Source organism: Argopecten irradians, chromosome 15, assembly GCF_041381155.1.
Source record: "Argopecten irradians isolate NY chromosome 15, Ai_NY, whole genome shotgun sequence".
Lineage (NCBI taxonomy): Eukaryota > Metazoa > Mollusca > Bivalvia > Pectinida > Pectinidae > Argopecten > Argopecten irradians.
This window is the reverse complement of record NC_091148.1, coordinates 31813971-32102328: the sequence shown is the minus strand read 5'-3', so window position 1 is coordinate 32102328 and position 288358 is coordinate 31813971. Positions and strand designations below refer to the sequence as shown.

The 288358-nt window shown below is 35.3% G+C and overlaps 8 protein-coding genes, 1 long non-coding RNA gene and 1 pseudogene across 12 annotated transcripts; 6 read left to right on the top strand and 4 right to left on the bottom strand.

Moving 5' to 3' along the window:
• The first annotated feature begins 27662 nt into the window (after positions 1-27662).
• On the top strand, positions 27663-77769 carry LOC138308846 (tetraspanin-1-like). Its single transcript, XM_069249873.1, has 8 exons — positions 27663-27849; positions 38467-38634; positions 62364-62579; positions 64599-64673; positions 65353-65463; positions 71016-71204; positions 73110-73193; positions 73848-77769. Exons 2-8 carry the CDS (start codon positions 38566-38568, stop codon positions 73929-73931), a joined length of 828 nt encoding a protein of 275 aa, XP_069105974.1. The 5' UTR covers positions 27663-27849; positions 38467-38565; the 3' UTR covers positions 73932-77769.
• On the bottom strand, positions 77440-99389 carry LOC138308847 (calmodulin-like). Its single transcript, XM_069249874.1, has 5 exons — positions 99296-99389; positions 85659-85802; positions 84386-84483; positions 80777-80924; positions 77440-80073 (listed from the first exon to the last, which is right to left on the bottom strand). Exons 1-5 carry the CDS (start codon positions 99381-99383, stop codon positions 80039-80041), a joined length of 513 nt encoding a protein of 170 aa, XP_069105975.1. The 5' UTR covers positions 99384-99389; the 3' UTR covers positions 77440-80038.
• A 3622-nt stretch (positions 99390-103011) lies between these two features.
• LOC138308875 (uncharacterized) lies at positions 103012-125848 on the top strand. Its single transcript, XM_069249910.1, has 6 exons — positions 103012-103044; positions 120658-120837; positions 120992-121090; positions 122263-122435; positions 124757-124828; positions 125152-125848. The coding sequence occupies exons 1-6, from the start codon at positions 103012-103014 to the stop codon at positions 125321-125323; spliced, it is 729 nt and encodes a 242-aa protein (XP_069106011.1). The 3' UTR covers positions 125324-125848.
• LOC138308782 (uncharacterized) lies at positions 125846-127393 on the top strand (annotated as a pseudogene).
• A 7397-nt stretch (positions 127394-134790) lies between these two features.
• Positions 134791-167865, bottom strand: LOC138308781 (zinc finger protein 346-like). The gene is made up of 7 exons (XM_069249796.1): positions 167795-167865; positions 157863-157988; positions 156694-157002; positions 154002-154240; positions 149680-149728; positions 149037-149123; positions 134791-134795 (listed from the first exon to the last, which is right to left on the bottom strand). The coding sequence occupies exons 2-7, from the start codon at positions 157972-157974 to the stop codon at positions 134791-134793; spliced, it is 801 nt and encodes a 266-aa protein (XP_069105897.1). The 5' UTR covers positions 157975-157988; positions 167795-167865.
• An 18783-nt stretch (positions 167866-186648) lies between these two features.
• LOC138309370 (BAG family molecular chaperone regulator 3-like) lies at positions 186649-192103 on the top strand. Its single transcript, XM_069250549.1, has 2 exons — positions 186649-186867; positions 188672-192103. Exons 1-2 carry the CDS (start codon positions 186703-186705, stop codon positions 190061-190063), a joined length of 1557 nt encoding a protein of 518 aa, XP_069106650.1. The 5' UTR covers positions 186649-186702; the 3' UTR covers positions 190064-192103.
• A 12136-nt stretch (positions 192104-204239) lies between these two features.
• Positions 204240-266239, bottom strand: LOC138309291 (ATP-dependent 6-phosphofructokinase-like). 2 transcript variants are annotated; one of them, XM_069250466.1, is made up of 22 exons: positions 265989-266239; positions 255729-255802; positions 254884-254961; positions 254092-254281; positions 253509-253674; positions 248446-248490; positions 248166-248274; positions 246999-247094; positions 245071-245163; positions 244691-244816; positions 243825-243889; positions 243244-243334; positions 242442-242588; positions 222704-222724; positions 220119-220189; positions 219422-219512; positions 218361-218513; positions 217407-217571; positions 213122-213186; positions 212020-212234; positions 211480-211585; positions 204240-210109 (listed from the first exon to the last, which is right to left on the bottom strand). In XM_069250466.1, exons 1-22 carry the CDS (start codon positions 266155-266157, stop codon positions 209971-209973), a joined length of 2475 nt encoding a protein of 824 aa, XP_069106567.1. In that variant the 5' UTR covers positions 266158-266239; the 3' UTR covers positions 204240-209970. The 2 variants fall into 2 exon arrangements, with proteins under 2 accessions (XP_069106567.1, XP_069106568.1); XM_069250467.1 differs by lacking the exons at positions 253509-253674; positions 254092-254281; positions 254884-254961; positions 255729-255802; positions 265989-266239 and adding an exon at positions 251569-251714.
• Positions 230042-235329, top strand: LOC138309293 (uncharacterized). Of its 3 annotated transcripts, none has more exons than XM_069250471.1 (8): positions 230042-230389; positions 231002-231097; positions 231484-231525; positions 232304-232360; positions 232651-232710; positions 233216-233260; positions 233566-233631; positions 234042-235329. In XM_069250471.1, exons 1-8 carry the CDS (start codon positions 230371-230373, stop codon positions 234047-234049), a joined length of 393 nt encoding a protein of 130 aa, XP_069106572.1. In that variant the 5' UTR covers positions 230042-230370; the 3' UTR covers positions 234050-235329. The 3 variants fall into 3 exon arrangements, with proteins under 3 accessions (XP_069106572.1, XP_069106571.1, XP_069106570.1); XM_069250470.1 differs by having other exon boundaries at positions 230046-230389; positions 232307-232360; positions 232651-232764; XM_069250469.1 differs by having other exon boundaries at positions 230054-230389; positions 232651-232764.
• A 230-nt stretch (positions 266240-266469) lies between the features above and the next one.
• LOC138309292 (large ribosomal subunit protein eL19-like) lies at positions 266470-270603 on the top strand. The gene is made up of 5 exons (XM_069250468.1): positions 266470-266561; positions 267594-267700; positions 269032-269275; positions 269657-269767; positions 270403-270603. The coding sequence occupies exons 1-5, from the start codon at positions 266557-266559 to the stop codon at positions 270524-270526; spliced, it is 591 nt and encodes a 196-aa protein (XP_069106569.1). The 5' UTR covers positions 266470-266556; the 3' UTR covers positions 270527-270603.
• Positions 270604-285305: 14702 nt separating this feature from the next.
• Positions 285306-286914, bottom strand: LOC138309290 (uncharacterized). The gene is made up of 2 exons (XR_011206235.1): positions 286685-286914; positions 285306-285818 (listed from the first exon to the last, which is right to left on the bottom strand). It is a non-coding gene; the product is annotated as an uncharacterized lncRNA (long non-coding RNA).
• Between the last annotated feature and the right edge of the window lie 1444 nt (positions 286915-288358).

The following is a 288358-nucleotide window of genomic DNA, read 5'->3' as shown; positions in this document are numbered from 1 at the left end:
CATTATGTTATATCATATATTTAGAGTAGTAACCAAACAGGCCATAACTGTTATATCATATGGTCAGAGTAGTAACAAAAATCTATAATGTTAAATCATATTCGGTCAGAGCAGTAACAATACAGTCCATAACTGTTATATCGTATGGTCAGAGTAGTAACAAAACAGTCCATAACTATTCTATCATATGGTCAGAGTAGTAACAAAACAGATATTAAATGTTATATCATATTCTCAGAGTTGGTAACAAAACAGATTAAATGTTATATATATGGTCAGAGTAGTAACAAAACAGATATTAAATGTTATATCATATTCTCAGAGTAGTAACAAAACAGATCCATTAATGTTATATCATATGGTCAGAGTAGTAACAAAACAGATATTAAATGTTATATCAATTCTCAGAGTTGTAACAAAACAGATCCATTAAATGTTATATCATATGGTCAGAGCAGTAACAAAACAGTCCATAATGTTATAAATATGGTCAGAGCAGTAACAAAACAGTCCATAAATTTATATAATGATGGTCAGAGTAGTAACAAAACAGATCCATTAAATGTTATATCATATGGTCAGAGTAGTAACAAAACAGTCCATTATGTTATATGATATGGTCAGAGTAGTAACAAAAACAGTCCATTAAAAGTTATATCATATGGTCAGAGAAGTAACAAAATAGTCCATAACTGTTATATCATATATGGTCAGAAGCAGTAACAAAACAGTCCATAACTGTTATATCATATGGTCAGAGTAGTAACAAAACAGATATTAAATGTTATATCATATTCTCAGAGTAGTAACAAAACAGATATTAAAAGTTATATCATATGGTCAGAGCAGTAACAAAACAGTCCATACATGTTATATAATATGGTCAGAGCAGTAACAAAAAAGTCCATAAATGTTATATAATATGGTCAGAGTAGTAACAAAACAGATATTAAACTGTTATATCATATGGTCAGAGCAGTAACAAAACAGTCCATTATGTTATATCATATATTTAGAGTAGTAACCAAAACCGGCCATAAGTATTATATCATATGGTCAGAGTAGTATCAAAAAATCTATAACTGTTAAATTATACGGTCAGAGCAGTAACAATACAGTCCATAACTGTTATATCATATGGTCAGAGTAGTAACAGAATAGTCCATAACTGTTCTATCATATAGTCACAGTAGTAACAAAACAGTCCATTATGTTATATCATATATTTAGAGTAGTAACCAAACCGGCCATAAGTATTATATCATATGGTCAGAGTAGTATCAAAAAATCTATAACTGTTAAATTATACGGTCAGAGCAGTAACAATACAGTCCATAACTGTTATATCATATGATCACAGTAGTAACAATACAGTCCATAACTGTTATATCGTATGGTCAGAGCAGTAACAAAACAGGCTATAACTGTTATATCATTTGGTCAGAGCAGTAACACAACAGTCCATAACTGTTATATCATATGGTCAGATTAGTAACAAAATAGTCCGTAACTGTTATATCATATGGACAGAGCAGTAACAAAACAGTCCATAACTGTTATATCATATGGTCAGAGCAGTAACAAAACAGTCCATAACTGTTATATCATAGGGACAGAGTAGTAACAAAACAGTCCATAAATGTTATATCATATGGACAGAGTAGTAACAAAATAGTCCATAACTGTTATATCATAGGGGACAGAGCAGTAACAAAATAGTCCATAACTGTTTTATATCATATGGTCAGAGCAGTAACGAAACAGTCCATAACTGTTATATGATATGGTCAGAGAAGTAACAAAACAGTCCATAACTGTTATATCATATGGTCAAAGTAGTAACAAAATAGTCCATAACTGTAATATCATATGGTCTGAGTAGTAACAAAATAGTCCATAACTGTAATATCATATGGTCTGAGTAGTAACAAAACAGTCCATAACTGTTATATCATATGGACAGAGCAGTAACAAAAGAGTCCATAACTGTTATATCATATGGTCAGAGCAGTAACAAAACAGTCCATAACTGTTATATCATAGGGACAGAGTAGTAACAAAACAGTCCATAAATGTTATATCATATGATCAGAGTAGTAACAAAACAGTCCATAACTGTTATATCATATGGACAGAGTAGTAACAAAATAGTCCATAACTGTTATATCATATGGTCAGAGTAGTAACAAAACAGTCCATAACTGATATATCATATGGTCTGAGTAGTAACAAAACCGGCCATAATTGTTATATTACATGGTCAGAGCAGTAACAAAACAGTCCTTAACTGTTATATCATATGGTCAGAGCAGTAACAAAACAGTCCATAACTGTTATATCATAGGGACAGAGTAGTAACAAAACAGTCCATAACTGTTATATCATATGATCAGAGTAGTAAACAAAACAGGCTATAACTGTTATATCACATGGTCAGAGCAGTAACAAAACAGTCCATAACTGTTATATCATATGGACAGAGTAGAACAAAACAGTCCATAACTGTTATATCATATGATCAGAGTAGTAACAAACAGGCTATAACTGTAATATCATATGGTCAGAGCAGTAACAAAACAGGCTATAACTGTTATATCATATGGTCAAAGTAGTAACAAAACAGGCTATAACTGTTATAACATATGGACAGAGGAGTATCAAACAGTCTATAACTGTTATATCATATGGTCAGAGTAGTAACAAAACAGTCCATAACTGTTATATGATATGGTCAGAGAAGTAACAAAACAGTCTATAACTGTTATATCATATGGTCAGAGTAGTAACAAAACTGTCCATAACTGTTATAACATATGGAAAGAGGGAGTATCAAACAGTTCATAACTGTTATATCATAGGGACAGAGTAGTAACAAAACAGTACATATCTGTTATACCATATGGTCAGAGCAGTAACAAAACAGTCCATAACCGTTATATCATATGGTCAGAGCAGTAACAAAACAGTCCATAACTGTTATATCATATGGTCAGAGTAGTAACAAAACAGTCCATAACTGTTATATCATATGGTCAGAGCAGTAACAAAACAGTCCATAACTGTTATATGATATGGTCAAAGTAGTAACAAAACAGTCCATAACTGTTATATTATATGGTCAGAGTAGTAACAAAACAGTCCATAATTGTTATATCATATGGTCAGAGTAGTCACAATAGTCCATAATGATGAATGCCAGTTATATTCTATCATTTGAGATGGATATCTAAATATTTTTCACGAATGCGAAATATCAAAGTTTCCACTTCAAGAGATGAAATATTACTGATATTCTTCAAGAAACAATGAGTATTCTATTTATTTTGTTTTCTCGCTTTCATTCATCACTTCTAATTACGTTAAAGGTTATTCAGCCATTTTCTTTTAGAGAGTTATTTGTCCTTGCTATTATTACGCCGTATTTTGTTAGCATTATGTCATATTTCTACACAAACTAATGTCGTCACAATCAAAATGATATCTTCACTGTCATACAGTCTTGGGACATAAGTATACTTCACTGTTGTTTTTTCTCCATATATTCTATGTATTTTTATATTTTTTTCTTTGAATTTTCTTGATCTCATCTATTGATGGAATTTTAAAAAAATTTACATACTAATGGAAAATTGTCTACAATTTTAGCTCACAATGTTTGCATAATTATCCGTTATCTACTTTTTGAAAAAAAACTGTGTTTTATTAGAAAGCAAAACTTTTTCGTGGCTATTTTAGTAAGAACAAAGAAGGAAATGATGTCATAAAACAAAGAGGTGCACCAAAATAATGATATTTTGAAAATGAAGCACCGGAAAATTTTGAAAATATTATGAGCTGAGGGTGTAGACAATTTTCTATATGTATGCCATAGGAGTAGGTGCAATTATGGCCAAAGAATATAAAGAAGTTCAAACAATGTCAAATCATACAATTAGAGTCTAGTACTAACGGTAGACACTGAACATTGGTTCAACTACTGTTAAGTATCTCTATAAATGAAAGAAAGATTTATATTAGAAGGCGTATATAAATCTAATCGAGCAACAAATTGGTGACATTAAATCTAGAGTGCTACAGATTATTTCAGCATAGATCTTTAACTTGAAACCGTTATGTAAAAGTAGGCTGGCCAGTCGTGCTCTTCCGTCCTCTGACCTTTGATCCAAGGATGGCGTGTTCAAAATGTGCGCATTATGGTTTTTTTTTATTATTATTATTTCTCCAAATGCATTCAGGACGCCAAGAGGCAACAAATCAAAAACCAAGTCAAAAAATGTGCAAAACATTTCAAAAGATTGGAATGTATGGATAACTTTGAATTTACGGTGTACTAGGCTTGTAGTGCCTAAAATACCTGAACTGAAATTAGTTTTGACCACCGCATTCATACGAATACATGTATTCAAATGTTGCGATGTTTTGACAGGATTTTCCAGAATAATGGATATCCTTCACAAGAACCAGAATGAGGACTTAAATTATGATACTTCAAATGACCGAAGGCGCCCACTAATGGTGGCTTTCTGCATTTTTTCTGTGATTGCGTTAGCGGGAAACTGTATGGTCGTGTCGATCGTTTGCCTAAATAAAACATTGAAGTAGAAAATATTTGTTGTGCCAATTCTCCTTCTGAGTGGAAGTGACGTTTTACTATGTGCGGCTCTCTGTCTTCTTTCTTTGATTAACCTGGCAACCTTACGTCAGACTTGGATATGTATGTTAGCATTTTTCCATATCCAACTCGGCTTTGTCACTTCGTTGGTCCAAACTTTCATGATATGCACAAAACGATACCTGTGGACAAGAGGAGTTCCGATTGGACGATTTACTGTGGGTCAGCGTCCTGCAGTAACGACTACTAACCTTTGTACATGATCAGATGCTTGGGATGCCGTACACAGTCAGACAATCACTTGTTACCCACCTTTTCTTTTTCAGGAAAACTTGGCCTATGCTTTACTCCCAGGTTAATCTGTATTCGTTTTGCTATGGATCTCACAGCTAGAAATTTCGGGAGGCTGAAGTTGGTTCCGAGTTCCGAGTTCCGTTTAAGCTAAATGATAGAAAACTTCCTTAAACGGAACTCGGAACTGGTTCCGAGTTCCGTTTTACTTAAACGGAACTGGGAGATAGGAGTTGATCAAAAACTGAATTAAAGTAGATCCATCACTAGTAACCCATGAAAAAAGACAACTGGCAACATTTCTCATATGTCTTAGGCATATAGAATGATTTTATCCAAAATGATAGAAAATTTCCTTAAACGGAACTCGGAACTGGTTCCGAGTTCCGTTTTACTTAAACGGAACTCGGAAATTGGAGTTGATCGAAAACTATATTAAAGAGGATTTACCAATATTAATCCATTAAAAAAGCCAACAGGCAATATTTCTAATATGTCCAAAGCACATTGACAACTTTTATCTAAAAAGATAGAGAATTTCCTTAAACGGAACTCGGAACTGGTTCCGAGTTCCGTTTTACTTAAACGGAAATAGATGTTATTTGAAAACGTATTTAAACTAGCTCTATCACAAATTATACATGAAAAAACACAACAGAAAACATTTGTAATATGTTCAAATTACATAAATTGAATTTTTTTAAATTTTGTTTAAAAAACAAAATCCTTAAACGGAACTCGGAACTGGTTCCGAGTTCCGTTTTACTTAAACGGAACTCGGAACTGGTTCCGAGTTCCGTTTAGCTTAAACGGAACTCGGAACTCGGAACCAACTTCAGCCTCCCGAAATTTCCGTGATATTACCAGAAGAGTAGAGCAACTGAAAGTACAGCCACATAAACAGAATAGAATTTCCCCTGAAGCCATGAAAACAAACGATCATAACCAATTAGTTACTACACGGGATTCAAATACGGGTACAGGTAGCCAAACTAGTACACGGGAGTCAAATACGGGTACAGGTAGCCAAACTAGTACACGGGAGTCAAATACGGGTACAGGTAGCCAAACTAGTACACGGGAGTCAAATACGGGTACAGGTAGCCAAACTAGTACACGGGAGTCAAATACGGGTACAGGTAGCCAAACTAGTACACGGGAGTCAAATACGGGTACAGGTAGCCAAACTAATACACGGGAGTCAAATACGGGTACAGGTAGCCAAACTAGTACACGGAAGTCAAATACGGGTACAGGTAGCCAAACTAGTACACGGGAGTCAAATACGGGTACAGGTAGCCAAACTAGTACACGGGAGTCAAATACGGGTACAGGTAGCCAAACTAGTACACGGGAGTCAAATACGGGTACAGGTAGCCAAACTAGTGCACGGGAGTCAAATACGGGTACAGGTAGCCAAACTAGTACACGAGAGTCAAATACGGGTACAGGTAGCCAAACTGGTACACGGGAGTCAAATACGGGTACAGGTAGCCAAACTAGTACAGAGGAGTCAAATACGGGTACAGGTAGCCAAACTAGTACACGGGAGTCAAATACGGGTACAGGTAGCCAAACTAGTACACGGGAGTCAAATACGGGTACAGGTAGCCAAACTAATACACGGGAGTCAAATACGGGTACAGGTAGCCAAACTAGTACACGGAAGTCAAATACGGGTACAGGTAGCCAAACTAGTACACGGGAGTCAAATACGGGTACAGGTAGCCAAACTAGTACACGGGAGTCAAATACGGGTACAGGTAGCCAAACTAGTACACGGGAGTCAAATACGGGTACAGGTAGCCAAACTAGTGCACGGGAGTCAAATACGGGTACAGGTAGCCAAACTAGTACACGAGAGTCAAATACGGGTACAGGTAGCCAAACTGGTACACGGGAGTCAAATACGGGTACAGGTAGCCAAACTAGTACAGAGGAGTCAAATACGGGTACAGGTAGCCAAACTAGTACACGGGAGTCAAATACGGGTACAGGTAGCCAAACTGGTACACGGGAGTCAAATACGGGTACAGGTAGCCAAACTAGTACAACCTATCAACAAACACGGAATTCAAACGTTCAATTCAAAGAAAGAGACGATCATACCAAGCAAGAAAATAAAACAGTGAACATTAATTGTACGCCAGAGCACGATCAGCTCTCTATTCATGGAATTCAAATCTTCAATGCAAAGGAAAAGGTATTCATACAAAATCAAACATACATCATATACCCAAGTCTACAAGGTCTCGACCTAACGCAGATACGATGAGAAATCCTACTCATACAAAATCAAACATACTGTACATCATATACCCAAGTCTGCAAGGTCTCGTTCTAACTCGGATACGACGAGAAATCCTACTCATACAAAATCAAATATACATCATATACCCAAGTCTACAAGGTCTCTTTCTAACTCGGATACGATGAGAAATCCTACTCATACAAAATCAATTATACATCATATATCCAAGTCTACAAGGTCTCTTTCTAACTCGGATACGATGAGAAATCCTACTCATACAAAATCAAACATACATCATATACCCAAGTCTACAAGGTCTCGTTCTAACTCAGATACGATGAGAAATCCTACTCATTCAAAATCAATTATATATCATATACCCAAGTCTACAAGGTCTCGTTCTAACTCAGATACGATGAGAAATCACATTATACCTAACTCGTATTCACAAAGTCATGCACACATTTCGGATAGCCTCGGTCATCATTGTAGTTTTGTATATCAAATTCAGCGCAGGCAGTGGCTGGGGCTTTGGAAACATTTATCACTGTACAGGAAGCAGTTAAAATCGCATGCGCAGTGCCGTCAGTTTGCTCTATAATGACAAACCTCGTCATGTTTGCTTTTTTTTTTAAATTCAGACAAATACTTCGATGTAAATGATTAAAGCGGAATATTTAAAAAAATAATTAAGAAAGAAATTTTCTCCCGTACTTCACAGGGATATCCCGTGGTTGCTAGGGAAAAGATATCTCTATCTTACACAGGGGGTGTAAGACAGCTCACACGCGCTAGACAATAACATGACGTCATCAATACATGCGGCGTAACTGCGGTGCGCATTGTAGATGACGTCATCAATTTTGACGCATAACGACGTTCCTGCGATAATGGCGCGATGAAAAAGCTGGAAACCAAGTGGAATTTCATCATATTTTCTACTAAGTATGGGAGAAAAATAATCAAACATGGGTCTGTGAAGTGGACAGGGATATCTCAACCCTCGTGAAAGATTTTGGCCGTCAACCCTCGGCAAGACTTGGGTTGACCGGCCAAAATCTTTCACTCGGGTTGAGATATCTTTTATGTAGTTTTTTTTTGGTTTGTTGTTCGGTTGTAGTTGGTCTGTATAACTGCAGTTGGTTCTGAAATAATAGTCAAGCCATCAATAAGGTTCAGAGGTTTATTGGTCATGATGTTTCATAATTCAAAACATACAATCGAAATTAATAAATCATAATTTACATTGTAGTAGTTCAATACAAATTATTTTCTAAGTAATATAAACTGATTACAATATTGAATAAACAATTCTTTTGTTCTGGGGAAATACTCATAAAATGGGGAGAGATAATTATTTTATGGTAGAGTACATAATATACGCTTTGCGTGAAAGGAGCCGACGGGAACATTAACAATATTAAAATCTTAATTATAAGTAATTCAATAAATTGACCAACTACAGATTTTAGCAAAACAAGATAATTTCTTAATATGAAATAATCAAAGCAATAGCAATGAGCATGTAATGACATTACTTCGAAGATGACAACATCACCGATGCTCTTAATTATAATAAAATACAGAAAGATTTATGAGTAAATATGCTAATTCTAAAGACAATAACCTAGTTATGGCTAATAATTCCATGACTACAACATGTAATAATTTCATATTTACAACAAGTATTAAAGGCAAATAGTTCACGGCTGTTGTCTCAAAATAACATGTCTGTTCAAGAAGATTTATTATTTAAATCCTAATGATCTATATTCCTACAATAATTAACATATGCCGATATCATTATAATTAAAATGATCATATTTACAAAGATACACCATTATAATTAACCTGTAAAGTTAACGTTACACAGTGCAATGTAAAGAGACGTAACTCAATAGGTTTAAATACAATATGGCGGTCTCCGCTTTGCGGGACCTTATCAAAGATGGTTAATTTCAATTATATTATCGACTTCCATAATTAAGATAGATTTCTAACATATAAGTAACTTTGGATGATAATAAAATTAATTAACATCAATTCCAATTATTTACTTTTGAGTTTGAAATACATTTTACAATCATAATACCTGATTAATCGCATTGTGTTATTAAATACAAAAATAATAATTAAATCAATGAATAATTGACAATTTGAAGATATACAGTTAATAAGTAATCATAATAGTAAAAATAGGTTACAAACAAATGTATACAATAACATAGAATTTCTTACCTGAAATAATAGTCAAGCCATCAATAAGGTTCAGAGGTTTATTGGTAATGACCAGTTAACCCTCTCGACTTATATAGGCACTAGATGGCTTCAGGTGTTAAGCATAGGTAAACCGGCTTTTTCAGCTAAACTTTTGACAGTCGACACAAGTACAGTGGTGACCGCCGTACGGTGCCAAAGGGTAAAAAAACATATTCTATGACAATAAGATAGCTTCCGCTATCACTTAAGTAATCTACACATTACGTGTGATTTCCTTTGATTAACAATTTCAAGATGACCGAAACATCCGGAAGTTAATCTCCCTTTTGAATTCATACGTGTCGGTCAGAACGATTTATTGACTTCAAATATATTGATGGCTAATTGATAAGCCGACACATTTTTCTCATATCAATATCTAAATGAAATGTGTTACAAACACAGGTAAATATATATATACACAATATACCTTAGCTATAAAATTATACTTTTGAAAGTTCAATGTATTTACAAATAATCTTTAGTTTCATAAAGGTAAAATATTCCTTATGATATATCCCTGTCCACTTGACAGACCCATGTAAGATTTTATTATTCCTCTCTGAAATGTTGTATATCGGCTAACTATATATATATAAACAACTTGTTAGATAAACAATGTTACTGGGATGGGTTCAGTCCCAACTGAAGGTTGGGTAATGGGTTATGAAAAAAATGACACAATCCATCTTATCCCGCCTCAGACAAGAATCTTGTATTCATATTTGTTAAAATGACCTCACGTGATATCCAAGATATAGTCGTATCAGGTTAGTAAAAATCGTTTCAGGTTTGGACGATAGAGATATCGTTCTTTGCCCCTAACGTCATTAGCGACAAGATGGCGGTCAAATAACGCTTCGCGACGACGGCACTCAACGAGATGGAGACAAAATGTTTGAATGATAGCGCTGATGACCACTTTCATTCGAGTCTTCAATGAGATGAACACTGTTTTAATTTTGAGTAGTTTTGGTTTCCATATTCCGTACATAATGCATTTTGCAGTTACTTCATTGAAAGGGTCTTCGATGGGATAAATTCGTTACACTGTTTGTTAGTGACCTAATACGGAAAAATATTGGGTTTAGAATAAACATGTATCAGGCTCGGGTTCGCCTCGCCCGGTACAAGTTTATTTTAGACTCAATATCTTTCCGCATTAGGTCACTAACAAACTGTGTTACCAATATTCTTGGTCGGTATAATTTATTTTGCACAGAGTGCGCACAAGTCCATACGTGTACATGCAGTAGAGTCTGTAATGAAATAAAACAAGACTCATTAAATACATTTCAAATTCACATTTCAATTATACATAATTTAATACCAGATATATACCAGATTTCGGTCTATTTTAAGCAAAGCTTCTTGACCACCTAAATCTATTGTCTGTACATAATCATAAATATATTAGCGCAAAACTCAAAAACTTGAACTTATGAATTAGCAAATCCAGTTCTATACCTTATATACAATACATACACTACACGTCCCTTGTTTTAAAACCTGCTTATAGTAATGTCTTCAATAACAGCTAGGGTAAAACTTAATGTCACAGTTTTTCCAATACGTGTTTATGAGGGTCTTGAATCTGTTCACCGACTCGGCATTCACAATTTCCGAAGGTAGGGAGTTCCAGTCGTTGATCATTCTTATTGCAAATAAATGTTTCCGAATGTTAAGTCTCGTATGATGTTTCAGTAATCTTTTATTGTGTCCCCTTGTTATGTAATAGTCTTGTTTAGTCAGCATGCTTCGGCCTCTATCACTGGTTATGTCAATTTCATTAATAATTCTGAATACTTGTAAAACATCAGCTCTTTTACGTCTGTACTCTAGAGATGGTAATTCAAGTTGACGTAATCGGTTTGAATAGGGTAAGTCGGAAAGTCCTTTTACTAGTTTGGTGGCCCGACGTTGCACATTTTCTAGTTGCTGAATATCCTTAAGTAGCAGTGGCCTCCAAACTGTAGTAGCATATTTTAACTGTGGCCGAATGAGAGATTTATATAATGGCAGAAACATGTCTTTGTTGAGTGGACCAAAAGTTCTCCTAATCATCCCCAAAAGTCGATTTGCTTTCTTGACACAAGTTGATACATGTATGCTAAATTTGAGAGTTGGATCAAATATCACACCTAAATCCTTTTCTTCGCATGTAATACTTAATATACTTTGTCCGTTGTTCCCCAACATACAGAACTCGGTTTCTGTGTTGTTATTTCCAAAATGCATAACTTTACATTTGTCAGCATTTGCCACTTCTGTGACCAGTCGTCCAATTTATTGAGGTCTCTATGTATTTTTTTCCGAATCGTCGATGTTGTTGGCTGTCCCATACACTTTGGTATCATCCGCGAAAAGTTTCGTTATGGAATATGTTGTTTCTGGAAGGTCATTGATAAATATCAAAAATAAAACAGGTCCGAGCACACTACCTTGGGGTACTCCGCTTATAACCGGGATCCAGGATGATGTTGTTCCGTTTAAAACAACCCGTTGTTTTCTATCTGATAGAAACGCCGTTATCCACTCGGCCATTTTATCATTAATTCCCAGAGCTTTAATTTTTGACAGCAGACGTTTGGGTGGAACGGTGTCAAATGCTTTTTGAGAGTCTAAATATACAATGTCCACATTGTTGCCTTCTTCTAGTTCCCTTGTGATGTCATCTAGAACTTCAAGTAGTTGCAATGATGTAGATTTTTTTGATCGAAAACCAAACTGTTCCTCACATAGAAGTTTATTATTTTCCAAAAAGTCCATAATATGATTTCGGCAAATTGATTCCAAAGTTTTTACGACAATAATGGTTAAACTCACGGGTCTGTAATTTTGGGCTTTCTGTTTGTTTCCTTTTTTGAAGATTGGTGTTTCGTTTGCTTCTTTCTATACCTCAGGTAATACGCTTTCTCTGAGAGATTTATTAAATATAATTGCCAGTGGTTCACTGATTACGGATCGTAACTCATAAAGTATCTTAGGATGAAGCTTGTCAGATCCAGGAGATTTAGCGACATTTAATTCTCCGAGTTTCTTTTCGACCTGGTCTATTGTTATCTCCATGTTCCATGTTGGTTCTTACTTCGAACTGCGGTATATTGTTGTTGTCCTCTATTGTAAATACACTGCTAAAGAACTGATTAAGTACTGTTGTTTTCTCTTCGTCTGTTGTCACAATATCGCCGTTTTCATCTTCTAGATTTGGAATTACTGATTTGGTTTTTGTTTTACTTTGGATGTATTTCCAGAAACTTTTAGGATTGTCCTTAAATTCGGTTACTATTTTATTTTCATATTCCTCGACTGAGCTTCTTTGCTGTTTTGATGCTTCGTTTCTGCCAAGTCTATATGTTTTGTAGTTTCTGGTGTTTGATTGTGTTTATATAGATACCAAGTCTTTCGTTTGATCTTTAAAGCATTGATGGTGGTCTCTTTCATCCAAGGTTTCCTCATCCTCCGATCCGACGGTCTTACTTTGCACACTGGTATATGTTGATCAATTATCTTGAAGAGTTTATCGACAAAGTAATCCCAAGCTTCGCATGTGTTCAAACCTTGAAGTTCATGCTCTCATCGAACTGAGCTTAGTTCTTCGTTCATGGTATCGTAGTGTCCTCTATAGTAGCAATATCTTATTAAATCGGTTTTCGGTGTTCATGTTACTGTATAAACATTTAGTCTAAATACTATCACTGCGTGATCACTTTTACATGTACCTAGAGGAGTTCCAACATTGAGATCTTGTATCATATGTTCTTCATTTGTAAATACCAAATCTAGAGTAGATGGATTCTGTCCATGTGTGTGTCGAGTAGCCTCAAGAATATGTTGAAATAAAAAGTTAACATAACATTCATACTTATCATACATATATATACATACATATATACATACATACATACATACAAGATCCCTATGTAGCCTGAAGTGTAACTATATATTTGACTTTACACTATAGCTTCTGCTATTTATGATAAAAACAAGGTGAGACAATATGTTCTCTCTATAATCTAAAATAAGGGGAGACAATAATCTGTCTCCTCTATACCAAATTACACCAAGGGGAGACAACTTGACCCTTTACAACTTTACAATATAATACCATAATCAAAGGGGAGATAATCTACCCACTTAGACACTACAACATATTACACTATCAATGCAGTTACTTACATCATATTCTAATACAAATACAAAGATATACACATTATATAAATACACACCTGGCTATGGGCCGACTCAATTAGGCTTCGATCTTTGTTACATTTTGATCTTTTGACCCAGGGTTCTATTTATGAATGAAATACATATTTTCACAAAAAGGTCTAAACTAATTAAAAAAAGACTAATTTTCCATTTTTATGACGGTTATAAATTAATATATACAAATTACTTTATATCAAATTGTCTATACAATTGATAATTACACTTAAATTCAAATACATACTTTTGCTTTTACACTTTCAAGTCAATTTAACTTATTCAAAGATAGTTTTAATAAGGGTGCAATAATAAAGATTTAGCTCACTTGCGGGTAGGTATCGATTGTTACGTCATTATTTTGTGAGCGCAATTCACGCCGTTTTCTCCGAAACGTATGACGTTACGGTCGCAAACACATGACGTCACAATCAATACCTACCAACAAGTGCAGATAACTCTGTAATATGCAAATTCGGAATAGCTATTAAATGGGTCATTGCCTTCAAATTAAATAGGACGTCAATGACGGCGTGACAAAATGGCGGCCTCCGCTGGATTTCCATCACATTTTGATGTCGAGATTCCTTGAAATGTATATTGTTGTAGTTATGTAATAAAATACTTTTTATATATCCTAAATATAGACATATAACAGCCTGTAAATATATCATAATTATTTATAGCAATCAGAAACAACCAAGACATGACAAATTGTGCAAAATATAATATCTAATCTCGACATCAAACAGCAATTGTTTACATTGTTAAATTGTTTGAATTTTCAGTAATGATACCCTCTGTCCATTCCCTTAAAGAGCAAATTACGTTACAGATAAAGTGAAACTGATATTATGTATTTCACATCAAATGTGAAACAACAACCATGAATGGGGAATATATATATGTGACTCAGTCCAAGTAAAGTACATTGATAATGTTTTGTTATCTGTTTTGTTAATACTGTAATATAATGTTTATATTATTTTCGATTATTTTTCTTTGTTTTTTTAAGTATAAAATCGGACTTTCTGACTGATCAAGGTTTTTATTTACGTATTGATGTCGCCATGTCAAAAACAATAAGGATTTGTTTAATTTGTTAATCTATCCATTAATTATAAATAGACTATGATGATTGAATGAAAGTGATATATTTTTGTGATTGTGGAATGATTGTGGTGAGTCACCTATTACATGTTTTAAGTAGTGTTGTTTATACGAGCCCTCCTGTGTGCGGACATTTTTGAAGTCTAGCCCCAAGGTCCCAACTTGGCAGCCTTCAGATATATAACATGTCTGTGTTGTTTTCAGCATGAAAACCAAACGTCATCGGCGCGTCCAATAGAAACATCGCCATTTTATGTATCGATTTCTTGAAAATCAATGTAATCTTAAATTAAAGTCATATGATTCATAACTGGACGAAAAATATTGGACATTTTGCTTTTTCTTCATTGATCTATTGGAAACCATAAGGTGATTTATATTATCATGACAAGAGTCTAAAAAATACGTCTATGTTTTTTGACTAATAATTAACCCGGCGAAATTGAAAAAAAATAGTGACATCAAATCAGTATTTCTTTCTTTTTCCGTCCCCATTCTGGTTTTCTGATTGGTCGGTTCTTTTTCCATGCTTCCAACACACGGAATTTCCGTACGTTTGTCACGTTGTAAAGATGACGTAAGAAAATGTTGAAGTTTAACTTGAAAATTTAATAACGATACGTTTGACTTGACGGAGGGCTATTCTGGAGTGTCCAGAATGTAGCCGGTGTGTTCCGGACAAAGTCGGAGACCTATAGCAAACTGACATCAAATAAAACATAACATTGTTAAATACATATGCAGACAATGAAATGATAGAAATATAAAAAGTTAGGTCAGAAATACCCAAGTACAAATGTAGTTTGTTCAAAATCAAGGACATAAAAATATACTGGGTATTATCCCAATAACTTCTATCAAATAATTAATAACTATAATATACAAATGACATAATATATAGACATATAATTCCATTTAAAATAGCTTTTACACAATACTTAATGGTAAAGTTGAATGTATAATACATTTAAAACTTTAACAACTAAGATAAGTCAATGGTTAAAAGTCCATAAAAAATAGAAAAATTGCATGAAAATAAACTTTAATGCATTAATGTGGTTTCTAGTCTACCAAACAAAAACAGAGCTTTAATATCAACAAAGTTAATCAACATCATATGCTTAACTCTTTTTAGTATCAATAAAGTTAATCAACAGGATATTAAAAATGTATACCGTTTATAAATATGTTCACCATCTAGTGAGCATGAGGACAGCTAAGAAAAAACATGTATGTTGTGAAAAATATGCAGATGAATATTTCATATTAATTGTGAACACACAGCAAAGTGGATTCATTCACCAACAACAGAAACATGTTCAGAGAAAATTAATAATGAATGCTAAGATATTTAACATATTACACATGTACATTGTTATAATATAACATAAAAGTGTTATGCAAAATTTTATAAATGCTTTAAATATTGGTTTAAAATCAGTGTTCATTTTCTACATGATCAAAAGACTTTACAAATAAAAAGTTAAAGTTATATGTGCTATAATTTTCATATTCATGAATCAATAAGAGCTTCCTATATGTTATTCACCGCCAAAAGTTAACACTAATTTGAAAATTACAATGATTGCAATGCATATATGTACAGGTTTCAATTTTACAAGTATAAATTACAGCTGGGAGGTAGCCACGTGATCACGTTCATGTCCAGACGTGACATACATAGCTCCTATGTTTTGAATAAAAGTCACCTTTTTCAATGCAAACACGAGCTCAAAAACTGGACTGCTGATTATTTGAGTGACAAGCAACGCAGTGAGTGAAAAATATTTGAAATAGAACTTTACAAAAAAGAACATTTGAAATCTATATGTGGAAGTTTGGTACACAAATGTGAGCATGAATGGTGTAGGCCTACTATTGGATAATGTTATAAGGGTGTTTGGATGTGTGATCTATTTTAGGTATTAATTTATATATGTTATCTAGATGTTGTGAATATATACCCGTCCATGCTGTGTATGTGTATTTCCGTCGCGGGTCAAATGTCGTGTGATTGGTTGAGAGTGTGGGTGGGTGTGTCAATGTGTCGTGAGCACCGATTGGTCCGTGTGTTTTATATAGTTTCGTGTGCACGTGTGTTTTACGGGTAGTACATAGCTCCTCGAGCTGAGACTACTCCGTTGTCGTGTGTGGGCTGACTGTGTTGGTGTTTGTGTCTATGGTGACTCTATGTAATATTGGTTGTATGTCTGCACTGTCCTAGTGTTGTAGTGTTGGGGAAGAAGCCGGGAGCTGCCCCCTTATGTATGTCTGTGTGTCCCGCTGGTGGCCTATAGGTAAGGGGCGACGTGTGTGTTCGTCATTATATGTAATGTTGTGAATATATATTTAACTACAATAAACCTGTTGAAATGTTTATGTGCGTTGTTTACTTCTCGGTAGGCTAATAGACACATGAGACCCCTAGCCAGAATCTTGGGCAGGTGTGGTGAGCGATACGCCTACAAATGGTGCTGTGAGCAATACTTGGGTAAATTTCGGGTTGTTTATACACGCAAGCATGTTTATATTGTTTGTATTTGTGTTTCATATTTCACTGTTGTTTTGCATCCGCACTTTTGGTCGGATTTCCATGTTTCCTTTTGCATTATTCCCTATTACCTTATACAGTAATTTATAGTTTGTAATTTGGGTACTTACAAGTATTTAGTATACGTTTCAAGCTTCATCAGAGAAAACAGACAGATACAGAAACATTTGATAATTTTGTCAAAGATCTGAAACTTCTAGCCATGGATTGTGAATACACAAATACAAATGATGTATTGATAGACCTAATAATCACTGGAGTCAAACACAAAAAAAGTCCAGGAAAGGTTGCTAGATCAGGGTCAGGACATTACTATCAATAAAGCTATACAGATTGGTCAGCAATTCGAGCTTTCACAGGCACAGGTCAAAATGATGAGAGGTGAGGAAGTTCTGAAAGTAAATTCTTCAAAACAAAATAGGAGAAATTACACAACAACAAAACCAAAACAAACATCCAAATCGTCTACATCACATGTACAGCATGAGCATAACACGAGATACAAGGCAAAGTCGACAAGTAACACTTGTGGGGAAATGTGGGTTTACTCATGACTATGGCAAATGTCCTGCCAAGGGAACCACCTGTAATTATTGCAAAGGTCAGGATCACTGGAAGTGTAGGAAAGCAAAAAAAAAAATGGAAAACAAAGTACACAGCATACAAACTGGATATAGCTTATGTGAAGATGTATCAGAAGATGAACTATTGACAATTAACAGTACAACTGTTACAGATGTAAAGGCTGTTGATGATAAATGGAACACTTATTTGAACATAAATGGGAAAGATGTGAAGTTTCGCACTGGAGCAAGGGTTAGTATATTAACAAGGACAGAAGTTGAAGAACTGCCTGGAGAAGTATACATAGCCGAATCTCATAGAATGCTGAAGTCATTCAGTAACCACAAAATGAAACCTATTTGATCAGTTAGACTAAATGTGTCACATGGGAGTCATACAAGGGAAACAGACTTTGAGATTGTTGACATTCAGTAGGAGAACATAATCAGTGGCGATTCAGCCATAGCACTCAACTTGCTCTCTGCACCTGAAAACCCATTGAATACTTACTCAGCATGTCAGAGTTCATGCCCAACACCTGCTGAGAGTCAAAACTACTGGGACATTACCAGGTACATACAGTCTATCTATTGACAAAACAGCGACAGGAATATTACAACCAGCGCGTAAACTTCCAGCTGCCATTAAGCCCAAAGCTATTGAAAAGCTAAGGGATATGGAGGAAAATGGTGACATTATCCGAGTCGACAAGCCGACTGAATGGGTCAGTTCAATGGTAGTCAATGTGAGAGGAGACAAGATCCGCATATGTATAGACCCACGGGATCTTAATAGGACCATCCTTCGAGAGCACCATCCTATGAAAACTATTGACGAGGTCATTACAGACATCCCTGATGCCAAGATATTCTCAGTTCTGGATGCAAAATCAGGCTTTCTTCAAATACAACTGGATGAGGCGTCATCTTATCTCACAACTTTCAACACACCTATAGGGCGTTATCGTTGGTTACGTCTACCATTCGGAATCAAGTCCGTTCCAGAGATGTACCAGAAGATCAATGACACTATGGTTGAAGGAATAAACGACGCATTCGCAATAGTCGATGACATTCTTATCGCAAGAAAGAATATTGAGGAAAATGAAAATATACTACGTGAAGTTATTGAACGTGCAATTAGCTACAACCTGAAACTGAACTTTGAAAAATGTGACGTACGTCAAACTTCAGTACCATATATGGGCCACGTCATTACCGATTCAGGTCTGAAACCTGATATGGATAAAGTCATGGCTATTCTAGGAATGCCTATACCTGAGGATAAGGAGGGAATCAGAAGGTTTTTTTGGATTGGTCCAGTACCTATCTAAATTCATACCCAATCTAAGTCAGATTGATGCACCCCTCAGAGTACTATTGAAGTCAGACATAGAATTCCAATGGAATCATGAGCAAAGTGAGAGTTTCAGAAAACTCAAACAAATCTGTAGTGAACCACCAGTGTTAGCATTTTATGATGTCAGAAAACCAGTCAGTATTGAGTGTGATGCTAGTAAAGATGGACTGGGAGCAGTTCTAGAATTTGGAAATTCATATTGCGATTTAGGTTCAAAATATCAATTTTGATAATGAATAGGTAAAAACATTAGAATTTCAGGATTTTTTAGTCAAAATGCGCCTGATTTCAATAAAGCTACCCTGGTTGGAGTTTGAGCCGAAGGACCCACACTTTTTTTTCTATCTAGTGTTATATGAGAACCTAGACATTAATTAAAGAACACAATAGCTAACTAATATATGGTTTTAGTAATACAGTACAAAACTTTAACAAAGTTTAACACTGTGGTCTATGTAAAATTATTTAGTTGGTTGCTCTCTTAAAACAGTTATGGAGGAAAACAGATGAAAAACAGCTTGCATTACTAGACTATCGTACAACACCCCTTGAAGGTCTAAATCTGTCACCAGCACAACTTTTGATGAATAGGCGTCCAAGGAATGCACTACCAGTCTCCAAGGAAATCCTAAAACCTTCAACCTGTGACAGTAAGAAAGTGAAGAGTTTCATGGACAAACAAAGAGAAAAACAGAAATTCTTCTATGACAAAAGGAGAGGAGTCAAAGAGTTGCCTCCCCTTGAAGAAGGAGTTACAGTACAAATGAGGACACCTGGAAACAAATCATTAACACCAGCTACTGTTGTCCGCAAGGCAGAAAAACCCAGGTCTTATATTGTTAAGAACAATGGGAACGGGAAGTTATTCAGAAGAAACCGTAAACATCTCCACGAGACAAGAGCACCCATGAGTCCTGCACTTAACTCTAGTGATGAGGACGTAGAGGACACAGACATCCCTAAAAGTCCGACCATGGAACATACAAGTGAAACACCACCATTAATGCCAAAGGATGAAGGAAACACCCCTAGCCCTCCACCAGGACTAGTAGTAACCAGGTCTGGAAGAACTTTAAAGGCATCAAAAAGGCTTGATGTGTAAATAGTTAACTTACATTATATATAATAATAATAATAAAAATACTGTAAGAGATATCTTCATAATTCCAATTGTTCTAAAATCAGAACGACTTTTTAAGTGTTCCAGCAAAATTAATGTAGTGTAACTTACTCACTTTTGGAGAAAATCGACTTTTTGTGTCCTTATTTCCCTGATGAAATTATTCACTGTTGCAATACTTGAAAGGTCTTTATCACTACGGTGTTTATTCCCGTTGAAAACAAGCGTTCTGGCGCCCTTCGCGGGTTAAGTCCATTTTACGAATTTAAAGTCAACAAAACAAGCGGAACAATATCAAGAAACAATGCACTTTCAGCACTGATATCGACATAAGTCGGACACAGAACTCGATACCGGATAATAAGAAATTCCTGTAATAGTTGTAATAGGAAAATATTACGATATCAGTAATATTAATCAGGGCCCTGTTTTTTGTGTCCTACGATATCAGTAAATAAATGTTTAATTTCTTTCGTTTGATTCAATTTCTAAATTTGATGACTTGATCCCGAACATTCCAGTGACGTCACTTTTAGTAGAAGTGACTGAAACGGCGGTCAGTCCCGCCAAACAATGACGTCACAATCATCGGAATGACGTCGCTTACATATTTCCCAAGGTAGTAAAATGGAGTACACACTCATTCCGTTGAGTGAGCGCATCTTTTCTTGGTCGTCAAAGAAGCACTTCGCTTTGAGCGAAGTCGTGTAAATAACAGGCAATTTGCTTTCGTTTTGAATACCATTTTTTGTATATATAATGAAAAATTTGCAGGATAAACATAATACACGTTCACTATCTTACAATACAAGTTTTATTTTGGTGTCGACAGTGAAAACCAAGATGACTCGGCAACAACTCCTCATCTCATCGCACAAACGGTGGCGGCATCGATATTAATTATAGCAAAATAAAAATTCCAACGTTGGAAATATTGCAAGTACATTCATTATTTACATACACCAGTACCTAGAATAACCATTTATTTCATCTAGACTAAATAATTTGCAAATCCCATACACCGCCTACAAGGAGACGTCCTTGGCCTAACGCTACCCACGATGCTCTCGATCGTGGTCTTATATTATGTAACTTTTCATGGGATATCAAATCTAGATATATCTGTTTTTGACAGTTAAATTTCTCTGAACATGTGTAAAACAAGCAGTTTCAACTGCTATTCCGAATCCGTAAAATGCAATCTTGGTCACCTCAGCCAAAACACAGGGGCACGCAAATTTTGACAGAAACGTTTACTAGTAATTTGATACGTATGTCATTTAAAAGTATTGGAGACCTTTTGATATGCACGTGTGTATCATGATATTTCAAGTGGCTGCCCGCATTATTTGTTTGTGAAAAATGAATTATACGTATCTGTTATAAAATTAGGTTAGCTTTTTTATTGTCATTATTGTTATACACTGTATGTAATATTTAAACGAGAACACATATTTTACCTAAGAAGCCAATAATATATATAATGTAAGTATCGGTTAGCTGGTAATTACAATTAACTTACATTATATATAATAATAATAATGAAAATACTGTAAGAGATATCTTCATAATTCCAATTGTTCTAAAATCAGAACGACTTTTTAAGTGTTCCAGCAAAATTAATGTAGTGTAACTTACTCACTTTTGGAGAAAATCGACTTTTTGTGTCCCTATTTCCCTGATGAAATTATTCACAGTTGCCATACTTGAAAGGTCTTTATCACTACGGTGTTTATTCCCGTTGAAAACAAGCGTTCTGGCGCCCTTCGCGGGTTAAGTTCATTTTACGAATTTAAAGTCAACAAAACAAGCGGAACAATATCAAGAAACAATGCACTTTCAGCACTGATATCGACATAAGTCGGGCACAGAACTCGATACCGGATAATAAGAAATTCCTGTAATAGTTGTAATAGGAAAATATTACGATATCAGTAATATTAATCAGGGCCCTGTTTTTTTGTGTCCTACGATATCAGTAAATAAATGTTTAATTTCTTTCGTTTGATTCAATTTCTAAATTTGATGACTTGATCCCGAACATTCCAGTGACGTCACTTTTAGTAGAAGTGACTGAAACGGCGGTCAGTCCCGCCAAACAATGACGTCACAATCATCGGAATGACGTCGCTTACATATTTCCCAAGGTAGTAAAATGGAGTACACACTCATTCCGTTGAGTGAGCGTATCTTTTCTTGGTCGTCAAAGAAGCACTTCGCTTTGAGCGAAGTCGTGTAAATTACAGGCAATTTGCTTTCGTTTTGAATACCATTTTTTGTATATATAATGAAAAATTTGCAGGATTTGTATACATAGTAGACGTTCACTATCTTACAATACAAGTTTTATTTTGGTGTCGACAGTGAAAACCAAGATGACTCGGCAACAACTCCTCATCTCATCGCACAAACGGTGGCGGCATCGATATTAATTATAGCAAAATAAAAATTCCAACGTTGGAAATATTGCAAGTACATTCATTATTTACATACACCAGTACCTAGAATAACCATTTATTTCATCTAGACTAAATAATTTGCAAATCCCATACACCGCCTACAAGGAGACGTCCTTGGCCTAACGCTACCCACGATGCTCTCGATCGTGGTCTTATATTATGTAACTTTTCATGGGATATCAAATCTAGATATATCTGTTTTTGACAGTTAAATTTCTCTGAACATGTGTAAAACAAGCAGTTTCAACTGCTATTCCGAATCCGTAAAATGCAATCTTGGTCACCTCAGCCAAAACACAGGGGCACGCAAATTTTGACAGAAACGTTTACTAGTAATTTGATACGTATGTCATTTAAAAGTATTGGAGACCTTTTGATATGCACGTGTGTATCATGATATTTCAAGTGGCTGCCCGCATTATTTGTTTGTGAAAAATGAATTATACGTATCTGTTATAAAATTAGGTTAGCTTTTTTATTGTCATTATTGTTATATACACTGTATGTGATATTTAAACGAGAACACATATTTTACCTAAGAAGCCAATGATATATATAATGTAAGTATCGGTTAGCTGGTAATTATAATTAACTTACATTATATATAATAATAATAATGAAAATACTGTAAGAGATATCTTCATAATTCCAATTGTTCTAAAATCAGAACGACTTTTTAAGTGTTCCAGCAAAATTAATGTAGTGTAACTTACTTACTTTTGGAGAAAATCGACTTTTTGTGTCCCTATTTCCCTGATGAAATTATTCACAGTTGCCATACTTGAAAGGTCTTTATCACTACGGTGTTTATTCCCGTTGAAAACAAGCGTTCTGGCGCCCTTCGCGGGTTAAGTTCATTTTACGAATTTAAAGTCAACAAAACAAGCGGAACAATATCAAGAAACAATGCACTTTCAGCACTGATATCGACATAAGTCGGGCACAGAACTCGATACCGGATAATAAGAAATTCCTGTAATAGTTGTAATAGGAAAATATTACGATATCAGTAATATTAATCAGGGCCCTGTTTTTTTGTGTCCTACGATATCAGTAAATAAATGTTTAATTTCTTTCGTTTGATTCAATTTCTAAATTTGATGACTTGATCCCGAACATTCCAGTGACGTCACTTTTAGTAGAAGTGACTGAAACGGCGGTCAGTCCCGCCAAACAATGACGTCACAATCATCGGAATGACGTCGCTTACATATTTCCCAAGGTAGTAAAATGGAGTACACACTCATTCCGTTGAGTGAGCGTATCTTTTCTTGGTCGTCAAAGAAGCACTTCGCTTTGAGCGAAGTCGTGTAAATTACAGGCAATTTGCTTTCGTTTTGAATACCATTTTTTGTATATATAATGAAAAATTTGCAGGATAAACATAATACACGTTCACTATCTTACAATACAAGTTTTATTTTGGTGTCGACAGTGAAAACCAAGATGACTCGGCAACAACTCCTCATCTCATCGCACAAACGGTGGCGGCATCGATGTTAATTATAGCAAAATAAAAATTCCAACGTTGGAAATATTGCAAGTACATTCATTATTTACATACACCAGTACCTAGAATAACCATTTATTTCATCTAGACTAAATAATTTGCAAATCCCATACACCGCCTACAAGGAGACGTCCTTGGCCTAACGCTACCCACGATGCTCTCGATCGTGGTCTTATATTATGTAACTTTTCATGGGATATCAAATCTAGATATATCTGTTTTTGACAGTTAAATTTCTCTGAACATGTGTAAAACAAGCAGTTTCAACTGCTATTCCGAATCCGTAAAATGCAATCTTGGTCACCTCAGCCAAAACACAGGGGCACGCAAATTTTGACAGAAACGTTTACTAGTAATTTGATACGTATGTCATTTAAAAGTATTGGAGACCTTTTGATATGCACGTGTGTATCATGATATTTCAAGTGGCTGCCCGCATTATTTTTTTGTGAAAAATGAATTATACGTATCTGTTATAAAATTAGGTTAGCTTTTTTATTGTCATTATTGTTATATATACTGTATGTGATATTTAAACGAGAACACATATTTTACCTAAGAAGCCAATGATATATATAATGTAAGTATCGGTTAGCTTGTTATATTATTAATAATAATAATATAATATATTAAGATTGGTACAGACTTTTCAATGTTAATTTTGTTGCATCAGCACTGTAGAAAAAGGGCACAATAATCCCTGTGCTGTATGCCAGAACAAGAGTTCTGATAGTTGTTTGAACACGTATTTTGTCAAAGTTTATGTTTTCCGAAAGTTACAAACTTAAGTAGTTTATTTCCATTATTGACAAAATATTGGTTGTCTTAAAGTGACAGTGCTAATGAAAAAAAGTTATAGTAATGCTACAGTATTTCAATATACTTTATTAATCAGCTGAGTTAATTACATTTATAGGACTATAATAATAAGATAATGCATTGTATTTTTGGTAAAGTTAAATTAAATCAAAATTGTCCATTATTCAACCTATCTTAACTATACTGTATCATAAGTTCATAAGGTCTCACGAGTTTTTCCCCTTTACCTAAACAATTTAAAGCGTCTCTGTGAATCTGATGACATGCGCAGTTGAATAAAACATGTTGGTTCGGAGGTGGGGGGGGTTAGGTTGCATGTGGGACCCTCCGAGCCCATGGCCTTTATGTCATTGAATAGTTAAAAGGACATGAACCTAGATAAACCATGTAAATTTGAGTAAAATACTTATTTAAGACGTGTCAGATACCTTACTAAGTAATACACATTTTGTATATCAGTTATTGTGCAAATATGTGGAATAAAGTAATTATAATGGAAATTCCATCTTCCTGTATTTTGAACCGGCGCGGTCGAATTTTATAACGATACAATAGTAGTTTTGTACTTTAGTGACCTCCCACAATGCACTGCACAAATTAAATGAATGTAAACAAAATGGTGGGTCAAAAACGTGGGTGAAGCGAAAAAAACGAAAACAATGTTCGTCAAGAGTCAGTAACGTGATTGCTCAAATGCAAGAGACGGAAGCAATTTCCCACTTTATACTTGTATGATGTACATATGTGCAATAAGTCAGGAACCTCCCTTCGCGGTGCCCTGTCGAATGAAAAGTCTCGTTTGACTTTTAACTTATAATTCTTCCGCTAAATACAAATCGTTTTATAACAAATATTGCTTAAACTTCATTTGTCAACCATCGTAAATTAGAAAATAATCTTAAAACGTGGAAAACTAATATTTCTTGTCATGTCAGTAAGTTTGTTGTTCATTATAACCTCGCTTTTGGCCAGCTTTCGTTTTGTGTTCCAAAATAGAATCTGAAGGTCTATTTTTATCATTTCTGGGGTTGGTATTCCCCACGTTTTCCTGTCGTTTTAGATAACCAATCATTGTAATGAAATATTCAATAAACATCTGAAAACCATATCTAAGCATACAGAACAAATTGTTTAAGGTTCATGTCCCAATAAAATGTTTCGATAATAAAGTCCACGTACGTCTATACTCTTAAGATTGGCAAACCTAGTTTTATTAATCTTTTTGGATATGTTAGATGTTGTATAGATCAATATAATAACGGAAGTCATGTAATCTTAATCAAAATCTCGAATTTCATTATTATGTATTTGCATATTAGAGAATTACCTGCCCTTATGTGGGTAGGAAGTAGTGATAATTATGTCTTGTTATTATGAGTTTTCATCAGAGAAAAGTTTTGCTCAAAAAGTAATGGCGTCAATTGAAATGTAGACTATTACGAATATTTCATCCAATAAAGTATTATAATAAATATATATATATATATACATACATATATTCGGGCACAAAGTTTTGAGCACTTCTAAGGTAACACATATGTAAGGTAACAGGTAAAAATATAAGGAAAATCCATATCTTCAGCATTTAACTTTACACATTGTCAAGCAATGTTTTCGGAGGCCTTATTGGTTTGATATAGGAAGGAAAAGTAATCACCATGGATATGATGCTTTGCAGTAAACTCATTATATTACTAAGCGGTTCAAACGTTCTTGTGATTCGAATCTTTTTCTAGCAGAAGTTCAATGGTATTGCTCAAATTTTCAAACGTTCAAATGACTTAGAAGTAATTTGATTTTTGCTTGTTTGGGGTGAAAAATAAAGTGTGAAAACATGAATATAATGTTTTTAAATCGGCTCCGTTATTTCCATAAAATACAATACCTTCAACCTTTCCATTGATTAATTTATTCAGGTCATTCCCTTGTTATCGTGTTAATTAATGATTATCACATGACACATTATTTCCGGTAGTTGTATACGTAGTTCACCGAAAATGTAACGTTATTAACAATATAGTTATGACGTATGTGATTTTAGCGGACATCAGAACCAGCTGTTACACTGTCCTATTTAGAAAATAAATCAAATATCGACCGAACTTAGATGTAACACCGTGAGTAATAGGGGCCTGATAGAGGGAACCCCAAGAAGTCTACATCATCACGGATTTCTATCGGGTTTGACATTATTAATATATAAAATAAACATTTAAAACTAAACCTTGACTTTGAATTTATAGTTATAGCGTTTTTATAATTATAGTGTGTAACTCAAAAGTTTATTGACAACCATAACCTCGTTCCATGGTCTGAAAAATTATATTGAATCTATATAGTTTAAACATTATGGAATATAATTTATTTTCAAGACTTTTCCTGATTTATCACACACGTTATTTTTTATTAATCTTACTCGGTATCAAAGTGTTGTAGCCCATTTATCAGTGTTCTTATACGAACACGCCGCGAAATAAATCCCCTGCCATTCCCTGGTGAATAATATTGAATACTTGTACCACCTGTGCCAGGCATGGATGTACGTACAATGGACAAAAAATAATAATATACATATGTACATATGTGATTTACAGAGCTCTGTATCAAACATCCGAGTAGAGGGGATCTCTGTGTACGTCCCGGTACAGGTAAGAACAATAATAATATACATATGTGATTTACAGAGCTCTGTATCAAACATCCGAGTAGAGGGGATCTCTGTGTACGTCCCGGTACAGGTAAGAACAATAATAATATACATATGTGATTTACAGAGCTCTGTATCAAACATCCGAGTAGAGGGGATCTCTGTGTACGTCCAGCTACAGGTAAGAACAATAATAATATACATATGTGATTTACAGAGCTCTGTATCAAACATCCGAGTAGAGGGGATCTCTGTGTACGTCCAGCTACAGGTAAGAACAATATAGTACGTCCCGGTACAGGTAAGAACAATATAGTACGTCCAGCTACAGGTAAGAACAATATAGTACGTCCAGCTACAGGTAAGAACAATATAGTACGTCCAGCTACAGGTATTAGCTATCTTCTCTCTTTCTATCTCCATTGTTCTTTGATTTCATCCCGTTTTCACATTTTGTCGTACAAAGAGCTTTGTAAATGATATACAAGGATTTTTGGTGACATAAAACAAGTTTCCGGAGTAAAACACGTAAGTTTTCAATTAGTGTAGTGTTCGTGTATTTCATTTGCTTCGATATATTGTTGTGGTTTTGCGATCCATAGCTGACGAATAACTTTGTTGTTGGATTTCATCTCTTTTGATACATTGTCCTACCAAGAACTTGTGAGATACTATGTTTGGTTGTGGATTACACACGTTGCCGGGATATAACACAGCTTCTGAGTTGATTGTGTATTCTATCAGACTTGATTGGACAGAGTTGTTCCTATGGGAGCTTTAGTAGGTGGATGACAAGTTGATGAAGTAAGTTTTAGAAGTTAAACACACCTTAGTAGATCATGGACCAGTTTCATGAACATTCCTTAAATTTAAGGAATCCCTTAACTTAAAATTCCCCATAGGAAAGCGTTACAGATTTTAAGGAAGGCTCCTTAACATAAGATTTTTCCTTAACTTTTGTAATGCTTTCCTATGGAGAATTTTAAGTTAAGGGAATGATCATGAAACTGGGCCATGGAGGGATATTTGTGGAATGTAGAGCCCCTGAACCGCTTTTTTCAACAAAAATATGATGTAAGAAAGTAATATTGTCATGGTAACAGCAGTATGATAAAACAAAAACTAATTGAGAAGTCTATTCTGATATAGGTAAGGCCATATAGTGATATCTAACGTGGGCCAGATTGCGATCGTCAGTCGGGCCGAATGCCCGGTCACTGCAAGGTGTGCCAGGTGATGAAAGACAAACGCGATTCCTCCTAAAATATACCTTAGAAATCGGTCCTGAGATATGAGTGACTAGAAATATACAGTATACCCAAACATCATACACCTCGACTATTGTCTCAAGAATCTAGTGAACTTGAACAATTTTAATAAACAACTTTACCAGAGATACGGAGGGTTTGTGATAGAATGTCGGAAAACGTTGCAGCGACGCTTGCATTGTTGCCAGTGACATCTGGGAGAGAACATAGGCTAAACCTTTTGTTTGATCCCTTTACATTTTTTTAAGATATTAAATTTGTTGAAATTGAAGTTGTTGCCAGTGAATATGCACTGTTTTATGGACACCGTAATAATGTCATTAATATTTTGCAAAGTGTCATTGATAAAATCTATGTAATATTTTATGTGGGTCGTTCGATATTCATTAAAGACAATCTAAAAGTGTATATATGATATTGGGCGTGTAGGATGTGTTACAAACAAGTTTCTGGATAAACGGCCCGATTTGCGATAGAAGAGTGGGTTTAGTATCTCTTTCTGTTCTTTCGCGACCAATTAAAGATACTCCACCGCTGGCAAATGGTATTTTCTCTATCAAAACATGTGCAGACGAATTAGCATATTTCGATACTTTGCAATACTTATTTGAATTCAACATCAAAAATATAAAATATAATTAATTGCGTCCCGAAAAAATTCCATGACACTATACCCTATATGGAAATAAACACTTATTGTGCACCAAAAGCAAAATAAATTACTTTTATACGCATTAATTTGTTAATTAGATACATATAAACACGGATATAGATCAGATATTGTTCGATTGCTGAGTATCGTTTATGCTCTGTAGGCGATGGAGCATCTGTGACTTGAGTTAAATAAAGCTTTTGATGTTTAAACCGCAAAACCATGTCGCCACAATTATTTAAGGATTAACTTGAATATATTTTTTATGTTATGGAGATATAGCACAAAAATCTGAGTGTACTCTAAATAAACGCTAAGCGGTTTATGACGAGAGTACACTCAGATTTTTGTGTTTGTTGGTAAGTAACACTCTTGTCGAGTCAAGTAACGAGCGAGTCTCACCTTAACTACATAAAGAGGTTGAATTTAATTTTTGTATCGTTGGTCAAAAGATAGAGTACAAGGCAAAGTATCGTAAATACTGTTTTATCCGTGGTAAAAGAGGTGTTCAAGCTAGTGTTAAAAAAACCCAAAGGAGCTGCCCACATCCCAATTTTATCCCTTTAAAATGACACTTTTGTGATTTTTAAAAGGCCCAAAGGGCCTGGATTCTTCGTATTTCCCTAAAACTACCTACACTAACATGAAAAATAGGTAAGCCATCGTTAAATATTTTACATTTTTATTCATAAATCATTTGAGTAGATCGTTAATTTATATTTAAATAATTTCTTTTAGATTTTTAACGGAAAATTTTGTTTGAATTAATATTTATTACGAAAAATTAACTCTTTTGGGAACAAATGAAATCGAAACATTGCTCTTTGTCATCTCATTTCACCCAGTTACGGGCTTTGTCTACAATTTTACCCTGCGTTAAAAATATTCTCTTCACTTTTCCTGTCTATGTGTAAATTCGAAATGAAAATTCGGGAAAACAGGTTTTGAGTGATTTGAAAATAGAAAGTGCAGGTAGCAACATACTACTTCTTTGTTAGCAAACCAGCTATACATATAGGGATTGAATGTATTTTTCTAATTTTCATAGCGGCTGTGAATAGCAGAAGCTATCTACATATCTTCCGAGGAGCGCTCCTCGGAAGATATGTAGATAGCTTCTGCTATTCTTAGCCGCTATGAAAATTAGAAAATATATTCAATCCATATATTTACATTAGCATAATCTATGAAAACAAAAATTATTGAAAGGCTCTTTTATATGATATTTAAAATTATGACACCTATATACGACGAGAAACAAAATTAATGGAACAGCTGGATGACGAAATCGTTCCACAATGTCGCGTTTTCAAGCTTCCGCCTTCAGGTCGACCTATTTTCGCAAATGATTTGTTTGTTTGAGTTTTACGGCCCATCGACAACTAAGGTCATTTAGGGCCAAACTGCATTCGCAAATGACAAACGATAAACAAGAAATATAGTTAAAATAAGATTTGATTGACTTATTACAGTAAACCTTAGCTGATTCTATTTCAGGAAACAACACATTAGATATTATACATTGAAATATTGTGGAGGACTATTTTTTATTGATATGAAACTGGTGCATTGTTTGAAATAGGCAAATGTATGTTTTCGTCAGTTGGTTGATTCATTTAGTGAGGAAACACTCAGAATGCAAATATAGTCCTATGTAAGTGAAAATTAGTGATGCCTTTATTTGGCTGAAATTTAAATGAAGTCATAGTTAAGTGAAAATTGGTATATAGAGGTTATGGAGTATGCTGAAAAACATGATATCACTTTCAAAAAGATTGGTTGTCATGGAAACAAAATGGAGGCCTCTGATTGGTTTAAATTTAGAAATTGATACATATATAAGTGAAAATTGGTACATTTGGGTTATGGGTAATTGAATAAAGGCCCCCTGATTGGTCAAAGTCAAGGTTTGTTGCCTTTGTGGTGCTTGTATTCTCTTTAGATTATACATTTACATGTTTTATTTGAAAACCAAACGTACAGTAACTCTGTTTCCCTCTTTAATCATTTTTAATTCAATTTAAAATAGCTTTTATCTACATAAGACGGATGGATAACCTTAATTTGTATCTTTTGATTTTGAGTTGCTGACGAAAATATATTTCTTTCCAACAATTATTAGATTTCTGATATTAAAAAGAAACTATTTGTTTCACCCAAGATCATATCTTATTGTTAGCCATTTTTGTACTGTTAGGGAAAATGCAAGAATAAAAATGCACTAATTTTATATTATATATGTTGGTTTACAAAATTATATCACTAATTGTTGTTTTATTATGGTGTCTATGATCAATTTTGAATTTACAGTCAGCTATGGTAAAAATTGTTGTTGTTTTTTTTTAGAAAATTTCCTGGCTACGTTTGAGCCTATTGAATGTTTTTCCCGGAATTCATTTTTTTTTTTTAAAATTATGTTATAAAATTATACCTATAGCATGTTTTTAAAATGGTTTAAAAGTGTGGACAAAATCGATAACATGCCAAATATTTCGAGCAACCCCGAAATCCTCCATTTTCATCATGACAAAAATTTTAATGTTTTGCTCGAAAAAATCACTATGTAGTAAAACTAAGGGGAAAATATAATTATAAAAGGGTATAAATACGAAATGAAGTATTTTTATTAAGAAAATGGTTAAAAAATAAAAGATAAATATGTTCAAAAAGTGGACACAAGGGGTCTCCTTGCCACATACCTATAGTGTTGTTAGGAAACATCATTTTAGGCCCTTTACTACTTTAGAAAAATACAAAATAGTTAAAATACGGAAAAAATTTGAGAGTGTCTTGTAAAACATTTTATCCTGAAAATCGTTCTGATATTTGTAAAACTCCTGCAACTCGAGTTTGCATTCCCCGAATACCGCTATCTGTCGAAGTGGCTGCCTGTTCCTAACTTTTCTATTTCTATAGTTAGAACCACTACGAACAATACCACATTAACCGTCCTTCACACTTAGTATAAAAACACATATTCTTCAAGCAAGTGACAGTGATATACTTACTATTTCACTCAGCATTTTTTTATGAATTGCATCTACAAGATATGTTTTCCAAAATACTGTCAGAGTTATTTAAAGTACTGAATGTAATGAATTAAAATGTCATAAGCAGGCGATATTGTCTGGTTTTTTTACCTGTATATTGGCTGTTTGAGTTTGCAGAATTTTAATTTTTATTATACGAAATGTTATTCGTTTCATGAACCCTCCTTATCAGGGAAATATACCATGGTTGGTTATATGGTTATATCCACGGATGATTTGTAAAGTTCCAGGCAGTATGAATAAATCCACATAAAGTATTGTAACAATCAACAGATAAAGTCACAATAGCTCTCCCAATAGAATATTATGGCACTGTACAATTCTTGATATGTCTCATTACAGGTCTCATTACAGTTCTGATTAGCCTTGGACAGCTGGAGTATATATAGCTAAACCCTAATTCAAGAATATTGGAGAACCTTCTACTTCTAGAAATATCTAACTAAAAACAGTAAACAACTAAACACACAGAACTTTCTGGAAATAGATCATTCTAGATCTCTACTTATAATCAACATGTTTACAAACACATTTGTTTATACATGATAATATTCTAGAAAGTTATATAACCTAAATCAATGATATGACCTTTATAGGATGTATTGATAATAAAGCTATAGGAGTTATCTCCCTTATCTAATAACAACACGTATTTAGTGTCATACATAACACATACCGCAGCCTCCTAAAACACACAAACATACCACAGCCTCCCAAAACACACAAACATACGACAGCCTCACAAAACACACAAACAAACCACAGCCTCCCAAAACACACAAACATACCACAGCCTCCCAAAGCACACAAACATATCACAACCTCACAAATCCCACAAACATACCACAGCCTCGCAAAACACACAAACATACCACAGCCTCGCAAAACACAAAACATACCACAGCCTCCCAAAACACACAAACATACCACAGCCTCACAAAACCCACAAACAAACCACAGCCTCCCAAAACACACAAACATACCACAGTCTCCCAAAACACACAAACATTCAAACACATAACAAAGCATTGTATATAGAGAAGGCCGTCCTTTCAACTTATTGGGTGTAAAGCCGAATCAAATAATATTAATTTATATATAGTATTATAATAAGGGTACACGTGCATCATATTCTAATTTATATGTGGTATGGTAATAAGGGTACACGTGCATCATATTCTAATTCATATATGGTATGGTAATAAGGGTACACGTGCATCATATTCTAATTTATATATGGTATGACAATAAGGGTACACGTGCATCATATGCTTATTTATATATGGTATGGTAATAAGGGTACACGTGCATCATATTCTAATTTATATATGGTATGACAATAAGGGTACACGTGCATCATATGCTAATTTATATATGGTATGGTAATAAGGGTACACGTGCATCATATTCTAATTTATATATGGTATGGTAATAAGGATACACGTGCATTATATGCTAATTTATATATGGTATGGTAATAAGGATACACGTGCATCATATTCTAATTTATATATGGTATGGTAATAAGGATACACGTGCATCATATTCCAATTTATATATGGTATGGTAATAATGGTACACGTGCATCATATTCTAATTTATATATAGTATTATAATAAGGGTACACGTGCATCATATTCTAATTTATATATGGTATGGTAATAAGGATACACGTGCATCATATTCTAATTTATATATGGTATGGTAATAAGGATACACGTGCATCATATTCTAATTTATATATGGTATGGTAATAAGGATACACGTGCATCATATTCTAATTTATATATGGTATGACAATAAGGGTACACGTGCATCATATTCTAATTCATAAAAGGTATGGTAATAATGGTACACGTACATCATATTCTAATTTATATATGGTATGGGAATAAGGATACACACGCATCATATTCTAATTTATATATGGCATGACAATAAGGGTACACGTGCATCGTATTCTTATTTATATATGGTATGGTAATACGGATACACGTGTATCCTATTCTTATTTATATATGGTATGGTAATAAGGGTACACGTGCATCCTATTCTTATTTATATATGGTATGACAATAAGGATACACGTGCATCATATTCTAATTTATATATGGTATGACAATAAGGGTACACGTGCATCATATTCTAATTCATATATGGTATCGCAATAATGGTACACGTACATCATATTCTAATTTATATATGGTATGGTAATAAAGGTACACGTACATCATATTCTAATTTATATATGGTATGGTAATAAGGGTAAACGTACATCATTTTATAATTTATATCTGGTATGACAATAAGGGTACCCGTGCATCATATTCTAATTTATATATGGTATGGTAATAAGGATACACGTGCATCCTATTCTAATTTCACCCGACGTACAATCATACATGATAACATTAGTCTTGATGCACAGTTCACCTTTGTTAAGTCAGATCTATATATAGGGCTAGTCTACTGATGTCGTACACAACTCACACAAGCTGTCATCTGAAAGATTCCACATATTATTTGTATTCTCAGGATTTCTTATACAATTTATATATACATAGACAGGCAAAATTTCCTAACCTGAAGTTGACCGGAATTTCTGGTTAAAAATCTGTTCAGATCAAGATTTGTTTACCTGAAATTCAGGTTAGGAAATATTACCTGTGTATTTAATACAACAAAGCCTTAGATTTATTTTATACACTAACCATTCAAGTGTATTGAAACTTTTGTTACAACGTGTTTATTTTATGCTTATTAGTAACCTGCTTTGATGCTTTTCAATTTCTGTGTTTCGAATTTAAAAAATGAAATCGCTTACAAAATAACATTAAGAAAAAACATAAATAACACTTTGGATACATATCTTTTTCAAATTTACAAAAATGAAATTCTGTTTGTTAAATCATATCGTATTTTATCGTACATCATTGCAATTATACAATTGACTTTTTGTGCATTTTAAAGGCAATTCATGCTTGGACTTTGAAGATGAACATATTGGGGAACAACAAATAGCCATGTTGATATCCTCAAATTGGTTATTTTTAATGCGTAACATTGTCCATATTTAATTGATGGTTACAATATTTGCGTCATGCTTCAACAAGACTGACTGTATCATACATTCATGATGAAATGAAATTGTAAAAATAAAATAATAACTAGTCATTTGATTAAGTGGTGTTTACTCGTCTATCTATTTGTCTAATTAGCACAAAAACAATATAAAATAATGTAATTTGCTTTTAGCGTATGCACAAGCAGTTTTTCTTTGCATATAGGATAAAGTGTCATAGAATTTTTTCGGGATGCAGTTAATAATTTTTAGTATTTTTATCTTCAAGTAAAATTAGATGCTCAAACTTTTCAATGGTGGTAATAGTGTAAAGTAAGTAACTTGTAACTTTTTAACAGAATAAAAAATCGTCTGCTCCTGTTTTTTGATAGAGAAAATATACCATTTGTCAGCGGTAGTGCATCTTTAAAAATTGTGTTTCATTTCTGACAATCTTATTATTAACTATAAATTGTGTGCTGTATCAGTTTAATAAATTAAACAAATCTAACTCGAACTTGTCTTGTAATGAAACCACAGTGTCAAAGCTCCACTACGCTACCATTACTCCCATAACATGAGAGTCGACTGGTCAACCGTTTTTTATCGGACGTTACTTTGCTGACTGTCGACTCTCATTTCCGAAGGCCTATTTCTTTGATGCAGCTTCCGACGTCAGATGAAAGCGGAAGGAAAAGTGCAATAATATCAATATTTCCTGCTCTAACACTGATAACATTGATGTGTGCGTACAGTTTAGGTATTAATTATCCCATTTATCTAGGAAAACCATAACTTGAGGCCTTCTGTAACATTTTGACCTAGTTTTAAATATGGCGGATGGTTACTACAAAAAACGGAACGTGAATTCAAGCGGGCAGAATGCAAGTAAAAGTAAAGGCAGATCAAGCGTTTTGGGGACTTTGCAATTCGTTTTTTCTATTTACCGGCCGGATCGCTTTCATCATGAAGTTTTGTCTGGGTCATGAAAGTTTACGTTAGGAGATGTAAATATTTTTTTTAGATGAATTTTACGGCTGATTTTGTCAAAATACTTGTTGGTTTATGAAAAAGATGTAGGTATTTGACATTGATGACGATTTAAATATAATTTAAACGTTTTATATTGTCATAATCCAAACATTGTAAATGTTACTCTCAGCATCGGGTAAACGGCCTATCGGAAGTTAGAGGTTAGACACGACGTAACGTTCCAAAAGTGTCTCGTCGTGCTATACCTCTAACATTGTTGGAGTACGCTACCATATAGGGATTGGATTTCGTTTTATGTTAACCATGCTTGTATGGAGCAATTCCTCTAAGAATATATTCTATGGGGCGCGTTAGCGCCCCATATTGAATATATTCTTAGAGGAATTGCTCCATACAAGCATGGTTAACATAAAAACGAAATCCAATCCCTATATTTACACTCACACGACTTTTTATTTATATTTTATGCAATAAAATCGTCATTTGAAAGTGACGTAATTATTCAATAAAAGTCGGTCAAAAGTGGGAGGAGCTTACTCAATTGAACAGCTAATGATGACGCTGCACGTAAGGTAGAATTATTCATCCGCGACGACAAAAAAGTTCAATATTTTAGTGTAAAATAAACATGACAAACAAAGTAAATTTCAGAGATAATTTTATTTAATCAGATCAGAACTTTAAGTAGGTGTATTAAATTTTGCCAAAAGTTCATATATAGCGTAATAACATAAAGTATTTGTTCTCGGCCACATGTGTGAACTCGGTGACCGTTATTGTGCAGCGAGGCGAGGCTGACGCACGCTTACACAGTGGAGTTTTCCGAAGTTGTCAAAACACCAGTGTTCAAGTAGCTAAATTTGTTTGAGATTGTCGTCTGACTTGACGATATTACATCCTTCGGAGCCATGTGATTATATAATCTACGCTTATATCCATCGCCATCTAGGCTATAGATGGAACAACTTCACTTGTGTTCGATGGATACAATGTATTTGTGGTGACGCGTAACTGTCAACACGTGGATTACTAGCGGTGCATGTTTTTATAATACACATGATTAAATTCTCAAAGAACAAAGACAAGAGGATATGTTTATAACTGACCTCTATCACGAGGTCTCACGCCCGTCCACCCAAAAGACTAGATCGTATGACGAACACAGACACAGAGGTAATGTTTACATTTGACACCCATCATTTTTAACAAAAATGAAAGCACGTCGCCCCGGTCGGGATATTTTTCCGTTTCTTTATACAATTGTTAATTTAAAAATTGTTTGAATCATATATAAATATAAAACATGTATTTATTGTTTACATTTTTCCAAAATTCTATGAAAAACAACAATATATACGTAATGTTGCATCAAAATGTAAACAAAGCCATATGTTTGTTTAAAAAAAGTAGTCCTTTTACGTTGCATAGAACATTTTCTTACGCAAGTTCAAAGTTCAATGTTACCATGCAGTTATGGTAAACAAAATCGGCTAGTATTAGCGTATAGTGACCAAGCATAGCAAGTGTAAATATATACATATGTAGTGTGAGCACATGGGTAACTGAGAATGAACTATGAGAACGAAAGATTTGATATTTGACCTACTTATATTACACTGATTACTCTAACTGTTCAAAAGACCTATCGGTTATTAATGATTGTATGTCATTTTTGTAATTCCAGACAAAGAAGTAAGACGAGAGATCGCCAGCTGAATCGGATTTGGAAACGCGAACGCCAATTTACACATATAACAGAAATTGTTAACGCCAACCAGCCAAAATGGGAGGAATGACGTCAACGAAAAACTGTATGAAGGCGACGATCATGATCGCCAGTGTCCCAGTTATAGTAAGTATAACACCGTCAGTTTACGTCATACAACGGGCTCAGGTGTGCGCTCAGGTGTGCGCTCAGGTGTACAAAAGGTGATTAGGTCAAATAAAGATATGATAATTTTGTGTAAAAGTAATTTAAAAGTTTGACAAGATTCTTGAGAATATCATTCTTTACATACTTACTGATTTAAGTAAAGATATAATGACAATTTTTGCAGCAGACCAGAAAATGAAAAATACTAATCAAGTTATTACGATAATCACCTTTTGAACAGCCGGGCCTTGATAATTGGTCACCAACTGTTGTGAAAAATTATATGAATTAGACGACTTAACTTATAGACTTTCCATTTAGCATATTAAAGGCGAGATTCTTGTTAACATGACGTACCCACTCTTAAACTCAATAACCAAAGTGATAAATCATGATTTACAAAGATTTCTTTTTTCGTTGAAAAAAATGTTGAACTGATCAGTATGTATTCACGAGAAAAGGTCATTAATCATGAAAAGCAACGACCACAAAAGATATATAATAGACTTTAAATTGATTTATTTTCATTTAAACAAATTTTATTGACAAAGATGTTACAAGTCAAATGGATTAAATAACAGGCAAAGCCTATATAAATTCTCTCCACTGGTGGCAAAAGTAATAGTTTAAAGTTACATCAATTATAGATATTATGTTTAAGTTTTGAAATGAAATTTTACAACAAATAAAGGGAGATAACTCTTTTGCATACTCCATTCACACATCACACATAATATGAATACAGCTATTATTTTATTACAATAACATTTTATATACTAATTAGACCACATGTTACTCAGATATCATCCTCGATACTCCAGGGCTTCCGATCACTAGCGATCTCTACAGATCGTAAGTGATCGGAAGCCCTGGAATATCGAGGATGCTCAGATATTGACAGACAATGACCAACAGTCCATGTGTCATTACTCTCTTGAATTTTCTTGAAAATAATTGAAAATATACATGTATATACTTTTAATAGAATATGTGTATGCTGTATATAGAATAAAACAAAGTAGCAATATTAAAACAACCATGCTCAACAAAATACTCTAAGTATATCTTTGTCAGAGGATAATTAGAGTAGAATATATACAATGTTATTTAAATGTTATATAGTGAACATTGCATCATAAAAAAAAAATCTTTAAATTTCAAAAGCTTATTTCAAAAGCTTATGTCATGGCTATTTAAATCACATAGAGATTTAAACGTCTTGATTTACCAATATATAGGTGAACATCATGAAGTAATTGTCTGTTTATAGTTTCGTCACAGTCAGGACAGCCTTGAAGAAGAATATTGATATCAATATGGTTATGATTTGCATAATTACTAATGGAGGTAAACAGGGAAAGTCTATGTTGGTCATATAAAGGACATTCGAGAAAGTAGTGGGATACAGTTTCATTTTCAAAAGAACAAGCACAAGATGTATCATCAGATAAATGGTCAGTATATAGGTGGGAATTAAGATTACTACACAAATTTCTAAGTTGACAAAAAATTATATTTATGTCATCTCAGTTTCGTAACAGAGAGCAAAGTGACCGAAGCTATGTTTGCTGTACTCAAAGGAATAATAATGGAGACAATATTAGTTGTTAAATGTCATTTATTAATGACTTCTCCAATATTTCAAGTTTGATAGAATAACATCATGTGTTATTGATAAACATCAATAAAAATAAGATTGGAGAACAAATATTTGAACTAAACAGCAAAGATGGGGTACAAATTAGGCAAAAATTAAAAACTACAAAATACAACATAGGCCTGTGAAAAAATAGTCTCTGTTGATAAGACAATATTCGTAAACCATATAACCTGCCCAATCACATCCAATAAAAGGAATAAATAGATATGAAAAAGGGGCGGGAAAGATGGGAGGGAAATTGAAAGAATTTTTGTAGATTATGGATAATCTTAATTAGACACAGACAAAAATCTTCACGCTGGCTAAGATGGTAATGCGATAGTGACGCCACCGAGGACAAAGAAAGGTCAACGCCCTCAGTGATTGGTCCGGAGGCTGTAAGCAAAGCATCTGATTGGCTGACCAATCAATTACTCTCTCGCACTGACCAGGGGTCAAGCTAATTTGGGGAAATTCCATCACGCAGGCACATGTACACTGTGACCTTGCATGTGTGTATAAGTAAACACACCTAAGGGCGCGGGGCCCCACTTACAAATTAGGAAAGTAAAAAATGAAACAGCCTGACATAAATCTATTTATTTTACCATGGTAAATAAATGTCATTTATGTCATCTCAGTTTCGTAACAGAGAGCAAAGTGACCGAAGCTATGTTTGCTGTACTCAAAGGAATAATAATGGAGACAATATTAGTTGTTAAATGTCATTTATTAATGACTTCTCCAATATTTCAAGTTTGATAGAATAACATCATGTGTTATTGATAAACATCAATAAAAATAAGATTGGAGAACAAATATTTGAACTAAACAGCAAAGATGGGGTACAAATTAGGCATAGATGACCAAGATCAATATCTGAACTGTTACATATAATAAAGTACAGATATGAACGTGGTCATCACCCCATCCAAGGTCACGGAGCTCCTATTAACTTGTTACAACTTCATGTCTAACATGTCTAACGGCTTGATAGAGAAAATAAATTCACCAATCAAGTTAGATAAAAATAGGTCATAATGTTCTGAACCTCTCAATTAGGATCATATAGAGTAAAACAAACTATGCTCTTTAGGTAAAATTAAGGATTACTGGATTAATTCAGAAATTTATCCAACAAACAACTTCTGCAAAAGCATGTTAAAAAATTGAATTGCAGCAGTCTATATCCAATTAACTGACAAATTCCACAATACAGATATATATATATACAAGCAACAGAAGGAGACATACTGTAACAACATCAGATCCTTGATATTAACGAATTCTGTACCAGATAATAATGAAAAATTAAACTTGCAAAAACTTATGATAGCAGGCAGTGTGCGGTACCAATCGTAATTGCAGTAATGATCAATATAAGCAATTACCACTATCTCTGGTAACCCACTATACTGAACGTCTTAATTAAGGTACAATCAAAGACGGAAAGCAACATATGTTACAAAAAAAAAAAAAAAAAAAAAAGAGGAAGCAGGCTATTCTGACTTCCATACAAATTGACAAAGTATATGCCAGATGAAATACAAAAACATACATTCAACTCCATACAAATTTGCAAAAGTGGCAGATAAAATTACAATCACTTAAAGGAAGCAGGCTGTACTGACCTTCCATATAATAAAACTTACAAAGGTGACAGATTATATAATTCAATAATAAAAACATACAATAAACTTAAAGGAAGCAGGCTGTACTGACCTTCCATACAAAATAACAAAAGTGGCAGATCAAATTACAAAAACATATAATCCACTATAAAGGAAGCAGGCAGTACTGACCTTCCATAAAAAACTTACAATGGTGACAGATTAAATAACAAAACATACAATCAACTTAAAGGAAGCAGGCTGTACTGACCTTCCATACAAAATTACAAAAGTGTCAGATAAAATTACCAAAAACACAATCAACTATAATGGAAGCAGGCAGTACTGACCTTCCATACAAACTTACAATGGTGACAGATTAAATAACAAAACATACCATCAACTTAAAGGAAGCAGGCTGTACTGACCTTCCATAAAAAATGATTGTGCATGGAAAGTGGGCACAGGACAGATCAGGTCAGATATTATAATAATTGGATAATGGAATCCTTATTTGAAAATTCCTATGCGAATATAAGAGCGAACAGCGTCTGATTTCCACCGACCATATTTTTGCAAAATGGTTTGAGGGACACCTAACTGACTGGCAGTAGTTGCAGCCCCTATTCTGAAAGAGTGACCCTTGTATACTCTGGTGTCCAGTTGCAAAAATTTTAAAACTGCCTGCAACGACTTACAGAAATACGAATAAGTAACAGGTGACTTATCTGCAAATTGAAACAAAGGGCCACCTGAGTGATTGCTCATTTGTAGGTAACTGTGCAGAGCTAAAACAGGGCAATAGTTTTTATTTGCCTTGATTGGGATTTCTAGAGTAATTGTTTGATTTTCAGAATGTTTGAAATTTACAATTCTCACTGTCATAGCTTTAATGGCATGGGTGTCGTCACGTAAGAAGTTAATGTCACTGGTCTGCAGAATTTTAGATGTAGAGTTGTTGTGATTCAACGTGAATTCACCGATACGCAAAAATGCATGGAAAGCCAAGAGAAACATTGCTCTACATAAACAAACCTTAAACAACGGGTGAATTACAGTACTCATCGCATTGATAATTCTATGTAAAATATCAAGAGTAATTGGCAATCTGCAGTCTGAAACTTGTCTGCTGTTTTGAACACCCTTAAGCAATTTTATCACCTTCTGTTTTAAAAATTTGGGTTGATTCAATTTCAACTGGGACATCTTTATTAATTTGGTGTTAAAAGGCTGAGAGAGAAGGGGAGTTAAAGAGATTGTTATCATAAGTGTTAATAGTGCGATACATTAGTGGGATGAAACTATCAAAATAATTATTAGTTCTGCATATTGTTGGATTAAATATTCTTGTTTGTCTGAGAGCATAGTCATTATTATTTTGATTGTTAATGTTATTGAAAGGATTTAGGATACCTTGTAAGTATTGTGGTGATAGGCCATGCATTATTTTGTACATCATTGTTAGTTTGTGTTTGTGTCTTCTTACTGATAGTGTTTCCCATCCAAGTTTTGTATAAATTTTATTGTGGGATGTTCCAGACCTAAGTCCTGTAATAATTCTGGCTGCTTCTAATTGGACAGATTCTAAAAGGTCTTTTGATTGTTGAGTAAAATTATCCCATATTATATCTGCATATTCTAAGATTGGCCTAATAAATGCTGTGTAAATTTTAATTAATGACTGACGATTTACTTTATTTTTAATATAACGAAGAATGTTTAATCTACTGCATGCTTTTTCATATATGTTAAGGATGTGTTGTTTCCATGATGCATTGTCCTTAAGTGTAAGCCCTAGGTATTTGTGTTCTTATGTGTCAGTGATTTGATTGTTTTGGAAGTTATTGGGGGCTGTTTTTGTAATGTTTTCTGGAAAATAGTACTGATTTGGTTTTGTTAGATTTAAATTTGATGTCCCATATTTTTGCCCATTCACCAATGTTAGAGAGGTCAGTTGTTAGTGCTTGAGCTGCTCGTACAAGGAGGTGTCATCTGCAAAAAGTTTGATATTACATGTAGTTGAAAGATTATCAGTGATATCGTTGATATAGAGGAGAAAAAGAAGAGGCCCGAGTACTGATCCCTGGGGTACCCCAGCGTTTACGACCTTAAACTGTGAATAGTAGCCATCTGTGGTCACTCTTTGTAATCTATCAGATAGGTAATTGTCGAACCATAGAAGTAAATTTCCATCTATTCCATACATCTGGTGTTTATTTTATGATGTTTTCTTAAAAATGAAATAACAAACACAGTTTTGGATTAAATGGCCGCAGCCTATTTAATATTTGTTAAGTGTTAACCAAAGCAGGATACTTATTCTCAGATGTGGCGAGCAGGCAAATATGATTTACCTAAACAGGTAATTTCCTCCCCCTGGGTTAACCAAAGCAGATAGGAACGTTACCTAAACTAACAAATGACTAGAATTACATTATGTATAATACAGGTACATGCAACGGTGAGCACCCTATGCTGAGTATCTACCAACTGGTACCGGACACATCAGCTACTCACCCTCCCCAGGGTTAACCTTGGCAAAGTTTGCATGTACCTGACCCGAATAGCCTGCTGACCTACCCAGATCTGCGAGGCTCCATCGTACTCCCAGGGTAAATCCTTGGCGAGTAATATCCATATTCTCCACCACGGAGAAACCAAAAACCAAAATCTGTATCCATTATACAGTTACTGTACATGTATCTCCTACATCTCAACCCCCTGGGATTCACTAGGCAAGTGAGAGGAGGAGTCTATTGAAAAACTGGTTACCACACAATATTTTGGGGTATCCCCGACTCCTAGGGTAAATCCATAGCGAGCCAGTACGTATACCCTTACAATCTATAATATACACAAATCAAAAGACAAATTTATAACCAAATTATGCCTGCTCGCCACACATGCCGCATCCGGCATACAAACTGAATAGACTGCGATAAAGTTATTTTTAACATATTATCTTGAAATGATCCCACTTCGAACTGTCACTATGTTTGGTTGCCACTACCCATTGTCACATTTGATGGATCTTCCAAAGTCACTGTTCATGATCCACTAAGCGAAGCATGTCCATACCACTTTTGCAGAATTGGGAATGCAGATTCAATTTGCACCGTACTGGTCTCGTTCCACACCGCTTAAACTGTAATTAAAAGAAACTCGGCAGCAGCTTATTATCATAACAATTCAACATAGAATTACATGACTACATGTTAATATCAAGCTGTCTCTATACATCTTTCTTATACAAATTAAACTCCTATAAAAAGCTGTATCACGGTGATGAAGGGGATGGAGGGTGGGAAAACTGTTACTTTTGTGCAAAATTTTTCGACCGCGTGGTAAAATATAATGCTTTGCGCATGTCTATATCCCACAAGGGAATTAACTCTTACCACAACATCAACTTCAGGTTGCACAAACCCAAAAATAAATGTGTTTAATTTTATATAAAATTAAACGTTATTATGTAAAAGACCTTTATGCCATACTCTGTCAAAAGCTTTGCTTATATCACAAAAAATAAATCGAAGTTCCTTTCCCTGGTCCATATTGCTAACAATTTCATTATAAATAAACAATAGTTGATCAACAGTGGAATCACCTGGTATGAAGCCAGACTGATGCTTAGATAATATAGAGTTGTCGATTAGATAGTTGTAGAGATATTTAAATACTATTTTTTCCATTATTTTACTGAAACAAGAGGTTATCGAGATAGGTCTATAATTTTGAACATCATTGGATGACCCATTCCCTTTATATATAGCATTTACATTTGATTGTTTCCAACTATTTGAATTATTCCTGAATCCAGAGTTTTATTAAATAGAAGACTGAGAGAGAGAATAAGTGAGTTACACAGTTGTTTTACTATTTTAGTATTTTAGGAACTATACCATCTGGACCAGGGGGTTTATTTACATTAAGATTACTAATTTGGTCAGATACATCTTGTTGAGTGATTTGAATATTGGTAAGTGAGTAAGGTATATAGGGCAGTGCTAATTGAGGTAATTCAAGGTTTGGTGAAGATGTAGAAATATTACAAAATGATTATTCAGGATTTCTGCTTTATCAATAGGATGGTTAATGATTTGATTATCAGATTCAAGAGGTGGAATAAGAAGAGGATTTATTAGTGAAGTTAATAATAGATTTTGCTATCTTCCACCATTTGTCTGGAGGGACCGAGTTTTCATTTAGGTAATTTTCAAGCTTTTGGATGTAGTTTTTTTTAGCCACACGAATCAAGTCAATTGTTTCATTCCTAAGATAACGAAATCGTTCCCAGTAGTGGGGGGTATTAATTATTTTAGCTTTTCTATGTATTCTATTGCGTTGTCTCATTCTCAATCTGATGATATTATTCATCCAGGGCTTATCATTTGGGCGCACAGTAATAATTTTGGTCGGAATGAAACTGTTGACTTGTTCGGTGATTGAGTCTATAATAAATGAGTTAAATGTGTCTGGGTCTTGAAGTGTTGATAAGTTCAAACAGTCAATATTAAGGAAAGCATTATTCATACTTTCAAAATCAGCTTCATCATATTTTAATATAGTTTTTTTTATAAGTCACCTGTTTGAAAACAGTAAGAGAAATTTGAGCATGAACTGATGAATGGTCACTACAGAATCGAAGTGATACAAAAGTATTGATTTATCATTACAAAGAATAGTTACTACGTGGTTTGGGAGGCTGTGGTATGTTTGTGTGTTTTGGGAGGCTGTGGTATGTTTTTGTGTTTTGGGAGGCTGTGGTTTGTTTGTGTGTTTTGGGAGGCTGTGGTATGTTTGTTTGTTTTGGGAGGCTGTGGTATGTTTGTGTGTTTTGGGAGGCTGTGGTATGCGTTCCAAATATCAATATTAATTTGCATGCATGGGGAATTAAATTGCAGTCGGGATAGTATAGCTTTAAAATGACAATAAAACGTAGATCAGATCTATGAAAGAAAAATACTCTTTCGTATGTGAATATGAAGGATAGCGTTATTCTTACCGAGGATCACAAAATGTTGTAAAACCCAAGGCAAGTCTCGGGTTTTACAACATTTTGAAACCCTCGGGTAGTATTTCCCTATCCTTCATATCGATCTATATTTACATTTTCACTGCAGTCCCACTATATAACCTTACCAAGCGCAGTTTGCATTCATATAGTCTATACACTAGAGCCGCTTATTTTGACGTCATTAGCATTGTGACGCCACACTTGTCGTGCTAGCGATCACGGAAAACGGCTGTTCATCCTTGAAGATAACGAAAGATTTATTCATTATAGATGCAAAATCCGTGGGGTTTTCATCATAAAATTGAGACCAAATGTAAATATAAGCATTGAATGTTTTTCAGTTGGTATTCACAGCCCATATGAATGCCAATTGAAAGACGTTTAATGCTTAAATGAAAGATCTTATAATATTGTTCGGACATGGTCTTTAGTCGTTGTAGCTTTACATAGAAAAGAGTACTATCACAAGGAAATTTTGTTTTAAAACGCATAGTGCTAAAATTGCCTTTGAACTGAAAATACGTTTACTCAAAAGACTCCTATTGTTAGTATTAAAAATATATATAATTAGAGTCCAGAAGTCCAGCTTTACTGTACATGTCAACATTGATCAATTCTTTGTCGTATAGGAATAACAACTCAGCTAACCTGTTCATTATATTACGTAATATGATTATCATATTAGTCCACTGGTCATCTTCAGATTGCCTCAGTCTAATTTAACATCTATAGATAAGCGACATCTGTCAATCACAATTCTAGAATTTCATTGTCTGTATATGTATTTAACCATGCTATGTTTTATTTCATGTTAGTTAGGTCCCAGACTTTGTACGGAACACATCGGGTACATTCTGGACATTCCAGAATAGCCCTCCGTCAAGTCCAATGTATCGTTTTTAATTTTTTCCGTATGTTAGTACCATTAAAACTTGTTCTGATGACACTGTATACAATGATGGTTATAAGCCAGACGTATGTAGGGTAACCAGCTGGTGAGATACTTAAACAGACACTTAAGTAAGATTTATAACATTATGCTGTCAAACAGTTACATTCTGTTGTAGGACGACAATGTTAAAGCTATAGTGAAACCAGTAGATCAGATCAATATTTCGTCCTCTACATTGATTTTTCGGGTTTATATTTCATACAAAAAACATGGGTGTAGGTTTGTTTTTTTTTTCATATCGTCACTTCTGTAAGGTTAATCAAATTTCGTGACCAAACAGTTACATTTTTGTAGTATGTAAAAATAATAGTGAAACAAGTTTATAATACAGTAAAGTCAAATCGTTGTCTGTATGATTGGTGTTAAGGTCAATATTTCATACAAAAACCTGTGTGTATGATTACGAAACATAGCTCAACAGTTACGTAATTAGTTACAGTTTACATTTGTCGCATCGGTCGTAAATCTAGCTCGTCTATTTTGCTTTAAGATATATAACATCGTTGTCATGTAACTCTACATTATTTTGTAGTGTGACATTGTATAATTTTAAATTCAGTGAATATAGATTATCTATTGAAAATATTGTTGAAGCTTTGGTATGATCTTTAATATGTTAGAACGAAATATAAGTGGGCATTTCACACGAAATGTTATACATGTAAATATTTTGTTTCTTATTAGGTCAAAACATTTATAAAATGTCTAGAAATAATTCACATATGAAATTAAGATACAATTATGACAGTTCTATGTTTTAGCTCTAATGTTAATCAGATGTACGACGACATGCAGCAAATAAAGCAAAGAGCGGTATTCACTAATCCCTTAACGCACATGGTATAATTAGTTACACAGTTTGTTAGTGACCTAATACGGAAAAATATTGGGTTTAAAATAAACTTTATCGGGCGAGACCTGATACGATTTCTACTAACCTGCAAAATGTATTATGTACTGAGTATGGAAACCAAAACGACTCAAAACCTCAAACAATTTTCACCTCTTTGAAGACTCGAATGCGTTTTCATTGTCCATTTCTGTTAAATTATCCTAAATAAGTGTTGCCGATTTCGCTTTGCTTTGAAAGCGGTCATCAGCGCTATCATTCAAACATTTTGTCTCCATCTCGTTGAGTGGGCTGTCGTCGCGAAGCGTTACTTGACCGCCATCTTGTTTCTAATGACGTTAGGGGCAAAGAACGATAACTCTATCGTGCAAACCTGATACGATTTCTACAAACCTGTTACGACTATATCTTGGATATCACGTGACGTCATTTTAACCAATAGGAAAACAGGATTCTTGTCTGAGGCGGGATAACTCTATATATCTGTATAACCAATGAAACACGCTCCGTGTTGTATCATAGGAATTCTTGTATGAACAAAATACGAAAGAAACGATCCACCAAAATACAGATTAGGTAATACATTTAATTTATAAGGAAAGCATCTGTTATAAATGATGATTAAATGATGTAAATTTTTATATAAAATGGACAAATGTTTCCGGATTTTATCAGAACCAGAAAGCCTGTCACAAACGTTAACAATATACCACTAACATCTTTTACTAATCCCGTTCCGTTTGTGATCTCTACTAACACAGTATATTTCGACACCATTTTGCTATATTCGGAGATATGTCGTCCTATGGATGGCTGTGTTGGTCGAAATGACGACAAGGAGTAGGGTAGAAGCTTGTTGACGGCTTTTATTCAAAGTGTAGACAAGAGTTCTCACTTTCTCTCTCTCATGTGTGTGGCCCTAGAGGAGGCGGTGACGTAGGTGTATGTGAGGCGGAAGTACCCAGTCTCAGTCTTATTCCCGTCTGATGTCCGTCTAATTTCAGTCTAGTTTCAGTCTTCAGTCTTCAGTCTTCCGTCTTCAGTCTGACTGGGGCCTATTGCGGCCCTCTATTTATAATGATTGGGTACGTGACTGGTACACGTGCCGTTGGGACAATGCTTGCCCCAAAGGTTACCCAGCTCATCATAAACTGTCAAAATTTACTAATTTTAATTCAGAATACAGCCTTACCGGCGCCTGATGCAGGCTTAACAAAATAGAAATGTTTTGATTTTCTGACTGGACTTGGTTGAGGCTGGACAGAACCGCCTGTAATATGCACATTTTGCACAAACTATACTGCGCAGTTAAACAGGTGTGTGGACCACGTGATGTCCTGTCATTCCTTCCAGAACATTCCACGTAGTCCCTACCATACCCATACCTATTTGGTAACAATTAACTAATAAATTGGTCACCTAGTTTAACACGTGCATAGACCGTGCGATGTCCTGTCATGCTTTCCAGAACATCCCACATAGTCGCTACTAAGTAGGTGCCGTAACAATTTACTGATATTTCGGTCACCTAGTTTGGCCATGCCTTAAAACAACAACCTAACTCTGGCTGCAAACATGAGTAAACAATCCCGCGTTACTGACCTTTAAATATACTACACATCAGTACTAGGTATAAGCAACACTATATACACCACAATAATGCACTATGAAATTAAACACAGCCTAATAAATATATACATGGTTGTTATTAAATAACTAATACTTGTACTCTTATAAAATACACTATAATTTAACTCAGCCCCGCGATCCACAATTATACACGGCTAACATGACAACTTCTGTCAAGGTTCAACAGGTACCCCACTTCCTGTTTACCTAGCGGGAATATTCAAATATCATATCTATTAATGATATTCATGGGGACTTAAGCAGGGCTACTAGCCTGTCTATCTCTATAGGGTTATAATCGTCTATCACCAATAATATCATTGGGGCTTAAGCAAGGCTACCAGCCTGCCTACCTCTATAGGGTTACAATCGCCCCTTTCTTCAAACAAGACAATATGTAAGGCATTTCTCAGAATGGCTTACATATTTCTTAACGCAAAGTATCAAGTATTATTAATATTTCAATTTACCACCGCCTCCTTTAAAAAAAACCAAAAACATTCCCTAAATAGTAACTAGTGGCCATTTCATTCATTTCTCCTTTCAACCTTCTTTCATTCGCATGCGTCATGCAGTATATTTTTAATTATCGCGAAGTTATCCTATTAAACGTTACAACTCTTTACCTTAATGCACAATATGTACATACACATATTGTAATTATCTTGGACGTTATACTTTAAACATCTCTTTAATATATTCATGCAATATAAAGTCTTATTTACAGTCACAGTTCTATGGTCACAACATCATAAAGTTGGCCAGTAATTATATTTCACAGTTCGTCCATTGTAGTTCAAACATATTTCACAGTTCGTCCATTGTAGTTCAAACATATTTCACAGTCACTTCCATTGTAATTCGAACATACAATGTATTTAACAGTCACACAGTTCCATGGTAACTACGTCGTTGAAAATCAGTAATATTATTTCACAGTCATGTCCATTTTAGTTTGAACCTATTTAACAGTCACAGAGTTCCATGGTAACTTCATCGTTAAAAATCATTCGTAATAATATGGCTGCTCATATATAAAAATCCACAGTTTATCTCCACAGTTGCTGCTTATTTAGTTATATCCAGAGTTTTTTTTATGTTCTTAGGTCCGTCATCCACCACGGTTCTTGAAGAGGTCACATTTTGTCTTATCCGCATTAAGACATTGTGATTTTTTTTAATTGATTAACGTTAATATCCAGACAAGAGTTGGTCTTGTTAACACCAAGACGTTTCCGTATTGTCTTGTAATAACCGAGACATTATATGTATATCTTTGTCTCGTAAGTCTCTTTAATCGTTAAATATCAAGGCATAATGTTTCACCGGGTCATTATCATTTCCTTCTTCATATTTAGACATTGTCTTGTTACGACCAAGACGTTACTTTATATCTGTCTATGGAAGACTGAGCTCTTTTCTTAAGTCTGGGTATATTACACTTCGTACTCGGGTTGTAAGGCAGTCTTGTTTACCCGATTCAATTCCTCCACTTCCTGATGGGGCAGTTACATCTGCCTCGGCGAGGTCAACGCCCTCAGGGTAATTTCCTGACATCAGTGTAGGTTTTTCTGTGTTTTCTTGTTCCTGGTGGATGAGTTCCTTGATGTATGTTGTCATCAATTCTTCTAAGGCTGTCATGTCTTCTGTGGATTGGTTACTTTTGAGTCTTTGCATTGTTCTTGAGGCTTGCGAGACACTCGACTCTGACTTTCCCCTTTTCACTGACCATTTACCTAACCTACATTTCTGACATTTATCCCTAATTCTCCTACGACATAAATATATCACTATAACAACAACTACTACCACACCTACTATCGACAAGTAGGTCGAGAGGGGCAAATCAGATTCCATAGGTTCAAGATCAAATGAATTGTCAAGTTCATTTATCAACTCATCAATGGGGATTTCCTTTATAGGCTTAAGTTTATGGGGTATCTTAATGTTTTTTACATTTGGTAGTCTTTGGGTCATTGGTTTCCAGAGTTCAATGGAGCCTACATAATAATTTGAAATCACCTGTTGAAAATGATCTGTTAGGTTATATTTACTCTCTGAATGATAATATGAGGGCAAGGTCATATATTCATTTGATGCAGAACAACCTTCCGTAAGGGATAAGGTGTCAATAGGGTATCTGGTCACCACAGTACCAGATTGGGTTCTATAGGGGCATTTCAGTGTAAAGGTCAAAGATCTATCGTGGACAACTATCCATTGGCCATTGGTCAAATACTGGGCCATAGGGGAAGTGTTTGTATTTTGTACTACTGTAGTACAATATTTAACTAAATTATTGGTCCAATTCATAAAAAGATTAACAATACATTTCTTATTTCCCATTATAGTATACATTGGACTACGAAACCTGCAGTAGTTTTTAACGCTATTTACACATTGATTCATCTCCTCAATTGTCATTGTAACCAATTGTGTTTTCGCTTCATTGATTGCAAGAGCTTCTGCTTCTAATTTATAAGTCGCCAAAATATTTGTTTGATTCGATCCAAGGTACGGAAGAGGAAGGTTATGTGCTCGGTACACAGCAAACTTGCCAATCATGTCTATTAATGGAATGGAAATAACTACAATAAGGCTATCAGTACTAATAAGTGTCGTACAGGTCACTGTCTTATAAAATTCCCAAAGGTCAGTTTCCGGGTCAAAAGGTACTCTTACACCTGGGTCAAGTTTGCTTTCTACTTCTATAAGGAGTTCGTACAAGTCTGGGGGTGAAATGACTGAAGGGCTTAAATGTCCTAGAGATAGCATATTGATCTGAAGTTTCAAATGATTAAGATAATCTCTAGCTAATCCAACTAATTCCTTTGCTTCACTAAGGGCCCTGTCGATCTTAGTGTATGTACTTAAATATTCATCAATATCTTGTATTGCTTCTGTTAAATTTAGAGCTATGCTTCTTAGATTCTCTAAGGTATCAATCACGTCATTTATATTCCTTCTATTATCAGTGATTTGACCTTGTGCAGCATAAATTATTGTTAAGCTTTTCTTTACTGCATGCTGAAGATTGACTTGATTAGGTCTACGTTAGTTTTGATTGTATTAATATCACCTTCATCTAAAGTACTAAACAGAAAGTTCAATGCTTTACCTATTATAGGAATTAAAGCTCTTTTAGTTCTCGCTTGATGTAGTGTCTTAATATCGGTAAGTTCTGACTGAAGAAAGTCTTGTGTATTTCTTACATTTTCAACTTCATGGTTCAGTCTTATAAGGTTGTTATTAAGATGTATTCTCGTCCTATTTATTTGGTTATATGGTTATTTCTGACAGACTATTATTTAACTTTCTAAGAACTTTCTCGTAAGGATTTAGATTAAGAACAAATGCTACAAGCTATAAGGGATTTTTCGGAGCCTTATATTTCGTTTTCTGAAACGGTAAGAAACGATTCACTAATAATTCTCGTTATTGATCACGAAGAAAATATTGCAGACATTTTTTAAATAGCTCTGAATTGTCCTCAGAGTCTCTTGATATATTTCTCTTAACTTCATCTTTTCTATTGTGGAGTCTATCATCTTTACATAGTTTATCTACTGCGGTGGAGATTTGGGGCGTAACTTCATTTGCTAATTTATTTATCGCATCAATCTCCATGTCATCAGCAGTACAACCAGTCTCAGACGCATCTACAAAATCATCATCATCGTCATCTGTCTGAGTGTCAGCGTTATTGTTTTCTTTTAACTTACCTTTCAATTGTGATAAAGGTATAAGTTCATCATCTGAATCAATAGGACTAGCTTTGTCCAATTCTCGAGTCCGGAGCCTTTGTCTTAGCTCCATTAACGGAATATCATCCTCAGAGTCCGAATCTGACCTTTCTTGTCTTCTATATCTTATGACTCTTTTTAAGGATGTTTCCTCCTCAGACTCCTCTGAACTGCTCTCAGGGGGAACTACATATGTCGATTTCCTTAAAGGTCGACCTATATTATCTTTGGGCAACTCCCATTCATCAACATTTGCTAATCGTAAATGCCTCGCGTGTGTCTTCGTGACTTCACCTGTAAGCTGGTTTCTTACCTTAAAACTTACTGGTCCAGTTTGCTCTATAATCCTATAGTAAGGTGTCCATTTATTGTCCAGTTTTGAGGTACGCTTATGGTTTCTTATGTAAACCGGATCTCCTGTCTTAAGATCCTCGTCTTTACAGTTCCTATCAGCGAGTTTCTTCTGTTTCTTCTTCGCTTGTTTCATGTGTCTATGCACTAGAACAAAGGACTTATGTTGCTGCTCTAAGGCGATCTTGTGTAACTCTTCACCGGCATACCGCCGTCTTGGCTTTAAGATTGTGTCCAAGGGGAGTACTACATCGCGGTTATAAAGCAGGAAGAAAGGCGAAGCCTTTGTTACCTCACTGGTATGAAATCTTACTGCGGCCAATACTTGGTTCAAGAAAAGATCCCACGTGTTAACGTTTTCTTTGATCTTCTTGGCCAAAATGTCTACCATCGTTCTATGAAATCTCTCCACCTTTCCATTTGACTGGGGGCAATAATAGGAAGTGGTAACATGGTGGATATTCAATGCTTCTAGTGTCTCCTTTACTGATCTAGCGATATTCTCTGAACCGTTATCTGTAACCAGTTTTAATACGCTACCATATCTTGGGAATAGTTCTTCCAAGATAAGATGTACAATGTTTGCTGCTGATTTGTCAGGGACTGGAAATGCTTCCGGAAAGCCAGAGTAAACATCTATGAACGACACGATGTATTTGTTTCCTGATAATGTCTGGGGGTAAGGGCCTGACAAATCCATTGCTACCTTAGCAAAAGGGTATGGGGGTATCTGGCTGTCTTGAAGAGGAGGATGAGGGTTACTGTGACTTCTTGTCTGACAAGTCACACACTTTTCAATGTGTTGGTGAACCTTCTTGTATAACAAAGGAAAATAATACTTCTTTCTTATTACGTCATATGTTTTGTCAACTGCCATATGACCTAGGAAATCATGATACTGTCTTATCACCATTCCTTCAAGTTCCTTCGGAATGTAAAGTCTCAAGACCGGGTCATCTGATTCCGCGTTTGACAGATAATACACTAAGTTATCTACAACCAAGAAGCGCTCCTCCTCACTCTTGGTTGCTTGTCCATTACAAAGTCTAAGTCTCAGCTTTGATATGTCTTCGTCATTGTCTTGAGTTTTTCTCATGATCTATGTCTATGTCTTTAGGGAGATTCATATGAGGTTTAACAATATCGTCTGGAGTATCAACTGTACTACTGACAAAGTCTCTTGGCTTAAACTTGTTAGAGTTGAGAGCTCCAATCTCTAAGGCTCTGTCATCTACGTCCAAGACATCATGAATGTCTTTAGTTTCCTGGGTTTCTCCTTGCTTATCCTCAGCTTCTTCCGCTGTATCTGTTGGTAGTCGCGATAGTAAGTCCGCGCAACAATTAAATCTACCTTCAATATATTCTACCTTACAATTATAGGACGCTACAGTAAGGGACCATAAGGAGAGTTTCTTATTCAATGTCTTCTTGTCTGAGAATATGTAAGAAAGTGGGCGATGGTCCGTTCTTATTACAAAGGAACTGTTGTGTAAGTAGTTATCAAGCTTCTGAAGAGCATATACCACAGCAAAAGCTTCCTTCTCTATCACAGACCACCTACGCTGTGTTGGGCTAAGCTTATGTGACAAGTAATAAAGTGGCATTTCTTCACCTTCCTTTGTCTTCTGTGTAAGACAAGCTCCTATGCATGTGTCTGATGCATCTGTATAAAGCACATATGGTTGGTTTGGGTCTGGGTATGCTAGTAGAGGTACTACTGTAAGACTTTCTTTAAGATAGTCAAATGACTTCTGACATTCTTCAGTCCATTTAAACCTAGCATACTTCTTGGTTAGTTCTGTAAGACATTCCGCTATTTTTGAGAAGTTGGGGATGTGCTTCCTGTAGTAACCGCACATTCCAATGAATGCTCTTACATCTCTTACGCAAGTAGGGGTTGGTAAGGCCCTAATAGCTTCGACTTTCTTTTGGTCCGGCTTTACACCTTTGTCCGTAATCATAAAGCCAAGATATTCCGTCTCTTTCTTGAAGAAAGTGCATTTCTTAAGCTTTAGTTTGAGACCATGTTGTCTTAACCTGTTGAAGACTATCTGTAAGTGTTTCAGGTGTTCTTCGGCTGTCCTACTGTAAATTATGACATCATCAAGGTAAGCTGTGGCGAATTGTTCACATCCTTGTAAGACAATATTCATCAATTCTTGGAAGACAGCAGGGGCGTTACTTGGTCCGAAAGGCATTCTGTTGAACTGGAATAGTCCTTTGTGACAGGCAAAAGCTGTCTTTTGTTTACTTTCCTCGTCGAGTTCTACTTGCCAATATCCACTTTTCAAATCTAATGTAGTGAAATGTTTTGAGTGTCCTAGGAGGGTCAAAATGTCATCTATCAAAGGAAGAGGTACTGACATCGGGGTAACAATCTTATTTAAACTCCTAAAATCTACACACATTCTCTTACTTCCATCTTTCTTATCAACTACCACTAAGCCAAAACTCCAGGGACTTCTAGACCTATCTATGACCTTTGCCTTTAACATCTCGTCAATAGCTTCGTACACTACTTGACGTTTCTTCAGGGGTGTCCTGTAAGGTCGGTTCTTAATTGGTTTGTGATCTCCTGTTTCTATATGCATCTTAACTGTCTTTGTATGTCCAAGCTGAGAATCCTTTTTGGCGAATAGATCCTTGTTTCTTCTTAATATCTTTAGTGTCTCAGCACTGTACTCGTCTGGTACATCTACCTCCTTAAAGTTTTCTTCGTCTTTGTCATCGTCTTTTGTCGCAGTTATACTTGAAATGTCTTTGTCTTCTAAGGCCTGTGCTTTGCCTACTACACTTCCTCGTTTTAGGTTAATCGTCCTGTTTGTTTGGTTAAGTATCAAGATAGGTATCTTGCGAGGGTTCGTGACCTTTGTTACACCGTTTTGTAAGGTCAAACCAGGTTCATCATATATACAAGTGTCATTTGGTGATATCTCTAAGAGCTTTGATCCTGGTATCTTAAAAGTTCTTGGGAGTCTTACCTGACATACCGTTGCCGTTTGCGGTCTTAACAATGTCTTGTGTGGGTGGTCCTTATTATTGAGGCAATATGTATGTCTTCCTCTAATTGAACATAGGTCTTACCTATACGCATACATGCAAGGTCAAAATACATTCTAACGCCATTTTGTTTAAGAAAATCTAAACCAAGGATGCAGTTTCTGTTCATGCCATCAACAACATAAAATTTATGTCTTAAGGTCAAATGTCTTATTTGAAATGAAATGTCTGCTGAACCTATTACCTTGAGCGGTGTACTGCTGACGGATTGGAGAGTCATGCTTTCTTTTCTTAGTCGTGGTTTATTCGGTAACATCTTAAAAATCCTATTGCTGATTATGGAAACCTCAGCACCTGTGTCTAAGAGAGCTCTTAATTTTTGTTTACCTATTTTTATCACAGTTGTACTTGGGTTACCTGATATTTCTATTTTCTTAGACACATGCTTCTTATTTCTTTTCAACCTCGCCCCATCGGTTTCCTTATGAAGCGAGGTCTTTAGTTGAACGGCCTACCTTTTCTATTTAATTGGGGGCAGTTCTTTCTTATGTGACCTTCTTCATTACATTGAAAACATCTGAATTGTGATCTTTGTTTATTTCGACCTAATGACTGCACTTGTGGGGGGTTCTGAGTTTGCACTCTGTTACCTGTACTATACGACCTATTTTGAGTTTGGTTATGATATCTGCTATTGTCTGAATACCTATTTCTAGGGGCTCTATTAAGGGGTGTCTGTCTCTGTGTTTCCCTAAAACTATTTCTGTCTTGTACTGGGCGTGGTCTATGTCTCATGATATTGTTCTGTCTACATTTATAACACTGTCTCTGTCTGGTGTGGTCAATGTCCATTGGTACTTCTCGCCTCGTGTTAGTTTCGTTATGTCTAAGGTTAAAGTAGGTGTCTTGCGTAGGGGCTACCTGAGGGTCATATACATGTTCCTGTCTTAGATTGAACCTTTTCCTAAGGTTCTGTTCGCGCATAGCTATATGTACCGCCCTCTCTAATGTGTCTGGGTCCTCGCGCATAACCTTCATCTTAACATAGTCGAAATGCAACCCATCACAAAAGGCGTTAACTAATTGTCTTTGAACAATGCCCTTTTCACATTCCTGGGCATCAGGATACGCGTCTTCTGCTACTTGCAGGAGTCGTTCAGCGTATATCTGGACGCTTTCGTCCTGTTTCTGTATCGTTTTACGTATTAAGGCCATAGCTTGATGCGAATCTGTTATGTCAGCAAATCTTTGTTTGAGGAGTTTCTTAAGGTCCTCCCAAGACAGATCTCCCTCTAAATCGTCTAAATATCGTTTGATAAAATCCCCTACTGAACCTACACTTGTTTGATACGCTATTTTAGGGATTTCCTTGTCATCTAGCCCTACTAATTTCGCGTATTTTTCTATTTCTTTTATCCAGGTCTTGAATTTAGTGGGGTCACCCTCAAATGACCTAACGACCTGGAAAACCTCCCTGCGCTGTCATAGCTGCAGAGAAGTTCTTAAAATGTTGTGCCATGTTTCTGAACACTACCTCACTATCGTCCTGAGCAATATTCTGATCTGTGGGCATATTTTTATTTTGTTCTGTCTGTGTTAGACCTGCCATACGCTCAGTTAATTGGGCCATGTCTACATCTAAATTGAGAGACATATTTTTTTTTTTTTTTTTTTAAAGATGCTCCACCGCTGACAAATGGTATTTTTTCACTATAAAAAACAGGAGCAGACGATTTAGTATTTTTATTCAGTTACAAAAGTTACTTACTTTACACCATTACCACCATTGAAAAGTTTGAGCTTCTAATTTTACTTCAAGTTAAAGATATGAAAAATAATTAATTGCATCCCGAAAAAATTCCGTGACACTATATCTTATATGGAATGAAGTACTGATTGCGCATGCACCAATGGCGAAATAAATTATTTTATATTATTTTTTGTGTTAATTAGGCATATATATACACGATTAAACACCAATTATTGTTCAAATGATTAACATCATTTATGCTCTGTCGGCGGTGGAGCATCTTTAAATATTGCCAAAAATATGTATACTGACAGTACCTGGTTTCTAACTAACCAAACTATACCACTAAATACCTAAACAACATTAAAAATGGTCAGCTACTAGAGGTACTAATCAAAGTAGAGAAATTTCGCTTACCTTTAGCCGTCTGTTTCTTCGTCTTCAGGTTCTTTCTTTTCTTCTTTATATTGAAGATCCTGGTCACGGCACCAAATAACATAACCTCTTACCCCACCTTGTCGTCCTATGGATGGCTGTGTTGGTCGAAATGACGACAAGGAGTAGGGTAGAAGCTTGTTGACGGCTTTTATTCAAAGTGTAGACAAGAGTTCTCACTTTCTCTCTCTCTCAAAGGTGGCCCTAGAGGAGGCGGTGACGTAGGTGTATGTGAGGCGGAAGTACCCAGTCTCAGTCTTATTCCCGTCTAATGTCCGTCTAATTTCAGTCTAGTTTCAGTCTCCGTCTGGTTTCAGTCTGACTGGGGCCTATTGCGGCCCTCTATTTATAATGATTGGGTACGTGACTGGTACACGTGCCGTTGGGACAATGCTTGCCCCAAAGGTTACCCAGCTCATCATAAACTGTCAAAATTTACTAATTTTAATTCAGAATACAGCCTTACCGGCGCCTGATGCAGGCTTAACAAAATAGAAATGTTTTGATTTTCTGACTGGACTTGGTTGAGGCTGGACAGAACCGCCTGTAATATGCACATTTTGCACAAACTATACTGCGCAGTTAAACAGGTGTGTGGACCACGTGATGTCCTGTCATTCCTTCCAGAACATTCCACGTAGTCCCTACCATACCCATACCTATTTGGTAACAATTAACTAATAAATTGGTCACCTAGTTTAACACGTGCATAGACCGTGCGATGTCCTGTCATGCTTTCCAGAACATCCCACATAGTCGCTACTAAGTAGGTGCCGTAACAATTTACTGATATTTCGGTCACCTAGTTTGGCCATGCCTTAAAACAACAACCTAACTCTGGCTGCAAACATGAGTAAACAATCCCGCGTTACTGACCTTTAAATATACTACACATCAGTACTAGGTATAAGCAACATTATATACACCACAATAATGCACTATGAAATTAAACACAGCCTAATAAATATATACATGGTTGTTATTAAATAACTAATACTTGTACTCTTATAAAATACACTATAATTTAACTCAGCCCCGCGATCCACGATTATACACGGCTAACATGACAACTTCTGTCAAGGTTCAACAGGTACCCCACTTCCTGTTTACCTAGCGGGAATATTCAAATATCATATCTATTAATGATATTCATGGGGACTTAAGCAGGGCTACTAGCCTGTCTATCTCTATAGGGTTATAATCGTCTATCACCAATAATATCATTGGGGCTAAAGCAAGGCTACCAGCCTGCCTACCTCTATAGGGTTACACTTGACAACACGTGTCAGTTCTGTATCGCGTTTGCCAGTTGAAATGTATTCGACCAAACAGACCTATATACATAGAGAAGTACATTCGACCCGTGACCTTGACAACACGTGTCAGTTCTGTATCGCGTTTGCCAGTTGAAATGTATTCGACCAAACAGACCTATATTCATATAGAAGTACATTCGACCCTTGACCTTGACAACATGTGTCAGTTCTGTATCGTGTTTGCCAGTTGAAATGTATTCGACAAAAAAGACCTATATTCATATAGAAGTGCATTCGACTCGTGACCTTGACAACACGTGTCAGTTCTGTATCGCGTTTGCCAGTTGAAATATATTCGACCAAAAAAGACCTATATTCATATAGAAGTACATTCGACCCGTGACCTTGACAACACGTGTCAGTTCTGTATCGCGTTTGCCAGTTGAAATGTATTCGACCAAACAGACCAATATTCATTTAGAAGTGCATTTGACCCGTGACCTTGACAACACGTGTCAGTTCTGTATCGCGTTTGCCAGTTGAAATGTATTCGACCAAACAGACCAATATTCATTTAGAAGTGCATTCGACCCGTGACCTTGACAACACGTGTCAGTTCTTTATCTCGCCAGTTGAAATGTTTAATGGCATCATCTTCGGGTTAGATGAAATTCAAGAAATTTAATATACACAAATATGGATAGCACAGAATTTCAGAAAAAAAAATATCTGATTGTTAATAGTTATAAGATTATAAAGTATTGAAGCAAATATTCAGTTGAATCACCTCTAGTAAGGATTATATGGTAGATATCAGCTAAAATATCCAATAATTTGAAATACAAGAAACTTTTTATAAAAATAGATTAGTTATATTTATATACCAGGAAGTTAAAGTGCCGTCATAGGGTGATAGGAATTAACAGCCTCAACGATAAATCCTTAAATACTTAAGTTTAATCTGATATCGATGCTAATACAGTTCTGAAAATAATAAAATATGATATACGTGATTTCAAAAAATATTTAAACGATGTCATACACGAGTTATTTTGACTTCTAGTCCAGTTGTGAGTATCAAATAATGATATATAATATAAAATCAAATGCGAAAGTATCGACAGATGTAACAGTGATACACCCAGACATTGTTATACAAACAATTGGAATTGGTGCTTCTGAAAGTTCAATTATGCGAGGTTGATGAACACGTGAAGAGGTCAATAATAATTCATACCAAGACGACCATTTGTTACCATTCATAGTGCGCATTATCAAATATCAAAAGAAGTGATAGCATATAATGATCTCTAAACAGCTTATTACACCAGGATAAGACCGTGAAATAAGATATTAACCTCTTGAACCTCAGGAAATGAATATTATTTCATTAATATTTTTTTTATTTAATAATATTTTGATTGATGGAGATTTAGCCATAAAATTGAACACTTTTTTCCGTTTTTTTCCTCTCAGGTTATTGGCGCCGTAGCATTAGGGATGGGGCTATGGGTCGCCCTCGACAATCCCAGCTTCATTGGATTGACGCATCTCGAGGAGTTCTCCGTAGTTGACCAATCATTTGTCAAGAACGGCGCATACATCGTCATTGCCGGTGGCGCATGCGTATTAGCGTTTGGTATATATGGTGTTATAGCAGTAGCGACAGAAAGTCCTGTCCTTTTAGGAGTGGTGAGTTAAAAGATAAAGCGGATCCTTTTAGGAGTGGTGAGTTAAAAGATATAGCGGATCCTTTTAGGAGTTATGAGTTAAAAGATATAGCGGATCTTTTGAGGAGTGGTGAGTTGAAAGATATAGCGGATCCTTTTAGGAGTGGTGAATTAAAAGGTATAGCAGATCCTTTAAGGAGTGGTGAGTTAAAAGATATAGCTTATGCTTTTAGGGGTGGTGAGTTAAAAGATATAGCGGATCCTTTTTAGGAGTGGTGAGTTAAAAGATATAGCGGATCCTTTTAGGAGTGGTGAGTTAAAAGATATAGCGGATCCTTTTAGGAGTGGTGAGTTAAAAGATTTAGCGGATCCTTTTAGAAGTGGTGAGTTAAAAGATATAGCGGATCCTTTTAGGAGTGGTGAGTTAAAAGATATAGCGGATCCTTTTAGGAGTGGTGAGTTAAAAGATATAGCGGATCCTTTTAGGAGTGGTGAGTTAAAAGATTTAGCGGATCCTTTTAGAAGTGGTGAGTTAAAAGATTTAGCGGATCCTTTTAGAAGTGGCGAGTTAAAAGATTTAGCGGATCCTTTTAGGAGTGGTGAGTTAAAAGATATAGCAGATCCTTTTAGGAGTGATGAGTTAAACGATATAGCGGATCCTTTTAGGAGTGGTGAGTTAAAAGATTTATCGGATCCTTTCAGGGGTGGTGAGTTAAAAGATTTATCGGATCCTTTTAGGAGTGGTGAGTTAAAAGATATAGCGGATCCTTTTAGGAGTGGTGAGTTAAAAGATATAGCGGATCCTTTTAGGAGTGGTGAGTTAAAAGATATAGCGGATCCTTTTAGGGGTGGTGAGTTAAAAGATATAGCGGATCCTTTTAGGGGTGGTGAGGTCAAAAACATAAAGATACTTTAGGAGTTCTGAGTTCAACGATATAACAGTGGTCTAGTAGTTAACCGTATAGATATCATTATTTTATAAGAGACAATATTTCAATATTTCCAAAATACTTAAATCAGTATAAATGAAAATGAAAGAAAGAATAGAGGAAGAGAAAAAAGAATAAACAAAGAAGAAAAAGGGAAATAAATAAAGAAAAAATAGTTATTATCATTAACACCATAATTGCTACATTTGATTTTAGTACTTACCAGCAATCATCTGGTTCGGATGTCCAAAATCTACGTGAAGCGTGCTTTAGGCCTTGTGCTCTAGTTTTTATGCAAAAACAATGAGGCTAATTTTGTTATATAATCACGAAGCAAAATATGATACAAATGTATTGTTTTACATTCCTTATGAAACATATCGCAAGAAATATTGACAAATTCCACGATATTGTTAAGCATTTTGAATGATATTGTCGAAATTCCGAATCGTTGAAGCAGGTATAACATGTATGCTGTACCCATACCCGAGCTTAGTCACGTACGTTAACAAATGCAATACATAGCCACTGAGGAGTTGGCAAATCTATATTTAGATAAAAACATGCACATGATAACGTAAACACACTACTGTAAAAGCAATTTGAGTAGTTCTAGACACAAAAAATCTTTACTACACTAGCCAGAGCCAGGGTTCGGCATACAAGACGTTCGACCACAATGCGTAATGGCGGTCAGCAAGCGAGTTTGAATAATTTACATACATTTCACGTTACAGTGGGCTTTTCTTGCATATCACAGTAAAACCAACTAATCTAATGTCCATTAGAACTAGTTTGTTTCCGATATATATGCAAATTTCAATGTACTCTTAGACTGAATTGTCCCTTTAAAGAATAAGAAAACTGTTTCAGACAACAATGTCATAACCAAAAAACACATGTTTGAATAGTAATCCACGTATTATTGTAATAAATGTTATTTCAGAAAAAAAGGCAAAACTTGTACAACAATATAAAAAATGTGAAATATGTTTGGTATACTTGTATCATATAAAGTCTTAACTTTCATACTTATATGTATCATGTATGTATCAGTTGTTTGTAAGGAATCCCAGAGGAGGTAATGACATAGTGATTCTTTACGTTTACAGTACGTAACCTTGCTGTCCCTTGTAATGGCTATCGAGGTGGCAGGTACAGTGCTGGGAGTGGTCTTCAAACACATGGTGAGATATAAATAGCACATGGTGAGATATAAATAACGCATGGTGAGATATAAATAACACATGGAGATATATAAATTACACATGGTGGGATTTAAATAACACATGGTGAGATATAAATAACACGTGGTGAGATATAAATAACACATGGTGGGGTATAAATAACACATGGTGAGATATAAATAACACATGGTGAGATATAAAAAATACATGGTGAGATACAAAAAATACATGGTGATATATGAATAACACATGGTGAGATATAAATAACACATGGTGAGATATAAATAACACATGGTGAGATATAAAAAATACATGGTGAGATATAAATAATACATGGTGAGATATAAATAACACATGGTGAGATAAAAATAACACATGATGAGATATAAATAACACATGGTGAGATATAAAAAATACATGGTGAGATATGAATAACACATTGTGAAATATAAATAACACATGGTGGGGTATAAATAACACATGGTGAGATATAAATAACACATGGTGAGATATAAAAAGTACATGGTGAGATATAAATAACACATGGTGAGATATAAATATTACATTTAAATAGAATTTGCTCCTTTATATCAGTTTTCGGTACCAATCTCTTCAGTACCCAAATAACCTCGTTGTCGTTGTCCTTATCTTATCCTGCGCTACTGTCGCTGTTTTACAGTGGGAACAGAACATGGAGGAATCAGTTATTGAGAAGATAGCAGAGCGATATGACGGTATACTGAACAGTGAAGATTTCTTTACGTATCACTACAACAACTTCCAACAAGAGGTATGGTAAAACATCAACACGTGATCACACTGTTACCCAGGGGATAAGTCATGTGATATGATTATATATTGTGTAACTAGTTGTATAGAACTAATCTGACATCATTATACTCCTTCGGAGGGTGAGGGTGATGAAACATTAAACGATGACCTTTCAAACACATTTTAATCTTATTATAAAATTTATTCAACTTTAGTTTTATGTAGTGAAAATTGTTTATTTGATTTCTTATTCGTTACTATCCAATTAGTCCTGAAGTGTATTCTTCTCGGTATGACATGCAAAACGTCTCATACTTGTTACATAATACTAGAAAAAATCAGATGCTATATGTACTGAATTTAGGGAGAGCGTTTGTAGTAGTGACATATATAGATGCTTATGTAACAATATATTGGATCACTTGCTTAACTACCTGGTGCTTGTTCTGTTTCTGTATTTGATGGTATAGCTTTGTCAAAAGGGTGAGTCAAACATAGTACATGTATACATGCGTCGTTCAGGAAGCTGATACTCACTGGTAGAATCGGATAACAATGCATTTAGTATAAAAACCACGTAGTCATACCCCCAATATCGTCACGTATCACATTGCCTGGGCATGGTCCTTGATATGTTTCTTTAGGTAATGGTTATTGAGCGAGAAAAATATGTGAAAAATATGTTTTGATAGAATTTTGCAAATTAAACAGTCAGAAACAATCGAAAAATAATGTATGGTAAGGGCAACACTTTTCGGCGGTAGACTTTACAGTGTTTCTGTTACATTTATCCGCCCAGACGAATCTGCGATCTCTTTATCCAACAGAAACACACTTTTTATGATACATTGTCACCTGTTAACACTGTCCTCATCTTACCACGATAAACTTTCACATAAAATTATTGAGTATGCAATTTACATTTTATTTACTGACAATTCATTGCATCGCTAGCTGCGATAATAGTTGTTAAACAAAATGCTTTGTCTGTGTTGTTATATAATTATATATCCAGAACTAATTACTCTGTTTGTGTTGTTATATAATAATTAATCCAGAACCAATTACCCTGTTTGTGTTGTTACATAATTATTTATCCAGAACTAATTACTCTGTTTGTGTTGTTATATAATTATTTATCCAGAACCAATTACCCTGTTTGTGTTGTTACATAATTATTTGTCCAGAACCAATTACCCTGTTTGTGTTGTTACATAATTATTTGTCCAGAACCAATTACTCTGTTTGTGTTGTTATATAATTATTAATCCAGAACCAATTACCCTGTTTGTGTTGTTACATAATTATTTATCCAGAACCAATTACTCTGTTTGTGTTGTTATATATTTATTTATCCAGAACCAATTACTCCGTTTGTGTTGTTATATAATTATTTATCCAGAACCAATTACCTTGTTTGTGTTGTTAGATAATTATTTATCGTGAACCAATTACCCTGTTTGTGTTGTTAGATAATTATTTATCCAGAACCAATTACCCTGTTTGTGTTGTTAGATAATTATTTATCGTGAACCAATTACCCTGTTTGTGTTGTTAGATAATTATTTATCCAACCAATTACCATTACCTGTTTGTGTTGTTATATAATTATTTATCGTGAACCAATTACCCTGTTTGTGTTGTTAGATAATTATTTATCCAGAACCAATTACCTTGTTTGTGTTGTTAGATAATTATTTATCGTGAACCAATTACCCTGTTTGTGTTGTTAGATAATTATTTATCCAGAACCAATTACCTTGTTTGTGTTGTTAGATAATTATTTATCGTGAACCAATTACCCTGTTTGTGTTGTTAGATAATTATTTATCCAGAACCAATTACCCTGTTTATGTTGTTAGATATTTTTTTATCCAGAACCAATTACCCTGTTTGTGTTGTTATATAATTATTTATCCAGAACCAATTACCCTGTTTGTGTTGTTATATAACTATTAATCCAGAACCAATTACCCTATTTGTGTTGTTATATAACTATTGATGCAGAACCAATTACCCCGTTTGTATTGTTATATAATTATTTATCCAGAACCAATTACCCTGTTTGTGTTGTTATATAACTATTAATCCAGAACCAATTACCCTATTTGTGTTGTTATATAACTATTGATGCAGAACCAATTACCCCGTTTGTATTGTTATATAATTATTTATCCAGAACCAATTACCCCGTTTGTATTGTTATATAATTATTTATCCAGAACAAATTACCCTGTTTGTGTTGTTATATAATAATTAATCCAGAACCAATTACCCTGTTTGTGTTGTTATATAACTATTAATGCAGAACCAATTACCCTATTTGTGTTGTTATATAACTATTAATCCAGCACCAATTACCCTATTTGTGTTGTTATATAATTATTTATCCAGAACCAATTACCCCGTTTATGTTGTTATATAATAATTAATCCAGAACTAATTACCCTATTTGTGTTGTTATATAACTATTAATCCAGAACCAATTACCCTGTTTGTGTTGTTATATAACTATTAATCCAGAACCAATTACTCTGTTTGTGTTGTTATATAACTATTAATCCAGAACCAATTACCCTATTTGTGTTGTTATATAACTATTAATCCAGAACCAATTACCCTATTTGTGTTGTTATATAATAATTAATCCAGAACCAGTTACCCCGTTTGTGTTGTTAGATACAATTTATTAGTGTAATGTCCTATAAACAGTCAGGGTCATTTAAGGACTGCCAGGTTTGTTGGTGGAGGAAAGCCGGAGAACCCGGAGAAAAGAAAAACCACCGGACAGCTGTCAGTACCTGGCAACTGCCTCACATGAGATTCGAACTCCCGACCCAGAGGTGGAGGGCTTGAGACATCTTAACCACTCGGTCACCGTGGCCCCATTCTAAATACATATTTATACACATATATTGAATTGTACGAGATGGTGTATTATATATACCTGTTCAATTATATTATGGACAAAAAACAAAATACAATAAAACCTTCCTTTTCTTTGAAATGTTTGGTCCATCTTCTAGAAAATCTGGTATTAACAAGATGTTGAAAGTCTCTTCGTTATATATGTGGTGCTGGCTTCATATCGTTCACTTGAATACCGTAAATGTTTGTGTCAAAGGAAGTTTATCGTTTTAAATTAACTTTTTTAGTCACTGAATAATTGTTATTTAATTTCAAAATATTTTATTGGTAATACAATATATAAATATAATTATAATATAGATCATAAATATAATAAAGTACAATGTATTATCAATTGTATTGGATAGCAGGCAAAGCCTATAAAAATCCGTTACAATATCCGGAAATGACGAAAATAAATAATTTTTATAAATAGATATGATAAAGGTGATGATGAAAAAGGCTTATAACTAAATATAATAGAATCAAAGGGAAAATAAATATTAAAATAAATGCGTAATAGAATACCCAAGCTGCCCGGGTCAAAGAAGAGAAAAGAATAACAATTGTTTCGTGCCATTTAGCAGATATCTCAAGACCAAACACTTCTCCTTAATACTTTGTATCACATCGTCACTTCATCTGTCACATTAGCCGATTTGTCTGATAGTCCGTGTCCTTGATACTCTGTATCACATCGTCACTTCATCTGCCACATTAGCCGATTTGTCTGATAGTCCGTGTCCTTGATATAATCAATATATACTGAACATCATCAACCAAGGTTTGTATCCCATTCATATCGTCCTTCCGCTCCCTAAGCTGATTACGTTTACTTACATATACAGACTCGTAGACTTAAAAAAATGAAACCATTAAATGTTCAATTTTCTATGGATATGTTATAAAAGTATATTATTGATTTTACAAAGTCGTTTTGATATAATGTCCTATCATGATACATTAACATTTTATAAATAGCTAACGGTACTCTGATTCCCCACTTAGTTTCGTTTCAATAAAGTTGGTTATCTATGTACACATTAGCAAAGTAAATTACAGGGCAGGCTAACATCTCATATAACTATTGATATATATATATAATGTTCATTTCATGCGAAATTTCATGAAACGAATCTTAGAGGGTTTTTTTCGCAAGGCGTGGCGAGTCTAATGCATCCGATGTATAACATGTATTAAACCCGTATGTTCCTTAACACCGTACTCGTACCTAGCACCTACTTAGTAGAGATCACGTTTTATAGGTTTAAGTCAAAGTCCTATATCTATGCTACGGTTAGTTATGAATGAAACCTACCAAGTGCCACCAGACTCATGATAGGATCTCATTAATGTTTTTGATTCAATATTTATCCTATCATCGACATTTTAAGTAAAACTACAATATTACGTTACATTAAAATATAAAGCACCATACAATGATAACAAACAATGTAAAGAGTTTTATATCAAACGCTTTTTAAACTAATTCTTAATTTAAAAAATATGCTTTCTTCTTTATATCTATTTTATTAATACTCTTATCAATTTTCAAGGGAAATGAATCGTAATTTACAGCCTAAGACTGTTTATAACGTACAAGATTTCAACGAAATGATAGTTATTTAAGGATTAACCTCTTACTTTACTTAGTTTATGAGATGATAAACCCAATGGAACACGAGGCAAATTCCGTAAACTGTTTACAATATTTTCTTTGAACAATGAAATCAACCTGAACGACAGATACAATCATTTACCGTATGTTATTCGCCGTCAAAATTATAATGCCGTCATTTTTATCCATGCAAAGCAGCCATTCAGAAAAAAACATGCAGTTGGCTGCAGCTTAATCTCGCCCTTTTTTCCATGACATTAAAAAATAGTTCTTATATTTCAGTTATTTTATTCGGGTCAAACAGCAAAAACACATTCCAAAAACTAATTCTGTTTTATTGTATGTTTCCGATTAATTTGTACATGAGTTATTTGTAAACATTGACACGTGATTTTGTTGCATGTCGAAAGACGTCCGCCATTGTTTACATGTACAAATTGTATTTAAACGCACCGAATCGGGTCACGTTCTGCACTTAAGTTATTGAGAAATAAATAGATCTGCCCCAACATAGTTTATCAACACAGAAACAGTGGCAATTGTAAATATAACGTAGTAACTTCATCCCCAGTCAATGTTCCCTGGAAGCTAGTCATAATCTACAGCCTTAGCCATCATTGCAAATATACAAGAAAGAAAAAATTGGCAAGTTATTTGCGCTTTTCTTAATCAATTGCTAATCGGTATTTTGAGCTTATATAAAACAAATGTCGATTGTACAAATGATAGAAATATTTTGAATATGACGGCCGCAGACAAGGCATTATCCTTCCAGTCGAATACTTTGATATCTAGAGAGAAAAACACATATTAAAGCTGCTAACACAACCCTTTTAGTAATAAAAGCTTTTTTGAGATGGAATACTCTTATGTATCAAATTATTAAATGGTTGTGATATGTTCCCTTTTTGATTATATCTTATATCCTTTCAACGTTTTCAAGGAAATGACAAACATCTTAGATTCGACTTTGATATATTTCATCATATAATAATAAGTCAATACCTTTTCTATAAATTGTATTTTATTTGCTTGACATTTTGCAGATGGAATGTTGCGGGTTTTACGACTATAAAGATTTTGTTACCAACGCGACAAAATGGAACAGGACCATGGACTCGTCCGTTGCTATGGTGATCCCTCCCGCGTGCTGTAGACCTTCTCCCTCCGCCAATGACACGTCTACCCTACAGAATTGTGTGTATGCCCCGACAGGGGACAACGCCTATCTAACGGTAATTGCACTTCTATGACAACTAATTGTTGTAATTAACGTAATTTCTGTTTTAATTACGATGGTAATAAACTTCCTGATCATGGACTGTAGAACCGGTTATTATCGCGGGATATGCCATCGCTAAAATCGTGACAATTTGATCCACGAAATGTAAAGAAATGGTTGAATCATTTAAAGCCAGAAAGCAGAAACTAAAAATAACATTTAAATTAGGTTTTCTCCTTTTTAGACAAAATCGCGAAAATTTTAGTACTCCCTTGTAATCCTTTTATTGCAACTAATAATTCTTCAACGCTAAAATCATTGTCAAGTTCAGAATATAAACTTTCATTAATTTGCATTTGATCCAAATTACCATCAGAGCACGCAACCGGTTTATTGCCAATACCTTTAAAATGCTCATAAAACTGTTCCAAGCCTAAGCTTCCTGCATTTTGGCTATTTCTTTTCGAAAAAATGCTTATAGAACGATTTTGGGTCATTTTACTTTAAAATACTTAACATATCTCCTTCCATTTGAAGATAGTTACGTTTTAACCTTGATTCGTACACTTTATACTTTTTCTTTTGACAAACTAAATTTTCCCTTTTGCCGGGGGATCTACAGTTATTGAATAAATACAATGATTTTCTATACTCACTATACAATCTTTTGCACTCAGTATTGAAGCAGGGCTTATCTGGCTCCTTACATTTGTTAACTTGGTGACATTGGCAATCACATTTACTTACAAATTTGTCATTGACACAAAACTCATCAAAAACTGAATGTATATTATTCGTCAACAACTCTAAGCAAACGTCAATACTTTCTCCGTTATACTCTAATCCATCTAATGATGCGGTTAACAAAGACTTATTCTTATCAACTTTTTCGGCAGAGATTTGTGTTTTGCCTCTTCTGTCCACAATACAGTACTGACTTTACATCTTTCGCTAGTGTCGCAACAATTACAAATAGTAATAGTCCAAATTGATTGACAACTGTATCCTCATAATTACGCAAAATACTATAATTTCCATCGCCATATGGTATAACGCTGCCTAAAATGTTATGTATAGTGTGGGGCAATACATCGAATGAAATGAAGTCTTTATCCCGGCCAGTTCTACTATTGAAGTCTCCTGTAACATAAACGTTACCTAAAGGAATAAATTTCGCAATACCTGATTCTAATATTTCAAAAATATCAACATTATAATTATGGTAGAAGGTCGCCCTTACTGATGGAATATAAGCAAAACAAAGCTAGGTGTCAATGTTATGGCTAAATAATTTACCATCTAATTTAATCCATACGACACTATCAGCTTCAACAAAAACTAGAGAAATATGCTCTTCAATCCAAGGTTTAAATAAACAAATCATATCACCTCATTTACATTTACTTCTCTTGAACGGAGGGAAAAATTCAAACCCATTTACTGAGAAATCATCATTTACCCAACCTTCGCTGAGGAAAACAATATCACATTCTTCAAAATTTCCCAAAAAATCATCGTTTACAATTTTATTACAAAAAATTCTGTGTATATTCCAGGAGCATATCTTAACAGTGGATATGTTCTCCTGTGTGTCCTATCTGGTGGCGGTCTTTACGAATGTCTCATCCTGATCATCGCTTGCGTCACGCTATTCCGTGTCGTTATCATATTTGGTACGTCATGATGGCGGCTGCTTGGAGGACGCTCTACCATCAGGCGTAGAAGGCTCACGACGTCTTATCCTGATGTACGAAGCGCGATCCGTGGTTGCCGAGGGTTGTAATGATGCATTACTAGAGTTCTTCACTTCAGCAGTGATGTCCCCGTCATAAAGTTTGCCATCTACAAATTTTTTTTCTTACGGACAGAAAAAGAAAAGTTCTGTATTTATAACAAAACCAGATTTTTGTGTTTTCAGGGATGTCAGGACGCGATAGAAGACCTCTTCTACCGGTACGAGTGTGTCATTATAGGTGTAGCCGCGGCTATTGTGTTCTGTCAGGTACGTTCACAGTTAATACCGGACAATTTCTATTGTTTCTATTGTTTGGTGCCACAGTGGCCGAGTCGTTAACATCTCTCGACATATTGCCGCAAGTCCTTTACCTCTGGGTCATGCGTACGAAATCTAAGAGGGACAGTTGCCATGTATTGACCGCTGGTCGGTGGTTATTCTCCGGGTACTCTGGCCTTCCTCCACCAACAAGCCTGACACGTCCTTACATGACCCTGGCTGTTAATAGGACGTTAAGCTAATAAAACCATACTATTGTACCATCGGTCATAAACCAAGCCCTTTTCTACCGTTATCTGTGTGTTTTAGTTATTGGTGTTGCAGTAGCTTTATGCATTTTTGTCAGTCAAAAACACAAAGATTCGATATGTTTCACTGTACTATTTGTCACAAACGAAGTATTTAACCGAAAGATATTAAAAATATCATAGTGTATTGTTTTGTTATTGTTACTACTGGAAGACATGTATCAAAAACATAAACACACGGTATTATGTATTGTGATCTGTTTACAAAATACCATATTAAGAATCTTTCTTTTATGGTCTCACAGATTGATAAATTATATGACGAATTTACAATTTGACGTTAAACGTTTGTTTTCTTCTCATTTACTCTCTGTTTCTGAATCATTTGTTACAGCTGTTGATGATGGTGCTAACCCTAGTGATGCTGTGTACAAAGGTAGATAACTCCTACACATTCAAAGACGGCAAACAAATCTGATGGACACCTGTTAAAGGGACAAAATGTAGGGGGAAATAGAAAATAATTATTAATATGTGCCATGAATCTATGTATTTCCCCCGATTTTATTTCGCCATGTATGTTATAAGGTTAATGAGAGTCGCAAGAAATTCTGGCTCTTAAATAAACAATTTGCAGCTTCTTGTTGCAGACTGCATTTATGGTTATTTAAATATACTATAAATATGATATAATAATATCCCAAAATTGTTTCCCAATTGATAAGAGCATAATATACTCCTTGATTTAATCACAAAGTACAAAGTAACATAATAGGATTGTTTGATACCATGGAGATGTAAAAGAAATTCTGAGTGTTCTCAAAAGAAACCGGAAACAGTGTATATCCCTCTCATAGCACTGTTAACGTACACATGTAAGCGCTTTTCGCGCAAAATCTTTTACCGCTAAAATATTTTCTGTACGTCGTTAGTGTGATAGTTACAACGGATACGTGAAGTTATCGGTAGCTTATTCAAAGCCAAGTTTTCGGTATAAATTGATTGTGATAAGTATGTTTACCGTACACCTGGGCCAAGTTATTCAAAGGGTGTTTGGGCTAATAACAGTTTAACGACAGTTTTCAAATCAAACAAAATTCTAGTAATACAAATTTTACAAAATTTTATAAAAATCTTAAGAACTCCAATCTTTACTTACTTACTGAGTTTGGTAAAGATATAATATGAAATTTTGCAGTAAATGAGAAATGAAAATTTCACCAATCATGTGATGAAGCTTATGAAGCCTTGAACAACCGGGCCCAGATTTGGATATTTTTATAACTAAATCTCCTAACTGCATGAGGGACTTATTTACCTAAGAATGTGTCACGTGGTTTTATTAGTCAATCACAGATGAGATTACAAAATTTAATGTTTATGCAATATGATGATAGCATTAATTTTATAGATGCTCCACCGCCGACGAATGGTATTTTTCTCTATCAAAAACAAGAGCAGACGAATAAGTATTTTTCTTCAGTTACAAAAGTTACTTACTTTACACCATTACCACCATTTAAAAGTTTGAGCTTCTTTTTTTAATTAAAGATAAAAAATACTTTAAAAAACAATTCATTGCATACCGAAAAATTCCGTGGCACTATGTCCTATATGGAATTAAGAATTGATTGAGCATGCAACATAAACAAAATAAATCATTTTATATATATATTTTTGGTCTTAATAAGACACATGTGAATACGATCATACAACAGTTATTGTTCAAATAATGGGTATCGTTAATGTTTTGTCGGCTTTGGAGCATCTTTAACTAATGAAAGTGTTATTTACAAACTATATTGAATTACTACTGTATAACATAGAATGTGGGTTTTGTTTTTAGAAACTCATTGTTTTCGTAGTTGCACCGAAAATGCAAATATAAACATTCCATGTCATATAGTAGAAAATAATTTAGAGTGTAAAATGACAACACACATCGTGATGAGGACCAATATGATACATAATACTCTGTTTCTATGTTTTACTATTATATACTTGCCTTTTCATTTACATTTATTTCTTTCATACGGGTGCAATACTGGCTGATCTAGGGCAATACAATCATGTCGCATGAGGCTGTATTGCATGGCTACACTCGTGACGTCACGGAATCAACAAAATTTCTATTTCCTCGATAAAATTTTAACATTTTTTTCACAAATTTGACTGGTTTTACTATAAAAGATGCAAACAACGGAATTTGTGTTGAAAATAATTTTTCATGTATGAAGTTCTTCGAATTTTTTTTAAAATGGCTGGATATTATAGTTGTAAAATTGCAATAAAACGTCGAGGTATGAAAGAAAAATACTCTTTCATAAGTACAAGCCTCGGGTTTTAATACATTTTGTGACCCTCAGGTAGAATATGCCTATCCTTCATATCCACATATGAAAGAGTCTTATAATACATACCGGTTTAAATATTGTGACTATAAACTGATTCAAGGACTGGTGAGTACAATTCTACATGTCTATTACTGTCGATTATAATTAACTTGACAATTAACCATATTTTAGCTTATAGGGGAAACTACAGAATTCGCTTGTAAAATGGCTTTTTCAAACAAGTTTGCTAATATTATATAAGCAGTGAACACTCTAGCACACATTCCAATAACAATAGGTTTTATCAATAAATAAAGAAACCATATTTGAATTATTTCTCCAAAACACTTTTTGGGGTAAAAGGTCTGATTTTGTAGATTTATCTACTTGTAATTCCACAGGCTTTATTTTACCGTCATATATTATACGATCAAGTTCACACTCGCACTCATCAAATCGACACAAGATTTTCCAGTGAATCCTGTATCTCTTTCTTGACTTTGTTTCGTCGTGCGCAACATTGCCGTAGTGAAAATTCAACTTGTCCCGGATTTAATTTGAATTTGTATAGTATGAAAATCAATGACATGGAGGACGCTTCTGTTTTCCGGAGCTCCTGATTCAATGTTTAGTATTTGTATAGTATTTGTTCTCTTCAAAATAACAAATGTTTTACAATTTTTAGTTGTACTTATCGTGTGTAATATGTAACAATCTATCGGTCATATGACGTTGTTTGATAAGGTTTATTTGTATGCATGCATATTATGTCATAGTATTATCTATGTCGTGGTAGGTTGTTATATCGACCAGTCGAGTAATAAGATGACTTGTTATGTCGACATGTCGTCTTATATCTAGAAAAGTCGACTTCGCTTATTAGTAATAGATCCACGATACCCAGCCCAGCCGTGAGGAATATAACTTAGATTTCCACTTTCACGTCGTCTAGTTTTCTTATAACTAGACCTTCAGATATAAATCTGTTTTAAGTCACGTAATGACTACCTACGATAACACGATCACAGAAGTGTGTCGCGATAATTTTAGAATTTTGTCAATTAATAATTCATATCATCAGAAAAGAAACTAATTGCTGATTTTCATTCCATCTTTGTTTGTTTTGTTTTCATCCCACAACCATTTTATCTATTTTTTCAACGTCATTGTGTTAAAGTTGTGTTGATTGTTTGATGTGTTTTTATTTCTTACATTCTCCATTCCCATTTATTAGATACAGTGACAATTAGAAGGATGTTATGATAACTGTAAATATAAAATAGCATATATCGCAGGAAATTACATGCAAAACGCTATTCTGTATTGCATATAAAAATGTTATCTGTCCTTGTTGGAAGGCATTGACCGTCATACTTTTCAGAAAAAAACGATTGAGTTTCGCTCACAACGAAAACCTACCCTCAAAGCCGATAACTCTTTAAAATGCAAAGATGAAACAGGATAAGAATCATGCGATACTGTGAGAAAGCCATGATTTCTATGTGTTTTTACTGACAGGCGAAATTGTATATCGGATATATGAGGTGTCCTTTATCGAAGTAAAAATGATATTATTGTGTATTGTAATCACCTTATTTTAGGAAGAAAGACCTCTCCTTTTTGACGATAAAAGAAACTCAACAAAAGACGACATTTTGATAGGCTTAACGCGTGGTTTACTAATCAATACTGACATTTATATACCAAATGATAAGCATACACTAAAGGTTAATCATTTATCAATATCATTTAGAAATGGAATGAGATATGAAAGTGAGATGTAATTTTGTAACTTTCTCTATGACCTTTACTTTTCTTGAATTAACAAAACTGCATATTTATTTGCAATGAATTTTGATTTGATATTTCCAGCTGGAAGTCAAGTATGCCCATAGAAGAGAATGCCCTTGTTTTGCTTTAGCAAATGACATTTTTGTTCTTTTCCCCTCAACATGTAATATTAAAAATAAAATTTTGACACTTCATCTGTGCTTGTTATTTTTTTATAGATTGTTCTGCTTATAAATACTAGTGGCTGCGTCAAAGCTACTTACATTAAGTGAAACGGCTTTTAATCAAAGATATATAAAGAAGTATATAATTGTAAAATCAATTTCGTAGAATCCCAAACGTTATTAGCTTACCGTTAATACTACATCTGTCATCACATTTCTTACAATTTACTTATTTATAAAAATAGAAATATTCATATTACTATATAGCCTTCACGGCGTCATTACTTCACAGAAATATGTTCAAAAGAGCAAAAGACATGATTAATACAATTCGAACTATATAGGCAGCCATATTTGATATAAGTATCCGGATTGGCTCCCCTCCCCTTCCCAGTTGGTTTTCTAATTTTTGCTTCAAATATATTTGCGAAACATTTAACAGTTTGTAACCGTCGATAAGTTTACGTCTTAATAAGTTTAGATTTAGAAATTATATTTTCAAATTGTTCACAGTTTGATAACAAACACTTAAAATATCACTAAAATATCCCGATGTAATTAGTAAAATACAACAAAATACTGTAATATACAGGTAATCAGAGTCGCAGGGTGATACGTCTCAAACCGTTCATGTAGTACACAGGTAATCAGAGGCACCGGGTGATACGTGACAAACTGTACAGGTAGTACACAGGTAATTAGAGGCGCTGGGTGATACGTGACAAACTGTACAGGTAGTACACAGGTAATTAAAGGCGCTGGGTGATACGTGACAAACTGTACAGGTAGTACACAGGTAATCAGAGGAGCTGGAAGACACGTGACAAACTGTACAGGTAGTATACAGGTAATCAAAGGCGCTGGGTGATACGTGACAAACTGTACAGGTAGTACACCAGGTAATCACATGCGCTGGGTGATACGTGTCAAACTGTGCAGGTAATATACAGGTAATCGGAGGAGCTTGGTGATACGTGACAAACTGTACAAGTAGTTCACAGGTACTCAGGGGAGCTGGGTGATACTTGTCAAACTGTACAGGTAGTACACAGGTAATAAGGGGAGCTGGGTGATACGTGACAAACGGTACAGGTAGTACACATGTAATCAGATGCGCGGGGTGATACGTGACAAACTGTACAGGTAGCCTACAGGTAATCAGAGGAGCTGGAAGATACGTGACAAACTGTACAGGTAGTATACAGGTAATCAAAGGCGCTGGGTGACACGTGACAAACTGTACAGGTAGTACACAGGTAATCAGAGGAGCTGGAAAATACGTGACAAACTGTACAGGTAGTATACAGGTAATCAAAGGCGCTGGGTGATACGTGACAAACTGTACAGGTAGTACACAGGTAATCAGAGGAGCTGGAAGATACGTGACAAACTGTACAGGTAGTATACAGGTAATCAGAGTCGCGGGGTGATATATGTCAAACTGTACAGGTAGTACACAGGTAATAAGGGGAGCTGGGTGATACGTGACAAACTGTACAGGTAGTACACATGTAATCAGATGCGCGGGGTGATATTGTCAAACTGTGCAGGTAATATACAGGTAATTACAGACGCGGAGTGATACCTGACAACCTTTACAGGTAGACCACAGGTAATCAGAGGCGCGAAAGGGGAGAAGGCGCCAGTGACATTTGATTAATGATACTACAATATATGTCAAAATTATATTCTGATTAATTTTTGACATTTACTAGCAGTTGTTTACAAAATCAAAACGAAAATTCATTAACTTCTAATAGGTATGATTTCATCGAACAAGACAGCTAAACCAAGGCGCGGTAGAGCGAAATGCTCTGTTGATTAGTTTTTATGAATATTATGATGCCAAACGCATTGATTCATTTAGTGTATGCATTAGTTTTACTAATTATGACAAAATCACTAATACTAAGGTCCATGTAAGGTTTAGAAACTGGTCGTTCTTATAATCATTAAAAATGGATTCAATTTTAATTCGTATACAATTTCTTCGATAAAATGTTAATTTAATCATCGGATCTAGCTATTTTAAAGTCATTACTAATCATGCCAATAATTTTATTAATTCAATATACGTATGATTTCGTAGATGCAATGTGAAATTAGCTTTACAATGGGCTATGATAAGTACAGGAACCGTCCACTGGTATGGTCTCCAAGGGATCCTGGTTGTAGTCATAGTTTCCTGAGGGAGATGTCAACTCAGAGCCGATAAGTCGTCAATCGATACAAAGTCATGCTATCGATCAAGATGTCCCAAGCCCACCGTTAGACAGTTTTGGGTACGACTCAAAATGTCACATGTAACGATTGGCCAGAACCGAGGAAAATTCTGAAAGACAAAATATGAAAGATGAATCGAAAGAATAGCAATACATTGTAAGTCATTATCAGATCGCATTCTTGTTTGATGAACATTGTGCTTGAATATAACTTGACATGAGAAAATTTTAATATGATCACGGCCATGTTTAATAACAGATAAGGTAATGTTTTGGAGAATACCATACAATGTGTGACAATATCTTCGAGCAATTTAAAAGTTAGGAAATTCTTTGGCTTAAATATGTTTTAATTAAATGAAAAGCATGTGTTTTTTATTGAAGTGAGTTATTTTAACGCAGTAAGGATAATTTATCTTTTTTATCTTTTTATCTTTTTAAGATATTATCTTTTTTTATCAAGAATGTATTTATTGACACAAATTAATTGATAAGTATTGCACATGAAAATCGAGTTTAATTTATATCTCCCACCAGACATCATGAAATTATTAATAGGAAAGAAAAGTAAAGTACGTATTCTCCACATAAAATAAATATGGTTATCTTAATCATGATAATATCTGGTTTAGACATTACATACATAAACTGTTAATCGGTTCATACCATTCACAATTCACATTTGATATTATCCCGATTTAGAATTACAGAACGTAGGTCACCATCAAATGTTCATTCCAATAAAGTTTTTGTCTAGTTAGCTTCCTTCAATTATATATATATACAGTATATCCCAGAATCCTCCCTGCTTACCTTCGTATGTGATGACTCCGTTTCCGTCCAGATCTGCCTCGCGCATGAGGTCCTGGAATTCTTCCTCCGTCATTCTTTCTCCGAGGCCAGTGAGAACAGCTTTCAGTTCACGCATTTCAATCATACCATCTCCATTCCTGTCAAAAACCTTGAGGAACCATTTTGTGTGATAATTCATATTTACTCAAAATTTATTTAGAAAAATGCATATTTCTGTCTAACTGTTGAAATAAAATTTGCTACATTCTATTTAATAATATCCTATTGTTTATTGTTTTATATAGTTATTTACTCCAACGATATTAATATAAAAATACATTACGCATAATTACTAAACATTTGAAAAGCATTCGTTACAGAGATTTTGTTCCCTAATTTACTGGTTAAAGTATTGGTTATAGATTTTGGCAATTTTTGGGGTATCTGACTTGGTCTTCTTTTCAAAGCTGTATGGGATACACACGCAATCTTAAAATAATGGATACTGTCTTAGACAATGTAACTTTTCTGAGCTTTTATAAAGAGGTCCCGTAAATGAGCAGTGTATTGAAAGAGCCATCCTATTTCATCTTGCATCTCCGAAATAAGCTGTTAGCGCAAATCAGACATTAATATTTTTCTTGCGAAAAAGCACACTGATTTCTGTTATATCGAGAAGCTCAGATGACCAGATATACATTGATGTTTGTCACTGAAGTCCGTGCATTTAAAGGATAATACGATGTCTGTGTTATCCTATTCAGTTGAATATTTTCGATTTGATCACAACTAAGACATATCGCGATTTCGGCATTATGTTATACAGAGAAATATCATTACTTATAAACTAAAAACTTCCTTGAGACCTGGGTCAGTTTAATGAAGATTTCTTAACTTTAAGGATTTCCTTAACATAACGTTTTTCATACGAAAGCATTACAGAGGCTAAGGACAAATCTGAAGTTAAAAAGCTTCCCTCATAATCTGTAATGCTTTCCTATGGAGATTTTTTAGGTTTCTATATTGCTTTCCTATGGACATTTTGTAAGCTAAGGATTTTATTGAAAGTTAAGGAATTCATTAAAAATTAAGGAATTCATTAGAAGTTAAGGAATTCATTAGAAGTAAAGGAATTCATTAGAAGTTAAGAAAATCCTTAGAAGTAAATGAATTCATTAAAAGTTTAAGAATTCATTAGAAGTAAAGGAATCATTAAAAGTTAACGAATTCATTAAAAGTTAAGAAATTCATTTAAAGTTAAGGAATTCGTTAAATGTTGAGGAATTCATTACAAGTTAAGGAATTCATTAGAAGTTAAGAAATTCATTAGAAGTTAAGGAATTCAATAGAATCATTAGAAGTTAAGAAATTCATTATAAGTAAAGGAATTCATTAAAAGTTAAGGAATTCATTAGAAGTTAAGGAAATCATTAGAAGTTAAGAAATTCATTAGAGGTAAAGGAATTCATTAAAAGTTAAGAAATTCATTAGAATCATTAGAAGTTAAGAAATTCATTATAAGTAAAGGAATTAATTAAAAGTTAAGGAATTCATTAGAAGTTGAGGAATTCATTAGGATTACGGAATTCATTAGAAGTTAAGAAATTCATTAGAATTAAAGGAATTCTTAAAAGTTAAGAAATTCATTAGTTAGAAATTCATTAAGGAATTCATTAGAAGTTAGGAAATTCATTAGAAGTAAAGGAATCATTAAAAGTTAACGAATTCATTAAAAGTTAAAAATTCATTAGAAGTTCAGGAATTCATTAAAAATTAAGGAATGTCCATGAAAGTGGACCCTGATATTATCAGGAAGGAAATTCATTAGAAGTTAAGGAATTCAATAGAAGTTAAGAAATTCATTAGAAGTTAAGGAATTCAATAGAATCATTAGAAGTTAAGAAATTCATTATAAGTAAAGGAATTCATTAAAAGTTAAGGAATTCATTAGAAGTTAAGGAATTCATTAGAAGTTAAGAAATTCATTAGAGGTAAAGGAATTCATTAAAAGTTAAGAAATTCATTAGAATCATTAGAAGTTAAGAAATTCATTATAAGTAAAGGAATTAATTAAAAGTTAAGGAATTCATTAGAAGTTGAGGAATTCATTAGGATTAAGGAATTCATTAGAAGTTAAGAAATTCATTAGAATTAAAGGAATTCATTAAAAGTTAAGGAATTCATTAGAAGTTAAGAAATTCATTAGAGGTAAAGGAATTCATTAGAAGTTAGGAAATTCATTAGAAGTAAAGGAATCATTAAAAGTTAACGAATGCATTAAAAGTTCAAAATTCATTAGAAGTTCAGGAATTCATTAAAAATTAAGGAATGTCCATGAAAGTGGACCCTGATATTATCAGGAAGGAAATTCATTAGAAGTTAAGGAATTCAATAGAAGTTAAGAAATTCATTAGAAGTTAAGGAATTCAATAGAATCATTAGAAGTTAAGAAATTCATTATAAGTAAAGGAATTCATTAAAAGTTAAGGAATTCATTAGAAGTTAAGGAATTCATTAGAAGTTAAGAAATTCATTAGAGGTAAAGGAATTCATTAAAAGTTAAGAAATTCATTAGAATCATTAGAAGTTAAGAAATTCATTATAAGTAAAGGAATTAATTAAAAGTTAAGGAATTCATTAGAAGTTGAGGAATTCATTAGGATTACGGAATTCATTAGAAGTTAAGAAATTCATTAGAATTAAAGGAATTCATTAAAAGTTAAGGAATTCATTAGAAGTTAAGAAATTCATTAGAGGTAAAGGAATTCATTAGAAGTTAGGAAATTCTTTAGAAGTAAAGGAATCATTAAAAGTTAACGAATGCATTAAAAAGTTAAAAATTCATTAGAAGTTCAGGAATTCATTAAAAATTAAGGAATGTCCATGAAAGTGGACCCTGATATTATCAGGAAGGAAATTCATTAGAAGTTAAGGAATTCAATAGAAGTTAAGAAATTCATTAGAAGTTAAGGAATTCAATAGAATCATTAGAAGTTAAGAAATTCATTATAAGTAAAGGAATTCATTAAAAGTTAAGGAATTCATTAGAAGTTAAGGAATTCATTAGAAGTTAAGAAATTCATTAGAGGTAAAGGAATTCATTAAAAGTTAAGAAATTCATTAGAATCATTAGAAGTTAAGAAATTCATTATAAGTAAAGGAATTAATTAAAAGTTCATTAGAAGTTGAGGAATTCATTAGGATTAAGGAATTCATTAGAAGTTAAGAAATTCATTAGAATTAAAGGAATTCATTAAAAGTTAAGGAATTCATTAGAAGTTAAGAAATTCATTAGAGGTAAAGGAATTCATTAGAAGTTAGGAAATTCATTAGAAGTAAAGGAATCATTAAAAGTTAACGAATGCATTAAAAGTTAAAAATTCATTAGAAGTTCAGGAATTCATTAAAAATTAAGGAATGTCCATGAAAGTGGACCCTGATATTATCTGTAAGGAAATTCATTAGAAGTAAAGGAATCATTAAAAGTTAACGAATTCATTAAAAGTTAAAAATTCATTAGAAGTTCAGGAATTCATTAAAAATTAAGGAATTCATTAAAAATTGAGGAATGTTCATGAAAGTGGACCCTGATATTAGCTGGAAGGAGAACGTTTAGTATAAAGTTGTTACCTTAAAAGCTTTCTTGATCTCCTCTTCCTCCTTTTCAAGATCCCGCCATTTTTTCGACATCATTGAGACGAATTCTTCAAAATCTATTTCCCCATCGTCTAGATAGAAATTACAGTTTTAAAAGTTAGATGAATTCAGAGCAGTAACCAAACAGGTCGCCTGATTTACTATCAAACTACAATAAAATAATACATTTAAATATCGAAGTTAAGAACAAATTTTTTTTTAGCATAAAATGACTGAAAAAGAGGTACTAAATTACTTATGTATCTATGTATATTCGAAGTTAGAGCATTTTCATTGGCTTAAAAATTTAATTTAGAATACAATGGCGTCGCCGTTTATAACGTCATTCTGATTGCTGAATGACGGCGTAATGATTCATAGACAAAAAGTCCCATAATGAATTTTGAATTTGAAGAGATTATCTTTAGTAAATTGAATATAAGGATAATTTGAATATATTTATTTATGTTAATGGAGATAAAACACAAAAATTGAGTGTACTCTATCATAAACCGCTTCGCGGTTTATTTAGAGTACACTCAGATTTTTGTGTTTATATCTCCATAACATAAAAAATCTATTCAAGTTAATCCTTAAAGGACTGCACAATTGTTCGATCAAAAGAGTTAAATAAGATATTCGCGGTTCAGTGTACAGGACATAACACAGTCTTGATGAGTGATAGAACCCGTTCTACGTTGTCATATCAAACATCTCTATCAACTTAGCTAAGAAGAAAACTCCGTCTGCTGAGTGACAGAGACAGTATATAACATCCTATACAACCCTTGGTGATCTGGGGTCGTTTTACAGAATATATTTTATATTTACATGTTGTATGGTTATTAAATGACGTCGTCACAACAGATACACAGACAAAGTGTCATCAGATAAATTCAGGTGAACTCGAAGTGAGAATTTTCTGATAAAAAAAATATATAATGCAATTAAAGTCAAAAACTTCACCTGGACTTATCCGGATTTATAGATGGAGATTTTTGTAAAGTAAAATTGGTCTGAAATTTACATAAAATGTTTTGAGATGAATTCACATGATTTGTTTAGGTGAAATCGACCTGAAATTAATCTAATGCTTTCAGATGAGATTTTCCGAAATTTCAGGTCAAGAAATTTTAGATCAATTTGCCCTGAACGTATTATGCCATCAGCACGACTAGATACCTCTATGCTACCTTACGACAGACTTGTAGGTTAATACCAGTGTGTGTTAGTAGTTTGTCCTTACCATTCCTAAAACTATACTCACTATCTTTATCTACTTCCGCTATGATTGACCGCACGTGCTGTGACGTAGGATTTTGACCTAACGCGCGCATGACATCAGTGAGTTCCGTTTCCGTTATTTTACCGTTCTTGTCTTTGTCAAAAAGTTCAAATGTCCTCTTTATTTCTGAAAAAAATCAAACGTATACCAATGTATTCCGGTTAAAAACATTTAAGTCATTTTAAAGCATTACACTTGTCAACGGCATAGTTTTTGTTCCAGGACAATACAAATCTAAACAAATCTAACATATTGAACAATTGAATATGCGCCAATTTTTAATTTTGACAAAGATTATTATAATATATACATAAATGAATTATAATATATATAATAGACAAGCATTTCAGGTTTTGTATAGTGTGACATAGTCAACTTCCAAATATATTGTTACAAATCTCCCAAAAGAATCAATTTGCATTTTTAGATATATAATGACAAGAATAAAGAATACAAAAATAATCTGCTAAAATAATGGAAGTATAAGAAGTAAATCTGTGTCATTAAAACCAACACCGCATCGGATACATTAGTCACAACGACCCCAGTAGGAACATCTCACCAATAAGCTTTATTATTACCTTAATGACTTCAATTTCTTAAGGTAGTTGGAGTATGTCTTTGAGGATATATAATCGCGCGCACAATTTATTTAAGTTTTAATTTAAGCTTACCAGATCAATTATTCGAAATATACTAGTTCAACACTCGGTGGAGCGACGCACTTGAAATATTTATTCCCTTTTTCTCGTTTAAAAAATAAATGTACTTGCAATTATAATCAAAACTTCATAATGTTACTAATCAGTTCGACCAGTGGAGTGAGTCAATGTTCGAGTAAGTTTTCCGGCAGATTACCGCATGTTTTCCACCTCTGGGTTTCAATTTCGAAACCAACGTGGAGCAGTTAGCAGCGTGTCCCCCAGGATTTCCGATTTTTCTACACCATCTAATCATGTCACATCCCTAAATAACCTTGGTGGTTAACAGGACATCAATCAAAACTAAACAAACTGCATATCAGATAAAAAAAAAAAAAACAACAACAACAACAAACAAAAACCAACCAAGTCGTTTCATATATCCACTTGTTATCATTGAATTAAATCGAAAACAGATTGTGAGTCACGATTTTGTTTTCCATTGCATTAACAGTGTGCACATAAATTGCTATCTGTTTTAATTGGCTATCAGGTGTTGACTATGATATTAAAGGGAAGCAGCAGTTCCTCTCCTGTGTTGTTCTTGTTGTAAGTTTCGGAGGTAAAAATCGGCCCCAAACTAGGGGGCGCTTGTGTTGGCGATTGGTGGTTCAATATTTACGTGAATGTTACACAAGTAAACCTATTTCTAAAACAGTAATGAGGAAATTATTAAACTCGAGCTCTGTTGACGGGTAATTGTAATCTTATTAGACTTGCTGGTAACTATGTCATATACTGCACATTAAGCAGCAGATGAAAGGGGATTAATTGCGAGGCAAGTCACAATGTCATCACTCGCTATTACGTCGAGACACTAGCGTCATGTTACATCAAAAGATGTTTTACCAACATCATCAAGTAATCTGATGTATTAGACCGTGCATGAGTGCCTTGGAATCCGTCTATCACTTTGTTATTAGACGCTTGCGTAAACAAGTATTTTTTATCAATTATAGGTTTTTAATGATTAGAAAATAGAAAAGGAAATACATCCTGTAAGCCGTGATGAGCAATGGGTGCAAAATGGTGAACATTAATTTAATCTTTTCCTGATCCTAGGGTAAAATCTCCTCTTTCCCAAGGCAACGTACATAGCCAATATTACCTAATCTGAAATTGACCAGAATTTCTGGTTAAAATGCGACCTGAATTTCAGAAATTGACCTGAATTTCACATGAAAATTCGCTGAGGTCAAATTCTGGTCAATTTCTGGTAAAATTCATGTGAAATTCTGGTCAATTTCAAGTGAGCGCTTTAACATGAAATTGACCTCAAATTATATTCTTGTCAATTTCATGTGAAATTCAGGTCAGTTCAGGTTAGATTTATAACCTGAAATTAACCTCAATTTTCTGAGGTCATCTTGCAGGAATTTTTTGCATGTCAAACTCATATGAAATTCCGGTCTATTTCAGGTTAGATTTTTAACTATTTTGCTTCCTTCGGGTCAATTTGACCGAAAAAAACTTGAACAGAAATTGACCTGAGTTAAGAAACTTTGACCAGAAATTGAACTGAAATTGACCAGATATTCTGGTCAATTCCAGGTCGACATTTCTTTACCTGAAATTCAGGTTAGGAAATATTGGCTGTGATAGGCTATTTTTTCTCCCATATACAAGTGAAGTGGGGCCGCGGTGGCCGAGTGGTTAAGATGTTACGACATATATGACCACATCCGCTCCACGTCTATTTAGCGAATTCGAATATATTTTTGACGCAATGGAAAATGTATGCAATGGTTATGTTGCATAGATTCATTTCGGGATGCAATTTATTATTTTTCATATTTTAACTTGAAGTAAAACCAGAAGCTCAAACTTTTCAATGGTGGTAATGGTGTAAAGTAAGTAACTTTTGTAACTGAAGAAAAATACTAAATTGTCTGCTTCTGTTTTTGAAAGTGAAACAATATCATTTGTCTGCGGTGGAGCATATTTAACAAAATGACTGAGTTTTTTAAAATCCTCTTGATGGTATATCATTTTTTTTATCAATTTAAAATACAAACATTTTCAGAATCAAACGTTAAAACTTAGTCCCCAATGCCTACTTGATTACTTTTTATCATAATATAACATACTTCTAAACTCTTGGTCGTAAGTTCGGAACATCGAGGAAGTGAGCAATACTAGGAAGTCACTTCTTTCTTACTTTATCAAATGATCAGACAAGAGGAAAAACAAATATCAGAAAATACAGAGAAATCTACAGTAATATATCTATAGCTTATAATGTTATATACAATGTTTATAATACATCGTCCAAAGCGTCAAATTAAGGACTGATTAAACTATGGTCTATGGTAAGAGATACTGGACAACTCTCAGCTTTACAATAATATACTGTATACTACGGACTATGGTAAGAGATACTGAACAACTCTCAGCTTTATAATAATATCCTGTATACTACAGTCTATGGTTAGATACTGGGCAACTCTCAGCTTTATAATAATATCCTGTATACTACGGTCTATGGTTAGAGATACTGGACAACTCTCAGCTTTATAATAATATCCTGTATACTACGGTCTATGGTTAGAGATACTGGGCAACTCTCAGCTTTATAATAATATCCTGTATACTACGGTCTATGGTTAGAGATACTGGGCAACTTTCAGCTTTACAATAATATACTGTATACTACGGACTATGGTTAGAGATACTGTACAGCTCTCAGCTTTATAATAATATCCTGTATACTACGGTCTATGGTAAGAGATACTGTACAGCTCTCAGCTTTATAATAATATCCTGTATACTACGGTCTATGGTAAGAGATACTGAACAACTCTCAGCTTTATAATAATATCCTGTATACTACGGTCTATGGTAAGAGATACTGAACAACTCTCAGCTTTATAATAATATCCTGTATACCACGGTCTATGGTAAGAGATACTGAACAACTCTCAGCTTTATAATAATATCCTGTATACTACGGTCTATGGTAAGAGATACTGAACAACTCTCAGCTTTATAATAATATCCTGTATACTACGGTCTATGGTAAGAGATACTGAACAACTCTCAGCTTTATAATAATATCCTGTATACTACGGTCTATGGTAAGAGATACTGAACAACTCTCAGCTTTATAATAATATCCTGTGTACTACGGTCTATGGTTAGAGATACTGGGCAACTCTCAGCTTTATAATAATATCCTGTATACTACGGTCTATGGTTAGAGATACTGGACAACTTTCAGCTTTATAATAATATCCTGTGTACTACGGTCTATGGTTAGAGATACTGGACAACTCTCAACTTTACAATAATATCCTGTATACTACGGTCTATGGTAAGAGATACTGAACAACTCTCAGCTTTATAATAATATCCTGTATCAACTACGGTCTATGGTTAGAGATACTGAACAACTCTCAGCTTTATAATAATATCCTGTATACTACGGTCTATGGTAAGAGATACTGAACAACTCTCAGCTTTATAATAATATCCTGTATACTACGGTCTATGGTTAGAGATACTGTACAGCTCTCAGCTTTATAATAATATCCTGTATACTACGGTCTATGGTTAGAGATACTGGACAACTCTCAGCTTTATAATTATATCCTGTATACTACGGTCTATGGTTAGATACTGTACAGCTCTCAGCTTTATAATAATATCCTGTATACTACGGTCTATGGTTAGAGATACTGGACAACTCTCAGCTTTATAATTATATATCCTGTACTACTACGGTCTATGGTTTAGAGATACTGGACAACTCTCAGCTTTATAATAATATCCTGTATACTACGGTCTATGGTTAGAGATACTGTACAGCTCTCAGCTTTATAATAATATCCTGTATACTACGGTCTATGGTTAGAGATACTGGACAACTCTCAGCTTTATAATAATATCCTGTATACTACGGTCTATGGTTAGAGATACTGGACAACTCTCAGCTTTATAATAATATCCTGTATACTACGGTCTATGGTTAGATACTGTACAACTCTCAGCTTTATAATAATATCCTGTATACTACGGTCTATGGTTAGATACAAGGACAACTCTCAGCTTTATAATAATATCCTGTATACTACGGTCTATGGTTAGAGATACTGGACAACTCTCAGCTTTATAATAATATCCTGTATACTACGGTCTATGGTTAGAGATACTGGACAACTCTCAGCTTTATAATAATATCCTGTATACTACGGTCTATGGTTAGAGATACTGGACAACTCTCAGCTTTATAATAATATCCTGTATACTACGGTCTATGGTTAGAGATACTGTACAACTCTCAGCTTTATAATACATATCCTGTATACTACGGTCTATGGTTAGATGATACTGGACAACTGTCTCTCAGCTTTATAATAATACCCTGTATACTACGGTCTATGGTTAGAGATACTGGACAACTCTCAGCTTTATAATAATATCCTGTATACTACGGTCTATGGTTAGAGATACTGAACAACTCTCAGCTTTATAATAATACCTGTATACTACGGTCTATGGTTAGAGATACTGGACAACTCTCAGCTTTATAATAATATCCTGTATACTACGGTCTATGGTTAAGAGATACTGACAACTCTCAGCTTTATAATAATATCCTGTATACTACGGTCTATGGTTAGAGATACTGAACAACTCTCAGCTTTATAATAATATCCTGTATACTACGGTCTATGGTTAGAGATACTGAACAACTCTCAGCTTTATAATAATATCCTGTATACTACGGTCTATGGTTAGAGATACTGAACAACTCTCAGCTTTATAATAATATCCTGTATACTACGGTCTATGGTTAGAGATACTGGACAACTCTCAGCTTTATAATAATATCCTGTATACTACGGTCTATGGTTAGAGATACTGGACAACTCTCAGCTTTATAATAATATCCTGTATACTACGGTCTATGGTTAGAGATACTGGACAACTCTCAGCTTTATAATAATATCCTGTATACTACGGTCTATGGTTAGAGATACTGAACAACTCTCAGCTTTACAATAATATCCTGTATACTACGGTCTATGGTAGAGATACTGAACAACTCTCAACTTTACAATAATATCCTGTATACTACGGTCTATGGTCTATGGTTAGAGATACTGAACAACTCTCAACTTTACAATAATATCCTGTATACTACGGTCTATGGTTAGAGATACTGAACAACTCTCAGCTTTATAATAATATCCTGTATACTACGGTCTATGGTTAAGAGATACTGAACAACTCTCAGCTTTATAATATACCCTGTATACTACGGTCTATGGTTAGAGATACTGAACAACTCTCAACTTTATACAATATATCCTGTATACTACGGTCTATGGTAGAATACTGAACAACTCTCAGCTTTCCTGTATACTACGGTCTATGGTTTGAGATACTGAACAACTCTCAGCTTTATAATAATATCCTGTATACTACGGTCTATGGTAAGAGATACTGAACAACTCTCAGCTTTATAATAATATCCTGTGTACTACGGTCTATGGTTAGAGATACTGGGCAAACTCTCAGCTTTTACAATAATATCCTGTATACTACGGTCTATGGTTAGAGATACTGAACAACTCTCAGCTTTATAATAATATCCTGTATACTACGGTCTATGGTTAGAGATACTGGGACAACTCTGTCAACTTTACAATAATATCCTGTGTACTACGGTCTATGGTTAGAGATACTGGACAACTCTCAGCTTTAGCATAATAATATCCTGTATACTACGGTCTATGGTTAGAGATACTGAACAACTCTCAGCTTTACAATAATATATCCTGTATACTACGGTCTATGGTTAGAGATACTGGACAACTCTCAACTTTACAATAATATCCTGTATACTACGGTCTATGGTTAGAGATACTGGAACAACTCTCAGCTTTACAATAATATCCTGTATACTACGGTCTATGGTAAGAGATACTGGACAACTCTCAGCTTTATAATAATATCCTGTATACTACGGTCTATGGTTAGAGATACTGAACAACTCTCAGCTTTATAATAATATCCTGTATACTACGGTCTATGGTAAGAGATACTGAACAACTCTCAGCTTTATAATAATATCCTGTAATACTACGGTCTATGGTAAGAGATACTGAAACAACTCTCAGCTTTATAATAATATCTGTATACCACGGTCTATGGTTAGAGATACTGTAACAACTCTCAGCTTTACAATAATATCCTGTATACTACGGTCTATGGTAAGAGATACTGACAACTCACAGCTTTATAATAATATCTGTATACTACGGTCTATGGTTAGAGAAACTGTACAACTCTCAGCTTTATAGTAATATCCTGTATACTACGGTCTATGGTAAGAGCTACTGGACAACTCTCAGCTTTATAATAATATCCTGTATACTACGGTCTATGGTTAGAGATACTGTACAGCTCTCAGCTTTATAATAATATCCTGTATACTACGGTCTATGGTTAGAGATACTGAACAACTCTCAGCTTTATAATAATATCCTGTATACTACGGTCTATGGTAAGAGATACTGAACAACTCTCAGCTTTATAATAATATCCTGTATACTACGGTCTATGGTAAGAGATACTGAACAACTCTCAGCTTTATAATAATATCCTGTATACTACGGTCTATGGTAAGAGATACTGAACAACTCTCAGCTTTATAATAATATCCTGTATACTACGGTTATGTTCTATGAACAATCTCAGCTTTATTAATAATATCCTGTTATACCACGGTCTATGGTAAGAGATACTGTTCACAGCTCTCTCAGCTTTATAATAATATCCTGTATACTACGGTCTATGGTAAGAGATACTGAACAACTCTCAGCTTTATAATAATATCCTGTATACTACGGTCTATGGTAAGAGATACTGAACAACTCTCAGCTTTATAATAATATCCTGTATACTACGGTCTATGGTTAGAGATACTGGGCAACTCTCAGCTTTATAATAATATCCTGTATACTACGGTCTATGGTTAGAGATACTGGACAACTCTCAGCTTTTATAATAATATATCCTGTATACTACGGTCTATGGTAAGAGATACTGAACAACTCTCAGCTTTACACTAATAATATCCTGTATTACTACGGTCTATGGTAAGAGATACTGGACAACTCTCAGCTTTATATAATATCCTGTATATCTACGGTCTATGGTTAGAGATACTGGACAACTCTCAGCTTTATAATAATATCCTGTATACTACGGTCTATGGTAAGAGATACTGGACAACTCTCAGCTTTATAATAATATCCTGTATACTACGGTCTATGGTTAGAGATACTGGACAACTCTCAGCTTTACAATAATATCCTGTATACTACGGTCTATGGTTAGAGATACTGAACAACTCTCAGCTTTATAATAATATCCTGTATACTACGGTCTATGGTAAGAGGATACTGAACAACTCTCTTTATAATAATACCTGTATATCTACAGTTCTTGGTTAGTACTGGGCAACGTTTCAGCTTTACAATAATTACTGTATACTACGGTCTAATGGTTCAGAGATACTGAACAAACTCTCAGCTTTATAATAATATCCTGTATACTAGGTCTATGGTAGAGATACTAACAACTCTCAGCTTTATAATAATATCTGTATACTACGGTCTATGGTAAGAGAATACTGACAACTCTCATTTATAATAATATCCTGTATACCACGGTCTATGGTAAGAGATACTTTGACACAACTCTCAGCTTTACAATAATATCCTGTATACTACGGTCTATGGTAAGAGATACTGAACAACTCTCAGCTTTATAATAATATCCTGTATACTACGGTCTATGGTTAGAGATACTGGACAACTCTCAGCTTTATAATAATATCCTGTATACTACGGTCTATGGTTAGAGATACTGGACAACTCTCAGCTTTATAATAATATCCTGTATACTACGGTCTATGGTTAGAGATACTGTACAGCTCTCAGCTTTATAATAATATCCTGTATACTACGGTCTATGGTAAGAGATACTGAACAACTCTCAGCTTTATAATAATATCCTGTTATATACTACGGTCTAATGGTTTAGGTAGAGATACTGGGCAACTCTCAGCTTTATAATAATATCCTGTATACTACGGTCTATGGTTAGAGATACTGTACAGCTCTCAGCTTTATAATAATATCCTGTATACTACGGTCTATGGTAAGAGATACTGAACAACTCTCAGCTTTATAATAATATCCTGTATACTACGGTCTATGGTTAGAGATACTGGACTAACTGTATACTAGCCTTTATAAGCGTTTAATATCCTGTATACTACGGTCTATGGTTAGAGATACTGAAACAACTCTCAGCTCCTGTATACTACGGTCTATTAAGAGATACTGAACAACTAGCTTTTTATAATATCCTGTATACTACGGTCTATGGTTAAGAGATACTGGACAACTCTCAGCTTTATAATAATATCCTGTATACTACGGTCTATGGTTAGAGATACTGGGCAACTCTCAGCTTTATAATATAATATCCTGTATACTACGGTCTATGGTTAGAGATACTGGACAACTCTCAGCTTTATAATAATATCCTGTATACTACGGTCTATGGTTAGAGATACTGGGCAACTCTCAGCTTTATAATAATATCCTGTATACTACGGATATGGTATAGAGATACTGATACAGCTCAACTGTAGCTATAATAATATCCTGTATACTACGGTCTATGGTAAGAGATACTGGACAACTCTCAGCTTTATAATAATATCCTGTATACTACGGTCTATGGTAAGAGATACTGAACAACTCTCAGCTTTATAATAATATCCTGTATACTACGGTCTATGGTAAGAGATACTGAACAACTCTCAGCTTTATAATAATATCCTGTATACTACGGTCTATGGTAAGAGATACTGAACAACTCTCAGCTTTATAATAATATCCTGTATACTACGGTCTATGGTAAGAGATACTGAACAACTCTCAGCTTTATAATAATATCCTGTATACTACGGTCTATGGTAAGAGATACTGAACAACTCTCAGCTTTATAATAATATCCTGTATACTACGGTCTATGGTAAGAGATACTGAACAACTCTCAGCTTTATAATAATATCCTGTTACTACGGTCTATGGTTAGAGATACTGGGGCAACTCTCAACTTTATACTAATAATATCCCTGTATACTACGGTCTATGGTTAGAGATACTGGACAACTTTCAGCTTTATAATAATATCCTGTGTACTACGGTCTATGGTTAGAGATACTGGACAACTCTCAACTTTACAATAATATCCTGTATACTAATGTCTATGGTAAGAGATACTGAACAACTCTCAGCTTTATAATAATACCCTGTGTACTACGGTCTATGGTTAGAGATACTGGACAACTTTCAACTTTACAATAATATCCTGTATACTACGGTCTATGGTAAGAGATACTGAACAACTTTCAGCTTTATAATAATATCCTGTATACTACGGTCTATGGTTAGAGATACTGCATTACACCTCTCAGCTTTATAATAATATCCTGTATACTACGGTCTATGGTTAGAGGATACTGGAACAACTCTCAGCTTTTATAATAATATCCTGTATACTACGGTCTATGGTTAGAGATACTGTACAGCTCTCAGCTTTATAATAAATATCCTGTATACTACGGTCTATGGTAAGAGATACTGAACAACTCTCAGCTTTATAATTATATCCTGTATACTACGGTCTATGGTAAGAGATACTGAACAACTCTCAGCTTTATGATAATATCCTGTATACTACGGTCTATGGTAGATACTGGACAGCTCTCAGCTTTATAATAATATCCTGTATACTACGGTCTATGGTTAGAGATACTGGACAACTCTCAAGCTTTATAATAATATCCTGTATACTACGGTCTATGGTTAGAGATACTGTACAACTCTCAGCTTTATAATAATATCCTGTGTACTACGGTCTATGGTTAGAGATACTGGACAACTCTCAGCTTTATAATAATATCCTGTATACTACGGTCTATGGTTAGAGATACTGGACAACTCTCAGCTTTATAATAATATCCTGTATACCACGGTCTATGGTAAGAGATACTGAACAACTCTCAACTTTACAATAATATCCTGTATACTACGGTCTATGGTTAGAGATACTGTACAGCTCTCAGCTTTACAGTAATATCCTGTATACTACGGTCTATGGTTAGATAAAAGGCAACTTTCAGCTTTACAATAATATCCTGTATACTACGGTCTATGGTTAGAGATACTGGACAACTCTCAGCTTTATAATTATATACCCTGTATACTACGGTCTTATGGTTAGAGATACTGGACAACTCTCAGGTTTATAATGAGATATCCTGTATACTACGGTCTATGGTTAGAGATACTGGACAACTCTCAGCTTTATACTAATATCCTGTATGCTACGGTCTATGGTTAGAGATACTGGACAACTCTCAGCTTTTACAGTAATAATCCTGTATACTACGGTCTATGGTTAGATATAAGACAACTATAATAATATCCTGTATACTACGGTCTATGGTTAGAGATACTGGACAACTCTCAGCTTTATAATAATATCCTGTATACTACGGTCTATGGTTAGAGATACTGAACAACTCTCAGCTTTATAATAATATCCTGTATACTACGGTCTATGGTTAGATACTGGACAACTCTCAGCTTTATAATAATATCCTGTATACTACGGTCTATGGTTAGAGATACTGGACAACTCTCAGCTTTATAATAATATCCTGTATACTACGGTCTATGGTTAGAGATACTGGACAACTCTCAGCTTTATAATAATATCCTGTATACTACGGTCTATGGTTAGAGATACTGGACAACTCTCAGCTTTATAATAATATCCTGTATACTACGGTCTATGGTTAGAGATACTGGACAACTCTCAGCTTTATAATAATATCCTGTATACTACGGTCTATGGTAAGAGATACTGTACAGCTCTCAGCTTTATAATAATATCCTGTATACTACGGTCTATGCTGTTCAGTTTAAAACAATTGGACTTGACAACCCCAAGAACTTATGCGACAACATCCGATCATCAAACAGGAAAGCGGAATGTCACTAATTAGTCACGTGACACAGCACACGCCGTACCTATAAAGCTGTCGTGTAATATTAACATTTTATAATGATGATGTTCGTATGTCACACATCCTAGTCGTGTTCTAGGTGCCAGGTTAACATCCTTTTGTGCTAGGTTCGTAATGAACTAAATGTCATCGGCCATTAGAATATCTATAGGGTGTACATCGCTCTCACACCATCCTTTATGTCACACCGATACGCGGTTCACAAAAGGACAGCGTCGTTACTTGTCATGTTTAGATATTTATAGAGTTGAAAGACGAGAGAAACGATAATGCTTAACCAAAAACCATAGCAACCGGAATTTATACAAAACCTATTATGTAGGTCATGGAATATTTCCTTACATCTTGTTATTGTCACTAGCTGTTGATCAAGCCGTCCAGGTACCGAGCCCGACTTTGCATTTAATATTATATAATTGTGTATGTTCCGACATTTGCTCCGACACTGAATGGGTACACATACGAGCGTGATTACGTGACTACAAACAGTTTGCTGTTCGGTCTATTTCCAATGAAACATTAAATCACATAGATCGCAATTACATTTTCAATGTGAAAGTCTGACACAATTAAGGATGTACAATATGTATTCTTCTGAGGTTTCAGTCCCGTTGAAGTCTCGTTTAGACAAAGATCAAAGAAGTTATGAGATTTTCAAATATATTTTATCAATATCTGTAGCAAGTTGCCAGATGCAAATTTTGTCAAAAAATTACATTTCTATTTTCAGTAGATTTTTTTATACAGGGATTTTAAAAAATGGCCCATTTGGCGGCCATTTTGAAATTGTGTCTTTTTCTGTCTTTTTCCTCTTTGAGTAGAGCCATAGTTTAACCATTTTTTACTGAAATTGTTTTTACTTAAATCATCACTGCACCAGCATTTTTAGCTGTATCGAGCTAATTTCTGCTGTAAATCTTCACTAGGTTCGTGGTTATTAAAATATTGAGCATTATTGCGTGAAGTGATACGCTTTTGTCACTTTATTTTTACATTTAATGGTAATTTGAGCAATTTAATTGTTTACTCTAAAATACCGAAAAATAACACATATTCAAATGGGGCAAAAAAGTAAGCACACTGACCCCTCGTTTCTCTGCCTAATTTAGAAAGAACAACCCATTCTCTATTGATATGCAAAATATAAACAAAGTTTAATACCACAACTGTTTTTATAAAGGGTTAAATTTGGCAAAAATGGCTGAAAATGGTGTATTTTGTAGCTTAAAATTAAGGGGTAGGGGTAGCATATGTTGTTATTCTGGAAAAAAAATGAGTCTTATTAATCAAAACTTGTATATTTTTAAAAAAGACTACAGGAAAATAAATTATACAAACTTCCATACATATCAAACATCTCATTAGGAAATTATGGCTTTAAATTCTTGTGTATATGGGCAAAACGGCAAGAATCCCAAATAATCTAAGATTTTGTCAATTTGGTATTTTTGAGTGACAATAGCTCAAAAACAAGCACACCGACATATGTTTTTTCTTCCATTTTTTTTGTATGGTATGAACTCCTATTTCCAAAAATCTATATGAGAAAAAAAGTTTAATACAAGAAAATTTTGACTTCTCAGAGGTGTACATCCTTAAGTTCCGTGCGCGATTGGATTTCCTGCATTTTGCGAGCGATCACATATTGCAAAAATATTTGCTGTGAAAAAAAAAATAACAATCAAATCAGTTGAATTGTGAAATAAATTGCCGTGGATGGGTTGTTTGGTGTTAAAACGCGAAATGAAGTAAGAGTTAAGAGAATGAGCTGAATAATGGAGAAACGATATTTATGTACATACCTTCTCTCATCTTACGTGTACCTGGGGTTTGAGGATCCTGGAAACACACAAAAACACAGGTATTTAAAGTAGGTAACATAGATCTCATATGCTTTCAAACATCAACGCTTTATTTCTTAAGGTTGGTTTATAGATGTCATCACGTTAACTCTTAATTTGGATCATATTGTGAATACTTTCTGTTTAACATTTACTTCTCTGGTATCATCGAATACAGGCAGCTATTCATAACTGGCCCGTCCAGCCATGTCATACGGCCATGTCATGAATATTGTAAGACACGTACGAAATTACCTAATATGTCGTCCCATATAGATTTGACGTCATAATATATGTATGACTTGTCATGATTGTCTCAGTAGACGGAGACGTCACATCCAACCCGAATTTCTACTGTTTTATATTGGGACGAAATTTAAAGTTTTTCCTATATTTCTATTAGCAAAAATTATGTGATAAATATAATCTTACACTCAAAAAGCTCGTAGCATATCAATCTATTGAACTCGTTTGATAAATTCCATATCACATAGTCACGAGTGTAAATTCCTTTATATAGACACTTGAAATTGATCGAATATAAAAAAAATATAAGAAATAATAACAAGTTATATAACATATGCAGATCACTTTCGATAATCTGCGTCTACTTTCGATAATCTGCGTCTTAGAAAGGCTTAGAGTTGTAGCAAACCAGAGTGCCCGGAGAAAAACCAACGTGATCGCGTAAGTGATCCCTGAGTTATCAGCCTTTGTGGATATGTATTGATCGTGACGTCAAGTGTTTGCATGCGTAACGTCATTGTTTTCCGTAAAAACGACGTGAATTTTGCTCACAATAATTATTTGTAGCTGACATTTAAAAATATGTATTAACTAAACCTGTTGTGAAATCCAAACCCCTGTGTCCTATAGTATGTGATGCAGTCCAATAATCATGCTTCCGGGGCTCAATAAAACGTGTTAAAAATGCGGGACTTAGTCGCAGATCACTGGAAGACTTCTGTGTTATTCTTGAAATGTGATAACTTCTCTGTCTACTGGAGTTTGGGGATTAAAATTCGATCGATATAAAGTAAGTAGAGAAACATCGATTTGAAATGTTGGCGGTTTCCAACGACCCTCCAATGCCGTGGATTTTGACACTCACAGAATCGTTTCGTTAGGCTTAATGTCACTGAAATTAGCCTGTTTGCTAATTTGAGCGTATTTTCATGGAATCTAATCGTTTCTAAGCTTTACATGTATGAAAATTAAAATCTATTTGCCGTTCGATTATGCCTACTAGGCTATGCGATGAGTGGTGAACCTCACTGCGTCGGTCCTAATGAAAATTTTCTTACGTGTGCCGTGAATTAAGATATTTCTGTAAACATTATAACAAATAATATGCTTTTAGTTTTAATTTCATGCTTTGATTACTTTGTCAGCAGGTGCACTATATTTATAGGCCTAAATTAGAGAGCTTTGAAGCATCCCCGGTTCAGGCTATGCTCAGCATTTTTTTACCTGGGCTTGAGCCTAATTCCAGTGGGTCATCACATTGTGATAGATAAATATTACCTTCTGAAGAACTTGTCTGTTGAATTGCCTTATCCTCATTTTCTTTACGTCTTCGCCCGAAATTCTGAAACACGAGAAATAACTCAAATTATCGTATCGGCATCAAATTGAGGTTTTTCTTGGAAAACCAGGGTAAAAAATAACTCTGAAAAATAGAGAATACCGCCCTGTAAGGTGTGGAAATGACGCTGTGCTCAGAACACGTCCAGCCAGCTCAGCGCCATGGAAAAGAAGGGTGTATTTCCGGTCGTGCGTACGCTCGACAGGCAGGTATGAGGGGCCTCCTACGGGAGGTTTATGGGGTTTAATTTTATTCATATCTATAAATATGCATACCAAAGTTATGGTAACGTATTACTGAAATGAAAATTGTATTTTCATATTTTGTGTGACAGACGGTTTATTGAAAATATATATTAAAATGTAGGCTTGATTGTTAAGTCTTACCTTTATGAGTAAATTATTATTTTGTAAGAGAAAATGACGTAATTTCTAATGCTTAGCTTTATCTGTATATAGTGTTAAAATAAGGATTTTACCGTGTGTTACACCGAGAAAAGTTATTTTGGTAATTTGTAAAATTGCCCATTTCTATAAACAAGGATGTAGCAAAGATATGTTAATACATGTAATTGATAAATTTCACTGTCATCACGTACAATATTGTTTATCAATTCATAACAAATCTATTTGTTTATACACACAACACAGTCTGGGTATCCATGCCCTTACTTTGCACGATATCATTGCTAAAAGGCCGAGAATCGGTTTCGTGTGATTTTAACGGAAACGATCGTCAGGCATGCGAGGCTAACTTTCCTGAGATTAATTTCTTTCGGTCAGTGTCTGCCCACGGATATATACGCTCATAATCAAAATCCATAATGGTCAATAGGAGTGGGAGATATAATGAAAAGTTAGATACAATAGGAACAAGATCAATGGATTGTTAATAAGGCGGAAAGTTAATAATGAGATGTTCACTTTCCTAGAAACGAGATTTCAAGCAATGTCCAGAAGACATGGACTAATACAAAATCGACAGCCACCAATCTATTACATATACGATGGTCACTTACAAGCTAGATAGAAATAGAAATCTCAGAAGAAATCTCGTTTAGAACCGATTGAATTTAGCACGAGCTTACATTTTGATCTTCAGATAAAAAGTGTTATTTTATGTAATTATTTCGAATAATTCGTGATTATAAATTACTGTACAGAATGGATCGCGTTGTCCTGCGTACTGCCGTTGTCTAAACGGTCCAGTAAACTGTTCATAAGATAAGTAATAACATCTAACATATAATTTAGTCTCCAAATCAAACACTCAAACAGTCCTTCTTTTGGGTATGTATTTATTGTAACGTCATTTTTATCTGAACAAATTCACGTCGTTTTCTCTAACATATATGACGTAACGCTCACAAACTGATGACGCTACAATAAATACCTACCGCACCGACAATAACGCTGTAATATGTAAATAAAGAATGAAACGGTAAGGGAGAGAACAACACGAACATTAGTCTTTATCGAAGGTCTGGACTGTAAGTCAACACACAGACAGGAAGTCAATCGGATCAGATAATCACCATGGAGACTGGAAACATGTCGTTATCGTAGCAGTCAGACATTTTTACAAAACTCGGCTTTTATAAACATCAATGATTAATCTAATTTAGACAGTTCACGATAACTTCGGTAAAAGGTATGACTATTATTTGATTTAACTATATTCAACTACAGTGTGCTATCTCACCTGGATTTCGTACCAGCTGAGTTACGCAATACAATATTTCAGATATTGGTGTTTTTTTTTCAATCTCAAAGTCAAACGTTGGGTGACCAAAAAAGCGCTAAAAAGCCCAATTTGACCATCGTACATTCAAGATATTTATCTTGCATTATCAGCTTTAACAAAACTGTTATTGGCTGCTTTAAAGTCCCATTATGCTTTCACCAAACTTTGCTAAAATATACATTAACATCCCTTATGAAAGGTTCTTCATTTGGTTTCTTTCCAATGAAGATAATTACGCAATAATCAATTAGTAAAGAATTCTTAAAATAGAACGGGTTGATTTGCATAGTTAAAAATACCTCGTGTATACGTATATGTTCGATACCCGGATATAGTAAACAAAACGAGCATGGCCGAGAGAGAGGACAGTTTTGAGCAAACGGTGAGCAATACAATGTTCTATAATTGTTTTAGTATATGATACACATCAGATTTCACATATTATAAATGTGTCCTGTCAAAGGTTACTTATAGTTTATATAAAGCTTAATACAAAATACGTATTAATCGAAAAATAGTGGATGTAAATAGTGAAATGCATACATGGGGCACCATATGGGGTATTTTATCGTATAAATATAAACACGTGGCCGTGTCAATTTTGGTGATGATCGGTTGATTTTCTTTCCTCTCGTGTAATAATTTGAGATAAATACGGTATTTATTCCAAACGATATATAAATAAATAAATATCATGATACTACTAATCTATTCGTAATTCGAGAGTTAGGAGAGCACAGTATATCTAAATACTTAGAATTAAACATACGCATAGAGGTGGACTAATATAGCTTACTCTATACATGTATTATAACTGCTTTCTATTTCTTCTTTGGGTATTTTATAACGATATTCTTATGTCTATGAAATATGTGATAGTACATACATGTACATGTAGATGAATGTAGTCGAGATACATATCAATCTGTATGCTGAGACATGTCTGTATTACATTACTTTGCTCATGATCAACGCGGTTACTGCATGTATATATCGTATATTACATCTATATATATCTATTCTCAGTATTCATGTACACAACTTATATGTGTTTGTTAGGATCCAGCCTACTTAATTGACATATATACCGTTGCTATTACCTACTTAATTTTTTTTATCAATTATGCATGTAAACATTTTCTGGTATATATTCCAACCAGGGGGCTATATACCGATACATTTCGAGATTTCATTTCTGTATAATTAACTGATTAAATGTTTCGATTACGTTTCGTGTGGTAAGAAAAGGATGGTCATACATTTCATCAGAGTATGCGTGTATATACATCAAGTATTGATTACCAAGTGCATGAGTCTTAATTATCGTATGGGCATTTTTAAATATAGGCCTGCAATTTTAATAATAAATATGTACACTGAGCGAATTAAACTTATCAAAGACTCGCATTTATATTAGTACAAACGTCAGTATTAGAGTAAATCACAAGGGGATATAAATCTTGTCAGACTATTGGAGTTTCATCATTAAAAAGTCACAACATATATTATTTTGACCTTGATGCTACCTGGTGGACTATCATTTGCCGTCAGTACGTAATTCTTAGTACCGTATACATGTACGTAGTAAAAAGGAAAAGGGAATTGAAACTGAAATTTCTCTAGTTTCACGAGTGTGCATTCCATTTTACGCTGAACGTGAATTATGTTTATTAGCATTCAGTCCATTTGTTTTCATAGAACAAGTTCGATTTGTGGAGCAAGCATATATATATAAGAGAGAAAAATGTCTATAGAGCCAAACACACCAGCGGTTCATATACAAAAATGTACATGTATCTTTACATGTAGCATAAACATATATTATGTATATATGTTCCAGCGTGTAGTAATTACAACGTTCATAATAATAATCTTATGCTACAATGTGGATTGTACTCAGTTAGTAATTCATGATCATGATCATTTGTCATGGATATATCCGATAATGCCGATATCGTCGTTGACCCTGTTGTCTCAAACAAACACTGGTCTAAGTTTATGTTCGGTCTTCGATGGAGTAGAACATGTAGGCTTACCAGACTTCGTATGTATATGTATGTATACATCGCTGTATTATCATAAAAAGAAACAAAGTGTAATATTTATATAGCTGGTAACGACATGGCGTGTTTGTGTTTACTTTCATTTGTTTACGAGTTTTGTCGAGCCACCCCGTTGGAGGCCTCATCTCGTTTCGATGTACACATTTCAATAAAGCTAGATTAGGCCCAATAGGCATCTATAAATCTTTATTACAGAATACATAAGATCAGCAAATACCATTGTAATTATAATTTAGTTAATTGATTGCTTTCCATTCAAGAACAAAAACTTTTTGAACAGTTTTAGCCTAGTTTTATATAGTACATATATATACATTGTATACATTTGTACATGTACATGTACAACATGTATTTGTAGGTCCACGCGTGGAATGCGTGGGTTCGTAACGTGCTAGCGATCGAGCAACTTGACCGCTAAATTGTCGTTGTTTGAATGTGTGTTCGGTTCGCTGACACGTATTTGGCGAGTCTTCAGTGCGTTGGCCATGCACGTACATGTATATGCATGATGTTGAAGTTTGTTAGGGAAATTCCACTCTTTATGTGCCTACGCATGCGTACTAGATTGTTTTGGCTCTGGGGCGGAACTACGGATTTCCCCCTCTCCGAAGAGGGGTTTTCTATTGTTTTTGGAAAACACAGAAATGTTGGGTATTTTTTATTACCGGATATTTTCATAAGGATATATGTTCTACTATTCAGCAAAGTTTGGTACTTTATGACGATATTTTGTCACCCCAAAACATAATGGGGCTTTAATATAGATAACTAAGAACCATGACAGATTGTGAATCAATTCCATGTGTCTCTGACTAGTTGAGTAAGAGAAAGTGTGTCACAGTCCTCAAAGTGCGATTAGGCCATGATAAGACAACTGGCGCTGCCAGACGTGCTAGGATGATCGACAAAATGACTGGTTACCTGTGAGATCCACCTTTGATGATATAGGATCCGTAAACGACATCAATGCTATCTTTATCATTGATAGAGTAATGCAGTCTCTCACTAGAGATGGAGACTCAGTACGGACTGGGATCTAGTCTGGGGCTAATTGCTTTCGTTATGTAGTGTTTACGTTGTAATGACAGATCCTGCAGATAAACGCGATCTTCTAAAACATTTACTCTAATCATTACTTCACCTTCAGCTCAATGTTATTGGACGCCATTTTTGACAAGAACATCAGTATATTGTGATAGAAATCTTTCTATCTCAGAATACATTAAACCACATAAAACGTATCCCTTCCTATTATGTCATACAAAGTGTTACATGGAGACACACCCCCCCCCCCCCCCCCCCCCCCCCCCCCCCCCCCCCCCCCCACCCCCAATACGAAACGTATAGATAAGTGCCTTTTAGATATATATCACCATTACCTCGTTACAGCGCCTCGTGACGAAATATAATCCTAGCATTTGCCTTGGGCTCACCACTCCGTGTATAGGCAATCCCACCATGCATTAAATCATGTAAACAGACATTAGTGTTTGAAGATTTAGAAATCAATGTTTATTTCTAGGATAACTGCTCAGAACTTCATTAAATATTGATTATGATGTGTGCTGTGTATTTGCATTCCAAGATTTATGACATCATTGGAATTAATAAATAATAAAACAAAAATCAAAAATATATAAACTACCACATATTTTTATCTGCGAACATACATGGCTTTTGCTTGATATCTGATATATATTCAAGAATGTTCCTAACCCAATGGGGGGATATGTACATAAATTCGACACTTTACTACTGTATACACATAGATAATGGATTAAAACGCCAGGAGGTTAACTTTCTGTTGTTCATTTCATGTTTAGACTTCCACTACTTTCTGATGTTAAAACAAAGGAATACGACATTCGTTGTAAAAAAGAAACCAAGGTAAAAATAAAATAAAACTTTATCATTGGCATATATCTCGCTAGATCACGCAATATTCCACGACATTACCACAAACCCTTTACCTCCGGATTGTGAATTCGAATCCCATGAGGAGTAGTTGCCAGGAACTGATCGCTGGGCGGTTGTTTTTCTCCGGGTTTTCACACTGCCCTCCATCAGCAGACCTGGCACTTCCTAAATGACCCTGGCTGTTAATATGACGTCTAATGCTTTCTGCATATGTCGCTTGCATTATAAGACCAAAAGATCAGTTTTAACGCTAAGGTCCGAATCGAACATGACATGATAGAATGTCGTCGCCCGCTGGATTTCTCACAACAATTTTTGCCTTTGAAATTCTTCGAAATGAATGTTACTGGAGTTAGGTGATATTAAACAAGGAAAGAGAAGATTCAAGGCCATGTTGGTATTTTGACAGTGGCCATAATTGGCAACAATTTTACTTCAGGCCCATGGATTAGTGGAATAGTCTTAAACTTAAGTTTGTGCCTAGTGAAATGACAACTTTTTGTAACGTCAGCTGTGATTGGCTAAGTCTAACCTTAAGACGGTTTTTAGACTTAAAGATGCTCCACCGCCGACAGAGCATAAATAATAATTATCATTTGAATTATAATTAGTGTTTAATCGTGTACATATATGTCTAATTAACATAAAAAATAATATGAAATAATTTGTTTTGGCTTTGGTGCATGCGCAATCAGTACTTCATTCCATACAGAATATGGTGCCACGGATTTTTTTCGGGATGCAATTAAATATTTTTCATATTTTTAACTGAAGTTAAGGGTGTACACCTCTGAGAAGTCAAAATTTTCTTGTATTAAACTTTTTTTCTCATATAGATTTTTGGAAAAAGGAGTTCGTACCATAAAAGAAAATGGAAGAAAAACCATATGTCCGTGTGCTCGTTTTTGAGCTTTTGTCACTCGAAGACACCTAGTTGACAAAATGTTGGATTTTATGGGAATTTTGCCGTTTTGACCATATGAGATAGCGATTAAAGCCATAATTTCCTAATGAGATGTTTGATATGAATGAATGTTTGTAGAATTCATTTTCTAGTAGTCTTCTTTAAAAATATACCAGTTTTGATCAATTAGACTAATATTTTTTCTCAGAATAACAACATATGCTACCCCTACCCCTTAATTTTGAGCTACAAAATGCACCATTTTCAGCCATTTTTGCCAAATTTAACCCATTATAGGAAAAGTTCTGGTATTAAACTTTTGTTATTATTTTGCATATCAATAGGGAAACGGTAGTTCTTTCTAAATCAGGAAGAAAAATTAGGGGTCCGTGTGCTTACTTTTTTGCCCCATTTTAATTTTTGTTATTTTTCAGTATTTTAAGGTAAAAAATAAAAGTGCCCAAATTACCATTAAATGTAAAAATAAACTCACAAACGTGTATCGTTTCACATATTAATGCTCAATATCTTAATTACTACGAACCTAGTAACGATTTGCAGCAAAAATTAGCTAAATACAGCTAAAAATGCTGGCGCAGTGATGATTTTAGTAAAAACAATTTCAGTAAAAAATGGAAAAACTGTGGCTCTACTTGAAGCGAAAAAAGACACAATTTCAAAATGGCCGCTAAATGGGCCATTTCTTAAAATCCCTGTATAAAAAAATCTACTAAAAATAGAAATGTAATTTTTTGACAAAATTTGCATCTGGCAACTTGCTACAGATACTGATAAATTATATTTGAAAATCGCATAACTTCTTTGATTTATGTTGAAACGAGACTTCAACGGGACTGAAACCTCAGAAGAATACATCCTTAAATTAGAAGCTCAAATTGTTCAATGGTGGTAATGGTGTAAAGTAAGTAACTTTTGTAACTGAAAAAATACTAAATCGTCTGCACCTGTTTTTGATAGAGGAAAAAATACCATTTGTCAGCGGTGGAGCATCTTTAAGATTGTTTCATGATCTTGGGACCAGATTATCAATAACATGTATGATACATGTATAATAAAATCAGATTCATGAATTAAGACAAATTATATGTTATCGGTAGATTGTGTAAAATGACAGAAACAATGTGACTGAGAATCGTGACATCATTGACGTTAACTTCAGATAAGAATACTACGATTTACTTAACGATTGATTCAGTGACGGAAATTTACATGTATACGATGCTAGAACAATCATTATTCCAACAGCATACTTTAGTGCTGAACATATTCGAAAAAAACCGTTCTAAAATGACTCTAGGGTCAATGTTAAAATATCTAAGGATTAAGTTGAATAATGTTATGGAAATATAACACGAAAATTCTGTAAAATCTGAATATTCTAAATGTTTATCCTTATAAATCAATCTAAACCAGTAAAATTCAAAATTTCTTGAGGGACTCTCTTTTCTTTGATATCATTGCGCTGTTAATTCAGCTAATTAATGGCTGCGTTATAGAAGGCGACGTCATCTTTACGTTATTCCGGATTTGCATATTCAGAGTTATCTGCACTTGCGAGTAGGCATCGATTGTGACGTCATGTTTTTGCGAGCGTAATGTCATACTTTTCGGAGAAAATGACGTGAATTACACTCACAAAATAATGACGTAACAATCGATACCTGCCCAGAAGGGAGCTAACTCTGTAATATGCAAAGACGGAATATGATGATAACATAATTTTAAGCCATTGCTCGTAACTAGGAATCTCTTGTAACCTGTAGCATAAATATAATTATAGGCTAAGCCTATCTGAGAGCGCAGCAGTTAATCCATTATTTCGTTTATTGTTTTTAACTGTGTTACTAAATAGAAATATGCCAGGTAAATGAAGGATTTCCAACGGCGAAAGAGTAATCTCCACTGACCCAACAGTCTTATCGATATTGACATGTGTTTTGTTTTTATAGCTGATTGGGTGCGCTGAATATCTGTACTGCTAGAAACCATTCATAGAATTATTAATTATTAGAATAATAGATTTGCTGAATTACTGGCATTGAGTTTATAACAAGAAAAACAATATTGAACATAAAATACTTCTACTTTCACTTTCTGCAAAAATACGTGATTGCGGCTACAAATTATATCTCAACGTCATTCTCCGTCGCCAGGCGGAAAACTCCGAATCAACTGCTCACGTAAGACGGCTTTTTAGTTTAAGATCCAGGACAAAATGTAATTGTTAGATTCAGGTAAGAATAAATTGGAAGGTTTAGCTTTCACTAATGTTTTCATTTTGAATTTTTTCAAGCGTTACTTCTTTGTAATCATGCGAGAGTATGATTTTGTAATCACAGTAGAGTGTGACTTTGGATACTGTCTTGCGCGATGCTGGATCTTGTGTTGACTTCCTGTTTCCGGTTTTTGGGAAAGTTTTCCAACTCTACATATATTGGATGATTTACATAAAATAGGCCTTACGTTACCGAGACACCTCTATCACAAGAGTTCGCTGCGCTCTCTATAATAAAAATCCGCCACGTTTACGTTACTCAAGCGAAAACAAATAACTCAGTAAAAATAAACAATAAAAATTATATTAATAAAAACTAACTAAAAAGAGAAAACAAATAGATAAATAAAATAAGTGATTTATTCGTTTGTTAATACATGTCTTCGTTTATATACAAGTATTTACTAGCATGTTTTTTTTAATCTTGAGCAATAAATATGGGAGATGTTTTCTACTAATTCTATGAGTAAAAGTGTTAATGCTTACTGTCGTTTCCATGTCATGACGTCTCGTGATGGTATTGTCATGACGTCTCGTGATGGTAATGTCATGACGTCTCGTGATGGTAATGTCATGACGTCTCGTGATGGTAATGTTATGACGTCTCGTGATTGTAATCTCATGACGTCTCGTGATGGTAATGTCATGACGTCTCGTGATTGTAATCTCATGACGTCTCGTGATGGTAATGTCATGACGTCTCGTGATTGTAATCTCATGACGTCTCGTGATGGTAATGTCATGACGTCTCGTGATTGTAATCTCATGACGTCTCGTGATGGTAATGTCATGACGTCTCGTGATTGTAATCTCATGACGTCTCGTGATGGTAATGTCATGACGTCTCGTGATGGTAATGTCATGACGTCTCGTGATGGTAATGTCATGACGTCTCGTGATGGTAATGTCATGACGTCTCGTGATGGTAATGTCATGACGTCTCGTGATTGTAATCTCATGACGACTCGTGATTGTAATCTCTCATGACGTCTCGTGATGGTAATGTCATGACGTCTCGTGATGGTAATGTCATGACGTCTCGTGATGGTAATGTCATGACGTCTCGTGATGGTAATGTCATGACGTCTCGTGATGGTAATGTCATGACGTCTCGTGATGGTAATGTCATGACGTCTCGTGATGGTAATGTCATGACGTCTCGTGATGGTAATGTTATGACGTCTCGTGATGGTAATGTCATGACTCCTGATGGTAATGTCATGACGTCTCTCGTGATGGTAATGTCATGACGTCTCGTAATGGTAATGTTATGACGTCTCGTGATGGTGATGTCATGACATCTCGTGATTGTAATCTTATGACGTCTCCTGATGGTAATGTCATGACGGCTAGTGACGGTAATATCATGACGTCTCGTGATGATCATATCATGAACGTCTCGTGATGGTAATGTCATGACGTCTCGTAATGGTAATGTCATGACGTCGCGTGATGGTATCGTGGCGGTAATGTCATGGTATCAAGAACAACTGTCATATCTATGACGACACTGACCAACAAGAGCAATGTTTCACATCCTTTGAGGTGAATGGAGTTTTGGAGGGTGGATTTTAACCATCGATATATGCGTATTCTATCGTGGTCAAACTACTAAATGTTACTTAATATCACATAGTATTCATTTACATTGGCGTTCAACTAAGCAACCAACAAACAAGAAAAAATTGAAATAGAAAAAAAAACTTTCTGTGACTGCCAAAATGCTCATCAATAACCACAACCATAATAGCTATCTGATTAAGATGAGACTAGCATTTCTAGAAAAAAAAAATATATATAAAAATGAAATATAAGGCGATGCCATCATTATAGTAACGGAGAGAATATATATGTTGTGGAAGATGAAGAGTGAAAAAAAAGTCTTAGATTCTTTGTGGTCATCTAAGGTTATTGGCGTTAAGAAAGTAACTTTTGTAACTGAAGAAAAATACTAAATCGTCTGCTCCTGTTTTTGATAGTGAAAAATACCGTTTGTCAGCGGTGGAGCATCTTTAAAGAGAGTAAGTTCTATACGTCATTCTCAAATATATTATTTCATAATATAATCTGTCCGATGTACCGTGACTTTTCCAATGTATTTATTCGCTTATGTGACTAGTGTAACCCGGAGTGCTTTTCCATTAGTTGAGAATTCATCGTGACGTCATGGCTTCACGTCAGTAAACTATGATTATGAAGGCAAATAAAGAAATAATAATAATAATAATACTAACGTCAGAATTCGAAGACGTCGTGACCAAATGTCGGCCTCAGCTGAATTTTTGCAAATTGTTTGAATGTTGAGATTATACGAAATATAGATTACTGTAGTTTTGTGATAAAATGTATCTCTATCAAATATCCATTCTAATAATATCTCAAAATCAGTGACCATATCCGTCATGTAGATCTATTGTACTTTTCTTTGAGAAGTTGTTTACACACTTAACTGTGATAGGTATACAGGTAAACAACACGACGCCTTTACAATGTTACATTACTGGATACATCTCCTACTTTGTATTCTGTATTGACATATCACGACGTTATCTGTCCATGTGCGTAGGTATTGGTTTTGACGTCAAGTGTAAGCAACGCCATACTTTCTGCGAAAGTGGCATTTACTTATCTCAGAAGGTAATGAAATCTCAATTGATACCTACATACAAGAAAAAAATCTCTGTAAAGTATTTTTATAAAAAATTCGCTACGATTGGTGTCACCTACATATTAACCGGTTTATTTCAGTGACTTTGAAATATAAGTAACGTTTTGCTAGAATTGTTTACTTACCATTTTGACGTGATGTTTATTCTACAGCTAAGGACTATCGTCTCTTGTCACTCGACTAAGGATTTAGATAGCATCGATCTACGTTGGTACCTGCTATCGTATAATCGCTCCGAAGGTAAGGAATCCCGGCACGTGCTTCACAAAGCTCCTTATAAGGGAATATGTCCTTATAAGGTAGGACAACACCAATGAACGAAGTATTCCGCAGACTCTATGATGTCGTGTTGGTGTAAGTAAAGTTATGGTCAGAACGTGAAGTGAATTCCGGATCCACACTGGGGCACTGGCTAGCCGCTACGGTGTTTATAAACAAACGCAAATGAATGCACGGCGTAAAATCGATAAGTTTTTTCCAGTGAGCAGTAGAAAACAATGAAACAGAATTCTGCTGTATTTACAGGATGACAATTTTTCTGTTGGAATCAGTTCGAGTTTATGGAATGCATGAAGCATTACCTTGTAATGTCGGTTAAACACTTCGTTATGGTCGATAGACCAATACGTACTCTATGTTTGTGAATGGACCTCGCCAGGTAGACGGTATATACTATACATTATTTAATGATCTACATATAGGCAATCAACAATGACTCGAACAATGATTCCCTAGCTAGCATCATACTATCTGACCAGCCCTCATACGGCTGTAATCAGGACAAATTTAGATATAGTGTTAACAGGAAATGGTTACCATGACAACAAGTACAAAATAAAGCAGGATGCATGCGATGGTGTAACGTTACTTATAAAAGTAATAGGAATACAATCTATCGTAGAGATTTAACATTCTTAACATGGCTGATGTGGCTTTACAGTGTTATGTCAGTGGTAACTAGTGAGAATAACGTCTGCCGAACTCAAACGAAATTGTTCTTTTGTTCGCTTGATAATCTCTGATAAATTCCATTAGGTAATGTTTCTAATGGTTGATGTCGCAAGTGTTTTCAGATAAATGGATAACAGGCAGGCAACAAGAGCAGCACTATATTTTACCTCATATACTTCAAGAGTACCATAGATACTATACCGCGCTGACTTCATTGGAAACAGTAATTCATTCAATATCCTTTTTAGGAAGTGCGATGTCAATGTTGTATTGATCAGGTGGGGATGTATTTCATTCAACTTTATTTTAGTGTATCCTGCATATTATGAGTATAATTTTAATAAAGAGCAAAAATAGCCTGATATATTCATCCGTTTTCGTAATACATGGCATGCATAAAACATATCAGACACAATGTTATCTTTGATTACTTTCACAGATGAACCACATTTGCATGTCAAAATAACATATGGGGTAAAGTAGACATTAAAATAGTATGAACAAGAATTGTCAATTGTTCAAGGCAATGTGGTTCTATATCAACAGACACAGAACGAACACAAATATGTTTACATGATATAAAGATAACAACTAAATTAATCTCTTGATAATTTAGCGAACATTTTGTGAATACTGTTGTAACTTCTTTGCCCCATATTTACCACTTCCCTATCCACCAGACAACTGCCTTAGCGGAAGTCAATATAAAATGGTTGGAAAATAGAATAGGATAGCATAAGAGATGAAATTATGTTGCTTACTCTTATAAATCTAAAAGAAACGAAAGTTAATTCGATGAATCGAAATTAGTCATTTTACTCTTAGGTGTTTTCACAATTGCAATCTAAGCACTCCGACATACTAGCAATCTAAGCACTCCGACATACTATCAATCTAAGCACTCCGACATACTAGCAATCTAAGCACTCCGATATACTAGCAATCTAAGCATTCCGACATACTAGCAATCTAAGCACTCCGACATACTAGCAATAATGAGTCGGTGGTTGTTTTTTTATCATGCAAAGCCTATCTCGGGGTACCGCCCTTACGTAGCGTCATTGTAAAAACAACCTAAAAACAAAAATTAGCATCAAACAAACGACAAACTTGTCAGTATTAAAAATCAACGAAACAATTTTTACGATAGTATGGATAGCTTACCGTAGTCCACTAAACCTGCCTATATTATTAGCCTTTTTTCGCCTAATATTTAATTATTATGCACAAAAAAATCCCCATAAAAAACCTAATACTATAGGCAGGTTTAGCGGACAAAGCTAACCTTTGATCTGAGCGACAGGTCAGGTATACTATATTGGATGGCCGAAAAAACTATCACACTCTACAAACGTTTTTTTTTTTATGTAAGCAAACGTTCAATGTTGCCGAATAATGTGCGTTTAAACAATTATTACTGCCTGTTTGAGTGTGAATAGACTGCAGGTATTGGTAGTTATGTGTGATGTGATTATGCTATTGATTGATTCTCGTTAGAGTATAGTTATATTTACAGCCACTCTATGTTGTTTGTCCAGACATAACTCACTAGAAAATACCCGGCGTCAGATCCGCCGCACAACGATCACACAAACAAGTAATGATTAGCACTTGTTGTCGACTAAGCCGCTCGTGTAGTTAATGCCTCATATATTCAGTGATATTACAAGTGGAAATAATTGGTATCAAATTAATATCTGCGAATACTATACACCAGCGAAATATTTTAATTTAATCACGTACCCAACAACAACGTACAGTTCAAGGAATTCTAGGAATCGGTAAACTGCGAAATTCATATATAAGCCCGTATAGAAAGCCGCGAAATATTGTCCTCGTGAATTGTAAGTGTTGTACCATAATTTGCGCATTAGAATACACGTCACGGGTGTGATCCAGGTGGTACGGGAGTGAAAGCGTTCCATTTATAACCGACGCTGAGCTCTCAGGGTCGTATCGTTTAATTAAAAATTGCAACTGCAAATCAAGGCAGAGATAATGCAGGGCAGGTTCATTATTTGAGCGATGGAAAATTTGACATTTTAACATTACTCACATTAAAAGCATTACAAAATATTTTTTCGATAAACATTTTTTACGTCATTGACTGCAGTGATGATGATGATGATGTCGTTGATTAGAGTCGCAATTGATTATTTTTTTAACCTGGCGTATTTTTGATATTAACGGTCGAAAAACAACATCCTTTCTGCTTTTCCCAGAGAGAATAAAAATGTAATACGTACGCCATTACACAAGTTACAAGTTATGATCTACGTATCGATTGTTTCTTTTGATGTTTATCACAGTCGGCAATATGAAAAAATAAAAAAAAAATAAAAAAAAAAACATTATCTGTGTTTCGTGCAAAAATATCTTTTCCTGGTATCCAGGCTATGAACATCTATAATTGACGATGGGTCTGACTTTCAGCAGATTATTTTTTTACTATTACTACTATTCGTGTGTGGTCATCGTTGATGTTTACTGGTCGTAAATATACTAAATTAGGCCACTAATAGTTCGTTCTGTCAAAGATCAATCGGTACAAACGTTTAGATAAACTGATTATAGGTGTTCAAGCGTTCAGACGACCTAATTAGAAGTGCATGTCCAAAAGTAAGTTTTCATTACGAGACGTTCGTGTCCTAAGTAAAGTTTGTATGGACACGTCATTTCTTCAGATCTACAGATTCAAAAATAATGTGCCCCAGGAGGCATCATAAAAATACAATTAGATGTGACATGGTGTGGCGAAGACGAAAAGAGGCTATAACCAGATGAAAGTGAAAACAAATTGGACGTCGGATAAAACATATGTTCTAGTGATCAAATCGATACAATCGATTCAGTGATGGGCTTATGTGGAAAATGACAACGTAAAAGTCGATAACCGGGTTCACGTAAAGAAAGGTGTCGGTGAGAGAAATTAAACTGAGACATTTTTTTTTCTAAATTGCTTGGCAGTGAAGGATTTCCGTAAAAACAAATTATTGTCTAACAACACAATCACATTATGTAATGGATAATTTCCGAAAACCTGTTCATTATAAGAGAGTATGGATAGTAGCGAGCCCGCAGGGCGAGGTACAATCCATTCTCTCTAATAATGGACGTTTGAGGAATTTATCCTACTTAAAACCCATCATACCACTACCCACTACCGTGCGTACCCTGTTAGAGAAATGGGACATCCCACTTCAGGTATTGCACAGGTGTTCACTCACCTGTGACAAATAATGGACTAACAATGTTGAGATGCATGCACAATCATTTAGTTTTACACCTTTGGAGGTACAACAGTGTTTTTGAACATGTCGGATAGTGATATATTCCTTACCCGGTCATCATTTAGGGATGTACGCAGCTGTGATTCAGATGATATAACATTCTAACTGGAGTAATTGCTTGCCTGTTTGAAGTGACCTGTTTATTCGCACAAGGACACAGGGACTTGTAACGTAGGTTGTGAGAAAGTCTGTCGTGTATACATGTGTACCATATACTATATAAAAGGACAAGGGAACCAACGGCTCGCTTGGAAGAGGTACACCTGCCTCTACAAAAGTCGCCCGTATTCCGTCAAACATTGATAAATATGTACATATTTAATACCAATATATTCTTAAATAAATTTTCGACATGGAAAACACAACTTCAAACACGAAATAATATATTAACATACCTTTATTTCACTATGAACGTGGAAAATGCAGTCAGATATCACCGATGTCGTTTTGCCTGTCCACTGAAATCTAGGTTAAACACGTTTATGTGGATATTGTGTACCCCATACCCGGACCCGGACTGGAAACACCATATACCCGGTGTCTGTACAATAAACGCTACAATATCAATGTGGTAACGGTCAAGTACAACATTAGAGTCTCCATTTAAGTTAGATTCTTCAATTAATGATATGTGCATCTCAAATTAAGGTTCTTCTAAGAACCTAAACCGTGAAACTTAATTTATACAGAGTCTGAGTACAGAATTTCAGTGTAGTATCGGGTAAGGGCGAGTACACCAAAAAGTACCCATCATCAATTACAATATGGCGGATTATACGAACAAGATTCGCGTGCTGGATAAAAAAAAGTGTGATTCCTCGCTTAGCTGTTGGATTGGATTAATGAAAGAGTTATCAGAGATAGCCTATTTGTATTTGCAATGGGAAAATATCACCAGAAAGTGAAAGGAATGCATACAGAATTTGTTACAAGGGAATATGAGTGCTTTTGACCTAGATTTTACTGGACAGGCAAAACGACATCGGTGATATCTGACTGCATTTTCCACGTTCATAGTGAAATAAAGGTATGTTAATATATTATTTTGTGTTTGAAGTTGTGTTTTCCATGTCGAAAATTTATTTAAGAATATATTGGTATTAAATATGTACATATTTATCAATGTTTGACGGAATACGGGCGACTTTTGTAGAGGCAGGTGTACCTCTTCCAAGCGAGCCGTTGGTTCCCTTGTCCTTTTATATAGTATATAGTACACATGTATACACAGCAGACTTTCTCACAACCTACGTTACAAGTCCCTGTGCACAAGGACATGTGCATTGTCTAACTTTACATCAAGTACATACAAGCAAGGTGAGTTTTCCCTACAATTTAAACATAACTGGTTTTTTTTTAATAAACCATGCGCATGTTGTATATATATGATAGAATAGCCATATCTGATTGATATAGTAGCATTGCACTGGTATACTGTTAAACCTGTCTAATCCGACACCACGTTGGAGCAACTTGTTTGGTCAGATTATTCAGGGTGTAGGAAGTCAGGTATTATCAGCTGATTGTTGTATACTATTGTTGAATACGGAACAGTTACAGAGAGGATGTAGGGAAACTAGGTGTCAGATTAGACAGGTTTCGCTCTACTATGATTATTATATTATGTTTAACAATAATCATCAGATTACATGTCTGAGGGTTGTGAGATATCTCAGCTAAAAGACTGCATGTTATTCCATCTCAATCAAGAAGGTAGAATTCCTATTCCTCGTCAATTACAAGTTTTAAAAATATGCAACAAATAATAATGCAAGACTCTAATTATGTTTTTTTTTATTTTCAGAACAGTAACAGCTAAAAAGGGAAGTAATAATTTCGATGGAGCAATGAACATAATTGTAAAAATTTTGGTTGGTTCAATAAACTTGTTTGGTTTTCTTTACAGCAGCGGTTTTTTCCTGTGTTCAAAATAGACTGTCCATTATTTTCCCGACTGTCTATTATTTTGGGGAATAATGGACAGTGGCCCGATAATAATGGACAGAGAGTTACATAATGGACTCAAAGGTGTCCATTATTTGATATAATGATCATATATAACAAAGGAAACTTTACTAGCTGGGTTTTAACATGAAGATATAATAGAATTTGGTTTCAAAATCATGGTATTACTAACAGTTTTCATAACCCATTGAAATTAACAAACCGTGGCATAAATCCGTATAAAGAATTCAGTCTACTTTACAGACTAAATTTATCACGGATTATGGTTTCGTTCTATATCAATACACAGCATCAATGTCTCTATTGTGACATCAATAAACAGAGGATCTCGCCTTTCTGATATTTAGTGTTCATAGAAGTATAACAAGGAAATTTTGTGATAAAACGCGAAGTGGTAAATATACTTTGAACTGAAAAGACATTTACTCATAAGACTCTTTGTTAAATATATGTCTGAGACATCACAATAGCTAGTATTCATATTGTTAATATTATCAATGTATAAGATTAGAGTCCGGAAGTACAGCTTTTCAGTACATGTCAACATTGATCAATTTTTTATCATATATGTATAACAACTCAGCTAACCTGTCCATTATTACGTAATAGGATTATCATATTAGTCCACTTGTCATCTTCTGATTGTCTCAGTCTGATTTGACACCTATAGAAAAGCGACATGCCAAGAGCTAAACTTTTTTTTTGCATTGAACTGATCTCATGATCAGGGGTGAAATGGTACGAATTATCTGGTTCGGTTTGTATTGCGATACATTGTTCATGGTTCGGTTGATAATTTGATATTCATATCTGCCAAATTGTGAAAATATCAAGAGCATATCAAGAGCAACACCCGGCATTATAAACTCTTACATCATAGATAATACATTTCTAATATTAAGACCTAAATCTTACATGCTACAATGTTTCAAATCTGGAATCAACCATATGCTAGACAAGTTCACTCTTTAAATCTGTTTATACCGTTTCTAGAAGCTAGGGACAGATTGTTGTGGCACATATCACAACAAAGTTATAAAATTCCTTGACCACTATTGCAAGTGCCACAGGAACCAGGGAAATAATACTGGTATGTATAATTGACTGTCAGTGTTATAGTTTATATTTGCATATTCAGTGTTATAGTTTATATTTGCATATTCAGTGTTATAGTTTATATTTGCATATTCAGATGAGGACATTTTCTGGGTGTAACCTACAGCAAGTGGAGAATACTGCAGCAACAGCAAATTTCATTACTACACATAGTTTTCAATTTGAAAAGCAAGGAGAAAATAGCAATATAGAGAGAGAAAAATGAATTTAAAGGAAGTACTATGGATATATAAATTTGAATATGTAATATATACCAAGGGAATTTTTTTTTTAAATGTGATAACTTGTTTAATGATTTCCTTTTGTATAATGTTATTGTTATCTAAATGTTATATATTACTTTCAGACAAACAAACAAGTCACAAATACACCAGCACACATACCACACAGCCAAAATCATTAAACAGAAACAATAAACCAACCAACACAACATCCCAACCCAACATAAATAGCCATTTCGCACAAAAAGACCCAACTACATGCAACACAAACACTAGCATCATTGGTCTTCACACAGGAACATCTATACCCTTGTTGTCCTGTGGGGATATTGAGGCAAATCCTGGCCCAATCTATAAGGGAAGTAAATCAGAAATGCATACATTTTTACGCAATAATTTGAATTGTCTTAATTTTCATCATTTTGTTTCAGATATAATTTCTTGTATAATTTCTTTAAGTAACAAACTTATGTTCGGATATTTATATTGTTTACTATTGATGTGCTAAGGTGTATTTTACGTCTTGCAACAAATACATTTGTAATAGTTTTGTGTATCAATTTTTGGATGCTATAGATGTAAAAGATTTTTGCTTCATTTTTAGTGTGAACATCAAACATGTGGAGGTAATGAGCAGACGTTTCCATCAATACAAGACCTTGCCAGACACATATCTGGTACCCATGTGTTCGACATCATATGTGGACGGGGAGATTGTGTCTGTGGAGCTCCTGACATTACTGACAGAGATATGGAATCCCATATTCTTCAACACATATACACGGTTATAACACCATTCTGTTTAATACATTCTAGTAGTTTGTTTTGAAATAAGTGTTGAGCAAACAATAACATAGAATTCAAAATTCTCAAAGCTTTATTTTGGATTCTTAAGAAATTCTTTACTTTATTTTTGATAATTGATATTTTAATTACAGACTACTATTTTCGAATCACTTGATTCCTGGTGTGAGGCATTGCCTTCCGGTTATCTTGATGAGCATTCCACAGATCTACGGCTTTGCCCGCCTGCCTTGGTTAGTATAATGCTTTCTTTCATACCTACACGTGTAATACTGGCTGGTCTAGGGCAATACACTCATGTCGCCTGAGGCTGTATTGCATGGCTACCCATGCAATAAAGCCTCGTGACGTCACGGCGTCAACAAAATCTCTATTTCCTCGGTAAAATTTTAACATTTTTTCACAAAATTGACTGGTTTTACTATAAAAGATGCAAGCAACGGAATTTGTGTTGAAAATATCACGTAATTTTTCATGTATGGAAATTGACTTCCAGTCGTGGATTTCTTCGAATTTATTTCAAAATGGCGGGATATTATAGTTGTAAAATTGCAGTAAAACGTCGTGGTATGAAAGAAAAATACTCTTTCATAAGTGGATATGAAGGATAGGGATATTCTACCCTCGGGATCACAAAATGTTGCAAAACCCTCGGCAAGCCTCGGGTTTTACTACATTTTGTGACCCTCGGGTAGAATATCCCTATCCTTCATATCCACATATGAAAGAGTCTTATAATCTATACATATTACTGGAAATATAAATCATTGAAATGTATTATTATTCTTCCTATTGATCAGCTTTGGTTGTATTTCCCTGATTTTTAACATTTACAATATTAAAGCCATTTATCATTGACATTAACTACATTTTCATAAAACTCACAAGGTTTGTAAATCTAGACTTTGAGCATAAGTTCCCTTTATACCATATTTGACAACTTATATTACTCTTAAATGAGTTTCCCTCCATATTAGATTTATAATACGAGTTTATAAGTTTTCATGGCCTTTAAAGAGAGAAAAAATGAAAAACTTGAAACGAATATCATCAATTTAATTTGAAGGGAAACGATTCTATTTATCATATGACTAATATTTGCCTTTGTCTCTTCCCGTTTGGAGTTTCCTGCTAGATGATCAATCAATCGATCCGTTGAAATACGTACCATTCATCAGAATCAACCAATCACCATGCAGATAGGTTATATCACGCCTATGTGATAACTAAAATTTATTAAATGGATATATTGAATGGGAAAACATACAATACTTCTTCTCCTTATGTAGTTTATGTGACAAAAATGCTCTTGGTCAGTATTTGCCTTTAATAAGTTTATTTCTCTAATAAGAACCAGTTACACAGTTCATGACTCATTTGATTTGTGTATTCTCTGTCTTTACAGAGAGGTGACTTGAACCTTTTACTGTTAGATTCTTCATTTACCATCAAGAAGATGTACATCATATTTGACCACATGATACCTTTTCCATTTACAACAGAAGAGTTCAAAAGAATATTACGGAAAGGTGGAGAATTTCATCTCAAGGCAGCCACCAGGAAAATAGGAATTCAAGAGTAATTAATATAGATTCATTGATGAGCAATATTGTTTTAATGACGATACTGATAAACAGGAACTAAATATGCCATTATTTAATAATGTGTATAGTGTGAAAATGCCTGACAACACTGATCACACTAGAATTGTAACTTCTGTACCTGAACTCAAAGGTACATGTACTGCCTTCACTCTACATAATACTAAAAGAGTTTTAAAAAGATGAAAACTTCCCATTCGCAACCACATCTATATGACTGTCCATGGGAAACAAATTTAATGAAAAATTTGTAGAGGTGTAAAACTGCTATAGTTACAGAGTTGAAAATAGTAGAAAAATTACAAGAAAATAATTAATTAATAATTAAATTTTTACTAGAAGTAGAAGATTGTGCAATAAGGCTTTCTGCATCACCGGATACTACTGAAGGTGTATTTGTTTGTAATGTGTTTATGGTAGAGGTTACTGAAAGAAGTATTGTTTATGCAAGATATGTTAAATCAGGTTGCTATACTGGTTTCATGTCTCAATGGCTGAAAAATTACTTACTCGAGGTATTAGACATTTCTTCTGAAGCATTATTTTTGGGTCAAGTTGTTACAAATTCTGACATTAAAACATTAAGTAAAAATCGTGAAAGTGAAAGGACGATCAAAGGCAAAAATGGAAGAACTGATAAAAATTATACTTTACTTTAGGGAAATGGTTTAAGTCATGCTGAAAATTGTGGTGTCAGTTGTGTGCTTTTAAATATCTCTCATTATGTCAGAAAGGGATTCCATGCACATATAGAGTCAGAGTCCTCAGATGATAAGTTTTTACAAATACAAATTTCTGTCATTTCCTCTGCAAATACGGACTGAACAAAGCAAGTTGTCCGAGCATTTTGCTGAAGAAAATTTTCCCAATTCTCTACCTCTTTTAAACCAGTCTATTTATCTGAATTATTTATCAAATTGCCAATCACTATTGCAATAAAAAGTTAGATTTGAGGAAAGACTGCCAATATCGAAGTCAATACCAAAATATTTCCGTTACCAAATCTCATGACTGTTTTTGAAAAATGATACTCATAAGTTAGTTGCTTGTCCTTATACAGATAATACTGTTGAAGTTGCTCCTGCAGCAAAACTTACTAGAAACGGCAGAGCAACTAGGGAAATGTTTTCTATTGCCCTTGGAAGCTCACCTGTAGAAAATTTAGATAGCTTCAAGCGAGATGTTATACAGTCAGGTACTTTAAGTATCCATTTAAATATTGATGATAAAATAGTCACAGTTTTAAATGATTACAATCCTGAAAATGGAAAAATTTCGAATTTTGATTATTTTGATACCTCTCGGCAAAGAGGATGGTTTTGTGTACAGGTGTTCGTATAGAATATACAGAACTCCAATAGAATGCGCCAGAGTAGAAGATGTTTTCCAAAATAGCTTAATTGATGTTTCAACTAATGCATGCTTTTGTCGCTTTTTGAAAGAATGTGTTATTCCAAGTATCCTTATTTCCCAGGAAAATAAAACTGCACTTGATCCTAATGTCGCTGAAGGTTTAAAATTTTGTGAGAAACCATGTGTTACTTTGATTGGTAGAAATAATACAAGGAAGTTTTTAGTTTCTAATTTACCTGATGGAAAACCTGCAACTGTGCACATTATTTTCAATGCATCTACTGATAAATATGTTATTTCATATTTAAATGGATACTGCAAATCCATTATTATCGATTATCCAATATTGAATTGTTTGATGATTCAAATTCACTGTGTGAACATTTAAAATGCATCCATAAGTCCCAAGAATGGCAAACGTTTAAAATAGAAAGTATTGAGGATTTTGATGAACAACCTTTTGATGATCCTCATGCAGACTTGCCGCAAATTGAGCTTGACTTTGGCTTTATTAGTTTAACGACCTATTAACAGCCAGGGTATATATATATATCTGCCATACTATAAGATTTGACTTCTGATAAACATGTATATTATATACATGTAGCATAGCCCTCTAAGCAAATATCAAGTAACAAGTACCCATATCTGATTACTTGTTTGCTTGATAGTCAAAATACTATTTAGCAGTACAATTTAAAATTAATGTACATGTTGATATTTATTTCTAATTCACTCTAAACTATCCGGGCTGGATGGATACTGATTACTGATTATTAAATATTGAGAATCTATTATACTATATATATAATTATTTAATTGAATGATCGAACTATATACATATTAGAATCATCAATGTTGGTTGCATAAGAAATTGCATTCAATCTCATACCAAAATTTTCTTTTTCACATACAACGAAAGATAAAATGCTTAGTTGTTTACAGACTCTCATACAGATTCCAAGGGGATGGGCCAGTGTGCAGAAGCGCAGGGACTTTATGGCCAACTATCTCATGGTGTGTATGTATGTTAGTCTGTCAATAAATGAGCATGATTCTTATCCCTATTCGAAACCTAAAATCATTAGGAATATGAATTCCAAATAATAAAAATTGAATCAAAACATTTTCTATTGAAACTAAAATTTGAGTTATCCCCCTTTAACTAGTAATTACTTTTTTACTGTATTGTAACTTATTCAATTTATATGTGTATATATATATATGTATTAATATTTAAAAATATGAACTGAAAAGGACTTAAATAAGCGTAGCCTGATGTCCGATCCTTTTGATGTATATAATGTCAATAAAATATTGTTGAAATTGTAATTGAACAGCCGGGGTCATGTAAGGACGTGTCAGGAGTACCCGGAGAAAAACCACCGACCAGCTGTCAGTACCTGGCAACTGCCCCATTTGGGATTCGAACCCGCATCCAAGAGGGGGAGAGCTTGTGGTAATATGTCGGGACATCTTAACCACTCGGCCACCGCGGCCCTAAGAGCTTGATTTTGGGTCAGATATATTGGAAGACTTTAGAAATAATACTGGCATGAATGTTTTGATGTTTCCTCTTGTTTGTGGAAATTCCCATATAAAAGTTCTCATTTTGCGAGGAAGGAATGTTCAAAAGAGTAAGCAGCTGATGTACAAATACGGGATTTGTTTAATGATAAGAATGAAGACTGTATTCCTCGGGTAGATGGATGCCTTAAAGGTCCTATTTTTGTTCAGTCTGTACCTTTGACAACATGTCCATTTGGGGCAGGTTGGACAAGTTCTGAATATCTTGATGGGGTTACAATTTTTAAAAGACGCATCCGCCTGTATACTGAGATTGTCCCAGTTTTATGTAATATTCATACACGTATATGTACAGCTTCATGCTGCCTGTTACCATGGGATGAAGGGGAATCATCATGTATCCATGTGTATAACTCTGATACAGCTGCAGGTGACGAAATTGGTTGGATGTATGTACATCAAGTTTTGAATTCTAAAACAACATTTCAGGGTTTTGTAAAAGTATGACATCTACTTATATCAGACGTTTTCCAAAATCTCGAAGTTTTATGGACCCTGGAGTTTTTTTTTAAATGGTGGTTCAGCTGGGCATCAAACAAGCATATTGACTTCAGGAAACCATGTGAAGTATGTAAATTTACACTACACCAATTAGCATGTGATGGAACAAAAATGGGGATTGGCTTTCGAAATGCTGTTTTTGATCCTATTGAAAAACCGACGAAACCTGCAGTTTATCAAACGCTACATCGTAGATTAGACCGTTGTTTCTTAAAAAGTTCTATTGATATTAGTGCTGAAAATATGAAGTGTGTAGAGAGCACCTGTTTTTTTTTTTTTTTTTTTTTTTTTTTTTTTTTGCAAATATAGTTTTCGGGGAAGAAAAGCAATTTGCAGAGGCTAATCTTGATGAAGATACTGTCATTGCTAGGGCAGATTTTCTTCAGACCGTTTTACCTGAAGATGTTAAGGACTCATTTGAGCGCTTCCTTGTAGGTAATATGCCAGATGTTGAAAAAAATTGCCTGTGCAAAGTTATGCTATCTACTACTGCACCACTGTCTACAATTATTTCAAAGTGCATTGTGTCATCATTAGATGAACTACTTGTTTACATCAGTAGTAATAATCCAGATGAAAATGGGGACAGATATTTCAACGCTGCCATGCAAAAAACTTTTTTACTGTCCAGAGGTCACAAATCTCATTGCAAATTCTATGTATTGAAATCAGAATGAAAATTTGTTGACACAAGATATCGTCAAATTTATTAAACATATATTAACTTGTGTAAATTCCTTTGTTTCTTTCCCACCAGAAGAAGCAGTAGAACAGATAGGTACATATAATCCACCCAAATATGGGCGGGCCTATTACTTCACACCGAGTGGTAATGCTTTGAGAAATATTCGTAAAATTTACCATAGATGAGGGAAAGGCAGCCAGGAATACAGAAGCTGATGATCATCCCATGTCTTTTGAGACCTGTCATAAACTTTTTTCGAAAGCCTTTTTTCAGCAAGAGGATCTACATCTTTATTTTTTATGATTTTTCCGTCATATGGACATTGCTATGGATTCCACATGGCATATGCTGAGGGTAGAAAAGACCCTTATGCATCTCTTTATAGTCACATAGAAGTCCCTCCAAAAGATATTTTCTATGATTTTGGCTGTAATCTGCAAGAATATTGTCTCAACATAGAAAGTGGATTTTTTGAAAAGGTGAGATTTTTTCATGACATATTTCATGTTTTCCCCCATAAAAGGGCTATAGGTCATCAAGGCTTCTTGGTTTAGATACCGTAAACTCTGAAATTTGTGAACAATTCAACAGCTTTTTGCAATGCATTAAGCCAACTGCTCGCCAAATGAATCAAACAGTTTTTGTCTTTTACCTACAATTTTTTTGTACGATAAAGGAAAAGACTTTCTGTTGCTCTTGCTGGCTCCTTCTAATGAAAAGTTTAGGTTGTTTCCAACAAAGCTTGTTACAGTAATATAAGGGTGTGATGATGAGTTTGTAATAGATCAGGTTTGTTATGGTTATTTGAGGGGTTATTATGAGAGATTTATAGAAGTTTAACATAGAATGTTTCCATAAGATTTCTGACTTTTTTAACAAGATTTGATACGCAATGGCAAATACATGTGATACTGGCCTGAAATCATTTCATATTATAACCATACATAACTGATTTAAAGATTAAGGTGCATGGTCAATAATGGCGATAACTCCTAGAGCTGATACGACCAACACAGAAGCTGAGTTCGCCATGATTGATCAGGCTACCTGTGACATGGAAGTAACTGTGATATTTTTTGTATATCTTCCTTATTTCATCAACCTCTTTTTTTTAATTGAACTGTGACTTGTTGTTAATATGTCTCCTAATGAGAGTCTATTGTTATTATGATTTATAATAATACATATTCCGTAGAAAAACCTCCTGGGCATAGGGTCGGGGAAATCTTCTAGTGCAGTTTATCTATTTGTACATACACATATTCATTAACATAGTGCAATTTACATGTCACTATATATACATATATGCTAGTTTCATTTTGCGTAGGAATACAATTAACCTTGTTGGTGCATGTGTTATGTATGTCACTAAATACCTGTAGTTATTAGATAAGGGAGATAACTCGTATAGCTTCATTATCAATACATTCTATTAAGTTCATATGATTAATTTAGGTTGTAGAACTTTCTAGTATATTATTATGTGTAAACATACATGTTTGTAAACATGTTAGTTATAAGTAGGGACCTAGAATGATATATTTCCAGAAAGTTCTGTGTGTTTATTTGTTTACGGTTTTTAATTAAATATTTCTAGAAGTAGAAGGTTCTCCAATATTCTTGAATTAGGGTTTAGCTATATATACTCCAACTGTCCAAAGCTAATCAGAACTGTAATGAGACCTGTAATTAGACATATCAAGAATTGTACAGCGCCATATTAGATTCTATTAGGAGAGCTATTGTGACTTCATCTGTGGATTATTAAAACACATTAAATTGTGAAATCTAAAAATTAATTAAGACATTTTCAAAATTTGTGTACAAACTTTGAGTTTACATTTGAAACCAACAGCTAGATAAACATGACGACTATGCAGGTAGAACAGTTTGTTAAAGCGCCATCCCTGGAAGTTCTTTCGCAAGGCAGTAAGAAGGATTTACTGTTATTGGGTAAACATTTAGGCCTAACTATCAAAACTCGTTTGAGGAAAGCTGAAATTAGGAATGTAATTATAAGATATTTTGTTGACAATGGCAAATTGACTCTAGTGCATTAGATAGTATAGAAGAAATTGAAGAGATTGAAACAGAACTTAGAATTAAAGAATTAGAGCTAGTTTCTCAAGACAGTTCAAGTAATCCAACTTTTAGGGATTTACAAGGAAAGAGAGGTTTTGAAACATTAGGTTAGTTCTTCCTTTTCAAGAGAAAGAAGTTGACCAGTATTTTCTGCATTTTGAGAAAATAGCTGACAGTATGATGGCCTGAAGATAAGCTAACAATGCTTCTTCAGAGTGTCTTGATTGGTAAAGCTAGAGACATTTAATTTTCTTTGTCTGTAGATGACATTTCAAATAACCAAGAAGTCAAGAAAGCTATTTTGAAAGCTTATAAGTTAGTTCCTGGGGCTTACCGTCAGAAATTTCGAAACTCGAGAAAGAGAGATGAACAAACTCATGTAGGATCAGAGAAAAAAGAACAAATGTTTAATAGGTGGTGTGATTCTTAAGAAATTGATGAGGATTTCGGTAAATATGGGCAATTATTGTTGATAGTGGAGTTTAAACGTTGTGTCCATACAAACATAAAAACTCATTTAGATGAGAAAAAATGTTGAAACAGTTAGTGAAGCAGCTACAATGGCTGATGATTACGCTCTCACCCACAAACGCTCATTTGTTAGAAACAGTTATCAAGACGAAAACATTACCACAGGTACTAGTAAATTTGGTCAGCCTAGGAACCCAACCTTTAGTGATCCTTCTAACGACAAACCTAAATTAGGTGATAACACTAAGTCTGATTCTAAAACAGATAGGGCAGGTGTGGGGTCTCCCTCTGGTCCTGTTTGTAATTGCTGCAAGAAAGTAGGACATGTTATGTCTGAATGTTATTCTCTCCAGCGTAAGGAGCAAAGGCGTAAACAATCAGTTCCTTCTGTGTTAGCTATGTCAAAGCCTAGTCAGAAACTCAGTGATATTGTGGAAGATTTTAAAGTGTCTGTTGAGATTAAGAGCTTTGAGTCTAATAGTGTCTTGTAGAAGTACTGTCTCTTCATTTCTGAAGGTTTTGTTTCACTTACTAGTGATATCACCAACTTGAAACCTGTGAAGATTTTGAGTGATACTGGGGCTTCTCATTCTTTGATATCAGGAAGCGTAGTGCTTTTGTCTTAGGAGACCTCTTGTGGTAGTGGTGTTTTGCTTCAAGGTGTAGAGTTAGGTTTTATTAATGTGCCTCTCCATTGTGTTTATTTAAAGTCAGACTTGGTAACTGGGCCTGTCACTATTGGTGTTAGACCGGAACTTCCCATAGAGGGCGTGTTGCTGATTTTAGGCAATTACTTGGCTGGAGAGAAAGTTAGGGTAGATCCCTTAGTGTCCAGTATCCCTGATAAAACAGGTGATGCTAAGGCTATTTAACAGGAATTTCCTGATATTTTCCCTTCTTGTGCTGTAACTCGTTCAATGAGTAAGAAGGTTTCTGATGTTGCAGTAGTTGAGGATCATTATAGTCCAGGGTTAGGTGACACTTTCTTGGCTCATGATATAGAGGATGTCGGGAGCAAGTGTGATCTTTTGAGCAATCCTGTAGACTTTGATAGTGATAGAGTTGTTCCTAACAAGGATACTTCTTTGTCTCCTTATTGTGTAATCGGGCTTTGAGTGAGGAAGAGGCTGAGAAAATCCCAGTTTGTTAATTCCGTACGTCAGGTGCAATGTGTCTCCCGAAGAGGAATGGAAGGTTGTCCATCAAATAGTTGTCCCACCGAGGTATAGGCAAGATATTCTGAGTTTGTCTCATGATGTACCTATGGCAGGGCATCTAGGTGTGACCAAGACTTATAACAGGATCTTAGATCACTTCTTTTGGCCCAAGTTGAAACGGGATGTGGATGATTTTTGTAGGTCTTGTCATACTTGTAAGGTGGTAGGGAAGCCTAATCAGAAAATCCCTGTGGCACCTTTACACCCCATTCCAGCCTTTGAGGAAACATTAATTAAGTAGAGTCATTATATACTTAGAAATAATAATCATACCCTGCCTCCACTCCGGTTCCCGGCAGGGTATGAATTCCACTCCGTTGCCGCTAGTGTTGCAAGCCCCGCTGTGATCCACATCGGGCACTTTGAGACTGATAAAAATATATTTTTCGGGTAATATCCTTATGTAACTGTATTGCTCTGACAACTATGATCAATATTCAATTCACAAACCTTTCGATTATAATATTTCATCAACTATTAGTGGTAAAATCCAAGGCAAACACAACACATGTATAATTCTGTTCAAATACGCCGCCGTTTCAATAACCGGAAACCGTGACGAAATGAAACACTCAACAGGTAAAATATGTTTAAAAGTTTTAAAAAGCCAACAAACTAAGAATAAACATGGTGAAAATGAACAAATGTAAGTATTATCTAGAATTTAGCGAAAAAGATTTTTTAAAGTTCATGTTAAAAACTTTGTGACATTATATTTCTTTCGTAGTGAAAATTTGTAGGTCATTCCATATATGGTACTAGTTGCCATATTTGGAGCGCGAGACTTTCTAACGAGAAGCATCATGGCGGCCAAGTGAGCCGTGTCGGAGATGCGAGTCATTCAAAAGTGCTTTGAAACATAATTTAGACATTGAGGGTGGTAAAGAAATAGTCATTTTATGTTATGATATTGTTGAATTTAATTACAAAATTACAAAACTTTAAGCAAGGTTGACAAGGGCATGTGAATAGACTAAAGAAAATTTGGTCGTTACTCAAACTAAAATGAAAACATGGTATGATAAAGATGCCCGTGCAAGAAGTTTTGATCCAGGTAACAAAATTTTGGTTATATTGCCAATACCAGGGCAACCTTTGAAAGCTAGATATTTTGGACCTTATGTTGTTGAGAAAAAGGTCGATGATGTTAACTACATTGTACAAACTCCAGGGAGGCGCAAGAAAACTCAATTATGTCATGTTAATATGTTTAAGAAATATTTAGATAAAGAAGAGAGCAAGACCTCTCAACCTATTGCTACTTTGGACTCTGTACCATCACAAAGTGAAAGTACAGCTGATATTTGTAAACAAGACTTAGATAGTGGTGTACAAGATGTAGGTTAAGACTGTGGTGTTAAGTTACGGAACTCATATGTGCTCGCGAACTTGGACAAGAAACTATGTCATCCATCGGAAAAGCAACGAAATGAATATACTTGAGTATAAACATTTGTTTCCGGACACACCAGGCAAAACAGATGATATCTATCACGACGTGGATGTAGGCGAAGCGCCGCCTGTCAAGCAACATCCTTACCGTGAGAATCATTTGAAAGAAGAACATTTAAAGAAAGAAATTTAATACATGTTGGACAATGATATTATTGAACCAAGCAAAAGTGAATGGAGCTCTCCATGTGTTTTGGTGCCAAAGCCAGACAAGACATACCGGTTCTGTACTGACTTCAGAAAAGTAAACTCTGTCAGTAAAACAGACTCTTATCCAATTCCAATGATTGACTCTTGTATTGACAAAGATGGCAATGCCAAGTATGTTAGCAAGGTTGACCTGTTGAAAGGATATTGGCAGGTACCATTAACGGAAAGAGCATTGCAAGGTTTGTAACAGTACAAAATTATGCAGTTTGGTATGAAGAATGCCCCGGCAACATTTCAACGTCTTCTTAACAGCGTGATATCAGACCTGGAAGGTTGCGATGGATACATTGATGACGTCATCAACTACCACGACACGTGGGAAGACCATCTACGCGGGATTCGCGAATTCTTCGAGAGACTCGCTACAATGAAATTGACTGTAAACTTACTGAAATGTGAATTTTGTCATGCAACTGTTGAATTTTAGGCCATGTTGTAGGACATGGGCAGGTAAAACCTGTTCAGGCCAAAGTGGAATCAATTATAGATTTTTCCAACTCCTGGAAGCAAGAGAGAGCTGATGGTATTTCTTGGTATGGCTGGATACTACAGAAAATTTGTCAAAATTTCTCTATTATAGGAGCTCCACTTACTGCTTTGTTAAAGAAAAATGTCAAATTTGTCTGGTCAGACGAATGTAAGTCTGCCTTTGAGAAATTGAAAGCCATACTATCAAACTCACCAGTTATGACTTGTGTTCTATTTCAGAAGGTATTGTGCAGTCTGGTGTAAAATTTTAATTTATATTCTAAACATATAAACATCTTTCAAACAATTTGCAGTGTGATGAATTTGGCGCTGTACATCTGTAGTCTAATTCTTGTTGTGACACAATTAAAATTTGTTGAAATGTCCACATGTAGATACATAGTCATAAGCGAAAACAAATAAGAGTATATTTTGTATTTGCACTTGCGGGTAGGCATTGATTGTGACGTCATGTGTTTGCGACCGTCTTACTTTTCGGTTTGAAGTTGGGCGTCTCTAATCTTCAAAGGAAGTCTTTGTAGCCCTGTGATTGGTCAGGACTTTTTTCTCCAGAGCAGCCATCAGTTTTGTCATGACATTATCCAAGGACGGATATTACGACAGTGATAGTAACCCCTGGAATATTGAAGATGTTTACATAGATACGAGCATAAAGTTCTGTTCATCAGCTTGGTCGAATTTTTAGTACATAATCAATAGTTAGTGCATAAGGACACAAACAAATCTGTGTAGGGCGATATGTTTCCTCCTGTAGACAAACATGCGAAGATCTTGTTATACGTGATGTGATGAAGCACTATAAAATGTTGCTCTTTTGTTATTACAAGAGTGACTTAATGTTCAACAAACTACTGTTTAACAGAGAAGCTTAGTTATATGAATGGTATCATGTTCACCATATGTTAATCAATTGAAATAAACCAATCAATGCAAAATATAACGCTGAAGGTATATATGTTTTCTGAATTATATCAAGACGAGACAGGTGAAAGATAGAGGTAAATTTCTGTTTAAGTGCTTATCATATGGTAAACCCGGCATTAGCATCTTTAAAGGGATAATTCAGTGAGGCTAATTCGTTTCATAACCACGGAGCAAAATATGACATAAATGTATTGTTCTAAATTCCTTATGAAACATCTGACAAGAAATAGTGACAAATTCCACAACATTGTTAAGTATTTTGATTAATATCATTGAAATTCCAAATCGTTGATCAATACGATTAAGCAGGTACAACATGTCACTGAGGAGTTGATGAGATTATTTTTAGACAAGAACATGTATCTAATAATGTTAACACAACTGTAAGAGCAATTTGAGTAGTTCTAGACAAAAACAATCTTTACTACACAGGCAAGGGTCAGGGTTCGGCATATAAGGCTATGTGTAATGGCGATTGAACATTTCACATACATTTGACTACAGTGGGCTTTTCTGACATATCACAGTAAAACAAACGAATCTAATTTCCATTAGAACTGGTTTGTTTCCGAAATATGTGCAAGTTTTAATTAACTCTTAGACTGAATTGTCCCTTTAATTAAACTTTCTATTCATTTTAATTTGAGATGTCAGTCAATTGTTAAAGATTACATTCTACTTCTTGATATCGCTAGAACAAACTACTGATGACAAAACACGATCTTGTTTCTTTATCACAACTCATGACAGCGATAACACACATACACAAATAACATGTCTGACAAGGAAGGAAAAAGCGGTCGCCGTAAATTCATGACGGTGTTAACTTCACCGATATGGGTACCTGTGGCCGCTGTTGGCGGTTTGGCTGCGGCACCTTTTCAAGCCATTGGTGATTCGATAGATGAAGGGGAGAAAAACGGAAGTGCTGCTAAAGGTGTCGGCTCACTACCAGGAAACGTTGTCGGCAGGGCGGTGACCAATCCGTTCAAAGCCATCGGAAAAGTCGGCGAGGCTATGTGGGACGACTAATAAGGTATTTTTCTTTACAGAAACGGAGAGTATTGACACAAAATACAGCATTCGTTACATCTTTTAAGCAAAGGCAAAGTAGGTTAAATGCAAGTATGTATTAACATGGAACGACTTGAATTATGATCCACATTTAAAACATATTAAATGAAAATTTAAAGAAAGTACGGTGAAATATATGCTTCTCATGTCAAAGTCCAGCCGGCATTAATTTTGCCATATAATAGTAGAATGTATATGTCCTAAATTTTATCTTTCCAAGAAACTATGTTACGTCTATAAATAGTTTCAAGATGAATTGACTAGCGGCGATGATGATAATCGGGATGTCACTCTATAAATACATGTTATATCAAAAATGAGACACCTAGCGAGAGGAATGATAAAGGGTAGATCACTCTATAAATACATGTTATATCAAAATGAGACACCTAGCGAGAGGAATGATAAAGGGTAGATCACTCTATAAATACATGTTATATCAAAATGAGACACCTAGCGAGAGGAATGATAAAGGGTAGATCACTCTATAAATACATGTTATATCAAAATGAGACACCTAGAGAGAGAGGAATGATAAAGGGTAGATCACTCTATAAATACATGTTATATCAAAATGAGACACCTAGCGAGAGGAATGATAAAGGGTAGATCACTCTATAAATACATGTTATATCAAAATGAGACACCTAGCGAGAGGAATGATAAAGGGTAGATCACTCTATAAATACATGTTATATCAAAATGAGACACCTAGCGAGAGGAATGATAAAGGGTAGATCACTCTATAAATACATGTTATATCAAAATGAGACACCTAGCGAGAGGAATGATAAAGGGTAGATCACTCTATAAATACATGTTATATCAAAATGAGACACCTAGCGAGAGGAATGATAAAGGGTAGATCACTCTATAAATACATGTTATATCAAAATGAGACACCTAGCGAGAGGAATGATAAAGGGTAGATCACTCTATAAATACATGTTATATCAAAAATGAGACACCTAGCGAGAGGAATGATAAAGGGTAGATCACTCTATAAATACATGTTATATCAAAATGAGACACCTAGCGAGAGGAATGATAAAGGGTAGATCACTCTATAAATACATGTTATATCAAAATGAGACACCTAGCGAGAGGAATGATAAAGGGTAGATCACTCTATAAATACATGTTATATCAAAATGAGACACCTAGCGAGAGGAATGATAAAGGGTAGATCACTCTATAAATACATGTTATATCAAAATGAGACACCTAGCGAGAGGAATGATAAAGGGTAGATCACTCTATAAATACATGTTATATCAAAATGAGACACCTAGCGAGAGGAATGATAAAGGGTAGATCACTCTATAAATACATGTTATATCAAAATGAGACACCTAGCGAGAGGAATGATAAAGGGTAGATCACTCTATAAATACATGTTATATCAAAATGAGACACCTAGCGAGAGGAATGATAAAGGGTAGATCACTCTATAAATACATGTTATATCAAAATGAGACACCTAGCGAGAGGAATGATAAAGGGTAGATCACTCTATAAATACATGTTATATCAAAATGAGACACCTAGCGAGAGGAATGATAAAGGGTAGATCACTCTATAAATACATGTTATATCATAAATGAGACACCTAGCGAGAGGAATGATAAAGGGTAGATCACTCTATAAATACATGTTATATCAAAATGAGACACCTAGCGAGAGGAATGATAAAGGGTAGATCACTCTATAAATACATGTTATATCAAAATGAGACACCTAGCGAGAGGAATGATAAAGGGTAGATCACTCTATAAATACATGTTATATCAAAATGAGACACCTAGCGAGAGGAATGATAAAGGGTAGATCACTCTATAAATACATGTTATATCAAAATGAGACACCTAGCGAGAGGAATGATAAAGGGTAGATCACTCTATAAATACATGTTATATCAAAATGAGACACCTAGCGAGAGGAATGATAAAGGGTAGATCACTCTATAAATACATGTTATATCAAAATGAGACACCTAGCGAGAGGAATGATAAAGGGTAGATCACTCTATAAATACATGTTATATCAAAATAAGACACCTAGCGAGAGGAATGATAAAGGGTAGATCACTCTATAAATACATGTTATATCAAAATGAGACACCTAGCGAGAGGAATGATAAAGGGTAGATCACTCTATAAATACATGTTATATCAAAATGAGACACCTAGCGAGAGGAATGATAAAGGGTAGATCACTCTATAAATACATGTTATATCAAAATGAGACACCTAGCGAGAGGAATGATAAAGGGTAGATCACTCTATAAATACATGTTATATCAAAATGAGACACCTAGCGAGAGGAATGATAAAGGGTAGATCACTCTATAAATACATGTTATATCAAAATGAGACACCTAGCGAGAGGAATGATAAAGGGTAGATCACTCTATAAATACATGTTATATCAAAATGAGACACCTAGCGAGAGGAATGATAAAGGGTAGATCACTCTATAAATACATGTTATATCAAAATGAGACACCTAGCGAGAGGAATGATAAAGGGTAGATCACTCTATAAATACATGTTATATCAAAATGAGACACCTAGCGAGAGGAATGATAAAGGGTAGATCACTCTATAAATACATGTTATATCAAAATGAGACACCTAGCGAGAGGAATGATAAAGGGTAGATCACTCTATAAATACATGTTATATCAAAATGAGACACCTAGCGAGAGGAATGATAAAGGGTAGATCACTCTATAAATACATGTTATATCAAAATGAGACACCTAGCGAGAGGAATGATAAAAGGGTAGATCACTCTATAAATACATGTTATATCAAAATGAGACACCTAGCGAGAGGAATGATAAAGGGTAGATCACTCTATAAATACATGTTATATCAAAATGAGACACCTAGCGAGAGGAATGATAAAGGGTAGATCACTCTATAAATACATGTTATATCAAAATGAGACACCTAGCGAGAGGAATGATAAAGGGTAGATCACTCTATAAATACATGTTATATCAAAATGAGACACCTAGCGAGAGGAATGATAAAGGGTAGATCACTCTATAAATACATGTTATATCAAAATGAGACACCTAGCGAGAGGAATGATAAAGGGTAGATCACTCTACTACATGTTATATCAAAATGAGACATGGAATGATAAAGGGTAGATCACTCTATAAATACATGTTATATCAAAATGAGACACCTAGCGAGAGGAATGATAAAGGGTAGATCACTCTATAAATACATGTTATATCAAAATGAGACACCTAGCGAGAGGAATGATAAAGGGTAGATCACTCTATAAATACATGTTATATCAAAATGAGACACCTAGCGAGAGGAATGATAAAGGGTAGATCACTCTATAAATACATGTTATATCAAAATGAGACACCTAGCGAGAGGAATGATAAAGGGTAGATCACTCTATAAATACATGTTATATCAAAATGAGACACCTAGCGAGAGGAATGATAAAGGGTAGATCACTCTATAAATACATGTTATATCAAAATGAGACACCCTAGCGAGAGGAATATGATAAAGGGTAGATCACTCTATAAATACATGTTATATCAAAATGAGACACCTAGCGAGAGGAATGATAAAGGGTAGATCACTCTATAAATACATGTTATATCAAAATGAGACACCTAGCGAGAGGAATGATAAAGGGTAAATCACTCTATAAATACATGTTATATCAAAATGAGACACCTAGCGAGAGGAATGATAAATGGTAGATCACTCTATAAATACATGTTATATCAAAATGAGACACCTAGCGAGAGGAATGATAAAGGGTAGATCACTCTATAAATACATGTTATATCAAAATGAGACACCTAGCGAGAGGAATGATAAAGGGTAGATCACTCTATAAATACATGTTATATCAAAATGAGACACCTAGCGAGAGGAATGATAAAGGGTAGATCACTCTATAAATACATGTTATATCAAAATGAGACACCTAGCGAGAGGAATGATAAAGGGTAGATCACTCTATAAATACATGTTATATCAAAATGAGACACCTAGCGAGAGGAATGATAAAGGGTAGATCACTCTATAAATACATGTTATATCAAAATGAGACACCTAGCGAGAGGAATGATAAAGGGTAGATCACTCTATAAATACATGTTATATCAAAATGAGACACCTAGCGAGAGGAATGATAAAGGGTAGATCACTCTATAAATACATGTTATATCAAAATGAGACACCTAGCGAGAGGAATGATAAAGGGTAGATCACTCTATAAATACATGTTATATCAAAATGAGACACCTAGCGAGAGGAATGATAAAGGGTAGATCACTCTATAAATACATGTTATATCAAAATGAGACACCTAGCGAGAGGAATGATAAAGGGTAGATCACTCTATAAATACATGTTATATCAAAATGAGACACCTAGCGAGAGGAATGATAAAGGGTAGATCACTCTATAAATACATGTTATATCAAAATGAGACACCTAGCGAGAGGAATGATAAAGGGTAGATCACTCTATAAATACATGTTATATCAAAATGAGACACCTAGCGAGAGGAATGATAAAGGGTAGATCACTCTATAAATACATGTTATATCAAAATGAGACACCTAGCGAGAGGAATGATAAAGGGTAGATCACTCTATAAATATATGTTATATCAAAATGAGACACCTAGCGAGAGGAATGATAAAGGGTAGATCACTCTATAAATACATGTTATATCAAAATGAGACACCTAGCGAGAGGAATGATAAAGGGTAGATCACTCTATAAATACATGTTATATCAAAATGAGACACCTAGCGAGAGGAATGATAAAGGGTAGATCACTCTATAAATACATGTTATATCAAAATGAGACACCTAGCGAGAGGAATGATAAAGGGTAGATCACTCTATAAATACATGTTATATCAAAATGAGACACCTAGCGAGAGGAATGATAAAGGGTAGATCACTCTATAAATACATGTTATATCAAAATGAGACACCTAGCGAGAGGAATGATAAAGGGTAGATCACTCTATAAATACATGTTATATCAAAATGAGACACCTAGCGAGAGGAATGATAAAGGTAGATCACTCTATAAATACATGTTATATCAAAATGAGACACCTAGCGAGAGGAATGATAAAGGGTAGATCACTCTATAAATACATGTTATATCAAAATGAGACACCTAGCGAGAGGAATGATAAAGGGTAGATCACTCTATAAATACATGTTATATCAAAATGAGACACCTAGCGAGAGGAATGATAAAGGGTAGATCACTCTATAAATACATGTTATATCAAAATGAGACACCTAGCGAGAGGAATGATAAAGGGTAGATCACTCTATAAATACATGTTATATCAAAATGAGACACCTAGCGAGAGGAATGATAAAGGGTAGATCACTCTATAAATACATGTTATATCAAAATGAGACCACCTAGCGAGAGGAATGATAAAGGGTAGATCACTCTATAAATACATGTTATATCAAAATGAGACACCTAGCGAGAGGAATGATAAAGGGTAGATCACTCTCTATAAATACATGTTATATCAAAATGAGACACCTAGCGAGAGGAATGATAAAGGGTAGATCACTCTATAAATACATGTTATATCAAAATGAGACACCTAGCGAGAGGAATGATAAAAGGTAGATCACTCTATAAATACATGTTATATCAAAATGAGACACCTAGCGAGAGGAATGATAAAGGGTAGATCACTCTATAAATACATGTTATATCAAAATGAGACACCTAGCGAGAGGAATGATAAAGGGTAGATCACTCTATAAATACATGTTATATCAAAATGAGACACCTAGCGAGAGGAATGATAAAGGGTAGATCACTCTATAAATACATGTTATATCAAAATGAGACACCTAGCGAGAGGAATGATAAAGGGTAGATCACTCTATAAATACATGTTATATCAAAATGAGACACCTAGCGAGAGGAATGATAAAGGGTAGATCACTCTATAAATACATGTTATATCAAAATGAGACACCTAGCGAGAGGAATGATAAAGGGTAGATCACTCTATAAATACATGTTATATCAAAATGAGACACCTAGCGAGAGGAATGATAAAGGGTAGATCACTCTATAAATACATGTTATATCAAAATGAGACACCTAGCGAGAGGAATGATAAAGGGTAGATCACTCTATAAATACATGTTATATCAAAATGAGACACCTAGCGAGAGGAATGATAAAGGGTAGATCACTCTATAAATACATGTTATATCAAAATGAGACACCTAGCGAGAGGAATGATAAAGGGTAGATCACTCTATAAATACATGTTATATCAAAATGAGACACCTAGCGAGAGGAATGATAAAGGGTAGATCACTCTATAAATACATGTTATATCAAAATGAGACACCTAGCGAGAGGAATGATAAAGGGTAGATCACTCTATAAATACATGTTATATCAAAATGAGACACCTAGCGAGAGGAATGATAAAGGGTAGATCACTCTATAAATACATGTTATATCAAAATGAGACACCTAGCGAGAGGAATGATAAAGGGTAGATCACTCTATAAATACATGTTATATCAAAATGAGACACCTAGCGAGAGGAATGATAAAGGGTAGATCACTCTATAAAATACATGTTATATCAAAATGAGACACCTAGCGAGAGGAATGATAAAGGGTAGATCACTCTATAAATACATGTTATATCAAAATGAGACACCTAGCGAGAGGAATGATAAAGGGTAGATCACTCTATAAATACATGTTATATCAAAATGAGACACCTAGCGAGAGGAATGATAAAGGGTAGATCACTCTATAAATACATGTTATATCAAAATGAGACACCTAGCGAGAGGAATGATAAAGGGTAGATCACTCTATAAATACATGTTATATCAAAATGAGACACCTAGCGAGAGGAATGATAAAGGGTAGATCACTCTATAAATACATGTTATATCAAAATGAGACACCTAGCGAGAGGAATGATAAAGGGTAGATCACTCTATAAATACATGTTATATCAAAATGAGACACCTAGCGAGAGGAATGATAAAGGGTAGATCACTCTATAAATACATGTTATATCAAAATGAGACACCTAGCGAGAGGAATGATAAAGGTAGATCACTTTATAAATACATGTTATATCAAAATGAGACACCTAGCGAGAGGAATGATAAAGGGTAGATCACTCTATAAATACATGTTATATCAAAATGAGACACCTAGCGAGAGGAATGATAAAGGGTAGATCACTCTATAAATACATGTTATATCAAAATGAGACACCTAGCGAGAGGAATGATAAAGGGTAGATCACTCTATAAATACATGTTATATCAAAATGAGACACCTAGCGAGAGGAATGATAAAGGGTAGATCACTCTATAAATATACATGTTATATCAAAATGAGACACCTAGCGAGAGGAATGATGATAAAGGGTAGATCACTCTATAAATACATGTTATATCAAAATGAGACACCTAGCGAGAGGAATGATAAAGGGTAGATCACTCTATAAATACATGTTATATCAAAATGAGACACCTAGCGAGAGGAATGATAAAGGGTAGATCACTCTATAAATACATGTTATATCAAAATGAGACACCTAGCGAGAGGAATGATAAAGGGTAGATCACTCTATAAATACATGTTATATCAAAATGAGACACCTAGCGAGAGGAATGATAAAGGGTAGATCACTCTATAAATACATGTTATATCAAAATGAGACACCTAGCGAGAGGAATGATAAAGGGTAGATCACTCTATAAATACATGTTATATCAAAATGAGACACCTAGCGAGAGGAATGATAAAGGGTAGATCACTCTATAAATACATGTTATATCAAAATGAGACACCTAGCGAGAGGAATGATAAAGGGTAGATCACTCTATAAATACATGTTATATCAAAATGAGACACCTAGCGAGAGGAATGATAAAGGGTAGATCACTCTATAAATACATGTTATATCAAAATGAGACACCTAGCGAGAGGAATGATAAAGGGTAGATCACTCTATAAATACATGTTATATCAAAATGAGACACCTAGCGAGAGGAATGATAAAGGGTAGATCACTCTATAAATACATGTTATATCAAAATGAGACACCTAGCGAGAGGAATGATAAAGGGTAGATCACTCTATAAATACATGTTATATCAAAATGAGACACCTAGCGAGAGGAATGATAAAGGGTAGATTCACTCTTTAAATACATGTTATATCAAAATGAGACACCTTAGCGAGAGGAATGATAAAGGGTAGATCACTATAAATACATGTTATATCAAAATGAGACACCTAGCGAGAGGAATGATAAAGGGTAGATCACTCTATAAATACATGTTATATCAAAATGAGACACCTAGCGAGAGGAATGATAAAGGGTAGATCACTCTATAAATACATGTTATATCAAAATGAGACACCTAGCGAGAGGAATGATAAAGGGTAGATCACTCTATAAATACATGTTATATCAAAATGAGACACCTAGCGAGAGGAATGATAAAGGGTAGATCACTCTATAAATACATGTTATATCAAAATGAGACACCTAGCGAGAGGAATGATAAAGGGTAGATCACTCTATAAAATACATGTTATATCAAAATGAGACACCTAGCGAGAGGAATGATAAAGGGTAGATCACTCTATAAATACATGTTATATCAAAAATGAGACACCTAGCGAGAGGAATGATAAAGGGTAGATCACTCTATAAATACATGTTATATCAAAATGAGACACCTAGCGAGAGGAATGATAAAGGGTAGATCACTCTATAAATACATGTTATATCAAAATGAGACACCTAGCGAGAGGAATGATAAAGGGTAGATCACTCTATAAATACATGTTATATCAAAATGAGACACCTAGCGAGAGGAATGATAAAGGGTAGATCACTCTATAAATACATGTTATATCAAAATGAGACACCTAGCGAGAGGAATGATAAAGGGTAGATCACTCTATAAATACATGTTATATCAAAATGAGACACCTAGCGAGAGGAATGATAAAGGGTAGATCACTCTATAAATACATGTTATATCAAAATGAGACACCTAGCGAGAGGAATGATAAAGGGTAGATCACTCTATAAATACATGTTATATCAAAATGAGACACCTAGCGAGAGGAATGATAAAGGGTAGATCACTCTATAAATACATGTTATATCAAAATGAGACACCTAGCGAGAGGAATGATAAAGGGTAGATCACTCTATAAATACATGTTATATCAAAATGAGACACCTAGCGAGAGGAATGATAAAGGGTAGATCACTCTATAAATACATGTTATATCAAAATGAGACACCTAGCGAGAGGAATGATAAAGGGTAGATCACTCTATAAATACATGTTATATCAAAATGAGACACCTAGCGAGAGGAATGATAAAGGGTAGATCACTCTATAAATACATGTTATATCAAAATGAGACACCTAGCGAGAGGAATGATAAAGGGTAGATCACTCTATAAATACATGTTATATCAAAATGAGACACCTAGCGAGAGGAATGATAAAGGGTAGATCACTCTATAAATACATGTTATATCAAAATGAGACACCTAGCGAGAGGAATGATAAAAGGGTAGATCACTCTATAAATACATGTTATATCAAAATGAGACACCTAGCGAGAGGAATGATAAAGGGTAGATCACTCTATAAATACATGTTATATCAAAATGAGACACCTAGCGAGAGGAATGATAAAGGGTAGATCACTCTATAAATACATGTTATATCAAAATGAGACACCTAGCGAGAGGAATGATAAAGGGTAGATCACTCTATAAATACATGTTATATCAAAATGAGACACCTAGCGAGAGGAATGATAAAGGGTAGATCACTCTATAAATACATGTTATATCAAAATGAGACACCTAGCGAGAGGAATGATAAAGGGTAGATCACTCTATAAATACATGTTATATCAAAATGAGACACCTAGCGAGAGGAATGATAAAGGGTAGATCACTCTATAAATACATGTTATATCAAAATGAGACACCTAGCGAGCATTGGAAAGAAACCAAATGAAGAACCTTTCATAAGGGATGTTAATGTATATTTTAGCAAAGTTTGGTGAAAGCATAATGGGACTTTAAGCACTGATTGCATGTTTACCTTTTTTGTATAAAATAAAAACACCATTAAGATTTAGACAAAAAAAATCTATAGCATGTTATCTCCCCTTAAACAACTAAGGACATAAACACAGCCTTCCATGCATGGAATGTGTTGTGTGTTTGAAGTGTATGCATATTTTGGGAGGCTGTGGTATGTTTGTGTGGTGTCTCTTTGCGGTAAGGCTTGACCTATCCTATTAACAGCTAAGGTCATGTAGGGACAGCCTTTTATGCATGGAATGTGTAGTGTGTTTTGGGAGACTGCAGTATACTTGTGTTGTGTGTGTGTTTGTGTGAATATGTGGGTGTGTTGCGAGACTGCAGAATGTTTGTGTTGTGTGGGTGTTTGTGTGAAATATGTGTGTGTTGTAACAAAATGGGTCGCTATTTAGTATGTAACACTAAGTTTAAAAGTACATTTGATATAGTACACATGGGAAAGTAAAACAAACAACAGATTAATAGGTATAGATTTGTGATAGTCAGAAGCAGCAGTGTTGCCTTGTGCGGTATCACGTAGTCTGTCATTTTGGGAGATGATATCCAAGATGAGCAAGGGCGGAACCTGACTTGCAGTTTATCAAAGCGGTTAGCGGTACAGTCAACATGATAATGCAGCAAGCGTAAGGTTTAGGTTAGATGGGGATTAGAGATTAGAGATTTTGGGACGCACATGCCTTTTTGATATATGCACAAAGGGGCATGGAGCAGTAGGTGTTAGGTTGATAGATATACAGGGCATTGAGAGAGTTGAGAGAGAGACTCCAGGATGTAGGCCACAAGGCAACATCCGCCGGACGGGGGATCCTAGGGGTTCGAAATTGGAGTATGCAAACGATATGTAATACACAACACGAAGTACTACTAAAATAACTTTTAACTAAATACCATGTGTATGTGTTGTGTTTTGGGAGGCTGTAGTATGTTAGTGGTGTGTCTCCTTTTGATAGTGTTTTGGGAGGCTGTGGTATGTTTGTGTTGTGTCTCCTTGTGATAGTGTTTTGGGAGGCTGTAGTATGTTTGTGTTGTGTCTCCTTGTGATAGTGTTTTGGGAGGCTGCAGTATGTTTGTGTTGTGTCTCCTTGTGATAGTGTTTTGGGAGGCTGCAGTATGTTTGTGTTGTGTCACCTTGTGATAGTGTTTTGGGAGGCTGCAGTATGTTAGTGTTGTGTCTCCTTGCGATATTGTTTTGGGAGACTGCAGTATATTTGTGTTGTGTCTCCTTGTGATAGTGGTTTGGGAGGCTGCAGTATGTTTGTGTTGTGTCACCTTGTGATAGTGTTTTGGGAGGCTGCAGTATGTTAGTGTTGTGTCTCCTTGCGATAGTGTTTTGGGAGGCTGCAGTATATTTGTGTTGTGTCTCCTTGTGATAGTGGTTTGGGAGGCTGTGGTATGTTTGTGTTGTGTCTCCTTGTGATAGTGTTTTGGGAGGCTGCAGTATGTTTGTGTTGTGTCTCCTTGTGATAGTGTTTTGGGAGGCTGTGGTATGTTTGTGTTGTGTCTCCTTGTGATAGTGTTTTGGGAGGCTGTCGTATTTTGTGTTGTGTCTCCTTGTGATAGTGTTTTGGGAGACTGCAGTATGTTTGTGTTGTGTCTCCTTGTGATAGTGTTTTGGGAGACTGCAGTATGTTTGTGTTGTGTCTCCTTGTGATAGTGTTTTGGGAGACTGCAGTATGTTTGTGTTGTGTCTCCTTGTGATAGTGTTTTGGGAGGCTGTGGTATGTTTGTGTTGTGTCTCCTTGTGGTAGTGTTTTGGGAGGCTGTGGTATGTTTGTGTTGTGTCTCCTTGTGATAGTGTTTTGGGAGGCTGTGGTATGTTTGTGTTGTGTCTCCTTGTGATAGTGTTTTGGGAGGCTGCAGTATGTTTGTGTTGTGTCTCCTTGTGATAGTGTTTTGGAAGGCTGCAGTATGTTTGTGTTGTGTCTCCTTGTGATAGTGTGTTTTGGGAGGCTGTGGTATGTTTGTGTTGTGTCTCCTTGTGATAGTGTGTTTTGGGAGGCTGTGGTATGTTTGTGTTGTGTCTCCTTGTGATAGTGTTTTGGGAGGCTGTAGTATGTTTGTGTTGTGTCTCCTTGTGATAGTGTTTTGGGAGGCTGCAGTATGTTTGTGTTGTGTCTCCTTGTGATAGTGTTTTGGGAGGCTGCAGTATGTTTGTGTTGTGTCTCCTTGTGATAGTGATTTGGGAGACTGCGGTATGTTTGTGTTGTGTCTCCTTGTGATAGTGTTTTGGGAGGTTGCAGTATGTTAGTGTTGTGTCTCCTTGCGATATTGTTTTGGGAGACTGCAGTATGTTTGTGTTGTGTCTCCTTGTGATAGTGGTTTGGGAGGCTGTGGTATGTTTGTGTTGTGTCTCCTTGTGATAGTGTTTTGGGAGGCTGCAGAATGTTTGTGTTGTGTCTCCTTGTGATAGTGTTTTGGGAGGCTGTGGTATGTTTGTGTTGTGTCTCCTTGTGATAGTGTTTTGGGAGGCTGTAGTATGTTTGTGTTGTGTCTCCTTGTGATAGTGTTTTGGGAGACTGTAGTATGTCTGTGTTGTGTCTCCTTGTGATAGTGTTTTGGGAGGCTGCAGTATGTTTGTGTTGTGTCTCCTTGTGATAGTGTTTTGGGAGACTGTAGTATGTTTGTGTTGTGTCTCCTTGTGATAGTGTTTTGGGAGACTGCAGTATGTTTGTGTTGTGTCTCCTTGTGATAGTGTTTTGGGAGACTGCAGTATGTTTGTGTTGTGTCTCCTTGTGGTAGTGTTTTGGGAGGCTGTGGTATGTTTGTGTTGTGTCTCCTTGTGATAGTGTTTTGGGAGGCTGTGGTATGTTTGTGTTGTGTCTCCTTGTGATAGTGGTTTGGGAGGCTGTGGTATGTTTGTGTTGCGTCTCCTTGTGATAGTGTTTTGGGAGGCTGCAGAATGTTTGTGTTGTGTCTCCTTGTGATAGTGTTTTGGAAGGCTGCAGTATGTTTGTGTTGTGTCTCCTTGTGATAGTGTTTTGGGAGGCTGTGGTATGTTTGTGTTGTGTCTCCTTGTGATAGTGTTTTGGGAGGCTGTGGTATGTTTGTGTTGTGTCTCCTTGTGATAGTGTTTTGGGAGGCTGTAGTATGTTTGTGTTGTGTCTCCTTGTGAAAGTGTTTTGGGAGGCTGCAGTATGTTTGTGTTGTGTCTCCTTGTGATAGTGTTTTGGGAGGCTGCAGTATGTTTGTGTTGTGTCTCCTTGTGATAGTGTTTTGGGAGACTGCGGTATGTTTGTGTTGTGTCTCCTTGTGATAGTGTTTTGGGAGGTTGCAGTATGTTAGTGTTGTGTCTCCTTGCGATATTGTTTTGGGAGACTGCAGTATGTTTGTGTTGTGTCTCCTTGTGATAGTGGTTTGGGAGACTGTGGTATGTTTGTGTTGTGTCTCCTTGTGATAGTGTTTTGGGAGGCTGCAGAATGTTTGTGTTGTGTCTCCTTGTGATAGTGTTTTGGGAGGCTGTGGTATGTTTGTGTTGTGTCTCCTTGTGATAGTGTTTTGGGAGGCTGTAGTATGTTTGTGTTGTGTCTCCTTGTGATAGTGTTTTGGGAGACTGTAGTATGTTTGTGTTGTGTCTCCTTGTGATAGTGTTTTGGGAGGCTGCAGTATGTTTGTGTTGTGTCTCTTTGTGATAGTGTTTTGGGAGACTGCAGTATGTTTGTGTTGTGTCTCCTTGTGATAGTGTTTTGGGAGACTGCAGTATGTTTGTGTTGTGTCTCCTTGCGATAGTGTTTTGGGAGGCTGTGGTATGTTTGTGTTGTGTCTCCTTGTGATAGTGGTTTGGGAGGCTGTGGTATGTTTGTGTTGTGTCTCCTTGTGATAGTGTTTTGGGAGGCTGCAGAATGTTTGTGTTGTGTCTCCTTGTGATAGTGTTTTGGGAGGCTGTGGTATGTTTGTTTTGTGTCTCTTGTGATAGTGTTTTGGAAGGCTGCAGTATGTTTGTGTTGTGTCTCCTTGTGATAGTGTTTTGGGAGGCTGTGGTATGTTTGTGTTGTGTCTCCTTGTGATAGTGTTTTGGGAGGCTGTGGTATGTTTGTGTTGTGTCTCCTTGTGATAGTGTTTTGGGAGGCTGTGGTATGTTTGTGTTGTGTCTCCTTGTGATAGTGTTTTGGAAGGCTGTAGTATGTTTGTGTTGTGTCTCCTTGTGATAGTGTTTTGGGAGGCTGCAGTATGTTTGTGTTGTGTCTCCTTGTGATAGTGTTTTGGAAGGCTGCAGTATGTTTGTGTTGTGTCTCCTTGTGATAGTGTTTTGGGAGGCTGTAGTATGTTTGTGTTGTGTCTCCTTGTGACAGTGTTTTGGGAGGCTGTAGTATGTTTGTGTTGTGTCTCCTTGTGATAGTGAGGAATCAGGCTTTATACCTTGTCTATGGATCTCGAGCTGCTCCAGAGAATTTACACTGATGTTACAGAACATACATCGAAAACACGTAGCATTCTTTACTGGCGCTGAAAACAGACATTTAGAATTAATGAGATATCATTCATCAAATATTTATAAGTCATGAATGCAAAAGGGTGTAAAATCTCAGGTTATTTCGGTCATTTACTTTAAAATTCAAAATTTTCACAGCTTTGTGACATCACCTTTGTAACGTTATATTGTAGAATGAATAAACAATGAACTAACACGGCTTTGTCAAGATCTCTCACTACGCACATCAGAAGGTACTTGGTAATTCGGTACATTCTTGATAGACAGTACATAGTAAACCTACATAATGTTTGAAAATACTGAAATTTAATCAAATGATACTATGCAGAAAACGGACAAACTTTTGATTGTGCCTTTTCCTTTCCTGGTACAGATAATTACAAAGTACAATTATCTTTGATCTAAAATCAACAAACCATCTTCAAAGGAAGGAGGTTTATAGAGAGGCTGTAGCCTAATAACCTTAAATAACCAATAATGATTCAGTTCTAAATTATTTTCTTTCTTTCTTCTTCATTTTTTTTTTTTTTTTTTGCTCTATAAATTAAATTTATTGTATGTATACTTTACCTGTTTCTGGAGCCCTGTGAGACTGTACGTTCCGTAGATGTTTCCGTCCCTGTGAGGAGGTGAATTATCATTTTAATCACAATGAATGCCACATTAATAACACTTAAACATCAGGAAAGTATTTTGTTGTATTATGATTTCTCAGAGTTACTCCCCTTTGTGTGAGGATGTGTTAGATCAAATAATTTTACTATAGCACCACAAACTAATGCTCCTTTGTTTGTTTGTTTTCAATCTGTACATATTTGATAATGAATATAAAGAGTTAGATTTGTATCGAAATGGAAAAAAGTGTTTGAGATTTTTTTTTCTTTAAATTCAACCAAAAATAAGTACCAAAGAATGAATTTAGGGACAGAATCAATCACAGCAGGCAGAAGAACCCAGCTCAAACCAAAATGGTATCCAGCAGAGGGACCTTATACCAAAATGGTATCCAGCAGAGGAACCTTATACCAAAATGGTATCCAACAGAGGGACCTTATACCAAAATGGTATCCAGCAGAGGGACCTTATACCAAAATGGTATCCAGCAGAGGAAACTTATACCAGAATGGTATCCAGCAGAGGAACCTTATACCAGAATGGTATCCAGCAGAGGAACCTTATACCAAAATGGTTTCCAGCAGAGGCAACTTATACCAAAATGGTATCCAGCAGAGGGACCTTATACCAAAATGGTATCCAGCAGAGGGACCTTATACCAAAATGGTATCCAGCAGAGGAACCTTATACCAAAATGGTATCCAGCATAGGGACCTTATACCAAAATGGTATCCAGCAGAGGGACCTTATACCAAAATGGTATCCAGCAGAGGAACCTTATACCAAAATGGTATCCAGCAGAGGGACCTTATACCAAAATGGTATCCAGCAGAGGGACCTTATACCAAAATGGTATCCAGCAGAGGAACCTTATACCAAAATGGTATCCAGCAGAGGAACCTTATACCAGAATGGTATCCAGCAGAGGGACCTTATACCAAAATGGTATCCAGCAGAGGGACCTTATACCAAAATGGTATCCAGCAGAGGGACCTTATACCAAAATGGTATCCAGCAGAGGGACCTTATACCAAAATGGTATCCAGCAGAGGAACCTTATACCAAAATTGTATCCAGCAGAGGGACCTTATACCAAAATGGTATCCAGCAGAGGGAACTTATACCAAAATGGTATCCAGCAGAGATACCTTATACCAAAATGGTATCCAGCAGAATAACCTTATACCAAAATGGTATCCAGCAGAGGGAACTTATACCAAAATGGTATCCAGCAGAGGGACCTTATACCAAAATGGTATCCAGCAGAGGGACCTTATACCAAAATGGTATCCAGCAGAGGAACCTTATACCAAAATGGTATCCAGCAGAATAACCTTATACCAAAATGGTATCCAGCAGAGGAACCTTATACCAAAATGGTATCCAGCAGAGGAACCTTATACCAAAATGGTATCCAGCAGAATAACCTTATACCAAAATGGTATCCAGCAGAGGGACCTTATACTATACCAAAATGGTATCCAGCAGAGGGACCTTATACCAAAATGGTATCCAGCAGAGGAACCTTATACCAAAATGGTATCCAGCAGAGGGACCTTATACCAAAATGGTATCCAGCAGAGGGACCTTATACCAAAATGGTATCCAGCAGAGGAACCTTATACCAAAATGGTATCCAGCAGAATAACCTTATACCAAAATGGTATCCAGCAGAGGAACCTTATACCAAAATGGTATCCAGCAGAGGAACCTTATACCAAAATGGTATCCAGCAGAGGGACCTTATACCAAAATGGTATCCAGCAGAGGAACCTTATACCAAAATGGTATCCAGCAGAGGAACCTTATACCAAAATGGTATCCAGCAGAGGGACCTTATACCAAAATGGTATCCAGCAGAGGGACCTTATACCAAAATGGTATCCAGCAGAGGGACCTTATACCAAAATGGTATCCAGCAGAGGGACCTTATACCAAAATGGTATCCAGCAGAGGAACCTTATACCAAAATGGTATCCAGCAGAGGAACCTTATACCAAAATGGTATCCAGCAGAGGGACCTTATACCAAAATGGTATCCAGCAGAATAACCTTATACCAAAATGGTATCCAGCAGAGGGACCTTATACCAAAATGGTATCCAGCAGAGGGACCTTATACCAAAATGGTATCCAGCAGAGGGACCTTATACCAAAATGGTATCCAGCAGAGGAACCTTATACCAAAATGGTATCCAGCAGAGGGACCTTATACCAAAATGGTATCCAGCAGAGGGACCTTATACCAAAATGGTATCCAGCAGAATAACCTTATACCAAAATGGTATCCAACAGAGGGACCTTATACCAAAATGGTATCCAGCAGAGGAACCTTATACCAGAATGGTATCCAGCAGAGGAACCTTATACCAAAATGGTATCCAGCAGAGGGATCCAGTACCAACTATTCTGTACTTGCATATTATAGAGTTATCTGCCCTTGCAACAAGGTACTGATTTTAAGTCCTGTTTTTATGAGTGTAACATCATATTTTTCAGAGAAAATGATGTAATGTTTGCTCACAAATTAACTATATGTCATAACTGAACTGTTACTGAGGGAGATAACTCAGAAACCACCATATAGAAGAATCTACACCATTGTTGGCTCTATTCTCCATCACTCAGAATAAATTGTATATTAATAAACCAAACATTATGATTAAGCTACTTTATAGTGCACACCTGTCTATAACGACCACCATCCACACACCTGTCTATAACAAGCACCACCCACACACCTGTCTATAACGACCACCACCCACACACCTGTCTATAACGACCACCACCCACACACCTGTCTATAACGACCACCACCCACACACCTATCTATAACGACCACCACCCACACACATGTCTATAACGACCACCACCCACATGCCTGTCTATAACGACCACCACCCACACACCTGTCTATAACGACCACAACCCACACACCTGTCTATAACGACCACCACCCACATGCCTGTCTATAACGACCACCACCCACACACCTGTCTATAAGGACCACCACCTACACACCTGTCTATAACGACCACCACCCACACACATGTCTATAGTGACCACTACCCACACACCTGTATATAAAGAAAACCACCCACACACCTGTCTATAACGACCATCACCCACACACCTGTCTATAACGACCACCATCCACACACCTATCTATAACGACCACCACCCACACACCTGTCTATAATGACCACCACCCACACACCTGTCTATATCAACCACCACCCACACACCTGTCTATAACGACCACCACCCACACACCTGTCTATAACAACCACCACCCACACACCTGTCTATAACAACCACCACCCACACACCTGTCTATAACAACGACCACCCACACACCTGTCTATAACAACCACCACCCACACACCTGTCTATAACAACCATCACCCACACACCTGTCTATATCAACCACCACCCACACACCTGTCTATATCAACCACCACCCACACACCTGTCTATAACGACCACCACCCATACACCTGTCTATAACGACCATCACCCACACACCTGTCTATAACGACCACCATCCACACACCTGTCTATATCAACCACCACCCACACACCTATCTATAACGACCACCACCTACACACCTGTCTATAATGACCACCACCCACACACCTATCTATATCAACCACCACCCACACACCTATCTATAATGACCACCACCCATACACCTGTCTATAACGACCATCACCCACACACCTGTCTATATCAACCACCACCCACACACCTGTCTAAAACAACCACCACCCACACACCTGTCTATAATGACCACCACCCACACACCTGTCTATAACGACCACCACCCACACACCTGTCTATAACGACCACCACCCACACACCTGTCTATAACGACCACCACCCACACACCTGTCTATAACGACCACCACCCACACACCTGTCTATAACGACCACCACCCACACACCTGTCTATAACAACCACCACCCACACACCTGTCTATAACGACCACCACCCACACACCTGTCTATAACGACCATCAGCCACACACCTGTCTATATGACCACTACCCACACACCTGTCTATAATGACCACCACCCAAAGTATACAGACTACAGGTGTTTATAAGCAACTGATCTCAAATGATCTGATTGTGTTGGAACTGACTACTTTGAACCCAAAGATATTATGTTATTTAAAACTCATTCACCCCTTGAGACACATTTGAACTCATCTAGAACTAAAGCTGGAACAGTTCATTATAGAATTTCAGGGGTGAATAGGATAAGGTTTAATGTACCTTTATATGGATAAGTTTGTTGGCAGGGGAGGTATATTTGACGTTACATAATGTACACATTTCTGGTTCTTGGTGGGTGACCTCGGCCAGTTGGACCTTCTTCCGATGCTTCGCTCCACTTAAGTGTTGGTCGCGGATGATTACAGATGAGTAGGCGACATGACACAGTTCACATGACCCTAAGTTTGTGACGGGTTCTGACATCAAACCCAACGGGTCAGTCGAAGTGGTGGAGATCTCTACAGGTACAAACATTTTAATGTTAATCAGACAATTCCAAATTTACATATTACAGAGTTATCTGCCCTTGCGGGTAGGTATTGATTGTGACGTCATGTGTTTGGGAGCGTAATGTCATACTTTTAAGAGAAAATGATGCGAATTGCGCTCACAAAACAATGACGTAACAATAGATACCTACCAGCAAGGGAGCTAACTCTGTAATATGCAAAGACAGAATAGAAGAGAATACACGCACTGTAAACCAACTTACTTTCGCATGCGATTTACTTTCGCAAATGAACATCTTCTTCATTGATACTGATAGGACTTTCCAGTCATTTTTTTTAAATTCTGTGAATATTAATATTTGTAAAAAAAAATTGAAATAGTAATTGTGAAGTTAAGAAGCCACGAAAGAAAGTTGGTTTACAGTAATTGATCTATTCCAAAACTTTTACTTTGTTCCACTAGCAGTAATAGCCACAATTTGTAGCTCTGAAGATGACACCATTATCAGTCTGGAAGTATTTGGATCTACATGTACAATATTGCTGTCATTATGATTTGTGCACTGTAAAAGTTTTCTTGTTTTTTTTTGCTCTATCTATGTTTAGCTGAAAACATACCTGTAAAGGTCACAATTACTAATAACAGAGATTTAAATATAATTGGGATAAGTAACTAGGGCTGTTCTCGCGATATCACGTACCCACCTATTGTTATCGTAAACGGATGAACGGTTACCGCGAGACCAAGCCGTGCGTCTGCGCACTAATAGCTGGAGGCGAGTTATCATAGTGTTAGCCCATGAAGCTGTGTACGGCATATTTGACTACACACATGTATATACAAACCAATAAACATCGAAAAGTATCTCATAGCTTTGTTACTGTTGCATTAGAGACGCTCATCTCATGCATGTATATATATTTCTGTGTTGTTTTTTATGAAAAATTGTAAAATTAAAACCTATGCATTGAAAATTCTGTAGGTAATGATCAAAATGTTGGTAAATTTTGGTGATTAATGACATATTATAAAAGCTTTTCTTGATTCGTTAGAATGAAAAATACGACACATATAAATTTAATGAGTTAAACCCTGGAAATTCAATTCGGCTTTAGTAAAAAAAAATTGCTTGGTAAAGCAATATATTTAAATAAATTATATTCAAATCTCTGGTAAAGCGGAATATTTACATTTCACTTAGAATTGACTTTTATTTCAATATGGTTCTATGCATTATAAATAAAGCTGTTTGAGAAAATTAAGATTAGAAAAATATTATCTAATTTACAAACTTACTGTATAGCCTTCGAGACTCAAACACAGGTACATGGACCCCTGTTGAGTTAAGTGAGGCGATGACTTGGGGCGATGGCCAGGTGTTCTGGCCGACGGTTCACCTGATGACAGTATGACACCAGTTGCAAATCACTTTCCGTTAATTAGATATCAAATTATGCTATCTATCACAGCTCGATCGGCACTGTATCTCTTCGCCATGATATATTGGGTACCTTCGATAATTTGTTAACACTTGTACTTGAGCTTTAAAAGTTTCCATTTGTACAAAATCAATAAATAGAGAATTTATATTTAAAAACGAAATGGAAATCAGTCAATTATTGAAATCAGAGTACATGGTTTAAATTGTGCTATCTTTCACCAGAAACATATATATATATATATGTATATATGTTTCTGCTTTCACGACCCTATCTGAACAGTATCGTCGCCATTATAAATTTAGGGTAACTTCGATGATTTGTGTACAGTTTTACCACCAAAAATTCAAAAGGTTCAATATGTTCAAATTCAATTAATTTAATATTTTATCATGTAAAATTTATCAAGCAACAAATATTTGAAAACTTAACGGAAATCAGTCAATTATTGAATTCAGAGTATGTGGGTTTAATTTGCTATCTTTCACGACCCTATCGGAACAGTATCGTCGCCATTATAAATTTAGGGTAGCTTCGCTGATTTGTGTACAGTTTTACCACCGAAAATTCAAAAGGTTCAATATGTTCAAATTCAATCAATTTAATATATTGTCATTTAAAATTTACTAAGCAACAAATATTTGAAAGCTAAATGGAAATCGGTCAATTATTGAAATCAGAGTATGTGGGTTTTATTATATTAATATTTCACCAGGCGATCGATTGTACCGATCGAGGAAGTAACAATGCCGGGATCAGGAAATTCACAGTTAACATTTTTTTTTCTGTTCATCTCCTGAATTATAGCCTAGATCGCTTCATCGGACGAAGCGTAGTTTCCATATGGCGTCGTTAGACTGTACTCGACTGTAATTTAGACACGCGATGCACTCTGGCTTCCGCTGCGGGCATCGTTAAGTAAGGCTATGGTGTACCTTCTTATCCCTACTATTTAAATCTCTGCTAATAACACAGGTGAGATGAAATGGTTGACAACAACTTGGCGTTTTGGTTACACTCACCAGTCATGGTCTTTAACTTTTTCTGGTGTTTCTTTCCGCTGAGATGAACATCCCTCTGACTGGACGAGTTGTAGAACACCTGACAAATGTCACAACCGTTCATATCATCCGCCTTCCTTTTCTGGCCGGCGGGCGGGGGAGGTGGGGGAGGGGGCGGCAGATCAATCTCGGGGAGAGAACTAGGAGTGTCGTCTGATGTATGGATAACTTTACGGAAGGGGTCACCTTTACTTTGGCTTTCAAATTCTTTATTGTTTTCGTTCGTAATTTGTTCCATTTTTCCAACATTTTCAGTGACGGACTGGTTACCTGTTTGAAAAGAGTACTTTTTATGATTATTTCTATGAATAATTCTTTGAAGTTCTTTTGAAATGGAAATGATTTACAAATGAATAATTTATGACAGAGAATATTATCAAGATAAAACAACAGAACAGAAACTTTTCTTTGTGATTTCCTCAGGGAGGTTATAGTGACATTACAATCAGTTTTTGTTTGATAAGTTTAACGTGCCAGCAACAACCAAGGTCATTTCATTATATGAATGTGACATGATTAAGCAGTGGAGGGAAGCCAGAGTACCTAGAGAAAAACACCAACCAGCAATCTGTACCTGGCTACTGCCCCACATGGGATTAGAATATATCATCCAAATACAGCTCACAATTACAAGAGCAGACAACTCTGCAAATGATGGGAAACAAGAGAGGCTCTAACCTTGGACTTCTGAACACTTAAGTAATTAGATGCTCTACCAATTGAGCTACCAGCATGCTACATTTAGCTAGTCCCTTATGATTGCCCATATACAGTAAAACCCCTATAAATGGAACAGCAGGGGATCAGATCAATAGTTTGAGGTATACAGGGTATTCGACTCATCCCAAGTTGGTTATGATCAATCATCGATAGTCATTTTAATTACTATGATTTGCAGCATTTTGAAATTTTATGAAAGTGGATACCAATATCAAATTGAAAAACTTCAATTATTTGATGAAACGGAGATATATTTCTGTTCGAGAAATAAGGGGTATTCAACTAATAGCTGTTCGAGCTAACCAGGGTTTTGTTTTAGAGGAAATACATGTGATCAGTTTGATGAATGAGGGGTTTTAGAGGAATGCCGGTTCAAGTTAAAGGGGCTATACTGTATCTGTATCACTCACCTGCAGCCTGTACTTTATTTAAATGTTTCCTGCCAGTCGTATGCTGCATGTATTGCTCAATGCTGTTGAGTGTTATATCACAGGCCTCGCATCTGAAGTTTGAGTCGGCCATGCTTGATGATGTTTCTGTTGCATAGAAAATCCAAAACAATGTGATATATACAAGTAAAACCATTTCATATCCAAGTTATTCAAACAAGAAACACTTCCCCATATATCAGGGCTTCAGGTCTCGATAAAGTTATTGCCGAAAAGTTGTTAAATTCTTTTTTAGCAATTTTGAAACCTGTGACCTTGAACAAATGCCAAGGTCATTCCTTTAAACAAACTAGGTAGTCCTTCCTCCAAGCTTGCTTAAGGCCCAATAACAGGTCTCTAGGCCTTATAGTTATTGACAACAAGTCATTTCAAAAGTTTCAACCATTTTCATCCCTGTGACCTTGAATGAAGGTTAAGGTCATTAAATTGAACAAACCTTTAAATGGAAATAACATTGATGCACAGTTGACGGCGTAGGATAGTGGATAATGCATGATGGAAATAGGTCAGATGACCTATAAATAGACAATCATTCTTTTTATACATGCAAGAAATTGAGAATAATGCTTAAATATCTGATTATGTCCAAAATACTATTTTCACATATTACAATAGGTACATATGATACCTATATTATGGTGACTGATTTCAGCAATGGTGCATTGTCGCATTGGCAAGTTATGGCAACACCGCCATAATGCGCCGTTAGAAGAGAAACGGTGTATCATGCAAAAAGTGGGACAATTAGCTTCAGGTGCCATGCCACAATGCATTAGAATGCAACATATGAAGAGCGACATTACTAAGCTAAGTGAAGCGTGACATTAATAAGCTAAGTGAAGAGCGACATTACTAAGCTAAGTGAAACATGACATTGCTAAGCTAAGTGAAACGTGACATTAATAAGCTAAGTGAAGAGCGACATTACTAAGCTAAGTGAAGAGCGACATTACTAAGCTAAGTGAAGAGCGACATTACTAAGTTAAGTGAAGAGCGACATTACTAAGCTAAGTGAAGATTGACATTGCTAAGCTAAGTGAAGAGCGACACTACTAAGTTAAGTGAAGCGTGACATTACTAAGCTAAGTGAAGAGCGACATTAGTAAGCTAAGTGAAGAGCGACATTGCTAAGCTAAGTGAAGAGCGACATTACTAAGTTAAGTGAAGAGCGACATTGCTAAGTTAAGTGAAGAGCGACATTGCTAAGTTAAGTGAAGAGCGACATTACTAAGCTAAGTGAAGAGCGACATTACTAAGTTAAGTGAAGAGCGACATTGCTAAGTTAAGTGAAGAGCGACATTACTAAGCTAAGTGAAGCGCGACATTACTAAGCTAAGTGAAGAGCGACATTACTAAGCTAAGTGAAGAGCGACATTACTAAGTTAAGTGAAGAGCGACATTGCTAAGTTAAGTGAAGAGCGACATTGCTAAGCTAAGTGAAGAGCGACATTACTAAGTTAAGTGAAGAGCGACATTACTAAGTTAAGTGAAGAGCGACATTGCTAAGTTAAGTGAAGAGCGACATTGCTAAGCTAAGTGAAGAGAGACATTACTAAGTTAAGTGAAGAGCGACATTACTAAGTTAAGTGAAGAGCGACATTACTAAGTTAAGTGAAGAGCGGCATTGCTAAGTTAAGTGAAGAGCGACATTGCTAAGTTAAGTGAAGAGCGACATTACTAAGTTAAGTGAAGAGCGACATTGCTAAGTTAAGTGAAGAGCGACATTGCTAAGTTAAGTGAAGAGCGACATTGCTAAGTTAAGTGAAGAGCGACATTACTAAGTTAAGTGAAGAGCGACATTACTAAGTTAAGTGAAGAGTGACATTACTAAGTTAAGTGAAGAGCGACATTGCTAAGTTAAGTGAAGAGCGACATTACTAAGTTAAGTGAAGAGCGACATTGCTAAGCTAAGTGAAGAGTGACATTACTAAGTTAAGTGAAACGTGACATTACTAAGTTAAGTGAAACGTGACATTGCTAAGTTAAGTGAAGAGTGACATTACTAAGTTAAGTGAAACGTGACATTGCTAAGTTAAGTGAAACGTGACATTACTAAGCTAAGTGGAGAGCGACATTGCTAAGCTAAGTGAAGAGTGACATTACTAAGTTAAGTGAAGATTGACATTACTAAGCTAAGTGAAGATTGACATTTCTAAGCTAAGTGAAGCGTGACATTACTAAGCTAAGTGAAGAGCGACATTACTAAGTTAAGTGAAGATTGACATTACTAAGTTAAGTGAAGCGTGACATTACTAAGTTAAGTGAAGCGTGACATTACTAAGTTAAGTGAAGATTGACATTACTAAGTTAAGTGAAGAGCGACATTTCTAAGCTAAGTGAAGCGTGACATTACTAAGTTAAGTGAAGATTGACATTACTAAGTTAAGTGAAGCGTGACATTACTAAGTTAAGTGAAGCGTGACATTACTAAGTTAAGTGAAGCGTGACATTACTAAGTTAAGTGAAGATTGACATTACTAAGCTAAGTGAAGAGCGACATTGCTAAGTTAAGTGAAGAGCGACATTTCTAAGCTAAGTGAAGCGTGACATTACTAAGTTAAGTGAAGATTGACATTACTAAGTTAAGTGAAGAGTGACATTACTAAGTTAAGTGAAGAGCGACATTACTAAGTTAAGTGAAGAGCGACATTACTAAGTTAAGTGAAGAGCGACATTACTAAGTTAAGTGAAGAGCGACATTGCTAAGCTAAGTGAAGAGTGACATTACTAAGTTAAGTGAAACGTGACATTACTAAGTTAAGTGAAACGTGACATTGCTAAGTTGAATGAAGAGTGACATTACTAAGTTAAGTGAAACGTGACATTGCTAAGTTAAGTGAAACGTGACATTACTAAGCTAAGTGGAGAGCGACATTGCTAAGCTAAGTGAAGAGTGACATTACTAAGTTAAGTGAAGATTGACATTACTAAGCTAAGTGAAGATTGACATTTCTAAGCTAAGTGAAGCGTGACATTTCTAAGCTAAGTGAAGCGTGACATTACTAAGTTAAGTGAAGATTGACATTACTAAGTTAAGTGAAGCGTGACATTACTAAGTTAAGTGAAGCGTGACATTACTAAGTTAAGTGAAGATTGACATTACTAAGTTAAGTGAAGAGCGACATTTCTAAGCTAAGTGAAGCGTGACATTACTAAGTTAAGTGAAGATTGACATTACTAAGTTAAGTGAAGCGTGACATTACTAAGTTAAGTGAAGCGTGACATTACTAAGTTAAGTGAAGCGTGACATTACTAAGTTAAGTGAAGAGCGATGACATTACTAAGCTAAGTGAAGAGCGACATTGCTAAGTTAAGTGAAGAGCGACATTTCTAAGCTAAGTGAAGCGTGACATTACTAAGTTAAGTGAAGCGTGACATTACTAAGTTAAGTGAAGCGTGACATTACTAAGTTAAGTGAAGAGTGACATTACTAAGTTAAGTGAAGAGTGACATTACTAAGTTAAGTGAAGCGTGACATAACTAAGTTAAGTGAAGAGTGACATTACTAAGTTAAGTGAAGAGTGACATTACTAAGTTAAGTGAAGAGTGACATTGCTAAGCTAAGTGAAACGTGACATTACTAAGTTAAGTGAAGCGTGACATTACTAAGTTAAGTGAAGCGTGACATTACTAAGTTAAGTGAAGAGTGACATTACTAAGTTAAGTGAAGAGTGACATTTCCCAGCTAAGTGAAGAGTGACATTTCTAAGCTAAGTGAAGAGCGACATTGCTAAGCTAAGTGAAGAGTGACATTACTAAGTTAAGTGAAGAGTGACATTGCTAAGCTAAGTGAAGAGTGACATTACTAAGTTAAGTGAAGCGTGACATTACTAAGCTAAGTGAAGCGTGACATTGCTAAGCTAAGTGAAGAGTGACATTGCTAAGCTAAGTGAAGAGTGACATTACTAAGTTAAGTGAAGAGCGACATTGCTAAGTTAAGTGAAGAGCGACATTGCTAAGTTAAGTGAAGAGCGACATTACTAAGTTAAGTGAAGAGCGACATTACTAAGTTAAGTGAAGAGCGACATTGCATTGCTAAGTTAAGTGAAGAGTGACATTACTAAGCTAAGTGAAGAGTGACATTGCTAAGTTAAGTGAAGAGCGACATTTCTAAGTTAAGTGAAGAGCGACATTTCTAAGTTAAGTGAAGAGCGACATTGCTAAGCTAAGTGAAGAGCGACATTACTAAGTTAAGTGAAGAGCGACATTACTAAGTTAAGTGAAGAGCGACATTGCTAAGTTAAGTGAAGAGCGACATTGCTAAGTTAAGTGAAGAGTGACATTACTAAGTTAAGTGAAGAGCGACATTGCTAAGTTAAGTGAAGAGCGACATTACTAAGTTAAGTGAAGAGCGACATTACTAAGTTAAGTGAAGAGCGACATTACTAAGTTAAGTGAAGAGCGACATTACTAAGTTAAGTGAAGAGCGACATTACTAAGTTAAGTGAAGAGCGACATTACTAAGTTAAGTGAAGCGTGACATTACTAAGTTAAGTGAAGAGCGACATTGCTAAGTTAAGTGAAGAGCGACATTGCTAAGTTAAGAGAAGAGCGACATTGCTAAGTTAAGTGAGGAGCGACATTACTAAGTTAAGTGAAGAGCGACATTGCTAATTAAGTGAAGAGTGACATTACTAAGTTAAGTGAAGAGCGACATTGCTAAGTTAAGTGAAGAGCGACATTACTAAGTTAAGTGAAGAGCAACATTACTAAGCTAAGTGAAGAGCGACATTGCTAAGCCAAGTGAAGAGCGACATTACTAAGTTAAGTGAAGAGCGACATTGCTAAGTTAAGTGAAGAGCGACATTGCTAAGTTAAGTGAAGAGCGACATTACTAAGCTAAGTGAAGAGTGACATTACTAAGTTAAGTGAAGAGCGACATTGCTAAGTTAAGTGAAGAGCGACATTGCTAAGCTAAGTGAAGAGCGACATTACTAAGTTAAGTGAAGAGCGACATTACTAAGTTAAGTGAAGAGCGACATTGCTAAGTTAAGTGAAGAGCGACATTGCTAAGCTAAGTGAAGAGCGACATTACTAAGTTAAGTGAAGAGCGACATTACTAAGTTAAGTGAAGAGCGGCATTGCTAAGTTAAGTGAAGAGCGACATTGCTAAGTTAAGTGAAGAGCGACATTACTAAGTTAAGTGAAGAGCGACATTGCTAAGTTAAGTGAAGAGCGACATTGCTAAGTTAAGTGAAGAGCGACATTACTAAGTTAAGTGAAGAGCGACATTACTAAGTTAAGTGAAGAGCGACATTACTAAGTTAAGTGAAGAGCGACATTACTAAGTTAAGTGAAGCGTGACATTACTAAGTTAAGTGAAGAGTGACATTACTAAGTTAAGTGAAGAGTGACATTACTAAGTTAAGTGAAGAGTGACATTACTAAGTTAAGTGAAGAGTGACATTGCTAAGCTAAGTGAAACGTGACATTACTAAGTTTAGTGAAGCGTGACATTGCTAAGCTAAGTGAAACGTGACATTACTAAGTTAAGTGAAGCGTGACATTACTAAGTTAAGTGAAACGTGACATTTCTCAGCTAAGTGAAGAGTGACATTACTAAGCTAAGTGAAGCGTGACATTACTAAGCTAAGTGAAGCGTGACATTGCTAAGCTAAGTGAAGAGTGACATTGCTAAGCTAAGTGAAGAGTGACATTACTAAGCTAAGTGAAGAGTGACATTACTAAGTTAAGTGAAGAGCGACATTGCTAAGTTAAGTGAAGAGTGACATTTCTAAGCTAAGTGAAGAGTGACATTGCTAAGCTAAGTGAAGAGCGACATTACTAAGTTAAGTGAAGAGCGACATTACTAAGTTAAGTGAAGAGCGACATTGCTAAGTTAAGTGAAGAGCGACATTGCTAAGTTAAGTGAAGAGCGACATTACTAAGTTAAGTGAAGAGCGACATTGCTAAGTTAAGTGAAGAGCGACATTGCTAAGTTAAGTGAAGAGCGACATTACTAAGTTAAGTGAAGAGCGACATTACTAAGTTAAGTGAAGAGCGACATTGCTAAGTTAAGTGAAGAGTGACATTACTAAGTTAAGTGAAGAGCGACATTGCTAAGTTAAGTGAAGAGCGACATTGCTAAGTTAAGTGAAGAGCGACATTGCTAAGTTAAGTGAAGAGCGACATTGCTAAGTTAAGTGAGGAGCGACATTACTAAGTTAAGTGAAGAGCGACATTGCTAAGTTAAGTGAAGAGCGACATTGCTAAGTTAAGTGAAGAGCGACATTGCTAAGTTAAGTGAAGAGCGACATTACTAAGTTAAGTGAAGAGCGACATTGCTAAGTTAAGTGAAGAGCGACATTGCTAAGTTAAGTGAAGAGCGACATTACTAAGTTAAGTGAAGAGCGACATTGCTAAGCTAAGTGAAGAGTGACATTACTAAGTTAAGTGAAGCATGACATTACTAAGTTAAAGTGTACACGGAATGGTTTGGTATATAAGGCTTGATAAATGTGTCACTGTATAAAATTTAGAATGGAAAAAGTACGAGTTTCATAGCGAATACGGTATGAGATAATGCGACTTTTCTCTAGAACACACCTGAAGCCCCAAGCCTTTGACCCCGATTCGGGACCCCTGACCAGTGACGTCACGAGGACAACGGGACCTACTCTACTCGCATAAGATAGAGTGGCGATTTTCTGTGTCTGCCATCTAATATAAACTATCTGTTTGTAAATATCGATTTTTACAGACACAAGTACCTGTGTACATGTCCAATACCTATTTAATATTATCCTCAATCACAGATATGAGTTTGGAATACGCTTGAAAATAGGGATTTATACCATGCATATATTGATGAACCTGTCGTAGATAAATGAACATTTCTGCGTGATTTCTGCACAATTATACACAATATTATGTGTATAATAATCCACGTACGTTGTAAATCTGCGGTATTTGGAACCACATATACATGAATATTATGTAAAGGATTCTTGACTATGTTATCCAAAACCCGACTCGGGTCGTTGTACTGGTCAAACCCGCTTAACAAATTTCTGACTTTTTCATATAACCTACCCATACGAATTAAGTTATGATTCTAAACAGAATTTTTTGCATATATGTAAATGCATCTAATAATTGCGTTATATCTGAAATCGATTCATTTTTTTTACGAAATACATTCAGCTTTCATATAATACAATACATCCGACGACTTGTTGATATTTCGCTCAAGTTCATTTATTAGTGTCTTTAATTGAAAAAATAAATCATGCACGAGTCAGACGAAAAAAAGACTGAAGATGTCTATGTCTAATCCAAGTTGCAGATATCAAGTACAGAACAAAATCAGAACTGTACTTCCGAATAGCCAATGTCGTGCTGCGTTTATCTCTTTACCTGTATACTGCAGTAACTAAAACGCTTGGTCAACCAAGACTAATGAGGGGGCTAATAACCAGATTACGTAAGAAAGGTGTTTAGTGACCTGTCACGCTTCGTTGATTAGCTCACGTCAGGTGTCAAAAGTAAGATCACAGGTAAGTTAGCGATGGACCATCATTTAATTGTTGTATAATGTCATATTTGTTTACACTTATAAATCCTTGGTTTACAGTAAAATATACCGTTCGAACATAACATACAACAAGTGTATAAATCACTAGATGTATACATGATTGTATATTTCAAAATGACCAATGTATACATTTGTCTCGTATATATATTTCTAGTTATATGTATATATGTATTTTTATAACAGAAACTTCAAAATTATTTACAAATGGCATGTCGAGAAAGAACAATGCAAATATGATGCACAATGTCAGGATTTTGATATTTCTGGTTCGTAGCTGCTGGATTTTGGATTCTTTGTGAATTTTTGTCAATATCGATCATTATATAATACTAATAATGATAATCTATATGACCAATAAATGTACTGTTGAATATAAAATAACACATGTTCTCATACATGTACATGTACATGTAGCTATAAAAGGAAGATAGACTCGTTACAGCTATAAATGAATTATGTATTTTAAATTCAATTTCTCAAGTGGTTTATTTTTTTTATTTACTCCTCTTCCCAATTTATGTCTATGATATTTACGTGTTTTGAACTATGAAATACATTTAAAACCTTTTCTTTTCGTTATGCTGATTCTTGAAATACATAGGTCAAGTGAATTTTTATTTATATAAAAACATATTCAAATGGATAATTATATGACCATCATTTTTCGAATTCGTTTCTTTTTATATGACAATATGAAAATTGAATATTCCCCAGGTTTGATAATTTAGTAAGCTGTTAAAACAAAGATAAGATCTCTACTTAAAAGTTTTTACATAAGGTACACCTGGCTTATACCAGAAACATAAATAACTTATAATTTCCGCTAATCTACTTATGTATTTAGCATGATTTCAGTTGCAATATTTCCTATTTTATATATATATATCTGTAAAATTCTCGTAACCCCATTTTAGGAATACATATATGTCCACCTTTGTGCTATAACCCTACTACCAAACACCTCACTGCCGTTGTCCTCGTGACGTCACATCCGGTTATTCCCCAAATCAGCGTGAGCGGCCGATTCCCTGATTAGCAGTTGATATACAGGTAAAAATCGAGCACTTCGGAGGGCGTTATCTCGGTACTGAAGCGGCCGATTTTGATGCGGTTTTCAACATTCTTGTGAGGAGATCAAACAGAATAACATATCTAAATATCATTTTCCATTCTGTGTACACTTTAAGTGAAGACCATCAATGTGCCATAAGAAGACAGACAATGTGTAATGCAAACAGTTTATTGCCATTCTTCACATGACTCATTGTCACTCTTAGTCCGCTAAAAACCTGCCCATTTTATTAGGCTTCTTTAAATTTTTGAAAAATTTATTAAAAAAGCCTAATAATATAGGCAGGTTTAGCGGACTATGTCTCTCTTCGCATGGCGCACCTTTGACAGGCAGCGACATGGACAAAATCAGCTGTCTTTGCATGGTGCATATTAATTTTCTCTCTTCGCATAGACAATTATTGCTCTTCCCATGGCACAATGTCGCTCTTTGCATGCAGCATTGTCTCTCTTCTCATGCCGCACCGCTGACAGGCAGCGATATGGACAAATCAGCTATCTTTGATTGTGCATATTAATTGTCTCTCTTTGCTTAGTCCACTGTCGCTTTTTGCATGGCACACTGTCGCTCTTCACATGGCACACTGTCGCTCTTCGCATGGCACACTGTTGCTCTTCGCATGGCACACAGTCGCTCCTTGCATGGCACACTGTCTCTTCGTATGGCACACTGTCACTCTTTGCATGGTACACAGTCGCTCTTTGCATGACACACTGTCTCTATGCATGGCACACTGTCGCTCTTTGCATGGCACACAGTCGCTCCTTGCATGGCACACTGTCACTCTTTGCATGGCACACAGTCGCTCTTTGCATGGCACACTGTCTCTTCGCATGGCACACGGTTGCTCTTCGCATGGCACACTGTCGTTTTTCGCATGGTGCATATTAATTGTCTGTCTTTGCATGACGCACTGGTCAACAGACAAGCAACATATAGGACAAAATCAGCTGACATAATTTATTGCTCTGCTATATATGAATAATGCTAAAATATCCTTAAACATTTGGTACATGGTGACAAGCCAGATTGCCTCTCAGTCTAAATTGTACCGAATCGTGGTTATTACCAGAAAGTCCCGAAATAACCATGTCGCCCCAATCGGATTTCCTCAATACCATTGTAATCTATATTTGGGCGAAATGTCTTCGTAATTGGGCAGGAATGCCGACTGGGAAAAATACAGTAACAGTGAATTTGGCTGCATATGACAAGGGATGAAATTGATTTAGTGTATAGCATGTAAGTGATCGAGTGTTTGTATTTAATCCATTTTACTCTACTTACCGAGAAATCTACTCAAAACAAACTAATTTTCGACAGCGGACTTCACCACACAATTTTATCGGAAATTATTAAGTAGACGTAAATTAGGAGTTTCTACGGTACATACGCTCCGGATTTGTCTATGAGCAAGCCCAGACGAGGGGTCTGGGCGAGAGGTCTGGTTGGGGGGGTTCAGGCGGGCGAAGCCCCCCGACGAAAAATGGTTTTAAGCAATTGTTAAGCCCCGAAAATGATGTTTGATAATGCTTGGTATTGGTAAACAAGAGTTATTAAAATCAAATTAATAGGTCTGTTTTCTACCTGTACCTAATAATCATGCGTCAATGTTTTAATCGCTTCTGTTCCATTTCCAAGTACAAAGTGTATGGAAATCTCATGATAAGTCCTACATTTATCTTAACAGAAATATATATAACAATAATGTTTATATTTTCAGATCTTAAGTGACTCTAAGGGGATTTGAGGATAGATGGACGGAACTTTCTTACGATACGGAATGTTTTCATGTGTAAAAATCGAATTATACACTGTCAATAACATATATGTGAAAAGAAGTGAATTAATGTTAAAATAGCGCCTCATATTATAAGGCATTAAAAGCCGCACTGATAGAAAAATACAGTATACAAAATTTTGTTTTCATAAAGTCTATCTTGACGTGAAGTTTTATTTCTCTATATCGTTCCAACAAGAGTATGTGTCAGTAGATTGTGCATTTGTTAAGACTAAACACCCAGAACCCGTAGGTTGATCGTAATAAACATGGCTGTATAGAATCTAGTCCGCTAAACCTACGTATATTATTAGTGGGTTTTTTTTACATAATAGATAAACTTTATATTAGGAAAAAAATATAAATAAAAAGCCTTATAATAAAGGCAGGTTTAAGCGGACTATCTAAGTATAGTCCTATGTGGCACTATAATCTGCGAGGTGTCAAAAATTTTCCATATTTCATCTGTTGTCCTTTGACTTTGCGTGCCTTTCGGTTTAAGCTTGAAAAGCCATCTTGTCGTTAAATGTGTCTTCTTCATTTGAAACATCATTTCCAAAGTTAAAATTTCTCTCGGAAATTTCATTATTCAAAGTTACAATTAATGTATATTTATGTTAATCCAAAAGATTTATAAGTCTTTGATTTCAGTAAGCTACATGTAGATGAAAAATGTCCGAGACATATCGCAAAATAAATGCAAGTGAACACTGCCTTTGTGTATGAAATGTAAATGAAACGCATGATACTCAGGGGGGACCCCCAAACAACAAATTCTCGCACCTCCGGCGCTCGCAAATTCATAAAATTTCATCGTAAAATTCTAAATCGTAATGCTTTTCCCGGGGGAGAACCCAGGATCCCTCAAACAACAAAATCTCACGCATTCGGTACACGTAAATACATCAAAATACGTCGTAAAAATCATCTCAGCCATTCTAAATTGTAATTTTTTTCCATGGGGAGACCCCCCGGACCCCTCAAACACAAAAATCTCGCGCCTTCGGCGCTCGCAAATTCAACAAAATGCATCGTAATACTCATCTCTGCCATTTTATATTGTACATTTTTTTTCCAAAGGGACACCCCCGGATCCCAAAAACGCCAAAATCTCGCGCATTCGGCGCTAACAAAATCATCAAGTTACACCGTAAAACTCTTCTTTGTCATTCATAATCGTAAAATTTATCAAAAGGATACCCCAGACCCCCCAAACTTGCACGCTTATTTGTGTATTCATTAATTTCCTGTTAGCGACGCAACTCTCTATAGATGTGTACACGGATTATATGTAATGATATATGAAAAAATATAACAAGTATCTCCGTATCTCCTGTCGGTGCTGGGCGCGCGAGGGGGTGTTACGAAATATTGAGGACCTTTGCACCCCATTACGTTTCATCTTCCTACGCCACTGTATTACTTGTATTTCCTCAAAACTTATAAAATATTTCAGTGCACTCAAACTATAACGCACTATTATTTCAATCCGACTATTATTTTATTTTCCACGGGAAAACTAAAAAAACCCGCACTTTTTAGCGCAACACGCAATATTTTTTGCGCTAAAAATAAACCTCGCGATATTCTATACACTGATCATGGACAAACGTGTACAATTAGGATAGCTGTGATAGAGGGTTTTGTCGCCGCCGAAAAACACTGAATCAGTAATTAAATGAGCCGATTATCGGCGATCTCGCTGTCCAATTAGAAAACTCACTTCGAGTTATACGAACCTTTTCTGTTTGATTTTTGTCTTTCGGACCAAAATTTTACTTCGTATTATCCGAGTTTTTCGACATATAGATGTATAGACGTTCGGGAAAAGCTGCATACTGGAGACAGTTCTGGTAATCTCAGGGGTCAATCAGGACCGGACATCCAAGGTCAATCTGTCGGAGGAGCTTTGCAGCCTCCACTCGCTCCCTTAACGTCTTGTCATTCTAATTCGTATTTTTTTTTCTCGGGGGAGACCCCGGACCCCATAAAACACCAATGCACACATGGTTTTAGACTATAAATTATAAGGATTAAATGATTATTCAAGCTGTTCTGCCCGAAAAATATGCCTGACGTGGCAAGATTTTCGCCACATACATGTATCATTTTGAGTCACGTGATTCCCACCCTGATATAAGTGCTGCTCGAATATCTCATAGATGGCGTGCCCCGAAACGATATATATATATATATATATATATATATATATATATATATATAGTGTGACGGCACGTAAAACTCTTCACTTCACTCATAGATAGTTCATAACTATGGTGGCTGATTACGGCCATCTCGTGTTGTTGTGTTGTCGCCTTGTCGTGTTGTCGCCTTGTCGAGTTGTCGCGGTCTCAAACTGCGACAACCCGAGATTTAACAGTTAAAATGTCGACTTGTCGCGTTTTTGAACCGCGACAAGTCGACAACACGACAACACGACAAGTCGACAACACGACAAGTCGACATTTCAAACACGCTAATTAGCGCGTACAGAATCTCGTGTTGTCGCGGTAAAATGTCGACTTGTCGTGTTGTCGAGTTGTCGACTTGTCGTGTTGTCGCCTTGTCGTGTTGTCGACTTGTCGTGTTGTCGAGTTGTCGACTTGTCGCCTTCCTGTTACACATGCGCAAATCATATGAAATAGCCACTATCTTTGAATATAGAAAACTGAAGTCAGTGCTTGTGAATATTTGGTGTGTTTGTAATATATTCGATGTACAAAATTGTTTAAAAATCATATTTTCCCCATTGTTAACTCTTTTGAAAAGTATTATACTTAACGGAAATTATAATATTAAATTAAATAAATATCAACAAAACAAAGGATGTTGTCAGAACACAGAACAAAAATGTTTGTATAATGAACAGTGACAGAGACGACAAATGTATATCAACTTAATATTGTAAAATATCCTTTTAAAATATTGTGTTATCAATCGGTTAAGACTTATTATTCAATTTGAAGAATTGAAGAGAACACGGCTGATAAGACGAAATATTATCTATTATTACTAATTACTGTAATAGGTTATGTGTGTAGTACATCAAACAATAACCTTGATTAAGATCTAATAAAGAATTTGATGTAAAACGATTAGAAAAAAAATCATAAAAACTTTCATTTAGTCCAAAGCGTTATAGAACAGATAAGGTGTTGTGCCCCATCTTTCTGGTAATTAGTTCATGTATTTTGATCATCAGCATGCATTACAATGTACATAATGTAAGTATTTTTTATAGAATTTATATATTGTACAGTTAAACAGTAAGATTTACCCTGGAAAGTTTGAATGTGTAACTCGACTGCAGTAATTCATACAATAGTATACAAATGCTGGAGCATAGATACTTCCAGGGGATATCAATTTAATGGAACTCTGCATGCAAAAGAAAAATACACAATTAGTATTTCTGGGTCTAGAAATTCCTAATACACAAAACATGTGTTCATTTTACGAAGTGAATATCATAATTATATAATAATCTTTCTCAAAGCGATCAATTTGTGGTTAAGAGAGGCTTGGCTAATTATGATACATTCAAGTGTAATTGACCTGTGTTAATATGGTCCGAATATGCTAAGTCAATAACAGCAACTCAAGTTACATTACGCAAAAATTGCGGTCTTCAGGGTGGTGTCCTATGGTCAATGCTTTTTCTTGTAACTAACATGCACATAGATACATATCTAGTACAAAAAATAAGGACCTCAGTTTCGGTTCATATGGTGTTATACCGCCCTGGTATAATTTAAAATAATGACCTCGGGCTACGTACGGCCTGGGTTATTATTTATTCTACCAGGGCGGGATAATAACATATATACAGCCTTATACACTGTACATGTATATCTTATTATCTGCATTGCTTTTATCTTTATATTCAGAAATTCCGTTGTTATTTTCGATACATTTACCATTATTCTCCGTCATTATATCGAGATATTCGATGCATTTTCCTTTATAATATGTAGCTAAAATTAAACTTTATATTCGGTACAATTTCTTTTAATTTTGGACACACTTCTTTATATGATGTGCAACCTTCTTTATATAATGTGCAAACATTTATATGATGAAGATCAAAGTCGGCTTATAATATATGCATAATTTTTCAGCTGCTTTCGTCTTAGTGACAGCACTTTGTATAGTTGTGTAGGATTTTGAAAAGAAAATTATTGCACTTACCAACGGTAGTAACCTTTTTTGTGAAGACTTACTAGGAATATGATTTTAACCGTTAAAACTACATGTAGATGGACTAATTTCCGTTTGTCTCGGGATCTATCCATTCCTTCTCACTATATATCACCATGTAGATTACGATTATACCGATTTTTGTATTTAAACTCATAAAACGTCTAAAATGGTCTATACATGACACTCCGATGGGTCCAAATTATTGAATCGCCATCTACATGTAGACAATTAATCCTGTGTCTACATTGGATAATCAGTATAAGAAAAAAATGATTTTGTTTTAATTTTAGATGTGCTACTATTTTGTTAATTCATATTATGAAAATGAAAACAATTAAGAAGCAAATGCTAATTGAATTTTTCGTTTCGGAAAGGTACATGTAGTGGGTCTTTAAAGCATTATATACATGTATGTGCCGTAATTTTCATACTCACGAATCAAGAGCTTTTTGATATTTTATTCACCATCAACCTTTTGAAAATGAAAATGATTTTGACATTACGTATGCGGTCAGGCTATGAAGCCAAGATGTGGTCGACAATTTCATTTAAAATTTTTATAAAATAATAAGAAAATAAAAAAAATGATTACTGCAGGTATGCATTCATATTAACATACATAAGGCATAAATTCTGACTTGTAAATAATGTTTACAAGGCATCGTACATGGTTTTCTGACCATTTGAATGATTATCACACCTTAAAACAACCTGATGGTTTTCAATAGTTTCCTGAAGAAAAAAATACATGCCCAGTTACGGCACATATAGCTTAACCAATCAATAAATAAAATCGGGTAATTAATAAAACAAAATGTTCCCAGCCGCTATACAACATCTATGATATAGGTACATGTATATATTATCCGAATAGCGTACAATTATGTATATTGAACTTTGATTCCTAGGCGTGGCAACATTATAAGATTTTTCAAATATCTACATAAATATGTAGATCTGCTACCCTGTTGAGATCAGCCGCTTGATTTTTACACTTTACCTTATCCTAAACATGTTTCCTAACAGGTTTAGTTGAATTCGGACCAGTTGTGAAGATTATGGAATTGTTATGTTTATGGTGATAGAAGACAAATGAAAATGATGTCGATAGGTCACCTGCCTGGGTGACCACCTTGTCCTTAAGGCTTAATAGTCCGAAGGCCCGTTAATCTGAACGTCCGTTAGTCCGAACGACCGTTAGTCCGAACGACCGTTAGTCCTAAGGCCCATTAGTCCGAACGTCTGATAGTCCGATAACCGATATAAATGTACAGGACTCAGTAATAAACTTGCTAAGATATGTGTAACTCTAGATTGACACCATCTTCAGTGACCCACGGATGATGGCACTACTCTACGCTACATTTATCACAAATGTAGCGTAGGGTCATCGACAAAAAGCGAAATGTGACTAATTTTAACAATTGTGAAAAAAACATAATCTTGCAATACATGTATGTAAACGTATCCGATATGAAAGAGTGTATATGTACACTGCAATCCTGGCTATTAGTTTCCCAGAAATTACCATTATGCGAACTATTTTCATCATTGAAAAAGGGGAGAATAAACAAGTAAAAGGGAGAAGAAGGAAACACAAAAATAAGTCGCTAAATACATATTTCATACATGTATGGAGGTTAGAATGGGTGATATATCTCATCCATTCATGCAGCCATGTTATCCCTATGACCATAGGACACCGCCCTGAAGAACGCAATGTTTGCGTAATGTAACTTGAGTTGCTGTTATTGACTTAGCATATTCGGACCATATTAACACAGGTCAATTACACTTGAATGTATCATAATTAGCCAAGCCTCTCTTTAACCACAAATTGATCGCTTTGAGAAAGATTATTATATAATTATGATATTCACTTCGTAAAATGAACACATGTTTTTGTGTATTAGGAATTTCTAGACCCATTGTAATACTAATTGTGTACTTTTCTTTTGCATGCAGAGTTCCTGGGTTAAATTGTTATCCTACTGCTTAGCGTTCTAGCATCAGGGAGTGGGACGACTTGGTTAGCCCGGTGTCAGTATAATGTGACCGGGTGGGGTTTGTGCTTGGTGTCTTCGGCGGCATGTACATTGATTATAGCCACTACTATAAAGGGCAACAGTTCCAACTATACAAGAAGACACAACGAACATACCGCAGTTCCACCCAGTACATCACTCGCCACAAATACACGCAACAACAGCATACATGGGAGGCCCGTCCTTACATGGACCACTAGTGTTTAATAGGGACGTTATAAAACAAACAAACAACAAAATAATCCCTGGAAGTATCTATGCTCAGCAATTGTATTATATTGTATGAATTTCTGCAGTCGAGTTACACATTCAAATTTCCAGGGTATATCTTTCTGTTTAATGTACAATATAGTAAATTCAATAAAAATCACGTACTTTTTGTACATTGTAATGCATGTATGATGATCAAAATTACATGAATAATTACCAGAAGATGGGGCACAACACCTTATTCTGTTCTATAACGCTTTGGACTAAATGAAAGTTTTTATGATTTTTTTTTCTAATCGTTTTACATCAAATTCTTTATTAGCCAATCTATAGACAACTTATCACTTTTTGTGTCACAAACCCTTTAAATCAAGGTTATTGTTTGATGTACTACACACATAACCTAGTACAGTAATTAGTAATAATAGATAATATTTCGTCTTATCAGCCGTGTTCTCTTCAATTCTTCAAATTGAATAATAAGTCTTAACCGATTAATAACACAATATTTTAAAAGGATATTTTGCAATATTAAGTTGATATACATTTGTCGTCTCTGTCACTGTTCATTATACAAACATTTTTGTTCTGTGTTCTGACAACATCCTTTGTTTTGTTAATATTTATTTAATCTTAAATATTATAATTTCCGTCTAAGTAAAATACTTTTCAAAAGAGTTAACAAAGGGGAAAATATGATTTTTAAAACATTTTTTTACAACGAATATAGTTACAAACAACACCAATAAACCACAAGTAAGGTGGGCATTAAAAAATTTTGCCATCGAGTTGCCCGAAATCAAATCGGAAGATGGCGACAAAAAACAAAAGAATAATGTCGAACTTACCACATTGACCCTGTCCCCACATAGATAGTGCCGCAGAAAATAAGTGTAGGAAAGTCGGTAACTCGGAGATTAAACGTGTTTTTATTCTCGGGTGGGAAAACGTACATTGCTAATTAATCGAGATGTCGACATCTAAACTATAAAAGATGTCTACATCTGGGCCATGGGTCTTGAAAGTGGACTTCAAAGGCCACCCCTTTGCATAGGGCCACTGTGTAAATTGCAGCACGGGCACTCAATACAGCAGTATGTTCGACGTTGATATTTGTTTAATTCAGATAACGTTTTTATTTATTTGATTTCAAAATTAAAAATTGTGATCCTGCATATCCCGGCCATGCAGCTGTAGCCTGCGTGTATGTACACATTGTAACTGTTAGTCCGAGCAGAGGAAGTTAGAGTGCAATTTAAGGACTCTGCTTTGTACAACGAATTTCCATCCTCTTGGCCATAATCATTTATTAATATATATAACCGTGGGTTGAAAAATCGTTTAAAAGCTGTGTGTGTGCTTTGTGGATTAGCATTCGTACCAAGTCCATGTGGTACATACCGTACTATACTATATTACAATGATTTTTTCAAGATTTCATTTTTTGCGAATCACGAAAAATACCAGTTACGTAATTTAAAAGCCATAAACGTCACAGTACAGATACAAAATACCCATTTGGAAACCAGCTTTACTTGTTAGTTTGCCCTGTCCATATATATACATAAATATTTACATCCCTCGACACACTTAAATAAAGGCGACAACGATTTTTTGTTACGGTCTTAATGGCCAGATTCGAAAACCTTTGGGCTAAAAATCCTCCCGCGGGACGCGGTTTTAGCTCCAAACTCGGGATATATCTGCATCTATTTTTTGTAGTAAATAACGTAGTAAAAAAAATCACGTGCTTATACCTCATTCATGCCATTGGCCGGATATACAATTGCATTATGGGTAACTAGTGATCACGTGATTGTGTGTTTACTTACCAAATATGGTGATAGTTTGCTTGCCATTTCTTCGGAGAAAGAATTGATTTATTTGAAAATATTTAGACTCCAAAATGTTATTAATATTGCATGCATATCATTTTGACTTGCACATATGTAATATTTTACTATAAATAATGACTGAACTGAGTTGTAAAACTGTCATTTCCACGTTTTGTAAATAAATGATATAATACGAATTGACCATTTCAATAGGTCTAACCGTCTAATCTAAGATCAGCGAAGATCGGCTACTCCCGGCTAAATCCGAGAATTCGAAATTTATATTTATATATATCATTACCTGCTTTAGGGTTCAGAACATATACATATAACACAGAGAAAGTAAGATCTTCTTCAAAAGGCCTAATTTTGTATAAATACCAGGTCAGAGAAATCACTCTATTTGGAAGTAAACACACACTCATGTGATCACTAGTTACCCATAATACAATTCCATATTTATTTCGGCCAATGGCATGAATGAGGTAAAATCACGTGACTTGTTTTACTACGTTTGACTACATAGAACGCGTGTTTTGTACCATTATTGGGAAAATCCCCCCACGGATCGTGATTTCATTTCCACCATTTGAAACAGAAGGCTTAGAGTAGACGTTGATTGTGAAACATTGATAAATTGAAGATTACATGTTGTGCCATGGCAGATGTCAAAGTTCATGTATACATACTCGACAATTACTTGAAACATCATCTAATAAATTTGTGTTGAAATTATAATTGATGTTGACCAGGAAATGCACCAGGCTAAATTTGGTTGAATAATGCATGGGAGGTGAATTAATCTTAACTTTTCCACTTTGTGGAAAATCCTTCAAAACGGATTTATCTCCCTTGATTAAAATGACAACCCATGTACCTTTGCTATGATATAAAAAAAATCCTTTTAAATATTAATCAAATATGTGTATTAATTTAATTTGAAACATGTTTGTTTTGCTGGAAATTTGCAAAAAAAAATAATATCAATACAAAATATTCTTGATCGTTATTTGATTGTTGTTGTTTTTGTACTTGCTGTAAAATGAGAAAAACCGTGTTGTGGAGAAGAAGTTTGTTAAAATTTGAATTGTTTACAAATGGATGAGATTTGAGAATGAGCAGAAGGCAATAAGGATATATACATTTATGTCTAACAGTCACCTGAATTCCGATATGCACAGTTTATAAATAATGTTTTGCTTTTAAACAAACAAATAAATATGTCTCAGCCCTGTGACTTGGCACATAGGTCAAGATCATTGATTTGAACAAACTCTGTATCCCTTCATCCCAGCATGCTATGGCCAAATAACATGTCCATGTATGAGGTTCTTGGTTATTAAGAAGATTGTAAATTGTTTACAACAGACACTGGATGATGCCAGCCAAAAGACAATTGCAATAGGTCACACAGGAGGAGATTAATTCAACACACAATCATATATACTTTATATACTTTTTCTCATAAATCATTACATATAATCCTTGTACACATCCACATCAATGGCGACGCTAACAGGAAATTAATGAATATGCAAAATGGCGTGCGAGCGTTGAAGGGTCGAGATTTTGGTGTTTTTGGGGTCCGGGGATCTCCCCCGGAAAAAAAATATGATTTTGATGATGTTGCGAGCGCCGAATGCGCGAGACTTTGGTGTTCTGGGGGTCCGGGGGTCTCCCCCGCGAAAAATATTACGATTTGGAATGGCCAAGATGAGTTTTACGGTGTATTTTGAGGATTTTAATGCGTTCTTAACGTGGTAATTTTTCGATTTACATTTACCTGCATTTAGAAATTATAATTGTGAATGTCGTCATACCATTATGCAACCCTGCTCGATCTGAACATACGTCTTCACACCATCAGCACATTGTTGTTTAACTAAAAAAAATAATGAATTGATTTAATTGTGTTGCTTAGACATATAAACAATTTAATATTTTAAGAAGCATTTTGAAATAGTAGAAATCCCTTGATGGACATTTTTAGTTTAGTTCATGTGTATTGAATTTTTTATTATTAAAGGTTTTGGACATTACGTGCTTGAACTTTTAGGAAATGCGCCGCAAAGCGGCAAAATTTTCTAAAATGAAGTACGAAAAAATGTGCAGGAGGACCCTTTTCTTCCTACGCCCCTGCAGTTGCACATTTAAAAAGTTTGATGAACTTGGTACCCACTACTGACTGATGTAAATCATGCCAATAAAAGATGGATCTTTTCTCTATTTCTGTATTTTTGTTTACCTTTTTCTTTCCTCTTGGAAATGTTTTATAACATGTAACATGGGAAAACTAAAAATGAAGTCTATATAGCAGGAATTACAAAACACATAGCCACCTGTCAACCATGCATGGTTTTTTCTGATTGGTCACCCGAGTTCGGATACAGAATGAAACAAATACATACACTGTATATAAGACACCATATATTGGCCTATCAGGCCCATGAAATCAGCCAGTGACGATATCCATTTAACCTTTTAATATATGAAGAGTATTTGATTCCATTACATATGTTTCCTTTGAAAATTGAGCAAATAATGCTCATAAATGTGTTTCCCTATTTAAACTATGGTAAAGACCCTATCTCCTGGGGAAAATTCCCGAGACCCCAGGGCCATGAAATTCACAATATTGGTAGAGGGCCTTGAGACCTTTCAATCTATGGAGAAACAAAATGATACATTTTCGTACGGAACCTACCGAAGCATAATGAGTTAGGTCCTAGGTCCCAATTTACCAGGCGGGAAGCAGCCATGTAAGCACATAAGCCCGTGTTTCTTAGTATATGTGTACATACATGTACATGTATGTATTAGATTCCCAAAAAGCTAAGTGGGCTATGCGGAAACTTATAACTATTTGTTTGGAAATAATATGGAAAATAAACTATGATATGATAGTATTGCTAACAATTTCAAATGGTGGAAATGAAACCACGATCCGCGGAGGATTTCCCCTATAATGGTACAAAGCACGCGTTCTTTGTAGTAAAACGTAGTAAAACAAGTCACGTGATTATACCTCATTCATGCCATTGGCCGAAATAAATATGGAATTGTATTAGTGGGTAACTAGTGATCACATGAGTGTGTGTTTACTTCCAAATAGAGTGATTTCTCTGACCTGGTATTTACACATAATTTGGCCTTATTTTCTCTGTGATATATATGTATATGTTCTGAACCCTAAAGCAGGTAATAATATATATAAATATAAATTTAGAATTCTACGAATTTAGCCGGGAGTAGCCGATCTTCGCTGATTTTAGATTAGACGGTTAGACCTATTGAATTGGTCAATTCGTATTATATCATTTATTTACAAAACGTGAAAATGGCAGTTTTACAACTCATTCAGTTCATTATTTATAGTAAAACAGTGCATATGTGCAAGTCAAAATGATATGCATGCAATATTAATAACATTTTGGAGTCTAAATATTTTCAAATAAATCAATTTCTCCGAAGAAATGGCAAGCAAACTATCACCATATTCGGAAGTAAACACAAAATCACGTGATCACTAGTTACCCATAACACAATTGTATATTCCGGCCAATGGCATGAATGAGGTATAAGCACGTGACTTTTTTTTTTTTACTACGTTTGACTACAAAGAACGCATGTTTTTACTACGAAAAATAGATGCAGATGTATCGTGAGTTGGGAGTTTAAAACCGCCTTCCTGGAGGATTTTTAGCCCAAAGGTTGAATCTGACCATTAAGACCGTAAAAAAAATTCCTTTATATAAGTGTATCGAGGGATGTAAATATTTATGTATATATATATGGACAGGCCAAGCTAACAAGTAAAGCTGGTTTCCCAATGTGTATTGTGTACCTATACTGTGACCTTTATGGCTTTTAAATTAGGTAACTGGTATTTTTCGGGATTCACAAGAAAATACAACATAAAAAAATCTTTTTATTTTTTTTTTTTTTTTTCATTCATTCTTTTAATATAGTATAGTACGGTATGTACTACATGGACTTGGTACGAATTCCAATCAACAAAACACACACACAGCTTTGAAACGAATTTTCAACCCAAGGTTATATATATTAATAATTCGTTGTACACTTCCTTAGCTCGGGCTAACAGCTACGTACACGCAGGCTACAGTTTCATGGCCGGGATGTGCAGGATCACAATTTTTTTTTTTTTGAAATCAAATAAATAAAAACTTTAATTAACAAAATCAACGTCGATCTCTGTTGTATGGCTTTTGCTGCATATACACAGTGCTCTATGAAAGGGAAGCCTTTGATTTCCACTTTCAAGACCAGATGTCGACATCTTTTAGTTTAGATGTCGACATCAATAACTGACAAGTCGGTGTCACACCCGAGCATAAACACATAAATCGCCGAGTTACCGACTGTCTACATAAATATCTTGGAATCATTATGTGGGCATGTACATGTGGTAAGTCGACATATTCTTCTGTTTATGTCGACATCTTCCGATATGATGTCGACTTAATGCCTTAACGATGTCGACATTATTAAGTCGTAAGTCGGCAAATCGATGGCAGACATATGCCACCATACACAAGCATTGACTTCACTCGACAATTACTTGAAACATCATCTAATAAAATTTGTGTTGAAATTATAATTGATGTTGACCAGGAAATGCACCAGGCTAAATTTGGTTGAATAATGCATGGGAGGTGAATTAATCTTAACTTTTCCACTTTGTGGAAAATCCTTCAAAACGGATTTATCTCCCTTGATTAAAATGACAACCCATGTACCTTTGCTATGATATAAAAAAAAATCCTTTTTAAATATTAATCAAATATGTGTATTAATTTAATTTGAAACATGTTTGTTTTGCTGGAAATTTGCAAAAAAAAATAATATCAATACAAAATATTCATGATCGTTATTTGATTGTTGTTGTTTTTGTACTTGCTGTAAAATGAGAAAAACCGTGTTGTGGAGAAGAAGTTTGTTAAAATTTGAATTGTTTTACAAATGGATGAGATTTGAGAATGAGCAGAAGGCAATAAGGATATATACATTTATGTCTAACAGTCACCTGAATTCCGATATGCACAGTTATAAATAATGTTTTGCTTTTAAACAAACAAATAAATATGTCTCAGCCCTGTGACTTGGCACATAGGTCAAGATCATTGATTTGAACAAACTCTGTATCCCTTCATCCCAGCATGCTATGGCCAAATAACATGTCCATGTATGAGGTTCTTGGTTATTAAGAAGATTGTAAATTGTTTACAACAGACACTGGATGATGCCAGCCAAAAGACAATTGCAATAGGTCACACAGGAGGAGATTAATTCAACACACAATCATATATACTTTATATACTTTTTCTCATAAATCATTACATATAATCCTTGTACACATCCACATCAATGGCGACGCTAACAGGAAATTAATGAATATGCAAAATGGCGTGCGAGCGTTGAAGGGTCGAGATTTTGGTGTTTTGGGGGTCCGGGGATCTCCCCCGGAAAAAAATATGATTTTGATGATGTTGCGAGCGCCGAATGCGCGAGACTTTGGTGTTCTGGGGGTCCGGGGGTCTCCCCCGCGAAAAATATTACGATTTGGAATGGCCAAGATGAGTTTTTACGGTGTATTTTGAGGATTTTAATGCGTTCTTAACGTGGTAATTTTTCGATTTACATTTACCTGCATTTAGAAATTATAATTGTGAATGTCGTCATACCATTATGCAACCCTGCTCGATCTGAACATACGTCTTCACACCATCAGCACATTGTTGTTTAACTAAAAAAATAATGAATTGATTTAATTGTGTTGCTTAGACATTAAACAATTTAATATTTTAAGAAGCATTTTGAAATAGTAGAATCCCTTGATGGACATTTTTAGTTTAGTTCATGTGTATTGAATTTTTATTATTAAAGGTTTTGACATTACGTGCTTGAACTTTTAGGAAATGCGCCGCAAAGCGGCAAAATTTTTTCTAAAATGAAGTACGAAAAATGTGCAGGAAGGACCCTTTTCTTCCTACGCCCCTGCAGTTGCACATTTAAAAAGTTTGATGAACTTGGTACCCACTACTGACTGATGTAAATCATGCCAATAAAAGATGGATCTTTTCTCTATTTCTGTATTTTTGTTTACCTTTTTCTTTCCTCTTGGAAATGTTTTATATAACATGGGAAAACTAAAAATGAAGTCTATATAGCAGGAATTACAAAACACATAGCCACCTGTCAACCATGCATGGTTTTTTCTGATTGGTCACCCGAGTTCGGATACAGAATGAAACAAATACATACACTGTATATAAGCACCATATATTGGCCTATCAGGCCCATGAAATCAGCCAGTGACGATATCCATTTAACCTTTTAATATATGAAGAGTATTTGATTCCATTACATATGTTTCCTTTGAAAATTGAGCAAATAATGCTCATAAATGTGTTTCCCTATTTAAACTATGGTAAAGACCCTATCTCCTGGGGAAAATTCCCGAGACCCCAGGGCCATGAAATTCACAATATTGGTAGAGGGCCTTGAGACCTTTCAATCTATGGAGAAACAAAATGATACATTTTCGTACGGAACCTACCGAAGCATAATGAGTTAGGTCCTAGGTCCCAATTTACCAGGCGGGAAGCAGCCATGTAAGCACATAAGCCCGTGTTTCTTAGTATATGTGTACATACATGTACATGTATGTATTAGATTCCCAAAAAGCTAAGTGGGCTATGCGGAAACTTATAACTATTTGTTTGGAAATAATATGGAAAATAAACTATGATATGATAGTATTGCTAACAATTTCAAATGGTGGAAATGAAACCACGATCCGCGGAGGATTTCCCCTATAATGGTACAAAGCACGCGTTCTTTGTAGTAAAACGTAGTAAAACAAGTCACGTGATTATACCTCATTCATGCCATTGGCCGAAATAAATATGGAATTGTATTAGTGGGTAACTAGTGATCACATGAGTGTGTGTTTTACTTCCAAATAGAGTGATTTCTCTGACCTGGTATTTACACATAATTTGGCCTTATTTTCTCTGTGATATATATGTATATGTTCTGAACCCTAAAGCAGGTAATAATATATATAAATATAAAATTTAGAATTCTACGAATTTAGCCGGGAGTAGCCGATCTTCGCTGATTTTAGATTAGACGGTTAGACCTATTGAATTGGTCAATTCGTATTATATCATTTATTTACAAAACGTGAAAATGGCAGTTTTACAACTCATTCAGTTCATTATTTATAGTAAAACACTGCATATGTGCAAGTCAAAATGATATGCATGCAATATTAATAACATTTTGGAGTCTAAATATTTTCAAATAAATCAATTTCTCCGAAGAAATGGCAAGCAAACTATCACCATATTCGGAAGTAAACACAAAATCACGTGATCACTAGTTACCCATAACACAATTGTATATTCCGGCCAATGGCATGAATGAGGTATAAGCACGTGACTTTTTTTTTTTTACTACGTTTGACTACAAAGAACGCATGTTTTTACTACGAAAAATAGATGCAGATGTATCGCGAGTTGGGAGTTTAAAACCGCCTTCCTGGAGGATTTTTAGCCCAAAGGTTGAATCTGACCATTAAGACCGTAACAAAAATTCCTTTATATAAGTGGTTCGAGGGATGTAAATATTTATGTATATATATATGGACAGGCCAAGCTAACAAGTAAAGCTGGTTTCCCAATGTGTATTGTGTACCTATACTGTGACCTTTATGGCTTTTAAATTAGGTAACTGGTATTTTTCGGGATTCACAAGAAAATACAACATAAAAAAAATCTTTTTTTTTTTATTTTTTTTTCATTCATTCTTTTAATATAGTATAGTACGGTATGTACTACATGGACTTGGTACGAATTCCAATCAACAAAACACACACACAGCTTTGAAACGAATTTTCAACCCAAGGTTATATATATTAATAATTCGTTGTACACTTCCTTAGCTCGGGCTAACAGCTACGTACACGCAGGCTACAGTTTCATGGCCGGGATGTGCAGGATCACAATTTTTTTTTTATTTTGAAATCAAATAAATAAAAACTTTAATTAACAAAATCAACGTCGATCTCTGTTGTATGGCTTTTGCTGCATATACACAGTGCTCTATGAAAGGGTGGCCTTTGATTTCCACTTTCAAGACCAGATGTCGACATCTTTTAGTTTAGATGTCGACATCAATAACTGACAAGTCGGTGTCACACCCGAGCATAAACACATAAATCGCCGAGTTACCGACTGTCTACATAAATATCTTGGAATCATTATGTGGGCATGTACATGTGGTAAGTCGACATATTCTTCTGTTTATGTCGACATCTTCCGATATGATGTCGACTTAATGCCTTAACGATGTCGACATTATTAAGTCGTAAGTCGGCAAATCGATGGCAGACATATGCCACCATACACAAGCATTGACTTCAGTTTTCTATATTCAAAGATAGTGGCTATTTCATATGATTTGCGCATGTGTAACAGGAAGGCGACAAGTCGACAACACGACAAGTCGACAACACGACAAGTCGACAACTCGACAACACGACAAGTCGACATTTTACCGCGACAACACGAGATTCTGTACGCGCTAATTAGCGTGTTTGAAATGTCGACTTGTCGTGTTGTCGACTTGTCGTGTTGTCGTGTTGTCGACTTGTCGCGGTTCAAAAACGCGACAAGTCGACATTTTAACTGTTAAATCTCGGGTTGTCGCAGTTTGAGACCGCGACAACTCGACAAGGCGACAACACGACAAGGCGACAACACAACAACACGAGATGGCCGTAATCAGCCACCATACATAACCTCTGGGCAGCCAAGTGGTCACAAGGTGACTGGCGATCTGCCTAGGATTTCAAGTATGACTTTTTAGTTGAATTTAAATTCCTTTATTACTTTTGGCTTTGCAGGCAATCAGTTTTGTACTGATACAAATAAACTACATATATATACATTAATTCTTAGTAAACGTATATGGACATAAACACTTTGATCTATAACTTAATTATCACAATATTAAATACATTTATACCTTACATTTAATGTTCACTAATTACAAAGAGTGAATAAAGAGATATTAATATTACCATTATATGCCTTAATATGTATAGTCGGCTAACTCCATTAGGCTAAAAACTTACGGGGGGCTTTCAAAACTATACCTGTTACATTCTAATAAAATTTGATTACCTTCATATATATTTTTTCATACCCCGATAAAAATTAAAAAATAGTATTCCTTTTTTTTTTATTTCAGCAAAATTATTTACACAATGTCATTGGATAACTTTGAACATATACGGTTTCCGTCAGTAATATGGTTAAAAAATAGTTTTTGAATTTAATTTATTGTTACAGCTAACATTGTATTTTAAAGATGCTCCACCGCCGACATAGCATAATTGATATTTATCACTTGAACAATAATTGGTGTTTAATTGTGAACTTATATGCCTAATAAACACAAAAAATAATATAAAATAACACGCAATCAGTACTTCATTCCATATAGGATTTAGTGCCACGGATTTTTTTTTTTTTTTGGGACGCAATTAATTATTTTCCATATCTTTAACTTCAAGATAAAATAGAAGCTCAAACTTTTCAATGATTGTAATGGTGTACAGTAAATAACTTTTGTAACTGAAGAAAAATACTAAATGGCCTGCTCCTGTTTTGATGGTGAAAAAAATGCTATTTGTCAGCGGTGGAGCATCTTTAATAACTATTGATGCAGATACATTTATGCATACAATTTCTTTCTGATTAAAGCAAATATTTACGAAATATATATTTATATACAAAAATGTTATCGTTTCCTTGGGTAAAAAACTTATCTTGCCGTGGTAATTTTTACTCAAAATCAGAAAAAAATAACATAGTTGTTCAAGAACACTTTCAAGCATGTGCGTGATTTTCTGTGCCAGTTACTTCCCTTTAATCGTCTTTAACCAGTCTTTAGAATTAGCAGGAAAAACCTCGACAGTTCCGAAAGTACGTTCCGGAATTTTCGGGAACAACATAGATGTCGCTTCGGTCGATGGTTCTAGATCATTAGTGAACCGACTCGAAAAGCAGGGAAGGGTTTAATACGAGTATAAATATGGCGAGTCGGCAGATGTACCCCAACCCTTATATGCCTCAACAGCCAACTAACAACGATTTACCGCCAGGCTGGGAAATGATTCTGGATAAAATGACCGGATGGCCTTATTTTATAGACCACAACACCCGGCAGACAACATGGGAAGATCCCCGAGTCAGAATGGTGAGTACTGTCAAAAGTTTGCCCGAGTTTATTCGATTTATTCCATGTCCATGTTTTGTGATACAGTATTTCCCGCTGCATATTAGCTAATATGGTGTACTTCGTAAGATATAAGGGGAACTTCGATCGTTTGAATTGATAATTTTGAATTGCAAATAACGAGGACAACTTCAAAGACCAAATGTAAACAATTTGAACACAGGGGTTCGTTACAACTAGAGGCCTATGATAATGTAAGGTGGATCACATGAATGTTATGCGTACAACCAATTTCTATATTGTATGGATTTACAGCACTGATCAGTCGTTGATTATTCGTAAATAGCTGTGATATGTATATCTGTCATAAACTGAACGTATGCTTCATTAGAAAAACTCAAAACAAAGAGATTCCATTAAACTAAAAGTCAATTACTGAATTAGCAGAATAATGACTCAATGATAACTGATCATAGAACTTTAAAGATGTAATTATTTGTCACAGCATGACCATGACTATATACACCTATTTAACCAGTTAACGTATATACATCCCACAATGTTAGAGGTATAGCACGATGAGACACTTTTGATCATTACGTCATGTCAATCAGAAGTTTCTCAATATTATTTGATTAGTTTACCTATAGATATTGTAACAGGAGAGGAGAAAATGTGGCGGCCAGACTGGGATTCAAACCCGGGACCCTCTGAACACTAGCCGAGAGCTCTATTGACTGAGCTACCTGGTCACCGATGATCGACCCAGTCCAATCCCGCTACAGATATTTTATTACTCTGATAATATTGGAGTCATGTTCACTTAATTAGTTATGTGGATTTTTCTGGAATTAAGTCTGACAATATAATAGTCTTATTGAGTTTCAAACCAAGGACGTATATGAGAAGGATAAGTCACACTGGGTTTTGGGGAAGTCCAAGGCAGGCGCTTTTGTGTTTGTGCACTGACCGTGACGTTGGGCGACGACTGATTTTCCTTTGATATCCGCCGGCGCAGCCTTTGATGTAGCTTGCGGGTGCGATGGTTACCGTCTTACTTTCTGAAGCGGGGCCGTCATTTCATGAGCTGTTGATATTTTTTTAACGAAAATTTAAGACATATCCTCTAAATATTCCGTCTTTAAAGCAAGTAATATACGTCGTGAAATTTAATAAACTTTACAATGGTGTTTCGTTTGACTCGATAAGACAAGTATTTGTTGAGAAAAACGGTTTTTATTCCTGGTTCATAGGCGTCTCGCGTGGTGTTTAGTAATATAAAGAGACAGTCACGAATCCTTCTCACTTATAAATCCTTGTTCAAACATACTGAATACACAGCGTAGGTAACAGAAATGTTGTGGTCGGCCCTATTTTAACTCTCTTTTCATACTCATGATTATGGCACATTTATCTGTCACAGTAAATATGGATAGCACTGTTATATGCTTTCTTTACTTTGAAAAGCATATAGTGAAAGACTCACAAGTTTAGATAATGCCGTTGTGAGCTGTAAAACATTGTTAGATCCATGGGGTGGTGGCTATATATAGCTTCAATTCCTTCTCCAGAAGAGAGAAGCAGCACTTATATATGGGAGTGGCAGTAATTACGGCGAATATATGGTCTATGAATGTAAACAATATCATACATGTACCAGGTCATAGGTGTTATTATGATAATTATATCATTTTGTAACTCATTGATTCAATGTGATCACTCAATTTAAGTTGTTATCTTAACTTTCTGTATAATTGATCTCAGCCTAAGTTATTAAGGATCTGATCCTTTTTAAAATTTTAAAAATAACTTATAATTCTTACAGAGACAACCACAGCAGCCGGGCTTTGGAGGAAACTTGCGTGAGCTTCCTGTCAAGCACGAGAACAGTAACATGCAGCAACAACAGTATCCACAGATGCCTCAGCCGTATCCTCAGCAGTTTCCACAGCAATCGTATTCACAGCAACAGTTTCCACAACAACAGTTTCCACCTCAGCAGTCGTGGCAGAATCCTATGTCCACGGCCAGTGATACACATATGGCTAGTCCCCCAAGGACCGCCACTCCACCCCGCATAGGGACACCACCTAGGCATGGCGTAAACTTTCCTCAGCAACATGGACGATCTTCTCCTGTGGTGCGAGAGATCCCTATACATCATGTAACAACGACTGGCAATAGAGGACAGCAGCCCGAGACTTCCAGCCAAGGTCCTAATGACATGGGTAGTTATACAATATACACAGGAGTATCTGGGGGACCTAACAACACACAGGGTCCGACAAGTCAGCCTCCTGGCCAGTATCCACAGCAACAGCCTTCAGTGGCAGCTCAGTCTGTCTTCCCACCGAGTCAACCTCAGAACTTCAATACACCTCGACCTCAACAGCCGTACCATCAACCATCCTACCAGCCACCTCCGATGCAGCAGGGTGCACCCCCGCCACCACATCAGCAGCCAGGGCCACCACCTCCCAGCTTCCAGCAGCATTCTGCAGCACCACAAGGTATGCATGGCGATGGTGCACGACCTGCTGAACGTGTCATCCCAATCCACCACACGATGTCCAACCCTGGAAATGGCCAGGGTCAAAGTCAGACTCGATACGAGGGCACACCTCACCCACGACAACAGATCCCACAGCCAGATTATCCAAACTCTGGCCCGTCGGCTCCATCGTCCTCTCAGTACAGCGCTCCACCGACAGTGAACCAACCGAACACAGAGACAGACAGGAAGGTTTCGTCTGATGAAGGAAACGGACAGGCTAACGGACATAACAAACAGGAAAAGCCTAAACCCAAGACTCCCATAGACACCATTTCAGCTATTCTGTCCGAGGTTAGAGAGTATGAAGCTAAAGTATCAAACTTTCAGGGATTAAAAACCGACAAAGAATATAAATACCTTGAAGAAATGTTGACTCGTAATCTACTGAAGCTGGACGGCATCGAGTCCGGATCCAACAATGACATTCGACAAGCACGTAAAAATGCTGTACGTGAAATCCAAGCCAGCTTGGATCAATTAGAACTGAAAGCTTTCTCAGCAGAACAAAATGTTGACTCTAGTCGCGGCAGTGCCTCTTCAGAACAATCGGACAGTAACAAACAGCAGAATATATCACATATTTCAGTATCGTCGTCGGACGACAAGCAGCCCGATGCCACCAAAGTCAAGGAAATGGTTCTAGATAGTGAAATAAACTGCTAGCTGTGATAGTATTATAGATGTATTGATGATGTTCTGTAGTATATACATAGACTTATATTAATTGTTCTTGTTTGTTTAATTCGGAGACTAAGTTAAGGTAGATAATATAATAACATAGTTTTTTATAGTAGAAACTTCAATTTCGTCCTTCAGTTTATAAGTGCTTCATCATTCTCAAGTTATTATACTTACATATTCAAAATAAATAAACTACACAAGCAAAGCTAAGACTGGTGTATGAATTTTATTGATGAAAATCTTAAGTTTATGAAATCTGAAGTAAAGTTATGTTATGTTAATATATATAACTGACCATTGACTTCAGACACTAGACCTAAATAAGAGCTTTAAATTGGATCATTGAAATACTCAAAAAGGTTTTCGAGCATGAATAATTGTAATTTTGAGCCAATTATTACAAATAACTTTATTTCATATCTTTTTTAATAAAAAAAAGAAATAATTATTTTGAGTATTATGACTAGATTGTTCGATGTCATGTGATTATATAAATGTTTTTCATTTGTACTCATTTGTTTTGTAAATTACCAGTAGAGCTAATTGAAAAGTGTCATTTTAATTTTAAAATTAATGGTCTGAATTTCTATAATTTAGTGAAATGAAATCTTTGATTCTACAGGGTTTAGATAATAGATCTCCATTATGTAGTTATAATAATTGAACTACTCACAACAATGACTTATATTGTAACAACTAATGTGTCAATGTGTCACAAATTTACATTTTCTTTCTGAAATTCTAGATACAGGAAAATATTTAATATTCAAATCTTATCGGAAGTGTATGCATACCATCAAGCTCAGCATTAAAGAAAAGAAAAACTTTATAAAAGAGGTTGTGATTTACTGAATTATATATGAGACTAATTTTATACAATGACACATTGATATATATATGTTTATAAGCTGATCAAGCATCCTTTTCCAGATTTGGCAATATCATTTCTTTTGAGATTTAATTATTATGTAAGTGAATGAATAAACTTTGGATATCATGTAAATCTAAAATTAAAGCATTTCCAATACGGTTGTGCCAATCAGCAGTGTTCTAGTCTAACAAGTGATGTATATAAAATCATACAGGGATATTTTGTACAAGCTGAAGCTACCTACAGATTCTTTTTACATTCCACTTTATTAGGAGAAAAACATAATTCAGTATTTTTTGTTCACATGCATGGACATTTTATACTTGAAATTACCATATGTTTAATAAACAGTCATTCAATTTGATGGTGTATGAGAATACCTTATTTAATAAGATCAAATTACTACCCTTGCTAGTACTAAAACCGGTTTACAATCAAGAGTCATTGGTATATATGGTCTAGATCTTATTTATTTTATGAGCTATATACCACATCTTCACATTCTTATTGTAAAAAGGTTATCCGCATAAATATGATAATTGGCCAAACCAGACACCAAGAAAACATACCATGCATAAGCTAGTTGTTTTTATATGTCAAAATAGCACAATTTTGGTAAAATATCATGATTCTGAAATTTGGAAAATGCTATGAATTGAGAATTTTACAACCTCTCAATAATTATACAAATAAGTTAAATGTATCATTTACTCTTTTCTTATTTTATAAATAATAACATTTTATTACATTTTATAACAGGGATGAAATTTTGTAATCATGCCCTGTAAAAATTTGGGAAAATGGCTATATGATATTTTTAATCAGACAATTTAATATCTGACAAAATCATTCAGACTTTTTGAAAAGTATGTACAAACCGGTATATAAATTAAAATTTGTATCCACTTGTATGAACTATCCCTGTAAGACAACAGCCAAAATCTCATTGTTGAATTTTTATATTGTATCCATTGTAATGGTCTATTTCCACGTCTCCTAAAACTGAGTCATTATGGCACTCTATGTGTTCATATTTGTGATGAATTGTTTTGTAAACGGAAACTAGAATGTTCTTCTCCCTTTACAAACTTGTTACAGTTTCCGTTGGTTGTATATATTATTTATCCAATAAAACTTGTTTGCATACATGTTTTGATATTATTAGATTTAGTGTTTTGTATATTAATTGTAATTTATCGCAGCAGTGGTGTGTCTTAGTAAGCATGCTGTATAACATAGCAAGATTTTATCAGGAATGATGTGCTGTTATCAAACAATTCATTAGAAATTCACATTACTAAGTACCTATTCACTCCTATAAACTCATTTGGACTCTTCTGCTTCTGGGACTGGGACAGTTCATTACAAACTACTGGAGTGATAAAGCTCAGTAAATATTAAATGGGTAATGATCATTCTTTTACTTGGATTGTGGTTAAAATTCAGGCTTTATTAATTCACCTGCAACATTCAAATCACAGGGGCATGATATTCAGTCTATATGATTATGCATAAGTTGTTATAGTTGAGAAGATTGATTTTGGGAAGAGTCTTTTGTATTGCATGGCTGTTTTCTTAATATGTAGACATGGAAAAAATGGGAGATTACTGTAAAATAATATAAATTATTTCCAGTCAATATATGTAAGAATTTAATTTGATGCACAGACATGACATGTTTTGCCCTAAGACTTTAATATCATTGCTATATTGTTAAACTTTCTCTTTGAATGTGTTTCCTGTTACGCATGCATGAGGACTGCCAAGTTCTTAAGATGTTATAAAAAGAGATTTTACTACATTGGTACTAGCCCTCTGCCTCTCAATTGAAAATTGTAAGTCACTCACACCTTTAGAACTGATCTAGTGTTTGACTTAGAAGAGTCTAAATGTGTCTTCAGGGGTGAATAAGTAAACTTAAACCCATATTACATTATAGTTAGCTGCCATGTTACTGTGGACAATAGGTCTATGGTGCCCCCCCCCCCCCAACAAGGTTGATATGGTGTCCCTCCCCCCCCCCACAAGGTTGATATGGTGTCCCTCCCCCCCCACAAGGTTGATATGATGTACCACAACCCACCCCCCCCCCCCCCCCCCCAACACTCAGTTCTTAAATTCTCCAAAACCTAGTACGGCATATAAGTAACATGTCCAAGTTTTGATATAATCCTGATCTCTGTCTATATTCCAGCTTACTTGTGTAGCATTTCCCAAGTTATACTAAAAAAAACCTGTGTAATCTGGAAATCTGTCTGTTCAGGCTAGTTATGCTGGTCCCGAAGACATCTGGTTTAGACAAGTTATACTGCACATTATTATACGGTTAAATGGCTGTCAATATGATACCTCAACTTATCCTCCACCCCTGTCCGTACAACTCCATTGCTTTGAATTTGTTTACTGCTCAGTTAACTAATATTTAACTGGACATCCCAGACATGTAAAATTCTACTTTTAAAACATTATCTATTTATAGCTGTTCTGATGAACGTGTCAACTTTCAAAGAATTTTATTGTTGTGTTTGAATATATCGGCAATATTGTAAAAAATATCGCCTTTCAAAGAATGAATTGTGTAAGTTCTGATGGAACCCTTTGTTATGATAGTAAAAAGATCTTCATTTTGTGTGTTATAAAGAGCTTGTGACCATGAATATTATATTGTATATTGGTGGGTTTATAACAGGGTATTATTCGGGAAAGTTCATTGTTAAAACGATGATGTATCTGTAAATATGTGGATTATATCTACATGCAAGCATCTCCTCTATGAATATGATTGTCAAAAGTGCTGATACATTTGGACTGGTTTTCTGGTTTTGGACAGCATGACCATACTTCCATGACATTTTATATGTTACATTGATCAGCATTTCTAACTTCATACCATCTTCTTAATTGGTCTCAAAAAGATTAATGTGTATGTAAATTTAACAAATTTGTCTTCTGAAAAGAGAGATAGCTTTTACTGGACTGTAATATAGAATACCTATACCTCATCCATAAGTATTGAATACATAAAATTTAACTTATACAAATCATAGATTCTATTTATCTTTTAATATAACACAACATTTCTAGATTCTGTTCATCTTAATAAGTTAAAACTTTACTTCACAAAGCTGTAATAGATAGAACACTTCTTGATATATCACAAGCTATAAATTATCCTTGCACAGATTAATAATTTGAAAGGGAGATAACTCAGAAAGATGATGTGTGAGGTACTGTAGTATATATATGTAACAATCTACATAAGAACAGAGAATGGGCAGGGTTTGTCGATGACATATATGTTGGTTTTTTTTTGTAGATTTCTATTCCAGAAAATTGTTGTGTTATAGTGCACAAAATCAAGTCAATGATATTTATGAAATATGTGCTGACATTATTATTTTTGTATATTATAGAAAATTATCATTTTAGAGGTGAATTATGCATAGGACCAATTATGTTCATTTCTTATTCTTTGTGTTCATAGCTAGCAGTGCTACAGTAACCTTATCCAACACATTGTTATTTTTTGTTGTTTTTCTTCCTCCTTATTTTTTGTTGAAATATTTTCTTCTGGTGTGAAGCTTTAAATTCAACTGTTTCAGGTTGTGTGTTAATTGGTGTTAATTAGTGTTAATTAATGTAATTTGTTTTTGTTATCTTTATTTCTATTATTGATAAGTAGATATCAAATTGTGTACAGATCTATACAAAAGTCAGTACCTCTTCAGCAATACTTCGTTTCAAGGGTAGATAACTGTTATATCCTAATCGGAGGTAAATATGTTAACGTGAAAGGGAGATAATTGTAATAGCTAAAGGGAGATAACTGCTATTAAAGGAATGATATTGATATGCATGTGGTGCTTGGGCTGATAATGAGTGATATATATGTGCTGTGTTTTAGGAATGTGGTTGTATTGTTTGTTTAGTTAATATGCTTAGTTGTCACAAAAAATCCAGATTGTTTTTGTAGACATATGTAGGTTCATCTTGCTCTACTTTTAAATGCTACATATAAAATATATTTATTAAAATGCTCTTCCTTTCCAATTTGTGTCTTTTTCGTTTGTTTACAAAACATAAATGTTTCATGTTCACATGACAAAAGATTCTATTTGGTGTAGTTCAGAAATGGATAATGGTTATCAAATCTCCCTGGATACCTGACACTTTAAGACACATTTTATTTTGAGGTACATGTATGGAAGAAAATACACTCAATTCTCTGTTATAATGAGTATAATAAATAAGCTCCCTTGCTAACCTTCCCACTCAAAATCTTACACATTATAAACATTTTCCCCTTTGTGTATTGGCCTGGGTCTACTTAGCTTCAGCATAAAGGATAGCTGCAATATTGTAGCTCAAAAGACTTCTAGACAGGCCGGGTACGTATATATTCGTTCTACATAAAGAAGTGTGACGACTGGTTTGCCTTTTGTCAGTATTATGTTACTGGAAGGAATGTGCTTGTTGCTTGTCTTTGGCTGCATGCATCACAGGGATCGGAGAATTAGTTACAGATTTTATAATCATGGACCAGTCAGAGTGTCCTCAGACCATTTTAAGACGTTTTAGAGGTCTAGATAAAAAAACGATAAAAATCATACTCTACTATGGTACTATAAACGAGTATAGTATAGTTATCTAGTCCTCTAAAACGTCTAAAAATGGTCCGAGGGCATTCTGGTGGGTCCATTATTATATAATCTGTAACTAATTCTCAGATCCCTGTGGCATGCATCAGTAATAGCAATATTGAAGGACAAGTGTTCCACTAAAACAAGGAAACACAACCCGAACATGGAAGGTCATTCTTATTTAATGACCCTAACTGTAAATAGGACGTTAAACCTAGTCAACCCAACAAAGATATTGGCCGGGTTACAGTTTAGAGACATGTAGCAGGTAGCCGGGTTACAATTTAGAGACATGTAGCAGGTGGCCGGGTTACAATTTAGAGACGTGGAGCAGGTGGCCGGGTTACAATTTAGAGACGTGGAGCAGGTGGCCGGGTTACAATTTAGAGACGTGGAGCAGGTGGCCGGGTTACAATTTAGAGACGTGTAGCAGGTGGCCGGGTAACAATTTAGAGATGTGTAGCAGGTGTCTGGGTTACAATTTAGAGATGTGTAGCAGGTGGCAGAGTTACAATTTAGTGACGTGTAGCAAGTAGCAGGGTTACAATTTAGAGGCAGGTAGCCGGGTTACAATTTAGAGGCATGTAGCAGGTGGCCGGGTTACAATTTAGAGACGTGTAGCAGGTGGCCGGGTTACAATTTAGAGACGTGGAGCAGGTGGCCGGGTTACAATTTAGAGACGTGTAGCAGGTGGCCGGGTTACAATTTAGTGACGTGTAGCAGGTAGCCGGGTTACAATTTAGTGACGTGTAGCAGGTAGCCGGGTTACAATTTTGAGATGTGTAGCAGGTGTCGTCGACGAAACAGGAACGCTTAAAGTGAAAAGTCGGGCAAAGAAAACCAGTCTAAATGCGTTCATAGGCCTTCCAAAAGTTCTCACTTATTAATACGACGGTCAAGTTATGCTTAGTTTCCCAGTTCTGACCATTAAAGTAAAGAAAAGTTGAATGTAACCACGGACATAGTGAGCCGGGAGGACGTTTTAGAATTCCCATACTTTGAATTAATTTCTTCGTACGCAGACAGACTTTGGCGAGAGATTTTATTTTTCTATTTCATAAGAAATTAAACTGGATACATTCACACCATTTTTACCGACTTTAGCCATCCTTGCCCGACTGTTCACTTTAACTCCTCGGGAACGCATGGTCCTGTTCGCGTAGGGAGTCTCCATTAAATATGTGGATTGCTTAATATTGACCTTGTCGTATGGTAATAGTACTTTATTATACTGGTGGTATCTGTGGACTAAATTTAGGATCTTATCTTTTCTCTTCTTCCTAACTGACTTTATCTTTCCTAATGCCTCCCTTGGCACCGCCTAACTTTTGGCCTTGAGTTGAGCGTTCGCCCCTGTGAGGAAGGCTCTGGGTTCTGTCCCCTGGCTGAGACACACCAAAGTCTATAAAAGTGGTAGTTTCTGCTCCTGCTTAGCGTTCAGCATACAGGGAGTGGGACGACTTGTTCGCCCGTTGTTAGTATAATGTGACCTGGTGGGGTGTGTTGCTTGGTGTCTTCGGCGGCATGCTTCAGCGATATAGCACTATAAAAAGGGCAACAGTTCCACTATACAAGAAGACACAACACGAACATACCGCAGTCTCCCAGTACACTCACCTCGCACAACATACACGCAACACGCCGCATGCATGGGAGGCCGTCCTTACATGACCATAGCTGTTAATAGGACGTTAATAAATCAAACAAACAAAACAAACAAATCTGTAATATTAATTCAATTCAATTCATTTATTTGCACTTTTACATCCACAAACAAGGATCGATAGCAAATTACAAAGATAACATTACATGTATAACACAATAACAATAAAACAAGAACAACTTATGCATTCAGCAAGCCCGCTTTCCTCAGTTCAAACGACTTTTTAATGAAGAGGCCCAAATCCTGCAGAAGTTGTGGTTCATTAGATGACAATAACTTTATTAAATTTTCATAGTCTGTGAACATAGAATTAATGTTGTATTTAGATAGGAAACTTTTTCTTTCAGTAGAATTTACTGTACACTGGAGGATGAAGTGAGCTTCATCCTCTACAATATTGCAAAATTTGCATAACCGGTGCTGGCGAGGTATTTTTTTGTCCTACCAGCTTCAATTTCTAGGTTGTGATTGCTGATCCGAAGTTTTGTCAACAATTTTCGATATTCAAAATTTTGCAAAGAGAGATAATATTCCTCTTTATAGTTTTGTTTAAGTTTACTATATAGAAATAGCTTTAATACTCACTCCGAGAGAAAATGTATCAAAACTTGTGAACATTTACCGTAAATGTAACGTGTGTAATATACGAGTGTGTAATGCATGCAGACTGTTTGTCACTTCACTGTAGTTTCCCCATCGTGCACTATGATTATGTGCACAACCGTTTTTACATATATAGGTATTGTTCCAATGTATGGAATTTTTGTCCAAGAAGGAACTGTGGATCAACCTGTCTGTTACGATACCATTAAGGCATCAGCAACCTTCAATAACAGAAAGACTTAAATTCTATCAAGCGGATCTGAGACGACTAAGCCACTGGACGATGCATTGAGAGACAGGCCGAGTTTATCTAGATATGAATCAGTCGTACGTTATCATAAATAACAAGGAGCTGTGGGATTAGTTTCAATCTAAATATATTCGAGCTCCAGTGTCTTTAGAATATTTCACACTTGTGTGTAGATCAAAATTTAAAAATTGTGAACGAATTCTATTCTATTAAAGCTGTGCAGACGCTTAGGTAGATTCAAATACATTTTTAAAATAAAGTTTATTCCCATGTCCCTGTGTTTAGTTCTCATTTGGTCCTCATCGACGTTACGTCGGGGTTTTGTTATAGCGATTCGTATCTCCGTAATGACGCTGTCGAAGTGACGTGCGTGCCATAGTGCTGGACGTATTCTCTTTACTGTAAATTTCTGAGGGCCACATGGCCATTAAAGTCCCTAGTTCAATGTGACCTACATGTACAGGGCCCACATGGCCATTTATAGTCCCTAGTCTTCCCTGATGCGTTGATTAATATACGAAAAAAAAATATTTGTGTCCAAAGAATCGTAGAAGCTTGAAATGACAGAGTTATTGTTAAAGCTAGAAGAAAAACGTTACCAGTGATGGTGGTCATACCAGTTTGTCACCGCAGTGGCCTGTCAGCTAGAGAACTCACTGAACAGGGCACTTCAAAGGCCCCGCCGACAGGTAATCTGGCGTACACAGGTAAATAACACAGCGTTCGTACCGGTCACTCTCCTTACACATCGCTCTCATTAATCTTCTGTAATCATTACCTATATAAACATATATGAACAAATCCAGTTCTGTGAATAAGTTCAAGTAATAATTAGAATCCTTATAACCAGGTCCCAATTTAAAATAAAATCCAAATAAAGCAAAAGTTTTTAGTTGAAATAAGCAATAGCAAAGTAAAGAAATTCTCCTTTCTAATGCTTTCCCAAGGCATTTCGTGAAGTCAACGAATTTCCTAAGTTAAGGTTAATAGTAGAAGAATATTCCATCCTCGATAGTCCAGGGGTTACTATTATTGACGTCACATCCACACGTCAGTGGTAGTAACCCCTGGAGCATCGAGGATGAAGGGTATCCATGATATTGATGAAACCAACAAAATTCATTGTGTAGCGGGAAAAGTTACTGTTGTATAGCGGGAAAAGGTTCTGTTGTATTGCGGGAAATGGCACTGTTGTATTGCGGAAAAAGACACTGTATGTTATTTAGCGGGAAAAGGTACTGTTATATAGCGGGAAAGGTACTGTTATATATAGCGGGAAAGGTACTGTTATATAGGGGGAAAGGTACCGATATAAAGGGGGAAAGGTACTGTTATATAGGGGGAAAGGTACCGATATAAAGGGGGAAAGGCACTGTTATATAGCGGGAAAGGTACCGATATAAAGGGGGAATGGTACTGTTATATAGGGGGAAAGGTACCGTTATATAGGGGGAAAGGTACCGTTATATAGCGGGAAAGGTGCCGTTATATAGCGGGAAATGTACTGTTATATAGGGGGAAATGCACTGTTATATAGGGGGAAAGGTACTGTTATATAGAGGGAAAGGTGCCGTTATATAGCTGGAAAGGTACCGTTATATAGCGGGAAAGGTACTGTTATATTGCGGGAAAGGTACCGTTATATAGGGGGAAAGGTACCGATATAAAGGGGGAAAGGTACTGTTATATAGCGGGAAAGGTACCGTTGTGTAGCTGTTGGTTGTATAGTAATTGTTGTATAGAAGGAAAAACAAATGATAATTTCAATTTTTTAATGCTTTCTGCTATAAGAGTGGCACGAAACTCATAAGCATGTTTTATGATAAGAACAGGAGCTAGTTCTTGTGAATCCACAGATACACGGCTGAGCAAACGTCTTCATCATAAAACTGGCCGTCTGATGAGAGTAGAGGTTTTACAGTACACATGGGGAACGCTCTACAACAAGTCGATTCTGTACACAGGAATCAAGCCAGCTCGAACGTATGTGATCGTTATTTGATGTCCAGAAAACAAGCAGTTCATGTTCAACCACAGGGACTCGGAACGAGGTCCATTTGTGTTAATTATAATGTATTGCATACATATAAACAGAATGCTAAATGATTTCCATCTGGCACTACCCGTCAGAAAGACTGGAGCTTCATGGAAGGCTTGTGTAGGATATAACGATACCGAATATCAAGTATCTGTGGTATCATGGATGTTTTGAGGATGTGCTAGGATGTCGAAGGAACTGGGAGCCGGAGTACGAGAAGAAAAAAACACATTCGTTAAATGATAGTTGGACATGTTAGAAAAAATAACAAAAGCAACGAAATTCTTTGTGATCGCTTTCGCCCATCCACGGACTTAACATGATATTTGTATATAAAAATAAGTTATTGAAATATTGATGAACAAATGGAAATAAGCTTTCCGGAGTACATAAACTCAAACAACCATGCGATAATGTGTTGATAAACTTACATATAACACCTTTTTCTGGTGGTCCTAAACTTTACAATATACTCGTCTAGCATGTTTATTGTTTGGTTGGATACCATTACCATCAGGGCGTGTCAATCAAACGACCGATAATAGATGTAAGGGATTTTAATATGTTATTGTGTAAGCCTATAATATTATCGTGAAACGCCCATTAAAGTACGTCACACAATCATTATCTTAATTACATGTGTATTATTTCCCCAGCACCATTTATAACTCGTAACCATCACCACAGGCACCTGTGGATTATTACAGGCTGTAGTTAGACATAGCCTAGTCTTTACAGATCATCAGCGAGACCATTTAGCGGAACGTTCCATTATGGCTTTATAAGTTTTTCGCCGGGAGTACCATGAGAAAGCCATCGATCAGCGGTCAGAACCAGCATGGAATTAGAATCTCCGACCCAGAGGTTGAGGGCTTGTGGCTTAACCACTCTGCCACCAACTCCGTTAAACGACGCGTCGATGGAACACGACGTTCCGTTAAATGGAGCACGTCCCGCTTATGGCGCATGTTTCATACATATTTCTAACCCAGATAAGAATACTTTCATATGAATGCTTCTGCGCTTCGGTTGAGTAAGAAAGAAGAGTGTCATTTTGTCGAATTTTACTTTGAACCTCCAAAATGACTCGTAAGCGATCACAATTAGATTTGTGCCACGGTAGCTACATAGGTGAATATGGATTTGTGTGATTAAGATGTTCTCTGTGCGAATTCAAATCAAACACATGTACAATACGCTGTACACAGCATAATTCACGTAATTAGAGCCACCATTAGACTCCATGTTGTTTACAGGTGTATTTGTCCAGAGTTTCTGATGATTTCACCCTGACAAACATTCTTTACCCTTTTTAGTTTCTGTGGAGTTTATCTTTACATCAATTTCACATTTCCTTCACAGTTTTTTTTCCTGTTTTCACATAAATCACTGTCATTTTTGTCAAATAAAGGAGACCGAGTCAGGCTTATTTTTCCGCAGACACAGACCGGTTTAGGGTAGTTTGTTCACAAGAAGAACCAGTTTTCGCACTGTCATTCACGCCCTTACATACATACATGTACAGTTGTATATTAAATAAGCACTGTGTCACCTTTAAATAAGGACTAGATACGTTGTTGACAATCATGAAGATTACATAATAATACAACAAAATACATTTATTTGTAAAATATAGTTACAAATTACATGATATTTACTGAGAATGAAATAAATCCATCCTCAGTTAATTAGATGATATTATCAATAAAAGTAATTTATAATTTTAAAAAACCCACACACACAAAGAAAGTGACATAGTGACATATTTAGTCAAAACAAGATTTGTATACAATCTTTTGTGTTTGGTTAACTTGATTCAGGGCATGAGGTTAACTTATCGGTAAAACATGCAACAATGAGATCGAGGTACTATTTTACTAAAATTATCGAGACTTCCAAAATGTCGCAAAAAAAAGCCATTTGGGGATTTAGACTGATAGATTTTATAGATTTCAGCTAATTTCCAGGTAAGCTGAACTAAAAATAAAGACGATTAAAAGTACTAGTAACCGATGTGGATATAAGCGTGATATATCTGAGGTGGGCACGAGTAACTAGGAAAAAGGTTGCATTCCATTCACAAATTACAGTGACCTAACGAACTCTGACCTTTGCAACAGTATGTGACGTCACGGAGGTCATACGTAACCATTTGATGTGAAGTAAATGTGCACCATGTTCGCTCGCAGGTTTTGATGCCAAGTTTACTCGGATAATCTCAGAGAGATAAATATTCCTTAAATATGACAATTTAAATTTAAAACATTCCTGTTGGTTTTATAAAACTTTCAAATAACAGAGATAATCTGCAAACCACTTGAAAGAAAAAAAATCGTAGTGATGGGCTCAGGGAAGACTCCAGGAGCCTGACACTTACTTATTCAATAGGAAATTAATTCTTTACATACAGAAAATATCTCAACTCGAATTTGATTTATTTTATGTTGTCAAATTTTATCTTGAGGCAAAGTCATTTGTTTTTAGGGAGAAAGCAATATAGAATTTAAGCGAGTGTCATAATGCCTGTAACGCTTGTGCCAACCTCTAGAATCAGATTATGATACAAATTAAAATTTTAAAATCAATTTATTAAAAAAAAGATGAAAAGCATTTCTCTTTACATGTACGTACACCAACATATACTCTATTGAACCGGTTTTCTTTTGATGAAAAGTTTGTTCTATCTCATATTCATATTAAATCTTAAACTATGAGAATTCATTTATTTTTGCAATGTATATGAAACGAAAATCTATATTCTATGGTACATTTTGTATGATAGCGCAATTTTTATTTAGTTTGTCTAATAGTACATAACTGCGTCGTATTTACATCAATGTAATACTTGTGTACTGTAAATTCTGAAAAGTAAACAAAACTTACGCCACATTAGCCAAGAGCGATTCGCGTAAGTTCTAGAAAATAGCCTAGATTGTTTTCTTAAATAGACGTACACCTACTAGATGTAAAAACGAGATTGAATTACTCATGCAAAATATTTTGTATCTGTCAAATGTTGCTTTTATTTCAGCGACTTGAACGTGCCAAATTCTGGTAGCCCGATTTCCCGGGAGAAAATCACTTACCGGTACAATGGACATTTATCAATCGGGCTAGGTACTTCAGCATCACCACCGCTAATAAAATGCTAAATATTTATGTGAATTAATCAGTCTTCACAGTGATTCGCGCTTTTACACATGTTATAGGGTCTGCTTCTATTTCTCGAAACTGTGATTTCTTGAAACTGTGATTTATATGTAATTGTTCATATACTTTTGAGATACAAAACCACTCAGCACTTAATTTAATTATACAAATCATCAAACATCACCAATGATTCTAATGCTATAACTATCAATAAACCATGGACGTTAATGAGTTCTGTGACCCAAACTCATTGTCACAGATTGTATTGAATGGACGTGTACTTTTTGGTACATATGACTGTATGGTATAGCCCTATGTATGACTTTTGTTATAGAATGTTCTAGGCTGACAAGCAGGGCGGAACAGAAACTCCACATTCATCAGTTATAATCGTAAATAATCTAGAAGATTCTTTTCCAAATAAGTTAGTACAGTAAATATCCTTAATACTAGTTATACATAAATATCTTAAAGTTATACTTACGGTAAATATCCTAAAATTCAGCTGGAATTTATCATATTGGTTTGTCATCTAATGTATTTTGCATTCCTTTTAAACACATGTTGTTTATAAAATAAGTAAATAAATGTATGTATGCAGATGCATTTGGCAAATATCTTACCGTGGATATAAAATTGTGGCTCTAATATTGTCATTTGCTTCTTTTTATAACGCGTTGTTGTGATAACATGTATTACACTTGCATGGCCTAAAGTCACTAAAGTCAATATTCATTGTGGCAACCTACAGGACCAAAAGATTTGTACATACATGTACATGTCCGTGATGTGACATTGACTTCAATTAAAGGTTGAGGTCAGTGTTTGAACTTAAAGTATTTTCAATAATTTTCTGAGTTACTTCCACGTTTTGATACCAGATATAGTTTGATATATCTTGTCTTTTCCTTCATACACCAAAGTAGACAATGAAACAAAGGTGTTTGGTTCTCTCTTTTTTTATTTGCTTTTCTTTAATCAGCCACAGGGCACTGCTACTTACACATATTAAAATTCAACACAATATCAGCTAATAATGTTATAGGTTTCAGACAACAATAAGGAATAAACCTAACAATACATCTGTAACAAGTGTTTATATATAAAGCTGGTGGCCAACGTCATATAACTTTGATACCCCTCTATAAGTACAGGCCACAGGTACAATATGTACAACACCTGGAAACATTAAGGGGGTATGGTGACATATACAATTTACACAAAGGGACATAACTCACCAAAACAACATTTCATACAAGTTTATTTGACATCTTAAACGGCCTTCATCTCTGGACAGATACAGTAAAACATGTTTATAACGAACAAACAGAACATGTTTACAACAAATTTTAAAATAGTTTAGGCCTAGAACTACATATTTTTCATTCCCTTCAAGATTCGTTTACCATGTTTATTCAGTGTTTGCATATCACAGAGTATTGTGGAAGTAACTCAGAAGTATCACAAAGTTATCTACACTTGCGGGGTTGGTATCAAATGCGACGTTACTTATTACTTCTCAGGCAAAACTCGTTTGTTTTTCTCTGAAAAATATGACGTTATACTAGTTAACACAGGATGTCACAATCAATACCCACAAGCTTAAGGGCAGATAACTCTGTTATAAGCAAATACAGAGTAATATTGTTTAATACAAATTATGCTTATAACAAAGTAAATTTGATGGTCCCCAGAAGTTCGTTATAAACGTGTTTTACAATAACTCTACATTGGTTGGCAGCCTCCAAGTCACAGTCTCCACCATCTTGTTTGTCCAGTAAGGAGAGATTAATTTTACCCAAAATCACAAAGGAGAATACACCAAGGACAAAAGGAAAAAGGTAAGTAAGAGTATTGTATTTCATATAATTTAGATAGTTACCAAAAGACAATACCTAATTTAAGTCCCTTTTACTTACGCTACAGGGTACATTCTGTGCGACACTGTATTATGCGTATAGTTAAATATTCTGGTATTCATATAGACACACAATATGGGGTTGTTTATATCAAAAACTAAAATGCAAAAATATAAATATGTCCATTTAGGAACTCTTCATCGTTTATTTCCTTATCTTGACTATGTCCACATATAGAGGTATTAATTACGTGTACAGTTAGTTATTCTTCAATGACCATAAGGATGTGTCGTGTTTTATAGATGGGACAAAGCTGGAGTACATAGAGGGATACCACTGCCCTACATGGGTTTTAACCTAGAGACCCAGAAATGGTTGGACAGTGGTCAGTTGTCATTTTTGTTCAAATAAATAATATCTAATATTATAATAGTTCGTTTTCCAATCAAATCTTACCAAAAGAAAAAAAATTCACAGAACTCTTTACAAGAACAAAACTACCATTTTTATTGATGAATTTTGTCAAAATTAATTATACATAGCATATCAATCTTTTAATTTATTCTGAAAGTGTAAAGCCAGTTATTTTCGCTGGTAAAAACATTCGTAACTTGGGCTAAAAAAAAAGAAAATAATTAAAATGAAATTTCCTTATTTTGCTATATTTCCCCCTTATTGTAACCATAGCAACCATAGCAATGTCCCATGACACTGGAAAAATAGTAAATAACTGGCTGTATGGTTTGTGAAAATATAAACTAAGGGTATGTAAGTGTTTATTGTTCATCTTGTCTTTTATGTCATTATTATTTATAATTACATTGTTGATGTGTGATTAGAATATTCCGACACAAACTTTTCACCGACCAAACATACTAACGACCGTGTTTACAGCACACGTCAGTTCCATACCAGACAATGGAATGTAAACATTAAAACAATCCAATAATATCATAAAAATAATTGAAAAACAGGTTACTTAAAACGGATTCATGCTGGACTAGGAAACTAGGGAAACACACAAAAATAATTGGAGTTTAGTCAAACCCTGACATCAGACTTATTCTATATCTTAGAGATTAATACTTCAGAATGATCAAATCTGGCACCAGGCTGAAAATACCACTAGAAACCTAAATTACATGAGACATATATCAAAATGTCTAAGAGTCACACCCATGGAAAATTCATTAAGCACATCATATACTTATCTGTCAGAATATTCAAATCAGGTGCCATGGCTACAGGAAACATTGGTTACCAGGTACTTTATGACATTTATTAGTCAAAATGTCAAAGTTTGGAGTCAGGTAAATGGAGATTCAGGTTACATATACATGTATACATCAAATTTCATACTGTTTCAAAATAAGAATAAGTCTGGTACCAGGGTTGGAGGAAACTCGGGCGAACACAAAAATATGTCTTTGATACGATATCAATTCAACATATACAGTAAGTAAAATAAAAACACAAGTTAATGTTAACCTGGTGACAAATATACTGGTACATTATTAATCAAATGCCTTAATGCTTAAATACGTATTAAATATATCCAACATTAAATACGATCAGATTTACAACCCATAAAAGGGATGGGAGGCAACATGTAAATGGTTACTGTATAGACTTTTTGTTATTACGTTAATAAAGAGGTGGAGATATAAAATGGTCTTGTATAGATGGTCGTTTACTTATTGAGGTAATCAACTTGATTCTTTTTTATTTCCTAGCCTTCTACATCTAAATCTGCACCACTTTCATAGTCAGGTATATGGAGAATGTTAATTACATCCTGAAGTTAGAATGGTCTCCTTTAGCCCCGTAGTTACACCGGATTGGTATCATAAAGTTCATTTAGATGAGGTCCTTGAATTTTAATTATTTCATTGTCCAGAAAACATTAAAACCTGTATACCCATCATTACATCACTTTCCTATTTAACGGTATTGTGAAATTGCGATAGGGCCTACACATTCTTACAATGATTGGTTTTATGAGTAGAACAATGCCCTGGGTACAAAGATCATTATTTATTTATTTAATACCAGGTATGAACATCAGTCGGCAAACATACATTGTAAGACAGCTAGTGTTCATCAGCATCATAAAAACATCTGAGTCATTAAACTTTTACAAAATCTTTAGTCAACATCATATAGCTTTAATAGTATTGTATGATATAAAGCAGCAGTTAATTTCCTTAGCATGAGCTTACGAGCAGAAAAATATAATGATCATCTTCTTTAATATCAAAAGATCAGTTTTTATATCATAATAGGTAAATAATATTTTTTTAAGCAAAAGAGGAGAATTGGAATTGTTGTAATAAGTTCACAAGCAATGAGAAGAAGTTTGCATAAGCACAAACAATAGAGAATTAACACTTTCACCCACGAAGATACTTAGACTCTTCTAAATCAAAGACTAGACCAGTCCATTATGAATTTTCAGAGGTGATTTAGTTCAGTATAGAAGAAATTTCTAACACCTCAAACATCAAAGTTTCCTAGTTTCCAAATTTAACAAAACAATAAAAACATCAAACATGAGTCGTCACAACACTAAAGCAAAGCATGATAACAAAATCGTAAAACTTAAACATCAAATTTAAAACTTCAAGCACCATTCTAGTAAGATATAACAAGAAATCAGAAAATAGCTCAAAAGCAGAATGAATACAAGTTCAGTTTTAAAGGTGTATTTTTCAAATTTCTTTGCTTCACAACACTTTTGAAAGGTTCAAATAACAAGGACGTCATCTTTACCTCAAACATTAGAATGACAAAGAACATTAAAGTACTGTAACCAACTTATTTTCGCAGTGATTGTGTTTTCATGTCTAACTGCTTTTTTACGCAATTTAGAGTCATAAGTTTCTTCTGTACTAATGTTAAACACTTTTTTGCAATGATGATTTTCCCCCTATTTATAAATGCTCGCAAAATATCTTAAATCAAATTGCCCATGAAAATAAATTGGTGTACAATATAAAGGTCTTTTATTTCTGGAAAAGAAGTTTTCCTGTTGTTTTCTTATTGTTTCAAAATAATAAATAAAGACAAATTCAGACTTGAAGTATTAAAACAGAAAACAATTTAATTCCATGTTCAACACAAATATTTTGTTTAAATAAAACATTATTCCTTCTAAAATTAACATAAATAAATTGTAACAACAGCTCAAGAAATGTAGGAAGCGTCTCCATGTTTCATTGTATTGGCTGGGCAGATACAAGTACATGAAAGTCATTCTGATTGATAAGAGTTTACTTCACTCGGTCAATTCTATCAGGACCGTTAAAGAAAGAAAGGGAAGTAACTCTGATAGATCAGAAATGGTGTGTAAGTAAAAGCACATAGACTATGATAGGTGGTTTTGAAATGTGGCAAGCACAATTGACTAAAAATAAACCTTATATTAACAAAATCAATCCGATGTACCATTACAATTTATAAGAATCTTTGGTTACCACATCTCAATTTGTACTCGATACAAAAACGAGAATCACTATAATACTGAACATACATATCTATATCATTTCTTCTTACAATTATCTGGATTTCAAATTCAAACTGTAAGCTACATTATGCAAAAATTAATATTGCTTTAAGAAGCTGTACTGTGATAAAATTTGCAGACAAATGCATAAAAAACAATTATAATTTTTTTAGATCTGTCCATTCATTGTGAGAGTCGGATACTGGTCTATTTCTACTACAATCTCAATACAAAAGTGAAGAATGGAAGCTTTGTCAATATGAGTCACAGTTTTGTACTTTGGCTGCAAAAGTAAATATGAAAGTGGAAGGAAAAGGTCAAGTACAAGCACATACTTTGCCTGTATCAAACAGGAGTCTAAAATCCATCCCCTTGACAAACCCTCATAAAATTTCCTGGAGCATTATATTGTATCAGTATCACAGTCTTCATATCCCATCTACGCTAAAATCCACATCACAGAATTTGTTTCTTACGTAATAATAAGTTACATGTTCTTGAGGAAATTAACAGTTCATCATGTCATTAATTTGAACAAGAACATCCCACATTTTACCACAAATAAGACCGTCAGCAAAAGAAGAAAAAAAAAAGTCAAAAGTGGTGAAGGTTTGGTGTACAGACAATCCCCCTTATTACAAATTTTTTTAAAATTACCTGGTGGTCTTATTTGTAGTCAAATACATATATGTGGTAAATAACATTACATTGTTTCCTAAAAAATTGACAAAACCGATGATGTATCAATTAATTTCTTATCGCAAAAAAGAGAGGTTCATCTTTAAAAAACAGACTACATAGTTCTACCCTGTCACTGAGAATTAATATCAGTAAAATCACACTTAATCTATAACCACAACTGATATAAAACTACAGGTGTCATACAGGTGGGTGCTCTTTTCCTTTAAACCATCATTTTATATTTTCGGTGATAAAAACAACTATTTTCACCGACAATTTACATTCTATCTCGAATTTGTTCTTATTTCTATACATTTCTAAAAACTTAAAAAGTATGAAAAAGTACAATAATAAAAAAAAGTTTAAACTATTATTAAAGCAGCACATGTACTTATTAATGTTTTGGAGACAATTAGTTTGTGTGCTGGCTACAAAGGAATTATTCTCCACTACAAGCAGCTGTTCAGATCCAAAGTTTAGTGACCAACGGTCAAGTAACACCAGTCTGGGATGTCCAGTCTCTCTCCCATTTCTGTAATATTTACGTCCATATATCCGCAGCATCCCTCTCTCTTCCCATACCAATCCTGAGTCTACCTTCCCTCCCAACATAACTGTGCAGTATTTGGTGTTTAAACGTTGTCCTCATCCTCCACTTCGTCCACACCACAAGCCACACCTTCTGTGATGTAGGCACTCTCCCTGTGTTTGGCTAGAATTCTGAGTAAAGGTCGCAGCTTCAACCACCATTGGCTCTTAGGAATTCTTTGTCTAGAAACCAACCAAGAATATTATCAAATAAATGTGAATCAAGATAACATTTTATTAAACAACTTATTTCAATGAATGTGAAGCAAGCTAACATTGTATTAAACAACTTATTTTTCACTGCTCTACAAAGTTAAAAAGTTAAAGACCATTTTACAGTGATTTGATTCTGTGCTCTAGACTTCTTGGGTTCTACTTTACCAGCAATTAAAAGAGTTTTGTGGTTCCATATCACCTACGACATGTGCGAGTTAGTTTACAGTAATGCCACATACATCCATGGTTTGTTTATAATCTTTTCTTCCCCAGTATTGTTGTGACGACTAATTAACTAAATATTGACCTATATTAGATATGCTCTGATTTTCCACTATTTTCATTGGCTAATAAATGGTCACGTGATGTCCAATACATAACATATTGACATGTTTCCATTTTTAGAAACATCTAGCCAATATTCCTTTGTGAACTCCAATGACCAAACGCTGCATTCTTCAGGGTGGCATTCTTTGAACAATGTTTTTCTTGTAGTTTATATGCACATTAAGGCATGTTTTTGTCATTGGTTAAAGAAACGACATATCTAATATGAAAATTAAGGACCTTTGTTTCTGTAGATATGCTGTTACATCGCCCTTGTAGAATCTAAAATAATTATTCTACGGGTTGATATAACACTATATCGCCCTTGTAGAATCTAAAATAATTATTCTACGGGTTGATATAACACCATATCGCCCTTGTAGAATCTAAAATAATTATTCTACGATAACACTATATCGCCCTTGTAGAATCTAAAATAATTATTCTACGGGTTGATATAACACCATATCGCCCTTGTAGAATCTAAAATAATTATTCTACGGGTTGATATAACACCATATCGCCCTTGTAGAATCTAAAATAATTATTCTACGGGTTGATATAACACATATCGCCCTTGTAGAATCTAAAATAATTATTCTACGGGTTGATATAACACCATATCGCCCTTGTAGAATCTAAATATGATATCACATATCGCCCTTGTAGAATCTAAAATAATTATTCTACGGGTTGATATAACACCATATCGCCCTTGTAGAATCTAAAATAATTATTCTACGGGTTGATATAACACTATATCGCCCTTGTAGAATCTAAAATAATTATTCTACGGGTTGATATAACACCATATCGCCCTTGTAGAATCTAAAATAATTATTCTACGGGTTGATATAACACCATATGGACCTCAACAAAGGTCCATAATTGATATGTATGGATACTGTACTGGTTGCTTATAAATTTAGTCTGGTTAATTCTATAAAATATTCACGACAATGATGCAAGGTTATTGAAGAATAACAAATATGAATATAAATTTCACTCACTCAAAGTTTGTGTCCGAGCGGAGTTCCTGAACAGGTGTGAATGACAGATGTCGTTTGTTCATTCCTAGTAATACTGCTGAGTCTGGATTATCGGTGAATACCGTCCCTGTTAGACAATACAACATTTCTTAAACTTTTTAACACTGTCCCTGTTACACAATACAACATATTTTATTCTGAAACTTTTTAACTCAATGACATAACACACCTAGTGTGCTAGTAGTGATTTTAAAACATCAGTTTAAGCTATTGGAATCAAGACCAACTCTATTTGACTCAATTTGACCCCTAAGATTTTTGAGGATTGGTGGTGTCATGCACTGGTGTGACTTGAAATTACTTATATCAACAGAAATCATAAGCAAGGCAACATAACCCTGACTGCTTTCTTGTAAATGGCACCATTTGGAATTAGTGATCAAATTTTAACAGGTCTTTGAGTTTTATGATTTTGTAGTAGGCTGTTTAGACATTCTATTAACAGCCAGAGTTATATGACAGCCTCACAAGTATTTCATCAACATAAGCTGTAAAACATACCATCTTCCCTTGTGTTTTCCTCAATTTTCCCGATCATGTAGTCGAGAGCTTTGCTGGCCATCTTGGTTCCGTAGTTTCTGTCGAATGGACTTGGTACTCCGCCTTGCTGCATGTGTCCCAGGACGTTCTTGCGACAGGTGAAGGTTCCCTTACCCTCCTCAGAGAACAGGTTATACACAAAGTCAGTCGAGTAGTTAGCATTAGCGTTCTCATTCCTGAAATTAGTAGATGTAGGGATACAAATTAAAAGTAACATAAGTGGTATAATGACATTTGAAGATGATGGAGTAAAATATACCTGGTCCCAACAAGCTAATGGGAATAATTCAGGTGCCATGTGACACCCGACAACGGGAATATTGTTTTTATTGGTGATGGAATGATGTCAAAAGGGGATATCCTGTGCTAACGTCATTTCAGTGGGAAGATTACAAATAGTTACCTTCCCTCAGCACTGGAGATACTAGTCATGTACAAACATTATCAAGTATCACCTGGTACGTGTATTAGTCCTATTACTGAAACATATACTAAGCGAAGTCGTAATTACACTATTTAGCTATCTCTAACAAGGTTAAGGACAAATTTTTAAACAATTTCATCCTAAAAATAAAATCTATAATAGAGAGCACCCAAGTCAAATACAGTATATCTAATTGACATAAGAAACCTTAAAAGAATGAAGAACTAGAAAGGTCTGAACTTTTCCAAATGAAATTGGGACAGATTGTGGTATACAATGGGGAAGGAGGGAGATGGGTAACAATGTACATATGTTTTACTTTACCTTTCATGGAATGAGTATTCTGTATTTGCATATTACAGAGTTAGCTCCCTTGCAGGTACAAATTGTAGGTATCCATTGTGATGTCATTATTTTGTGAACACAATTCACATTGATTTCTCTGAAGAGTATGACATTACACTCACAAACATAATGACGTCACAATCAATACCTACCTGCAAAGGTAGATAACTCTGTAATATGCAAATGCGGAATAAATATTCCAATACCGACTAACTATATATGTATTAGTTACCTGATACCAAATTGATCAGTACTAAATAAATCACAAGATGTGAATGTGTGTATATTAGTTACCTGAGGATGAGACCACGCTGAACACCAGCATTGATAATCTTGTCCTTCAAATGGTTCACATCATTCTACAACAAAAGTGCATAATTTCATTTATTTGGGATGTATTACAAGACAAAAGTCATATTGAATCCTTAAAGTTATATTTGCCATAATTTTCATACCCATTAATCAAGAAGTGCTTTTGATATGTTATTTACAACCAAAAGTTTACAGAAGAAGAAATACATGTTTGCCCATTTATGGTACATATAACTTTAATGTGGTAGAATACAATGAGCTAATAATCTTTTTACAAATGTGATTGGTTGGTAACCAATGCTTTAGATATCTAATGGTAGGTTTCTCTTATTTATGTATGAAACTCTTGCATAACTGATATTACAATGATTTCCAATGGGAGATTCATTGCTGTGTTCTTCAGACCATCTATAAAACAGACTTCCATTTATCTGGGAATGCATTACCTATAAGCATTAAGCTATAGGTGTGTAATCAACACTTTAGGTATCTAATGAGACTATTTTATCTCTACGTATGGTAATCAACACTTTAGGTATCTAATGAGACTATTTTATCTCTACGTATGGTAATCAACACTTTAGATATCTAATGAGACTATTTTATCTCTACGTATGGTAATCAACACTTTAGGTATCTAATGAGACTATTTTATCTCTACGTATGGTAATCAACACTTTAGGTATCTAATGAGACTATTTTATCTCTACGTATGGTAATCAACACTTTAGGTATCTAATGAGACTATTTTATCTCTACGTATGGTAATCAACACTTTAGATATCTAATGAGACTATTTTATCTCTACGTATGGTAATCAACACTTTAGATATCTAATGAGACTATTTTATCTCTACGTATGGTAATCAACACTTTAGATATCTAATGAGACTATTTTATCTCTACGTATGGTAATCAACACTTTAGATATCTAATGAGACTATTTATCTCTATGTATGGTAATCAACACTTTAGGTATCTAATGAGACTATTTTATCTCTATGTATGGTAATCAACACTTTAGATATCTAATGAGACTATTTTATCTCTACGTATGGTAATCAACACTTTAGGTATCTAATGAGACTATTTTATCTCTACGTATGGTAATCAACACTTTAGGTATCTAATGAGACTATTTTATCTCTACGTATGGTAATCAACACTTTAGGTATCTAATGAGACTATTTTATCTCTACGTATGGTAATCAACACTTTAGGTATCTAATGAGACTATTTTATCTCTACGTATGGTAATCAACACTTTAGGTATCTAATGAGACTATTTTATCTCTACGTATGGTAATCAACACTTTAGGTATCTAATGAGACTATTTTATCTCTACGTATGGTAATCAACACTTTAGGTATCTAATGAGACTATTTTATCTCTACGTATGGTAATCAACACTTTAGGTATCTAATGAGACTATTTTATCTCTACGTATGGTAATCAACACTTTAGGTATCTAATGAGACTATTTTATCTCTACGTATGGTAATCAACACTTTAGGTATCTAATGAGACTATTTTATCTCTACGTATGGTAATCAACACTTTAGGTATCTAATGAGACTATTTTATCTCTATGTATGGTAATCAACACTTTAGATATCTAATGAGACTATTTATCTCTACGTATGGTAATCAACACTTTAGGTATCTAATGAGACTATTTTATCTCTATGTATGGTAATCAACACTTTAGGTATCTAATGAGACTATTTTATCTCTACGTATGGTAATCAACACTTTAGGTATCTAATGAGACTATTTTATCTCTACGTATGGTAATCAACACTTTAGGTATCTAATGAGACTATTTTATCTCTACGTATGGTAATCAACACTTTATCTAATGAGACTATTTTATCTCTAAATCAGGTATCTAATTATTTTATCTCTAGTATGGTAATCAACACTTTAGATCTAATGAGACTATTTTATCTCTACGTATGGTAATCAACACTTTAGGTATCTAATGAGACTATTTTATCTTAATGGTAATCAACACTTTAGTATCTAATGAGACTATTTTATCTCTACGTATGTAACACACTTTAGGTATCTAATGAGACTATTTATCTCTACGTATGGTAATCAACACTTTAGATTAATGAGACTATTTATCTCTACTATGGTAATCAACACTTTAGGTATCTAATGAGATATTTTATCTCTACGTATGGTAATCAACACTTTAGGTATCTAATGAGACTATTTTATCTCTACGTATGGTAATCAACACTTTAGGTATCTAATGAGACTATTTATTCTTATCTCTATGTATGGTAATCAACACTTTAGGTATCTAATGAGACTATTTTATCTCTACGTATGGTAATCAACACTTTAGGTATCTAATGAGACTATTTTATCTCTACGTATGGTAATCAACACTTTAGGTATCTAATGAGACTATTTTATCTCTACGTATGGTAATCAACACTTTAGGTATCTAATGAGACATTTAATGAGTAATCAACACTTTAGTATCTAATTATTTTATCTCTACGTATGGTAATCAACACTTTAGGTATCTAATGAGACTATTTTATCTCTACGTATGGTAATCAACACTTTAGGTATCTAATGAGACTATTTTATCTCTACATATGGTAATCAACACTTTAGGTATCTAATGAGACTATTTTATCTCTACGTATGGTAATCAACACTTTAGGTATCTAATGAGACTATTTTATCTCTAGTATGGTAATCAACACTTTAGGTATCTAATGAGACTATTTTATCTCTACGTACGGTAATCAACACTTAGGTATCTAATGAGACTATTTTATCTCTACGTATGGTAATCAACACTTTAGGTATCTAATGAGACTATTTTATCTCTACGTATGGTAATCAACACTTTAGGTATCTAATGAGACTATTTTATCTCTACGTATGGTAATCAACACTTTAGGTATCTAATGAGACTATATTTTATCTAATAGACTACTCTAGGTATGGTAAATCAACACTTTAGGTATCTAATAGACTATTTTATCTCTACGTATGGTAATCAACACTTTAGGTATCTAATGAGACTATTTTTATCTCTACGTATGGTAATCAACACTTTAGGTATCTAATGAGACTATTTTATCTCTACGTATGGTAATCAACACTTTAGGTATCTAATGAGACTATTTTATCTCTACGTATGGTAATCAACACTTTAGGTATCTAATGAGACTATTTTATCTCTACGTATGGTAATCAACACTTTAGGTATCTAATGAGACTATTTTATCTCTACGTATGGTAATCAACACTTTAGGTATCTAATGAGACTATTTTATCTCTACATATGGTAATCAACACTTTAGGTATCTAATGAGACTATTTTATCTCTACGTATGGTAATCAACACTTTAGGTATCTAATGAGACTATTTTATCTCTACGTATGGTAATCAACACTTTAGGTATCTAATGAGACTATTTTATCTCTACGTATGGTAATCAACACTTTAGGTATCTAATGAGACTATTTTATCTCTACATATGGTAATCAACACTTTAGGTATCTAATGAGACTATTTTATCTCTACGTATGGTAAATCAACACTCTAGGTATCTAATGAGACTATTTTAATCTCTACGTATGGTAATCAACACTTTAGGTATCTAATGAGACTATTTTATCTCTACGTATGGTAATCAAACACTTTAGGTATCTAATGAGACTATTTTATCTCTACGTATGGTAAACAACACTTAAGGTATCTAATGAGGACTATTTTATCTCTAGGTACGGTAATCAACACTTTAGATATCTAATGAGAATATTTTATCTCTAGGTACGGTAATCAACACTTTAGGTATCTAATGAGACTATTTTATCTCTAGGTACGGTAATCAACACTTTAGGTATCTAATGAGACTATTTTATCTCTACGTATGGTAATCAACACACTTAAGGTATCTATGAGACTATTTTATCTTTACGTATGGATAATCAACACTTTAGGTATCTAATGAGACTATTTTATCTCTAATATGGTATCTATGTATGGTAATCAACACTTTAGGTATCTAATGAGACTATTTTATCTCTACGTATGGTAATCAACACTTTAGGTATCTAATGAGACTATTTTATCTCTACGTATGGTAATCAACACTTAAGGTATCTAATGAGACTATTTTATCTCTATGTATGGTAATCAACACTTTAGATATCTAATGAGACTATTTTATCTCTAACACTTGTTTTAGAATTATTTGTAGACTTATCATTTCGGAGCTCCTCTAGACGTACCCTAAGGTCTGTAATGTTGAAGCTTTCCTCGTAGATGTAAGCAGCATCAGCACCTCCGGCCAGACCACTCATGGTTGCTAGGTAACCACAGTAACCACCCATTGTTTCTACGACAAAAAGACGCCTTTTTGTTCCTGTGGCCGACTGTTTAATTCTATCACAGATCTGGAAAATAATTTCATATTACGAACTTTAACACTCAATAAGGTAATTCTGAAGAAGTCACTGATGGCTACTCAGATGAACTACACAGTTGACCAATCACATGTCGGCCAGAGATGTTGGATTAAAGTGTCTTTCAAGAGAAGGACAATAGTCTCCTTTTTCAACTGCTTTAAAATTTGTTTTATTTTGAATATTTTAATTTTAAAGACATATCAAAACTTACATCTGCTATTCATTGAGCAGTGTCAGCTCTGATACTGACAGGATATTACAGTACAAACTTACATGTGCTATTTCATTGAAACAGTATAATCGCACTGAGACTGACAGGATATGACTACAGTACAAACATACATCTGCTATTTCATTGAGAGCTGTGTCAGCTTCCGAGACTGACAGGATATGACTACAGTACAAACTTAATCTGTTTTTCATTGAGAGCCGTATCAGCTCTGAGACTATATGACTACAGTACAAACTTATGTCTGCTATTCATTGAGTGGGTGTCGGCAGCTCCGAGACTGACGGATATGACTACAGTACAAACTTACACCTGCCATTTCATTGAGAGCGGTGTCAGCTCCGAGAATGACAGGATATGACTACAATCCAAACCTACGTCTGCTATTTCATTGAGAGCGGTGTCAGCTCTGAGACTGACAGGATAGGACTACAGTACAAACTTACCTCTGCTTTTTCATTGAGAGCGGTACAAACTTACATCTGCTATTTCATTGAGAGTGGCGTTGGCTCTGAGAATGACAGGATATGACTACAGTACAAACTTACATCTGCTATTTCATTGAGAGCGGTGTCGGCTCCGAGACTGAAGTCTGTGCCTGGGATGTTGTTACTGATAGTACAGGGAATCACCACTATAGGTATAGAGTAGGCGTCAAACTTTTCTCTGGCCTCAGCCATCTGCAATGCGCTGTGGTACGCCTGCAAATATAACAAAAAACATGTCATGATAGGGGAAAAGAAATTGTCATTCAGGGCACTGAGGTACGCCTGCAAATATAACAAAAAACATGTGATGATAAGGGAAATTAAATTGTGATTCAGGGCACTGTGGTATGGCTGCAAGTAATTAGAAAGTTACATGTAGGAAAATATCCTCTAATTTGGGTCACTATGTTATGCCTGCAATTCCCGAACTACATGAAGGATAACCTTATAGTGGTACTGTGTATGACTGTATGTATAACAAACAGTCCAACAGTCTCACATTAAACTCATTGAGTCATCCATAAACCAATCTGATTAAAATACAGATCCTTATAACCACTCTGTTCGATAGAGGATCTGACAACATCCCACATGGGGTCATGTTCGGATGACCTTTTTACCATGTGTACTTTAGATCAAATGAATTTCTACACATTGATATGTCAATGCCATTTCGCCCCAGTATACACATACATTTAGCTTTGTTGTGCTCTTTGGGCGAGATGACTATATGCACGAAAATAATTCTGACATCTTTTTCAAACTATTTCGTCCCCAGTCTGATTCTGGCAGCAGCAATTTGATTGGTCATTTCCAAAGGTCACCAGAATGTGACCCCTAATGGGATGTTGTCCGATCATAGTGATAATAAGGATCTATATTTTAATCAGATTGTTCACAAACTTATAATGTATCTGTTGTCATCTAGGTTTGTACTTTCTGCATATATATACGATCTGAGTCATGGATACAATGTAATAAATGTCATAGAGCAAGAACTTCAGTAGCAGTCAGATGACAAGTGGGTACTACTGTAAAACTACCAAAGTCTGTTTTCCAGGTACAAAGTGTACTGGTACCAAATATATCTTTTAAAAAAAAAGGTCCTTATGTGACTGTACCTCAAAGCCTCCAACAATCAGAAGTCCACTGATGCCATACTCCTTCAGTTTGGCTGCAATCTTGTCCATACCATACTTACTGGCCACAATCCTGTGATGTTCAAGAGAAAACCATTGTTTAACAAAGAAAGAAACTCAAAACAAAGAACTAGGGTGGCCTGGTGTTGAGACACAAGAGTTAAGAAGAATTACAAGTACATGGTACAATTTTATATCTTTTCATTCCCAGACTGTTACTTCAATATTTCTTACAAAATATAGAAAATGCAAGTTTATTCGAACAGAATAAATTCACCTCTCTACTCTTTAACTGATGTTGAAGTGGAAGACAGTCACCAAAAAAAGACCTACATACTTCTCTCATATTTGTAAACCATTTGTAAACCAGCTTCACAAAGTATTAATGGTGTGAAAAAGAACAATATTAAGATTAGTATCATGTGTTTGCATACAAAGTAACTTGCCCTTGCATGTAGGTATTGACTATTTTAGCAATGTTGTTGTTTTTTTGTTTGTGAAAACGACTTAATTTCATTTGCAAACAAACGATGTCACAATCAATGTCTATGCAAGAGCAATGTCATTTTTTCTTTTGTGAAAACAACTTTATTTCCTTTGCAAACAATTGACATCACAATCAATATGTACCAACAAGGGCAGACAACTTTGTAATATGAAAAGAGGGACCAACACTTACTTCTTTGTACCTAACAGAGAGCCGCCCTTTCCTGTCCAGCTTTGGACATCTGTCCAGGCCAGCGATTTCACCTGTAAAGTAACAGGACAGATATCCTTACTGACATGAACTCGAATTCAATTCATTTGATTTTCCACACAAACGTTTTCTCATAAAATCATCTCCAATATACATGTATAGGCATATTCATTCAATAAGCAAAATAGTTTTACTTTGTGTAACATTGTTTTTTTCCTCATTTTTTTTTTTTAATTTTTTTATCAATTAACAGTACATGCATATACACAAAGATATATACTGGTACTTAATGTACATTTTCTGGTTAAATTTGGTTTTAATCAAGCAAGCTCTGTAAGCCCATTGGACATCCCTGCTGTATACCTCAGCCCAGCCCAGAATAACTTTGCCGGCCTGTTCATTTTGGTGTTAGTATGTTAATTAACTTCTTACTCCTATTTATTTACGTTTAACATACATACTACAAATCTTTTACATTACTTTTTCATATATACATGTAGTATTGTTATTCTTTATATCAAATTAAAAATCTATTTTCACTCCAACTAATAAAATTTTCTGTTTTGCCAACTTTTTGTTATCTATTTTCACTCCAACTAATAATATTTTCTGTTCTGCCAACTTTTTGTTATTTGTTTTCACCCCAACTAATAAAATTTTCTGTTCTGCCAACTTTTTGTTATCTATTTTCACTCCAACTGATAAAATTTTCTGTTCTGCCAACTTTTTGTTATCTATTTTCACTCCAACTAATAATATTTTCTGTTTTGCCAACTTTTTGTTAACTATTTTCACTCCAACTAATAATATTTTCTGTTTTGCCCAACTTTTTGTTATCTATTTTCACTCCAACTAATAATATTTTTCTGTTTTGCCAACTTTTTGTTATCTATTTTCACTCCAACTAATAAAATTTTCTGTTTTGCCAACTTTTTGTTATCTATTTTCACTCCAACTAATAATATTTTCTGTTTTGCCAACTTTTTGTTATCTATTTTCACTCCAACTAATAATATTTTCTGTTTTGCAAACTTTTTGTTAAAGAACTAAGAAATCACTGATATCAATGACAAGACAACTTTAATGTATCTTAAAATTGAAATTTGATTTTAAATCCATGCATGTACATGATAAATATTTAAAACAAGTAACATGTATACTTTAATATGATTAAATCATATACAGTGTGTACCAGGTGAAGACAATTTTAACTTTTCCCTACAAACAAATACAGATAATTATCATTTTTCCCTACAAACAAATACAGATAATTATCATTTTTCCCTACAAACAAATACAGATAATTATCATTTTTCCCTACAAACAAATACAGATAATTATCATTTTTCCCTACAAACAAATACAGATAATTATCAAACAAATACAGATAATTATCATTTTTCCCTACAAACAAATACAGATAATTATCATTTTTCCCTACAAACAAATACAGATAATTATCATTTTTCCCTACAAACAAATACAGATAATTATCATTTTTCCCTACAAACAAATACAGATAATTATCATTTTTCCCTACAAACAAATACAGATATAATTATCATTTTTCCCTACAAACAAATACAGATAATTATCATTTTTCCCTACAAACAAATACAGATAATTATCATTTTTCCCTACAAACAAATACAGATAATTATCATTTTTCCCTACAAACAAATACAGATAATTATCATTTTCCCCTACAAACAAATACAGATGATTATCATTTTTCCCTACGCCCTGAGCACTATTTTTACACTTCATAAGTCTAAATCTTCAACCAGCGGCGGAGATGTTAAGCAGTATGGAAGCTTTAACACTCAGGATATGCCTGGAGTACCAGCCTTTAAAAGCACTGCAGATTTCTGGTAAAGACTGTGTGTCCTTGGATAATGTTAACACTGAAGTTCATGCCTTGATCACAACTGATATTTGTTTACTTATCTTATCCCTTGTAAAACATATATCATGTATCAAATTGATATTAATTAAAAAATTTGAAATAACATGTTTTAAAATAAGAAATAAATTTTATGAAATTACATGATAAATATAATGCATGCAGCAGAACCTTATAATGAATTGTCAATACGGGTGTATAACGGTAACAGTTGGTGTGTCAGTGCTGCGCTGATGAAACAATACCAGTCAATGTATAATGCTTTCAAAATATTCTAAATATAAACCATATTCTTCTACATTTCTATACTTCACTTCATTATCTCAACTGCTGTATGTTATTGGAAGAAATTTTATATCAAATTCTTTAGTTAGTAATTAATAATTAAGTATGATGTCATAGTTCTGTGACAACATACATTTACTTCTTTCCTTTTTCTCATATTCCTAACAAATATTGAAAAATACTTAATGTTTGATAATAAAAATTCCCTCTTGCTTATGTCAAAATTAACTATAGAATTCTATAGGACTGGTTTTGGTTTTAAGTTTTCTTTTAACACCAACAAATTTTTGAACAGAACATGAACTTTTCAATGAACTCCAAAAATCAAAACAGATTTGTGACACTAGCATTTCATGAGTAACAGACAATGAAGGCTTACCATTTTGCATTTGTGATCGTCCTTTAAAACATAAGAAAAATGCCAAACACCATTTAATTATTCAGTTCTGGTTTCTATTCATTTTTATCACATAGTCATTAATTTTATCTTTGGTTTGACAAGTGAACTTTACATTTCATATATGCAAGGGTACATGGTGCATAAATACTAAATACATTTTTATTTTAGTGAAACATAAAACTAACTGCATGGTGTTCAACAACAAAGTGTAACTACACTTTCTGATGAGGTAGTGTGTGAATGGGTGATCAAGGTTTTGGGGTATTTTCTATAAGTAACATAACATTTCTTAAATATCAAAGTATAGGTACTATTTGAACACAAAAAACTACTTTTTTTTTATAAAGTACACATCGGTATTAAATAAAGAGCCATTATTATATAACAGATGATGACTTACAAAATAGTTATAATAAATAAAATATTGTTGTATATTGAAAATCTTACGATAAACCATGCTTAAATTAATCATTTTAAACTGAAAATAGAAAATTTGAATATGTTTGAAGTTCATGCCAATAAAATAAAAATAAATGAAAATGTAAATATTGGTTATAAGATTTCCCAATACCTTAATATTAGGACACTAGCAGTAGTACAGATTAATCACAGTAAAGTTGTTACCTCATCACTAGGAGAGCACTTTTACATTTAAACATAAAAGTTCCCTCAAAAATTGATCCCCCTTTTGTTCAATACCGGTAATGTTACGTGATTTAAACACTGTTCAGAAAGAAATCAAAGGAAGCTAATGAAACCAGTGGCACTGTCAAATTCCATAGCCTTATTGTAAGGAGGTCTCCAATAAATATCTATAAAATACTGTCTTTTATATCTTTATCACTGGATACTCCAAGTATCAGAGGTCAAAGGTTATAGACCTGAAGCTATAGTCCCATGCAATATAACATTGAAGATGACTATTGTGTCTGCTGTTTACAGAGACAGGACCAGTTGTATTTGGTCTAAGCGCAGTCTTACTGGATTTTAATAAGTAAGCAAGATTTTATTTCCCCCTTATGATATACGCAATTCATTTAGTTATTAAGAAAATATGAATTCACTTAGTCATCGAGAAACCCAAAGTATATACCAAGGTAATTATTACTGGGACATTATTCAAGCTTACATGGCGATTTCCGTATACATGTATATACCTTATAAACCAGTAGTACACGATAGGATTTTAATAAATATTCAGTTATACAAATCACAATACCTATTTCATCCCTAATATCATCAATATGAAAATTCTGTAAATATATTTTTGATTTATTCACCAAATACACGTACTGTGGAACCCTGTTATAAATGGGGCAGAGGGTGCCTGCCATAATCTTGAGCGTACCATTATTTGGAAAAATAAGTTTCTCTACTACAAAGAACTTGTAGCAAATCTGTTCCATAATTCAATTTTTTTTTACAGCAAAAGTGTTTCAACATGATATAATAAAGTTTAAGTGTATGTCAGTCTAATGTGGCAGTTCTGTATCTTTTTCCATATTGTAAGACTAAAATTGAAGTTAAAAAAGGACAAAATTTCCTCACCAGAATCACTATAACAGGGTTCCACAGTGATAAACCATGCGTCCCAGTAGGCTACAGTGTATAGGAGGGTAATCACAGACAAATATAAGACTATAGGGAGGATAGACAGAGTGATCGAGCACTACTGTGTATATACAACACTAAATATCATCCCCACACAGCATTCAGACGCCAACTATTGTATCACATTCATATTTTTCTAGGTTGTTCACACATTTCTATTCTATTTTCAACCATGTTCAAATAAGGTGTTCAAATGAAACTTTGAAATGAAAATGAAACATATCCATGTACTGCATTTTGATTTGTCAAGAGTAACTTCCCTTTGTTTTACTTGTCTGGACTGACAGAGTGAAACAAAGGAAACTGATAAATCAGAATGCATTTACTGATGCAGTTCATTCAATGTGCTGAGATAAAAAATTTTGATAATTGTTTTTGATAAGATGTAACTTCTATACAGTTTAAAATGTTTTTAACATGTTCATAAATACTATTTATGATTATATTAACTATTTTTAATCAGAATATTTTCTGAATAAATATATACCGTATATAAGATTTACCTCCCTTTCATGTGGTTTCACAAAGACTTTAACATTTGATTTATTTTTTTCAATAATAGTTTAATTCCACAAGGCAATGTGGAAATTACGTTTTCCCATACCTAACCATAAATACCATGACACATTATATATATTATTACTGACAGATTTTATCAATCCTATATAATGAACATAAACAAATTGATTCTTCAATTGTAAATTCTCAAATTCAACCTCCTTAAATGTAACTTTCTTCCGACAAAAAACAAAGGAACTAAAATCAGTAAAAGGAACTGGTAACTTTTAAACAATTTTCAGTAACAACTGCCAACACAGTTGTTCCTCAGCGAAATGTAGACCATGGTCGACCATGATCGACCATGGTCACCATGGTTTTTGATGGTCGACCACGATAAACCGTGGTCGACCATCAAATACTGTGATATTGACCATGGTCATGGTCGTCATGACCATGGTCAACCATGGTCAACCATGGTCACTCTGCTTGACCATGGTCAACCATGTTCAACCGTGTACTGAAAGACCATGTTCTTTAAAGACCATGGTCGACCATGTTTTCAAAGACCATGGTCGACCATGTTCTAAGGTCGTGGTAAACCATGTTTCTTACAAAACCCCCAGACCAATTTAGGTCACTTAAATACTAATGTAAAAGAAATGGTTGACTAATTGTTACAAATGATAAAAAAATTGACACAAGCTAGACTATACAAGTTCACTATTAATTGATAATGTTTTGCAACAACAATAAAGAAATATCTAAGTAAAAATTTACAACATAATAGTTTGAAAGACACTCTAATCAATTATAGGTCTGTAACATTGTTTACCTCACACAGAAAATCTAGAACATTACATTTTGTTCTACATTACACATACTAGTATATAAACTTACTACAATGAATAAGGTTAAAAAATCTGCAATTCTAACACCTGTTATTAGGACAGTGTTAAATGTACCATGGAAGATATATAATGCTGCTTAAATTATAATATATTGTTCATGACCATAAAGGTCAACCAAATACAAATTTTAATGACATATATCATCATTGAAAACAGCATGCCCATATTTGTTAGGGAGTCTGCACCACATATTGTGGTTCCATGGGTTGCTTTTGTGTTTCTAGTGTCGATGAAAACTAAAACATGACTTAATTCCTCCACATTCACCAAAATGACTGTCTCTGTGTGTTTAATAGCAGTTAGATGACTAACAATGGGCACTCCAGGCAGCTGTGAAGGATCCAAATTCTTCATCTTTTGTATTACAGCATACACAAGGTTGTCGCACAGTACAAAGAATTTTATTTTTCCGATATGTGTGTCACCATAAATGACAACACTGCAGACTCTTTTCTGCATCCTGTTGTAATCATCTGCGTAGTACTTATTTCCGTTAACAATTATTCTGCTAACTTTTCTAGTATCAGCTGAACCAACTGGATGATCCCTGGCAAGACTCTCTGCAACCCATGTTTCTGACTCTGCCAACTTCTTTGGAACACCAGCTACATCACAGTTTCCTGCTTTGATTGTGATGGTCCAATTTGATGTTTTGTTTAGCACCATGCCCTTGTTGCGGATGTTAAAACGGGCTTGTCGGTATTTGAAGATTTGCTTCAGAACATTTCCAGTCCCATGCACAGATTGAAGGAGCATTGCATTGGCATCTTCAAATGGGAAGCAACTCCAACACCAGATTGGCCCCCACATTTCCACATACTCCGGGAGATGAACTGCTACGTTATGGACATTCAAACCACAGGATCCATCCCCGTAAAGTCTCTGGAATGATGCATAAAATTGATTCAGCAAATCTACAGCTTTTTCTAGATCTACTGGTGTAATCTGGTCACCAAGCAAGATGTAAATTGCCTCTGAAAAACATACAAAGTTTTCCATATATTCTTCGGGGAGAAAGCCTTTCAAACATGGAATAGAGTAGTAAAGCAACCAAGATTGTAATTCGGTTGCTTTGAAATGCAAGTATCAATCTATTTGAAACAGCTTTGATGTGTTTACCAATGAAGTAATTTTTTTCTACTTTCAGATGGTGAGAAACCATTTTGAAAGAAGAGTTTTAGTAACACCAAGGAGCACACCATGCATGTAATCTGGCACAGTTCCATCAACTATGTTGAAATTGTACAGCTTGTGAAGTGGAGAATGGCCTTTAAATCCTTTGCTTCTATTTTTGTTGGAGCCTGAGCTCATGTTAGCAAAAACTCCTTCCTCATTGCGCCTGGTGTACCTTGATTCTAAATCACGGTATGGATAGCACTTTGCATGGCCCTTTCCTTGCTTTACTGTCATACCAGGGTCTTCACAGGTAATACAGGCATACTCCCCATTATAGTATGACATGTTCAACACTTCTGCTTTAGCTGGCAAATCTGTCACACTACAAAGCACAGATAGCTTCACGTTATGAACATGGCTGTGTATCTCAACGTTGACACCATCCTTGAAGACAGAATTCATCTCCTCAGTAAAAATTTGCAAAAATTGTTGAAATGGAGGTTTCCCCTTACCTTGCCATAAACCTAAAAGAATTATGTTGTTTCTTGAAAATCGCAGTGGAGGGCTTAGCTCATTAATTGCCAAAAAAATAGGCCACAACTCGATTTTTGAGGATGAATACAAATTCACTCCATCTGTATTTAATATTGCAGTAATGTTGTGATTTGTCTGATCCAAAAATCCACCATCAACCATCATTTTTCTGTAGGAGGCTCCATCAGTAATATCTGTCAATACTGTAGTGTTGTTTGACTTTCTGTCATATGCTGTCTGTTTATTCTGATGAATATCCTCCCATATTCCTACAAACGAAAGAACATGAATTAAATATAATGGTCACTACCAAATAATATATATATATGATATAATGAACAAATAAAATCAGTATCTCAAAATGAAAGTGGTTCATATATAAAGGTCTGTAAAAAGTCAAAACAACTTTAGATTTTTCAGATCTGATGCTTCATCTTAGTCACACAAAAGACGGAAGATCTTTGAAAGTGTTATCTTTTCTTGTTTTTGTTCATCACTGTAGAGCTTCATTCCTGAATGATAATAATAATTACAAGCAAAAGTTCATTTTTTACAGTCAGACCTGTCTATATTAAAAAACGCCCAGAGGACAAGGAAAAGATGGGCTTGCTTATTATCTTTATCACTCTTTCTACACAGGTCAAACTATTATAAATGGTCTTATTGAACAGACAGTATTTATCCAGAAGTGGTTGTTAAGGCTTGTGTCACTGTATTATAAAAATGTAACTCACAAACAATAAAAAGCTCTATATACCTGGTGCCTTTAGAAGGTCCACTATCTGTTTCTTGATGTCAACAAATGCAAAGCATTGTTTTGGATGACGTCCTTTTGAGTTCTGATTTGATAAAGACCCTTTGTAACGCAAGCCGTTGCAGTTCGGTGTGTCACATCGAAACTCATCTTCATTTAAAGGAAAAACAGCTTTGCAAAGAATGCAGTAATGAAATTCCTTAATTGAATCACTTTCAATACTGGACATTATTTTCATGAAATCAAGTTTGGATAACTCTTCTCACTGTTTAATACAGCAGGAAGCAAGAGAGAAGTGCTTGAAATTCTTCTTCGGGCACATAATTTTCACAATGCGAGGCTGTGTGGTCACAGTCATCTGAAGAACATGAAGAGTTTGTATGGTCTTCACTTTCTGAAGAAATGGAGTCAGAAAATGTGAAACAATCGCTTTCATTGTCTAGGGTATCCACAGTTGAAAAGTCACTTTCATCAGTTGAATTTGATGACCTTGCATCTGTAGATTTGTTATCATCAGACACGGCGACACTTGAAGACTTACTACTAGCATTGTCATCACCATCACTGAAGTCCATATGAAGGTTATCATTTTCAGTCTGATTATCTGCAAGACCACTGGAAGTTTCGTGTCCTTTAAGAAAAATGAAAGAAATTAAAGATTCATTATAAGTACTTATTTGCTGTGTATTGCAATGTTTTCCACATATTTAAAGTTAACACAGGCACTAGGTACATTAAGCTTAGTACAAGGGAAATTCAAACATTTAAAATGAACCATCCTTAAATTTGATATAGCGGATCAATGACCAGAGTATTCTTTAAACAATTCACGACAAAAATGGTGTAGCTTTCAGGTGTCAGACATAACATTGGTTCTTAAGCTAAACATTTCAGTCAATCAAAATTACCAAAAGCCATCTTAATCATCGGCATTTTCTTGGCAGAAATCTGATGAATAACAGTTATGCACGATGCTTCTGAATGAGTGTATAGTCTTAAAGCTGAACGTCGTGGAAAGAAGGATCACAAGATATTTCGCTTGTAAACTCAGTTTAATGGACCTAGAAAAATTGAAATGTAAACACAATACTACTGCATTTGTAATGTAAACATATTGTCCGAAATCACGTATGCAAAAAATATCACTTTTCTTTGAAAAAGAAACTCTACGGTATAAGACATGATTCAACAGTCTTACATGACGAAAGATGAATTTCATTCTAAGATCTGTCCATCGGAATGTTCATTCAGTCGATTTCAAAGAAATTGTACTTCGGGAACTTGATACCTCTCATCAAAGCGCCATTTTGTTGAGGTTGATGAACTTACGATGTATTAAGCTTTCTGATTGGTCAGACTCAGTTGCATTTTTTCAAAAACGCGCTCTGATTGGTTGAAGTTTGGCGGTGTAGAGGTAGCGGCATCACCTATGGTTTTGAACTCACAAGACAACCTCATAGCGAAAACACAGAATTTTGTCGATTTTTCTACACATCCAAAGACATTGTACGTGCTGGTAAATTGGGTTTTGGAGTCGTTGATGACGATTATCAAATATACGGCCATCAAGTCACCAAGAAGAGAATTCTGTGACTATCGCGATGGAGATGAAGTTGTGGCAACATATCAAGGGAAGCAATATCCCGCCATGATCATTGAGAAATCAGGTACGTAAATTTATTTGGCCTACATTCATTCTCATGTCATTTTTCATATATCTTTAAAAAAAATAGTTTATAATAGCCGCTAACGTAAACTTCGTACCATGCTCTAGTTATTTCGCTGACAAAGCATAAATGGCATTGTACTGTGAACAATGCGTTAGACGTTTCCTATTTCGTAAGTGGTGTATTTTATTTTAAAAATTCCATAATTCAAGTTAATATTACTTGTACGTGAGAAAAAAATAGCAACTTCCCACTTTCCAGCGCTGTCTACAGATATGTTGGGAATACCCTAGATTAGATGACCAATCTGCGTCGTAAAAGCTCTTGAATGTGCTTCATGTGAAAAAAGCGTTTTTGTGACCTAGCATATATACAGTGCTAGTATGTAAACAGAAACTTTCAGCTGTCAGTATACGTACGTAGCGTAATGCTTGGAGGAAAATTGGTTTTGTAAATGGACTCAATTTTAAGCATATGAAACCAAGACCTTGTTTAATAAATACACATGGAACTGCATTGTAAATCGTTCTGGTGTATTTTTAATCACCGAGACACATGTGCACTTGTGTGGAACGTAAGTAAGAGTTACAGAAACAATTGTTATTGATTTTGCGCATTAGTTTTGAGAAAAGATAATCGATCTGAAGATAAAATTACCGACTAAAATTTACTGAATTGTTTTGAATATTTTTGTGATTATTTAGTCAACAAGAACTTCCGAAAAACGAAACTGACATGTAGTTACCAATTTAAACAATGGAGTGAGCTGGTCGCATTTTTCAATTATTGAATTACAAATTAAAATGCTTTTACAGCATTAAAACATTTAAGAAGTATCTTTTTAATATGGTGACTCTAAGATGCTGGTTACATGTATTATCAAATTCATATTTATGAAGAAAATATGTAGAGTGTACAGTTCATTTAATATTTCACAACTGCAAAACTACATTAATCTTTGATTTGGCCTATAACTTACTTTGCCATAAATTTTCAAATCCATTGAAAATCTGTTATGTATGCTCTATGAAATTGGAAAGGGGTATCATAGATATGTAACAGGGTGCATGATTTATAATAAATTTAATCACTGTCTCTGTCAGGCATGAAACAGGGGACCTGATTAAATTGAACACTAAATACTTGCTTACACAAATGTCAACAATTACCATTTTGATCTACTTAGAAACTCACGCAAGCCTTGTCTCTACCATGGATTCAATCCTGGGTGAGCAAAGAAATGGTGACAGCATGGAGTCAATATTGGCAAAAAGAAAGGAAGGCATGTATAAGTCTTTAGAATTAAAGATTATCTCCCCAGTATATCTCGATCTATCTCACCAATCCGACATCATTATAAAGCATATTGGCTTATTTAATTTATGGTTGAAAAGTAATAATAAAATGTTATTGTTCATTTCAAATTTAGCAGAATTTTTGTGATACGATACATATAGCTACAGCATAATCTGTTTGTCTGACATGTATGTATTTGTATTTTTGAATATTATTGTTTATCACCTTTTTCAGGTTTGAAATCTATTGTTTTAAAATTCAAATAATGAATAAAATTTAAATTTGCAAAGATAGTAATTGAGATTTGAACCAACCACAGTACACTGTACTCAAAAACTTGGTATACTAATGGGTAATTTGTTTCATATGCAGAAAGTACCTCAAGATCACCTGTGAGAAGGAAACAGACAAGTGGTATGTATTCCAGAAAAGGATCAGACAAGATATTAACGTCTTAATTATATTTACTAAAGGATAAAACCGGATTGTGTTAAATATTTTTTGTGCACTGATCGTGACGTTACGACTGATTTTCCTTTTATATCTGTTGGCGCAGCCTTTGATTTAGTATGGGGGTGCGAGGGTTACCGTCTTACTCTCTGTCATTTCATGAGCTGTCATATTTTTTTAACGAAAGTTTAAGACATTTCTTCTAAAACTTTCGTCCTTAAACAAACTACTAAACATTGTGAAATTTCGTTTGACTCCGTAAGAAAAGTGTTTGTTGAGAAAAATGGATTTTATTCCCGATTCATGGTCATCTCTCCGTGGTGTTTAGTAGTGGAAAGAGACAGTCACGAATCCCTCTCACTTATAAATCCTTGGTGCATCATCTAGAACACCATCCTCAATTTCCCAGGGGTTACCATCGCTTACAATCTCTACACCCCTGGACTATGTCACGGTAAAACTGAAGCCAAATTTCAAGATGAAAAAACTATAATCACATGCATGCTGTCAGACTTCCTTTGAAGATTTACAGAGTAATGTTCAACTTCAAAGCCATACAATGTAGAGATATTCAATTCTTTTGGTATACGGTACATCAAAGGACCAAAGTTACTGCTCGCACATGAACCTTCAGTTTTGACATATTGTAGGAGTTTACAGATTGTAAGTGATTGTAATCCTTGGAAATTGTGGATACAAGAATGTGTGATCTAAATGTGTGTATACTTTCATATTTTTGCAGCAGATAAGGAATCTAGGGAGAATGATCAGCCTTCAAAGAAAAGGAAACTGAATGAAAGTAAGTTTGTTTTATCCACCCAAGTTCCATTACCCATGATCATGTCATATTCATGAGCACTTTTCTCTTTAGAAATCTTTCCTTATTAGACAAGTTTACTTGTTGTAAAGTTGGAAAATTGTAATGACTAACATTGTTTCCTTTAATGCAAAGTTCTTGGGATAAATAATGTGTTAAAAGTACATGGTTCTTGCTCTTTCTTTTTCACTAACAAAAGTCACCAGTGTGTATGGAAGCAATACAAGTGTAACTATAGCAATCATTTATGTTTTATTTTCTTTTTCATTCAGGCAAGACATCTACCAGCATCAGCACCAATAGCGGCTTGGTAGAAGTCAACATCTGCACAGGTACTGAGTCCCCAAGTCAAGATATGTACACAGCTGAAAAGAACAATGTACATGGTATGATCAATGTTGCTTAGTTGATAATAAAAAAAAAATATGATTCTAAAAATGTACTTGACAACACAAAATTAGTAGCTGGTAAAATTATTTATGAAAAGGCACAGTAATCAAATGATTGTAGGAATTGAACATGCTGGTTTCTAATGCTATCCGTTATTTACTGTTTACTTGTTAAATAGATATCTTTTAAAAATCTACAAATAACACTTTTGGTAAAATTTCATAAGTCTCTTAGACTTGTCCCGAAAATGTACTTTTTCATGCATGTCTTTACAAGTTCAGAGTTATATGTATACCTATTTCAGCATTTGAAACTTTGGTATGAAGCATTCACAGTCTAGGTGTCTCATTTGATTTTAAGAATTAAGACTTTTTAGAACTTCCTTCCCATTGATGATATTGATGTTTGAAAAACAGAATTGATAATTGTCATAATGATTTGCTACAGAAATCCAAGGTACAGATATACAGAAAGAAGCCAAAGACAAAGCTTGTAAGTTCAATCCATATAAATGATACAGTATTACTATTATTGTTAATTCTAAATGTGGAAAATGATTTTTAACTGTTTATAATGTTCTGTTCTCATGACAGACTTTTTGTATGCTGTCAAATTTCAATCAATTTTCTTCCATTTTCTTCTTTGAGGAGTAATTGAGACTTTTTTTTTACTGCACACAGAAAGTAGTTTTTGATATGACTATTTACATACAATATAAGTTTTTTATTTTTAGAATGTAAGTAATTAAATGCTTCTTTCCATTGCGAATTGACCACAAATCTTTGTTCTTATTGAAGGTCCACCACAGAAGATAGCCGAAATATTCAAAACCCCTAAAAAGATGAAGCTATCAACCATAAAGAGTAAGCTTATTATGTATTGTAAGATTTATATGTCATTAAATTTATCAACTAGCTGATGCCTGATAGGCAGTCTAAACAATTTGCAATAACCTCAAAATACTCCATGTTGCCAATTCTTGACTCCATTGGGTGATTGAATAGTTCACATCGGAGTGTTGAAATAGCAAATCAGAATATGCCAGATGTTCAGATTTTAAGCCAGAAATTTGTTTATTATGACACAAATGTAACAGGAAATCTATAAAGATAATCAAATTTACCTACTTCGTAGTAATATTCAGCACAATACAGCCAAAGGTCCGCCATAAAAAAGAATAATTCAGCAAATGTCTTGTAATTGGTTGCCAGCAGTTTCATGACCACACCAAAAATCTGTCCTGTGAGGGAGTGACAGTTCTTTTAAATTTCAGTTGTGTAAGCAGAAAGGAGTTCAGTGAACTCAAAGATGAGGTGAAAAGGCTAAGGAGGAAAGTCCGGGAGATGGAACAAAGGACCAACTCAACCCCTGACCTTCCAGCGCTTCCCACTTTGGACTTTACACATACATCATCCTCACCAGCATCTACAGTGGCAGCATCATCTTCAGTATCACCTTCAGTATCACAGCCAGCAACACCAACATCATCAAACCCAGCAACACCAGCATCACAGTCACCAACCAATGTGGACACCAGTTTGTACAATGTACACACTTATGACACTCTAACAGATAGCATCAGTCACATTGACAACCTTTACACTGCTGTCCGCATTTTGTTACTTAAGCTGTTCCCAGAGGAATACATCACTTCTCATTGTGTCACTGGGAAAGCTTCAAACTCAAAAACAGAGAGAAATCCTCCTTATGATTTTCGACTTTTTGGAACTTTGTTAAAAATTATCAAACAAGTTTAGCGCCACAAGTAAGGAGGTCACTGAAAAAGTTCATTCGGTGCAAAAGTCAATTTTAAAATCTAAAAGCAAAACAAATAATTTCCAAGTGACACTGTAGGATCAGTTTTATTTACATTCATTCTATACTATTGAAAATATTAAATACACTATCAACTAAAAGTTTAAGTTACTGAAGGTTTTAATATGTATCAAATTGATACTGTTATCAAATTAATAAGTAGCCTTAGTTTCTATTGCCAAATTTATACTACCGGTAATAAATATTTGTATCTAGGTTTTTTAGGTTCTCAAATTTGGTAATCTGCACCCATTTGTTATTTGGGGTGTGAAATTTCTGTTACAAAAATAGTTAAAAGATTTTTCTGTATTTAAATTGTTATGGATTGAATCGCATGGTTTTGGTGACATTACCAATGTTTTTGTTACAATGTGTGTAAGGAGGGCTGTTAAGTCCATAAGTAGCATTAGGTAGGTCTAGTGGTGATATATACATTATTTCATTGCTTTTACATTTGCATAAGAATCAGATGTTTTTGTGAAGTGGTTTTGATCTAAAAAAAAAAATCTGCGTTTAATGTTCATAGTAGATTTTAGGATTAAAATACATTTTTATTAGTGTGTAGAAAACCTGGTTGATGTTTTGTTCTCAATGTCATTGTATAACTCATGTCCATATTTACAATTCTATTTATTTGTTAATAATAGTAAATGTGATTAACTGCTATTATAATTGACATTTGAGTGTGAATCCTTGGTTTTGGACTGACTGAGCTCCAGTAAACTTGACAGGGTAATTTGTTGAAATTTGTTTTTTTATTTTGTTATTCCATTTCATTGATTATTGACAGGTAATGGTTGACCATGGTTAACCATGGTTAACCATGGTTGATCATTGTCAACCATGGTTTATCATGGTAGGCCATGGTTGACCACAGTCGATCATGGTAGACCATGGTTTAGTCTTAGGCCTTCAACATCGTTGGCTAAATCATTATTCATGACCATGGTTGACCATTGCCTACCATGGTCTATGACCATGGTTTACCATGGTTGACCATGGTCTATCGACCATGGTTTGCCATGGTTGACCATGGTTGACCATGGTTACCATGGTCTACCAGGACCATGGTCAACCATGTTTATAAAACCATGGTGCCAATTACCAAAACATGGTCAACCATGGTCGACCATGGTCCCTGGACCATGGTTGACCATGGTTGACCATGGTAGTTCATGGTCAAAATGTACACATTTCGCCTGGGTACCAATCCTGGCTAATATGGTTAAGGGCTATAATGTGAGGTACCAATCTCGCTAATATGGTTTAAGGGGCTATAACGTGAGGTACCAATCTGGCTAATATGGTTAAGGGCTATAACGTGAGGTAACCAATCTGGCAAACATGGTATAAGGGCTATAACTTAGAGTACCAATCTGGCTAATATGGTTTAGGGCTATAACGTGAGGTACCAAATCTGGCTAATATGGTTTTAGGGCTATAACGTGAGGTACCAATCTGGCTAATATGGTTTAGGGCTATAACGTGATGTACCAATCTGGCTAATATGGTTAAGGGCTATAACGTGAGGTACCAATCTGGCTAATATGGTTATAGGGCTATAACTACGTGAGGTACCAATCTGGCTAATATGGTTTTAAGGGCTATATAACGTGAGGTACCAATCTGGCTAATATGGTTAAGGGCTATAACATAGAGGTACCAATCTGGCTAATATGGTTAAGGGCTATTAAGTGAGGTACCAATCTGGCTAATATGGTTTAGGGACTATAACGTGAGGTACCAAATCTGGCAAATATGGTTAAATGGGCTATAACGTGAGGTACCAATCTGGTTAATATGGTTAAGGGCTATAAACGTGAGGTACCAATCTGGCTAATATGGTTTAGGCTATAACGTGAGGTACCAATCTGGCTAATATGTTAAGGGCTATGACATGAGAGGTACCAATCTGGCTAATATGGTTAAGGGCTAATAATTGAGGTACCAATCTGGCTAATATGGTTAAGGGCTATAACGTGAGGTATTACCAATCTGGCTAATATGTGTTAAGGGCAATAACTATAACGGCCTAAATGAGGTACCAATCTGGCTAATATAGGATTAAGGGCTATAACGTGAGCTACCAATCTGGCTAATATGGTTAGGGCTATAACGGGAGGTACCAATCTGGCTAATATGGTTAAGGGCTATAACGTGAGGTACCAATCTGGCTAATATGGTTAAGGGCTATAACGTGAGGTACCAATCTGGCTAATATGGTTTAGGGCTATAACGTGAGGTACCAATCTGGCTAATATGGTTAAGGGCTATAACGTGAGGTACCAATCTGGCTAATTATGGTTTAAGGGCTATAACGTGAGGTACCAATCTGGCTAATATGGTTAAGGGCTATAACGTGAGGTACCAATCTGGCTAATATGGTTAAGGGCTATAACGTGAGGTACCAATCTGGCTAATATGGTTAAGGGCTATAACGTGAGGTACCAATCTGGCTAATATGGTTAAGGGCTATAACGTGAGGTACCAATCTGGCTAATATGGTTTAGGGCTATAACGTGAGGTACCAATCTGGCTAATATGGTTAAGGGCTATAACGTGAGGTACCAATCTGGCTAATATGGTTAAGGGCTATAACGTGAGGTACCAATCTGGCTAATATGGTTAAGGGCTATAATGAGGTACCAATCTGGCTAATATGGTTAAGGGCTATAACGTGAGGTACCAATCTGGCTAATATGGTTAAGGGCTATAACGTGAGGTACCAATCTGGCTAATATGGTTAAGGGCTATAACGTGAGGTACCAATCTGGCTAATATGGTTAAGGGCTATAACGTGAGGTACCAATCTGGCTAATATGGTTAAGGGCTATAACGTGAGGTACCAATCTGGCTAATATGGTTAAGGGCTATAATGTGAGGTACCAATCTGGCTAATATGGTTAAGGGCTATAACGTGAGGTACCAATCTGGCTAATATGGTTAAGGGCTATAAACGTGAGGTACCAATCTGGCTAATATGGTTAAGGGCTATAACGTGAGGTACCAATCTGGCTAATATGGTTAAGGGCTATAACGTGAGGTACCAATCTGGCTAATATGGTTAAGGGCTATAACGTGAGGTACCAATCTGGCTAATATGGTTAAGGGCTATAACGTGAGGTACCAATCTGGCTAATATGGTTTAGGGCTATAACGTGAGGTACCAATCTGGCTAATATGGTTAAGGGCTATAACGTGAGGTACCAATCTGGCTAATATGGTTAAGGGCTATAACAATCTGGCTAATATGGTTAAGGGCTATAACGTGAGGTACCAATCTGGCTAATATGGTTTAAGGGCTATAACGTGAGGTACCAATCTGGCTAATATGGTTAAGGGCTATAACGTGAGAGGTACCAATCTGGCTAATATGGTTAAGGGCTATAACGTGAGGTACCAATCTGGCTAATATGGTTAAGGGCTATAACGTGAGGTACCAATCTGGCTAATATGGTTTAGGGCTATAACGTGAGGTACCAATCTGGCTAATATGGTTAAGGGCTATAACGTGAGGTACCAATCTGGCTAATATGGTTAAGGGCTATAACGTGAGGTACCAATCTGGCTAATATGGTTAAGGGCTATAACGTGAGGTACCAATCTGGCTAATATGGTTAAGGGCTATAACGTGAGGTACCAATCTGGCTAATATGGTTAAGGGCTATAACGTGAGGTACCAATCTGGCTAATATGGTTAAGGGCTATAACGTGAGGTACCAATCTGGCTAATATGGTTAAGGGCTATAACGTGAGGTACCAATCTGGCTAATATGGTTAAGGGCTATAACGTGAGGTACCAATCTGGCTAATATGGTTAAGGGCTATAACGTGAGGTACCAATCTGGCTAATATGGTTAAGGGCTATAACGTGAGGTACCAATCTGGCTAATATGGTTAAGGGCTATAACGTGAGGTACCAATCTGGCTAATATGGTTAAGGGCTATAACGTGAGGTACCAATCTGGCTAATATGGTTAAGGGCTATAACGTGAGGTACCAATCTGGCTAATATGGTTAAGGGCTATAACGTGAGGTACCAATCTGGCTAATATGGTTAAGGGCTATAACGTGAGGTACCAATCTGGCTAATATGGTTAAGGGCTATAACGTGAGGTACCAATCTGGCTAATATGGTTAAGGGCTATAACGTGAGGTACCAATCTGGCTAATATGGTTTAAGGGCTATAACGTGAGGTACCAATCTGGCTAATATGGTTAAGGGCTATAATGTGAGGTACCAATCTGGCTAATATGGTTAAGGGCTATAACGTGAGGTACCAATCTGGCTAATATGGTTAAGGGCTATAACGTGAGGTACCAATCTGGCTAATATGGTTAAGGGCTATAACGTGAGGTACCAATCTGGCTAATATGGTTAAGGGCTATAACGTGAGGTACCAATCTGGCTAATATGGTTAAGGGCTATAACGTGAGGTACCAATCTGGCTAATATGGTTTAGGGCTATAACGTGAGGTACCAATCTGGCTAATATGGTTTAGGGCTATAACGTGAGGTACCAATCTGGCTAATATGGTTAAGGGCTATAACGTGAGGTACCAATCTGGCTAATATGGTTTAGGGCTATAACGTGAGGTACCAATCTGGCTAATATGGTTAAGGGCTATAACCTGAGTACCAATCTGGCTAATATGGTTTAGGGCTATAATGTGAGGTACCAATCTGGCTAATATGGTTAAGGGCTATAACGTGAGGTACCAATCTGGCTAATATGGTTTAGGGCTATAACGTGAGGTACCAATCTGGCTAATATGGTTAAGGGCTATAACGTGAGGTACCAATCTGGCTAATATGGTTTAGGGCTATAACGTGAGGTACCAATCTGGCTAATATGGTTAAGGGCTATAACGTGAGGTACCAATCTGGCTAATATGGTTAAGGGCTATAACGTGAGGTACCAATCTGGCTAATATGGTTAAGGGCTATAACGTGAGGTACCAATCTGGCTAATATGGTTTAGGGCTATAACGTGAGGTACCAATCTGGCTAATATGGTTAAGGGCTATAACGTGAGGTACCAATCTGGCTAATATGGTTTAGGGCTATAACGTGAGGTACCAATCTGGCTAATATGGTTTAAGGGCTATAACGTGAGGTACCAATCTGGCTAATATGGTTAAGGGCTATAACGTGAGGTACCAATCTGGCTAATATGGTTAAGGGCTATAACGTGAGGTACCAATCTGGCTAATATGGTTTAGGGCTATAACGTGAGGTACCAATCTGGCTAATATGGTTAAGGGCTATAACGTGAGGTACCAATCTGGCTAATATGGTTAAGGGCTATAACGTGAGGTACCAATCTGGCTAATATGGTTAAGGGCTATAACGTGAGGTACCAATCTGGCTAATATGGTTAAGGGCTATAACGTGAGGTACCAATCTGGCTAATATGGTTTAGGGCTATAACGTGAGGTACCAATCTGGCTAATATGGTTAAGGGCTATAACGTGAGGTACCAATCTGGCTAATATGGTTAAGGGCTATAACGTGAGGTACCAATCTGGCTAATATGGTTAAGGGCTATAACCTGAGTACCAATCTGGCTAATATGGTTAAGGGCTATAACGTGAGGTACCAATCTGGCTAATATGGTTAAGGGCTATAACGTGAGGTACCAATCTGGCTAATATGGTTAAGGGCTATAACGTGAGGTACCAATCTGGCTAATATGGTTAAGGGCTATAACGTGAGGTACCAATCTGGCTAATATGGTTTAAGGGCTATAACGTGAGGTACCAATCTGGCTAATATGGTTAAGGGCTATAACGTGAGGTACCAATCTGGCTAATATGGTTAAGGGCTATAACGTGAGGTACCAATCTGGCTAATATGGTTAGGGCTATAACGTGAGGTACCAATCTGGCTAATATGGTTTAGGGCTATAACGTGAGGTACCAATCTGGCTAATATGGTTAAGGGCTATAACGTGAGGTACCAATCTGGCTAATATGGTTTAGGGCTATAACGTGAGGTACCAATCTGGCTAATATGGTTAAGGGCTATAACGTGAGGTACCAATCTGGCTAATATGGTTAAGGGCTATAACGTGAGGTACCAATCTGGCTAATATGGTTTAGGGCTATAACGTGAGGTACCAATCTGGCTAATATGGTTAAGGGCTATAACGTGAGGTACCAATCTGGCTAATATGGTTAAGGGCTATAACCTGAGGTACCAATCTGGCTAATATGGTTTAGGGCTATAACGTGAGGTACCAATCTGGCTAATATGGTTAAGGGCTATAACGTGATCGAGGTACCAATCTGGCTAATATGGTTAAGGGCTATGTCTATCTCTTTTGAAGAGGTTGGAGGTATTTGTCATAAACATGTAACAGGTACAACGATTGACAGAGATACATGTAAATGGCTATTCACATATCAGTGTGGGATTGATAGGAGACCTTCAGGGTCCAGTTTCACGAAAATTCTTTAAGTCTAAGGAATCCCTTAACTTAAAATTCTCAATAGGAAAGCCTTACAGATTTTAAGGAAGACTCCTTAACTATAGACAATTTTTGTTATGCTTTTCTGTGGGGAAATTTAAGATAAGGAATTCCTTAAAGTTAAGGAATGTTGATGAGAATGGGTCCAATTATGATTTCATTTCACTGTTAGGAAGTTTGCTTTGTATTATAACTTTCCATGATCCCTGTTCTCATTCCTTTTTAATTGATATGTTATATGAACATAAGTATCAAAGTAAAAACATGCACAAAGGAAATTTTTATGGTTTCTGTTCTGATTTTTTTTCATTTTGTGATTATCCTTATTAAGGGGTGGACTTATAAACTGAAAAGTTGTTTATATTTGTGAAGGATCAAATTTCCCTATATTTGAGGTCAAGTTGATTTCCAAACACTGAAAATATAGCTTATTGCTGTTAAACTGACAAATGTGCGAACATTTCTCTCTGCGAATTAGTATCAAAGAGGAGACAACTACCTGGTATATGTAAAGTATGAGGTATCTATATAATTATGTGGGTAGGGTCACACAAGGTTTTGGGTAGTTCCTTAGTTCAAAATAATATATGTGGTGTTCTAAAGTTTTGGTTAATGTGATTCTGTCAACAAAAACAATGATAGAAACATTTTACACAATTATGTAAACTCATGCCAATTATAGAACATCAGTGACACAACTGCCAACAGATATATACCTTAGGAACCTCCAAATAGCAAGATGAAAATGTGTAGAATTTAAATTTGTTGATTTAGTCAATTCAATCAATTCCGCCCCTTCCCCTTCTTTAATTCCTAGTTTGCCTTAAATAGATTGATTTCCAATCTTTTATTCTCATCGATACTGCCTTGTAAATTTCCCCACCCTATAATGTAGAATATAATCATATTGACGCTGATTACGAAAAATAAATTGAAGAAATTTAAAATTCCCACTTCTCTGTTTTAAGAATTATTCATATTTCTGGTTAATTTCCCCAGCATTATGTTAAAGACATATCTGATGGATTTACTATACTTTCTACTGCACCCTTCATTTATCAGAATTCTCATACAATTTCTGTTATTCTACACATAATCAACAACAAATTTTCTTATGATGTAGCATCCACTTTAAGCAAAAGCTAGAATTAAATTTGAAAGTTTCTGCAGAGCAACTTTATGACACAAATTTGAGATTTTTACATATCTTTGCTGCCAAAATTCTTCTCTTTCTTTGACAATAACTTGTCTTATTTTCTCATATTTATAATTCCCATTAAAATCTACTGCAGAAGTTTTCTATATGTGAAAAGTTAGCATCAGAACTATCACACAGACATCAAACTCGAGCAAACACAGAAACACAGTGACAAACTTAAACTACTTACATCTCCATACAATAGGCCATCAAACGAGTCGTGGATTCCTAACACCTCGTAACCTTGGGTCAAGGCCAGACGGACGAAGGATCTCACCGCAGCATTAGCACCACAGGCGGGGGCACCAATGTTCATCACAGCTAACTTCTTACCAGTCTGAACAAATACAGATTTACATCATTTTCTAGCGGTTAAAAATATGACCCTTGATGTTACATAATGCTATGCTAAAGCTTCATACCAGCTGAGGGATAAACACAGGTATAAAGATATTTGTTCAACAGAAAACATATTTAACACAGAACAGTAAATCTGAGCAGTTGATGAGGCTACAAGTTATTGCTCGATATAAATCTGCTAAATATATATAATTTGATAGATTTTACAGATTTGGTTGTCATGATAATTTGTGTTTCAATGTCATACAACTTTTTCTGAATTTAATATTGAGTTTCATGGTTTACAGTATAAAACTCTACTGCTTTAATTGAAATGTTTTTTTTTTCTTTCTTTCATAAACTGATGTTCATGAATTCTTTTTGGCAGCAAAATATGCAAAATTTGATAGTATGCATACCGGTATATATACACATTGATTTATAGTAGTATTCATAAATGAAATTTAGTTACACTTCACAAACGCAGATCACCTGAAAAAATTGACAAAAGTTTTGTCCACATTATTTCTTTGCCCCATATATATATTTACTCTTTCAAGTTATTTAAATCCTACAGATATACTTTTTTTCAGTAATATTTGTGATGCGGCCGTGGACATTATATGTTAAGAGTTACAGTGATATAAACTTACAGCACAGTGTTTACCAGACAGGTCACACTGACCCTTGGGTGGACGCAGCTTACTCAGCTTCCTGTACGTCGCCAGGTTATTTTGGAAACTCCTTCAAAAGCAAGACAATAATAGTGAATAACATCAAACATGAAATATGGTATAAAAGACATAAAATTTAACTCCTTCAACTATATTTTTCAGCTTATAAAAAGATAGACCAAAGCAACAGATTAGCATATGATGTAATATGACTAGTGTAGAATATGAATTTTCTTATAAATATATTTTTATTTAATTATATAAGTCTGATAAAAGCTTTTGTCCTATTTCAAAAGTCTCTACCTATACCAGCACTAAAACTTTTTGAAACTGTTTGTAATGATTGTTAAGTCTATTTTTATCTAGGAACGAAGAATACAATCTACGGTATACTAAGAGTGTAGAGAAAAAAACCAGAACTGCTGAGGCTTAAAAATATGGAGAGTAACTTTAAGAATCAAACCATTCATTCAATAATATGCAATTTCCAAAGTGAGCATTCATGATAATTGAACAGATTAATTTGAGTTGTTTAATTAAGAATCAAGAAGAAAGCTTACTTTCCTCTCAGACGGACCGCCTCTTCAAAGTTTTTGGCGTCCATAGCATTTTGTACAGCCTTGGTCTGTTGAAGAGAACACAAGACATTTAACAATACCAAGTTTTACTGATAAAAGTTAAAAGATCGGTAAGATAAGGTTATGCAGATTTTATCATACAAACTCTTCAATGCTGTTTTGCATGTATTTTAACTACAACTATTTTTAAACTGCTTTTTCTAAAGAAACAATTCAACAACAAATGTTTATGTAAGGCCTATTAAAACAGCTTGAGTGAAATCTTGTATAAATAAAGTTATCTTTAGTGTTTACGGGTACCTTCCTGTAGAAAATTCTCTTACTATATTGAGTACTTATCCTTAAAGTGAACAGTCGGGCAAGGATGGCTAAAGTCGATAAAAATGGTGTGAATGTAACCAGAATAATTTCTTATGGAATAGAAAAATAAACTTTCTCGTCAAAATCTGTCTGCGCATGTAGAAATTAATTTAAAGTATAGGAATCCTAAAACGTCCTCCCGGCTGACTATGCCCGTGGTTACATTTCCACGCAGCCTCGCTTTCAATGTTTTCACCTTTTCTTTATTTCTATGGTCAGAACTGGGAAACGTAAGCAGACCTTGACCGTTGTATTAATATGTGATAACTTTTGGAAGGCCAATGAACGCATTTAGACTGGTTTTCTTTGCCCAACTGTTCACTTTAACAATAGCACATAGAAACTCATTTCCTGGGAAAAGAATCTATACATGCTGTGATTTTGTTTCCAAATCCAAAATACTAAATGTTTTGTTCCTACATGTACATGTAAATATGTAATGAAAGATGAATAAAATACTGTTTTAATCTGATTGTAATGAAGTTTACCCTTTGAACACAATCCATTAGAGGTACTCGAACAGTCTGGTTACCATCGAGGGACACCACACAGGCTGGGGTGTCAGGTGTAGCATCCATCAGAGCCAGGACGGCCTCAGCTCCCATACGCGCTCCCTACAAACACAACATCACATAACATTCCAAAATAAAAACATACATCTTCAATGGATATTCCTTCATTTTGACATGTAACAACTGTTGAAATTCAAAACATTATTAGTGGGATGGGCCGAGTTGATTATTTGTGATCAGGATCTTTTACACAAAAATAATACAATTTTTGCAGAATCCACTGTAAGTTCAGTAAACCTGTGAAGATGGTAAGATATTTATTCTTTTGATAAAATCTCTCCCATGTCTGTACTTACAAGGATTCTGTCAAACGCTGTTGGCTTTCCTCCTCTCTGAACGTGCCCCAATACAGTGATCCTTGTGTCATACTTCAAGCGTTCGGTAATCAGCTGAAAAAGGAAACTTCAATCAATTAAAAATTGTTTTTTTTATCATATCAATCAAGACCATAATTTCAAGCAGATTTCTTAGTCAAAATTCCTATCTAAAATGATAATTTTTACTCACATTTTTCACCATGTCGGCGGTAATGATAACTTTTACTTACATTTTTCACCATGTCGGCGGTAATGATAACTTTTATTTACATTTTTCACCATGTCGGCGGTAATGATAATTTTTACTTACATTTTTCACCATGTCGGCGGTAATGATAACTTTTACTTACATTTTCACCATGTCGGCGGTAATGATAACTTTTACTTACATTTTCACCATGTCGGCGGTAATGATAACTTTTTATTTTTACATTTTTCACCATGTAATGATAACTTTTACTTACATTTTTCACAATGTCGGCGGTAATGATAACTTTTACTTACATTTTTCACCATGTCGGCGGTAATGATAACTTTTACTTACATTTTTCACCATGTCGGCGGTAATGATAACTTTTACTTACATTTTTCACCATGTCGGCGGTAATGATAATTTTTACTTACATTTTTCACCATGTCGGCGGTAATGATAACTTTTACTTACATTTTTCACCATGTCGGCGGTAATGATAATTTTTGCTCACATTTTTCACCATGTAGGCAGTAATGATAACTTTTACTTACATTTTTCACCATGTCGGCGGTAATGATAACTTTTACTTACATTTTTCACCATGTCGGCGGTAATGATAACTTTTACTTACATTTTTCATCATGTAGGCAGTAATGATAACTTTTGCTCACATTTTTCACCATGTAGGCAGTAATGATAATTTTTACTCACATTTTTCACCATGTCGGCGGTAATGATAACTTTTAATTACATTTTTCACCATGTCGGCAGTAATGATAACTTTTACTTACATTTTTCACCATGTCGGCGGTAATGATAATTTTTACTTACATTTTTCACCATGTCGGCAGTAATGATAATTTTTACTTACATTTTCACCATGTTGGAGGTAATGATACCTTTTACTTACATTTTTCATCATGTCGGCGGTAATGATACCTTTTACTTACATTTTTCACCATGTCGGCGGTAATGATAACTTTTACTTACATTTTTCACCATGTCGGCGGTAATGATAACTTTTACTTACATTTTTCACCATGTCGGCGGTAATGATAACTTTTACTTACATTTTTCACCATGTCGGCGGTAATGATAACTTTTACTTACATTTTTTACCATGTCGGCAGTAATGATAATTTTTCTCTTTCACATTTTTCACCATGTGGCATAATGATAACTTTTTGCTCACATTTTTTCACCACTGTAGGCAGTAATGATAACTTTTGTCTCACATTTTTACCATGTAGGCAGTATGATAATTTTTACTCACATTTTCACCATGTAGGCAGTAATGATAACTTTTACTTACATTTTTTCACCATGTAGGCAGTAATGATAATTTTTACTTACATTTTCACCATGTTGGAGGTAATGATACCTTTTACTTACATTTTTCATCATGTCGGCGGTAATGATACCTTTTACTTACATTTTTCACCATGTCGGCAGTAATGATAACTTTTGCTTACATTTTTCACCATGTCGGCGGTAATGATACCTTTTACTTACATTTTTCACCATGTCGGCGGTAATGATACCTTTTACTTACATTTTTCATCATGTCGGCGGTAATGATACCTTTTACTTACATTTTTCACCATGTCGGCAGTAAATGATAACTTTTGCTTACATTTTTTCACCATGTCGGCGGTAATGATACCTTTTACTTACATTTTTCACCATGTCGGCGGTAATGATAACTTTTACTTACATTTTTTACCATGTCGGCAGTAATGCTTTTTCCCTCTCGGTCAATAGCTCCTTCAGCCACAAGGATGATGTTAAGTCTCTGACCCAAAGCTCTCTCCTTTATAGCAGAGGCAGTAAAGATCAATACTGGTACAGAAATCATCATCAAAACCGTATAGCAATGCAATTCAGATACTGTTACAGAAACCATCATCAAAACCGTGTAGCAACACAATTTAGATACTGGTACAGAAATCATCATCAAAACCGTATAGCAACGCAATTCAGACGCTGGTACAGAAATCATCATCAAAACCATATAGCAATGCAATTCAGATACTGGTACATAAAACCATCATCAAACATCAGCAAACCAATTTAGTATAGCAACATCAAACCGTATAGCAATTCAGATACTGGTACAGAAATCATCATCAAAACTAAATAGCAACGCAATTCAGATACTGGTACAGAAATCATCATCAAAACCGTATAGCAACGCAATTCAGATACTGGTACAGAAATCATCATCAAAACCGTATAGCAACGCAATTCAGATACTGGTACAGAAATCATCATCAAAACCGTATAGCAACGCAATTCAGATACTGGTACAGAAACCATCATCAAAACCGTATAGCAACGCAATTCATATCACTGTTACAGAAACATCATCATGATAGATAATCACAATGGCCAATTAATATCAAATACTTTTAGATTTTCATAGATCAATATCATAGAAATTAAAGCACAAAAGTCCCAACTTTTCATGTATTGTGATGAACATTATAATTAATTCATCTACACTCTCCAAAAGCCTAATGTTAATATTTATAAAACAACACAAGAATGGTGTTAATTATCTGTATTTGTATATTACAGAGTTATCTGTCCTAGCAGGAAGGTACTGATATTGTAATATACTATTTTTATGAGCATAACATCATCTTTATCAGAACAAAAAGACTTATTTTATGCTCCATAAAGTTATGAAGTCACTCTACCCGCAAGGGAGATAACTTTGTAATATGCAAAGACAAAATTACCTCTGTAATATAAAACTGACCAGCCTCTATATACATCAAAACAAGAATGAGACAGGACAAACATGGGTAACACTATATACCTCAACTCCTCCATTCATAACAAGTTCAATATGACAAGTTAAATACAAATGACAACTTACTGCAGAAAGCTTTTTGCAAAGAGTATCCTCCCATCCTGCCTCTGGGGGCCACTCGGGAATAAATACCCAGTCAGCTTCTGTGGCCAGGGCAGCCACTAAACCAAGATACCTGTTAGTATACACAATAAATTAATACCCAATTTACTTCTGTCGTATGAAAACAAAATCTTACTGGAGCATCTGTAGGAATATCTAGAACTGTACAACATGGGATAACCTAACTTCTGTATGATTTTGTATTGATGTCAATTTTTTGGAATCAGTAACACTGGACACTTACCCACAATGGCGTCCCATGACTTCTAATACAAATGCCCTCTGGTGACTAAAACAAAGAAATAAAAAAATGTTGAACATAATTTCTGAAAAGTTTAATGACTAGTTTTAATAGTATTGTTTCATAAGAACAAAATGTTGCTAATTTGCTAAGCAAAACTTAATTTAAAATGTTGTTTCATTACCTTGCGTTTGATTTAATAATCATTCCAAAATTAACATGAAAGTGAAATGATGGTAGTTTAAAAACTGTGGTAGTTTGAAAAAAAGTTTTTTAAAAATTACATGGAGTCTGAAGAACTGGCAATAAAAACAGCATGACAATAGACTGAGACACTCTATTTTATATTATTATGTTTTGTCCATTAAAACGACTGAGCTAGCAAAACTATGTTGAATAGTCTTATATTGATTTAATCATACAAGAATTACAATGGCAACAATATCTACCTCACAGACAATCTACTCATACATCTTGACAACAATATCTACCTCACAGACAATCTACCATACATCTTGTCAACAATATCTACCTCACAGACAATCCACCATACATCTTGACAACAATATCTACCTCACAGACAATCTACCATACATCTTGTCAACAATATCTACCTCACAGCAATCACCATACATCTTGAACAATATCTACCACAACAACCACCATACATCTTGTCAACAATATCTACCTCACAGACAATCTACCATACATCTTGTCAACAATATCTACCTCACAGACAATCCACCATACATCTTGGCAACAATATCTACCTCACAGACAATCTACCATACATCTTGGCAACAATATCTACCTCACAGACAATCCACCATACATCTTGACAACAATATCTACCTCACAGACAATCTACCATACATCTTGCAACAATATCTACCTCACAGACAATCTACCATACATCTTGACAACAATATCTACCTCACAGGCAATCTACCATACATCTTGACAACAATATCTACCTCACAGACAATCTACCATACATCTTGACAACAATATCTACCTCACAGACAATCTACCATACATCTTGACAACAATATCTACCTCACAGGCAATCCACCATACATCTTGGCAACAATATCTACCTCACAGACAATCTACCATACATCTTGACAACAATATCTACCTCACAGACAATCTACCATACATCTTGTCAACAATATCTACCTCACAGACAATCCACCATACATCTTGTCAACAATATCTACCTCACAGACAATCTACCATACATCTTGACAACAATATCTACCTCACAGACAATCTACCATACATCTTGTCAACAATATCTACCTCACAGACAATCTACCATACATCTTGTCAACAATATCTACCTCACAGGCAATCTACCATACATCTTGACAACAATATCTACCTCACAGACAATCTACCATACATCTTGTCAACAATATCTACCTCACAGACAATCTACCATACATCTTGTCAACAATATCTACCTCACAGGCAATCTACCATACATCTTGTCAACAATATCTACCTCACAGACAATCTACCATACATCTTGACAACAATATCTACCTCACAGACAATCTACCATACATCTTGTCAACAATATCTACCTCACAGACAATCTACCATACATCTTGTCAACAATATCTACCTCACAGACAATCCACCATACATCTTGGCAACAATATCTACCTCACAGGCAATCTACCATACATCTTGTCAACAATATCTACCTCACAGACAATCTACCATACATCTTGTCAACAATATCTACCTCACAGACAATCTACCATACATCTTGTCAACAATATCTACCTCACAGACAATCTACCATACATCTTGACAACAATATCTACCTCACAGACAATCTACCATACATCTTGTCAACAATATCTACCTCACAGACAATCTACCATACATCTTGTCAACAATATCTACCTCACAGACAATCTACCATACATCTTGACAACAATATCTACCTCACAGGCAATCTACCATACATCTTGTCAACAATATCTACCTCACAGACAATCTACCATACATCTTGTCAACAATATCTACCTCACAGACAATCCACCATACATCTTGTCAACAATATCTACCTCACAGACAATCTACCATACATCTTGGCAACAATATCTACCTCACAGACAATCCACCATACATCTTGACAACAATATCTACCTCACAGACAATCTACCATACATCTTGTCAACAATATCTACCTCACAGACAATCTACCATACATCTTGGCAACAATATCTACCTCACAGACAATCCACCATACATCTTGGCAACAATATCTACCTCACAGACAATCCACCATACATCTTGACAACAATATCTACCTCACAGACAATCCACCATACATCTTGACAACAATATCTACCTCACAGACAATCTACCATACATCTTGGCAACAATATCTACCTCACAGACAATCCACCATACATCTTGACAACAATATCTACCTCACAGGCAATCTACCATACATCTTGACAACAATATCTACCTCACAGACAATCCACCATACATCTTGTCAACAATATCTACCTCACAGACAATCTACCATACATCTTGTCAACAATATCTACCTCACAGACAATCTACCATACATCTTGGCAACAATATCTACCTCACAGACAATCCACCATACATCTTGACAACAATATCTACCTCACAGACAATCTACCATACATCTTGACAACAATATCTACCTCACAGACAATCCACCATACATCTTGACAACAATATCTACCTCACAGACAATCTACCATACATCTTGGCAACAATATCTACCTCACAGACAATCTACCATACATCTTGACAACAATATCTACCTCACAGACAATCTACCATACATCTTGTCAACAATATCTACCTCACAGACAATCACCATACATCTTGTCAACAATATCTACCTCACAGACAATCTACCATACATCACTTGAAACAATACCCACCAATCCAAACATCTAATGTTACAGATGTATACTTCCTAGATGGTGTCGTGGCAACAGCGTCCACAGCCTCTATAATTCTATGGAGAGCTGAGTCAGTACCGATAGTCATGTCTGTACCACAGAAATCGTTATCTATAGAACCCACCATCCAAACGATGTTCAAATGTTACAGATTTATACATACCTAGATGCTGTCGTGGCAATAGCGTCCACAGCTTCTATAATTCTATGGAGAGCTGAGTCAGTACCGATAGTCATGTCTGTACCACAGAAATCGTTATCTATAGAACCCACCATCCAAACGATGTTCAAATGTTACAGATTTATACATACCTAGATGCTGTCGTGGCAATAGCGTCCACAGCTTCTATAATTCTATGGAGAGAGCTGAGTCAGTACCGATAGTCATGTCTGTACCACAGAAATCGTTATCTATAGAACCCACCATCCCAACAATGTTCAAATGTTACAGATTTATACATACCTAGATGCTGTCGTGGCAATAGCGTCCACAGCCTCTATAATTCTATGGAGAGCTGAGTCAGTACCGATAGTCATGTCTGTACCACAGAAATCGTTATCTATAGAACCCACCATCCAAACGATGTTCAAATGTTACAGATTTATACATACCTAGATGCTGTCGTGGCAATAGCGTCCACAGCTTCTATAATTCTATGGAGAGCTGAGTCAGTACCGATAGTCATGTCTGTACCACAGAAATCGTTATCTATTGAGCCCACCATCCCAACAATGTTCAAATGTTACAGATTTATACATACCTAGATGCTGTCGTGGCAATAGCGTCCACAGCTTCTATAATTCTATGGAGAGCTGAGTCAGTACCGATAGTCATGTCTGTACCACAGAAATCGTTATCTATAGAACCCACCATCCAAACGATGTTCAAATGTTACAGATTTATACATACCTAGATGCTGTCGTGGCAATAGCGTCCACAGCTTCTATAATTCTATGGAGAGCTGAGTCAGTACCGATAGTCATGTCTGTACCACAGAAATCGTTATCTATAGAACCCACCATCCAAACGATGTTCAAATGTTACAGATTTATACATACCTAGATGCTGTCGTGGCAATAGCGTCCACAGCCTTCTATAATTCTATGGAGAGCTGAATCAGTACCGATAGTCATGTCTGTACCACAGAAATCGTTATCTATAGAACCCACCATCCAAACGATGTTCAAATGTTACAGATTTATACATACCTAGATGCTGTCGTGGCAATAGCGTCCACAGCTTCTATAATTCTATGGAGAGCTGAATCAGTACCGATAGTCATGTCTGTACCACAGAAATCGTTATCTATAGAACCCACCATCCAAACGATGTTCAAATGTTACAGATTTATACATACCTAGATGCTGTCGTGGCAATAGCGTCCACAGCTTCTATAATTCTATGGAGAGCTGAGTCAGTACCGATAGTCATGTCTGTACCACAGAAATCGTTATCTATTGAGCCCACCATCCCAACAATGTTCAAATGTTACAGATTTATACATACCTAGATGCTGTCGTGGCAATAGCGTCCACAGCTTCTATAATTCTATGGAGAGCTGAGTCAGTACCGATAGTCATGTCTGTACCACAGAAATCGTTATCTATTGAGCCCACCATCCCAACAATGTTCAAATGTTACAGATTTATACATACCTAGATGCTGTCGTGGCAATAGCGTCCACAGCTTCTATAATTCTATGGAGAGCTGAGTCAGTACCGATAGTCATGTCTGTACCACAGAAATCGTTATCTATTGAGCCCACCATCCCAACAATGTTCAAATGTTACAGATTTATACATACCTAGATGCTGTCGTGGCAATAGCGTCCACAGCTTCTATAATTCTATGGAGAGCTGAGTCAGTACCGATAGTCATGTCTGTACCACAGAAATCGTTATCTATTGAGCCCACCATCCCAACAATGTTCAAATGTTACAGATTTATACATACCTAGATGCTGTCGTGGCAATAGCGTCCACAGCTTCTATAATTCTATGGAGAGCTGAGTCAGTACCGATAGTCATGTCTGTACCACAGAAATCGTTATCTATTGAGCCCACCATCCCAACAATGTTCAAATGTTACAGATTTATACATACCTAGATGCTGTCGTGGCAATAGCGTCCACAGCTTCTATAATTCTATGGAGAGCTGAGTCAGTACCGATAGTCATGTCTGTACCACAGAAATCGTTATCTATTGAGCCCACCATCCCAACAATGTTCAAATGGCTGCATTGAGTGCGCAGATCCTGAGTTATCCTCTCTGAAAACAATTTTGAGAAAATTATGATAAAAGGTACAAATTCAACATCATCTATCAACAATACAAAGATTAAGTAATTTGTAACCCCTGTAATATCAACAACGAATCAATGCTTACAATGAATTAAAACTGTACCAGTGCACATAAAAAGTCCCTTGTTTCAAGTGTTCATCCATGCAGATTAAAATTGATAAAATGAAGGATAATTGGTGAAATTTATATAACTTGTAGAATTACAACACCATGCTCTTCTGTTATATCTGTAAACATGTTTTCTTTTTCCTTTCAAGGAAAGATTTGGAAATTTATATAGGACACATTGATATTTTTTTGTAAAGAATTGATTCAAAGTCGATTAAAGAAACTGTCTGAAATGAGAGTATAAATCGTATAAACAATAATATTAGAACTACATACCAGCTTCTAGCAGTTCATCCAATAGACTTGACCATTCGATCCTGAAGAGGTTAGCACCGGTCAAACTACCATCTCCACCAATCACCACTAAGTTTGTGATGTTACACTTGACGAGATTCTCCGCAGCTTTCAGACGACCGTCTCTGTTCCGGAAATCTGCACATCGAGCACTACCGATCACAGTACCACCCTGTGAGTGGACAGAAAGGTAATATTAAAGGTAATATGTAACTATGTATGATCTTTGGTTTGACTGTTTTTAATGTCCTATTAAGTTATCAACAGGTCAGGATCCTTAAAAAGTGCTTTATTAATATGCGGAGGAAAGCTGGAGTACCCACAGAAAAAAAATGACAAGAGCTGAAGGGCTTCTGGTAACATGTCAGAACAATGCTCAATAATTTCAATACTGTTCATCCTGATCTGACTACAAAGAGTATATATACTCATTATATTTACCAACTTTTAAGAGAGACAAACAAAATTTACGACCACTGATCAATCCTATAGATCTCTGAAAATATTGGGATACATTTTGAAATATGGAAGCGATGAAGCGAATATACATATTTTAAGATTTTTATCGCCTTTCACTTCAAACTTGACACTAATGACACATAAAACATTGATATAAGCAGTTACAAAAGAGCTAGATCTATGTCTTTCTTTATTAACTCATTATAACCCTAAAGACACATTTGAATTCTTCTAAAACTAAAGTTGGAACAGTTCATCCTAGAATTTAAGGGGTTAATGATGTAAAAATGTTAATTTTTATTAATCCATACATACCAACTGCATGATCCCTGAGGAGCTTGCCCATGTAGCTTCCTGTATATGATCTCCACCGTCCACCATTCCTTGGTAACCCTGACGAAATCATCACAATATGATAAAGACTTATAATGGTAAATATTCTAAATATAAACTGTTGTTCAATATGAAACTAGTTTTAACTTTCAAGTTATTAGACATATATTCTAATGCTTATTTTTCGACACTGAACTAAATCATTCCTAAACCTATTAATCTGTCAACACATGAAATAGGTACAACTTCAGCCATTTACATAATTATGAAATATCATAACAATATTAATATACTGTATCATCCATTTTTGAGCTTGATGGAAAACATTTTTTTTTTTTGGAACAATTAATCTTCAAGCCCTGAATAGTGAGATTACCATATATACATAACACTCTATAGCAGGTTATTGTCACATCACAGTTGCAGTGATGTTTTTTTTTATCCACAAAATATTCAGAAGAGTTCATTCAAATACCAGATTGTGAAAATTTCAAACAATTGAAATTTAATTTTCACATATTTACTTAAATCCTGAAAATTTTGACCCAAGTAAACTTGGTGTTTTTTGTAAATCTGTTTAACTGTTTATTTATCTAATAAATAAATATATATAGAAAAAGCAAAACTAAAACAAATCTGCGATCTATCTCTAACGTTTTCCCAGCTGTCGCTGTTCTTCAGGAGATGAATTTATTTAAATTCCATCACAAGGATATTCAACATTTATTCATTATATATATATATATATATATATATATATATTCATTATATATATATATATATGACTTTCAATTCGGTGAATGTACACTGTACATGATTATACATACCTCTCTGATATAGTAGACCTTGCATCCTAAATAAAATCCCATACGCACTACAGCTCGGACAGCTGAGTTCATACCTATAACAACAAAATTCTGATGTTAAAAAATGATGGGTGGACAGGGAAAATGATTCCAAAATACCATAAGATGGTCAGGATTTTTTCTGTACTTTGGGAATGAGGTCTGTGGCTATGTAGTTGGGAAAATGTGAGACAAAATCAAGATTTAGGGGGAAAAGTTTTGGCAAATTATGGCACATATAACTTAAAAGTCTGAACCAATTAAGTTCATATTTGTAAAATTTTGGATATGTAGTTTTCATTTTCAAGTAACATTTGATTTAATGAAATTAAAGGCTTGAAAAGGCGATTTGCCGGTTCTCAATGACATAAGCTATTTTCTTTGCAAACACCTAAGCGGCAACCGGAACAACCGGACAAGTTACCGAAGCGGCTATCTATAAGAAGTGCTTACTGCTATGAATTACATTTCGTTTTTACTGTAATAATGAGATATGCCTTTCCATTTCTTGAATAATTAACGTCACAAATACAACACAAATAAGTAATTATTTAAAAATTAAAGGAATGGGGTGATTTATTTAAAACTAACATACAGTATGAACTACAGCGGCAAAACATAGCTTACGTTAGTCTTCAGTACAATAATTGAGCACTACAAATAAAAACTATTGAATACTGAAAAATATTGAAAACATGGCGCCTATCTGCATATTTGGAAGTTAAAGTGTATATGATCAAGAACTACATACAGGAAATAAAAAAGATAAGAAAACAAACATTGTTAATTATAAAGAGGCATGGTTCCACTCGTAATATCGGCCCGTCTAAAGTTGTACAGAGGTGACCATTTTCAAAGTAACGACTGAAAATAAATGTCAAATATGAGGTTTCTAAATACATGTGTTTATATACTTTACATCTAATATATAAATGATCTACAATGTATTTGTGAAAAAGCAGTTTGTAAAATCCAATAAATAATCTATTACACGACAGCAAAGTTGCGTAGTCGTGCGATTTGCGAATTTTAGTAGGGATTTTCCCGATTTTTATAGAGCGCATATCGGAGGACCAACTTCTACCGTGGAACATTTTTTTCAATGAAATAAAATACACATTGTTTATCCTATTGCAGATTGATCACTGTACATGTATGTATAAAGTAATGCAACTTTATGTACAATAATGTATATAGTGTAATTACTATTGGAACAACGGAAGAATGCACAACTGAAAAAGATTACAAGTAACAACTTTTAGCGTATGTCATGATAAATTAATTCTCATTGGCACTATTTGTGATTCAGGTAAAGCAATAAGAACTTATGGATTCTGTGTATAAACGTAATCAGCAGACGTTCCATTAATTCTAAAATGAACATGAAAATTCTTTTTATACGCGCCTGAATCTACATCTTTAAATACTTTAAAGTTAAACTTTTATCATTAATCCAGGTCGATATAAAGGACAAGTTACATGTATATAAATATCAATTTGATTTCATGTGCCTTAGTCCGCTAAACCTGCCTATATTATTAGGCTTTTTGTTATTTCTTTTTTTTTGCCTATTATATAATTAGACTATATATTCGGCTAGCCCGAGATACTCTGGCCCTGACACCAGACTTAGACATTATGACAGATAGATGTCTGGTTTAGGGCCAGAGCGCAGTCCTATATCAAAACCTGGAATAAGCCGACACCGTTTGGTATCGGACCAGGTCATCTCTGATTTAGCCTACTTACAAAATATTACCACCCAGGATCACCATTTACCTTGGTCTTTTCAACAAATGAATAATTTACCTACTTGTATCCGTCCATTTCATCACGCATGCACGTTCTATTGTGTCAACACAGTAGTTTCTTTTCAACAACTTAAAATTACCCTCGTCGTTGTCGCCATTTTCTCGTAGTATGCAAATCACCTTTAATCTCGACGGATTGCTATATTTGGGTAGATATAATATTCATTTGTCGAATAGACAAAGGTTAGTGGTGCTTCTCGGTGGTCAGTCTGAATCGGAGATGACCTGGCCCAATACCAAACGGTGTCGGCTTATTCCACGTTTTGATATAGGACTGCGCTCTGGTCCTAAACCAGACATCTATCTGTCATTTATGTCTAAGTCTGGTGTCAGGGCCAGAGTATCTCGGGCTAATATTAGGCAAAAAAATTAAAAAGCCTAATAATGCATTTATACATTTATTTGAGAGCTTGAATTATTTTGATTACCTCACAAATAGAGTAACAGTACAGTAATTGTACAGTAAAGTTTATAGGTAAGCGTAATATGGGACAAGGAAGTAATTCCAACCGTGTCGACAAAACAAAATTGTCAAATTTTCGAGGCGATCTGCCCCTTTATCAAGACATACAAAACGAACACGATTACATAATAGGATACGAACAGTAATGCGGGACAAAGCAGACAAATATTAAACTATATAGCACAATGGAGCGCAATTTACCCTTCGGCAAGTGGCAGCCGAAGGCCGGATCTACAAAAATGTATCCATGCTAGGTAAGCGTAATTATATATACATATACGTCAGATGTATACATGTACTTTGAAAGAGCGCTTACTTCTGTTGTATTAACGCTACCCGCATACGTTATCAAACAAATCAAAGTACACAACTTCTTATACAATAGGCTTATAAATGGAGACATAAAATCTGATAAAAATACAGATGAAAATATATATCAAGTACTGTAAAGATAAGCTGAATCTGATAAATAAAAGGTTTCGCTATGCCTGGCACGGGCTGCAGGTGCGCAAGATAAATTCGGATTTATCGCTAAATGAATATTTTGACAGCCGTCACACATATCTCTCAGCTTGATTTAATGCTGTCAACAACCAAATACAAGCACAAGCAATTTAATTTTAGCGAACACAGCATTTCGACTGAGCCCACTTTCTTATTTGAGTATGAGTAAAGACCAACTTTTTGTCCGGTGGAACTCTTTTTTGTGTTTCAAGGGAGATCACTCTAATCACTAACCTATTGGACACTAACCTATTGGAAACCGGCAAATGGTCTATTGGGATAAGATAAGACGCCTGATGGAATATATCATTTCTAATATAGTACATGTACATTTTCCTGTACAGTTAAATCGCATATTAAAAGTGGGCACATGTTCATGATCAGTGCTCAATTGCCATTTTCACTGCTAGGATTATTTCAATTGATCAATTAAATTTTGATTCTGGTTTAATTAACCTATAATATGCATTAAAGATGCTCCACCGCTGACAAATAGTATTTTTTCACTAGCTATCAAAAACAGGAGCAAACGATTTAGTATTTTTCTTCAGTTACAAAAGTTACTTACTTTACACCATTACCAACATAGAGAAGTTTTAGCTTCTTATTTTACTTCAAGTTAGAGATATGAAAAATAATTAATTGCATCCCGAAAAAATTCCATGGCACTATATCCTATATGGAATGAAGTACTGATTGTGCCTGCACCAAAGGCAAAAATCTTTATCATTTTATTTTTTTGTGTTAATTAGACATATATATACACATTTAAACACCAATTGTTGTTCAAATGATGAATATCATTTATGCTCTGTCAGCGGTGGAGCATCTTTAAATTATTGTTCCAATGCTGTGGAACTAAATAACTTTCTGAGTCTCTGTCATAGAAACGTTTTTTAAATTCTGCAATGTTAATGTTACTAGACTGTACTGTAGGCTATGTACTGTTAAACTACATTGATCATGATAAGTATCAACAAAAGAGGAGTGAACGCTCCCTGACCAACACATGCATGTATACCCACTAACTTGTTTTACTAGTATTTATAGCAACCTGGGGATATTTAATAGTTATAAGTCCATAAGTTTTATAGGAAACAAGCTGACAGCTATTCAATAAAGATGTTGTAATTTAATTAATATATATAGTAAACAGGGTTTGCGTTGAAGCTGTCCCGGCCCATATACTTTTTAAGCATAAAAAATATGAAAAGGACCATACTTTTTTTCCTGAAAGTCCATTTTCATTCTGTATTTTCATTATCAGATCAGCTTGTATATGTTTTCAGAGAGTTTCAAATTGTGAAAACACACATAATCAATATATGCCTTTGGGTCATGAAATAATATGGCAGGGTTAACGGGATTACGGATAATTTTCAAAAGTCCTGGGATCAAGCCTCAGTCTGGTTGCTACATTTATTTATTAAATTTTCTCAACGTCAGTAATTGTGTATCCGGATATATAACCCAGTTCCGGATCCTATGTTATATTATTATAGTGCGACCTTGTTTTCCTGTTGTTCATCAGAAGAAACACAGTAAAGTTTATTGCTGCCTAGTTCGAAGTGTGTTTGCGGTATTTGTCACTTACTGGCGTGGTGGCAGCGTCCTACGAACTCAGAAACATTTAATTATCATCACAACAAAACAGGTGACAGTATAACCGCACCGCAGTGTAATTGCTGCTGTGTTTACATGCTCGATTTGAACGATGGCGCAAAGGGCTCCGAAACAATGGTGTCTTACAAAAACAGAAACTGTCATTTTTTTTGAGAACTGGAAACAAAACCTTATTTATACACTCTCCCTTGACCCAAACTTTGCCCCATTCCTTGTTGACGGTGTTCATTTGCTAAAAAAATCAAGAAACACACCACACAGGGGCTTTGTAAATGACAGCAAGGATTTACCAAGGGCGGAAAGGAAAACTCGTGAGCAAAAAGTCCCTTCTTTAGAGTTAATGTTAGGCCAAATTGCCAACTATGCCCCGATCATTGCCAGAAACACCATTGTTAAGAATTCAACATCCATTTCTTTCATTTGGCAACAAATCCGCCTCCATTTCGGTTTCCAATCAACAGGAGGGCACCTCATTGACTTTTGTGCCATAAAATTAGAACCAACCGAAAGGCCAGAGGACTTGTACCAAAGATTGATGGCATTCGCAGAAGACAATTTATTACGACGCGACTCTGGTATCGCCCATCACGGCGAGGAGATTGATGAAGATGAGGAAATGTCCCCGTCCCTTGAAAATTTTGTTGTCTTGACATGGCTGAGACTCATCCATGCCGACCTTCCAAAACTAGTAAAACAGAGGTATGGCACGGAACTTCGGTCACGAACTCTGGCGTCAATAAAGCCTGAAATTTCTCAAGCCCTGGAATCCCTACGTGAAGAACTTCAGACCAATGAGGATGCCAGAGCTATGCGAACAGCGGTCTCCTACCATCGTCCTAAACAGTTCACGCCTCCTCAAAAGGCGCTACCTATGAAAAAACCATTTAAACTTTGCCCTCTTTGTAAAGCTGAAGGAAGAGTCAGTAATCACTTCCTCAGTAAGTGTAGCTTCCTCCCAACACAGGACAAAAATTTTTTTGCTCGAGCCAGACAAATTATCAGCATCGAAGATGACATTTTCGAGTCATATGAGGACATTGAGGAAACACAACCTCAGCCCTCTATCGTTGGAAGAGTTCTGGTCCAACAATCACCTTACATGGATGTCTTCCATTCTCATGATGTGGTACGCCTTACGATTGACAGTGGGGCAACTGCAAATATGATGCGTGCATCATGTGCAGCTCGATTGGGTTTGCAGGTTACAAAAACTTCTCAGACCGCAAACCAAGCCGACGGTTATTCGCCGCTGAAGGTCCTTGGTGAAACACAAGCTTCATTCTGTCGCGACGGAACTGAATTGTATTTCGAAGGTATTGTTGTCGAAAATCTAGATTCGGACGTTCTCACGTTCTTTCATGGAAGCAAACGATGTAATGGTCCGCCCTGCAAAACGCCAAATTATGATAGGAGACAAGTCGTCTTACCCCTATCGGTCGCCTCCATCGCCAACAGACAAACACACCATTCGGCGAATAATACGCGCCACATCTCATTCCACCGTCTGGCCAGGCGATTACTTGGAAATTGATCTTCCTGAGGAGTTTCGTGATCAAGAAGTCGCCGTGGAGCCCCACAAGATAATCAGTGATAACCACTCAGCCTGGCCGCAACCTTCAATTGTGATAGCCATTGCGGGAAAAATCAGAATACCAAATTTATCAGACAATCCTAAACATGTGAAAAAGAATGATCATGTCTGTGTTGTTAGGAATACAACGTCACCAGATCACACGACATCATCCGAAGTCACCCCGTCTTACCATATCAGCACTGCGCCTAACTTAACATCAACTACTTCAGCACGTCACTCTGACCGTATCAAACTAGACCCCGATAACATTTTGCCACGAAACGTCAAAGCAGAGTTTGAGAAAAATACAGCTAGAGTTTGATGACGTTTTCAATCCAACATTTCAAGGCTACAACGGTGCCGTCGGACCATTCCAAGCACATGTTAATATGGGTCCCGTCCAGCCTCCACAGCGCAAAGGCAGGGTCCCACAATATTCACAAACCAACTCATAGAACTCCAAGAGAAATTTGATGAACTTGAGAATATAGGTGTTTTTAAGCGTCCTGAGGACATCAATATCGCTGTGGAATATGTTAATCCCTCTTTTCTGGTAAAGAAACCACAAGGGGGTCACCGATTGGTCACTGCTTTCGCTGATGTTGGTCGATATGCCAAACCACAGCCAGCCCTCATGCCCGATGTAGGTTCTACTTTACGTCAGATCGCGCAGTGGAAGTACATCATCACCACAGACCTCACAAAGGCGTTTTACCAAATCCCTTTGTCTCGCGAATCAATGAAATACTGTGGTGTAGTGACCCCATTCAAGGGTGTCCGTGTGTACGCAAGGTGTGCCATGGGCATGCCTGGGTCAGAAACAGCCCTAGAGGAACTTACTTGTCATGTTCTGGGAGATCTTGTCGAAAAGGGATGTATAGCCAAAGTCGCCGACGATCTTTACTGTGGTGGAAACACATTAGAAGAACTGTTGCAAATTGGACTGATGTTCTTCAGGCACTCCGTCACAGTAGGTTGAACCTGTCCGCACCCAAAACAGTTATCGCGCCCAAACAAACCTCGATCTTGGGATGGACCTGGTGGCTCGGAACAATTCGTGCAAGTCCGCATCGCATCTCCGCTCTCTCCACATGTTCCGCACCCCACAACGTATGTGGACTCCGATCTTTCATCGGAGCTTACAAAGTTATGGCAAGGTACTCAAGGACTGTATCGAAACTCATGTCTCCCCTGGATGACGCAGTAGCAGGACGTGAATCAAAAGACAAAATTTCGTGGTCAAATGAACTGAGAGACGCGTTCAGAACGGCACAGCAGGCTTTACTCTCCAACCGCACCATCACCTTACCACGATCGGATGACCAACTCTGGATTGTAACAGATGGAGAAGCAGAAATCCCGGCTTAGGCGCCACACTTTACATCACGCGCGACGGAAAAAACCCAACTTAGTGGTTTCTTTAGCGCAAAGCTCCGGAAAAACCAGGCCAAGTGGCTCCCATGTGAAATAGAAGCATTGTCCATTGCTGCTGCTATCAAACACTTTTCACCATACATCATCCAGTCATCCGTAAATACTTGCATCCTCACAGACAGCAAACCATGTGTACAATCCTTCGAAAAACTCTGTCGTGGCGAGTTTTCTGCTAGCCCTCGTGTGACAACATTCCTGTCAACTGCCAGTCGGTTCCAGGTTTCAATTGGACATGTAGCAGGCACTGCCAATCTGCCTGCTGATTTCTCGAGTCGCAACGCACCGCCTTGTGAAGAACCCATATGTCAGATCTGCACTTTTGTCAACATGTCATCAGAAGCGGTCGTACGTAGTGTCTCGTCAAGTGAAATTGTCAATGGATCTGTAGCTATGCCATTCATAAGTCGGTCAGCATGGCTAGCCATTCAATCAGACTGTAGCGATTTGCGTCGTACATGTGCACATCTCAAACAAGGCACACGCCCATCAAAAAAGTTAACCAACGTTCGTGACGTCAAACGCTACTTAAACGTAGCTTCGCTTTCCAGAGATGGACTGCTGGTTTTTAAACGAAATACTCCTTTTGCGAGATCAACCAACAGCATTATTGTCCCACGACAGGTTCTCGACGGATTACTCACAGCTCTCCATATCAGATTAGGACATCCTTCACACCATCAACTCAAAACAGTTGTGCATAGATACTTTTACGCTCTAGATATGGATACTGCTATCCACCGCATTTCTGAGGGTTGTCATCAATGTGCTTCACTAAAGACAGCACCGACATTCGTAGTCACTCAAACGTCCTCCGATCCTCCCGCGGCAGTCGGCAGTCAGTTCGCAGCCGATGTTATCAAGCGGGTACGACAACTCATTCTGCTCGTTCGTGAGTGTGTAACTTCATACACCTCAACAATGCTCATTGTAGACGAACGTCGAGACACTCTCTGAGATGGAATTTTGCAGTTGTGCATTCCTATCTGTCCGCTGAATGGTCCCTTTGCAGTTATAAGAACTGATGCTGCTCCAGGACTCAAATCTTTGGTGGGCGATGAGCTTCTAGCAAAGTACCGCATGACGATCGAAGTCGGTAACGCGAAAAACATCAACAAAAACCCGGTAGCTGAAAGAGCTATTCAGGAGCTCGAGAACGAAATTCTTCGTGAGGATCCATTGTGCCGAATGGTGACACCCTTACAACTATCACTCGCTACTGCTCGAGTCAACACACGCATTCGTAGCCGTGGTCTATCATCAAGATAAATGTTGTCTCAACGCGACCAATTCCTCAACCAACAAGTTCCCTTGGACGATGAAATTCTCGCATTGCAGCAGAAACAAGCCAGAGAGACAAACCACTCGTACAGTGAAAAATGTAAGGCCCCGTCTGGCTTACAACCACCTCGTCAAATTATACGCGTTGGTGGACCTAGTCTACCTACATCATGACAAGAACAAAAACAAAGCACGGGATAGATATCTTGTTGTCAAAGTGGAGGGAGAGTGGTGCAATATCCAAAAATTTGTAGGTAACCAAATCCGATCTTCCTCTTACCGTGTGAAACTTGTGGACTGTTATAAGGTAACCACCACCTACGCGACAAGCACTCTGGACGCTTTCCCGATCATCGACGCGTCGACCGACGAAGAATTCGACTTGACAACACCTATGGAAGCACTCGAACCACGGCCGCCCGAAGTCCCAGATATTCCAAGTGCGATATCCCAGCCACCGGACAATATTCCTCAACCTGATTATGCAGTTGAAATAGTTGACCCTCAAGGCGATACATGTCTGCATACTGACGTAGACCAATTGGGCTCTCCAAATGCAACAGACTTGCCCGTTACTCAGCCTCCAATGAACTCTCGACCAACACGTGAGCATAAACTCCCAAAACACTTTGATGACTTTGTCATATACACATGAACATTTTTGGGAGTGGAACTTTTCCTTTCGTGTATTATTATTTTTATGGTCAAGAAACCGTAGTTGTGTGAATTTGCTTTACTAATTGACTGAGTTTATAAGTTTGATATTGATCATCTTAAATATCAAGTTCACCTCTGTATTCACTTCATTTAGTGACTTAATTTCATTCATAGACTTTAAAAAAAAAAAAAAAAAAAGGGTGGTTACGCCAGTAATTGTGTATCCGGATATATAACCCGGTTCCGGATCCTATGTTATATTATTATAGTGCGACCTCGTTTTCCTGTTGTTCATCAGAAGAAACACAGTAAAGTTTATTGCTGCCTAATTTGAAGTGTGTTTGCGGTATTTGTCACTTACTGGCGCAAGCTCTTCAAGCTATTTCAAGACCGGTAACATAAACTGGTCCTTTCGGGATATGCTAACAAAATGCTCAATTGTCATAATAGTATGTTTACCATTTAATCAGTAAAAAAATAGTTGGATAATTTAAATTTCTATTTTAGTTTTTTTTAATGTAAACTATGAAGTTGGACAAATTATAACATATTGGATTATTCCTGGGGGGGGATTTCCATCTTGGCAGTAAATAGCGCAACAATTTAGTACAAAAACTAGTGTCTAAAAGGCGTTGTTTACTTGTAGTGACACTTCCTTAGTGCTGCTGCACTTACGTGACAACACTCATACACAGTCTAGAGGACGTGCACACTGATCGATAATAAATTATATTATTGTTTGTCTGTGACCTACTGACCCCTGATTAACACTATAGGCGTTATGCCCTTGTTAAATAAGGTGGATATGAAACAGATACCAATTCTACATCTAACATTTACCGCGTATTTAATCGCATGACAGCTGACAAATGACACGTGCTGATTATAAACAAACATACCCTGGGAATCACCACCACTGGTGAAGACACCAATGGCTTTCCCAGCACCGCTTCCATAGGTAAGTTCCTGTCCCTCTCTTCCAGGTAACGCCATAACGCTATCTTGTCTGCTCCTACAAGACTCGAGTCTAGCATGCGAGCTAGAGCTGCTACCACTTGTACTATCCATTTTTGGAAATTAAGCGCCTCCCACCACCTTATGCATCGGCTGCTTTCAAAAGGTGACCTTCCAATCGTCCTTGACAAGGTCTCGCGAAGTCCCGCTAAAGTCGAGAGTTATCGGGCACCTGTCGGAAATCAACGGAAATGAACGATCTTAGCGGAAGTGAAGATGCGTAGGAAATAATCAGTTTTTCACCAGCAATATGTATTTTGTAATAAATATTTCATGAACATTATTACGATATGTTATATAAAAATGTAAGAATCTATTTGATGTAAAATATAGGATTTTTGCATCCGCATTTCTATAAATCTGCGTATTCTAGAACGAACTACTTTTTTTATTCGGAATGTCACGTGGATAAACCGGTGCTCTTCCTTTTTCCAACAACGTGAAACTGCAACCATGAGGTGCGAAATCACTTTGTAATAAATCCCGTTTTCACGTATTCTCATGCCCCTTTTTATGGGAACATACTTCCCTTCATAAATATAGATACTTTTTGGGTGATTCGGTCTGCATTTTACAGTGATGTTGTCCACAGAAATTGTAATAAATCATTTTTTTGGTGTCGGCTCAAACAAACATGGCCGACATTACACCACATGGAAGTCGAATAGAATGGGATTTGAGATACTTGATTGATTAATAAGGACACTAATCATGGTTCATTATGTTATCCCTTACCATGTTAAGTTTGCCATTATAAATTGGTTATGTAGATCACCATACGACTATATTTTGATATTAATATTTCTAATAATTTGAGAGTCGCACGTGTGTAATTTGGAATCGTATCTATGGAATATAGGTGTTCCATGGAATGAACTGTATTGTACAGATAGGCTATCAAAGTTTAGTGTAAGAGTTTTCTTTAACATATTGTCTTTGATGAGAAAGGTGTTGGGGGAATTGGCGATTTGCATGTTTATCATGAGATGATGACTGAGATCACAATCACTTCAGAAATATATCCATTTTAAGCAAGTTAGGCATATAAAACTCGCAGTGTACCGTCGCTATTCCTACTTGTTATCGAGAAATGTTTGTGGGAAGAAACAGAAAAATGCAGTCAGTAACTCTGAACGCTAGCAAAATGCTCTGTTAGTCAAAATAAAAATAAATGAAAAATTTTGAGAAACGGTAAAATGAATGGCAATTTTAAGTGATTTTGTAAAAATCCATCATCCAGTCTTTGATACTGGCATCCTTTAATCCTCAAGTTCCAATGAATGAGAAAATCCCATCTGGCTTTAGTGGCTACATGAAAACTACTCTGTGAGTCTTAACACAAAAATGGAAAGATTGATAACTTTTATTGCAAAATAATCCTACAAACTTACAAGTGCCACCATTCCCATTTCTAAGATCTTCCATACTAAATCAGGTTTTGGAAATTGATGGTAGCTATAATCAAATATAATGTCTTGTTCTCCTTTCAGTACCCTCAGGTTGCAGAAGAGGCTGGCCGCAGCCGTGCTTAAATGCGGCAAAAACAAAGTTTGGCTTGATCCCAATGAAACAAATGAGATAGCCAATGCAAATTCACGTAAGTATGAAATAGAGATTTATTTGTTATGAATAGAAATAAAAAGAATATATTGCTACTAGAATCGGTGCCATGACTGATCTATTTAAATATTCTAACACCATATTGTGAAGAACTTGAATGATGAAGCTTTTTACCATTTCATAATTATAATTTTCACTTGAATTACATTCAGGAAGAGATTATCTCAACAGGCAGGAGGTGTGGGTTTTTTAGATTTGTTAAGGTAGTGGTCTTCTACAACAATCAACACCAGAATCAGAAATCATTTATACGATATAATACACTGGAATCAGGAGAAACCCGTAGTGCACCATTTTACGTCACCAGATCACAATGTTGATGACGTTATAGTCACCGGCATAGTAACCGACGTAAACAACATCAACAGGTGATTACCTCTAGAGGTGTCTTGGATCAAAATATTACGCACCAGACAACCTGAGGGATTAAACCTCATTTCATGATTGCACAATGCCGAAAATCAAAATGACACCCCTAAGTACCATCAACAGCAACACAAGAAAAATCAGGATACCATGCATTCTATGTGGTGTGACTATGCCAGTGGCTATAATGTCATCAACATTGGGACCTGGTGACGTGAAATGGGGCGCTACAGGTTTATCCTGATTCCCGCATATTATATTGTAAAAATGATTTCTGATTCTGGTGTTGATTGTTGTAGAAGACCACAACCTTAATAAATCTATAATAAAAAAAACACCCCAGGGATCAATCTAGTTTTTAGGGAAACTACCCTTTTTTTAAAATAGGGGAAAAGTTTGGCGAAATATAGGTGAATTTGAATCTTCTTATTAAAATTAAATTCATTTTTACGAAAAAGTACTGTAAAACAACTAGTTTTATTTTTAGATTTAGTAAAGCAAGATCTTAAGCTCAATAATGAAAAATTTGAGTTTATCATAAAATATGCAATAGCTATATGAAAAATATGTCACAGGGGAAATTGTGTTACAAAAACGGAAAATTTTTTGCTTCAAATGGGGAATTTTTAAATCTTCAGGGGAATTTTAGGCCTGAGGGGAATTCATTCCTTGAGAGGAAATTTACCCATAAACGGTAATAGATCTGAGCTAGATTGATGCCTGCACCCGCCTCCTACCTGTTGAGATTGCCTCTTCCTGAATATAGTTTCTCCTACCTTTTCAATCCCCTGCCTACCTTTGAGTATTCTGGAGGACAGCGGAGGACCCATGGATCCCCCAGTTTAGCAACGACGACGTTTGCTCTACCTCTTGGATATATTTCACTTGAATTGGTACATATATATGGTTCATAAAGTTAATATGTTTGATATTGCTTCATAGGTCAAAACATCAGGAAGCTGATCAAGGACGGTCTCATTATCCGTAAACCTGTGGCAGTTCACTCTCGTGCTCGTGTGAGGAAGAATGCCATTGCTCGCAGGAAGGGTCGTCACATGGGACATGGAAAGAGGAAGGGTACACTGAATGCCCGTATGCCAACCAAAATCCTTTGGATCAGGAGAATGAGGGTCCTCAGGAGACTACTCAAACGCTACAGAGAAGCCAAGAAAATCGACAAGCATCTGTAAGTTTCATATGATGCAACTCTATATTTAGACTGGAAACTTGCCTTGAAATTAAGATGTTGCTACATTTATATTGTAAATTTATGTAGGAAAATAGCATACAAGATAAAATAAAATTCTTTGCTACTTTACTGAATTTCAAAGAACAATTAAAATGTAAGCTCCTGTCTCCTTCAGTGTCTGTATTCAACTTGTCTTATTATGAATTTTGAAAAGCGATTCATGATTGTCTCATTTCAAAATTAATTGTTACTTGCCCTTTGTGTATAAAAGACAACTTTATATGATGCCCTTGAAATTTTCATCATCAGATAAAAATAATAAATGAGGAACCCAGAAGTGATATCATGGTTTCATTTTGTGTTTTTCAACTTTCTTAGGTACCACGAGCTGTACATGAAATGCAAAGGTAACGGCTTCAAGAACAAGCGTGTGTTGATGGAGCATATTCACAAGAGGAAGGCCGAGAAGGCTAGAACGAAATTACTCAGGTAAAAATAAAGAGTGCTGTTCAATTGTAGCAATTCAAGAAATTTTTCAAGTGCCATTAAAATTATGGAACTCGTGACTTGCATGTTGATAGGGCATTCAGATCCTGTTAATTCTGGAGCTCAATTACAAAATGGTCCAGTGTAGAATGGTTCCTTCAATCTGAAGTGTTGTAGAGTTGATTAAAATTTTCTCGATGATTTACTGTACATAAATCTCATTTAATTCAGAATTGTTAGTTCATAAGAAGCTATACTCAAGATTTTTGTCTGAATTTTAAGGGGATGGGGGGGAATGATAGTTAAAATACTGAATATTTTGCTGAACCTGACAGAATATAATTTTTAAAGGCTGTGAGAGGCAAACTTTGTCTCAAATGGCTCTTGCTAAAATGATTAAGTTAATTAACACTTGGAAGATAAGTAAACGGAATGCAGATATTTTTGTGAAAATTGCAAGATAATTCACCCCCTTAAATGATGATATTGAATCTTTGTTGTTTGTTGCCTTCATTGAACTTATGTTTCAATCTTCATACATAAATTTCTAGTAGCAATTTAAAATCATGTTATAAAAGATATACAAGTGCCTTTCGTTAGTTTGATTATTAAAACAATCTGGTATTATTGTATTACAGTGACCAAGCTGAGGCTAGGAGACAGAGAGTCAAGGAGGCCCGTAAACGCCGTGAGGAACGCATCAAGCAGAAGAAGGAAGAGATGCTCAAGTCCTATTCGACAGAGGACGAGACCAAGCGATAGACATTTTATCTTTTCCATCTTGTGTCACATTCATTGGAGTTGTTTTGATCACAATAAAAGTGAATGTGGGACAACTACTCATTGTTTTTACTTGGAAAGGATTTAGAAGTTACGGGGTATATACAGTGTATCGGCCTGTCTGTCTGTAGAATGTGGGACATAAAAAATACTACTTTGTTTTTACTCTGAAAGAATGATTTAGAATTTGATGAAGCACTTCCTTGGATGTTCTGAAAGAAAACAATCTGATAAAAATACATATTCTTGTTTCATAGAGAATACTATATGGAGTCCTATGTTCTAATGACCTCTAAATTCCTTGACAAGGACGACAAAATAGAAAGCTAGAGCTGTCGGAATCCTTTTCCTGCATGTAGTCATTTTGCCCAAAGAGCACATATTGCTGTGACCACGTTTTCAGTAAATAGCTAGGCGTGGAAAAATCTGAATTGAAGTACAGGGAGTATAAAGGTCATGGGAATGTGACTCTGCACAGGATGTTACAGGGAGTATAAAGGTCACGGGAATGTGACTCTGTACAGGATGTTGGATCCTCTATGAAACAATGTGAGAATAAGGATCTGTATTTTAATCTGACTGAAAAAAGCAGTGAACGTAGATGTAACAAGTTTACATTTTCAAGGTTGCGAATATTCTTGGAGCTTAACAATCTGATTAAAATCACAGGGGGCCAACTCAATGGAAATGGACGTTGTCATACATTTTTAGCTCACCTGGCCCAAAGGGCCGGTGTGAGCTTATGTCATGGCGCGGCGTCCGTCGTCCGTCCGTCCGTCCGTACCCGTCCGTCCGTCCGTCTGTCCGTCAACATTTCCTTTAAATCGCTACTAGTCATAGAGTTCTGCATGGATTTTAACCAAATTTGGCCAGAAACATCCTTGGGGGAGGGGAACAGAACTTGTATAAATTTTTGCTCTGACCCCCCGGGGACAGGAGGGGCGGGGCCCCAATAGGGGAAATTGAGGTAAATCCTATAAATCGCTACCTGTCCTAGTGTTCTGCATGGATTGTAACCAAATTTGGCCAGAAACATCCTTGGGGGAAGAGGAATAGAACTTGTTTAAATTTTGGCTCTGACCCCCCGGGGACAGGAGGGGCGGGGCCCAATAGGGAAATTAGGTAAATCCTATAAATTGCTACTTGTCTAGAGTTCTGCATGGATGTAACAAATTTGGCCAGAACATCCTTGGGAAGGGATCAGAACTGGCTCTGATAGGGGAAATTAAGGTAAATCCTATAAATCGCTACTTGTCCTAGAGTTCTGCATGGATTGTAACCAAATTTGGCCAGAAACATCCTTGGGAAGGAGAACTTGTAGGGGGGAAGGAGGGGAACAGAACTTGTATATAATTTTTGCTCTGACCCCCTGGGGACAGGAGGGGCGGGGCCCAATAGGGGAAATAGAGGTAAATCCTATAAATCGCTACTTGTCCTAGAGTTCTGCATGGATTGAAACCAAATTTGGCCAGAAACATCCTTGGGGGAAGGAGAATAGAACTTGTATAAATTTTGGCTCTGACCCCCTGGGGGCAGGAGGGGCGGGGCCCAATAGGGAAATTTAGGTAAATCCTATAAATCGCTACTAGTCTTAGAATTCTGCTTGGAGTTTAACCAAATTTGGCCCAGAAACATCCTTGGGGTTAACAGAATTCCTATAATTTTTGGCTCTGACCCCCTTGAGCAGAAAGAGTGGGGCCCAATAGGGGAATTAGAGGTAAATATTCAAATTCCTTCAGAAAAGAAACAATGAACCTTACTAGGCATTACAAACCAGGTGAGCGATACAGGCCCTCTGGGCCTCTTGTTTGTATTTGGAGGATGGACTGACGAGTATATATGACAGGCCATTGGATTTTTTCTCTGTTTTATAGTAAATATCCCGATTTTTTAATAATTTTTCATATCTGTATTTTTTTTTAAAAATCACATGACTGTCATATATACTCATCAGTCCATCCACCAAATACAAAAATGAATGACAACATCCATTTTCATTGAGTTGGCCCCCTGTGATTAAAATCAGCTGCTTGTTTCTCCGCTTACTTTTAAGCGGAGAAACAAGCAGCTGATTTTTATCCAATTGAGAGCTTTAAAAATTTTAAATCAAAAAGCTAAAAAGAAAATAAAGATATGACAATTTTGAAAATTCAAATAAGATTGAAAGTACTTAAAAACATTTTTGAGGTTGAGTCGTTTAGCCATGGGCCTAACTCATGAAATCTGACTCATATTTTCAGAATATTTAAATAAAATGGCCAAATTCTTAAATTTTTGAAAATGACTTCTACAACCAGCGCTATTAACCTTGGGGTCACATGATGGAGTGTTTAAAGGGACAATTCACTCACGCTAATTCTTTTACATAACCAAGAAGCAAAATATGGCATAAATGTATTGTTCTACATATCTTATGAAACATATAACATAAGATATTGACAAATTCCACGTCATTGTTTAGTATTTTAATTGATACCGTTGTAATTACAAATCATTTATCAATACGATTAAGCAGGTTCTATATGTACGCTGTGCCAATATCCGAGCCAAAGTCAAGCACGTTAAAAAAATGAACTACATAACCACTGTGGAGGTGATATAATGATTTTTTAGGCAAGACAATTCACCTAATACGGTAAACACACTTCTGTCAGAGCAATTTGAGCTGCTCTAGACAAAAGTAGCATTACTCTAGGAGCAAGGGACTGGGTTCGGCATAAAAGATATTTGACCACATGGTGTAATGGCGGACAGCGAGTGAGTTTGAACATTTCACACGCATTTCACCACCATGGGATTTTCTGACATATCACAGTAAAACCGACTGATCCGATTTCCATTAGAACTGGGGGTTTTCCGATATATATACAAATTTTAATTTCTCGTAGAATGAATTGTCCCTTTAAAATGTCCCGACATATTACCACAAACCCTTCACCTCTGGGTTGCGAGTTTGTATCCCATGTGGGGGGAGCTGCAAGGTAATAACCACTGATCAGTGGTGTTTCTCTGGTTACTCTGGCTTTTATCGACCAGTAAACCTGACAGCTCCTTAAATGATCCTGTCTGTTAATAGGACGTTAAACTAATAAAACTAAAACGATTAACCTTAAGATTGAAACAAGAAAAAATGTTTACTGAAAAATGTTCCTGCTGCAAGATGGTACATGTACATGTAGATCACGGTTTTCCAAAGGGACCTGACACGAAAATGTTTAACCAATAGTATACATATATATATTATAGTATATATATCTATACTGTTGGTTAAACATTTTCGTGCCAGGTCCCTGTGCGGTTTCCTATATATTTTGCAAATTATAGTTTTGAGAAATTGTGCTGTTGAGCGTAGTAAGTTAAGACCTATAAAATGAACTATGGGCACTGTGGTGGGTCCATTATTATGTAGACTGTAACTAATTATCAGATCCCTGTTGTCGTGGACACCACCTAGTTTGGCAGGATGACCAGTGTTTCATTACTACTATTATTTTACTAATAAATTATTTATCAAGTTCCTGTCTGTGCGCACACCTTACGGACAGACAGAACAGACACTGCATATGAAACGAACATACTTTCAGGTATGTTTCAATAGGTCAGCCAGACAAACACGAATAAATGAATTGATGGGCACTCGGACATTGCAAAAAAAGTTGAAAGTTGGGACGAATAATGGTGACATAGATACACATTTATTACGCATCAATGAAACGGCACAACGATCACGCGTCCAGTCTTTGATAGAAATAAACACTTTTTAGAACGTTCGTAGTCATTACGACGACTCTATTTGTTCTTATGCAATCTTGTAAAAGTAATACTATCTTTGGCCTTACCGCCACGTGAAAAATAACTTATATCAAGTTAAAGTGATGCAACTCAAGATGATCTTGGCGACCGGTCGCGATCGTTATGCAACTTTGATGATCAAATTGCCATTTTCATTTTGTATGATATTATGACCTAGAAACTCAAAACTGACATTGTTCAATTGTTTCTGCGAAAAATTGTCATTCATCACCAAATTGTAAAGGCGCTGCGAGCTAACAAATTGCGGTAAAATTTACGAAAATCGAACGAATTGATATTTTTACAAGGGTATATTTCCGCGATTTTGCTGTATATGCCATTGAAAACCCATAACCGTCACATAGACAAAAGTTCAAACAATATATGTGTGAAAAATCAACAGTACAACTGAGTTTAAAGGCGCTGAAAACTTCTGCAGTAAGGACAAAAAAAATTTATCCGATTTTTGATGTTCTATTCAATGTATCTCCGCCATTTTGATTGATATGACCTTGAAATTAGTCATTATATGTGCCTGAGTATATGCTCTTTCATATCCAATACTACATATACAGGTTGAAAGGCGCTGAAAAAATTGCCATAAGGACACATAAGAATAAAAATTTCGATTTTTTATGTCCTATATCTCTTCCATTTTCAATGATATGACGTTGAAATTCGTCATTTTATGTGCCCGAGAGCATGTTCTTTCATATGCGCCCTTCAAAACAATTCTATGGTAAAGTTCCTTTTGGTGACCATTGTTTGACCTCATTTGACTCCCTAGCGAACTCGTGACCCTAACATAATCCCTGATACCACACGTTGTAGAGCGTACGATTATTAAGTTGTGAGTGTTTAAAGTTCGTTCGAGAAAAGTAGTTTTTTATGTCTGTGACATTGACCTTGAGCGTCATCGTACACAGTCGAACATGCGTTTCAAGAACTCTTTTACGTACATAACGTGTTCAAAGTTGAACGTCGTAGCTTGTTTAGTTCGTGATATAACCTGCTAACAAGATTTGTTGAAATAAGAGAGAGGAAAAAAATAATAATAATAAGAAAAAGACAACCGAACGATAACATCAGAGAGATTTCTATCCACAAGAGGAAGAAACCAATAGGGATATATCCCTAATTCCAAACGACGTTTGTGTATGACGCATCATCCTCGATACCCAAGAAGTTACTCATCCTCGTAAATTTTCACTTCAACAAATTTTATTGCAAATAATATGCAAATGGATTTGGCAACAGGCAAAGCCTATATTAGCCATCTCCAAACAAATCCGGTATAGTACAATTATCAACAAAATATTATAACATTTAACATTACATTATGAATGAATATTATTACCTAACCTAACCCAACCTATCACAGTAGAAAAATCTAAAAAAAATCTTTTAGTTTCAGATATATATTCTGATATGCATTGCAAGAAATATGTAGTTTTTTTCTTCATCACAATTGTCACAGCCATGCAGTAAAGTTTTTGTGTTAAAATGCGAGTGGGGAATATTAGAGTTATGTATTTTGGTTCTGAGTGATGATCTTTGTTCATTAAATAAAGGACAGATGAAAAGAAAGTGTTCGGCTGTTTCATCACCAAGGCCACAAGAACAAATTGGAGAATCTCATTGATAGATATATCCTCGTAAATCCATGAGTTATTATCACTGACGTGGTATCCACCCCTGGACTTAGAGATAGTAACCCCTGGAGTATCGAGGATGATGACACATTAAAATGAGAGTTCCCTACGTTGTGTCCTGATCCAAATAAAGAGCGTGTGTAGCCATCCCCGGATTCAGTCAATGATTTTACTCTCGTTATCATTATAATGTATGTTGTCTTTGAGGGATAATAGACCTCAGTGCTAGTAACCCCTGGGGTATGGAGGATGACTAACTTATTCGACTTAGTTTTTGATTAATGCTCTAACTCAATCGGTAGAGCAGAAGGCATTGATAGATATCGGCTAATTACATTCTAAACAGACAAAATGCCATCGTATGAATTCAGATTACCAAAATGGTACCAAAATGACCACAATAGAACAACAAATACATATCAAGACCAAAAAATCCAATATATGTAGTGATTTTAGGCAGGAAATTAAAATATCAGATTTTTAGCTCAAAAATGGTAATTTTTTAGCAAATTTTCCATATTTGGTTTGACGCATCAAAAATGTTTACAACAGGAAACTTTTATTTCTAATAAGTTTTTTGACCACTTCTCAATCAGTTTAAACAATAATAACAACAACAACAACCAATGTTAACATTGTATAAGTTCCGGTTATGACGTAATCGAAATGGCCGCCATCTCGAATTTCACTAAAAAGTGAAAAATGGTCATAACATTGACACTTTACAACTGAACTAGACAAATAAGGTATCAAAATGACCACACTAGAACAACAAATACGTGTCAGGACCATATAATCTAATATATGTAGTGATATGTACGCAGAAAATGAAAAAAAATAAGATTTTAAGCTCAAAATGGTAATTTTTCAGCATTTTTTTCATATATGGCTTGCCGCAGCAAAATGTATCCCAATAACAAATTATTATTCGTAATTAGTTATTTGATCTCTTGTCAATCAGTAAACACAATAGCAAAAAATATAGAAATACAAAAGAGAATTATTGTTATACTATCATTCAGTTTAAAAAACATTTCCGGATGCGTATGCAGGGCATATGATTTATATTTTTTTCCAAACCGCCGACACTATAGAATTTCCTGAATATAATATTGGCTATTGACGATTTAGATATGAAAAAATTTGAATTTAAAGTTGGCTGAATATCTAAGTGGGACTTCAAAATAATCTATTTTCATGTTCGAAATTTTGTAGACTAGTAGCGTCTCAAACTGAATTATTACAGCGAAACGCCAACTAATTGCTTTATGGTATCAAACTATAACTAAAGTAAGCCTGACATTCTGTAAATACATATGTACCATGACACTTTCAAAAAAGTTTTGTGTCTTTTAGAATGAGACCTTCCATTGTTCTTTCCTGTGTATAACCTAAGGAATGTTACTACAGTGCCATATATTTCTTTCACCAGTTCTTTGCCTTCGATGGCGATAAGCTAATGAGCTAATGTGACATTACAATACCTGGCTACCATCGTGGTTCTAACTTGTCAACCGTCCATGGCCAGAGTTAACATAAGAAACATCGGTTTCAGGGATGTGGGAGCTCTTCCTGTTTCCAACCTTGTGATTGACGTATCGTATATGATGTTCCAGACTTCCCCGGCATGATGGAAGAGACACCGGATACACATTCTGCGAAGGGTTGAGCTGGTTCTCCTAAATTTGTATGAAGCACATTTTTTCATTCTTGTGAACCCTCAGTGACCATAGATGTTACAGGGGGATTCTTTGAGGTCATAAAGGAGGTCTGCAGTGAAGTTCCACTATTTGGCAAATCTGGAATGTACTGTAGAGAACTTTTCTTTTTCTGGAGAGTCTTCAATGGTCTCGTTACGCATACACCAGATGTAACACAATCAGCACCTTCAAGGGAGTGAGAAAAGTCAGAACAATGAAACATATTTAACATTTATGGCCTCATTAATGACCTCGATGATATCACCTGTGCCTTTTATGGAGCTATGTGTTAAGAAGAACCAATTCTACCATCCGAAGAATGTGGATCTGGTGTAATTTCCATTATGCCAGAGAAGTCTGAAACAGCATATACGACATGTTAGAATGTGAGGGAGATCCCACATCTCTGAACCTTTTGTTCCTGGTATGAACTCTGGCCATGGATGGGCCATGAAAGATGAAAGACAAGAACAACAATGGTGATGTAGTGTCACATCAGTTAAAAGATATTGAAAACGACATCTCGATTACTCTGATTTGGACTACCAGCTACCAGACATGCCGAGTCTCTTTATTGGATAAAGCAGTGAGACGAGAAAGCACTCACAATGATAATGGTTATCATTAAGAACCAGTGAAAGAAATATATGACACTGTAATAACCATCTAACATTTTGCTTATACTATGCATAGGAAATAAACAATGAATGTGCTCAAAGACACAAACGTTCTGAAAACTGTTCATGATATCAACGGTAACACAAGCTTAGCTTAGGTTACATTTGTAACGCTAACAGTAGGTGTTGAGCTATAAGAACTATTTTTGAGACGCCACTAATCTCCAAAATTTCAAACACGAAAATGAAGTTGTGAAACTGTGACTTGTCCCACCTAGATATTCTGTCAACTTTACATTACTTTTTCTACTTATAAATCGTTAATAGTCAGTGTTCTATTTGAGGAAACTATAATACACCCGGAGTTGTTTTGTAAACCAAATGATGGTATAACAATAATTCTATTTTGCATTTCTATACATTTTTGTTGTTGTTGGGAACATTTTTGCTGCGTCAAGTCAAATATGCTAAGAAATTTAAAAATAGCTTCCAAATGCCAACCTTTGTCAAAATTTCTGCCTCGCCGTCGCTCAAGACAATATGGTGTCGTTCGATCAAAAAAAAAAAATTAAAAAAAAAAAAATAGGAATTTCATATATGATGAATACGTTTATTTTCGGAAATCATCACTAGCCCTGTTATCTTATTTTGTAGTACACATCTTAGTTAACATTATAGAATTTACATAATACAAATGGTATTTCAGGATAAGCTACATTATTCGAGAAATGTGTAATTACCGATAGGTGTAATTTAACAAAATACAACATTTGCCCGTGGCTTAGTTCACTTAAAGACATCAAAATATTCAATTTAAGTTGAACTACCAGTAACAATCCAGATTAATCTGCAGAGCTCCTATCTTACCACACTTAGGGATGAAAAGATGAGGAATTTACAAGTAACTTGGCTGTTGTCAAAAGCTACCCGTGAGTAAGTTTTGTTTGAATGACTGTATTATAAGGATAATGTTTTTGTTATTACCAGATTATGTGTTGAGTACACTGAACAGCCAACATACTTAACTGCCTTGTCAAAGCAGTTATCGCCATTTCCTGTTCACTAATCAACCCTAAAGACACATTTGAACTCTTCTCAATCAAAGGCTGGATTAATCCATTATGACACTATAGGGGTGAACAGGTTATTATTGTCCTAACGGGTATCAGTATGATGTAGATCAGGTCATGATTACTTGATCAGTTATTAAATATTTTCAAATTGCGTTGCATTGACACCATATTTAACGAGATTTTCCAAAGTGGGTTGTAACACTATTAAGATGGTATTAAGGGGTATAAGATGAAAGGCAAACACACATGATACTAAACCCTAATCATCACTATCCCGAAGAGCGTCTCAAACTCTAGCAGCAACTTTACTCGGATTAGTAATAACTCTTCCGACAACATTTCCAGGGAAGGAACCAACACGTTAAGAGGCGCTGTCCTTTTCCTCGGCTTCGGCTATGGAATCGCCAACAGCCTGGAATGGCGCAGCCGCTAAACTTCCGACAACCGCCACCGGTATCCATAGGTGTGTTCTCCATTTGCCCTCTTTTTAGAGAACAAAGAAAAGTGTAAGTATAGGAGAACAATGGAAAATCAATTATAGTCAGTTTCATAATAAATTTTACCTGTGCTTACCTGTATTCGTTTACCTGAGCTACCTATAGTTTGTCAAAAGTGGGGAAATAGAGAGATATCAATACATAAATTTCAACATTAATATAAGAATAAAGAACAAAGGACAAGTGTCACAGCAAGAGCAAATTGTTTTTTACCAACTGTTTCAATTTCAAGAATTTGTTAAAATCATAAAAACTTCCATATCTGTCGTTATTAGGAGAACCCAATCAAGACAATAATGCTTGTAATGTTGGCATGTGTACTTATGTAGCTATATAGAGAATATATCACAAGAAACTGTTCAATTTTATAGGATGATACAGGTAACAATACACAAGTAAATATGCATGTATCTAATTAACTATATCCTATACAGTTGTATTCCATATAAAACTTTACTGATGTCCCGATATTCCAATTCTACAGTAACAAGAAGTCAAACATACATGTACTGTAAAGTTTACGGATAACATTTTTATCCTCCTTAGACAGATTGGCTGTCTGTGTATTCATAAATCCAAAAATTAAGCTAGCAACTGATGATATCGATATTCCTTTAACTTCGGAACAATAATAGTGTGACAAAATGGCGGGTATTGTAACATTAAAATTAGTGCCAGGACGCTGTGTAGTGTTCTCCTTTTAAAAAATATTGGCTTCAATCCCAATTCGAATCGAGAAACAGTCATTTAGGTACATTGTATTATGCAATATCACAAAGGTTCCTACCAGTAGTACATGTAGATAAGTCTGTTCTCACGATAAATACGATCATTGGACAATACCACGGACAAAATACCTAAAACCGAAACCAAAAACTTTTGTATGCTACACATGACGCATTCAATTCGACGTTACACATGACGAACTCTATCTTGTACAAGTATGATAATTATTAAATTACAAATGAATATTCATTTTTTTTGTATCTTCGCACTCTAATTTTTAGATTGTGATCCGGTTTTGATATGTTAAACTATTGTTTTTTTTATATTTCGCGAGGTAACACATTTAGTGAATTTGAGTGAATTCTGAAATACAGCGGAATTGAACCCCGCGAATATTAATAATTATCAAAATAACTTTTATGTTAATATACACTTATCCATATTCGTCTGAATACCATCTGATTATTCTTTTAGTTAATAAATCTTACATATATAATATTTCAGTCATTTACAACAACAACAGCAACAACAATAACGTTAGTAATGTTTATTTTAGTTTCATAAATCACATTTGCAGTATATGTGAAACACTTCGTCGTAAAAATAACAAAATATTGTTTAAAAGACGATTAATCTTTTTAAAAAAGAACTGTATTCAAAACAATTATAGAAATCAAAATTCATTTTCATTGAAATTAGTCGAAAAATAAATGAAATGAATTATTCCTTCGATGCCAATAGTATGACAAAATTTCAGTTTAGCAATGGTTGGGGATACCCTCGCCCGCTAAACCTGCCTATATTACATATTAGGGCATTTTTGCCAAATATATCTTAGGGAGAAAACCCCATGAAAAATATAGTCTGGTTTATACCCTACAAGCGAGGTCTGCTTAATGTATCCATCTATTGTTTAGAGACTAACGCCGTTATACAAATGTATTTAAAACTATCTTATAACCACCGACCGAACGGATCATTAGTCTTAGTTGTTCAACACCTTATATGTACTTTATATTTGTCTGTATTACATGACGGGTTTGTAAACGTCTTAACTGGTAATTTGTGTCTCGATAAAGGGTCAGATTACCCCCCAAAAATATCTGTACTGTTTATATAACGAACACAGACTTTATACATTTTGTAACTGAAATCTAATAAATGCATTCGTTTTGACAGCAGATATCAATCTTTACTTTGACAAATATCAAATTCAATAAAGAAACACGAATTTCCATAACTATTTTTAGATACACGTACCTGGACGTTAAGAAAGTCTAGTTTTAACCAGATTGCAATTATGATCCCATATCATTAATGTTTACATTTCATGTAATGAATGCATTAATAATTGTAACCATTATACACATTATTATTCGTCATTTTGGTAGTCTATTAATAGATATGTTGCATTTTTTGTCAGTTCATTACTCAAAAGAGAAAGTGTAATTCTTGATGTAAAAACTGTGACAAAGAATGCAAAACAAGATTGTGGTTTGATTAAACAAGTATATCAATATTGAACTAAGATAAAATGTTAAGGTATGTAAGACCACCATGTATGTCCAAATATGATTACAAACATATTTACTTTCGCAGATGATCCATAGATCCCGATTTCCGACCATTTTAAGAGTTACGAAATTATTCATTTGAGCAATTTATGTTTTGTCTGAAATTTTGTGATCCATTTTATGATACGCAAATAGGTTAGTTTGTGTACCAACGGAGCGGTCACCTTTCTAGGATCAGGCAGCACTCGACGTTGCTTCACTACGGTGAATATAGATACCACACCCATCCGAACAGCCACCGAAGCTTGCTGGTTACAGTTCACCATATTTGGAATATTTTGAAGCCGACTTGTCCAAACAGCTAAAACGTCACCCTGCTCACATTTTACTTATTCACCTCGAAGACACTTTTCTTATGCGAAGACTGGACTGGTCAATAATAAATCTACATGGACGAGCGGGTTATTGCTATGTCCAAACTGGAAGCGGCTCTCCCAAGTAAAACAACTACATGGATGAGTGGGTTATTTCTATGTCCAGACGGGAAGCGGCTCTCCCAAGTAAAACAACTACATGTATGAGCGGGTTATTGCTATATCAAGCGGGTTGCCCAATCATTTGATTAGTTGTTAAATGTGTTCAAGTTGCGTTGAGTTTACACCACACTTAACGAGATTTTTTTTTGTTTTAACACTGCACACTTGGGGGTATGTGATGACAGTAAAATACACATGATACTGAATCCTAGTCATCATCATCCCACAACGCCTTTCCAACTGTCCCGATCGCTTTTATCGGATTGATAATGATTCTCCCGACAACATTTCCAGGGAGGGAACCAACTCCTTTCACGGCGCTGTCCTTTTGTTTGCACTCGTCTATGGAATCATCAATGTCTTGGAATGGCGCCGCCACCAACCCTCCGACAGCTGTTACTGGTACCCAAATCGGTGAAGTTACCACCGTAAATACTTTACGGATTATCATTTTGTCATCCTTGTCAAAAGACATTTTAGGCATTTTGAACAGAGCTGTCTCTTATCGGGATAAATAAGAAATGAAACTAAAAATGACGGGGTTCCCAGTCCTTTAAATTGCAGACTTGATGTGCATGGGTATCGTGACGTTATGATTTGTTTTACATGTATATAAGTTATAGAGGCAACAATTGTAAAGTCACGCCATTCTAATTTTAACCTATGTGCAATATATACTAAACTTTATTCGATTCTTTATTTACATCAAATGCCTGAAGTACAAATCTCATCTGTTGTTGCACACAGCCTTCAATTTAGCTATGATATAGTCCAGGGGTGGATATAACGACAGTGAAAGTAACTCCTGGAATATCAAGGGTGGTGTATACTAAGCTTATTCACAAGCTATTATGGACAGTATTACAACGATTACATTGCGACACTCTGCGTGCTTGGATGAAAATATAACAAGTTCTCAAATGAGTGACGTTGACCTTAATTCATGGTAACATTACCGGGGTCAGATAGGATAAAATCTTTAAACGACATCTTGTTAATTATTAAAGAGGTATAGGTACTTGACATTTTAACAACAACATGCTTTGAGGAAAGGCTACTAAGTTTATTCAAGGGAATGACAAATTAAAAAAGTTTTGATGAATAAAGTTGTAAAAATCATTCAAATGGCTTCAGATGACTTATAAACGTTAGTTATAACACAGAAATTTTGTACTGGACAATTGTTGTTTTTATGCCTTTAATATGTTTAAATGAAAACATACCTGCAGAAGTCACTTTATTTTACTAAAAACATTGTAAAAATGTGTAATGAAATTGTAGACCACGATTTGGCTTCATGGTCTCACCGTATGTACTCATTTCACTTCACTATTGATGTGAATAAATGATTTTTGGCAGTACTGCCAAAAATCATTTTCAGCTCTTATTTGTACATGTAAAATTAAAACCTATGCATTGAAAGCACTGTAATTTTCAAAAAGTAAAGACTTCCGATTATGTAAATTGGGGTGGTATAACGTCATAAAACAAAATATTAATTGTTTAAAATTACGAGAAAGTTTCGCGTAATAACGCCAAAAGTTTCGAGTAATTACCCGAAATTGTTTTTCTTCTACCAATCGGCTATCGTACATTTCAAGATTTAGAAAACCAGAAAAAAATAATTAGGCAATTATAGCGTTTTAATTTCGGTTAATACATGGCTATATAAACCAATTGACTATGTTCTCGGTTAATCTTTTTAACTTAGGTCGATATAACCATGTATCGACCTCATCAATTGTTATATGTTCTGCGATCCTCTTTAAAATATAATTCTGTTTATGCTTTTTGTGTTTTGATCACGGGGCGGAAGTTTTAATAAATTATTTGTCCGTATTGTTATTGTTTATATTACTAACACAGACTTACCTTGACATGTAAATGTGAGCACACGCAATATACCGAAACAAGGAAATTCCCTGCTACTTTTTAATTCACCTTACCTGGAAATCGGCGATTGCGTAATAGTCAAACACTGACTATTCATATGCAAGACTTGCTAACATATATTTAAATCCGCTTGCAATAATCAAATCTTGAACTCTTATGTTATAAATGGTCCTGGCTGATTCTTTTGAAAACGGTATTCAATTGATATCGAGATATTACATTCAATGTTGCAATCATAACAACCATTGTTGCCTCGACCATTGTTGCCTCGCTTTCATTCAAAACAAGTGACCTATATGTTCCGGTGGTACAGTAGGAACATGTATCTCCTCATGACGAGTATTTTATAATGATAATTAAAAGACGAATGCACCATATTGGATATTTTGAAATTAAATGTTCATTGGATTTTACATATTTAATACATCCTGAACTGAGCTAAGTTTTTGTTTTAGAAACCATAGGGCGCATCCTTGAACAAATTTTATATTTCTCTTAAAGATGTATTGAAACTGCATATATATTCGCAGTAAATAGTTTGTAGAAAGATGAGCTCTATAGTTACATAGACAAAAAGTTAGCAAAAAATGACCAAAATTGTCAAAATGTCCACATTTTCATAATTTATGCATATTTTGGATGGTTACCATGGCCACTACATCTGCAAAATTAGAAAACAGTCGTTATTATTGAATAAGAGTTAATACTAAAGATTTAATAAGCAACACATTAATAGTCAGAGAACTTACAAAGGCATTGCCTGTTGTTCAAACTCTTTTCAATTTAATTGAAATAAAATTTGGTTGAAATTGAAATTGAACAGAGTAATCACTAAATACCAGTTTTGAAAAATTGACAGATTTGGGGGTTAAAAAGGCCCAAACCATACATAGTCCTTTGCTTTCTTCATGCACTTTACATACTGTCATGAAAATACAAATAACTGAATTTAAATGGAGTGCGAGTAAGAATTATTTTTGTTCGATTACGATATTTTACATTGCAAGACATTATTATTACTACCAAATATTAACCACCATTTTTACGCTCTTGGACTTTAAATTCCCATAGCCACGAAGTCTCCTTCTGATTCATAAAGTTCCATGTAAGCTGAGTCAGGTATACGGAGACAAGGAGATCGCGAAATGTTTATAGATTTAATGATCCAGTTATGACTAAAAGTTACACTGCTATATATTGAAATGAGATGTTTGTCACACGAGTTGATAGGAAGCTTTTGTTACAAGCGAAATCCATTTGGTGTCGAGATGAATCTGAAATAAAAACATGATTTGATAAAGAATGTTCAGGTTTGAGATATGGTATACTATATAAACATTATACAGACCAGCCACCTAAATAAATTTTACAGACCACAGTGTTCAATTTTGGAATCTACTATAACATACCAAATCAATATTAACGATCATGTTTTATATCTCAAGTTTAGGATATCATATAATATTAATTAGATTTTTTTAAAAATCCCACCCGTTTGGAATCTACTATAACATATTGAATCACTATCAGTTATCATGTTCTATAACTAAAATTTAGGTTCTCATATAACACTAGATAGAAAAAAAAACTCCCAGTCGGGTGGCCATTGGGAGTAAAGCTCATTCTGCATTGAAACAATCCCTAAATTCAAAGATTTATACATATTTATATTCCATCTGGCTTAGCTTTCCAAATCTTAATAAGTTAACTGTTACACAGGTATAATTACTTGTCAAAAACACCTTTACTTTTAAAATTCATAATTATGCAGCCAACCAGTGACCCCGCCACAATTCCGTCCATGGCTTTGGGTCTATACAGTTCCGTTCGCCATTTGCAATACATAATGAATTGTATTCAACAGAAAATACATCACTTTTGCTGTAACTATCTATCTATATATATATATATATATTATAGTTAATCTGGACATCCAAATTACTGTAAACGTTTACATTCTTCAATTATTTTTTCTTTCTTATTCTCTTGATAGTCAAGAATCGCAAAAGATTCTAATGCACATCAAAACTATTGTTAGACAGCGAATGCAATACAGAGCATGGAGTTACTTTATTCAATTCGACTCATAACCAACAAGGCTATCATAACAAAATTTACATACAACAGAAAAGAAGAATACCTTATTTGTCGTCCCACATAGCTTCGCCGACTTTTTCGATGGCTTTGAACGGATTAGTCACCACCCTGCCGACAACGTTTCCCGGTAGTGTGCCGACACCTTTAGCCGCATTGTCCGCTTTCTCCCCATCTTCTACCGAATCAATTATGGCCATAACAGGTGCCGCCGCTAAACCTCCCACAGCGGCCACAGGAACCCATATCGGGGATGTTACCACGGTAAAGAATTTCCCATATCGGGGATGTTACCACGGTAAAGAATTTCCGAAGCCCACTTTTCTCCGACATAGTCTATGCTGTTTTCAACAAGGTTGTAATTTGTTTGAATTTCAGACTTTAAGGCGCTAATGATGAAAATTAAAGGGCCCGTTCCACTTTTATAGGCACTATACCTGGTGTTTTGCTACGATTGGTTAATCCTGAAACGTCGACTAATCATGCGCAGGATTTGCCTACATGTACTTCGTTTATACAGAATCATATGCCCATTTAAATCTTACAATTCTTCCCATTTCCACGAACTAATTAAATAGACTTGGATGACAGTTCTCGGAAGTGCTAGCCGGTGGTGATAAACAAGCTTATATTGGCGTTTGACTGGTGTACTGACAGTAGTCATCATTTATGTAATATGTACTATACATACACATATACCAATTTTGATTACATGTTTTAACCTGTAGATATTTATAATTTTCCAATATGATTTCTATTCCAACTGCAACACTGGGTATTTAAAACGTTCTTCTGTTTACACGTGCTCGCTAAAATTTATTAAACAGAAATGTCATCAGTATTATTGGTATATTTTTATGGGATAGATTTTTACAATTTTAGATTTGTAAACGTTTTACAACCAGTCAATGTGATTTTGATGTAAAAGTACATTTTGTGGGTCATTAAGGTATTCTTCACCACACACATGGCTAATATCGTCGTGGCAGCTTAGTTAACTATTTATAGACCAACATTAAATTCTTGCACCACTGAATTCAAAGGTACCACGATCACCATTCGATTTTAAATCCACGAAACTTTTGTCTAAGGGAAAATATTTTGAAACGGAAATTGCGAAATTTAGTAGCCGCGAAAGAAAGTTGGTTCTCAGTAAGATTAATCAGGAGCCGTTTTAGCTACATTGCTCCATTTGATTAGGAAAATGTCTTTTGAAGTTAACCAATCTTATTTATAAATTGTTTTTCAAAGAAAACAAAATATCAATACTACACCGATATTTCGGGAAACTATTTCTTTTCTTCGTAGCAAAGAATTAGCAGTTGTAGCAGTGGATCTTTTTAAATGGATTTTCTGAATACAGACTTTATTACAAAGGGACATAATAGAATCTGAACAATAACTATTCAGTATCTACCGCTATTGATCAATAACGATTATACAAGGTAGGTTATATAATATGTTGATTACTTCCTTGCTCTATATAATTTCATAAAGCCCCTTTTCAAACTAGTGTTTTTTTGTATGTCTATATACTACTTCTTAGGTGTACTTGAACATAACATGATGATAAAAAGTGTGTATCGTAATTCAAAAGACATACACTGTATTCTATATTACATCATAATGAAAACACATAATTAAGATGAAATCAACGAAAAAACCCATCAAATTTAAACTGTTTTTCTTATTTTGAAAAATTGAAAACAATTAATGTTAA

Bases quoted from the DNA above. Each gene is read 5' to 3' on its own strand.
- LOC138309291 (XM_069250466.1), bottom strand. From the start codon at position 266,157: ATGGATAGTACAAGTGGTAGCAGCTCTAGCTCGCATGCTAGACTCGAG. The intron at 248,275-248,445 runs GTAAGTGTCCAG...GTATACTAACAG, and splicing joins GTCATGGGACGCCATTGTGG to GTATCTTGGTTTAGTGGCTG. The intron at 244,817-245,070 runs GTAAGTACAGAC...TTGTGTTTGTAG, and splicing joins CAGCGTTTGACAGAATCCTT to GGAGCGCGTATGGGAGCTGA.
- LOC138308847 (XM_069249874.1), bottom strand. From the start codon at position 99,383: ATGAGATCTATGTTACCTACTTTAAATACCTGTGTTTTTGTGTGTTTC. The intron at 84,484-85,658 runs GTGAGTATAGTT...ATTTCTATCTAG, and splicing joins AGCGGAAGTAGATAAAGATA to ACGATGGGGAAATAGATTTT. The intron at 80,074-80,776 runs GTAAGCAGGGAG...TTTGTCTTTCAG, and splicing joins CGGAGTCATCACATACGAAG to AATTTTCCTCGGTTCTGGCC.
- LOC138309370 (XM_069250549.1), top strand. From the start codon at position 186,703: ATGGCGAGTCGGCAGATGTACCCCAACCCTTATATGCCTCAACAGCCA. The intron at 186,868-188,671 runs GTGAGTACTGTC...TAATTCTTACAG, and splicing joins AAGATCCCCGAGTCAGAATG to AGACAACCACAGCAGCCGGG.
- LOC138308781 (XM_069249796.1), bottom strand. From the start codon at position 157,974: ATGGCCGACTCAAACTTCAGATGCGAGGCCTGTGATATAACACTCAAC. The intron at 157,003-157,862 runs GTGAGTGATACA...CTTTTCAAACAG, and splicing joins AAATAAAGTACAGGCTGCAG to GTAACCAGTCCGTCACTGAA. The intron at 154,241-156,693 runs GTGAGTGTAACC...TTGTACCTGTAG, and splicing joins AAAGTTAAAGACCATGACTG to AGATCTCCACCACTTCGACT.
- LOC138309292 (XM_069250468.1), top strand. The intron at 267,701-269,031 runs GTAAGTATGAAA...ATTGCTTCATAG, and splicing joins GATAGCCAATGCAAATTCAC to GTCAAAACATCAGGAAGCTG. The intron at 269,768-270,402 runs GTAAAAATAAAG...ATTGTATTACAG, and splicing joins GCTAGAACGAAATTACTCAG to TGACCAAGCTGAGGCTAGGA.
- LOC138308875 (XM_069249910.1), top strand. From the start codon at position 103,012: ATGGCCGAGAGAGAGGACAGTTTTGAGCAAACG. The intron at 121,091-122,262 runs GTTAGTATAATG...CTGTCTTTACAG, and splicing joins GGCTTTGCCCGCCTGCCTTG to AGAGGTGACTTGAACCTTTT. The intron at 122,436-124,756 runs GTAATTAATATA...AGTTGTTTACAG, and splicing joins AGGAAAATAGGAATTCAAGA to ACTCTCATACAGATTCCAAG.
- LOC138309293 (XM_069250469.1), top strand. The intron at 232,361-232,650 runs GTAAGTTTGTTT...TTTTTCATTCAG, and splicing joins GAAAAGGAAACTGAATGAAA to GCAAGACATCTACCAGCATC. The intron at 233,261-233,565 runs GTAAGTTCAATC...TTCTTATTGAAG, and splicing joins AGAAGCCAAAGACAAAGCTT to GTCCACCACAGAAGATAGCC.
- LOC138308846 (XM_069249873.1), top strand. From the start codon at position 38,566: ATGGGAGGAATGACGTCAACGAAAAACTGTATGAAGGCGACGATCATG. The intron at 38,635-62,363 runs GTAAGTATAACA...TTTTCCTCTCAG, and splicing joins TCGCCAGTGTCCCAGTTATA to GTTATTGGCGCCGTAGCATT. The intron at 62,580-64,598 runs GTGAGTTAAAAG...TTACGTTTACAG, and splicing joins GTCCTGTCCTTTTAGGAGTG to TACGTAACCTTGCTGTCCCT.